This window comes from Heptranchias perlo, chromosome 2 (genome assembly GCF_035084215.1).
Source record: "Heptranchias perlo isolate sHepPer1 chromosome 2, sHepPer1.hap1, whole genome shotgun sequence".
NCBI lineage: Eukaryota > Metazoa > Chordata > Chondrichthyes > Hexanchiformes > Hexanchidae > Heptranchias > Heptranchias perlo.
In genome coordinates, this window is record NC_090326.1 from 101,381,156 (window position 1) to 101,636,842 (window position 255,687).

The window sequence follows — 255,687 nt, forward strand, 5'->3', positions numbered from 1 at the left end:
ATCTTCCACATTGACTGGTAGATGCCGGTGTTATAGCTGTACTGGAACAGCTTGGCTAGGGGCGCAGCTCGTTCTGGAGCACAAGTCTTCAGCACTACAGCCGGGATGTTGTCGGGGCCCAAAGCCTTTACTGTATCCAGTGCACTGTCGTTTCTTGATATCACGAGGAGTGAATCAAATTGGCTGAAGACTGGCTTCAGTGATGGTGCGGATATCGGAGGAGGCCGAGCTGGATAATCCACTCGGCACTTCTGGCTGAAGATGGTTGCAAACGCTTCAGCCTTGTCTTTTGCACTTACATGCTGGACTCCGTCATCTTTGAGGATGGGGATGTTTACAGAGCCTCCTCCTCCCATTAGTTGTTTAATTGTCCACCACTATTCACGACTGGATGTGGCAGGACTGCAGAGTTTGATCTGATCCGTTGGTTGTGGAATCGCTTAGCTCTGTCTATAAAAAATTGCTTCAGCTGTTTAGCATGCATGTAGTCCTGAGTTGTAGCTTCACCAGGTTGGCACCTCATTTTTAGGTACGCCTGGTGCTGCTCCTGGCACGCTCTTCTACACTCCTCATTGAAGCAGGGTTGATCCCCTGGCTTGTTGATAATGGTAAAGTGAGGGATATGCTGGGCCATGCCAGGCCATTCCACCCTTCCATACCAGATGACTGCTGGAGAGGTCATAACAAGACGACCACCCTCCTATGCATATTTTGGTCATACACCCCCCCCCCCCCCCCCCATATCCAGCCATTCTGGACAGCAATCTGGGAGATCAGAAGGAACATGACTGGTCTCATAATCCTAGAGGACGGAACTAGAGAGGAGCATCTTGCAATGAACTAGCATAACTACTGTCACCGTTAGCTCCAAGAGGATCCATTCTCCCTCTATGACAGAATGGAGCCCCACCGACAACACATGTGACTGAAACACACGTAGGATATCTGCCAATGAGAATGCGTGTTGTTTGTCTTCCATCTGGAAAATACCAGGCAGTCTGGGGACCATTCTTGGAGATCCACTTGACACAAACTACTCCCTCAATGCAGCAAACCCAACCAGTAAGGAAGACCCTTCTCCACTAACTAATCTCAGAACCCAGTGCTAAATAGCTTCCTTGGGCCCTCGAATGTGCCCTTAATTTTATAATGGCTTCACAAAATATATGTGAACATATTTTCTGTATAATAATTTCATAAAATGTGAATGTACATTCTTGAGAACCCAGTAAAAAAAATTATATATAAAAGAAAGGTCCTCATTCCTTATGTCAAAAGAAAGCTTAGGAATGAAGAGTTTCCAGTTACACTATATTGGATCAGCCCGAGAGTCAACTCTGCCAAAAACCTGTCAGCTAACTTACAAATGTTGTAAAACAGGAAATCAGAAAAGAAATGATTGCTGAGTGAATAGTAGGTTATCTGTCTTCTGAAGTTTGTGTTTTTTCTACGGAGATTTCCCATAGTTCCAAAGTAAACACAGCAAATTTATCACTTGTCTGCGTCTGAGATCAATGCTTGGACAACTTTGTTACCACCCTTATAAAAACATTTTGTTACTCTACTGCAGTTCCTCGTACTTTTTCTCCTGCAGTTTTCTCCCCATCTCTCCTGAAGATGTTGACTGCCTTACCTGGATATGGTTCCCAGTTCCATAGGCATTGTTCACCTTTTAGTACTTCACCCTATTGGCCATTGTTCATGAGGGAGCCTTGTCAATGAGTTTGGTTGTGGAGATATTGGGGCTGATTTTAAAGAGCGGAGCAAAATGGGTGGTTGGTGGGCAGAGGGTGCACACCGCCCACCTAATGTTTCTGTCGTGAAGTCTAAGACAATTTTGAGGCTCGGGCTTCATTTGCATGGATCTGGTAAGCTGCGGGTCCCAACCCAACACTTTGATGGAACTCACCAGTTGGCGAAGGCAGGAAATTGGCTGACACCTGCATGGAGCAGGCCAATATCATGACCTTTAAGGTTCCTGGCAAACGCATTCAGGCACTTACGTTAGGATCACAGACCTGTGCACTTTCAGGGCAGTTCTTTTTGAATGCACTTATGGTGCTGCCACGTATATCAAGTAAATCAATTCTTCCCCAATATGGTAAAAATAGTGATGCTAATACTTGGTGATTTTAGTTGATTTTTATTCTTTGTTGTGCAAAATTTATATCTTGTAGAATGCTTGTGAGCCAGTAAGCAATGTTTAGTTCATTATCTAGAACAACAACTTGCTCCTTACTTACCATTTTCCAAAATAATCAGAATAATATTGTAATAATTAATTCACCTAATTCCTCACTTGTTTGCACACTTTTTAAAGTTATCCTCTGTCAATTTTAAAATAAAAATATAATTTGATAGAATCAGTGTTTTGAAGTGCCATCCAATTAGTCCCACTCCTCTGCTCTTTTCCCATTATTCTGCAGATTTTTCCACTTCAAGTATTTATCCAATTCCCTTTTGAAAGTTACTATTGAATCTGCTTCCACCACCCTTTCAAGCAGTGCATTCCAGATCAGGACAATTCGCTGCATGACTTCTCCTCATCTCCCCTCTTTTGCCGATTCCCTTAAATTTGTGTTCTCTGGTTACCAGCCCTCCTGCAAGTGGAAACAGTTTCTCCCTCTGGGTCATCAGTGATCCCCGTCCCAAACTGCTCTGTGGAATTTTGGAGCGGAGCTATATCCACAATCGATTGCCTTTCCCTAGTAAAGGTTTGGGGCCTGTTTACAAGCCTCGCCCACTGGAAAAGAAAATCAGGTGAGGTGTAAAATGATCTCTTGATTCATTATCACCTGTTTTTCGCCCAACGATAAAAGTTAATATTACCCCCAATGGGTGGAGGCAGGGATGGGGAGAAGAGATTCAGATTTTTCATGCTGATTCCCTATTTTTCATCATGTAAAGATGCTGATAATTTTATACATCAATATTGTAAAAATAAAACAATTAACACTAGTATACAAGATCTTTTACAATTATCACAAAAATTAAACAATTTAAATAATAATTGCACAATTTGTTAGTACAAATATTAAAAAGAGAGCTTAGCTATCAGCACCCCTGTAAATTCAGTTATAAATAATCAAGATTATCTTTAATATCGTTTTGTTTACTTTTTAAAAAAATAATTGTTTGGAAAGTAAGTGCTGGTGATATTGTCAGGAGAGGTGTCTTGGAGGAGATATTGGGGCAGATAATGTAGTACCGGTGCAGTTCTGCCAAGACTGCTGCTCCTAAGGTGAAACCTTGCCTGTGCCCAAATTAGCTGACCTTGAACAGTAATGTGAAGTCGGTTCTTTTAAATATTTTAGAGGTACTCCCAATGTTTAGCACATGCTATACTGTAAGCACTAGAGAGATTGGGGACGAGAATGTCAGGTGGCAACAGTGAGAGAAAGGCTGTTGGCTGCCTTTTACAGTGTCACCATTTTTTTCTTTAAGGTAGTAGTGACCTAAGTCCCCTTTCAAGATTTCACTTTTGGAGACTACAAAATAAACCAAGGAACAAGGAAGGGTGGCTCTATGAGAAGAAGGAAACCCAGGACTACAATCTGTAGTTTTTGAGGTGGGTCTCCCCTGAAACCTCCGTAGGAAACAGAGTCAGAGTCTGTAGTGGTGCTCAGGGACTCCAGCTGCAATATGAAGAGCCCTCCTAATTTACATAACATCTGGGACTTTGGTGAGATTTGAGCACAGTTGGTACACAGGCTTATAAAGCCCGAGGCACTTCCTACCAGCAGTTCTCTGCGCTCTATGCATTAGGTGTGGAGTGGGCCCCAGCATCCATGTCTGACAATACCATCAAATCACTCTATTTCTCACTGTAACAAATGACATTAGGCAGTGTAGATGAGCAATGGAACAGCCAGTATAGTGGCATGAGTACAATGCATGCAATTAGAAATCATTGAGAAGACACGGTTTGGGCTTCTTAGTTTTTGTGATTGTGTTGGCCATTCTATAGTAATATCAATAACAAAAACTGCTGAATTAGTTCTGGATTTCCTTTTAGTTTTCTCTATTTATCCCTCCCTCTCTTCCTAAAGGTAGTGACTCAAGCTGTGGTACGGTTCTCCAAGTACCTTAGTGGTCCTTACGCAAGCCACAGTTCTTCATATGTAAGCCTGGGCAGTGACAGTTGACAGGCCATTCAACTGGGCAAGGGAGGCTAAGATCAGAGTTGTGAACATGCAATACCTCCACATGCATTTTCTAATAGAGGTCATGAGTGATCAGGAGTAAAAATCCTGGCTAATTTATGCAGCCTAACCCAGGAGCACTGAGGTCAATTGCAACACCCTCATTATTGCGTAGGTTAGATTAACCAACTGAATTTAGTTTTAACAAAATTAATGTGCCAATTAAACATTGCTGGCCTAAATTTTCTTATCATACACCAGTAACAAGGAACCTCACTGCTACCAGTGTACATTGGTAAATTGTGGATGAGGTTCCTCACTCCCGGTACATCCTTGGAAGATTTAGGCCATTGTCTCTATTTCCCTCAGTTTTACAACCACAGACTATTTATAATAAGTTTGCAGATGTTACTATGCCAGCTAATCACAATGAGGTCTCTGGAGTGATTTATAAATAGAACCACGGTCTTTCCCAATGTCCCGCTTTTAATAGCCTGGAAGAAGAATAAAAACAAAATCTATTTGTGTATAATATGAATAGTGAACAGTAAAAAAAAAATCAGTTGATATAATTCAGTTCCTTCACACGTTGAACTATATAAAGTCTTTAAACTAATTCCCCAATATATTGAAAATTACACAATAGTACAGTCAAGTACAAGGAATAACTGAAATAACTTACAAATCAGATTCAGTTGGGCAATTCCTATTTTGTAGTGATCTCATTCACAGCTGAAAATAATATGTATTTTCTTTTTTAGATCAGGTAATCGTGTAATACTAATAGGTTTTCGGTCTAGTGAACTGGAATTGGCTTTACTTTGGAGAACCATAAATGGAATGTTAATTCATAACTTCATTGTAAAGTTATGCTGAAGCCTGCTCGTGCAATACATTCATATTCACTCCTACAGCCGCTGTAGAGGATGTCATTGTCCAGCAGAAGGTGTAGTAGTACTTTCCTCTTTCTTTTTCACAAAGACCTGAGATCCGACAGCCAGGATTACACAATGCCCTGAGGTTGCTGGTAGCTGATGAAGCAGGTATGTCCCAAAGGTCATCTGGAAAGAACATGACTTCAGTTAAAATGCCACAGATTATTTATTTGACATGTTACTCAGTTCTATCAATCAGGCAAAGAAAAAAATGCCTATGAGTTGTTGGAGCAAGACAAGATTAGAAACTGATGCTTCCGACTCCAAAATCATTGTTCCAGATACAAGAAAAGCGCTGATTTTTCTATTAGTTATCTGAAACTTAAATAAATACAAGAGAAAAAAGTTAAAGAACATAAGAAAGCATAGAACAACAAAGATTCTTCAATCCATCAAGCCTACTCCTTCCATAGACCATTATACAAACAACCCTATTATTGACTCAACCCTATCAACATAATCTAAAGAGGTTAAATTTTATGTAAAAGGATTCCTCAAGGCTCAAAGTCTAACTCACCACCATATTTAATTTAGGCTGGCTGACATCAAAGATGATGCCCAGCCTCAACAATAATGGAGAATTTGATTGTCTCAGTCCTCTATTAATGTGTACATTTTCTTTTCTTTCTATCACTTTTTCCATTTTTCTATTTACTTTTGTTTTGAAACACTCTCTTTATAGCCTGAAAATTGCAGTTCATGTGATAGTCATAGGAAAACTGAGTTACTAAAAGTTTCTGGGAGAATTTATTCCACTATTCTTTCCCACATAGTGAACTAATGAGAAACAACCAACACTAACTCCTCAAAATCATCTGAAAGCTGCAAATAGGAGCAAGTTAAGCACCAGAAACAGCACTGCGAAAGCAAAGCTGGCTCACCAAACTGTTGCAGTTTTGGGCATTACTGATTGAGAAAGACCAATTTGATGGTCAGGAGCTACAAACTCTTCTGCAAGGCCTAAGGGATAGAAGGTACAGACTTAAAGGGACTCGTGATCATACAACCCTACAATTTTTATTGAATTCAATTGCACAAATTGTCATGGTGGGCTTTAAGCTCGTGAGATCTGGGTTGCCATTCTAGTGCCTTAAGCATTACACTACCATGCCCATGACTGAGAAAAACAGAGTGTACTGTTCACTCTGGAAACACATGAACTGAAAGAATGGGAAAGAGTGAATGAAGGAAAGAGGTAAAATGGGCACAGAGCATACCAATTTAGCAGTGGGATGTTGGTCCCACTGTTAAATTCGTGGAGACCATGTTTTACGCGTCCTGGGTGAACAAAGTTAAGGTGCCTATTGCCTATTGAAGTGTTCTAAACTGGATAGCCAGGTGGTGAAGGATAGAATACTAGAGTCTGGACTATGTTTATGGGATGTGGGCGTCGCTGGCAAGGCCAGCATTTATTGCCCATCCATAATTGCCCTTGAGAAGGGCAAATAGCCCTAATTTGCATCCAAGTCTTTATTCACAGAGATCCATATTTCCAGCTCCACACCGCAGGTAAGCTCTCATATAAATGGATACCAGAGTGTCCCCAATTGATATGCACCACTTGAATGCAATCAACACTAAATCATACAATTAACACTTTATAAAATTTGTTACCGATGAACGGTGAAGGCATCAGGCCTGTCCCGCTCAAGATTCTTCAGTGGCCCCTACAGCCACCAATGAAAGGTAAGTTTAACATTTTTAAAAAGAAATCTTTCTGTGGAGTGAAGAGGATCCGGAGTTCTCCCCCTAACTCCACAGTTCTGGCAATTAGCTCCCCTGCTGCCCAATCTAACACCCCCTCCCGAAACTTACCTAAGGGCCTGCAGCTTGCCCCAAAGATGTAGATGTAATGAGGCCCAAGATACAATTTGCGGATTGCATCAGGCTCAAAAAAGGGCCCAGACTAATTTCTACCCCATATTTATATAATGGGCCTTCAATATTCTCCATTTAGCACTTGGTTTAGCTAAACAAACAACAACGCGTCCTGGGTGAACAAAGTTAAGGTGCCTATTGCCTATTGACTTCTAGTATCAAAGCAATCCAAGAACGAGGACTAAAATAATTCTGGGAAGCCAATATCATAACTACAAGCCCACTTTACAGTTGTAAAATTTAGAATCCCTTTTCCTGATACAAGATGTATGGTATTTCATTCTAGTCAGCCTGCACTTAGTGGTTCCTGATACCACTCTTTCTTTGAAGGCTGATCCCTTGAGGTCTGTGCTTAGCTTTTTCAATATACTGATTCTATTATAATTCTTCCATGCTCACTATAGTACGATTTTTCAATCAAGTTTAACATAGCTATTATTATATTTTCCTATTTTTAAATGGTTATTCCTTGTAACTGAATTCTTTAAATATCTGTATTTTGAAATGATGCTGTTCATGCAGCACGTAAAATCCACATACTTTCAGTTAACAGACTGTCAAAGTGCATTAAAGTAAAATTAATTTATCTGTAATTGCCTCTGAGGAGAGGGTAGGAAGATAGGGAAATAAGAAAAAATGCAAAATAAATAGGAAAGAAACAGATCATGGACAGAAGCATCTGAAAGTAGCAGTTCTCTCTGCTCTGATACATAACTCTAGTGATATTTTATGCATAACAAATATTTATGTTTTTACAAACTCTTTGGGCACTTAAATTTTTCTTTAAATTTTGCATAAATTTGTCTTCCATCCCATTATGTATGCATCATTGTAATAGTCCATTAAAATGAAATGGGTAAAGGCCCATCTGAATTTTGTAGTCAAAAATCAGTAAACAGCAATATATAATAATATCATCCAGAACAACTTGCAATTTTATTTTACGTATATTTTTTGAGGCATTGTTACTTTTTTTTAACATTACAAAGAATGTACAGCACAGAAACAGTCCATTTCGGTGTTTATGCTCCACACAAGCCTCCTCCCACCCTACATCATCAAACCCTATCAGCATATCTTGCTATTCCTTTCTCCCTCATGTGTTTATCTAGCTTCCCCTTAAATGCATCTACACTAGTCACCTCAACTACTCCTTGTGGTTGCGAGTTCCACATTCTAACCACGCCCTGGGTAAAGACGTTTCTTCTGAATTCCCTATTGGATTTATTAGTGACTACCTTATATTTATGGCCCCTAGTTGTGGTCTCCCCTGCAAGAGGAAACATCTTTTCTACATCTACCCTATCAAACCCTTTCATAATCTTAAAGACCTCAATCAGGTCACCCCTCAGCCTTCTCTTTTCTAGAGAAAAGAGCCCTAGCCTGCTCAATCTTTCCTGATAGTTATAACCTCTCAGTTCTGGTTTCATCCTAGTAAATCTTTTTGCTGCTTCTCCAGTGCCTCTATATTCTTTTTATAATATGGAGACCAGAACTGTTCACAGTACTCCAAGTGTGGTCTAACATAGGTTCTAAACAAGTTTAACATCACGTCTCTGCTTTTCAATTCCATCCCTCTGGAAATGAACACCAGTGCTTGATTTGCTTTTTTTTATGGCCTTATTAACCTGCGTCGTTAGTGATTTGTGTATCTGTACCCCCAGATCCCTCTGCTCCTCTACCCCATTCAGACTCTTATTATCTAAGCAGTATGTGGCCCCCTCATTCTTCCTACCAAAATGTAATACCTCACACGTATCTATATTGAAATTTATTTGCCAATTACATGCTCATTCTGCAAGTTTATTAATGTCTTCCTGTATTTTGTTGCAGTCCGCCTCGTTATTAATTGTATCTCCCAATTTGAGGTCGTCTGCAAATTTTGAAATTGTACTTCCAATTCCCGAGTCCAAATTGTTTATGTAAATGGTGAACAACAGTGGTCCCAGCACCGATCCTTGTAAATCACCGTTTCCCACCTTTTGCCAGTCTGAGCAACTACCTATAACCGCTTCTCCATGTTTTCTGTTTTGTAACCAGCTTGCTATCCATTCTGCTACTTGTCCCCTGACTTCGCATGCTCTGACCTTAGTCATGAGTCTACTATGCGGTATCTTATGGAAGGCCTTTTGAAAATCCAAATTTATTACATCGAAACATTCACTCGCCAAGGCTTCTTCGACAGCACCTCCCAAACCCGCGACCTCTACCACCTGGAAGGACAAGTGCAGCAGGCACATGGGAACAACACCACCTGCACTTTCCCCTCCAAGTCACACACCATCCCGACTTGGAAATATATTGCCGTTGCTTTGTTGTCGCTGGGTCAAAATCCTGGAACTCCCTTCCTAACAGCACTGTGGGAGAACCTTCACCACAGGGACTGCAGCGGTTCAAGAAGGCTTCTCAAGGGCAGTTAGGGATGGGCAATAAATTTTGGCCTTGCGATGCCCAGATCCCATGAACAAATAATTTTTAAAAATCTACTGCATTACCCTCGTCTACCCTTTCTGTTACTTCTTCAAAGAATTCAATAAGGTTGGTAAAGCATGAACTTCCCTTTTGAAATCCGTGCTGATCATTCTTTATTATATTTTCGGTTTCGAGATGTTTTTCTATTACATCTTTGAGTAAAGATTGCACTATCTTTCCTACCACTGATGTTAAGCTAATTGGTCTATAGTTCCCTGGACTTGTTCTATCTCCCTTTTTAAATACAGGAATCAAAATTAGCTGTCCACCAGTCCTCTGGCGCTATTCCCTTTTCAAATGAATTTTTATATATATGTAATAGTGCCTCTGCTATCTCTTCCCTAATTTCTTTTAATATGCGCGAATGCAATCCATCCGGACCAGGGGTTTTATCCCTTCTAAGTTTGATTAGTTTATCAATTATCTCTGCCCTTTCTATCTTAAATGTCTTTATATCTTTTTTGATTTCTTCTAATGTCATGCCCACCATGTTAGTCTCCCTGTTTAATACGGAGGCAAAATAATTGTTTAATATTTCTGTCATTTAGGTGTCATTGCCTGTGAGTTTATCGTGTGTATCCCTTAGTGGCCCGATCTCTATCCTGATTTTTCTTTTGTTGTAAGAACATAAGAAATAGGAGCAGGAGTTGGCCCCTCGAGCCTGCTCTGTCATTCAGAAAGTTCATAGCTGATTTTCTACCTCAACTCCACTTTCCCACCCTATCCCCACATCCCTTGATTCCCTTAGTGTCCAAACATCCAACGATCTGAGTCTTGAATTTGCTCAATGACTAAGCCCATTTTACTCAATCTCTCCTCTTAGGACAAACCTCTCATCCCAGGAATCAATCTAGTGAACCTTCGTTGCACCCCCTCTAAGTTACGAGGAGAGATTACACAAATTGGGGTTGTATTCTCTAGAGTTTCGAAGGTTAAGGGGTGATCTGATCGAAGTTTATAAGATATTAAGGAGAACGGATAGGGTGGATAGAGAGAAACTATTTCCGCTGGTTGGGGATTCTAGGAGTAGGGGGCACAGTCTAAAAATTAGAGCCAGACCTTTCAGGAGCGAGATTAGAAAACATTTCTACACACAAAGGGTGGTAGAAGTTTGGAACTCTCTTCCGCAAACGGCAATTGATACCAGCTCAATTGCTAAATTTAAATCTGAGATAGATAGCTTTTTGGCAACCAAAGGTATTAAGAGCTATGGGCCAAAGGCGGGTATATGGAGTTAGATCACAGATCAGCCATGATCTTATCAAATGGCGGAGCAGGCACGAGGGGCTTAATGGCCTACTCCTGTTCCTATGTTCCTAAGTATTTTCTGACTTATCCTCGGCACTCCTCCTTGCCTTGTTTTGATTCCTCATGCGGCTCCCTTTATGCTCCGCTCAGTCTTAGTCTAAATCACTTAGCACCTCCTTCCCCTCTGCATCTAATTCCCACAATCACCAAATTCCCAGTTAGAGATCCTTCCCAACCTCTGTGCGCAAGCTCTCTTGACTTTGTTATTTATATGTCTGTAGAATACTTTATTATTTCTTTTTATATTCCTTGATAATTTAATTTCGTAGTTTCTCTTTGCCTTCCAAATTGTTTTTTAAATTTCCTTCCTACCCTTTTCGTATTTCCTTTTGCCATCCCCTCCTTTGTTGTCTATGTACTTAGTGTATTTCCGTTAATTATCTCCTTATTCTGATCTTGTATCTTCTGCAGCCAAGATGGCAGGTGTCCTCCTACCAGGCCTCTGCCTGTGCTGCTGCTGCTAAGAGGTATGCAATAACCCTTTATTCGATTTCCTTCCACCTCCATAGGGAATTCCTGATTTCTATTTAGTGCATCTGTAGAATGGTGTTCTGAAATTAGAGGCTTAATTTTAACTCTGCCCACCCGGTAGGACAATGCTGGGGGTGGAGGTGGGGGTGATTGATATGGCGGAGGCGCGATCCCACCATGTCCCCCATCATCTTGACTTACCTCAGATTGGGCATGGGAGGTCCCTGCCCACTTTATATGGAAAGTTGCGGCCGCACCGCAGGTAAAGGGAGTACAGGCAGGAAGTGAATGGGTGACCACCAGGCAGAGTAAGAGGTGCAGGCAGGTAGTGCAGGGGTCCCCTGTGGCCATCCCCCTCTCAAACAGGTATACCGTTTTGGATGCTGTTGGGGGAGATGGCTCACCAGGGGAAGGTGACAGCAGCCAGGTTCATGGCACCGTGGCTGGCTCTGCTGCACAGGAGGGCAGGAAAAAAAGTGGCAGAGCTATTGTGATAGGGGACTCGATTGTAAGGGGAATAGACAGGCGTTTCTGCGGATGCAACCGAGACTCCAGGATGGTATGTTGCCTCCCTGGTGCAAGGGTCAGGGATGTCTCGGAGCGGCTGCAGGACATTCTGGAGGGGGAGGGTGAACAGCCAGTTGTCGTGCTGCATATAGGCACCAACGATATAGGTAAAAAACAGGATGAGGTCCTACAAGCTGAATTTAGGGAGTTAGGAGTTAAACTAAAAAGTAGGACCTCAAAGGTAGTAATCTCAGGATTGCTACCAGTGCCACGGGCTAGTCAGAAAGAATGACAGGATAGCTAGGATGAATACGTGGCTTGAGAGATGGTGCAAGAGGGAGGGATTCAAATTCCTGGGCCATTGGAACCGGTTCTGGGGGAGGTGGGACCAGTACAAATTGGACGGTCTGCATCTGGGCAGGACTGGAACCAATGTCCTAGGGGGAGTGTTTGCTAGTGCTGTTGGGAAGGGTTTAAACTAATGTGGCAGGGGGATGGGAACCGATGCAGGAAGTCAGTGGGAAGTAAAGTGGTGACAGAAACAAAAGGCAGTAAGGGAGAGTGTACAAAACATGACCGGACAGTCGGTCTGAGAAAGCAGGGCAAAGACCAAGGGAAGTCTAGATTAAACTGCATTTATTTCAATGCAAGAAGTCTGATGGGCAAGGCAGATGAACTCAGGGCATGGATGGGTACATGGGACTGGGATGTTATAGCTATTACTGAAACATGGCTAAGGGAGGGGCAGGACTGGCAGCTCAATGTTCCAGGGTACAGATGCTATAGGAAAGATAGAGCAGGAGGTAAGAGAGGAGGGGGAGTTGCATTCTTGATTAGGGAGAACATCACGGCAGTAGTGAGAGGGGATATATCCGAGGGTCGCCCACGGAGTCTATATGGGTAGAACTGAAAAATAAGAAGGGAGAGATCACTTTGATAGGATTGTACTACAGACCCCCAAATAGTCAACGGGAAAATGAGGAGCAAATATGTAAGGAGATTACAGACAGCTGCAAGGAAAATAGGGTGGTAATAGTAGGGGACTTTAACTTTCCCAACATTGACTGGGACAGCCATAGCATTAGGGGCTTGGATGGAGAGAAATTTGTTGAGTGTATTCAGGAGGAATTTCTCATTCAGTATGTGGATGGCCCGACTAGAGAGGGGGCAAAACTTGACCTCCTCTTGGGAAATAGGGAAGGGATGGTGACAGAAGTGTTAGTGAGGGATCACTTTGGGACCAGTGATCATAATTCCATGAGTTTTAAGATAGCTATGGAGAAGGATAGGTCTGGCCCAAAAGTTAAAATTCTAAATTGGGGAAAGGCCAATTTTGATGGTATTAGACAGGAACTTTCAGAAGTTGATTGGGAGAGTCTGTTGGCAGGCAAAGGGACGTCTGGTAAGTGGGAGGCTTTCAAAAGTGTGTTAACCAGGGTTCAGGGTAAGCATATTCCTTATAAAGTGAAGGGCAAGACTGGTAGAAGTAGGGAACCTTGGATGACTCGGGAGATTGAGGCCCTAGTCAAAAAGAAGGAGGCATATGACATGCATAGGCAGCTGGGATCAAGTGGATCCCTTGAAGAGTACAGAGATTGCCGGAGTAGAGTTAAGAGAGAAATCAGGAGGGCAAAAAGGGGACATGAGATTGCTTTGGCAGATAAGGCAAAGGAGAATCCAAAGAGCTTCTACAAATACATAAAGGGCAAAAGAGTAACAAGGGAGAGAGTAGGGCCTCTTAAGGATCAACAAGGTCATCTATGTGCGGAACCACAAGAGATGGGTGAGATCCTGAATGAATATTTCACATCGGTATTTACAGTTGAGAAAGGCATGGATGTTAGGGAACTTGGGGAAATAAATAGTGATGTCTTGAGAAGTGTACATACTATAGAGAGGGAGGTGCTGGACGTCTTAACGCGCATCAAGGTAGATAAATCTTCGGGACCTGATGAAATGTATCCCAGGACGTTATGGGAGGTTCGGGAGGAAATTGCGGGTCCCCGAGCAGAGATTTTTGAATCATCGACAGCTACAGGTGAGGTGCCTGAAGATTGGAGGGTAGCAAATGTTATGCCTTTGTTTAAGAAGGGCGGCAAGGAAAAGCCTGGGAACTACAGACCGGTGAGCCTGACATTTGTAGTGGGTAAGTTGTTAGAGGGTATTCTGAGAGACAGGATCTACAGGCATTTGGAGAGGCAGGGACTGATTAGGAACAGTCGGCATGGTTTTGTGAGAGGAAAATCATGTCTCACGAATTTGATTGAGTTTTTTGAAGGGGTAACCAAGAAGATAGATGAGGGCTGCGCAGTAGACGTGGTCTACATGGACTTTAGCAAAGCCTTTGACAAGGTACCGCATGGTCGGTTGTTACATAAGGTTAAATCTCACGGGATCCAAGGTGAGGTAGCCAATTGGATACAAAATTGGCTTGACGACAGAAGACAGAGGGTGGTTGTAGAGAGTTGTTTTTCAAACTGGATGCCTGTGACCAGCGGTGTGCCTCAGGGATCGGTGCTGGGTCCGCTGTTATTTGTTATTTATATTAATGATTTGGATGAGAATTTAGGAGGCATGGTTAGTAAGTTTGCAGATGACACCAAGATTGGTGGCATTGTGGACAGTGAAGAAGGTTATCTAGGATTGCAACGGGATCTTGTTAAATTGGGCCAGTGGGCCGATGAATGGCAGATGGAGTTTAATTTAGATAAATGTGAGGTGATGCATTTTGGTAGATCGAATCGGGCCAGGACCTACTCCGTTAATGGTAGGGCGTTGGGGAGAGTTATAGAACAAAGAGATCTAGGAGTACAGGTTCATAGCTCCTTGAAAGTGGAGTCACAGGTGGATAGGGTGGTGAAGAAGGCATTCGGCATGCTTGGTTTCATTGGTCAGAACAATGAATACAGGAGTTGGGATGTTTTGTTGAAGTTGTACAAGACATTAGTAAGGCCACACTTGGAATACTGTGTACAGTTCTGGTCACCCTATTATAGAAAGGATATTATTAAACTAGAAAGAGTGCAGAAAAGATTTACTAGGATGCTACCGGGACTTGATGGTTTGACTTATAGGGAGAGGTTAGATAGACTGGGACTTTTTTCCCTGGAGAGTAGGAGGTTAAGGGGTGCTCTTATAGAAGTCTATAAAATAATGAGGGGCATAGATAAGGTAGATCGTCAAAATCTTTTCCCAAAGGTAGGGGAGTCTATAACGAGGGGACATAGATTTAAGGTGAGAGGGAAGAGATACAAAAGGGTCCAGAGGGGCAATTTTTTCACTCAAAGGGTGGTGAGTGTCTGGAACGAGCTGCCAGAGGCAGTAGTAGAGGCGGGTACAATTTTGTCTTTTAAAAAGCATTTGGACAGTTACATGGGTAAGATGGGTATAGAGGGATATGGGCCAAGTGCAGGCAATTGGGACTAGCTTCGTGGTATAAACTGGGCGACATGGACATGTTGGGCCGAAGGGCCTGTTTCCATGTTGTAAACTTCTATGACTCTATGATGATGTCACTGGCACCGCGAACCCATTTTAACGAAACATCTCGGGATAAGAACATAAGAAATAAGAGCAGGAGCAGGCCATTCAGTAAGATCATGGCTGATCTTCGACCTCAACTCCACGATCCTGCCAGATCCCCATCTCCCTTAATTCACCTAGAGTCCAAAAATTTATTGATCTCAGTCTTGAATATACTCAATGATTCAGCATCCTGAGCCCTGTGGGGTAGACAATTCCAAAGATTCACAACCCTCTGCATGAAGAAATTCCTCCTCATCCGTCTTAAATGGCTGACACCTTATCCTGAGACTATGCCCCCTGGTTCTAGACTCTCCAGCCAGGGGAAACAACCTTTCAGCATCTACCCTGTCAAGCCCCCTCGGAATTTTGTATGTTTCAATGAGATCACCTCTCATTCTTCTGAACTCCAGAGAGTATAGGCCCATTCTACTCAATCTCTCTTCATAGGACAACCCTCTCGTCCCAGGAATCAATCTAGTGAACCTTCGTTGCACCGCCTCTAAAGCAAGTATATCCTTCCTTAGATAAGGAGACCAAAACTGTACACAGTACTCCAGGTGAGGTCTTACCAAAGCCCTGTACAATTGTAGTAAGACTTCCTTACTCTTGTAGTCCAACCCCCTTGCAATAAAGGCCAACATGCCATTTGCCTTCCTTATTGCTTGCTGTACCTGCATGCTAACTTTTTGTGTTTCTTGTACGACGACACCCAAATCTCTCTGAACACCAACATTAAATAGTTTCTCACCATTTAAAAAATATTCTGTTTTTCTATTCTTCCTACCAAAGTGAATAACCACACATTTTCCCACATTATACTCCATCTGCCACCTTCTTGCCCTCTCACCTAACCTGTCTACATCCCTTTGCAGACTCTGTGATCTCCTCACAGCTTACTTTCCCACCTAGCTTTGTATCATCAGCAAACTTGGATACATTACACTCGGTCTCTTCATCTAAGTCATTAATATAGATTGTAAACAGCTGAGGTCCAAGCACTGATCCTTGCGGCACCCCACTAGTTACAGACCCGCACAATGCTAAACATGACCACAAGACCTGGCGGGAGACAATGGTAAATACAAAAATGTAACTTTTCTGAGGTATCCTTGTGAGCAATGAGGAGCAGGAGTGCTCCCCTGGGCCTCACAAGCTCCGACACTGCTTCCATCCCAGTGCCAACACCCCCGGGAAACTCCCCTCCCCAGCACTAACTTTATTCTGGGTCCCCGGCCACCTCCGGCTCCTGACTCAATTTTTGTTCTTGCTGGCCCTGATGTCATTCCTCCCGGTTTTGGGCAGGAGACATTTCTGCAGCATTTAAATGAGGCCCACAAGTTAAAATGGCTTGGGCACAATGCTGAACTCTAAGCAGGGGTTTCCCTCCCGCCTTGCCTCCTAAACCCCCGCCCCCACCCGCTCCGAATGTGCCCCGAGTTAAAATTGACCCTCAGCTGTTCAAAGAAATTCTGCTCTCATGTGAAAAAGTAAAATGGTTTACTCTGGGATAATCACAGAATGCACCACGAATTAAAGATTTTTTTGTAAAAATGAAAATAAAAAATCTGCAGCACAATTTGCTTGAGATGCTGATTATTTTCTTTTGATCTCATTTAATGTGTTTGGTTTGCAAAATGAAGAAAAAAGAGAAGGATTGATCACTTCGATCAACCGTTCAATAATTAGCAGGGTTATGTTGTAAGCTAATTGCTTGTGGGAAATTTCTGTTATTTAAAGTCATTAATGTTGAAACGCTGTGATAGCTTTGTTCCTGTCATGAGCCATTCTTTAAATGTAGATAAAATTGGCCATGGAATTCTCACCTTGAGAACTGAACTTGAAAAGGAAAAATTTGCAGGGCTATGGGGAAAGAGCAAGGGAGTGGGTCTTATTGGATAGCTCTTTCAAAGATCTGGCACAGGCACGATGGGCCAAATGGCCTCCGTCTGTGCAGAATGATTCTATGATTCTATGAACTCTGTCTCTGCTTTTATGGAAAATACTTCACATCAAAGCTGTTTATGTTTAAAAACAGAACAGATTCACATTTTCAGTAAAAACTTTTCCATGTTTTTTTTCATTCTCCTTTTTATAACAATAGCATAAAATAGCATAACCTGCATGTGATGGAAATCATGAAAATAAAAACTGTAAGAGGAAAAAAGGTCCAATTCTATTTTACATTAGGAAGCATGGAATGAGAATATCAGTTATACTCATTCTACAGACCATCATATCCTAACCCCAGCCATTTATTCTCGAGGGAAGAGGCATAAATACTCCTGATCCCAGACAATTGAGGGAACGCAAGAATGTTTACCCATTTCAACAGACAACCCAATCTCACCTCTCTTCCCAGCAGCACAAGAATCCTTGGCCTAGATATTCAGCCTTGTAGTGCCCATTTTTCGAACGTTAAACGGCCGCTTTAGCCTCTAATATGGTGGGCAGGAAGTACATCTCATTACGAGCCGGATGTGTGCCGCCCACCATATTGATACAGGCAAAAAAATTGGCATCCAGAGCCCACGCCTGAAACAGGGGTTAGGCCCCTTATTTGCATTTGCAAAGAACCTAACGACTGTTTGAAGTCTCCTCTACAAGATTGGTTTGCCCTGAGGTAGCCGTCGCTGGCTGCATTCAGGAAAACCAGGTCTACATGCTGCAACCAACAAGGTAAGATTTTAAAATATTTATACCTGAATGTGGAGCTGGGAGGAGCAGGAATGTTCTTCCAGACCCCACGTATAAAACACACGGGCCGCTGCTGGCCACCACTTCCCACTCCTTCGATCACCGCCACTATCGCCCCCAGATCGCCACCGTTACCCTCCCGATCTGATCGCCCGCCCTTCCCAATCGCTTCCATTCCCGTCACCTTTAACCACTTACCCGAGGGCCGCTGCTGGCATCACAGTAGCCCGATCGTCGATTCCACTTGAGTTCTGATATAAAACAACAGCACCAACTTGCATTTAAATAGCGCCTTTAATGTAGAAAAACATTCAAAGGCGCTTCACAGAGCCATAATCAAAAAAATGGACGCTAAGCCAAGAAAAGAGGTATGAGGAGGGCGACCAAAAGCTTGGTCAAAGTGGGTTTTAAGGAGGGTCTTATGGAGGGAATTTCAGAACGTGGGCCGAGAAATTGGATTTCCACCAAAAATAGGCTATTGCTTTGCGCATCGGTCCCTGGTGGCCTGATTGAAGTTGGGCCTTGACCTCATTTGTATTAAACAGATGATCGACAGGCGCCAGTCAACCAATTATAGCCAACTCTGACGCTGAGCTGGCCCACAGATAGGTCTTGGGAGGAGGGTGAATACATCCCTCTATCCTTTATTTTTCATCCAAAAAACAGGCAAAACGATGTTGAATTTCTCCCCTATGGGGCCTTGATAGCTTAAGGTACATACCAACCCATTAAATAACAGCAACTAAATCAGTGCTGGTATAAATCAGATTCGTTATGGGATAGTTTCACTCTCGTTTTCTTCAGCCACATACTCAGCTAACCTAGTATAACTAGAGAAGCTTGAATCTTCTGCCTTTAGCATTCCAATACACTGAACTAGGCTTACATCATTTTGTCTCAACATATAGCAGGCATAAAACTTTGATGTTAAATCTTTAAAGGGTATTTTCACCTCAATTGAGAGTTATCAGGCAGGTTTAGTTCTCAGAACATCCTGATCTCAAAATTGGCCATATTGGCTGCAGCAGAAGACATTGGCTGCAGTACAAAATTTTTGAAAGCAGTTTAAAAAAAAATAAAAAGGCAGGTCTCCCCCTTTTACTATTATTCAGTGGAAAGGAATGAGTGTGGATATTGGTTGAGACCAGGATCAAGCTCAGTTGAATAGCATGTCAGTGCTTACTAACTAGACTCACACATGATATGGGTGAGATACCAGAGGGCTGCCAACTCTCTTAGAATTGGCATGAGTCAGTGCCTTCAGAAGCATATGGCAGAAACAGGGAATTAGAGAGAAAACTGACTCTGCTTCCTACAGCTTCATAGTGCAGTTCATTGGCGTTCCAAAGCACTGCACCGCTGCATGTGATTAAAAGGAGTAAATTAGGAACAGTGAAGTGATGACATTCTGAATGGATCGTTGCACTGTCTTGCAAAACACTTTGTTCACTCTTTAATACAATGAACTGCTACAAAATTGTCAGTTTTAATATATTTTACTTTTTTTGAAGAGAAGGCAGCAATTACCTTTCTGTCCCTGGATGAAGACAGAGTCCGCAGGGGTTCGATGCTTCTTTTTCCATTCTCTTGTTTAATACAAATCATTTGGCATCTGCTGCACAGCCCTACAATCTGCAAAATTAATATATTTGTCATGACGGTGAACATTCTGTGCCATAAGTCCTGCTTCCCATGTCACTTTATAATCAACTATGTACTGGTAACAAGAGTTCCAAATAAAATGTATGAATATTAGATAATGGAAAATATATGAGTGCTAGATTAGAGAACCCATTATTACTCATTTATGGGATGCAAACAATTTGATTCTTACACTGTTTTCTGGTTTGCAGAAAAAGAGTACTTCTGTTTAAAGAATGTGCAGCAGTTTTTATAGTCTGCTACGCTCTCATGTCAGGAATTCCAAGTTATATCTGAGTCCTTGCGCTTTTATTAATAGTTTTCTCTTTAACATGCCTGGGATGATTTTTAAATTCTTGGGCTTTGATTTTTTTTTAAGTAAAATGGACGTTTGAAAAAAGCCATACTATCATATATAGTTGCCAGTAATTTCTGTGGGGGTTCTACCAATTGACCTTATAACTTTGGTGGACGGTTGGAGGAAATTACGGGGAAAATGCGTAAATGGCTCTTTATGTCCTTTCTCTGGGGTTTCTGCTGATCATCCGCCAATGTTACTGTGGGAGATCGGGGAATCCTTGCAGAAATTCTACCCCTTAATATTTTGAGGTTGAGCAGAGGAGCCTCCACTCTCAAAATATCATCTCAGACTCTGCTTACATTTATATATTGCCCGGGATATCCAAAGGACCACCTAAGCATTTTTATACTAAATCAAAAGGTCTTCAACCTGAAACATTAACTCTGTTTCTTTCTCCACAGATGCTGCCTGACTTGCTGAGCTTCTCCAGCATTTTCTGTTTTTAGTGAAGCATTTTTATAACTTGGCTTCACACTGCACATTAATTGTATTCCACACAACAGTGTGAGATGGCATCTCCACAGGGGTGTCACATTGGTACATTCTGCATATTGGGACCCAACTCCACAGTAATAGGCCCTGAAAATCCATTGGGCCATTTACGCCGGTGCTGTGCCCTGGAAACAGGACCTCTGCCCACCGTTCACTTGCAGTACTGACCTTGCCAGAGAATGCAGGGTCAACTAATTTAAATGCCCACTGGTGTTTCAGTAGTGCAACTCCCATGTAATACAAGGAGTACTGTGCGAGGGGGTGTGGAAATTTTTATGGCAGGTTTATAAAAAGGCTGGATGGTATGAATATTGCAGCAGCTGGCTGGGAGAGCAGCAGGGAAGTATCAGACATATTGCAAAGCTGAGGTAACTGTCAGGTATATGTCATAGAGGACCCATGTGAGATTTTGTAGCACTTTCAAAGCATGTCTTCATGTGGAGGACCTGGCAGAGGCACCCAAAGAAGGGAGAAGGGCATTGGAAGAATGCAGAAAAGAAGAGCACATAATTTTACTGAGACCAATCCACAGACACTCCTGAACGAAATGCATCAAAGGAAAAAAGAGACTGCTGGGTGCCCATGGGAAGAAAACCCAAAAAAATGTCTGGTGTGCCATGTGGAATGAGGTGGCAGTGGCACGGTTATTCCTTGGGACATAAAGCTAATCTGAGTAACTAAAAACCAGTTAGTTTAACATCTGTGGTAGGAGAAATTTTAGAGTCTTTAATCAAGGATGAAATTACCATGTATCTAAGTAGAGAAAATTGAAGCAGCCAACTCGGATTTCAAAAGGGACAACTGTGCTTGACAAATCTTACAGAATTCTTGGAGGAGGTAACACACATGGTAGATGGGGGAAATTCGGTGAGTAGGATTGCTTTTGCTCAATTTTGAGTTCCTTGTAGAGAGGAGCATATGCATTTATTTTGTGATTAGTTATCAATCAAATGATATAAACTTGCATGGTCATGTGGAGTTAGAGGTCTGATGTAATGTTCTAAGATGGGCACTAGGTTGAAGGAGTTTATGTAAAGTGAAGGTAAAAAGAAGTAATAGCAATGATGACAAAGGTAGACCGTGTTAAACAGATGAGAACATTTTACACATAAGTTGAATTCTGATGCCCTTGCACCTGTCACTGAGTGATCCTCTGAATGATGGTCCTCTTGATGTTCAATTCTATGTTGTCCTGCCTCCAAAGCAGCTAGGGCCACCTATCCAGGAATCTTCATGTATAGGCCTTTTTGAATTGCAAAGTCGTGCAGGGCACAGCAAGCGATACATGATCTGGAGCATATTGCAAAGCTCCTCCTGATTTATCAAGGCAGCAAAAGTGCTCCTTTAAAACCCCAATGGCTCTCTGTGACTACTCTGGAAGAGGATCGAACCTAATTCCTCAGCTGCTGTTCTTGCAACTTTTTATCAATATCCATGTCCGTTCACTTGACCATCTTTCTTGAAGAAATCAGACAGAGCAGAATTCATGAGGACGAAGGCATTATGGCAAATTCCTGCAAACCTGGCATTCACGTGAAAGATTCTGAATGTTGTCACACCCAATCTGGACATTCAGCAAGTGACAGCCCTTTCTATTAAGAAAGTTGAGGAGGTTAACTGTAAGAGTTTGCAATTCTACATAACTATTGCACTCTGCACTTCGGGAAGTCAGCAATGTGATTAAACTGCATAACCCTATCATGCTGCTGTCCCAGCTCACCTGAAAAGTGTATCAGATAACTGATGAAAGCGTGCTCAATGGTTCACTGGACGATATCATACAGATCTCCTGTGACTGCTTGAAATGAACTGGTGACATAAAAGTTGAGTGCAGTCATCAACTTCACAGCCACAGGCAGAGCTATCTGGACAGATGATCTTGGCTGCAAGTCATCATACAGTAGCTGGCACAACTCTCCTACTGTCCTCCTGTCTCTTTAGTTAAGTGCATTCTTTTCATGCACTTAAATCTTTATAGGATCTGCATGGTCTGTAAATTCTTTGGAGGCTTTGTTAACATCTTCTAGGCTGGTTCACTCTCCTTTCCTGTGATGTTTCTCCTCCTCCGTTATAATTGCAAGGAAACGAATGCCCATTGGGGATCCCGTACCTGGTATTCACAACCCCTTGCTATGGGTGAGAGCATATATTCTTGTGTTCTCATAAGCCCTCAGGCTGTAAGAGGCTAGAGTAGCTCTGTCCAGGTACAAAGCAAAAAAAACCAACAAAAACTCTTTTAAGCTCCAGAAATCAGTGCTCAAAGTTTCTTCAGTCTTCAAGCTCCAAAGTAAATAATTTCTGCCAGTCTCAGCTGTTATTGGCAACAGGTATGCCTCAGTTAAATAATTCCTGAGTTACCCTGATGCGTTGTGAGTGTAACTTCTGGAATTTTGGCATGCAAGTACCATAGGTCCTCACTTAAATAAATTTCAATTTCCCCAGTGGCGAATTGGCAAGGGGATCACAGTGAGGCCTCAGTGGAGATCGCAAATTGGACCACTGCCACATTGAGGGTGGAAATCCAACAAAAACGGGTACCACTCCAGATTGCAGTTCCCAAAATAAAGGTACATTGAAAGAGCAACAACGACTTGCATTTATATAGCGCCTTTAACGTGGTAAAATGTCCCATGGTGCTTCAAAGCAGCGTTATCAAACAAAATTTGACATTGAGCCATGTAAGAAGATATTATGACAGGCAACCAAAAATTTGGTCAAAGAGGTAGGTTTTAAGGAGCGTCTTAAATGAGGAGAGGTAGAGAGGTGGAGAGGTTTAGGGAGGGAATTCCAGAGCTTAGGGTCTAGGCAGCCGAAGACACAGCCGCCAATGGTGGAGCGATTAAAATCGGGGATGCGTCGGGGCAAGAATTGGAGGAGCGCAGAGATCTCGGAGGGTTGTAGGGCTGGAGGAGGTTACAGAGATAAGGAGGGGCAAGGCCATGGAGGGATTTGAAAATAAGGATGAAAATTTTTAAAACTGAGGCATTGCCGGACCGGGAGCCAATGTAGCAACGCCAAATAATTGGAGTAATTTAGGTTGATGAAATACGAAAATGCAGTATAACTGCTTTGCAAAGTCAATGAAAAGTGAGGGTGAAGTATAACTGCAATGATAGCTAACTATTTTCAAACATTGCTGTTATGTTTTCAAAACTCTACACATTTTAATATACACACTACAAAATCAAAAATCTTCTATTTTTCTACTATAAGACCAAGCGCCAGCATGAAGTACCCTGAATTTTGGTATAACATGGAGGAACTAAAGAGTAACGGTTCCTCGCAACTAAAGAGGAGATTTGTGAGGCACTGATAATTATTTTGAGGGTGTCAATGGACACTGGGGAGGTACCAAGCAACTGGAAACAAATTAACGTGGTGCCCTTATTCAAAATGGGTGACAAAACACACACGAGTAGCTACATACCTATTAGTCCTACTTCCATCCTAAGTAAAACAATGATGTGGAGATGCCGGTGATGGACTGGGGTTGACAATTGTAAACAATTTTACAACACCAAGTTATAGTCCAGCAATTTTATTTGAAATTCACAAGCTTTCGGAGGCTTCCTCCTTCCACATTCACCTGAGGAAGGAGGAAGCCTCCGAAAGCTTGTGAATTTCAAATAAAATTGCTGGACTATAACTTGGTGTTGTAAAATTGTTTACAAGTAAAACAATGGGATTGATCATCAGGTATTAATTTGAGGGTTGTCTGTACAATATCAATCTGGTGAACAGCATTAATTCAGAAGAGGAAGGCCAGCTTTTGCAGATTTGACAATCCAAATGGATTATGGAAAGTCCTATGACATGGTGTACCTAGACTTCCAACAGGCTTTTAATAAAGTTTCACCTGAAAAGCTTTTGGTTAAACTCAAAACTGTAGGGATTCAGGGTGAATCTGCAGAATACATAAGAAACTAGCTGAAGGGTAGAAATCGTTAGAGGAGTTGTGTCGGAGTTGCGGGGGGGGGGGGGGGGGGTGGGGGCGGAGAAGTACTAAGTGGAGTGCCCCAAGGATCAGTGCTGGGGACCAGAACTGCTTCTAATTTAGATAAATTACTTAGATTCAAAAACTCAAGGCAAAGTGATCAAATTTGCAGATGATACCAAACCAGGAAGAGTGGTGGAATTAGAAGAGGAAGCTTAGAAATTACAGAATGAGCTGGAAAAGATATGTAAGTGGGCAGAACAACTGCAGCTGAAATTTAATGCAACAAGTGTAAATACTGCACATAGGAACCATATATTTCCAACAATACATCTAATCCCAACCTCAGATGTCAGAAGAGCATCTCAACTGCACATTGTGACATTTTCTATATCAACCATTTGTGTAACCTTTCTGAAAAAGAATACCAATTTAGGGCCAATTAATGCTGAATTATGTGCAGGATTGTGAACTCACACCCACTAAGAACTAGGTTGAGACAGTCCAAACTCATTTCACATGTGACCCTTACGGAGAAGAAACTTTTAATTTATCAGGTTGAGCTACATAAAACTAATGTCCTAGAGGTGAAAAAACAGTAGGAATGATTTTATGCTTCACAGGGAAAGTGAGTTGGAGAATCAGGGCTTCAGTGCTTTAGCTGGATCTCTGACCTGCATACCTACAAGCAGCTCCCCGCTGAGAATGCAGGATCATGGGATCACCCCCCACTGAGCCAATACTCTGCACCAGGCAATCCTTCTTAAATTGAAAACAAAAGCAAAATACAGCAGATGTTGGAAATCTGAAATAAAAACAGAAAATGTTGGAAACACTCGGCAGGTCAGGCAGCATCTGCGGAGAGAGAAACAGAGTTAACATTTCAGGTCGATGACCTTTCAATCAGAACTTGCCAGAAGAAGTTAGAGATTTAACAGTTTATAAGCAAGTACAGATCCAGGGGAAAAGGGGGGAGGGGAGGAAAGAACAAAAGGGAAGGTCTGTGATAGGATAGGGTGATTAAATGACAAACAGGATGATGATGCAAGGCAAAAGGGGGTGATAATGGGACAAGTAAAGAAACAAAAGAGGGTCTAGAGAAGCAAATGGCAACAGCAGAACCTTTACCAGCTCCTGCTGTCCGAGAAAATGGGAGTGCTGGTTATGATCTGAAGTTGTTGAACTCAATGTTGAGTCCGGAAGGTTGTAAAGTGCCTAATCGAAAGATGAGGTGCTGTTCCTCGAGCGTCCATTGAATTTTATTGGAACAGTGTAGGAAGCTGAGGACAGAGAGGTCAGAGTGGGAGTGGGACAGAGAATTAAAATAGCAAGTGACCGGAAGCTCAGGGTCACGCCTGCAGACTGAACGAGGTGTTCAACAAAGCGATCAATCTGCGTTTAGTCTCCCCAATGTAGAGGAGACCGCATCATGAGCAGCGAATACGGTATACTAAGTTGAAGTAAATCGCTGTTTCACCTTGAAGGAGTGTTTGGGGCCCTGGATGGTGGGACAAGTCCATTGTGGAAATTTGCTCAGAGCTGCTCTCGCTTCACTCCCGTAACTTCATTGGAAGTCTCGTAGAAACCTGGTCTATGACAAGGTTATGGTAGCGAAGTGGGAGCAGCTCTCAGGAAATTTCCGACCTATGTTCTAAGAGAAGTAATAAGAATAAATAGGTCAACAATAACGAGTACAGTTTTAATAGAAAAACAACACTATCTAGTTATTGGATGTCTCCATATACTGTGAGCAAACTGTTCAGTAAACTACATCAGACAAATTCATGTAGAAATGTCTAAGTTGTTACTAGTTGATTTCCTTTGGTATTACTCACAGGTAATCTAGGGTCTGGAGCATGGGTGTGATGTTTAACTGCTAACTTGGTCAGCCCCTTTAAAGTCTACTATTCAGGTACTCTGTGTGGGGAAGTGGTCTAAATAGATCCTGCGGTAGAGGAACTTTGCAGAGTTTCTTTGGTGCTTGTAAATTTCTGGTTACAGGTCTGAAAAAAATAACTTATTTTCTATTTTTGATACTTTGGAGTGTGACATCTGGATTGTGACAGACATGTTCAAAACATTTATGTAAATATATGTAACAATCCGTTTGAAAATTTCTATTCACCTGAAAACAAACGCCATCTATATCCATCTCAACCCAGTCATCTTCCTCATATGGCCTCATTGCACTTATCACAAGGTTAGCACGAAAACGATGGATTAGTTCCTCAGTTGTTAATGCTTCAGCAGAATTAGAATTGCTTGTTCCATCTCTGTCACAAATATGGAAGGACAATCACATTCAACAATGACTTGGATTTATGATGAGGTAATCTGGAGAAGGACCTCAAATAGTCAGCAGCTTCTAAAACCATACATATACTGAAATGTGCCCCAGAATTTCATAGAAAATAATCTTTACCAAACTGTCCACAACCAATTTGCTCAAATGTTAACAATCTTTGTCTAATGTTTCCCAAGATGTGTTGTTATTAGGATAGTAAATTCAGTAACTCCTCACTCGAACACTCACTTTAGGAGCCATTAAAGAACTAAACCAAGAACTATAGCAAAGTTGAATAATATCCCTTCTTTACTAATCAAGAAACAACAATTTACATTATGCCACAAACCATGATATATCAGAGAGTTTTGTGACATGCTAGGGCCACCTTTACTCCTTCCCATTCCCACCAGGGTGCAAGTCAGGAGGCATATACCTGAAATGAGCTTTTGTTTGCACAGGCGGGTGTTACGAATTTGGATCTATTATAGATACCTTCCTGATGTCATTTACTCCTTTATGAAGTTTGAGTACCAAGTTTTTATGTAGGTTGACTGCCATTGCCCTATATCTATTTGTGCTGTTGCGGGGTGGGGGGTGGGGGTGTCCAGGAGTGTAACAATGAAACTCCCTTGTGATCCGGACTGGATTTCTGTGTTTTACGCATGTGTACACCTTCAATCTCACTGAAGGCGGATCCAGTTAACATTGAGTATGGTGATGTTTGATCCAAATCATAAGCTGCTTTACTCCACAGTACGGAAAACTTAGAACAATGCGATTGATGAGAGTCACTTAATAAAATTGTACAACTTCTGTCCGCATACTGCTACAAAAATAGAATACGTGAGCGCTAACCCAGTCTGGTGGGTTATCAATCTCTCTGTGTACTGTGCCCTTCCTCAGGGACAGCAGCTTACTCCATTTGCAGCCTTCCATTGCTCGACTGTCTCTTCGTGTCTGTGTTGTGATTTTTAAAAGCTTCTCTCTCAGACCCCACAGAGATCAAAAAAGATTTCCAATACCAAGGTGTGAAGTGTCCTCCTGAATAACCAGACATAGCTTATGAATTGTTCATTGTTTGGATCTCAGAGAAACCACTTCTTATCCTGCGCTGTAATTACCATTTGTCTGTCTACCGATCCACAACCCAGCAAGGGGATGGTTTGGGAAGCTAACCTCTTTTAGATAAGCTTTTTCTAAAAAAAAACACATCTTAACATAGCTCATGTCCAAACTCTTTCTATGAAAAATAGTCAAAGAATCCGAAGCCATGACAGTAGTTCAGTTCATTTAAATCAGCCAGATGTACCACAGGGGCAAGCCCATCCCTTGACTGGGCCTTGTACTTGGAAATGGGGGCTGAAATCTAGCAATGCAAAAACAGAAGCGAGAAGGCCTCCAGCCACAATCCTTATCTGGCTGGTCCCATAGATAGAAATCACTTACTTTTTGACTGTCCACAAGTTTACACCCAGGCCTGCTCAGAACCTCCAATTGGTGCAGGCTTGGCACAAGGTCTAATGCCCACTTTTGTTGGTGTCACACAGATGGCCATCTGCCTGGTATAAATAGAGGATTGAAGCACTGCGATATCACAGCTGCCTCATCTGTATGTTAAATTTAGTGTGTATGTCATGCAGTCCCTTTTTGGATGTCACCATTTCTGTCATGTCTCCAGGGAAACTTTAATAGGATTTCCCATTATTTGGAGAGCAGCTACCAGCTGTCACCCTGCAGCTGCACCTCCACCACTAGATGGAGCTTCAAATTCCTATACCTAGCTCCAGGACACTGCCAGCATACCACTCTCCCCTTGGATAACACTAATTTTGGAACCATGACTCACCATTTTCTTCTTCCCTCACTTGAGAACCCCTGCAGAAATTCCAGGCAGACATTGCAGTGTTTCAAAGCCTGTGCAGTACTTACACTAGCCCTATATTTGACACTCTGCCAAACTTTTTTGAGCCACAGATTGGGCTTCTGGGCTGTTCCCATCCCTTTGCCAGCCCCAAATGCTGTTCCACAGGAGATCCAAGATTGTGCCTCCAGGGTTCCTTTCAGCCCCTCTTCACCTCAGGAGAAGGCAATACTGTGTAATAATTCTATTCAAAATCTGTGGAAAACTTCCACTAATTCTGTTTTTTTACAACACCAAATTTTTTTGAGCTACAGATCGACCCTCCAGGCCATTCCTGACATCACCTCTCACCTCTGCCCCAAGCCCTGACTGCAGCCTTGTGGGATATCTGAAGTCATGCCTCCAGTCTTGGGAGAAGGTATTTATGTGCAATAATTTTGTTCAAAACTTGTTCAGAACTGTTTTTGGAATGCATTATAAGAGAAATTCGCTTTATCTGGACTTTCCATGGGCAATGCCATGGGAAATCCACTAGTTTGCACCTGTCATGGCTGCACGTACACCACCTTATGCCCTTGGGGTACCACCGGACATCCCCGGGAACTCCTTTTTTCTCTACTTGGTGCTGGGCACAAAACAGAGAAAAATTAGCTGTAGAAGGACTTCCAAAAGTTACCTTTTGATATTTTGGCAGTAATTTCATTGAAACATCTGACAGAGTTACACCTTTGATCAAGCACCGAATGAAAATGTTACCAATAAATCTTCAATATTTTCCCAATGAACTCATTGAAACAACCTTGAATACCCTGTCAATAACTTCAATGAATCATGGCAGTCCATCTTACGAGTACGATCAAGGAAACATCCCTGCTATTACAGAGTGCAACAATTATAGTGTATAATGCACTACTCTAACTTATTATTTATGGTGAGGTAATCAGGGAACAGGGAAATAGTTAGCTGCTCCTGAATCCATTTTTAAAAATATATCTGTCTTTGAAATTTGGGCAAAGCTGACATTTATTACCCATTCCTAGTTGCCCTGACAAGTTCTTTTTTATTCGTTCATGGGATGATGGCGAGGCCAGCATTTATTGCCCATCCCTAATTGCCCTTGAGAAGGTGGTGGTGAGCCGTCTTCTTGAACCGCTGCAGTCCGTGTGGTGAAGGTTCTCCCACAGTGCTGTTAGGAAGGGAGTTCCAGGATTTTGACCCAGCGACAATGAAGGAACGGCGATATATTTCCAAGTCGGGATGGTGTGTGACTTGGAGGGGAATGTGCAGGTGGTGTTGTTCCCATGTGCCTGCTGCTCTTGTCCTTCTAGGTGGTAGAGGTCACGGGTTTTGGAGGTGCTGTCGAAGAAGCCTTGGCGAGTTGCTGCAGTGCATCCTGTGGATGGTACACACTGCAGCCACAGTGCGCCGGTGGTGAAGGGAGTGAATGTTTAGGGTGGTGGATGGGGCGCCAATCAAGCGGGCTGCTTTGTCCTGGATGATGTCGAGCTTCTTGAGTGTTGTTGGAACTGCACTCATCCAGGCAAGTGGAGAGTATTCCATTACACTCCTGACTTGTGCCTTGTAGATGATAGAAAGGCTTTGGGGAGTCAGGAGGTGAGTCACTCGGTGCAGAATACCCAGCCTCTGACCTGCTCTTGTAGCCACAGTATTATATGTCTGGTCCAGTTAAGTTTCTGGTCAATGGTGACCCCCAGGATGTTGATGGTGGGGGATTCGGCTGTTGAATGTCATGGGGAGGTGGTTAGACTCTCTCTTGTTGGAGGTGGTCATTGCCTGGCACTTGTCTGGCGCGAATGTTACTTGCCACTTATCAGCCCAAGCCTGGATGTTGTCCAGGTCTTGCTACAGGGGTTGCGAATGGAACTGAACACTGTGCAATCATCAGCGAACATCCCCATTTCTGACCTTATGATGGAGGGAAGGTCATTGATGAAGCAGCTGAAGGTGGTTGGGCCGAGGACACTGCCCTGAGGGACTCCTGCAGCAATGTCCCGGGGCTGAGATGATTGGCCTCCAACAACCACTACCATCTTCCTTTGTGCGAGGTATGACTCCAGCCACTGGAAAGTTTTTCCCCTGATTCCCATTTTACTAGGGCTCCTTGGTGCCACACTCGGTCGAATGCTGCCTTGATGTCAAGGGCAGTCACTCTCACCTCACCTCTGGAATTCAGCTCTTTTGTCCATGTTTGGACCAAGGCTGTAATGAGGTCTGGAGCCGAGTGGTCCTGGCGGAATCCAAACCGTGCATCAGTGAGCAGGTTATTGGTGAGTAAGTGCCGCTTGATAGCACTGTCGACGACACCTTCCATCACTTTGCTGATGATTGAGAGTAGACTGATGGGGCGGTAATTGGCCGGATTGGATTTGTCCTGCTTTTTGTGGACAGGACATACCTGGGCAATTTTCCACATTGTCGGGTAGATGCCAGTGTTGTAGCTGTACTGGAACAGTTTGGCTAGAGGCGCAGCTAGTTCTGGAGCACAAGTCTTCAGCACTACAGTGGGGATGTTGTCGGGGCCCATAGCCTTTGCTGTATCCAGTGCACTCAGCCATTTCTTGATATCACGTGGAGTGAATCGAATTGGCTGAAGACTGGCTTCTGTGATGGTGGGGATATCGGGAGGAGGCCGAGATGGATCATCCACTCGGCACTTCTGGCTGAAGATGGTTGCAAACGCTTCAGCCTTGTCTTTTGCACTCACGTGCTGGACTCCACCATCATTTTAGGATGGGGATGTTTACAGAGCCTCCTCCTCCCGTTAGTTGTTTAATTGTCCACCACCATTCACGACTGGATGTGGCAGGACTGCAGAGCTTTGATCTGATCTGTGGGTTGTGGAATCGCTTAGCTCTGTCAATAGCATGTTGCTTCTGCTGTTTAGCATGCATGCAGTCCTGAGTTGTAGCTTCTCCAGGTTATCACCTCATTTTTAGGTACGCCTGGTGCTGCTCCTGGCATGACTCTTCTACACTCCTCATTGAACCAGGGTTGATCCCCTGGCTTGTTGGTAATGGTAGAGTGAGGAATATGCCGGGCCATGAGATTACAGATTGTGCTGGAATACAATTCTGCTGCTGGCCCACAGCGCCTCATGGTTGCCCAGTTTTGAGTTGCTAGATCGGTTCTGAATCTATCCCATTTAGCACGGTGGTAGTGCCACACAACACATTGGATGGTGTCCTCATTGCAAAGACAGGACTTAATCTCCACGAGGACTGTGCGATGGTCACTCCTACCAATACTGTCATGGACAGATGCATTTGCGACAGGTAGATTGGTGAGGACGAGGTCAAGTAAGTTTTTCCCTCGTGTTGGTTCGCTCACCACCTGCCGCAGGCCCAGTCTGGCAGCTATGTCCTTCAGGACTCGGCCAGTGGTGGTGCTACCAAGCACCACATTCTTGGTGATGGACTTTGAAGTCCCCCACCCAGAGTACATTCTGTGCCCTTGCTACCCTCAGTGCTTCCTCACCATGGAGGAGGACTGATTAATCAGCAGGAGGTTTCCTTGCCCATAGTTTGACCTGATGCCATGAGATTCAGAGTCAATGTATCACTGTACCACCACCTCTGGTGGGTCCGTCCTGCCGGAGGGACAGGACATACCCAGGGATGGTGATGGAAGAGTCTGGGACGTTGGCTGAAAGGTATGATTCTGTGAGTATGGCTATTTCAGGCTGTTGCTTGACTAGTCTGTGGGACAGCTCTCCCAATTTTGGCACACTCCCCTAGATGTTAGTGAGGAGGCACTTTGCAGGGTCGACTGGGCTTGGTTTGCTTTTGTTGTGTCCGGTGCTTAGTGGTCCGTCTGGTTTTATTCTTATGATGACTTTCTGCAGCGAGATTGTACAACTGAGTGGCTTGCTGGGCCATTTCAGAGGGCAATTAAGAATTAACCACAGTGCTGTGGGTCTGGAGTCACATATAGGCCAGACCGGTAAGGACGGCAGGTTTCCTTCCCTAAAGGGCATTCGTGAATCAGATGGGTTTTTACAACAATTCGGTCGTTTCACGGCCACTGATACTAGTATTTTAATTCCAAATTTTATTTAATTAATTGAATTTAAATTCCCCAGCTACTGTGGTGGGATTTGAACTCGTGACTCTGGATTATTAGTCCAGGCCTACTGGATTACTAGTCCAGTTACATAACCACTATGCTACTATACTGTTGGTGGTGATGGGCCTTCTCCTTTGATCACTACAGTCCTAGTGGTGATGGTGCTTCTACAATGGTTTTCGGTAGGGAATTCAAGGATATTGATCCAGTGATGATGAAGAAATGATGGTTTATGTCCAAGTTAGGATGGCGTGCGATCTGGAGGCGAACTAGGAGGTGATGGTGATCCCATGATCTTGCTGCTCCTATCCTTCTTATCTTGGGGCTGGAAGGTGCACTCGAAGTAAGCTTGGTACAGTGCATCTTGTAGATAGTATATACTGCTGCTACAATACATTGGTGGCGGAGGGAGAGGATATTAAGTTCAGTGGCATGGGCACCAATCAAGTGGAGTGTTTTGTCTTGGATATTGTTAAGTGTCTTGGGTGTAGTTGCAGCTGTACCCATCCAGGTGAGTGGTGAGTATTCCATCACACTCTGTCTTGAGCCTTGTAGATGGTGAAGGGGCTTTGAGGGGGTCAGGAATGGAGACACACTGCAGAGTCCTCAGCCTCTACACTGCTCCTGTAGCCATGTTGTTAATATTGCTGGTCCAGTTAAGCCTCTGGTCAGTGCTAACCCCCAGGATGTTGATGGTTGGGGATGTGGCAAAAGTGGTGTTGTAATCGCCAGGGAGAGGTGATTTGACACTTAAGTGGCACAAATGTCACCTGCCACTTGTCGACCCAAGCCTGGATGTTGCCCAGGTCCTGCTGTAGACTGACATGGGCTGCTTTATTGTCTGAAGAGTTGTAAATGTAGCTGAACGCTGTAGAATTCTTAGTGAGAAGTCCCATTCTTAAGAATCATCGAATGGTAACAGCACGGAAGGAGGCCATTCAGCCCATTGAGTCCATGCCGACTCTTTGCAAAAGCAATCCAGCTAGTACCACTCCCCTGCCCTTTCCCCGTAGCCGATAAGAACATAAGAAATAGAAGCAGCAGTAGGCCATATGGCTCCTCGAGCCTGCTCTGCCATTCAATAAGATCATGGCTGATCTACCTCAACTCCACTTTCCCATCCTGTCCCTATGTCCCTTGATTCCCTTAGTGTCCAAAAATCTATCGATCTCAGTCTTGAATATACTCGAGGACTGAGCATCCACAGCCCGCTGGGGTAGAGAATTCCAAAGATTCACAACCCTCTGAGTGAAGAAATTTCTCATCTCGGTCCTAAATGGCTGACCCCTTATCTTGAGATTATGATCCCTAGTTCTGCACTCTCCAGCCAGGGGAAACAGCCTCTCAGCATTTACCCTGTCAAGCCCTCTAAGAATTTTATATGTTTCAAGGAGATCGCCTCTCATTCTTCTAAATTCCAGAGAATATAAACCCATTCTACTCAATCTCTCCTCATAGGACAACCCTCTCGTCCCAGGAATCAATCTAATGAACCTTCGTTGCACCACCATAAGGCAAGTATATCCTTCCTTAGGTAAGGAGACCAAAACTGTACACAGTACTCCAGGTGTGGTCTCACCAGTGCCCTATATAATTGCAGCAAGACCTCCTTACTCTTATAGTCCAACCACTTGCAATAAAAGCTAACATACCATTTGCCTTCCTAATTGCTTGCTGCACTTGCATGTTAACTTTCTGTGATTCATGTACAAGGACACCCAAATCCCTCTGAATACCAATATTTCTTAGTCTCTCACCTTTTAAAAAATATTCTGCTTTTCTATTCTTCCTACCAAAGTGGATAATTTCACATTTTACTCATTGTACTCCATCTGCCACCTTCTTGCCCACTTAATTAACCTGTCTGTATCCCTTTGCAACCTCTTTGCGTCCTCCTCACAGCTTACTTCCCCACCTAGCTTTGTATCATCAGCAAACTTGGATACATTACACTCGGTCCCCTCATTGATATATATTGTAAACAGCAGAGGCCTAAGCACTGATCCTTGCGTCACCCCACTAGTTACAACCTGCCAATCCGAAAATGACCCATTTATTCCTACTCTCTATTTTCTGTCCGTTAACCAATCCTCAACCCATGCTAATATATTACTCCCAATCCCATGAGCCCCGATCTTGTGCAACAACCTCTTGTGTGGCACCTTATAGAATGCCTTTTGAAAATCCAAATATGCTACATCCCTACTGGTTCCCCTTATCTTCCCTGCTAGATACACCCTCAAAAAACTCTAATAGATTTGTCAAATACGATTTCTCTTTCATAAAACCGCATTAACTGCCGAATCCCATTAACTGCCACGTCCTTTATAATAGATTCTAGCATTTTCCCGACTCCTGATGTCAGGCTAACTGGCCTATAGTTTTCTTTCTCCCTCCTTTCTTGAATAGCGGGGTTACATTTGCTACCTTCCAATCCACAGGAACCGTTCTAGAATCTAGGGAATTCTGGAACATCAAAACCAATTCATCCACCATCTCTGCAGCCACCTTTTTTAAAACTCGAGGATGTAGGCCATCAGGTCCAGGGGATTTGTCGGCTTTTAGTCCCATTAATTTCTCAAGTACATTTTCTTCGCTAATCTCAGTAAAGGGACTAGTCATTCTTGATTTTATGATGGAAGGAAAGTAATTGCTGAAGCAGCTGAGGAATTCCTGCAGCAACATCCTGGGGTTATGATAAGAACATAAGAACATAAGAAATAGAAGCAGGAGTAGGCCATCCGGCCCCTTGAGCCTGCTCCGCTATTCAACAAGATCATGGTTGATCTTCTACCTCAATGCCATTTTACTGCACTATCCCCATATCCCTTGATGCCTTTAATATCTAGAAATCTATCGATCTCTGTTTTGAATGTACTCAATGACTGAACCTCCACAGCCCTCTGAGGTAGAGAATTCCAAAGATTCACTGACCTCAGTGAAGAAATTTCCCCTCATCTCAGTCCTAAATGACCGACCCCTTATTCTGAGACTGTCACCCCTGGTTCTAGACTCCCCAGCCAGGGGAAACATCCTCCTTGCATCTACCCTGTCGAGCCCTGTAAGAATTTTGTATGCTTCAATAAGATCACCTCTCATTCTTCTAAATTCTAGAGAATACAGGCCTAGTCTACTCAATCTTTCCTCATACAACAATCTTGCCATCCCAGGAATCAGTCTGGTGAACCTTCGTTGCACTCCCTCTATGGCAAGTATATCCTTTCTTAGGTAAGGAGACCAAAATTGTACACAATACTCCAGGTGCGGTCTCACCAAGGCCCTATATAATTACAGTAAGACATTTTTACTCCTGTACTCAAATCCTCTTGTAATAAATGCCAACATATCATTTGCCTTCCTAATTGCTTGCTGCACCTGCATGTTAGCTTTCAGTGACTCATTTACAAGGACACCTTTGAACATCAACATTTTCCAATTTCTCACCATTTAAAAAATATACTGCATTTCTGTTTTTCCTACCAAAGTGGATAACTTCACATTTTTCCACATTATATTCCATCTGCCATGTTCTTGCCTACTCACTTAGCCTGTCTGTATCCCCTTGAAGCCTCTCTGCATCCTCCTCACAACTCACATTCCCACCTAGTTTTGTGTCATCAGCAAACTTGGAAATATTACATTTGGTCCCCTCATCCAAATCATTGATATTGATTGTGAATAGCTGGGGCCCAAGCACCGATCCCTGCTGTACCCCACCAGTCACAGTCTGCCAACCTGAAAAAGACCCATTTGTTCCTACTCTCTGTTTCCTGTTTGTTAACCAATTCTCAATCCATCCCAGTATATTACCCCCAATTCCATGTGCTCTAACTTTGTTCACCAACCTCCTGTGTGGGACCTTATCGAAAGCCTTCTGAAAATCCAAATACACCACATCCACTGGTTCCCCCTTACCTATTCTATTAATTACATCCTCAAAGAACTCCAACAGGTTTGTCAAACATGATTTCCCTTTCCGAAATCCATGTTGACTCTGCCCAATCCTTTTATTATTTTCTAAGTGTCCTGTTATCACATCCTTTATAATAGATTCTAGCATTTTCCCTACTACTGATGTCAGGTTAACGGGTCTGTAGTTCCCTGTTTTCTTTCTCCCTCTTTTATTAAATAGTGGGGTTACATTTGCTACCCTCCAATCTGCAGGAACCATTCCAGAATCTATAGAATTTTGGAAGATGACAACCAATGCATCCACTATCTCTATAGCCACCTCTTTCAAAACCCTGGGATGTAGATCATCATATCCTTGGGATTTATCGACTTTCAGTCCCATTAATTTCTCTAGTACTATTTTTTTACTAATACTAATTTCTTTCAGTTCCTCATTCTCGCCAGACCCTTGGTTCTCTAATATTTCTGGGAGGTTTTTTGTGTCTTCTTCCGTTTAATTTCTCTACCATTTCCTTATTCCCCATTATAAATTCTCCCGTCCCTGCCTGTAAGGGACCCACATTTGCTTTCACCAGTCTTTTCCCTTTTGCACATCTATAGAAGCTTTTACAGTCCATTTTTATGTTTCTCGCGAGTTTACTCTCATATTCTATTTTCCCTTTCTTTAACAATTTCTTGGTCCTTCTTTGCTGAATTCTGAAATGTTCCCAATCCTCAGGCTTACTGCCTTTTCTCGCAACTTTAAATGCCTCTTCCTTTGATTTAATACTATCTTTAATTTCTCTTGTTAGCCACGGTTGGACCACTTTTCCTGTTAAGTTTTTGTGCCTTAAAGGAATATATATTTGTTTCAAATTATGTACTAATTCTTTAAATGCTAGCCATTGCCTGTCTACCGTCATACCTTTTAATGTAGTTCCCCAATCAACCACAGCCAACTTGCACCTCATACCTTCGTAGTTTTCTTTGTTCAGATTTAAGACCCTAGTTTCGGATTGAACTACATCACTTTCAAACTTAATGAAGAATTCTATCACATTATGGTCACTCTTTCCTAAGGGCTCCTTTACAACAAGATTATTAATTAACCCTTTCTCATTGCACAATACTTGATCTAAAATAGCCTGTTCCCTAGTTGGTTCCTCAACATACTGATCTCGAAAACCATCTTGTAGACATTCCAGGGATTTGTCATAGAGTTATACAGCACGGATAGAGGCCCTTCGGCCCATCGTGTCCGCGCCGGCCATCAAGCCCCGTCTACTCTAATCCCATATTCCAGCATTTGGTCCGTAGCCTTGTATGCTGTGGCATTTCAAGTGCTCATCCAAATGCATCTTGAATGTTGTGAGGGTTCCTGCCTCCACAACCCTTTCAGGCAGTGAGTTCCAGACTCCAACCACCCTCTGGGTGAAAAAGTTCTTTCTCAAATCCCCTCTAAACCTCCCGCCTATTACCTTGAATCTATGTCCCCTTGTTATAGAACCCTCAACGAAGGGAAAAAGCTCCTTAGTATCCATCCTATCTGTGCCCCTCATAATTTTGTACACCTCAATCATGTCCCCCCTCAGCCTCCTCTGCTCCAAGGAAAACAAACCCAATCTTCCCAGTCTCTCTTCATAGCTGAAGCGCTCCAGCCCTGGTAACATCCTGGTGAATCTCCTCTGCACCCTCTCCAAAGCGATCACATCCTTCCTGTAGTGTGGCGACCAGAACTGCACACAGTACTCCAGCTGTGGCCTAACCAGTGTTCTATACAGCTCCATCATAACCTCCTTGCTCTTATATTCTATGCCTCGGCTAATAAAGGCAAGTATCCCATATGCCTTCTTTACCACCTTATCTACCTGTTCCGCCGCCTTCAGGGATCTGTGAACTTGCACACCAAGATCCCTCTGACCCTCTGTCTTGCCTAGGGTCCTCCCATTCATTGTGTATTCCCTTGCCTTGTTAGTCCCTCCAAAGTGCATCACCTCGCACTTTTCCAGGTTAAATTCCATTTGCCACTGTTCCGCCCATCTGACCAACCCATCTATATCGTCCTGCAGACTGAGGCTATCCTCCTCGCTATTTACCACCCTACCAATTTTTGTATCATCAGCGAACTTACTGATCATACCTTTTACATTCATATCCAAGTCATTAATGTAGACCACAAACAGCAAGGGACCCAGCACCGATCCCTGTGGTACCCCACTGGCCACAGGCTTCCAGTCACAAAAACAACCTTCGACCATCACCCTCTGCCTTCTGCCACTAAGCCAGTTTTGTATCCAAAGTGCCAAGGCACCCTGGATTCCATGGGCTCGTACCTTCTTGACCAGTCTCCTGTGGGGGACTTTATCGAAGGCCTTACTGAAATCCATGTATACCACATCCACTGCGTTACCCTCATCCACACGCCTAGTCACCCCCTCAAAAAATTCAATCAAATTAGTCAGACATGATCTTCCCTTGACAAAGCCATGTTGACTCTCCCTGATTAATCCTTGCTTCTCCAAGTGGAGACTAATTTTGTCCTTCAGAATTTTTTCCAGTAATTTTCCTACCACTGATGTTAGGCTCACTGGCCTGTAGTTCCCTGGTTTTTCCCTACTCCCCTTCTTGAATAATGGTACTACATTAGCAGTTCTCCAGTCCTCTGACACATCCCCTGTGGCCAGAGAGGTTCTGAATATATGTGTTAGAGCCCCCGCAATCTCCTCCTTTGCCTCACACAGTAGCCTGGGATACATTTCGTCCGGGCCTGGGGATTTATCCATTTTTAGGCCTGCTAAAACCGCCAATACCTCCTCCCCATCGATGTTAATATGTTCGAGTATATCACAGTCCCCCTGCCGTATTTCTATGTCTACATCGTCCTTCTCCATAGTGAAAACAGATGCAAAAAATTCATTTAGAACCCCTCCTACATCTGCCGGCTCCACACACAGATTGCCATTTTTGTCCCTAATGGGCCCTATTTTTTCCCTAGTTATCCTCTTACCCTTAATATACTTATAAAACATCTTAGGATTTTCCTTTATTTTGCTCGCCAGTGTTATTTCATGACCCCTCCTTGATCTCCTAATTTCTTTTTTAAGTATCCCCCTGCACTTTTTGTACTCCTCTAGGGCTTCCTCTGTCTTTAGCCTTTTGTATCTGCCAAAAGCCCTCCTTTTTTTCCTAATCCATTCTCGTATATCCCCTGACATCCAAGGTTCCCTGGAGTTCTTGGAACCACCCTTGACCTTTACGGGAACATGTTGCCATTGTATGGTCTCAATCTCCCTTCTGAAAGACTCCCATTGCTCCGATGCGGATTTTCCTACAAGCAGCTGATCCCAGTCCATTTTGGCCAGATCCTGCCTTATCCTATTAAAATCGGCCTTCCCCCAATTTAGAACCTTTATTTCCGGCCCCTCCCTGTCCTTTTCCATGACCACCTTAAATCTCACCGAATTATGGTCACTGTCACCAAAGTGCTCACCTACTAGCACTTCTTCCACTTGGCCGGCCACATTCCCTAGAATTAGGTCCAGTACCGCCCCCTCTCTTGTAGGACTTTCTACATGCTGGCTCAAAAAGCTCTCCTGGATGCACGTTAAGAATTTTGTACCCTCTAAGCCTTTTACACTCTGAGTATCCCAGTTAATATTGGGGAAGTTGAAATCACCCACTATTATTACCCTATTATTTGCACAATTTTCTGAGATTTTCCTGCATATCTGTTCCTCTATCTCCCCCTGACTGTTTGGGGGCCTATAGTACACTCCCATCAAAGTGCTTGCCCCCTTTATGTTTTTAAGCTCCACCCATATGGCCTCATTAGAGGAACCTGCTAATATATCATCCCTCCTTATGGCAGTAATTGATTCTTTAATTAATATTGCGACCCCCCCCCCTCCTCTTATACCTCCCCCTCTGTCTCGCCTGAAGATTCTGTACCCCGGAATATTGAGCTGCCAGTCTTGCCCCTCCCTCAACCATGTCTCTGTGACAGCAACAATATCATACTCCCACAGTATTAGTGCTAATTTGGTTTGCCCAATCTATGTGTAGATTAAAGTCCCCCGTGATTACTGTATTACCCTTGTTACATGCACTTCTAATTTCCTGCTTTATACCATACCCTACATTACCACTACTGTTTGGCCTATAAACAACTCCCACCAATGTTTTCTGCCCCTTGCTGTTTCTTAGCTCCATCCAAACTGATTCTACATCTTGATCTTCTGAGCCAAGATCCTTTCTCACTATTGTACTGATCTCATCCTTTATTAACAGTGCTACCCCACCTCCTTTTCCATTTTGCCTGTCCTTCCTAAATGTCGAATATCCTTGAATATTCAGTTCCCAACCTTGGTCACCCTGCAGCCACATCTCTGTAATGGCAATTAGATCATACCCATTTACTTCTATTTGTGCCGTCAATTCATGTACCTTGTTGCGAATGTTGTGTACATTCAGATAAAGTGCCTTTAAATTTGCCTTTTTAAAATTTTTTTCCTATTTTGACCTTATTTGATGCTGGCCTTTGTTTCCGCTGCCTTCCAATTTCACACCGATGTTCAGTTTGGGTTCCGCCAGGACCACTCAGCTCCAGACCTCATTACAGCCTTGGTCCAAACATGGACAAAAGAGCTGAATTCCAGAGGTGAGGTGAGAGTGACTGCCCTTGACATCAAGGCAGCATTTGACTGAGTGTGGCACCAAGGAGCCCTAGTAAAATTGAAGTCAATGGGAATCAGGGGGAAAATTCTCCAGTGGCTGGAGTCATACCTAGCACAAAGGAAGATGGTAGTGGTTGTTGGAGGCCAATCATCTCAGCCCCAGGACATTGCTGCAGGAGTTCCTCAGGGCAGTGTCCTAGGCCCAACCATCTTCAGCTGCTTCATCAATGACCTTCCCTCCATCATAAGGTCAGAAATGGGGATGTTCGCTGATGACTGCACAGTGTTTAGTTCCATTCGCAACCCCTCAAATAATGAAGCAGTCCGAGCCCGCATGCAGCAAGACCTGGACAACATCCAGGCTTGGGCTCATAAGTGGCAAGTAACATTCGCGCCAGATAAGTGCCAGGCAATGACCATCTCCAACGAGAGAATCGAACCACCTCCCCTTGACATTCAACGGCATTACCATCGCCGAATCCCCCACCATCAACATCCTGGGTGTCACCATTGACCAGAAACTTAACTGGACCAGCCATATAAATACTGTGGCTACAAGAGCAGGCCAGAGGCTGGGTATTCTGCGGCGAGTGACTCACCTCCTGACTCCCCAAAGCCTTTCCACCATCTACAAGGCACAAGTCAGGAGTGTGATGGAATACTCTCCACTTGCTTGGTTGAGTGCAGCTCCAACAACACCCAAGAAGCTCGACACCATCCAAGATAAAGCAGCCTGCTTGATTGGCACCCCATCCACCACCCTAGACATTCACTCCCTTCACCACCGGCGCACTGTGGCTGCAGTGTGTACCATCCACAGGATGCACTGTAGCAACTCGCCAAGGCTTCTTCGACAGCACCTCCCAAACCCGTGACCTCTACCACCTAGAAGGACAAGAGCAGCAGGCACATGGGAACAACACCACCTGCACGTTTCCCTCCAAGTCACACACCATCCCGACTTGGAAATATATCGCCGTTCCTTCATTGTCGCTGGGTCAATATCCTGGAACTCCCTTCCTAACAGCACTGTGGGAGAACCGTCACCACACGGACTGCAGCGGTTCAAGAAGGCGGCTCACCACCACCTTCTCGAGGGCAATTAGGGATGGGCAATAAATGCTGGCCTCGCCAGCGACGCCCACATCCCGTGAATGAATTAAAAAAAACTTTTCTGCCTTCCACTTCCAGCTCTCTCCGTGTCTCTCCACCTCTGTTTCTTTCTTTTTCTCTGTGTGTCTCTCTACCTCTCTCTCTCTGCCTCCTCTGTCTCTGTCTGTCTCTCTCTGTCTGTCTCTCTTTCTGCCTCCTTCTGTCTCTCACTAACTTTCTCTCTCTGTCTCTTTCTCTCTGTCTCTCTCTCCGCCTCTGTATCTCTCTCTCTCTGCCTCTCTTTCTCTCTCTGTCTCCCTTTCTCTCCCTTTCTCTCCCTTTCTCTCCCTTTCTCTCCGTCTCTCTTTCCGTGTCTCTGTTTCTCTCTCCCTCTCCTTCTCTGTCTCTGTTGTGCTCTCTGTCTCTTTCTGTTTCCCAGTCTAACCCCTCTTTCTCTCCTGCTTTGTCTCTCTCTCTTCCTCTCTTTGTCTCTCTGTATCTCTATCTCTTTTTGTTTCTCTGTCTGTCGCTCTCTCCCTCTCTCTCTGTTTCTCTGTCTGTCCCCCCTCTCTCTGACTCACTCTCTCTCTGCGTCTCTCTCCCTCTCCCTCTCTATCTCTCTCTTAGCTGGGTTTGATTTGTCTTCCTTTTTGTGGATAAGACACACCTGGGCAATTTTCCACATTGTTCGGTGGATGCCAGTGTCACAGCTGCACTGGAGTAGCTTGGCTGAGGGACACTACTCTGATGTGCCGGTCTTGTGCACTGCAGCTGGGATGGCATCAGGGCCCATAGCCCTTGCTGTATTCAATGTACTAGCTGCTTCTGAATGTCACGTGGAGTGAAAAGTCTATGTTAAAAAATGAATGCTATTATTCCAATCCATTTTCTTTTTCACCAAGACAACTTGACTGAAACTATTCCAAATATTTTACATAATTAGCTTTTCATTGTATTCCATAGCTACCATATACTTGGCATCATTTTATAATTTTTTTCTTTATTATCCATGAGGAGAGTGATAAAAGACATCAGTGTCCTTTCTGGACAGATCCTACCTTTGTAGTATCTGCTCCTTGAGGTGTAGAATGCTTGCCATGTTTATGAGAAGATACTGGGCTTCATTCACCAATGAGAGGGAAGATGGCTGGGTCAAAGCTTGGCCCTGAACTGAAAATTTAAATACATTATTATTGTACATGTAGAAGATACTACGGGCAGCATTTTCAATCTCTGTAAAATTATGTTAGGGCAAATAAATTGAATATTCCATTTCAAAATATATAATTATTAGAAGCAACAGCAGTTTTTCAAAAGATGTTTTTTCTTGTTTGCTTTAAAATCTAAAACCTTTAACTATAACTTTTGTCTTCTTTTCTCCCATGTTCCCCATCCTAATGAGTCAGTTCAGTTAGCAGAGTCATGGAGATCTCCACACCTTCAATATTGGAGCAGACGCCTGAGCAAAGGATCAGCTAAGTTGGGTTCCCACCATGCCGCTTAATTTCTTTTGCAATGAAACTCACGTTTTACTTTATGAACTTACCAACAGTTACTAAACAGAGAGTGGGGCAGCATTCCCCATATACTCTACATTAAATATGTATTTTTAAACAAAATATTGTTCTCCTTAAAGAATAAGGAAACCCAACCTGTAATTAAGTAAGAATACTTTCACTTATTTAACGCCTTGTTAAATCAAAACGCATCAAAGAGCTTAACACGTGAATTACTTTTGAAGTGTAGTAACTGTTATGTATGCAAATACGGCCACCATTCTGGGGCAGTGACATCCCACAAACAGGCAATGAAATGAATGAACAATTAATCTTCTTTTGATGTCATTGATTAAGGGTAGAAAGTTGACCAGGACACTTAGAGAACTTCCCTGCTCTTCTACGAATGTTGCCATGGGATATTTAATGTCCATTGGAACATGCAAAACAGGATCACAATTTACCAATAAAATAAAAGCAAAATGAAAGATCATCGTCCTGAAACGTTAACTCTGTTTCTCTCTCCATAGATGCTGCCTGACCTGCTGAGTGTTTCCAGCATTTTCTGTTTTTATTCTGCAATTTACCATCTCATCCGAGGACTGGCATTATGACAAAAATGGGATATGGTATTGAGATAGAGGATCACCCATGATCATATTGAATGGGGGAGCAGGCTCGAAGGGCAGAATGGCCTACTCCTGCTCCTATTTTCTATATTTTTAAAATGGCCCCTTTTGTATAGGAGCAGCTTAGGTTTTCTTCCCTGGAAGGTGGGGGGGGAATGGGGAGGGCGTGCATCTCGGTACTTACATCAAGATGCATTGCCCCGCAGAGTTTTGAGGCCATAATACCTAAAACGTTGACCAAGGTCATTGAATGATACAGAATGATAGACTCCAACCTTTCACCTTTGAGACTAGACACAAATCCAACCCAGACTGGTGGGATGAAAATTTTGTCTGTCCGTTGGCTGTAAGGGGCCTTTGTGAAATGACTTAGGGCAATTTGAATCCAGTTCCTAGTAGATATGGGGCCCTAATACCAAAACCATCCCGCATTCAACAATTAAGTTTGTTCTTCATGCAGAGAATGTGGAGCTTGCTACCACAAGGAATTAACAATTAAATCCATCAATTTGGAGGCATGGGAAATTTTTTAAAAATTGACATTGGTTGAGGTTCATATCTGACATTGGGGCTGGGACGCATTGCTGGGACAGAGTGGAAGGAGCTTTATTTTGCATCTAATCTTGCTATACCTGACTCGGGAGTTGATGCTGACATTGACTGCCTCTGGTGGAAAGAGTTCCATTTCCCAGCATTGACATCCCTCAACATAATTTTTAAAAATTTAAACAATTTTTACCCTATGTTTAAATTACTTTTTCCTGTAAATTTAATGTGAAAAGTAATACAAAAATAGAAACCTTTTCATAAGAGTTTGCTATGGCATTGTTAGCTTAACAATTACAAAGAATGTACAGCACAGAAGCAGGCCATTTTGCCCAACAGGTCCATGCCGGTGTTTATGCTCCACGTGAGCCTCCTCTCAGCCTTCTTCATCCAACCCTATCAACATATTCTTCTATTCCCTTCTCCCTCATGTGCTTATCTAGCTTCCCCTTAAATGCATCTATGCAAGTCGCCTCAACTACTCCTTGTGGTAGCGAGTTCCACATTCTTACCATTCTCTGGGTGAAGAAGTTTCTCCTAAATTCCCTATTGGATTTGTTAGTGATGATCTTATATTTATTGCCTCTAGTTCTGGTCTCCCCTGCAAGTTGAAACATCTTCCCTACGTCTACCCTGTCAAACCCTTTCATAATCTTAGAGACCTCCATCAGTTCACTCCTCAGTTTTCTCTTTTCCAGAGAAAAGAGCCCCAGCCTGCTCAAGCTTTCCTGATAGGTATAACCTCTCACTTCTGGTATCATCCTAGTAAATCTTTCCAGTGCCTTTATATCCTTTCTATAGTGTGGAGACCAGAACTGTTCACAGTACTCCAAGTGTGATCCAACCAAGGTGCTGTACAAGTTTAGCATATCTTCTCTGCTTTTCAATTCGATCCCTCTAGAAATTAACCCCTTAGTTTGCTTTTTTTATGGTCTTATTAACCTGCATCGATACTTTTAGCGATTTGTGCATCTGTACCCCGAAATCCCTCTACTCCTCCACCCCGCTTAGACTCTTATTTTTCAAGGAGTATGTGGCCTCCTTATTATTCCTACCAAAATGTACCATCTCACACTTTTCTATATTGAAATTTATTTATCAATTACATGCCCATTCTGCAAGTTTATTAATACCTTCCGGTATTTTGTCGTGCCCTCTTCAAATATTAACTACACCCTCCACAAATTTTGAAATTGTACCTCTGATTCCCGAGTCCAAATCGTTTATGTAAATGGTGACAACAGTGGTCCCAGCACTGATCCTTGTGGAACACCTGTTCCCACCTTTTGCCAGTTTGAGTAGAACTACCTTTAACCCCTACTCTCGGTTTTCTGTTTTGTAGCCAGCTTGCTATCCATTCTGCTAATTGTCCCGTGACTCCACATGCTCTGACCTTAGTCATGAGTCTACTATGCAGTACCTTATCGAAGGCCTTTTGAAAATCCAAATATATTACATCTATTGCATTGCCCTTTTCTACCCTTCCAGTTACTTCTTCAAAGAATTCAATAAGGTTGGTCAAGTTTTCAGAAGGCCTTTGATAAATTCCCACATAAGAGGTTAGTGTGCAAAATTGAAGCACATGGGATTGGTGGTAATATACTGGCATGGATTGAAAATTGGTTAACAGACAGGAAAAAGATAGTAGGAATAAATGGGTCTTTTTTGGGGTGGCAGGCAGTGACGAGTGGGGTACCACAGGGATCAGTGCTTGGGCCCCAGCTATTCACAATATATATCAATGATTTGGATGGGGGAACCAAATGTAATATTTCCAAGTTTGCTGACGACACAAAACTAGGTGGGATCGTGAGTTGTGAGGAGGATGCAAAGAGGCTTCAAGGCAATTTAGACAAGTTGAGTGAGTGGGCAAATACATAGCAGATGCAGTATAATGCGGATAAATGTGAAGTTATCCACTTCGGAAGGAAAAACAGAAAGGCAGCGCATTATTTAAATGGTGATAGATTGGGAAATGTTGATGTACAAAGGGACCTGGGTGTCCTTGTACACCAGTCACTGAAAGCAAACATGCAGGTGCAGCAAGCAGTTAGGAAGGCAAATGCTATGTTGGCCTTCATTGCAAGAGGATTTGAGTATAGGAGCAAGGATGTCTTACTGCAGTTATACAGGGCCTTGGTGAGACCACACCTGGAGTATTGTGTGCAGTTTTGGTCTCCTTACCTAAGAAAGGATATACTTGCCAGGGAGGGAGTGCAGCGAAGGTTCACCAGACTGATTCCTGGGATGGCAGGACTGTCGTATGAGGAGAGATTGGGTCGACTCGGCCTGTATTCACTCGAGTTTAGAAGAATGAGATGAGATCTCATTGTAACATATAAAATTCTGACAGGGCTAGACAGACTGGATGCAGGGAGGATGTTTGCCCTGGCTGGGGGTTCCAGAACGAGGGGTCACAGTCTCAGGATATGGGGTGGGACATTTAGGACTGAGATGAGGAGAAATTTCTTCACTCAGAGGGTGGTGAACCTGTGGAATTCTCTACCACAGAAGGCTGTGGAGGCCAAGTCACTGAATATATTTAAGAAGGAGCTATATAGATTTCTAGACACAAAAAGCATCAAGGGGTATGGGGAGAGAGCGGGAATATGGTATTGAGATAGAGGATCAGTTATGATCATACTGAATGGCGGAACAGGTTTGAAGGGCTGAATGGCCTACTCCTGCTCCTATTTTCTATGTTTCTATGTTTTAGTGTGACCTTCCTTTTTGAAATCCGTGTTGACTAATCTTTATTATATTTTTGGCTTCTAGATGTTTCTCTATTACATCTTTGAGTATGAATTCCATTATCTTTCCTACCACCCACATTAAGCTAATTGGTCTATAGTTCCCTGGTCGATGACCAAATACAATACAATTTGCTTATGCAGAGAAAAATGGTACTACTTGTGTGCCACTAGGCTAACCGGGCAGGGAAATCAATTAATTAACTGTAAGAAGCACATCCGATGCAATATGATCTATTAGTAAGAGGACACACAGACAGATAAATACCATCATTACATCCCTTAGAGGGCATGTCGTGCCTAGTAGTCTTTACTTTGTGACAATCTTCAGACGATGGTGGTTATAACACACCGACTCTTAAGCCACAAACTAATGGGGGGATTTTAACACCCAGCAGGTTTCTGACGGGAAACCACGTTGGCGAGTTGATTTCTCGCCCATCCAGTGGCAAGGCCACACTGATTTTAACTGCTGGGACTCATGACTGTGCCATCGGTCACCTGAAACAATGACCACCTGGCATGCAGTCAGGTGTGAAGAAGGGGGGGTTCCACGAGCATATTGCAGGAGGGATGGTGGGGGGGGGTAGAGGGAGTCTGGGGCAGGGAATACCTAAACTTTCCTTGTAGGACCCCTACGAGCACTTCTACTTCTCCTGGCCTCACAAGGAAAAGTAAAACCTCACATTTCAGGACCTCTTCATGGCCTGATCCTCTTCTGACTTGCTTCAACCTGGCGGGAAAGTCAAAGCAACTTCCACACTCAGACTGAGTTAAAATTGCAGTCAGCACCCAATTATATCATCAGGCCCCATCTGCATATTTAAAGAAGGACCCTCTGGCTTCAGATGAGTGTCTTTGTTAACTGCTCTGAAGAGCAGGTTAATATCTGTATCGGCAGGAAGCAGGCAGGAAATCGACTGGCAAGACACCCATGGTATTTTAGCTGTCCACTTGCCCGGTTTCAGCTAGATGGGTAGGATTAAAATCCCTCCAGAATATTTAATCCAAATCGGTGAAATGTTTGAAAACAGGCTCCTTTCCCTAAAAGAAATCAAATCAAACTATAAAATCAAAGTTAATTTTTTTCTCTTAGAACACAGATAACTAAAACTGATCCTTTCAACCTGGCACTGTGGCATTGAGTGATGTGAGTTACTTAGTGCATAATTTAAATGGGACTTCAATGTTCGACATGATTGGCCTTAGCAAATGTCACTTTTTTAATGTACATTTTGCTTTTTACCTTTTGTGTGCTGCTTTTTCAAGACTCTGTGAAAACTAGAACTCTGTCTGATCAGACAACTATGCCGTCCAAGAAACGTGGAGATCCATCCTGCAACCTTTTTCCCACAGTCTAATCCTTTTACTCTGCATTAAAAAGATACATATTATTCATTTTACGAACACATGAATATACGAAAAATGATGGACAAGAAAAGACCTACTGGCCCAGCCAGTAGTTTGTCATGTTACCCTCTTCTCTCCCCTTATTTGTCCCTCCTGGGCTATTTCCTGCAATTGAAAGGAGGATTGCTTTCATATCACAGACAATTCCACCACTGGCCAGCAACCAGGGGATGCATATATTTGGCCCGTTGAAGGCTCCCTCTCATCTTATTTTCCCTCCCTAACCTGTCCTCTATGGGATGAGATTCGGTAAAGTAGAGGATTGAACCTGCTCCCTGACAGTCCACGGCACAGTAAGTAGGCACTTCAAGAACCTGCACCAACTCATCATGTTTTGGTGTGTCATTAGTTTCTTATTATGATAGATTTTGGGAAGTTAAAGTACCCTTACCAAGAACAGGTGAATGATCCTTGTTGCAGGACCTAAAATAGTTTATTAACTGAAATGATAGGTTTCTCTGGTTACTTTCTTGGTAATATTTTCATTCTAATTTATATCCCCTTTATCCTATCTCATTCCATGGCCCCAGATTTCCTCGAGAGTTCCGTCGGACTCCTGCTGGAACCTACTGGAAAATGACAAGGACCCAGTTGTGCCGGGTCCTTGATGTTAGAATAGAATCATAGAATCATAGAAGTTTACAACATGGAAACAGGCCCTTCGGCCCAACATGTCCATGTCGCCCAGTTTATACCACTAAGCTAGTCCCAATTGCCTGCACTTGGCCCATATCCCTCTATACCCATCTTACCCATGTAACTGTCCAAATGCTTCTTAAAAGACAAAATTGTACCCGCCTCTACTACTGCCTCTGGCAGCTCGTTCCAGACACTCACCTCCCTTTGAGTGAAAAAATTGCACCTCTGGACTATTTTGTATCTCTCCCCTCTCACCTTAAATCTATGCCCCCTCGTTATAGACTCCCCTACCTTTGGGAAAAGATTTTGACTATCTACCTTATCAATGCCCCTCATTATTTTATAGACTTCTATAAGATCACCCATCAACCTCCTACTCTCCAGGGAAAAAAGTCTCAGTCTATCCAACCTCTCCCTATAAGTCAAACCATCAAGTCCCGGCAGCATCCTAGTAAATCTTTTCTGCACTCTTTCTAGTTTAATAATCTCCTTTCTATAATAGGGTGACCAGAACTGTACACAGTATTCCAAGTGTGGCCTTACTAATGTCTTGTACAACTTCAACAAGACATCCCAACTCCTGTATTCAGTGTTCTGACCAATGAAACCAAGCATGCTGAATGCCTTCTTCACCACCCTATCCACCTGTGACTCCACTTTCAAGAAGCTATGAACCTGTACTCCTAGATCTCTTTGTTCTATAACTCTCCCCAACGCCCTACCATTAACGGAGTAGGTCCTGGCCCGATTCGATCTACCAAAATGCATCACCTCACATTTATCTAAATTAAACTCCATCTGCCATTCATCGGCCCACTGGCCCAATTTATCAAGATCCCGTTGCAATCCTAGATAACCTTCTTCACTGTCCACAATGCCACCAATCTTGGTGTCATCTGCAAACTTACTAACCATGCCTCCTAAATTCTCATCCAAATCATTAATATAAATAACAAATAACAGCGGACCGATCCCTGACGCACACCGCTGGTCACAGGCCTCCAGTTTGACACACAACCCTCTACAACCACCCTCTGTCTTCTGTCATCAATCCAATTTTGTATCCAATTGGCTACCTCACCTTGGATCCCGTGAGATTTAACCTTATGTAACAACCTACCATGCGGTACCTTGTCAAAGGCTTTGCTAAAGTCCATGTAGACCATGTCTACTGCACAGCCCTCATCTATCTTCTTGGTTACCCCTTCAAAAAACTCAATCAAATTCGTGAGACATGATTTTCCTCTCACAAAACCATGCTGACTGTTCCTAATCAGTCCCTGCCTCTCCAAATGTCTGTAGATCCTGTCTCTCAGAATACCCTCTAACAACTTACCCACTACAGATGTCAGGCTCACCGGTCTGTAGTTCCCACGCTTTTCCCTGCCGCCCTTCTTAAACAAAGGCACAACATTTGCTACCCTCCAATCTTCAGGCACCTCACCTGTAGCGGTGGATGATTCAAATATCTCTGCTAGGGGACCCGCAATTTCCTCCCTAACCTCCCATAACGTCCTGGGATACATTTCATCAGGTCCTTGAGATTTATCTACCTTGATGCGCGTTAAGACTTCCAGCACCTCCCTCTCTGTAATATGTACACTCCTCAAGACATCACTATTTATTTCCCCAAGTTCCCTAACATCCATGCCTTTCTCAACCGTAAATACCGATGCGAAATATTCATTTAGGATCTCACACATCTCTTGTGGTTCCGCACATAGATGACCTTGTTGATCCTTAAGAGGCCCTACTCTCTCCCTTGTTACTCTTTTGCCCTTTATGTATTTGTAGAAGCTCTTTGGATTCTCCTTTGCCTTATCTGCCAAAGCAATCTCATGTCCCCTTTTTGCCCTCCTGGTTTCTCTCTTAACTCTACTCCGGCAATCTCTATACTCTTCAAGGGATCCACTTGATCCCAGCTGCCTATGCATGTCATATGCCTCCTTCTTCTTTTTGACTAGGGCCTCAATCTCCCGAGTCATCCAAAGTTCCCTACTTCTACCAGCCTTGCCCTTCACTTTATAAGGAATGTGCTTACCCTGAACCCTGGTTAGCACACTTTTGAAAGCCTCCCACTTACCAGACGTCCCTTTGCCTGCCAACAGACTCTCTCAATCAACTTCTGAAAGTTCCTGTCTAATACCATCAAAATTGGCCTTTCCCCAATTTAGAATTTTAACTTTTGGGCCAGACCTATCATTCTCCATAGCTATCTTAAAACTAATGGAATTATGATCACTGGTCCCAAAGTGATCCCTCACTAACACTTCTGTCACCTGCCCTTCCTTATTTCCCAAGAGGAGGTCAAGTTTTGCCCCCTCTCTAGTCGGGCCATCCACATACTGAATGAGAAATTCCTCCTGAATACACTCAACAAATTTCTCTCCATCCAAGCCCCTAATGCTATGGCTGTCCCAGTCAATGTTGGGAAAGTTAAAGTCCCCTACTATTACCACCCTATTTTTCTTGCAGCTGTCTGTAATCTCCTTACATATTTGCTCCTCAATTTCCCGTTGACTATTTGGGGGTCTGTAGTACAATCCTATCAAAGTGATCTCTCCCTTCTTATTTTTCAGTTCTACCCATATAGACTCAGTGGGCGAACCCTCGGATATATCCCCTCTCACTACTGCCGTGATGTTCTCCCTAATCAAGAACGCAACTCCCCCTCCTCTCTTATCTCCTGCTCTATCTTTCCTATAGCATCTGTACCCTGGAACATTGAGCTGCCAGTCCTGCCCCTCCCTTAGCCATGTTTCAGTAATAGCTATAACATCCCAGTCCCATGTACCCATCCATGCCCTGAGTTCATCAGCCTTGCCCATCAGACTTCTTGCATTGAAATAAATGCAGTTTAATCTCGACATCCCTTGGTCTTTGCCCTGCTTTCTCAGACCATCTGTCCGGTCATGTTTTGTACACTCTCCCTTACTGCCTTTTGTTTCTGTCACCACTTTACTTCCCACTGACTTCCTGCATCGGTTCCCATCCCCCTGCCACATTAGTTTAAACCCTCCCCAACAGCACAAGCAAACAGAGGACTGGAGACCAGCATGCAGAGTGAGATCAGGCGTATAAGCCTCAAGATGGGCAGAAATGTGCATCACTTGGTGGGTCCAGGACACGGAAGTGACTGTGACCTCTTAAGATGGAGCAATTTTAAAAAAAATCAGGATCGCAGGGAGGTTGGGGCCTGGAGGGTGATGGCCTAGCCAACACCCTCCCCGCCCCCCGTCACCAAACCAAAGATGGCCAGGCAAAGGTGAGCACCCGCTGGTCCCATGCAAATTAGGTGCCCTCCCACCGACTCCACAAATGGTGTTACGGTAGCCTAGAGGTTACTGGAGTAGAAATCCAGAGTGTGTGAGTTCAAATCCCACCACTGCAAATTGAGAAGTTGGATTCAGTAAATCTGGTGATTTGTGGGCTGACACCAGATAAAATGACCATGAAAGGTGCCGGATTGTAGTAAAAACCCAACTGGTTCACTAATGTCCTTCAGGGAAGGGAACCTGTCATCCCTACCCGATCTGGCCTACATGTGACTCCAGTTCCACATTACATAGTTGACTCTTAATGTCCTCAGGGCAACGAGGGATGGGCAATAAATTCAGCCTTGCAGCATCGCCCACAGCCTGAGATTTAAAATAAAAATAAGCCAGGTAGGGGCTCCAGGCATAACTAGCTTCCAGTTATTGTTGCTTTGAATTCCACTGTCATTATAACACAGAGAAAGGCTATTCGGCAACCAGTCCGTATTGGTGGTTACCCTCCACACAGCATTAGTCCTAATTCCATGTGTCTGTCCTGTTCCCATATCCCTTTATTCCCCCTTTCCTTCAACCATCTATTTAACCTATTCTTAAATTTGACATGGTCTTTGCTTCAATCACTAATTTTCCATAGCCTCACAACCCTCTGTGTCGTACTTGACCTCGTCCTCACCAATCTACCTGTTGCAGATGCATCTGTCCATGACAGTATTGGTAGGAGTGACCACCGCACAGTCCTCGTGGAGGCAAAGTCCCATCTTCGCACTGAGGACACCATCCAACGTGTTGTGTGGCACTACCACCGTGCTAAATAGGATAGATTCAGAACAGATCTAGCAGCTCAAAACTGGGCATCCATGAGGCGCTGTGGGCCATCAGCAGCAGCAGAATTGTATTCCAGCACAATCTGTAACCTCATGGCCGGGCATATTCCTCATTCTACCATTACCAACAAGCCAGGGGATCAACCCTGGGTCAATGAGGAGTGTGGAAGAGTATGCCAGGAGCAGCACCAGGCACACCTAAAAATGAGGTGCCAACCTGGTGAAGCTACAACAATGCATGCTAAACAGCGGAAGCAACATGCTATAGACAGAGCTAAGTGATTCCACAACCAACGGATCAGATCAAAGCTCTGCAGACCTGCCACATCCAGTTGTGAATGGTGGTGGACAATTAAACAACTAACGGGAGGAGGCTCTGTGAACATCCCCATCCTCAATGATGGTAGAGTCCAGGACGTAGAGTCATCGAGTCATCGAGTTATACAGCACGGATAGAGGCCCTTCGGCCCATCGTGTCCGCGCCGGCCATCAAGCCCTGTCTAATCTAATCCCATATTCCAGCATTTGGTCCGTAGCCTTGTATGCTATGGCATTTCAAGTGCTCATCCAAATGCTTCTTGAATGTTGTGAGGGTTTCTGCCTCCACAACCCTTTCAGGCAGTGAGTTCCAGACTCCAACCACCCTCTGGGTGAAAAAGTTCTTTCTCAAATCCCCTCTAAACCTCCCGCCTTTTACCTTGAATCTATGCCCCCTTGTTATAGAACCCTCAACGAAGGGAAAAAGCTCCTTAGTATCCATCCTATCTGTGCCCCTCATAATTTTGTACACCTCAATCATGTCCCCCCTCAGCCTCCTCTGCTCCAAGGAAAACAAACCCAATCTTCCCAGTCTCTCTTCATAGCTGAAGCGCTCCAGCCCTGGTAACATCCTGGTGAATCTCCTCTGCACCCTCTCCAAAGCGATCACATCCTTCCTGTAGTGTGGCAACCAGAACTGCACACAGTACTCCAGCTGTGGCCTAACCAGTGTTTTATACAGCTCCATCATAACCTCCTTGCTTTTATATTCTATGCCTCGGCTAATAAAGGCAAGTATCCCATATGCCTTCTTTACCACCTTATCTACCTGTTCCGCCGTCTTCAGGGATCTGTGAACTTGCACACCAAGATCCCTCTGACCCTCTGTCTTGCCTAGGGTCCTCCCATTCATTGTGTATTCCCTTGCCTTGTTAGTCCCTCCAAAGTGCATCACCTCGCACTTTTCCGGGTTAAATTCCATTTGCCACTGTTCCGCCCATCTGACCAACCCATCTATATCGTCCTGCAGACTGAGGCTATCCTCCTCGCTATTTACCACCCTACCAATTTTTGTATCATCAGCGAACTTACTGATCATACCTTTTACATTCATATCCAAGTCATTAATGTAGACCACAAACAGCAAGGGACCCAGCACCGATCCCTGTGGTACCCCACTGGCCACAGGCTTCCAGTCACAAAAACAACCTTCGACCATCACCCTCTGCCTTCTGCCACTAAGCCAGTTTTGTATCCAAAGTGCCAAGGCACCCTGGATTCCATGGGCTCGTACCTTCTTGACCAGTCTCCTGTGGGGGACTTTATCGAAGGCCTTACTGAAATCCATGTATACCACATCCACTGCGTTACCCTCATCCACACGCCTAGTCACCCCCTCAAAAAATTCAATCAAATTAGTCAGACATGATCTTCCCTTGACAAAGCCATGTTGACTCTCCCTGATTAATCCTTGCTTCTCCAAGTGGAGACTAATTTTGTCCTTCAGAATTTTTTCCAATAATTTTCCTACCACTGATGTTAGGCTCACTGGCCTGTAGTTCCCCGGTTTTTCCCTACTCCCCTTCTTGAATAATGGTATTACATTAGCGGTTCTCCAGTCCTCTGGCACATCCCCTGTGGCCAGAGAGGTTCTGAATATATGTGTCAGAGCCCCCGCAATCTCCTTTGCCTCACACAGTAGCCTGGGATACATTTCGTCCGGGCCTGGGGATTTATCCATTTTTAGGCCTGCTAAAACCGCCAATACCTCCTCCCGCTCGTGAGTGCAAAAGGCAAGGCTGAAGCGTTTGCAACCATTTTCAGCCAGAAGTGCCAAGTGGATGATCCATCTCGGCCTCCTCCCGATATCCCCACCATCACTGAAGCCAGTCTTCAGCCAATTCGATTCACTCCACATGATATCAAGAGACGGCCGAGTGCACTGGATATAGCAAAGGCTATGGGTCACGACAACATCCCGTCTGTATTGCCGAAGGCTAGCCACGCCTCTAGCCAAGCTGTTCCAATACAGCTACAACACTGGCATCTATCCAACAATGTGGAAAATTGCCCAGGTATGTCCTGTCCACAAAAGGCAGGACAAATCCAATCTGGTCAATTACCGCCCCATCAGTCTACTCTCAATCATCAGCAAAGTGATGGAAGGTGTCGTCGACAGTGCTATCAAGCGACACTTACTCACCAATAACCTGCTCGCCGATGCTCAGATTGGGTTCCGTCAGGACCACTCAGCTCCAGACCCCATTACTGTCTTGGTCCAAACATGGACAAAAGAGCTGAATTCCAGAGGTGAGGTGAGAGTGTCTGCCCTTGATATCAAGGCAGCATTTGACTGAGTGTGGCACCAAGGAGTCCTAGTAAAATTGAAGTCAATGGGAATCAGGGGGAAAACTCTCCAGTGGCTGGAGTCATACCTAGCACAAAGGAAGATGGTAGTGGTTGTTGGAGGCCAATCATCTCTGCCCCAGGACATTGCTTCAGGAGTTCCTCAGGGTTGTATCCTGGGCCCAACCATCTTCAGCTGCTTCATCAATGACCTTCCCTCCATCATAATGTCAGAAATGGGGATGTTCGCTGATGATTGCACAGGGTTCAGTTCCATTCGCAACCCCTCAGATAATGAAGCAGTCCGTGCCCGCATGCAGCAAAACCTGGACAACATCCAGGCTTGGGCTGATAAGTGCCAAATAACATTCACTCCAGACAAGTGCCAGGCAATGACCATCTCCAACAAGAGAGAGTCTAACCACCTCCCCATGACATTCAACGGCATCACCATCAACATCCTGGGGGTCACCATTGACCAGAAACTTAACTGGACCAGCCACATAAATACTGTGGCTACAAGAGCAGGTCAGAGGCTGGGTATTCTGCGGTGAGTGACTCACCTCCTGACTCCTCAACGCCTTTCCACCATCGACAAGGCACAAGTCAGGAGTGTGATGGAATACTCTCCACTTGCCTGGATGAGTGCAGCTCCAACAACACTCAAGAAGCTTGACACCATCCAGGACAAAGCTGCCTGCTTGGCTGGCACCCCTCCACCACCCTAAACATTCACTCCCTTCACCACCAGCGTACCGTGGCTGCAGTGTGTACCATCTACAGGATGCACTGCAGCAACCCGCCAAGGCTTCTTCGACAGCACCTCCCAAACCCGCCTCTTTACCACCTAGAAGGACAAGGGCAACAACAGGCACATGGGAACAACACCACCTGCACGTTCCCCTCCAAGTCACACACCATCCCAACTTGGAAATATATCGTCATTTCTTCATCGTTACTGAGTCAAAATCCTGGAACTTCCTATCTAACAGCACTGTGGGAGAACCTTCACCACACGGACTGCAGCGGTTCAAGAAGTCGGCTCACCACCACCTTCTCAAGGGCAATTTGGGATGCAATAAATGTTGGCCTTGCCAGCGACGCCCACATCCCATGGACGAATGAAAAAATAAGTTTCCTCTCTGTCCTAAACCTCTTACATTTAATCTTTCATCTATATCCCTCAACCACTCGAAACAGTCCCTTCCTATCTGCCTTGTCCCATCCCTTCAGAATTTTAAACACCTTTATCTGCTCTCTTCTAACGGAATCATGTTTTTGTTATTTCAGGCAGGTTCTTCCTTTGCCAAAAAGAACCCCCATTGGAAATGTACATGATATTCAAATTTGGCAGAGGTTTGGCATGATGGACCTTCGCCAAATTTCTGATCAGTAATACCTACTTTGTGCTCAAACATCCGGTGTTACTAATTATAAAATTTAGGCTAGGAAACAAAGTGATGCAGAAAAATAATAAAAATATTATAACTAACTCAATTTTCACACTTAAATTTTTTTTAACACTTTTCACCATAAGCACAACCATTACTTCTAAAAAAAATTTTCACTCCAATGTCTTATGCACCTAATTTATTGATGTTGTAAAGAGCTGCCATGGGGAATATAATCTTTCTGTCAGAAGATGGCAGTGTTGGTTGAAGTATCATCAAAGCTCTTAATACTTCCATGTTTTAAAAAATAGATGCATTATTTTACACTACGATTAAGATATTAATAATGTTAATTACTTGTTTTTGAATAACAAGCATGTATTCATTCACTTATTTGCCCAAAATAATGTTCTTAAAAATCACACTGAAGAGCAAGCCAGAACACAGTAAGAACCAAGAAGAGAAACAATGGAGTAAGTCTTTGTTTATAACATGGTGAAGGGAGGACAAAGGTCGGCTTTTATGCAAATTCAGATTCTTCATCAGTTTGTGTCAGAGCTGCCAAAAAATGTTTGGGAGGACCTGGACAAAATTACAATTTAACATTCAATAAAAGACAAATAATATATGGGCATCCCTAGAGCCTGAGAGCAACAATAAGTTCAAAGGCACGCATGTGTGTATGTTCTAGTACACAATGTTATTGGGAATTCTTCTATTTGGATTTTCAAAAAGAACTTTTCCAAAATATATTCCCTTCTCACCAATTTTTTCCCCCTTTCCTCCTCTCCTGGAACTGTTGATTTCTAGCTGGGGGTTCGTTCTATGTAAACTGCAATGCCTCCAGGACTTTGCGTGTGCTAATTACTATGCCAGTATCATAGCCAAACCCAATCCTGGCCTCACCCAATGTCGGGACACATGCAATTCCAGCAGGGTTGCTGATTAACAATCAGGAGCAGGAACTCTGGCTCACTTTCCCCTCCCTAACAGACTAATGCTGGGGACAATAGCAGTGCCTCACCCATCACCCCAAGTAAGATCAGGACAGGCTGGGACCTTCCTGTTTTCTGTGGATAAACGCGCTGAGCCATCAGGGAACCACAAATCTTTAATGAGAACATACGCTGTTTGGATTCAAACAGTTGGCTTGACTAGGACCTACAAGATAGAGCCTCAAAGTTGGAAACTGAGTGCTTTCTGGTAATGCAAACCCCATATAATCCAGACACTAACGCCATGATTATGTTACAAAGCTAAGTTGGAAAGTGGTTCCAAACATTCAAAGATTCTCCCTGCTGATGATGAAAGTGCCCCATTTATGCTGTGGGGCACTTTTATCAACAGGAAGAATAAAAACATTGCAATTACGGAAAGAATCACGACTGGTGCCAGATTACCTCTCTGCTTTCTGTTTCTGGTCATCCTTCAAATGATTCTGTGCAACCTACTTGAACAGTTATTTTTTAAAAGCTTTTTTCTTCATTCTTTTTAGACTTTCGATGAGATGAGCAATCTCTCAAAAAGGACCCACAGAAACTGCTTGATGGGCAGCTGGGAAGGAGACTGCAGGTGCATTGGTGGGAACTATGTTAATTTACGATCACAATTTTTGCTGTTGAGCCTCCTCCCTTTCCCCCTCCTTAGGAGGAAGGTCAGGATGAGCCAGCCCACAGATATCTCCACAGATTACAGTCAAGTTGCTTCATGATTAGCCAGAAAGAGCTGCAGAAATGGTCCTGCTCTGTTTTCTTTCCTTTCAATTGCTTTTCTGCTAATGTTAAAGGCTGTTTTATCTTGTGGCGAAAATGAGCAAAATACTTAACTAGAACAATTATACCAGTTTAGAATGACCTGAGCAGCTACCATTGTAATGTAGTTGGAATAACGTAAACAAAGATTTTCGTGAAAATCCAAGCTAACATAATCTGTTCAGAACAGTATAATACAAACTTCGTAATTTTTTATTGTATTTTCAATTTCTGAAAACTGCAGTACGAGGTTAAGTTTCGCACCATGTAGCATTACCATATATCTGCACCATGTAGCAGATTGATCGATTTTGTTGAACTAAAACTAAATATCCTGCTTTCACATCAGCAATTTGAAAACAAATGACTTATCCATTAAATGCTTTTAGTTTAACATGCTGGCAAGGAGTGTCAAAGTGCAAGTGCATTAATGCTGATTCCGTTTTTTTTAAAGGAAGCTGGGTAGTGTGTGGAAGATCACAGAAAGTAAGTGGCAGCAAATGAAAGGGGACCAAGAAATATTGTAAAAAGTAAACTGTAGGAAGAAACAGCAATTTAGCAGCCAAGATTGGTATTTCTCAGAAGAGAGATAATAATAGAAAAAAACTATCTGTAGTACAGAAAAGTAGTTTTTCTATTTCAATGCATTCTATACACACTGCTAGACTGAGCTGGCACATAATTAGATTCTTGGGGAAAAAGTCATGAGGGACAACCTTGTCATTAACTGGTTTATAATGTCAAGGCACTGTGACAGTGGAGGAGTTCCCCAAGTGACCTTTTCCTGCTCTCACATTTCATAGAAGGCAAGCTCTTTCCCTGAGGTTTCAGTTTGTATTTTCCCAGTTTTGGGCAAAACGTTTCACGTATCTCACCTGTTAGATTACTGTGACAAAAATTAAGTATGTCTACAATACAACTACAACTTTTCTATAGCACCTTTAACATAGAAAAACATTCTAAAGTGCTTCACAGATCTGTAATTAAAAATGGACACCAAATCAAAGAAGGAAAGATTAGGATGAGTAACCAAAAGCTTGGTTAAAGAGGTGGGTCTTAAAGAAGAGATGGATTATTTATTGATTCTTTCTTGCTGGTCACAGTACAGGCAGTGTTAAAATAAAGTCTCCTTACAGAATTGGCTTAGTCTGGGTGATATATACATATGAGTCCCAAAATTCCTTGGGTCGTGTTCCCAGTGGTTACTCCGATGTCATGCCAAAAGAAGGCTCCACAAATGCAAGGAAAAGCAAACATTCAGCAGACTGGGAGAGCAATAAAAAGCAACAAAGAAAATAAGAGATGCTAAAGGGGGGTCTGAAAAATACTTGCAAGGAATATCAAAACTAACAGTAAATGTTTTTAGAAAGATATGAAGAGAAATAGAGTGATAAAGGGGAATGTGGGTCCATTAAAGACAGAAGCAAGTGATACTATAATGGATAATAAGGAAATGACAGACTTGTTAAATGAATACTTTGTATCTGTTTTCACAGAAGAGGAAGAGGCCAAAATACCAGAGGTACATGGGAACCTAAAAATAAGTCAAAGGGAGGAACTTATTGAATTTAATATAAGTAAGAAAATGGTATTGGAGAAAATAATGGGACTTAAGGTAGAGAAATTGCCACGACCTGATGGTTTCCACCCTAGAGTACTAAAATAAACAGATGGGGAAACTGAAGACGTGTTAGTCATAATTTTCCAAAACTCTCTAGATTCCGTAATTGTGCCTTTGGATTGGAAAATTGCAAATGTCACTACATTATTTAAGAAAGGAAGGAGAGAGTAACCGGTAAACTACAGACCTGTCAGTTTAATGTCAGTTGTGGGGAAGTTATTGGAATCTAGCATCGAGCAGAGCAACAGAGCACTTGGACAAGTATGGGCTGATCAAAGAGTCAGCACGGATTTGTGAAGGGTAAGCCATGTCTCAATAATCTAGTTGAATGCTTTTGAGAGATCACAATCATGATGGATAGGGGAGTGTCTATGGATGTTGTGTATATGGACTTCCAGAAGGCATTTGATATGGTTTTGCACAAGAGACTATTAGCAAAAGTAAAACTCACGGAATTGGAGGTATCCTTGTGACATGGTTTGGTAATTGGTTGCAAGATAGGAGACAAAGAGTAGGGATAAAATAAATGTACTCTGATTGGCGGGATGTGACAAACGGTGTTACCAGTGATCTGTACTGGGTTCTCAGCTTTTCACCATATATATCAATGATTTTGATGAAGGAACAGAGAGTTATATATTCATGTTTGCAGATAGCACTATCTTAGGAGGCACAGTAAATTGGGTAGATGGGATCAGGATGTTAGAAAAGGACATGGACAGATTAGGTGTGTGGGCAGAGAGAGTTCAATGTGGGGCAGTGTGAGGCCATCCACTTTGGATCCAAGAAAGACAAATCGGACTATTTTCTTAACAATCCTCTGTGTGGAAAAAATTCTCCTCAATTCCCCTCTTGTTCTTTTGCCAATTATTTTAAATCTTTGACCTCTGGTTACTGACGCACTTGCCAGAGGAAACAGTTTCTCTCTATTTGCTCTATCAAAACCCCTCATTATTTTGAATACCTTTATTAGATCTCCCCTTAACCTTCTCTGCTGTAAGGAGAACAATCCCAGCTTCTCCAATCTCTCCACATAACTGAAGTCCCTCATCCTTGGTATCATCCTGGTAAACCTCCTCTGTACCCTCTCCAAGGCCCTTCCTAAAGTGTGGTGCCCAGAATTGGACACAATACTCCAGCTGAGGCCTAACAAGTGATTTGTAAAGGTTTAGCATGAATTCCTTGTTTTTGTATTCAATGCCCCTATTTATAAAGACAAGTATCTCGTATGCGTTCTCAACCGCCTTATCAACTTGCTCTGCTACCTGCAAAGATTTGTGAATATGCACCCAGGTTCCTTTGCTCTTGCACTCCCCTCAAAATAGTACCATTTACATTATACCGCCTCTCCATGTTGTTCCTCCCAAAGTGCAGCACTTCACACTTATCCGCATTAAATTGAATCTACCATGTGTTTGCCCAGTCTGTCTATGTCCTCCTGAAGTCTGCAACTATCCTGCTCACTATTTACTATGTTGCCAAGTTTTGTATCATCTGCAAACTTCAAAACTGTACTCCCCATACCCAAGTCAGGTCATTTATATATAACAAGAAAAGCAATGGTCCTAATACTGATCCCTGGGAGACCCCACTGTATACTTCTCTCCACTCAGAAAAACATCCGTTCACCACTACTCTCTGCTTTCTATTCCTTAGCCAATTACGTACTTGGCTTTATAATTGGGGCACTGAATACAAGCCAAATATTTAATTGAGGGTTTAAAATGATAAAAGGATTTGATAGACTAGATACAGAGAAAGTATTTCCTCAGGTGGGGGAATCTTTAACAAGGAGACACAATCTTAAAATTAAGCCTAAGCCATTCAGGAGTGAAATCAGAAAGCATTTTTTCACACAAAGGATAATGGGAATATGGAATTCTCTCCCCCAAAAGGCTGTGGATGCTGTGTCAATTGAAATTTTCAAGACTGAGATCAACAGCATTTTAATAGGTAAGGGTATTAAGGGATATAGAACAAAGGCAGGTAAATGAAGTTGAGATACAGATCAGCCATGATCTACTTGAATGGACAAACAGACTCGAAGTGCTGAAAAGCTGTCATTTGTCTTGTAAAGGGGTGGATGTAGGTTCCTCACCGGACCTCTGCTGTTTTCCTGCAGGCTCTGCCGGTCTCCTGCTGAAGTTACAATGGGAGACTAGTGCAATCCCTGAGGAATTGCCGCCCCATTAGGACAAGGCAGGACAGAGACAAAGTATAGATCAGGAAGATCTTGGTATGTACGGGCTGATTGCTGCATTGTCCTTGGACGAATATCCTTTTCACAGATCACTCAAAATGTTTTAATTGTGTCCCAAGTAAGGGGTTCAAACCAATCAATTTTAGTATCATTTAAATTATGTTTGATTAGCTGTATTTATGTGTGAAATGCTTTTTTGAATCCTATGAATGATTGACACACCTAATGTAATTATAAGAAATACAGGGCCAATTTTCCTCTCCTGTGTGCCTGACAAATGTTCAGTTCCCAGGTGCTAAGGAGAGGAAAGAAAGTTGGAGATCTGTGATACGGGGTCTCCACCCTCTTTACATGCCCAGGATTTCCTGTGGATCCTCTGAGTGAACATGGAGTGCTTGCACCCAGAACAGGCCCAAGGGGCACCTATGTAAATGAGGAGGTAGAGCCCTAACTGGATCTTCTGCCTCATCTTCCTCTTTGTTTGCCACGTGGGCACCTAAACACAGGGGCACCCAGAAGATGTTGCGTTTGGCCCCTCTCAGATTGGAGGTGAATATATCTAATTTCTTTATAGGTTCCCAATGGATGCTAGGGGCTCGAGGCCTCCTGGCTGCTGTTTTTGGACAGTAGCCAGAGGACCAGACAGCTGGCAGCCATTACTGCTGCTGCAGACCTCTCAAATATTTCCATAATTTTGAAAACTTGTATTAGATCCATTCTTAACCGTCCCTGTTCCAGTATAAACTGTTCCAATTTTTCGAACCGTTCTTTGTCACTATGGTATCATTCGAGTGAATCTTCGCTGTGCCCTTTTCAAGGATTTAATATACTCCCTATAATGGATTGCCCAGAATGGCACACAAAATTAAACTGTGGCCTAGCCAATGTCTGATACAAATCACTTCCTTGATTTTGTATTCAATGTCCCCACATTTAAAATCCACCATTCCGTTTACCTGGCATTTTCTGCTTGCCTTCTCACGTTTAAAAATCTATCTCTCTGTCCCTCCACTCTGTAAAGAATTTAGGGTATACTTCCTTTCACTGTTCTTTTTCCAAAATGTACTACTTCACATTTCTCTTCACTGGACTGCACCTGCCACTCTGCTAACCATTCCATGTCCTCGTGTAGTGTCTTGCATTCTTCACAGTTTGCCATGTCCCCTAATTTGGTATTATCAGCAAACTTCATCTTGTGCCTTTGTCCAAGCCATTTATATAAATGGAGAATAAAAGAGATCCCAGCACAGATCCCTGGGACCTGACAAATTCATGGCCGTTCGGCATACTCGCATCGTAACATCAGCAGGAGTCCACTGGAACAGCCGGAAACTAGGTCAAGAGCCGGATGTGCCAGGGTCTGGTGTTCCATAGGGGGATTCCAAGATAGCCTATTCAGGGAAGCACTTCTGCCTGCCGGGAATATCACCATCAATGTAGTAGGGGCTGGTATTGGGGACTCGCTAGGTTATGTCCAGCAATAACCCCACGGCATAAAACTCCTCTTTTAAAAGAAAATCAGGAGGTTGAATATTTTTCTCTATCAATTAACAACCCACTAACAAAGTTACATTCTTAGGAACTACACTTGTGAAAAGCCATATGTTCCTGACATTTCATTAGCAACTATTAATTATGAAGAAAAAAGGCATTCTTCATTTTCATTAAAGGAGGAATTTCATCCCCAAGGACTCAAGTTCCATTTCTTTAATTCTAATCCTGAACGTGCATACAGAACAGCACACCATCTGCTCATTCAGCTTACATTGTGCTGTATCAAGTTTTAATACTTTGCCTACAGTTCAATCAATTAATTGGCAGTCCACCTTGGCTCATCCATTGAAACTATTCAGGCCCTGACTGCGAAAGCAAATGGTGCAAATGCCGTAGGCAATAAACACATTTGTAAATTGTTGTAAACTTGTCTCGGATACTTACCTGTCTCCACAGACTTTGGTTTGGCAGAACTGAAATGGAATTTGTTTTCCGTCTTCTTCTTCTAGAGACACCATTATGGGATCCATTCCTGAGGGATTGAAGCAAACTAACCATCAAAGTTTTAGTATGTCAGAAAGCATCTTGCAGTCACTCCGAATATATTCTTGGCACTGTCTCTAGTTTATGTCTCGGCTCGAACCTTCCTCCATCAAACAGGTTCTGCATTGTGACTCAACACCACGGTACATGGGAGCATTTTAGAATTCAGCAAAGGAGGACCAAGAAATTGATAAAGAAAGGGAAAATAGAATATGGGAGTAAACTAGCAAGAAACATAAAAACGGATTGTGAAAGCTTCTATAGATATGTAAAAAGGCAAAGGCAAATGTGGGTCCCTTACAGACAGAGATGGAAGAATTTATAATGGGGAATAAGGAAATGGCAGAGAAATTAAACAAATACTTTGTGTCTGTCTTCATGGAAGAAGACACAAAAAACCTCCCAGAAATATTAGAGAACCAAGGGTCTGGCGAGAATGAGAAACTGAAAGAAATTAGTATTAGTAAAAAAATAGTACTAGAGAAATTAATGGGACTGAAAGTCGATAGATCCCAAGGACCTGATGATCTACATCCCAGGGTTTTGAAAGAGGTGGCTATAGAGATAGTGGATGCATTGGTTGTCATCTTCCAAAATTCTATACATTCTGGAATGGTTCCTGCAGATTGGAGGGTAGCAAATGTAACCCCACTATTTAAGAAAGGAGGGAGAGAGAACAGGGAACTACAGACCCGTTAGCCTGACATCAGTAGTAGGGAAAATGCTAGAATCTATTACAAAGGATGTGATAACAGGACACTTAGAAAGTAATAATAGGATTTGGCAGAATCAACATGGATTTAGGAAAGGGAAATCATGTTTGACAAACTTGTTGGAGTTCTTTGAGGATGTAACTAGTAGAATAGATAAGAGGGAATCAGTGGATGTGGTGTATTTGGATTTTCAGAAGGCTTTTGATAAGGTCCCACACAGGTTGGTGAACAAAGTTAGAGCACATGGAATTGGGGGTAATATACTGGCATGGATTGAGAACTGGTTAACAGACAGAAAACAGAGAGTAGGAATAAACAGGTCTTTTTCAGGTTGGCAGACTGTGACTGGTGGGGTACAGCAGGGATCGGTGCTTGGGCCCCAGCTATTCACAATCAATATCAATGATTTGGATGAGGGGACCAAATGTAATATTTCCAAGTTTGCTGATGACACAAAACTAGGTGGGAATGTGAGTTGTGAGGAGGATACAAAGCGGCTTCAAGGGGATACAGACAGGCTAAGTGAGTGGGCAAGAACGTGGCAGATGGAATATAATGTGGAAAAATGTGAAGTTATCCACTGTGGTAGGAAAAACAGAAATGCAGAGTATTTTTTAAATGGTGAGAGATTGGGAAATGTTGATGTTCAAAGGGGCCTGGGTGTCATAGAGTCATACAGCACGGATAGAGGCCCTTCGGCCCATCGTGTCCGCGCCGGCCATCAGCCCTGTCTACTCTAATCCCATATTCCAGCATTTGGTCCGTAGCCTTGTATGCTATGGCATTTCAAGTGCTCATCCAAATGCTTCTTGAATGCTGTGAGGGTTCCTGCCTCCACAACCCTTTCAGACAGTGAGTTCCAGACTCCAACCACCCTCTGGGTGAAAAAGTTCTTTCTCAAATCCCCTCTAAACCTCCCGCCTTTTACCTTGAATCTATGTCCCCTTGTTATAGTACCCTCAACGAAGGGAAAAAGCTCCTTAGTATCCATCCTATCTGTGCCCCTCATAATTTTGTACACCTCAATCATGTCCCCCCTCAGCCTCCTCTGCTCCAAGGAAAACAAACCCAATCTTCCCAGTCTCTCATCATAGCTGAAGCGCTCCAGCCCTGGTAACATCCTGGTGAATCTCCTCTGCACCCTCTCCAAAGCGATCACATCCTTCCTGTAGTGTGGCGACCAGAACTGCACACAGTACTCCAGCTGTGGCCTAACCAGTGTTTTATACAGCTCCATCATAACCTCCTTGCTTTTATATTCTATGCCTCGGCTAATAAAGGCAAGTATCCCATATGCCTTCTTTACCACCTTATCTACCTGTTCCGCCGCCTTCAGGGATCTGTGAACTTGCACACCAAGATCCCTCTGACCCTCTGTCTTGCCTAGGGTCCTCCCATTCATTGTGTATTCCCTTGCCTTGTTAGTCCCTCCAAAGTGCATCACCTCGCACTTTTCCGGGTTAAATTCCATTTGCCACTGTTCCGCCCATCTGACCAACCCATCTATATCGTCCTGCAGACTGAGGCTATCCTCCTCACTATTTACCACCCTACCAATCTTTGTATCATCAGCGAACTTACTGATCATACCTTTTACATTCATATCCAAGTCATTAATGTCTTTCAGTGACTCATGTCCTTGTACATGAGTCACTGAAAGCTAACATGCAGGTGCATGCAGGTGCAACAAGCAATTCGGAAGGCAAATGGTATGTTGGCCTTCATTACAAGAGGATTTGAGTGGAGGAGTAAAAATGTCTTACTGCAATTATATAGGGCCATGGTGAGACTGCACCTGGAATATTGTGTACAATTTTGATCTTCTTACCTAAAAGGATATACTTGCCATAGAGGAAGTGCAACAAAGGTTCATCAGTCTGATTCCTGGGATGGCGGGATTGTTGTAGAAGGAGAGATTGAGTAGACTAGGCCTGTATTCGCTAGAGTTTAGAAGAATGAGAGGTGATCTCATTGAAACATACAAAATTCTTACAGGGCTCGACAGGGTAGATGCAGGGAGGATGTTTCCCCTAGCTGGGGAGTCTAGAACCAGGGGTCACAGTCTCAGAAATAAGGGGTAGGCCATTTAGAACTGAGATGAGGAAAAATTTCTTCACTCAGAGGGTGGAGAATCTTTGGAGTTCTCTACCCCAGAGGGCTGTGGAGGTTCAGTCATTGAGTACATTCAAAACAGAGATCGATAGATTTCTAGATATTAAAGGCATCAAGGGATATGGGGATAGTGCAGGAAAATGGTGTTGAGGTAGAATATCAGCCATGATCTTGTTGAATGGCGGAGCAGGCTCAAGGTGCCAGATGGCCTATTCCTGCTCCTATTTCTTACGTTATTTCCTGCCTTCAAATATACTTTATTTGGAGGCTGGCAGGATTGTTGAGAGAGATTTTCCTCGTCTTCAAGGAACATTAAAGGGTAAATTTTTCAAGTCCTCGTCCGCGATGAGGTACTTTGCACGCCATAAGCGCACATCGAGGCCCTCTCCCCACAATGCTCCGATGCATGCTGGAGGTTTGTGAGGTACATTGCCACATTCAAGGACACAGAAAATCTACCCTTAAATGAATTCTCCAAGGTCAAAGCACAGCCTGGAGATTCACTGTATTCCTGATCTCAGGGGAACAACAGAGAAAGTTTGAAGAGATAAGCACGCTCCTTTGCTACCAACCATAAGCTAAATGTTCTAAATGTATGGGGTGTCACCTTTTACAACGCCCTGCACGTCATTTCTCCCTGGGTGTGTGGTAGTAGATTTACTGTTCTTTGTGCCAGCAGAAATATCACAACTGTCCACAAATCTGATTTTTGTCTTGTGGGTGACATCATTATTTTAAAGAATGTCTGCTGTGTGAAATTAACTCATTCCATGCCCATTTTTCCTGACTGCTTTTTTTTGTGTAGCAATACTTTTTTTCCAAAATGTAAATGTTCCACCATGCAAAATTGGAATTTTGTCTGAGAATAATTTTACTCTAATTTCAAGTCTAATATAAATGTAAAAAATCTATTAGTTTTCATTCAATTAAAAGGTGTTGTTTTTCTTATCATTATCTTTTTTTTAGTCTGGAAGAGACACCACTGGTGTTGTGGAGTGTGCCCTGGGGAGTCGATGTCTAGTTCTGCAGAAAAATAATGGTTCCACTGGTGATTGACGTTCACTAATTACCAGTCGCTAACCCTGGAAGTTCTGATTGCCCTTTGCAGCATTCAGTAGAAGCTCACTTTCAATTTTACAACATGCACAGTGGATGAGGAATGGTGTTTTGTTTAGTTATGGCGTCGGTGTTAGAAGACACAATTAGAAAAATGCACATAACCTCAGAATACATCATTTTCAACAGAACAATGAATCTTTAAATTGCAACAATATGCAATTTTTTTACCACAATAAGACTAACTATGCCATAGTCTGATTATATTTTGGTGGACAAAAAGCAAAATACTGCAATCTGGAACAAAAACAGTAAAGGCTGGAAACACTCAGCAGGACATGCAGAATCCATGGCGAGAACAAAAGTCGACATTTCAGGTGCACACTTCCTCAGAACTGGAAGGGGGAAGGGGGAGAAATACAATCACACATTCAGGAAAAGAAATAGAATTACCTCTAAAGTGCTCAGGTCGATAATAGGAGATGGTTAAATTGCAGAAGTGATATTTACATGAGACAAAGGGAGGTATAATGAGAGAAATCAAATCAAATAATAAAAAAGACATATATGTGATACAAAGAGTGTGAATAGCTAAAGGAGGATGGCTAAGTTGGGGATAGGTATGTAGAAAGGGAAGCACGAAAAACTGGCAAATCGAAACAGGCTCCTGTAGCCCAAGAGTCTAGTCAACACCAAGGGAGTAGCCCATCCTGCCAGCAGTGTACTGACAGGGAGGGGTCCCTACCCCAAGCACCTGCTCTTTCCCCCATCTCCAGAAATGCCAGCATACCCTAGGATGGGTGGGTACGGGCCTCAAATCCAGGCCTCAATGGAATGGCAACAGCTGATATCCACCCATCCCTCAGCACAGCAGCATTCACCAGGCCTCTGGCCTTTCCCCTCAGAGCATCAGGCCAGTGCAATGTGGAAGGTGACACCAGGCTGCCAGGAGTTAGCTCCAGATGCAGTCAGCAATGGCTCCCGCTAGGATCAAGCTGCCATTTGACAAGGGCCACCTCAGTCCCATAAACCTTCTATGGAACACAAGCAGCTAAAAAACCATCTCCCAGAATCCTAGCCCTCAGGTGGCACCTAGAAGAAGCACGAGAATAGGTAAAGAAAAAGGCACATGTAGGCACCCAGGGAAGCACGGTGTTGAGCAAGAGTAGTTTGATTGTGTCCACTCTAGAATTCACTGTATAAAGTAGAATGTGGACTGACATGGTGCTTTGTTATTGATGGAGGTTAGAATTTTACAGGAACGAGCACACTTAGTTGGTGCTGATTTCCTTACTCAGGCGATGATTATTGGCATGTTCACGTCAGGGCAAAGAGGACTGATCTCTTGTCACATTGTAGGATGGGTAGTGGATTAGAGGAATCTGCTGTTATTTCAAAATGGGGGAGAAGGAGGTCAGACTTTGACGTCAAAGGTATATTATGTTACATAGAAGAGAAGACTTCAGCGATGAGAAGTGCTGTGATGCATCTTGCAGTAAGTGTCCTGTGCTGCTCCTCCTCTTCCATGATAATGGCATTTAAGATTACGCCCATAGTGAATACCATACCTGCTCCTGGGAAGCCCTGCGGGAGGGAGTAGAGTGGGTCTGACCCTGTGAGAAGCACTCAGAAACAAGGCCAAGTGCCTCTAGGCAGAATGGCAAAAAAAATGCTTTTCAAAAGCATTTCCCAGCTGCAGAAATCTGTATTCAAAATCTCCAGATTCTTCTGTGTCAGGAACTCCTCAGTTCCGCTTTGATCAGCTGATCCTGGGCAGCTGCTGCAATCTCACAGAACTCTGTGTAGGATACCCGGAGTGTAAAAGGAATGTAAAATCAGGAACCAGAGCTGCCGCGTCACTGGTCGTCACTTTGACGTATGCAAACGAGGTCTGTCGGGATAGGGTGGGCGGATTACGAGAAGGCTCAAAAAGCGCGAGGGAAGTCGGGAGAAGTGTTTTAATGGCGGAAATCAGGCAGAAATAGCTTCCACCCGATTTTCCTGCCTAAAACAATTTCCTGTGCCAGTTATACGTCACTAATGCACTGAAAATGCTGAGGAAATTCAGCACCTATGTTTTCTTTGGACATTTCAGACAAGAAGTGTGAGTGGTATAAAAACAAGCTGGGTGAAACTGTATGTTAATTTGCCACACAGTCAGTTAATAAGTTCAATTATTCTGTTATACGTGGAACCAGTTCTAGAAAGGCGGTGGCCTGGAATTAGGACTCTGACCTCAGCTGTCATCTGGGGACAAATTATTTGAATGTAGCAATTAGTCTGCAGAAGTGCAAAAAATAATCTTATTTTCCTCAAGAAAAAAGGAAATAGCAAGTTACACAAGAAAATACATTAGCAACCCTCCTGAGTGCTGCTCCATCTATACATTCTGTCAAATACACACTATAGCCATTAGTCTTCTTTCTATCTTCCACTCACTACATTCCCAGGGAGTTTCCCAGAGATAGCATCATTAGGTGGCTCACTAATGAACTGGTCTACATGACTTATTCAAATGTATTGGTTCATTTTGCAGAATGTTAGTGCTGGAATCACAATCTTAGTCATTCTCCCACTGACACTCCTATTTCATACATTCTGTTCCTTTAAATTTGAAAGAAATGAACTACATTACATAATGAACATAGGAACATGAGTAGGCTATTCAGCCCCTCGAGCCTATTCCGCCATTCAATGAGATCATGGCTGATCTGTACCCTAACTCCATTTATCCACCTTGGCTTCATATCCCTTAATACCCTTGGTGAGCAAAAATCAATCGATTTCAGATTTAAAAATTATTAATTGAGCTAGCATCTACTGCTATTTGTGGGAGAGAGTTCCACATTTCTACCACCCTTTCCGTGAAGAAGTGTTTCCTAACTTCTCTCCTGAATGGCCTGGCTCTGATTTTAAGGTTTTCCTACACTCCCTCACCAGCAGACAAAGTTTCTCTCTATCTACCCTATCAATTCCTTTCAAAATCCCCAAAACCTCAACAGATCACCCCTTAACCTTCTACATTCCAGGGAATATAAGCCTAGTTTATGTAATCTCTCCACAAAAGTTAACCCTTGGAGCCCTGGTAACATTCTGGTGAATCTACACAGCACTACTTCCAAGGCCAATATATCCTTTCTAAGGTACGGTGCCCAGAACCATACACAGTACTCTAGATGTGGTCTAACCAGGGATTTGTATAGCTGTAGCAAAACTTCCTCCCCATTATATTCTAGCCCTCTAGTTATAAAGGCTAAAATTCCATTAGCCTTTTTGATTATTTTTTGTACCTGTCCGCTACATTTTAGTGACCTGTGTACATGGACTCCTAAATCTCTTTGGGCCTTTATTGTACCTAGCTTTTCACCATTATAAAAATACTCGGATCTATCCTGGTATGATTTTTCGCCCTCAAAGCTTTTAAGCTCCAGTTTTGCAATGCTGTCAAAACTGTGGCATGGGTGCGCACCTGCACCTGTAGGATAGGGAGTAGGCTTTGCCAAATTTTGTAACCTAAGGCTGACCCCTAATTTGAATAGGCTAAAAACAGAGGAAAAGCTTGCACAGAGACCTTGGGCTGTAGGACACTCTGGTGTGAGGCACCAGCTCTTGAAAACTGCAGCTTCCCATAAAAGGGGAAGTTGGGATGGCAGTAGAAAAGTGGCCTATAATTATTCATGATGACCACAGTTGGAAACATGTACATAACCCTGTTTCCTTTGATGCTGAGGAGATGGAGGTGCAGGTGATGTACCAAAAGAGCCTTATTCAGGGCTGAAGGCTACCTTCCAGTAAAAGCACTGGTGCTCGCTCCATGGAGGAAGGCTGTCGACTGAGTCAATGCAGTCACCCAGCTTCCTTGTAACTGACTACAAATGAAGAAAAAGTGTGCTGTGCTGTGAGTGTTGTCATCAATTTTCAACACATTTCTTATAGGGCCCATCAAATGTGGCGTAAATCTAAACTGGGAAGTGCCGCACCCTCTGGGAGGTACCATTTCAAATACTGTACACAGCTGTTACCCTTTTGCACACACTCTTTCATTGTGCCTAATCCCCTGGCACACTTTTCTTGAAGGGAGAGATGACAACGGATGATGAGATGTCCAGGTCAAAGTGTTCCTCTACTGTTAGGAGGTTTCTCAGTCGTGTCAGCAGCCATCGGTGATGATGATAACCTGTCTTCTAAGAGCCATCCACCCAGTATTTCCTCTCCTCTAAATGGGGGTGCCTTGGAATGCTGCACAATGAGGCATCAATTTTGCTTCATAGATAACAGCCACTGACGAGCATGATAATGTGTTATCATGGTTAGACACCACCTGAACATGCATTGAATGCAAGTCCTTTCTGTTCATGAAGGCTATGGGGTTGATAATGAAGAGCCCGAATACCCACATGTGCCACATGCTACTCTCTGCACTTGAGGGAACCCTGCCACCGCTGAAAGCTACACATGCGGAACAGCTGATGTCTCGTTTCCATTAGAAAAGTGTTGCCCTTTGTAAACATCACTACTCTGATACATATGTACACTACAAGTTGCTTGATGTGGCAAATTTTCCCTGCAGTGGCTTGGAAGGATGCAGTAGCATGAAAGCTTTGTGTTGTGGTAACCTTCCTTACTCTGATGCAGATGTTGTATCTAGATCAATGAAAGAAAAGAAAGACTTGCATTTATAGAGTGCCTTTCATCGACCTCAGGACGTCCCAAAGCACTTCACAGCCAATGAATTACTTTTTGAAGTGCAGACACTGTTGTAATGTTGGGAAATGCAGATGGCACAACTCTGTGGCAGCCTATCTTGTGAAGCAGAAGCAGCGAAAATAGGGCTCCCCAAGATGTCCAGTTAAAGGTCCTGAGGTAGCTCCAGGCATGGCCAAAACAGCTTAGAAGATGTTGCATGTGTATTAGTTGGCCCCTCACGAACTTCCCTTCCTCATCTCAACTGTGCAGCGTGTTCAGAAGCTCCAAAGGTATGCCCACCCTTATCCAAAAATGGAAGACTATCTAGAAAAGCCAACTAACACATAAAGCAAAATACAGCAAGAGGTAAATAAAATTGCAAAAAATAATCCAAAGATTATCAAAAACCTATCTTCCTCCTTTAAGAAGCCTGTTTCAGGAGGCCCGTCCCAGTACTCAAGTACACTCAGTAATTATGGCAAGGTTGTGCTGTGCCACCTGAAGATATAAAATCCCAGAGGCATAAAAGTTTACAATGGAATCTTAATATTTAAATGAGGCCATTCTTGCTGGTTGCACAGTCTCATTATTCCCCACCCCCCACCAAATCACGCCTTATAAATTCAGGTATACAGCGAATTGCACGCACAAAAATAATGGACTCAATTTTACAATCTCTGCCTGCTGTGTGCAGGGTCTTTCAAAATCAAGGCTTCACTATCATAATGTTTGCAATGCTAAACTCATAAACAGACCTCGTACAAAAGGTAGCTACTGTATGACATTAATCAGGGCCAGAGTGGTCTACTGGACTAGTATCGATCGCCTAAAGGGGTCAGAGAGGAATTTTCCAAGATTTTTGTTTTCCTTAATTGGCCTGGGATTTTGTCTGGTTTTTCACCTCTCCCAGGAGATTACATGGTTTCGGGGTGGGGAGGGAGTGTAAACATTGTGATGCACAAGGCATCGCAGTTGTGTGGGACAGACTGGATGGATCAGAGGGTCTTTTCCTCTCTGTCATCGTTCGTATGAAAGCTTTTTATTGTATAAACACCAGTACAAGGACTGAATTAAGCCCTGAGAAAAATTACACTCTAGGTATTGTATTTAAATCAGCTTTTCTACTTTCTACATGTACCTTGTATATTATAGGCTCTCTCTGTGAAGGGGTTTTGCCAAAGGATTTTTCAGCTATAATTTAAGCAGGAAGCCCAGCCTTTTTCTCCATGGGGGTTCTGCTTGGATTGCCACAGTCTTTGGCACACTAGGAGGAGGAGGAGAAAAACAGTGATGCAGCTGAAGAGTCAACATGTTAGAGGAGGCATGCTCACAGATGCTCTTACTGTCCCAGCCTTGCGTACAGGCCAAAAGGAAAATACCTGCAGTTCCCTGAAGAGCAATACATGAATAGGCTATGTTTCCTTGCTGGAAGATCTTCTTCTTTCAGGGCTGTCCAGAAGCAATTAGTGTGGAGCCCAAAGGAAATCCCGGGTCTAGGAGCGGAGTGCCCAAACTTGCTCTCTTCTGTCACATTTAAATAATGTGGAGATGCCGGTGATGGACTGGGGTTGACAATTGTAAACAATTTTACAACACCAAGTTATAGGTGGGTTTTGCTGGACTATAACTTGGTGGACTATAACTTGGTGTTGTAAAATTGCTGGACTATAACTTGGTGTTGTAAAATTGTTTACATTTAAATAAAGGATGTGGCAGGTGGGTGTACATGGGAATGCACTTTTGGCCACAGCCATGAGGGCAGAAGAGGAAGTCTGAGCATATCCTTGGCCTTAAAGGCACCAGCACTATTAAAGGGGCAGGCCCACTTAAAGCACCATGGGAAAGCCAGAAGGATTTTTGTTTTGTAGCTAAAGGAGCAGGATTATTATTTGGACACTGTCTGATGAAGAATGGTAAGTTTTTAAATTAATGTGTGCCCGAAGCTGTGATTTTCATGTTGGTAGTCTTTACATTTATTTAAAGGTTCTGTCCCCCATGAATGGGTGCGTGCTATTGTGCCATGGCTGGGATGGCAGCCGCATCCAGACAGCTCTGCACTCGGCCTTGGAGGGAGCTGGAAAGAAGGCAGAACTATTGTGCCAAGCAGTAGGTAGAGGAACAGTAACAACAAGCGTGGTGCAGGGATAGGAAAAGTGTGCTGGTTTGACTGTGAGGTTTCTCCTCTTTATTGAGATGGAACAGATGTACGGTCAGGGAGTGGGTTTCCTACTCTCTGGTAGGGAAACACAGCAAAAAAAACTGCATCTAATTCAGCACAAATTAGCATAAGATGTTTGGTGAGATGTGGAAAAAGGGGTGGCCCTCTGAGGTACTAAGATACAGATTACTGACGAAGGTACAGATTTCCCTCTCGTTGGCAGGTTAGCCATGTAGTGGGAATACCATCTTCAATGTGAATCCATCACAACCCCACTGGAATCCCCTCCCAGAGCCCTCATTTACTATTCAGGGAGGGTTTGGAGCAGTAAGACCACCCGATAGGTTTACTGCCACTGAGAGGGAGGGAAATACGGTTCTGTGGCCAACTGTTCTATTCCCCACCACTGACATCAGTTATTTTGGGCACAAAAATTTAAAAGAAAGTAGAAAAAACCCTGACTTAGAGCTAAGCAATGGAGTGACCCGGAGGGTTTCTCAATAATATTTTCTTATGTTCATAACTATTTTTGAGATGAATGCCTGCAAGACCTGTTGGCTTTGCTAACCTTCTGCACTGATGGTCATGATCCCTTGCTCCAGGTCAATTTGTGGATGAATCAAACAAAGTCTGGGCTCCTGCTTTTGACTAAGACAAATGCCATTTTGGTTGACTATCATCCAGGTACGGTCATATAGCAAGCCATGCTTTCCAATAGGCCACTTCTTAACCTGTAAAGCAATAAAATAAATATAGGTACCATGGTAAAATTGGGTGAATGTTGTGTACTATAGACAATGCACTAAGAAGTCATGGTATACAAATCAAAGTAGTAGCAATTCTTACACATACATACTCCTTAGTGCAAAATGAAACTGCTCTGTATTTTCAGGGTAATGTCACCTACACCTTTTTTAAAAATTCATTTTTGGGATGTGGGCGTCGCTGGCAAGGCTGGCATTTATTGCCCATTCCTAGTTGCCAACTGAGTGGCTTGCTAGGCCACTTCAGAAAGCAGTTAACAGTCAACCACATTGGTGTGGGACTGGAGTCACATATAAGCCAGACCAAGTAAGGATGGCAGGCTTCCTTCCCTAAAGGCCATTCGTGACATCAGTTGGGATTTTCCGACAATCCAATAGCTTCATGGTCCCTTTTACTGATACCAGCTTTTTATTTCTAGATTCTTCAAAATCGCAAACTGCTAGGATTTGAACTTGCGTTTTCTGCATTATTAGTCCAGACCTCTGGAATTACTAGTCTGACAACTTCATGAAGTAACATACATAGTAAGTAACATCACTATTTAACTGCATTCATGTGATTTACAATTTAGGTTCAGAAAATATGAATTTCTGACTTCTGAGGCTGAATTAATCTGTACAGTTTGCCCAAAAGCCTGAGCCCAGACTTGATATTTTTGTGCAGAGCTGTGACTCTGTGAGTTGAATCCCTAGGGCTATGGGAAAAGAGCATGGTAGTGGGACTAATTCAATAATTCTTTCGAAGAGGTGGCACAAGCACGATGGGCCAAATGGCCTCCTTCTGTGCTATATGATTCTATGAATTTAGATTGTGCAGTCTGAGTATGTGTAGCGTGCCAAATTTCTCAGGAATGCATCAGTATCATGCAGATAGCTGCACTGATGGAATATTTTTCATTAGCTTCTAGCACATTCAACTGAGTAGTTTTTCTCCAAAAATGTTACAAAACAAGAGAACATTGCAAGAGCTCTAGAATCATAAAATCATAGAATCATGCTACACAGACGGAGGCCATTTTTAAAAATTCGTTCATGGGATGTGGGCATCACTAGCGAGGCTGGCATTTATTGATCATCCCTAATTGCCCTTGAGAAGGTGGCGGTGAGCCGCCTTCTTGAATCGCTGCAGTCCATTCGGTCCATCGTAGCTATGCCGGCTCTCTGAAAGAGCTACCAATTAGTCCCACACCCCTGCTCTTTCCCCATAGCCCTGCAATTTTTTCCTTTTTAAGTATATATTCAATTCCTTTTGAAAGTTACTATTGGATCTGCTTCCACTACTCTTTCAGGCAGTGCATTCCAGAGCAGAACAACTCATTGAGTAAAAGAAATTCTCATTTCCCCCCTGGATTTTTTGCCAATTACCTTAAATCTGTGTCCTCTGATTACTGATCCTCTTGCCAGTGGAAACAGTTTCTCCCCATCTTCTCTATCCAATCGCCTCATGATTTTGAACACCTCTATTAAATCTCCCCTTAACCTTCTTTGCTCTAAGGAGAACAACCCCAGATTCTCCAGTCTCTCCAAATAACTGAATTCCTTCATCCCTGGTACCATTCTAGTAAATCTCCTCTGCACCCTCTCTAAGGCTTTGACATCCTTTCTAAAGTGTGGTGCCCAGAATTAAACACAATACTCCAGCTGAGGCCTAACCAGTGTTTTATAAAGGATTAGCATAACTTCCTTACTTTTGTGCTCTATGCCTCTATCAATAAAGCCAAGGATTCCATATGCTTTTTTAACAGCTTTATCAATTTGTCCTGCCACCTTCAAAGATTTGTGTATGTGCACCCCCAGGTCTCTCTGTCCCTCTACCCCTTTTAAAACAGTACCTTTACTTAATATTGCCTCTCCTCATTTTTTCCTTCCAAAATGCATCACTTCACACTTCTCTATTCAAGTAAAATTTATATTCAGGTCAAAAAATCGGGGGGAGGGGGTAGTGGAGGGAGCGTATTTCTGCGCTTAAGCTGCGGCTGAACCTCTTTGAGGGAAACAAATGGAAAGGAACAGCAAGGGGGGAGGAGAGGAGGTAAGCCAGTTGGAGTTGAAGGTATTTCTAGACTATCGCCACCCGCCCTTGGGTGAGTGAGTGGGAGTGGGGGTGGGGGGAGTGGATGGAGGGTCAAGGGTGAGATGAGAGATGATGGAATTCAAGGAGGAGGATACAGGGGTTGAGAAGAGTGATGGTAGTGATGGGGTGGTAGGAAGGTGAAGGGGTAAGCAACGCAATGGGAATGAGGGGGTGGGCGACTTTCTCATCCAAAAAGGCCTGGATATGGAGATTCCCAGCAAGTGGCCCCAGCTGCTTTGGAGGCAGGACAGCATGGAGTAGAGGACCATCACTCAGAGGACACCTCAATGATAGCTGCGAGGGGCATCAGAACGCAATGTATCAGTGAAGTGCTCTCATGGTCTACCTTTGCCGTCACTATCATTACCCCTTCTCCCCCACCCTCACATAAATTCCTTCAATCCAGTACATGTCCTAGAATGCCACATCACATCAGGCCTCTTCGACTCCACATGACCATGCAAGTTTATATAATTTAAGTGATAACTGACCACAAAATATGTGCACATGCTCCTCTATTGCAAGGAACTCAAAAATGAACAGAACAGAAGCCATCCTACTCACTCCTCACACCATTCTTGGCCCATATTCAAAGGACTTAAACACATAAAATTAGTGTGCATCAACCTACCTGGATGACAATTGATCACTTTTTAACATGCAGGATAAGCTGCAGGATGGCCACGTGGCTGATATCAACAACCCTCTACATAGGAAAATACTGCAGTTCAGTGACATTGGGTTGCTGTTACTATTCTGTGGGAACTGTGATGACCATACTGACCTAGGCATCAAACACCTGATGCTGCAGATGATCTTTTGCCAGCCTGCAATGAGATGTAGCCAAAAAAGTTGTCCGGGGGGCGGGGGGCGGGGGGGGGGGGGGGGGAGTGATCTTGACTGCCACGGACAGTGCCATCCCTGTGGTACAGGTTGGTGCTGGAGTCTTTACAGATCTGCGACTGGCCCAGAGCTTGTGCAGCCAGTTCCCACAGTCTACCAGGTTGACATGTTGGTGCCTGCTGGTTTGGTGGTATAATAGCAGGTGGAGGGAGTCTGGCTCTGGTACTTGCTGATTTACTGGGCACCTTCTTTTACTTTGTACCAATTCAACCATGAAATACTGTAATTGTGCTGGTTGAAAACCAATGACCATCATTCATTTTAATTTGACTGCCAGGAACTCTTCACTTAGATGCCTTAGTATAGTATGCACCCTGAACCAAAGTACTGAATTTTGGGAAACCTGAATAATGGGAAAGCAGGTCTTCACTAGTAAAGGAATTTGACGCTGATATGGGAAGCATCGAGCTGCCACTTTGAGATATTCTTTGAATGTTTTGAAATATGCTCACTTTAACGACACTAAATAATAATATAACAAATATGTCATTGGTGCTGCAGATTTCTATATTTTCTCAGAACACAATAATAATTCTGAGCATTCAGATTCATTTATTTGAGGCTTCCATGCCAGCTTTCTATGTTCACTCGCTTCAATTCTGCTTTTAAATGGTATTATTTTTATTACTCTTACATCCCAGAAACAACATCAAAGCAGCTCTCTTTCAAAAAGACCTTTGATGATAAATTATACTAATTGAAATTGTCAGATCAAACAATGTAAAAAAGCAGGCTTCACAGCTATCCTCTGATTTGCAAAACCACATCTCCAGCAAATATCGTTTAAGTAGAAAATATCAATGATAATAGAAGTGACACCTAATTTAAATAAAATATTATTCACAAATCTTATTCACTGGTCCTTCAGTGGGGTTAGGTGCATTCATTTATGTGGGAATTCGCCCGATCATCCACTGTAACTTTGCAGAAGAGCCATGGAAACGGTGGGGAAATAGCGTAAATACTGTTTATGCCATTTTTCCGAGTTTCCACGGATCTTCTGCCAAAGTTCCGGCAGATGAATGGTAAAACCCCTTGGAAATTCAACCCCAGGATGTCTTCAGTGTTGATTTTGAGCTTATGGTAAGATTACAACAATGGAGCTTGGTTGTTCCATTGGTAGAACATTGAATCTTGCAGTGGGGGGAACCCTTGGCACATGTTCCAATTGTGTTACCTCAATGATACAATTACTTATTAACCCCTTTGTGATGGTAGAGTGCTTAGAGAAGGGTAAGAGCAGGGAAGTGAATAGTTGGGGAGAGGTGGGGGGAACAAATTCAATTACAACAAGTTGCATATATGTAGCATCTTTAATGTAGAAAAACATCCCAAGGCGATTCTCAGAGGTGTAATCAAAAAGAAAGGACACGAGACATAGAAGGAGATATTAGGAGGGGTGACCAAAAGCTTGGCCAAAGAGGTGGGTTTTAAAGGAGGGTCTTAAAGAAGGAGAGGGAGATAAAAAGGCAGAAGAGTTTAGGAGAGTAGGGCCTATGCAGCTGAAGGCATGGCCGTCAATGGTGAGCGAAGAGAGGGGAGATGTACATGAGGCCAAAGTCAGAGGAATGGAGAGTTCGGACAAGGGGGTTATAAGACTGGAGTTAACAGAGATAGGAAGGGCAGAGGCCATAAACAGATTTAAACATGAGAATGAAAATTTTGAAGTGAATGTGTTGGGGGACCAATAAACAATGTAGGTCAGCGAGGATAGGGGCGACGGGTGAGCAGGGTTTGGTGCAGGATATGATACGGGCGGCATTTTTGTTTGATTACGCCTCCGTGAAACGCCATGGGACATTTTTATACATTAAAGGTGCTATACAAATGTGAATGTTAATGGATATTTTTAAAGAACAATTATATGTTACTATTACACAGTGGGTTAAATTTTTCAGTTTTCCCACTGGATATTTTCCTTAGATTTGGTGTCTGCCATTAGGCAGACATCGTGGTCCTTATGAATCAGAGTGTGCCTTTTTCCTGCCCAATGTCTAGGGGAAGCGAGACCCAAGGGTCGAATGGAGAACCTTTGTCACTGTATTAGAATACATCACATGCCGTCACGTGAACTCGACTTCAGAAGGTGGAAAAAGATGTCAATCACATGGGATGTTTGAATTGAATGGCTTGACTCCTTCCTGGGAAACAATATCAACAACCTGTGATTGCAGGAAATTAATACTTATCCAGAAAGCTACAAGGGGACGCCATTCTGGACAGAATGGGGCTAAGGCTCTGCATTTAGTAGATACTAGCATTTTTAACTACCCTTTGTTCCACGGGAACAACCTACAGGCGCAAATTAATGCCTCTGGTGTGCCAGTCCGTAATGCATATTTTCAGCACAGTGCTGAAACAGCTAGCAGCACACCATTTTAACCGCTTGTACTATGACCTCAAGGAAAAGGAGTAAAATAATACACCATAAACCATCGCAGACTTATTCAAGAGATGCTGGCAAACTAATGGAATTTAACGTATTTGCTGTTGAGCATTCTGGATGGGATAGCATTAGCTTTCATAATGGTGAGTATCAGATCCTACAAGTTCTGATGGCACTTGACACTAATAGGATTAGTTCCTCTGTCAGTTCATCTAAATTTACTAAGATTAACATGCTTTCTTCTCAGTATCTTATGATTGAAACATTAGTGTAGCAGAGTCATATGGAAAGACTTTTAGAAATTTCCAGCACTTGTGGGAAGCACTTTTCTACAAATCTGGAGGCATTTTGTCACAGATTAGGTGCATGTGCTCAACCTGTGATTGCAGGAAATTAATACTTACCCAGAAAGCTACGAGGGGACGCCACTCTGGATAATAGTATAACAGCTGTGGGGTGATCAAACTTCTTTTATCCCTGACTGACAGTTCACATACAAAAACCTATTTTTCCATAAGCTAACATAGATAAGAATAACACTTCTGAGAAAAATAAATTCAGAATGGTGAATATGACTGGCAGTAATTCAGGGACGAAAGGCAAATTAGTTAATTGGCCAGAACACTGGTATAGCAATAAAATTCAGAAGGTGACGATAAAGGGAAAAAGCTGTGGCTGGGAGCCAATGATTAGTGGAATTCAGCTTTGAGCCATCTGCTGTTCACACTATTTATAAATGGTCTTATAATGTTGTAAAATTTACTGATAATACTATGCCATCAAGTGACACATTTTGACATATTTGATATATTGACAGCATGATTAATCAAGTGAATAGGTATGCAGATGGATTTTAATGTAGATATAAATGTAAAGTTATGCTCTTTGGAACAGGAAAAATAAATAGATAATGACGGGATGTTCATTAGTAATGGTAGAAAAGGATTTGTGTCTGATTACTGACCATTCATTGAAAGTATCGAGTCAACAGGAAGCTGTTACCAACAAGGCTAATCATGCTGTTGTGCCTCAAGGGAATTTCACTGTGTTATTTGAATCTTAAACAGATCACTAGGCCACATTTGGAAGACTACAGTTTTGGGCACTTTACCAAAAGACAATTGTGCATTGGAAAAGGATTCTGGGTTGTAAGTTATTAAGATAGATTCATAGAACTGAACTGGATTTCATTACAGAAAGGATTGTCAGGAGACGTGATTCAGGTCCTTGAATTAAGGAGAGGAATAAACAATGAGGATGTAGGTGGGATTTTTAATTTGAATTGTAAGCACAGAACCGGAAGATATGAGTACAAAACTATCAAGAATCAAGCAATACTTGGAATCAAAGAAACCTTTTTCTCACAGAACTCTGGATAAGTGGAATAATCTCCCAGATAATACTGTTAATACTGATTAACATCTGTAAAGAAGTGGTTGAATATTTAGATTGAAACTTTACAAAGATAAATACTGATGATCAATTGATGTCTGGAACATCATAATTCCTGAGTTGTTGGGACCATGGAAGTGTCATTACAAGGAAGACAACTGGACAGTGAGGAATAATATAGGTTCAGGGTGTAAATTTAGACAGGTATTCTGCAGTTTTGCTTGATTTATCTTTGAAAGGCACCGAGAAGTTTGTAGAACCCTTCCTCAGGAAATTACACATGTTCGACAGGAGTCCACTAATGTGGATAGTGCATCGTTTGTGGAACAAACAGAGTTGATAGCATAAATGCTCTTTTCTCATTCCGCGCTTCCTTAATTTTCAGACTATTTTGATGATGCTATACCTTGAAAGTAAAGAATGAACATCCACCTAGAAATTGTGGGGGAGCAGTTGCACTGGCTAAAGTACAGTGGGCAGGACTTCAACCCGACATTTTACAGTGGCTGCACTGCAAAAAATCACAGGTTCAACCAATTTAAGTAGTGGCATCTAGGCTGTGTAAAGTAATCCTGCAATGCCAGTGAGGGGATGGACAGGAGTTAGATTGTAGATGCATCTTGAAAGGTTGGAATATGGAGGGAGGGCAGAGAATCATTTCAGGATAGGCCAGGATCTGGCGCAGTGGCAATATATAAAGGGGATGAAATTCAACTTTGGTAGGGTGCAAAACGGGCAGTCGTGAATCGTCCGCCTGTTATACACCAATTGACTGTTATTGATCAGTGGAAAGAAAAATCAGGTAGCCGATTCGCTATTGCCCGTTTTGCGCCCCTGCCAAAGTTGAATTTCACCCCAAATCTCCTGCTGCTTAAAGCGTCTAAGTCAGCAGTTGGAGAAAGAACACGATTGGGAACAGCAGTTGAGAAAGACATGACAGAGAGAATAAAAGGAGAACTTTCAACTCCAGGGACTTTGAAACTGATATTTTGCTAAAAGATATTGGGAAAAAGAGGAGCCCACCATTTTGAAGTCAGGGGCAGAAGACCTCCAAGACAGGAATGCAAGACAATGTGGAGGGAGTTTGCATAGACACTCAGTGCTCCATTGGTCATACCTAGGATACCTCTCCAGTGTCGAAAGAAATGTAATGACCTCACCAGTACAGCAAAGGTACTTGTGATCTTTAACCTTTCTCAGTATACATGTGTGTTATATGAACTGTATTTAAATGTCAGTGACACCCACTGCCTGAAGAAGCCAGACTATCCTGCTGTCAACAAACATCTAATATCCTGTTCTCTTTCATCACAGAAGGTTGCCCACAATAATCGGCAGTTGCCCAACATTCGTCAGAGGAGGAGATAATGCAGATCCTAGGGAGGTGGTGAAGTAGCAAGGCTGTGGCAGCTACAGGATTGTCAGACCCATCAGGAGTTTGCCATAATTGTTGTCTAGAGTCGGTAATTGATTGGGAGGTAGGAGACAGAGAATGGGGATAAAGGAAATGTTCTTGATTGATGGGATGTGACAAGTGGTGCTCCCCAGTGATCTGTAATGGGGCCTCAGCTTTTCACCATATTTATTGATGACTTGGATGAAGGGATAGAGAGTTGTGTATCCAAGTTTGCAGATGATACTAAGTTAGGAGGCACAGTAAGTTCTAGATGGAAGCAGGAAGTTACAGAGGGACATAGCTAGACTAAGTGAGTGGGCAACAATATGGTAGATGGAGTTCCATGTGGGGAAGTGTGAGGGCATCCACTTTGGATCTGAGAAAGATTTGTCACTTGGGGTGGGCACATCTTCCATCCGCCCCCCTCCCCCTCCTCCCTTCCACTGGAATCTGTTGTGTTTTTTTTGGGGGGGGGGGTGCAGTTCTCTGGCTTATCTGAGTCTCATACCAAATCCCAATCCCCTGCTGGAAATCTGACATTTTTCTTCCCCTAACGATTGCGGAATTTCTAGGCTCAGATGGCAGAAGGCCAGCAAGATTGAATCACTGCCTTAAGCTCATTCTTAGATGTTTGTTACCTAGTTTACTTTTAAATGGTAATCTTTAAAATAAAAGTTTATATGGTAGCTGAACTAGGCACAGTAAAAATGATGAGACACATTTGAAAGGACAATAAGAAGGATAGTGACATAGAATTTACAGCACAGAAACAGGCCATTTGGCCCAACTGGTCTATGCCGATGTTTAAACTCCACACGAGCCTCCTCCCACCCTACTTCAATTAACCCTATCAGCATATCCTTCTATTCCTTTCTCCCTCGTGCCTATCTAGCTTCCCCTTAAATGCATATTAATAGAGGAAAATTAGGCAGGTTCCTTTGGAGGCGTGTACTCCAACCCAACATATTTTCTGATATTCGCTGCGCCAGGATGCAAACCCAGGGTAATCTCCCCAAGCACCTGAACGTATGCAGCATCACGCAATGCCATATACATTTAGCTCCTGCACCACTAAATGGCATTGGCAATATTTTTTCCCAGGTTGGCAGCTATTACAGAATATATCTAAAATAATGTAACATATAACAGCCCAATTCTGCAAGGCCCCATCAATGGTGCAGGACCTTACTAGCAGTGGTGCAGTTGGAAAACCAAGCATGTGACTAATTTTCCAACTATTTGAGGGCAAAAACTGAAATCATGCTATTTTAGTATTTAAATAACTTGCTAAAGGTCCACAGCAAATGTCATGCCTTCAGGCAAGGTGCTGACCACCCATAGAAACTGGGCATGTGATAGTCCTGTGACCTGGTCTGTTCAAATAGGTTTTTGTTTTAAAAGGCACACAGTAGTTTCTGGTGCAGGTATTTTTTTTAAACCTGTTTTCAATTACCTCTTGCTGAATTTTGCTCTATGCATTAGCTAATTTTGCTGGCTAGTTCTCCATTTTTGCAATTATTTTCCCTGAAATAACTTTCCTTCATGCTGCTGGCATTTAAATTGCACGATACAAAAAAAGTGAGGGTGGGTATTCCTTTGGAAGTTCTGCATGTACTGTATAATTGATATAAGGAGGAGTTCATGAGTGGTGAACAAATGCAGGCCCAATAATACCTGAGGTGATTTAGCCACACTCATTACTATGTTAGGAACTGTATTTATAGACACACCCACATGTACCTGGACATTTCAGAAGTGACCTATCTTTGATTCCTTTGCTTCACAAGACAGGTTGCCACAGAGTTGTACCATCTGCTGCACAATGACCTATGCACAACATCTGGATTAGGGACAGCCCTTCCTGTGGAAGCGAAGGTTACTACAGCATGAAGCTTTCATGCAATTGGATTCTTTGAAGCCGCTGCAGGAGATGTCCGCCACATCAGGCAGTCTACAGTCCACACATGTACCGTGCATTTTTGCCCGAGTAGAAAAATCGGGGCTAATGTGTGACACTATACAAATAATGAATGAATCAAAATCCCTTTCCATTGGAAAGAGCACTAACGATAATTGAATTCCTTTGTAAAGTAATGGGAATTTCTGAAACTTCTGCGTAGGAAATAGTTAAGTAATGTGACCAGTAGTTTGATATGGACCTTTGGTTTACAGAAGAATGTAGTCTTAATGTTAATTTCACTAACAAGTTTAAGTTTACAACAGAACTCTGTTACATCTGCAATAATACAATCATTTTAATCTCAGAAAACTTGATACAGCTTCTGATATTTAAATATAATTATTTTGCTGCTGAAGATATGTTCATGATGACGCACTCCTATACAGTTCGATGTATTAGACAATTAGTAAAATTTTTTCTCAGAGATTACTATGCCACTATAAATGATATACATGACAAAGCGTGAATACGAGTTCTTAAACAAGTATCACTAGAAAACATTGAATAGTGCTTAAACAGACAAATCAATGTACAGTAACAATTCAACCTGTTATGCCCCTTGCAGCAATCCATTGAATTCTCTTTTACTTTTATCCCAATGACCTTCAATTTGGGTAAAATATTATTTCACGACATTGGATGTACTATGAGTCCTTGAATTATTTATTATTTTACCATAACCATGTATACTCCCATACAGAATTTAGATGTTCCTCTCCCCACAAATATTGATAACAAGATGAATATTCAAAGTCTATTATGTATATATGGTGACAGCAGTGTCTGAATTTCACTAATTCAGTGTGTACACATTCCCAGTACACAAAGAATGCATCTGCTGACATTCATTAAGAAAAGTTCCTTATAGATGGAACAGTCATAGTTTTGAACGCTCGTGTGTGCTGAGATAGTTGAGCTCAACTGGGGATGTGCTGGGGCTGCTACAATTGGCCTCAGTATCCTGAAATAGAAAGGAAATAAAGACAGCCAGGATTCGCATTCCTGATCATAATCTCGTGGCTTTCGCTGGGTAGAATTTGTGCACATGTGTCAGACTGTGTGTGGATGGTGAGTGAGATAAGGAATGGGTTCAGCTGTGTTGTACCATACCAGAATTTGTGTGGTATTTTGTTATTCCATAGCAAAGCAAGAAAGTAATGATAATTGTCAATATTTCAAATACATTTGTACAAAGTAAGAAAAATGAGAAATGGACAACCTACTTTACACTGTTGTGGAGAAATCATGTTAAAAGAAAAAGCATACAACGTGGCAAAGATTACTGGTAAGCCCGAAGATTGGGAAAACTTTAAAAACCAGCAAAGGATGACTAAAAGAATAATAAAGAGGGAGAAAATGAATTATGAGAGTAAACTAGCAAGAAATATAAAAACTGACAGTAAAAGCTTCTACAAGTATATAAAAAGGAAGAGGGTAACTAAAGTAAACATTGGTCCCTTAGAGGATGAGACTGGGGAAATAATAATGGAAAACAAGGAAATGGTAGAGGAACAGTAGAAGACACTAATAACATTCCAATAATAGTAGTTAATCAAGGAGCAAAGGGGAGGGAGGAACTAAAAACAATCACTATCACTAGAGAAAAAGTACTAGGTAAACTAATGGGTCTAAAGGCTAACAAGTTCCCTGGACCTGATGGCTTGCATTCGAGGGTCTTAAATGAAGCGGCTACAGAGATAGTGGATGCATTGGTTGTAATCGTCCAGAAATCACTAGATTCTGGAAAGATCCCAGCGGATTGGAAAACCGCAAACTTAACACCCCTATTCAAGAAGGGAGTGAGACAGAAAGTAGGTAACTATAGACCAGTTAGCCTAACATCTATCATTGGGAAAATGCTAGAATCCATTATTAAGGAAGTAGTAGCAGGACATTTGGAGACTCATAATACAATTAAGGAGAGTCAACATGGTTTTATGAAGGGGAAATCGGGTCTGACAAATTTATTAGAGTTCTTTGAGGAAGTAACGGGCAGGGTGGATAAAAGTATATTGGGTTTTCCAAAAGGCATTCGATAAGGTGCCACATAAAAGGTTACTGCACAAGATAAGAGCTTATGGTGTTGGGGGGAATATACGGGCATGCTTAGAGGATTGGCTAACTAACAGAAAACACAGAGTCGGGATGAAAGGGTAATTTTCAAAATGGTAATCTGTAACTAGTGGGGTGCCGCAGGGATCACTGCTGGTGCCTCAACTATTTACAATTTATATCAATGACTTGGATGAAGGAACAGAGTGTATTGTGGCCAAATTTGCTGATGATACAAAGATAGGTGGAAAAGCAAGTTGCGAGGAGGACACAAAGTGTCTGCAAAGGGATATTGACAGGTTAAGCGAATGGGCAAAATTTGGCAGATGCAATATAATGTGGGAAAAGTGAAGTCATCCATTTTGGGAGGAAAAATAAAGCAAAATATTATTTGAATGGAGAAATACTACAAAATGCTGCGGTACAGAGGGATCTGGGTGTCCTCATACATGAAACACAAAAAGTCAACATACAGGTGCAGCAGGTAATCCGGAAGGCAAACGGAATATTGGCCTTTATTTCTAGGGAGATGGAGTATAAAAGCAGGGAAGTCATGTTACAACTGTTCAGGGTGCTGGTGACACCACACGTGGGTATTGCGTACAGTTCTGGTGCCCTTATTTAAGGAATGACATACTTGCATTGGAGGCAGTTCAGAGAAGGTTCACTAGGTTGATTCTAGGTATGGAAGTGTTGACTTATGAGGAAAGATTTAACAGGTTGGGTCTATACTCATTGGAGTTTAGAAGAATGAGAGGAGATCTTATTGAAACATACAAGATTCTGAGGGGACTCGATAGGGTAGATGCTGAGAGGATGTTACCCCTCATGGGGGAATCTAAAACTAGGGGGCATAGTCTCAGGATAAGGGTCGCTCGTTTAAGACGGAAATGAGGAGGAATTTCTTCTCCCAGAGGGTCATGAATCGTTGGAATTCTTTAACCCAAAAAGCTGTGGAGGCTGAGTCATTGAATACATTCAAGGCTGAGTGAGATAAATTTTTGATCAGCAAGGGAGTCAAAGGATATGGGGAAAAGGCAGGAAAGTGGAGTTGAGGTAAAAATCAAATCAGCCACAATCTCATTAAATGGTGGAGCAGGCTCAAACGGCCGAATGGCCTACTCCTGCTCCTCTCTCTTGTAGTCCTATGGTCTAAATATCATAGTGTGCACAGCTATCTGGTTCTTTTAATGGTAGTTTGGGGGTGGTATATGTACATTACAGAGGTTGTGCAGGACCATTACTTTGGAGGCTTTTATTTTAATATTTTTACATGGTAAAGTTTCTTATATTTATATTTTTTGGTTTAAGTGATGAGATTTTTGTGCACTTTTAACTGAAATTTGAATAAAAGCTCTAAAGTGGAACAGTTTGAGATAGTTGATGATCATTTCATGAAAAAGTGGCATCACACGAGTATTATCACACTGGTCTGGGGGAAGGAAACAGCCATTGTATACATAGCACTTACTAGTAATTCCAAGGATTTTTCCCAGTCCCATGTGGAGAGTTGTTGAGCTGAAATATTACTCATGAGCACCATGTGTGGATTACATCCTCGATTATGCAATCCTGGCACAATGTGAAGGAACACCTGCACCTGTAAAAAGGGGTGGGGAGAGATGTGCTGTGCCAAATTTTGTGATATAAGGCCCCTCATTGAATAGTCGATGGGCAGAGGAAAAACTTGCCAAGAGATGTAGCCTGCAGCACACTTGTTTGGGGATTGCAAAATCTGGCAAGGGAGCAGCTTTCAAGGGGCTGTAGATCACCATAAAAGGGGAAGTTGTAATCAGGACAAAATAGTTGCTTATTTTGTCACATTGACACAATTGAAGACATGTGCATTGCTCCCTTTATTGCTGAAGAGTTGGAGGTCTTGCTGCAGGAGCCCGATTTGGGCCTGAAGGTCACCCTCCAGAAAAAACACAGGTAACAGATGCTTAAAGAGGGGTCGTTGACTAAGTCAATGCAGTTACCCAGTTCCTTTGTACCTGGCTTTATAGGAAGAAGTGTGGTAGTATCAGGAGAAGACGAAGATTGGTAACTCTATTCCTCCAATTTACTCTCAATTCTTGTGGGGCACTTTGACCATTATATAAATCTACATTGGTATAGGTCCCGGGGTTGTGATGGTGTGGCCAAAACGCCTCGGGTGGGGGGGGGGGGGGCTGTTGCTTGTAAACTTGTAAAATTATCTGTGCTAAAAAGTAAACATTGTATTGAAATACTTAAATAAAACCACAATTGCCCACAGTGCATTTTCATTCTTTTGCCCCAAATTTGCCTCTTAAAATTGGGCACTAAGCAAATCAGGCACCCAAAGTCAGATGCCTGATTTTACGACCTTAGAATAGGGCAAGTGAGGCCCTGTTAGCATAAGGTTATTTTTTTTCAGTAAAACTGGAAACTAAGTATATAGGCGACTTGGCAGATTAATTCTCATTGTTACTGAACTCATGTTATTGAAATTTGAAATTGAATTCAATCAAAGAACAGTAAAAGGAGCAACAACTATGTCACTGGTTAAACATGTTCCAATTATTACTTCCACTGGTTGGATTGAATTTAGGTAGTCAGATATGGATTCCCTTATATCATCACTGAATTCATATCCAGAAAATATTAAAAAAGTAATAACGTTTCTCTAACTACAACAGAAAGTTCTGGTTATGCATGAATTCAGTTTCAATTATGGTATCACTTTAGATTATGCGCTTTTATGTACTCTATTTTATTCATTAAAATACCATAAGTGGTTATGATATCAAGGAAAGAATTATGACAGGAGAGTGATAATAAGGTTAGTTTTAAGATATTACGAAGATTATGAATAGTGTAACAGCATGAAAGATGATATTACTTAGAGTTCAAAGCTATATTAAATGATGTCCTTAGCGGAAGAAGGTCATATCTTATATGTCAGTCATAAATATGCTTGCTTTTTATCACCGTTAACTCTTAACTTCTGGTAACCATAGGATAGAACTTAAATTACCTTAAGAAAAAATTAAATCGGAATGGAATAACAATTTGCAGTCCCATTCAATGCTGCATCCACCTTACGGCAATGCTGCTGATGGCAGTCTCAATTTCGGCAGCAACGTAGTAACAACAACTGAGACTGCAATCCTGCTTCTCGAGGCTCCAAGACCCATCTAAGGAGTTGGTTTTCACTGGCGCAAATATAAATGTTGCTGCCCAATGTGCAGATGGCCAATCTTTATTGTGGCTGGCAGGCTGAGGAACTCAGTCAGCCCCTACAAGCCACTGTTATGATTTCAGGTATGGACATTCCTCAGCAATCGAGAAAGGTGCAGCAATGGAAACAAAGTCGAGAATAGTGACATTAAAATGTGTGCAACATAGTTACTCCGATGCTGTGGAATCTGCCACACAATATAAACGGAGTTGATACTCCGGCAGTACTGTAGAGTTATATCTTGAAGCTGTACGATGCAGCATAAGTACTTCATAAGGCTGGCCAATAAAAATACATCATAAGTTAAACCATTTCTGGAATGAATGGTGAAAGTCTAAAGAAATTGTTGCATTGTTGAGTTGCATTTAGTATTACTTTAATTATCAAAGAATCATAGAAGTTTACAACATGGAAACAGGCCCTTCGGCCCAACATGTCCATGTCGCCCAGTTTATACCACTAAGCTAGTCCCAATTGCCTGCACTTGGCCCATATCCCTCTATACCCATCTTACCCATGTAACTGTCCAAATGCTTCTTAAAAGACAAAATTGTACCCGCCTCTAATACTGCCTCTGGCAGCTCGTTCCAGACACTCACCACCCTTTGAGTGAAAAAATTGCCCCTCTGGACCCTTTTGTATCTCTCCCCTCTCACCTTAAATCGATGCCCCCTCGTTATAGACTCCCCTACCTTTGGGAAACGATTTTGACTATCGACCTTATCTATGCCCCTCATTATTTTATAGACTTCTATAAGATCACCCCTTAACCTCCTGCTCTCCAGTGAAAAAAGTCTCAGTCTATCCAACCTCTCCATATAAGTCAAACCATCAAGTCCTGGTAGCATCCTAGTAAATCTTTTCTGCACTCTTTCTAGTTTAATAATATCCTTTCTATAATAGGGTGACCAGAACTGTACACAGTATTCCAAGTGTGGCCTTACTAATGTCTTGTACAACTTCAATAAGACATCCCAACTCCTGTATTCAATGTTCTGACCAATGAAACCAAGCATGCTGAATGCCTTCTTCACCACCCTATCCACCTGTGACTCCACTTTCAAGGAGCTATGAACCTGTACTCCTAGATCCCTTTGTTCTATAACTCTCCCCAATGCCCTACCATTAACGGAGTAGGTCCTGGCCCGATTCGATCTACCAAAATGCATCACCTCACATTTATCTAAATTAAACTCCATCTGCCATTCATCGGCCCACTGGCCCAATTTATCAAGATCCCGTTGCAATCCTAGATAACCTTCTTCACTGTCCACAATGCCACCAATCTTGGTGTCATCTGCAAACTTACTAACCATGCCTCCTAAATTCTCATCCAAATCATTAATATAAATAACAAATAACATCAGACCCAGCACCGATCCCTGAGGCACACCGCTGGTCACAGGCCTCCAGTTTGAAAAACAACCCTCTACAACCACCCTCTGTCTTCTGTCGTCAAGCCAATTTTGTATCCAATTGGCTACCTCACCTTGGATCCCGTGAGATCTAACCTTATGTAACAACCTACCATGCGGTACCTTGTCAAAGGCTTTGCTAAAGTCCATGTAGACCACGTCTACTGCACAGCCCTCATCTATCTTCTTGGTTACCCCTTCAAAAAACTCAATCAAATTCGTGAGACATGATTTTCCTCTCACAAAACCATGCTGACTGTTCCTAATCAGTCCCTGCCTCTCCAAATGCCTGTAGATCCTGTCTCTCAGAATAACCTCTAACAACTTACCCACTACAGATGTCAGGCTCACCGGTCTGTAGTTCCCACGCTTTTCCCTGCCGCCCTTCTTAAACAAAGGCACAACATTTGCTACCCTCCGATCTTCAGGCACCTCACCTGTAGCTGTCGATGATTCAAAAATCTCTGCTAGGGGACCCGCAATTTCCTCCCGAACCTCCCATAACGTCCTGGGATACATTTCATCAGGTCCCGGAGATTTATCTACCTTGATGCGCGTTAAGACTTCCAGCACCTCCCTCTCTGTAATATGTACACTCCTCAAGACATCACTATTTATTTCCCCAAGTTCCCTAACATCCATGCCTTTCTCAACCGTAAATACCGATGCGAAATATTCATTTAGGATCTCACACATCTCTTGTGGTTCCGCACATAGATGACCTTGTTGATCCTTAAGAGGCCCTACTCTCTCCTTAGTTACTCTTTTTCCCTTTATGTATTTGTAGAAGCTCTTTGGATTCTCCTTTGCCTTATCTGCCAAAGCAATCTCATGTCCCCTTTTTGCCCTCCTGATTTCTCTCTTAACTCTACTCCGGCAATCTCTATACTCTTCAAGGGATCCACTTGATCCCAGCTGCCTATGCATGTCATATGCCTCCTTCTTCTTTTTGACTAGGGCCTCAATCTCCCGAGTCATCCAAGGTTCCCTACTTCTACCAGCCTTGCCCTTCACTTTATAAGGAATGTGCTTACCCTGAACCCTGGTTAGCACACTTTTGAAAGCCTCCCACTTACCAGACGTCCCTTTGCCTGCCAACAGACTCTCTCAATCAACTTCTGAAAGTTCCTGTCTAATACCATCAAAATTGGCCTTTCCCCAATTTAGAATTTTAACTTTTGGGCCAGACCTATCGTTCTCCATAGCTATCTTAAAACTAATGGAATTATGATCACTGGTCCCAAAGTGATCCCTCACTAACACTTCTGTCACCTGCCCTTCCTTATTTCCCAAGAGGAGGTCAAGTTTTGCCCCCTCTCTTGTCAGGCCATCCATATACTGAATGAGAAATTCCTCCTGAATACACTCAACAAATTTCTCTCCATCCAAGCCCCTAATGCTATGGCTGTCCCAGTCAATGTTGGGAAAGTTAAAGTCCCCTACTATTATCACCCTATTTTTCTTGCAGCTGTCTGTAATCTCCTTACATATTTGCTCCTCAATTTCCCGTTGACTATTTGGGGGTCTGTAGTACAATCCTATCAAAGTGATCTCTCCCTTCTTATTTTTCAGTTCTACCCATATAGACTCAGTGGGCGAACCCTCGGATATATCCCCTCTCACTACTGCCGTGATGTTCTCCCTAATCAAGAACGCAACTCCCCCTCCTCTCTTACCTCCTGCTCTATCTTTCCTATAGCATCTGTACCCTGGAACATTGAGCTGCCAGTCCTGCCCCTCCCTTAGCCATGTTTCAGTAATAGCTATAACATCCCAGTCCCATGTACCCATCCATGCCCTGAGTTCATCTGCCTTGCCCATCAGACTTCTTGCATTGAAATAAATGCAGTTTAATCTAGACTTCCCTTGGTCTTTGCCCTGCTTTCTCAGACCATCTGTCCGGTCATGTTTTGTACACTCTCCCTTACTGCCTTTTGTTTCTGTCACCACTTTACTTCCCACTGACTTCCTGCATCGGTTCCCATCCCCCTGCCACATTAGTTTATACCCTCCCCAACAGCACTAGCAAACACTGCCCCAGGACATTGGTTCCAGTCCTGCCCAGATGCAGACCGTCCAATTTGTACTGGTCCCACCTCCCCCAGAACCGGTTCCAATGGCCCAGGAATTTGAATCCCTCCCTCTTGCACCATCTCTCAAGCCACGTATTCATCCTAGCTATCCTGTCATTCCTACTCTAACTAGCCCGTGGCACTGGTAGCAATCCTGAGGTTACTACCTTTGAGGTCCTACTTTTTAGTTTAACTCCTAACTCCCTAAATTCAGCTTGTGGGACCTCCTCATCCCGTTTTTTTACCTATATCGTTGGTACCTATATGTACCACGACAACTGGCTGTTCACCCTCCCCCTCCAGAATGTCACTATTTCCTGTAAATTGACATGATTTAAGGTAGAAAATGCTGGAAACACTCAGCAGGTCATGCAGCATGTGTGGAGAAAGAAACAGAGTTAACGTTTAAGGTTGATGACCAGAACTCTCCACAAATGCTGCCTGAATGAATGGCTGAATGCTTCTAGGATTTTCTGTTTTTATTTCAGATTTCCAGCATTTGCAGTATTTTCCATATGATTTAATGTAAGAGTGTTCAAAACAATATGTTAAGATTATTTCCTTTAGCTAATTTTTACCTTAAAATTTAAATGAACCTTGTTACTAATTTTGTTCACTCCTAGGTACATAAAGGGTAATTTGATGACCTGGCACACTGCAGAATCACCGCTAGAAAGTATGGAATGAAAATTCCAGCCCTGTTCCTTCTAACCGCCTGTGTACAATTTGATTAATCATGGGCTCTGCCCATCTTAATCTCCTGAAAAAAGTGAATTAAATTTCCAAGATAATATATCTGATTTTCCCAAAGACAATCAGGTGAAAAATCAGCATTTCTATCCAACAATACAATTTATATTCAAATCTTACTGGTTGTATTCCACTTATGACATTTACATGATCAATTTTTGATAATTATTTGATCAGTTATGGTGTGGGGGAAGTCCTGAGTGGGGTGCTCCAGGAATCAGTATCGTTGTTTCTGTTATACATCAATGATTTCGATACAGAAATTTAACAATTCACAAATTGTACCAAACTAGGGAGGGGCATTGGATTCGAAGAGGCAGCTCAGAAATTACACAATGAGTTAGACAAAATATGTAAGTGAGCAAAACAAAACAAATGAAACCTAATGCAGACATGTGTAAAATACTGCACACAGGAAGGAAAAATGGGCAACACATGCTCCATGAATGAAATAAGAAAAAATGAAGTTCAAGGAGTTGTAGGAATCTCAGTGGGCTCAGCACTCAACATGTCAAATCAATGTAGAGCAGCAATCATCAAAGCCAAAAGAATGTTGAATTATATAAAAAAACAGCAGACTATGTCAGAGGAAGTCATGTTAAATTGCATGATGCTTTGGTCAGACCACATCTTGAGTATTACGTCCATTTCTGGTCCCAGAAAACAAGGTAGACATACCAGATGGAGAACTCGCCGATGGTAATGCTATTAAATATCATGGGAAGGTGGTTAGGTTCTCTTGTTGGAGATGGTCATTGCCTGTCACTTGAGTAGTGCAAATCTTACTTGACACTTATCAGCCCAAACCCGAGTGTTGTCCAGGTCTTGTTGCATGTAGGCATGGGCAGCTTCATTGTCTGAGGAATTTCCAGTGGAGCTGAACACTGCAATCATCATGTGAACAGCCCAACTTCTAAGTTATGATGGAAGGAAGGTGGTGATGAAGCAGCTGAAGATAGTTGGGTGTAGGACGGTGCCCTGAGGAACTCCTGCAGCGATGTTCTGGGGCTCAGAAGATTGGGCTCCAACAACTATTACCATCTTCCTTTGTGCCAGGTATGACTCCAGCCACTGGAGAGTTTTTCCCCTGATCCCTCTTGACTTCAGTTTTACTAGGTGCCACACGGTTGATTGCTGTCTTGATGTCAAAGGCAGTCACTCTCAGCTCACCTTTGGAATTCATTGGTATAATGTGGTTTGGTGCCAAGTTGTCCTCATCGATGAGCAGGTTATTGGTGATTGTTGCTTGACAGCATTGTTGACTACTCCTTCCATCACTTTGCTGATGAATGGGAGTAGGCTGATAGGGCAGTAATTGTCTGGGTTGGATTTTTGTGGACAGGATATATCTGGGCAATTTTCCACATTGTCCGGGACAGATGCATTTGCGATAGATTGGTGAGGATGAGGTCAAGCATGTTCTCTCACCAACTGCTGCAAGCCCAGTCTGGCAGCTATGCATTTTAGGACTTGGCCGGCTCAGTCAGTGATGATACTAACGAGCGACTCTGATATGATGGACATTGAAGTCCCCCACCCAGAGTACGTTCTGTGCACTTGCTACCTTCAGTGCTTCCTCCAAGTGATGTTCAACATGGAGGAGGACTGATTCATCAGCTGAGCGAGGGTGGTGGGTACCAATCAGGAGGAGATTTCCTTGCCCATGTTTCACCTGAAGCCATGAGACCTCATTGGGTCCGGAGGCAATATTGAGTTCACCCAGGGTCACTTCCACCGATGGTATACCACAGTGTCCCCACCTCTGGTGGATGTGTCCTGCCAGTGAGACAGGGTGTACCAAGAATGGTATGGAGGAGTCTGGGATGTTGACTGATAGGTATGATTCCGTGAGTATGACTATGTCAGGATGTTGTTTGACTAGTAGTGGGCCAGCTCTCCCATCTTTGGCACCAATCTTCAGATTCCTCCTCCCGATATCCCCACCATCACAGAAGCCAGTCTTCAGCCAATTCGATTTACTCCACGTGATATTAAGAAATGGCTGAGTGCACTGGATACAGTAAAGGCTATGGGCCCCGACAACACCCCGGCTGTGGTGCTGAAGACATGTGCTCCAGAACTAGCTGCGCCTCTAGCCGAACTGTTCCAGTACAGCTACAACATTGGCATCTACCCGACAATGTGGAAAATTGCCCAGGTATGTCCTGTCCACAAAAAGCAGGACAAATTCAATCCGGCCAATTACCGCCCCATCAGTCTACTCTCAATCATCAGCAAAGTGATGGAAGGTGTCGTCGACAGTGCTATCAAGCGGCACTTACTCACCAATAACCTGTTCACCGATGCTCAGTTTGGGTTCCGCCAGGATCACTCGGCTCCATACCTCATTACAGCCTTGGTCCAAACATGGATAAAAGAGCTGAATTCCAGAGGTGAGGTGAGAGTGACTGCCCTTGACATCAAGGCAGCATTTGACCGAGTGTGGCACCAAGGAGCCCTAGTAAAATTGAAGTCAATGGGAATCAGGGGGAAAACTCTCCAGTGGCTGGAGTCATACCTAGCACAAAGGAAGATGGTAGCAGTTGGTAGAGGCCAATCATCTCAGCCCCAGGGCATTGCTGCAGGAGTTCCTCAGGGCAGTGTCCTAGGCCCAACCATCTTCAGCTGCTTCATCAATGACCTTCCCTCCTTCATAAGGTCAGAAATGGGGATGCTCGCTGATGATTGCACAGTGATCAGTTCCATTCGCAACCCCTCAAATAATGAAGCAATCCGAGCCCGCATGCAACAAGACCTGGACAACATCCAGGCTTGGGCTCATAAGTGGCAAGTAACATTCGCGCCAGACAAGTGCCAGGCAATGACCATCTCCAACAAGAGAGAGTCTAACCACCTCCCCATGACATTCAACTGCATTACCATCGCCGAATCCCCCACCATCAACATCCTGGGGGTCACCATCCAGAAACTTACCTGGACCAGCCATATAAATACTGTGGCTACAAGAGCAGGTCAGAGGCTGGGTATTCTGTGGCGAATGACTCACCTCCTGACTCCCCAAAGCCTTTCCACCGTCTACAAGGCACAAGTCAGGAGTGTGATGGAATACTCTCCACTTGCCTGGATGAGTGCAGCTCCAACAACACTCAAGAAGCTTGACACCATCCAGAACAAAGCAGCCCGCTTGATTGGCACCCCATCCACCACCCTAAACATTCACTCCCTTCACCACCGGCGCACTGTGGCTGCAGTGTGTACCATCCACAGGATGCACTGCAGCACCTCCCAAACCCACGACCTCTACCACCTAGAAGGATAAGAGCAGCAGGCACATGGGAACAACACCACTTGCATGTTCCCCTCCAAATCACACACAATCCCGACTTGGAAATATATCGCCATTCCTTCATCGTCGCTGGGTCAAAATCCTGGAACTCCCTTTCTAACAGCACTGTGGGAGAACCTTCACCAGATGGACTGCAGCGGTTCAAGATGGCGGCTCACCGCCACCTTCTCAAGGGCAATTAGGGATGGGCAATAAATGCCGGCCTCGCCAGCGACGCCCACATCCCATGAACGAATTTTTAAAACGTTAGTGAGGAGGACTTTATAGGGTCAACTGAGCTGGGTGTGCCTTTGTCGTGTCCTGATTTGATGTCTAGGTTGCAGCTGAGTGGTCGGTCCAATATTATTCTTGTTTTCCTTTCTAGCAGTTTGATACAACTGAGTAGCTTTCGAGGCCACTTCGGAGAGCAATTAAGAGTCAATGTTGGTGTGAGACTGTAGTCACATATAGGCCAGGTAAGGATGGCAGGTTTCCTTACCTAAAGGACATTAATGAGCCAGTTGGGTTTTTAAGACAATCCAACAGTTTCATAGCCATTTTCTATAGGTTCCACATTTTTTTAAAAAACTGAATTCAAATTCTCAAACTCCCATAGTGGGATTTGAATTTGTTCCCTGAATTATTAGTCCAGTAACATAACAACTACACTATCGTATCTATTAAAGAGATAGAAGAGTGGGGGCAAAAATCCCTGGAATCATTCAAGAAACAATTAGATACTACAATGGAGGGATTTTAAGATCTTTTTGAATGAATGAACTAAGATGGGCTGAATGGCCTCCCTCATCTGTAATTATCTGCTGTTCTTTTGATACTTACATTGTTAGGATTATCAGTCCACTCTTAACTAGATATTCCTGTTGCTTCTTTTTAAAAGGGCTAATTGCGACAGCATTAACTGCTTTTGATGGGAGTCTATTTCACATATCCACAACAATGTGGGGAAAAAAATCTTCATAACGCTAGTTTTTCTTGAGGCTTGTTAATTTTGTACTCATTTCCTCTGGTCTTGCAGTTGCAAGTTAAATATGCTGCTTACCACCCACATTATCCATGCCTGTTAGCATTTTAAAGATCCAAATTGTGTTCTCTCGCAACCATCCCTTCTCCCATGAGAAATCATTCAATTCAGTCGGCCTATTCTCATAATTGTCAGTCCTGGAAGTTATTCTTGTCCTCAAATCCTCTTGCTAGTCTATCTGTGACGCCAGAGGCAGTCAATAATGCCTTTTCAATCTGAAAACAATTAATTCATTTTTTTTAAATGGAGCTGAGATAAACCAATTGAAGATTATTGGATTTTAACGTCTCACTATTAACCCTTCAGAGCTTGTTGGGAATTATTCTCCTTGTAAGTTTTCAACCCAAGTACTGTGATTACATAGAATTTTACAGCACAGGATCAGGCCACTCGGCCAAACAGGTCTATGCCGGCATTTATGCTCCATACGAGCCTCCTCCCACCTTACTTCATCTCACCCTACCAACATAACCTTCTATTCCTTTTTTCATCATGTACTTATCTAGATTCTCCTTAAAGACATCTATGCTATTCGCCTCAACCACTCCTTGTGGTAGCAAGTTCTGCATTCTCACCACTCTCTGAGTAAAGAAATTTCTCTTGAATTCCTTATTGGGTTTATTGGCCCCAAGTGAACAAACACCCCTATTACAGTAATAAAGCTAATCAAATATCAGTGGTAGATTTATTATAGTAACATTAATCCTAAACTACAGAATTAAGCACTTCAAATACAATTCAGTTAAAAATTTAAAAAATGAAACACTTCCATTCCGCTTTCCTTTTTGTCTCTTTCTTCAGGCTCTCTCCTACTTTCAGTGTTGTAAGGTTAATTTTTTCCCCCTATGTAGTCGGTCTTCTTGACACACCTGTGTTGGTGGGGAGTGGGAGGGGGAGGGGAATTTCTCCTCTGTGATCCTGCCTGATTGCAGTGGAGAATGAAGGAAAATTCAGGCACTGAGGCTTTCTGCCCCCTCACTGCCCGGACCGGAATTTTCCTCCTTCATATGCTCCCCATAACAGGGCAGGAATGCTGTTGATTGCTTCTTCCCCACTTCCCACATGCCACATGCAAATGATGGTGGTGGTGATGGTGGGGGGGGAGGGGGGGGTGAAAGGAGGAATCTGGGTCACCAGGTGATTTCCCCCCTCTATAACTGCTGCTTCCCAGGGCTGTCATGTGGAGGATGCACTGCAGCAACTCGCCAAGGCTTCTTCGACAGCACCTCCCAAACCCGCGACCTCTACCACCTAGAAGGACAAGAGCAGCAGGCGCATGGGAACAACACCACCTGCACGTTCCCCTCCAAGTCACACACCATCCCGACTTGGAAATATATTGCCGTTCCTTCATTGTCGCTGGGTCAAAATCCTGGAACTCCCTTCCTAACAGCACTGTGGGAGAACCGTCACCACACGGACTGCAGCGGTTCAAGAAGGCGGCTCACCACCACCTTCTCAAGGGCAATTAGGGATGGGCAATAAATGCTGGCCTTGCCAGCGAAACCCACATCCCGTGAACGAATAAAAAAAAAAGAAACAATAGCAAAGACCTTAAGGTCCCCTGTGGAGGGAAAGAGCCTTGTCGTGGCCTCCTTGTTTCCTTGCAGGGTAAGAAGATATAAAAAATTACATAAAAGTAAGCAACCAAGAAAAAAAGACTTGCATTTAAGTAGTGTCTTTCACAACCTCAGGATGTCCCGAAGCACTTCCGATCAGGTTACATCGAAACGACAGCACAGATACAGGCCATTTAGCCCAACTAGTCTGTGCTGGTGTTAATGCTCCACACGAGCCTCCTCCCTTCTTACTTCATCTACCCCTATCAGGATACCTTTCTATTCCTTTCTCCCTTGTGTGCTTATCTAGCTTCCCCTTAAAGGAATCTATGCTATTTGCCTCAACTACTCCTTGTGGTCGCGCGTTCCACATTCTTACCACTCTTTGGGTAAAGAAGTTTCTCTTGAATTCCCGATTGGATTTATTAGCGACTATTTTATATTTATGACCTCTAGTTTTGGACTCCCCCACAAGTGGAAACATTTTCTCTACATCTACCATATCAGACCGTTTCATTATCTTAAAGACCTCTGTCAGGTCACCCCTCAGCCTTCTCTTTTCTAGAGGAAAGAGCCCCAGCCTGTTCAGCCTTTCTTGATAAGTATATACTCTCAGTTCTGGTATCATCCTTGTGAATCCTCTCCAATGCCTCTATGTCCTTTCTATAGTGTGGCGACCAGAATTATGCACAATATTCCAAGTATGGTGTAACCAAGGTTCTGTACAAGTTTAACATAACTTCCCTGCTTTTCAATTCTATCCCTCTAGAAACGAACTCTACTGCTTGATTTGCCTTTTTTATGGCCTTATTATCCTGCATACCTACTTTTAGTGATTTATGCATATGTACCCCAGATCCCTTTGCTCCTCTATCCCATTCAGACTCTTATTATTCAAACAGTATGTGGCCTCCTTATTCTTCTTACCAAAATGCACCTCCTCATACTTATCTATATTGAAATTCATTTGCCAATTACATGCCCATTCTGCAAGTTCATTAATGGCCTCTTGCATTTTGATGCATTCCTCCTTTGCATTAACTACACCCCCACAATTTGGTGTCATCCGCAAATTTTGAAATTGTACTTTCGATTCCCAAATCCAAATCATTAATGTAAATTGTGAACAACAGTGGTCCCAGCACCAATCCCTGTGGAACACCACTTCCCACCTTTTGCCAGTCTGAGTAGCTACCCTTAACCCCTACGATTTGTTTTCTGTTTTGTAACTTGCTATCCACTCTGCTACATGTCCCCTGACTCCACATGCTCTGACCTTAGACCATGCTTTGCCAGTGGCTGTGGAAGTCACCACAGCCCTAAACTTTTTTGCCTCATGCTCCTTCAGGGCTGCTACAGAAGACTTCACCTGCATCTGCCAGTCTGCATTGCACAGCTGCAATAAGCAGGTCGCCAATACCCTTTTAACCAGAGACAATCGGTACATTACTTTCCCAATGAACACCAACAGTCAGAATGAGCGCGCTCTGGAATTTGAAGCAGTGGCTGGCTTCCCCCGTGTACAGGGCTTCACTGACTGCACACATGTAGCTATCAGGGCATCTGAGGATCAGCCAGGAGCTTTCCTCAACAGGAAATGCCTCCACTCCATCAATGTCCAACTGATGTGTGATCACCGCCAAAGGATCACGCTGTGCCAGTTTTGCTGGCAGCTGCCACGATGCTTTCATCCTGAGACGCTCATCCAACCCCCACTATTCCTTCCCTCCAGGAATGTCAAAGGGTGGCTGCTAGAGGACAAGAGATACCCGCTACATACTTGGCTTATGACACCTCCTCACAACTCCAATGACCCTGCCTCCACCGCTCTCTGGGGAAGGGAGTTCCACAGACTCTCAACCCTCAGAGAAAAAATTTCTCCTCACCTCAGTCTTAAATGGGAGACCCCTTATTTTTAAACTGTGTCACGTACGTCTAGTCTTTCCCACAAGGGGAAACATCCTCTCAGCATCTATCCCTTCAAGTCCTCTCAGGATCTTATAATATTTCAATAAGATCACCTCTCATTCTTCTAAACTCTAATGTATACAAGCCTAACTTGTCCAACCTTTCCTTATAAGATAACCCTCTCATCCTAGGAATCAGTCGATTGACCCTTCTCTGAACTGCCTCTAAAGCAACTATGTCCTTTCTTAAGTAAGGAGACCAAAACTGCACACAGTATTCTAGATGTGATCTCACCAATGCCCTGTACAACTGTAGCAAAACATCTCTACTTTTATATTCCATTCCCCTTGCAATAAGTGACAACATTCCATTTGCCTTCCTAATCACTTGCTGTACCTAAATACTAACTTTTTATGATTCATGTACTAGGACACCCAGGTCCCTTGTACCTCAGAGTTCTGCAATCTTTCTCCATTTAAACAATATACTGTGTTTCTACTCCTCCAGCCAAAGTGGACAAGTTCACATTTTCCCACATTATAATCCACCTGCCAAATTTTTGCCCACTCACTTAACCTGTCTATATCCCTTTGCAGACTCCTTATGTCCTCGTCACAACTTACTTTCCTATCTACCTTTGTGCCATCAGCAAATTTAGCAACCATATATTTGGTCCCTTCATCCAAGTCATTGATATCGATTGTAAACAGTTGAGGCCCCAGCACTGATCCCTGCAGCACACCACTCGTTACATCTTGCCAACCATAAAATGACCCATTTATGCCTACTCACTGTTTCCTGTTAGCTAACCAATCCTTTATCCATGCTAATATGTTACTCCCTACACCATGAGCTCTTATTTTGTGTAGTAGCCTTTGATGTGGCACCTTGTCAAATGCCTTCTGAAAATCCAAGTACACCACATCCACAGGATCCCCTTTATCCACGCTGCTTGTTACTTCCTCAAAGAACTCTAATAAATTAGTCAAACACGATTTCCCATTCACAAAGCCGTGTTGACTTTGCCTGATTGCATTGAGATTTTCTAAGTACCCTGCTATAACCTCCTCAATAATAGATTCTAGCATTTTCTCTATGATAGATGTTAAGCTGCAATAATAACCATGGGACCACCAGAAACATCATCGAACCATTGTCATTCTTTCGCTAAGGTTCCAGTGCCTTGATCGCTCTGGGGGGCTCCTTGCAATATGCCGCAAACAAAGTGGGTAGTATCATACTAGCGTGTTGCATTTTCACAACATGGCTATGTAACGAGGTTTGGAGTTGGAGAAAGCACAGCAACAGCAAGAGTTATCATCGATGAGGAAGAACTGGGTGAAGGTCAGGGAGAACCTGAAGAAGTAGGAGCAGCACAATGCCTCTAACCCAGCCGTGGTGCCAATCACTGTTGGTGTTTGGTGGTGATGGAGCGTGTGATGGTGCCTCCTCAGAAGGACTCTTCACTGAGGTGTCTTCTACAGGTAGCTCTGAATGTTGAGAAGGAACTTTAAATAGGCCTCTTGAGAAGCTTTAAATAGGCTTCTGGCTGACCTGCAGGAAATTGCACCCTGGAAGTGGGTGACTTTCTTGTCAGGTCAGCCAATTTAGTGGGAAATCAGCCAGTGAGATTATAATGAGGCCTGGGACTTAAAATACCTGGGTTTGTTTTAGGCTGTAGTAGCTGAGTTTTAAACTGAAACCATGGCCTCGATATTAACCCACCATGTAGGGCGGGAGAGGGTCATTGAGGATGGTGGGGGGGGGGCGGGGTTTACAAATGAAATACGCGCATTCCACAGTGTAATTAGGAGACTGATTTAAAATTCACTGTTGCTGCACTGGTTCCACAGGGGTTGGGAAACTCGGCGGTGAAAGGGAGGCAGGAGCTGCCGGCTCCACAAGGTTAGTGCCTCTTTCAGCACTCTGTGGGCCAGGAGGAGCATGAATGCTCCCCCAGCCCATCAAGGAAGACTTTGGCCTCCCCTAGACCCGTTAGCCAGAATCCCCCCCCCACCCCCCAAATCCTGATTGCCAACTTCCTTCCAGCCCTCCCGATCGCGGGCCTCCATCCCCGGCTGTAGCCTCCTACCGCTGGTGATTTCTCCCATCCGCTGGCCAGACTGCCGGGCAGGAAACGGAGCTAAAAGATGTTAAGAGGTCACAATCTGGGGGTCAACGACGAGATCAACAACGCCGTTACAATTGGTGGGATGTGTGTGTCCCCGGCCTTGCCGGGTTCTTCAGCCTCACCCGCACCATCCCCGCCTCCATAAATATCGGAGCCCATGTGTCTTGTTAAAGTAGGATAATGTTGGCTGGCTTGTAAGGAAGTAGAAGATTTTTCATGGCACGCTGTGATACAGGATTTGTATTTCCACAAATGAGACGACAAGAAAACTAACAGATGATTCATCGGCTTCGTAAGTGGAAATATTAAATATTTCAAGATAGGTCATGATTTTGCATTTATTATATTCTTTAAATATTACATTTATAACATTATTTAATTTATAACCTAATGGAGGTAATGCAGGAAGAAGTAGCAGAAGTGGGATAAGCAAGACTATCTGCCACATTGGAAATCCTTTCAAGTAGATTAAGTATTAAATTCATGGGTCTGTCTGATTTCCTGCTAGAATTTGATTTACCAGTGAGTCACTGAGCTAACTAAAGCCCTGTGAGTCAACAAAATACATAAACTGTTCTGCAATCAGTTTGCAGATCAATTGTAATAGGGCTGAAGATGCATTAACTGTGAAATGCCTTAATTAATGACCCAGAATTTCCTGGAGACTTGGTGCATCTACATCGTAGGGCCCGATTTATGGCGCAGAAGTCCCAGGAAATTAGGGTATGTGTGACTTGCACTATTGATTATGCCACACCATAATTAAGTGGAACTTTTGTGCCACTCCGCCGTTTCCCTCACTGAAACAGTGAACAGTTAATTATAATAGCTCTGTCCCCATTAAAATCAACAGCGATTGCAAATTTTCTGAATGAACACTACTTAGACTATTAAAGAATGGTGCTACGTACTGCTCAACTCACTGACAGTGCGTTTATTGGGAGTTTTGTGTAGAATCATAGAAAGGTCACAGCACGGAAGGAGGCCATTCGGCCCATTGAGTCTGCACTGGCTCTATGCAAGAGCAATCCAGCTCATCCCACTCCCCTGCCCTATCCCCATAGCCCTGCAATTTTTTTCCTTTCAGGTACTTATCCAGTTCCCTTTTGAAGGCCATCATTGAATCTGCTCCCACCACCCTTTCAGACAGCGCATTCCAGAAACTAACCATTTGCTGTGTAAAAAAGATTTTCCTTATGTCACCTTTGGTTCTTTTGCCAATCTCCTTAAATCTATGTCCTCTGGTTCTTGACCCTTCCGCCAATGGGAACAGTTTCTCTCTATCTACTCTGTCTAGACCCTTCATGATTTTGAATACCTCTATCAAATCTCCTTGCAACCGTCTCTGTTCCAAGGAGAACAACCCCAGCTTCTCCAGTCTATCCACGTAACTAATCCTCATCCCTGGAATCATTCTACTAAATCTCTTCTGCACCCTCTTTCCTGAAGTGCGGTGCCCAGAACTGGACACAATATTCCAGTTGTGGCCGAATCAGTATTTTATAAAGGTTCATCATGACTTCCTTGCTTTTGTACTCTATGCCTCTATTTATAAAGCCCAGGATCCAGTATGCTTTTTTAACTGCTTTCCCAACCTGCCCTGCCACCTTCAACAATTTGTGCACATATACCCCCTACATCTCTCTGTTCCTGTAACCCTTTTAGAGTTGTGTCCTCTAGTTTATATTGCCTCTCCTCATTCTTCCTACCGAAATGTATCACTTCGTATTTTTCTGCGTTAAATTTCATCTGCCATGTGTCCACCCACGCCACCAGCCTGTCTATATCCTCTTGAAGTCTATCACTATCCTCCTCACTGATTACTACCCTTCCAAGTTTTGTGTCATCTGCAAATTTTGAAATTGTGCCCAGTACACCCAAGTCCAAGTCATTAATATATATCAAGAAAAACAGTGGTCCCAGCATCAACCCCTGGGGAACACCACTGTAAACCTCCCTCCAGTCCGAAAAACAACCGTTCACCACTACTCTCTGTTTCCTGTCCCTTAGCCAATTCTGTATCCATGTTGCTACTGCCCCCTTTGTTCCATGGGCCACGATCTTGATAATAAGCCTACCATGCGGCACTTTATCAAATGCCTTTTGAAAGTCCATATACACCACATCCACTGCTTGCCCTCATCTACCCTCTCTGTTACCTCATCAAAAAAACTCTATCATGATTTGCCTTTAACAAATCCGTGCTGGCTTTCCCTAATCAATCCACCCTCGTCCAACTAACTGTTAATGCTGTCCCGGATTATCGTTTCTAAAAGTTTCCCCACCACTGAGGTTAAACTGACTGGCCTATAGTTGCAGGGTTTGCCCTTACATTGAATGCCAAAATTAAGGGTTAGGGTTCTGAAACGCTTTCTTCATACTAATTCCGAACCCAGGTGAAAGACAAAGCTGCGGAGTTCCCCTATTTTATACCTTTCAGGGAATTAGGGTAGTTATGAGCCAGTTATTTTCAAAGCAAATATCTAATCACTGTGTTTTAACAAGTAAAATTATAAGTCTGAAATGTGCTCAATAAAAACTGATGCACATTGATTTTTCTATAATGAAAGATTAAGCTGACTCCCAATTTTATTTCTGTTAACTGAAGTGTGCCAAAAACAGTAAAGATCTCATTTTAACTTCAACTCAATCATCATTTTAATAACAATGTCAAAATGACAAGAAACTACAGTCCTCATAGCATAGAAATAAAGTGCATAGAGGACCGGGAGAGACAAACAGCATTAGAATAAAGAGTTGTCCAGAAAGAGGAGGGATCAGACAGAAGAGAAATGCAAAGCAGACTAATACGGTTTTGGAGTGCATGTGCATAAATGCACGGAGCATGACAAATAAAGTTGATGAGTTGCAGGCACAAGTTGCCACATGGGGTTATGATATAGTGGAAATAACAGAGACCTGGCTCAAACAGGGGCAGGAATGGGAACTTAACATTCCTGGCTACAATATATTCAACAGGGACAGGGAAAGAAAAAGAGGGGGGAGGGGGTTGCAGTATTGATCAAAGATACTGTTACAGCCCTGAAAAGGATGGTGTGCTGGAGGGTTCAAAGACAGAATCTATTTGGTTATAGTTAAGGAGAAGAAAAGCAGCTTTTACACTATAGACCACCAAATAGTGGGAAGAAGATGGAGGAGCAAATCTGCAAGCAAATTTCAAAAAGGTGCCAAAACAATAGAATAGTGATAATGGAGGACTTCAATTATCCAAATATAGACTGGGGGAAAAAAAAATGTAAAAGGCAAAGAGGGGGGAGGAATTCCTGCAATGTGTACAGGTGAACTTTCTTGATCAGTATGTTTCTAGCTCAATGAGGAAGAAAACAGTGCTGGATCTAGTTCTGGGGAACGAAGTGGAGCAAATGGAGCATGTTTCAGTGGGAGAGCATCTGGGAAACAGTGATCACAATATGATTAGGTTTGGAGTAGTTATGGAAAGGGACAAGGAAAAATCAAATATGAAAATATTCAACTGGAAAAGGGATAATTTCAGTGAGTTGAAAAGGGATGTGGTCCAGGTGGATTAGAAACAAAGATTGGCAGGTAAAACAGTAAACGAGCAATGGGAGGCCTTCAAGGAGGAAATAGTTCAGGTAGACCAAACATATTCCCATAAAGCGGCATGAGAATGGGACCTGAGAGAGGCCATAAAACAGTGCGAGAGCGGGACCCGAGAGAGGCCATAAAGCAGTGCGAGAGCGGGACCCGAGAGAGGCCATAAAGCAGTGCGAGAGCGGGACCCGAGAGAGGCCATAAAACAGTGCGAGAGCGGGACCCGAGAGAGGCCATAAAGCAGTGCGAGAGCGGGACCTGAGAGACAAAAAAAAAATCAAAAAGTGATGTCACAACACATGCAGTGTTTAGTTTATTGGTTAGTGTTTTTAGTGGTTAGTGTTAAGTTAGCGTAAGTATTTAGTTGATTAGTTCGGTTTTTTTTAGTGGTCAGGCTTTGTGTTTTTGTGTTAGCTAAACAGTTATACCATAGACTTTTAGCAGTTATACCTTTAGCCTTAAAGCTAAAAAATCAGTTTTAAATAACTGTTGTCTAACATGGCAGGACAGCTGGGGCCTGTCGTATGCACATCCTGTGCCATGTGGGAACTCCAGAACACTTCGTGTGTCCTGGAAAAACACTTGTGCAGGAAGTGCCGCCAACTGCTTGAGCTCAAGCTCAGAGTTTCTGAGCTTGAGGGGTGGCTGGCGTCACTACAGTGTGTAAGGGAAGCTGAGAGTTTTGTGGATAGCACATTTCAGGAGGTGGTCACCCCACAGCTATGGAGAGTTCAGGAGGAGAGGGCGTGGGTGACAACCAGGCAGACAAGGAGAAACAGGCAGGCAGTGCAGGAGTCCCCTGGGAGTGTGGCACTCAAACTGGTATTCAGTGTTAAGTATCAGTGAGAGTGATGACACCTCGGGGGAGTGCACTCAGGAACAAATCCACGGCATGATGGGAGACTCAACTGTAAGGGGGACACAAGAAAGTGTAGAAATACAGTTGTTATACGGAACTCAATAGTCAGGAGGATAGACAGGCAACCGCAGATGTGAGTCCCGAATGGTGTGTTGCCTCCTCCCTGGTGCCAGGGTAAATGATATCACTGAGAGGGTGCAGAACATTTTGAAGAGGAAAGGGGAACAGCCAGAAGTCGTGGTACATGTGGGAACCTATGACATAGGAAGGAAAAGGGTCGAGGTCCTGCAGTCAGAGTTTCAGGAGCTAGGGAGGAAGTTAAAAAGCAGGATCTCAAAGGTAGTAATCTCTGGATTACTGCCAGTGCCACGTGCTAGAGAGTTCAGGAATAGTAGGATAAGACAGGTAAATACGTGGCTGGAGAAATGATGCAGGAGGGAGGGCTTCAGATTCCTGGGGCATTGGGACCAGTTCTGGTGCAGGAGGGATCTGTTCAAGATGGATGGTTTGCACCTCAACAGAGCTGGGACCAATGTCCTCGCAGCAGGGGGGGGGGGGGGGGTTCACTAGTGCTGTGGGGGAGGGTTTAATCTAATTTGATATGGGGATGGGCACCAGAATGAAACATTAGAAAGGATAAACAAGGTGCACAGAAGACTGAGAGGGACAAGTAGCACTGGACTCAAGAATAGATAAGAAATAGGAGAGATCAAAGAAGGGGCAAATGTGAGGCACGTGTGTAAATAAGGTTGGTGAGCTGCAGCACATGTCACCACGTGGGACTATGATACAGTGGCAAGAACAGAGACCTGGCTCAAAGAAGGGGAGGATTGGATACCTAATATTCCTGGCTACAATGTGTTCAGGAAAGATAGGGAAGTAAAGAAAGGAGGGAGTGCAGCGGGGTGGCGGTAGTATTGATCAAATAAATTATTGTAGCACTGAAGAGGGATGATGTGGTTGAGGGGTCAAAGACAGAATCTATTTGGTTCAAATTAAGAAACAGAAGAGCTATTACGCTATTGGATGTATACAATAGGCCACCAAATAGTGGGAAGGAGATAGAGGAGCAAATTTGCAGACAAATTACAGAAAAATGCAAGAACTATAGAGTAGTGATAACGGCGGACTTCAATTATCCCAATATAGACTGGGATAGTAACAGTGTAAAGGGCAAAGAGGGCGAGGAATTCCTGAAATGTATACAAGAGAACTTTCTTGATCAGTGTGTTTCCAGCCCATCGAGGAAGGAAGCAGTACTGGATCTAGATCTGGGGAATGAGGTGGAGCAAGTGGAGCATGTTTCTGTGGGGGAGCATTTGGGGAACAGTGATCATAATATCATTAGGTTTAGAATAATTATGGAAAAGGACAAGCAACAATCAAGCATAAAAATACTTAACTGGAGGAGAGCTAATTTCAGTGAGTTAAAAAAGGATCTTGCCCAGGTGGATTGGAATCAAAAATTGGAAGGCAAAACAGTAATTGAACAATGGGAGGCCTTCAAGGAGGAGATAGTTTGGGTGCAGAATTAACGCATTCCCACAAGGGGGAAAGGAAGGACATCCAAAGCTAGAGCTCTCCAGATGACTCTCCAGATGTAGAGATTAAAATGAAACAGAAAAAGGAGGTTCATGACAAACGTAACGTTCATAATACAGCAGAGAACCAAGCTAAATACAGAAAGTAGCGAGAAGATCTAAAAAAGGGAATAAGCGGGGCAAAGAGAGAGTATGAGAATAGATTAGCAGCTAACAATAAAAGGGAACCCAAACGTCTTTTTATAAACATACAAATAGTAAAGGGTAGTCAAAGGAAGGATGGGGCCAATTAGGGACCAAAAAGTAGGTCTTCTTGTGGAGGCAGAAGGTATGGCTGAGGTACTAAATGAATACTTTGCATCGGTTTTCATTGGAGAAGAGGATGCTGTCAATATTGCAGTAAAGGAGGAGGTAGTAGCAACATTGCATAGGATAAAAATAGATAAAGAGGAAGTCCTTAAAAGGTTGGCAGTACACAAAGTAGAAAAGTAACCCGGTCCAGATGGGATGCATCCTAAGTTACTGAGGGAAGGGTGGAAATTGCAGAGCCTCTGGCCACAATCTTCCAATTCTCCTTAGATATGGAGGCTGGAGGATTGCAAATGTTACACCCCTGTTCAAAAAAGGGGAGGGGGCTAAACCTGGCAATTACAGACCAGTCTGCCTAACAACAGTGGTGGGGAAATTTCTGGGGACAATAATCTGGGACAAAATTAATTGGCACTTAGAAAAGTATGGGCTGATAAATGAAAGTCAGCATGGATTTGTTAAAGGAAACTCGCATTTGACTAACTTGATTCAGTTCTTTGATGATGGAGAGGGTTGATGAGGGTAGTGCGGTTGATGTTGTGTATATGGACTTTCAAAAGGCATTTGATAAAGTACCACATAATAGACTTGTTAGCAAAATTGAAACCCATGGGATTAAAGGGACAGTGGCAGCGTAGGTACAAAATTGGCTAAGGGACAGAAAGCAGAGTAGTGGTGAACGGTTGTTTTTCAGACTGGAGGGAAGTATACAATGGTGTTCCCCAGGGGTTAGTATGAGGACCACTGATCTTTTTGATATATATTAATGACCTGGACTTGGGTATACAGGCTGTAATTTTAAAGTTTGCAGATGACACAAAACTCGGAAATGTAGTCAACAATGTGGAGGATAGTAACAGACTTCAGGAGGACAGACAGACTGGTGAAAGTGGGTAGACACGTGGCAGATGAAATTTAAAGCAGAGAAGTGTAAAGTGGTACATTTTGGAAGGAAGAACGAGGAGAGGCAATATAAACTAAATGGTACAATTTTAAAGAGGATGCAGGAACAGAGAGACCTGGGGGTGCACATATGCAAATCTTTGAAGGTGGCAGGACAAGCTGAGAAGGCTGTTAAAAAAGCATACGGGATCCTGGGCTTTATTGAGAGAGGCAGAGAGTACAAAAGCAAGGAAGTTCTGCTAAACCTTTTTAAAAAACTGGTTAGGCCTCAGCTGCAGTATTGTGTTCAATTCTGGGCACCACACTTTCGGAAGGATGTCAAGGCCTTAGAAAGAGTGCAGAAGAGATTTACTAGAATGGTACCAGGGATGAGGGACTTCAGTTATGTGGAGAGACTGGAGAAGCTGCGGTTGTTCTCCTTAGAGCAGAGAAGATTTGATAGAGGTGTTCAAAATCATGAAAGGTTTTGATAGAGTAAATAAGGAGAAGCTCTTTCCGATGGCAGAAGGGTCGGTAACCAGAGGACACAGATTCAAGGTGATTGGCAAAAGAATCAGAGGCGACATGAGGAAACATTTTTTTACGCAGTGAGTAGTTATGATCTGGAATACAATACCTGAAAAGGTGGTGGAAGCAGATTCAACAGTAACTTTCAAAAGGGAATTGGATATACTTGAAAAGGAAAAATTGCGGGGCTATGGGGTAAGAGCGGAGGAATGGGACTAATTGGACAACTCTTTCAAAGAGCCAGCACAGGCACGGTGGGCCAAAGAGCCTCCTTCTGTGCTGTATGATTCCATGATCTATGATTGCTATATTTCATTTGTTTTAAATGAAGCAACAGAGACAATCTGTATATACCGATGAAATGTCTCAACAATGAAAGATTAATTTCTATGATTTTAAATTGTAATACAACGCATATTTTATCAGTAAATTTGTTGTGTTATTAAATCCTAAGTAGAATACAGTTAACACAGAATGGGTTAGTTCAACTGTTAAAATGTTTCCTTTTAACACAGTACTTTTCAAAAACTAGTGAACTGTTTTGAAGAGAATGGGCTCAATTTTCAGAGGGCAGCGCGGCGGGATGGCAGTGTGGGGGGGGGGGCGTCAATGGGCGCGCGGGTATCCTGACGAATAAAATCTTACCAGTTCCCACACGATCGTGAGTTAATTGGTGGCCCTTAACGTGGCTTCCGGGTTTGCCGTCCGAAAGCTGCTCTGTGGGCGGACTGTGCACCCGCGTAACAGGCTGTCAGCCGGAGCGTCTATATTTAAAGGACCATTGCTCCAATGGCTTTTGCTGCAGCAAACACCAAAAAGGCACAGTGGGGCAGCACAGGGCAAGGCTGCTCCAAGATTTAATGATGCCTCATTTGCAGCAGCTACTGGCTGGGGTGAGGAGGAGGAGGGAAGTGTTTTACCCAGCAGACGGAAGTGCCCTGCCTCTGCCACCAAGACAGCCTGGCTCGAGGTGGCAGAGGAGGTCACCAACAGCAGCATTTCCCGCACCTGGATCCAGTGCAGGAAGTGCTTCAATGATCTAACTAGGTCAGCAAAAAAGTGAGTACACTTATTGATTCTCCTACATCCCGTCTTCCACATTGGTGCCTCCCTCCCCCCACCCCACTCATTCTGCACTGCCAACACTGCTCTATTACATCACTCCTCACACCTACTTAACGCTCATCCTCAACTTACCTGCACTTCCTGAGCACTTCCTCACCTCCCCATTAGTCACCCCACCACCACTACTCATCCCAATCCTCATCCAATGTGATGTCTCTGTCTCATACTCACCCTCTGATGCATCTCTTTCACAGTCAGCCTCACCCAAACCAATGCATTCATCGGCTGGCTACTTCACCATCACTCACTCACACGTCTGTACTTTCTCCCCTTCTGGGAGAAGAGAGCGCAAAATGCATGTGAGAGGGCGAGGACAGGAAGGGGGCCACAACAAATAGTGGTCCTCACAGACGCGGAGCAGAAGGTCTTGCAGATCAGCTGGACCCTCGAGTGCCTGTCCGTCGGGGATGCCGAGACTGGCACCCCACAAATGTTTGGTGATACAACTTTAACATTCATCACACACACACACACCATGAATTGATGTTAACAATGCTTGCCATGTTGAACACCTCAGTATGCTCAGCACAACATAACACATCTGTGATAATGTTTAATATTGCCTTCTGTTCTCTTACAGGCCCTTCAACAACCACAGTGACAGCAGAGGGCGATTCCTCAAAGGAGCTCCCGGTTTCTGAGGGTGCACCGTCACATCATAGCGAGCCATCCACCAACGCAGATACTCATACCTCGGTGGGTCCTATTACTGAATTAGTTGGGTTGGCACCTGGTGAGTCACCACACACAAGTGAGCACGAGCAGACACTGGTGGCAGGGGCAGCTGCGGAGAGTCCGCGTTGGTGGGCGCACTCTTCTCCAGGCTCTGCTCAGCTGGACGCAGATGCTGAGCCCTGGGGGCCATCCTTTAAAAGGAGAACGATTGAGGGATAGCAGCATATTTGCGAGGTGCTGGAACATGTGCCACGTACACTCTCCACAATAGTGCAGAGAATAGAGGAGTCCAACTCCTGCATGAGTGGAATGTCTGCGATGGAAAGAATGGCAGCCTCTGTTGAGCTTCAAGCACGGTTCACAAATGAGTCCATTCAGGTCCTGAGAACGGTCGTTCAGACTCAGGGTGTACAACATTCTGCCGCCTAAAACAGGCAGACAGATACACTGGGCCCGATTTTACCAGGGGTGCGGGTTACCGGGGGGTAAAGCGCCCGGTGAAATTAGTGGGTTTCCCGCGCGATCGTAGCAGGCAACCCACTAATTGGAGCCACTTACCTGCTCCTCCGGGTTCCCCACTGCTGATCTGCGCGTCGGGCGGGCTGCGCATGCGCAGTACGATCTGTCAGCTGGAGGCGCTCTATTTAAAGGGGCAGTCCTCCACTGACAGATGCTGCCACAAACAGAAAAAATTACAGCATGGAGCAGCCCAGGGGGAAGGCTGCTCCCAGTTTAATGATGCCTCACCCCAGGTATCATTAGATGGGGTGAGGAGGAGGGGGAGGACAGAGATCTTCCCCCCGGCGGCCGGGAGGAAGCGGCCTGCCTCTGCCACCAAGAAGGCCTGGCTCGAGGTGGCAGAGGGGGTCAGCTGCGCCACCAACATATCGCCCACCTGCATACAGTGCAGGAGGCGCACCAATGACCTCAGTAGGTCAGCCACAGTGAGAACACGTAGTCTTTCCCCTACACTCTGCCTGCCACATCACTGCCCCCACCCCACAACTCCTTCGGCACTGCCAACACTACTCTGTCACATCACCCCTCATACCCACTCAAACCCCATCCTCATCTTACCTGCACCTACTCACCTCGCCAGTACTCACCCTTTCGTGCATCTCTCTCACGGCCAGCCTCACTCAACCTGCCACCACCTGTGCTGCAGCCACAGGGCATGCATCACATATGTGCAGTAGGCAGCGTAAGGCAAACGTGTCGTGAGCATGAAGGGGATGCACAAGGGTGTTTGAGGGTTTGTCATGGTTCATACTTCCATTGAATTAAAGAACAACTCACATCACACATTATATTGGCTCCACTACTGCCATGTCTTCGCGAATCCTGACGGTTTGTGCAATAATGCCAGCTCCTGGGTATCCTTATAAGGACCCACCACTGATGCCACCCAGTGTGTCACTGCAGAGTGGGTGTAGGTGTATTTGCAGGGCTCATCTGCGCAGACGACTGAGAGACACCGGGGATGTCCCCGGTTGCAGCCTGGAAGGCTGTGGAGGTACCCTCACGGGCACCGAAACCCAGGGGGCGTCGGCCCAAAGCATCTACCAGGTCAGGGCACGAACAGGAGCAACCTGCCACCACCTCTGCTGGAGCCACAGGGGTAGCACCATGTAGGGGTACCAGGAAACGAAAACCCAAAGTTCTGTGAACACACAGGGATTGCATCAGGGTGTTTGTCTATTTGTTATATTTTTATTTCCAGTCTTTGAATGGCAACACGAAATAAACTCACTTTTTCTCACCAATGCTGCCACCTCTTGTCCATAATTCTGCGGCTTGTGCAATATGTCCCTTCCGTGCGCCTCATCATGACGACAACCACCCTGTCCCACCCATTGGGCATAATACAGTGGGTGCAGGTGTACAGGCACCACTCTTCTGTGGAGGGAGCCTGTATGGACCCTCGTCTGTGCACGTTATGACATGTGAACGCCTCACACAGTGTGATGTTAGGAGAACCGTTGGTATATGAGTGCCTCCCTGGCCTGACGAGCACGCAGGTGAGCCAGTGTTCGGGCCATGGGTCGTTCCTCCTCCTCTCGCTCGTACTCCTCCTCTTCCTCCTCCTCCTCATTGTCGTCCTCAATGTGGGTGGCGGGTGTGCATGGGGCCTCCTCCAGCGGCTCCCCTCTCTGTAGTGCCATGTTGTGCAGGGCACAGCAGACAACTATAATTCGTCCCACTTGGAGTGGCGTGTATTGGAGCGCTCCCCCGGAATGATCAAGGCACCTGAAGCGCATCTTGAGCAGCCCTATAGCCTGATCAATTGTAGACCTGGTAGCAATGTGGCTGTCGTTATATCGACGCTGCGGCTCGGTAATGGGGTTCCTCAGAGGTGTCATAAGCCACGTGTGCAGGGGATATCCCTTGTCGCCGAGGAGCCAGCCGTTGCCGGCGTTGGGTGCGTGGAAGAGGGGCGGGACGGTGGACTCCCCGAGGACGAAGGCATCGTGGCAGCTGCCAGGGTATCTGGCGCACACGTGTGGGAATCTCTGGCGGTGGTCACAAATGAGCTGGGCCTTCATGGAGTGATACCCCTTCCTGTTGATGAACAGCACTGGCTCATGCGGAGGTACCCGTATGGCGATGTGGGTGCAGTCGATTACACCCTGCACCCGTGGGAAGCCAGCCACAGCATGGAATCCAACCGCCCTCTCCATCTGGCTGTGCTCGTCCATGGCGAAGTTGATGTAGGTCGAGGCCCTGTGGAACAACCCATCGGTGACCTGCCTTATGCACTTGTGTGCGGAGGACTGACAGAGCCCGGTGATGTCCCGGTGGCACCCTGGAAGGATCCGGAGGCGAAGTTGAGGGCAGTGGTGACTTTGACGGCGACGGGTAGGAAGATGCTGCTTGGTCCATCCGGGAGCAGCTCGTCATTAAGGAGGCTGCAGATGTCGGCGACTACCTGGCGAGTGACTCTGAGCCTCTGTATGCACTGCTCCTCGGAGAGGTCCATGAAGCTGAGCCTCGGTCTGTACACCCTGTGCGGAGGGTAGTGCCTCCTGCGACGCATCTCTCTCTGCGGTTGCCCTCCCTCCTGCTGTGCAGGTGGGTGTGCCACAGCACCTTGTTGGGGGGCTCCATGTCGCTGAGGCGGACGGCGTGGACTGCAAGGCTGCTGAGGCTGGTGATGCTGTTCGTGCTCCGAGGATGTCGAAGTGGCCCCCATCTGGCAGGTGTTGGTCTGAGGGGTTGTGCACGGTAGGTAGGTGTATCCTCGCACTGGGGCTGCGGTTCCACGTCGGTGTATCTTCTGGCTTGGAGGGGGGTTGTGGAGGGCAGGCGTTGCCCTACGTGACGGGGTGGCCTCCTGCGTTGGTGAGGGGTCTCCCCCCTACTGTGGAGTGCACCTTGGCAGCTGCCACAGGCTGCTGGCTGCAACATGTCCGTTTGGAGTGAGACTGTTTCCCCCAGTATGTGAAACAGTCTGAGTTGAAGGTAAAATCCCACACTTCCTAATAAGACAGCTGAATCAGGTCATTTAATGACCTGAACAAGCAAAATAAATACACTCAAGTGGCATCCCGCTGGCTTTAATTGCCTGCGGGATTCCCACCAGCGGGGGCTGCGCACGCACCCCCGCACGTCAGCGCGGAACCCGGAAGTGGGCGGGATCGAGGCGCGATCCGGTCACGCACCTGGATATCGGGATTTTCGAGGGCCCCCCGCCGAGAACGCACCCGAAACCCGGTGCTAAAATCGGGCCCACTAGCACTGGCCTTACAAGGCATCACACATGTCCTCCAAACTGTTTTCCAGCAGAGTGGTAGGAGTGATGTGGCCCTGGCCCAGGGGAGGGATGATGGCAAAAGGGGACATGGAAGTCGGCACGCCACCCAAAGCGCTCCCATGTCTCACCCTCAACCAGTGCCCTCAATGTGCCTCCTCTCCAGGTGGCTGAGTCTGTCCCTGCACAGGTGCGGGTGGAGCAGTCTTTGGAGGGGCCCTCATGGGCTCCAAAACCCAGAGGGCGTAGGCCGTAAGCATCTAAGCAATCAGGGCATGAACATCAGCAACCTGCCACTACCTCTGCTGCAACCACAGGGGATGCGCCACGTAGAAGTGGTAGGAAGGGAAAGGCGAAGGATTCGTGAGCATGAAGGGTATGCACAAGGGTGTCTGACAGACTGTCATGTTTTCCATTTATATTTGTTTTTTGTTATATTCACATTAAATGTTATCATTCTCACCACTACTGCCACGTCTTGCCCATTCTTGACTGGCTTTTGTGATAGGGCTTTTTCATGAGCTTCACTATGAACGGCGACACTTGATGCCACCCATTGAGTCACTTTACAGTGGGTATATGTGTAGTTGCAGGGCTGTTTTGTGCAGGGAGGGAGGGTGCTGGTGTTGGCGCTGCTCTTTCCAGGTGGTGAGGACTGGACTCTTCACACTTTCTGACATTAGGAGAACCGTTCACATATTAGTGACTCCCTGGCCTCATGAGCAGCCAGGTGAGCTGTTGCTCTGGCCAGCGGTTCATCCTCCTCCTCCTCCTCCGCAATGTGGATGGGACCTCCTCAAGTGGCACCCGTCTCTGTTGTGCCACGTTGTGCAGGACACAACACACGACTATAATGCATCCCACTCTGTCTGATGCGTATTGAAGCGCTCCCCCAGAATGATCAAAGCATCTAAATCGCATCTTGAGCAGCCCTATAGCATGCTCAATTGTAGACCTGGTAGCGATGTGGCTGTCATTATATCAACGCTGTTGCATGGTGATGGGGTTCCTCAGAGATGTCATGAGCCACGTGTGCAGGGGGTATCCCTTGTCCCCGAGGAGCCAGCTCTTAAGGGTGCTTGGAAGAGTCCCGGGATGTTGGATTCCCTCAGGATGAAGGAATCATGGCAGCTGCCAAGGAATCTGGTGCACACGTGAAGGAATCTTTTGCGGTTGTCACAAACGAGCTGAGCGTTGATGGAGTGATACCACTTCCTGTTGATGAACAGTCCTGGTTCGTGTGGAGGTGCTCGGATTGCTATCGATTGCACCCTGCACCCATGGGAAGCCAGCCACAGAGCCACTGCCCTCTCCGTCTGGCTGAGGTTGTCCATGGGCAAGTTGTCGTATTGCAAGGCTCTGTGAAACAAACCGTCGGTGACCTGCCTTATGCACTTGTGTGCAGACGACTGAGAGACCCCGGCAATGACACCAGTGGCACCCTGGAATGATCCAGAGGTGAAGAAGTCGAGGGCAGTGGTGTCTTTAACAGCGACGGGTAATGAGATGCCGCTAGGCCCAGCCGGGAGCAGCTTGGCATGAAGGAGGCTGCAGATGTCTGCGACCACCTGGCGACTCACTCTGAGCCTCCATTATGCACTGTTCCTCAGAGTGGTCCAAAAAGCTGAGCCTTGGTCTGTAGATCGTGTGGCGAGGGTAGTGCCTCCTGTGACGAGGGTAGTGCCTCCTGCGACGTCGCTCCCTCTGTTGTTGCCCTTTGTGCTCTTGTGCAGGTCCCTGTGGCACAGCACTGTGTTGTGGAGCTCCAAGTGCCCGAATTGGACGTCGTGCCTGGCGAGGATGGAGATGTTGCTCGTCCTCGGTGAATGCAGCCATGGCGCCCCCCCATCCTGACGGTGTCAATTTAAGGGGGTCCAAAAAGTTGTTAAATATGCGTAAACAAAAGAATTCTGAGTGTAAACCAAGAATTTTCAGTCTAAACACAAAGATCTCCCCGCCATAAGTTTGTCTGAGACACCCGAGTGCCCTGCTGCAATAACATACCTTTTATCCCCATCAATCAAACAGGCATTTAAATGTCCAACTGGCTGCTGCCTGAAACACATCTCCTTGAACATGGAGTGTTTCCCACAGCATGGGATGTCGATAAGTGGTTTAACTATCATCCCGCCGGCTTTAATTGCCGGTGGGACTTCTGGATTTGTGAAGCGCGCATGTACGCACAGGTGTGTCAGTGGCAACTCCGGATGTCGGTGGGTTGGAACCAGCTTCCGAACCCGCTCGGGATTTTCTGATTTTCGCAGCCCCCCCGCTCCCAATAGCAAGTTAAAATCGGCCCCAATGTCTTTGCCATTTTCGTTTGCTGCAGAAATATCTATTGGCTGTGCCACTCTGATTTGCTGTCACGTATTCTAATGAGTTTCCCACCAAATTTTGGCATAAATTTGCCACTGGGGGATCGTTGCACACAATGGTCTAACTTATGTCACTGGTGGCCAATATTGCCATTGCAGGAAATTCCCGGCCATTAGAAATAAAAATTCTTCTGAATTTCAGAGAATTCTGATTTCAGGAGCAATGAAAATGGTAACACTTATCTACATGTATTGGTTTTTAATGATTATATTGTATTCCATAAATCAAAATAAAATATTGAGCTGTTATTTGATTACCAAGGCACTGTCTGATAGCAAACTATACGTTTAAAACTTCAAAATAATTGCAGGATTGTGTCCTTTTTATTCCTATCAAATGCACTTTTCCAACCTATCAATTCTCATGAAGGGTCACACTCAAAATGTTAACCCTTATTTCTATTTCTATTTCTGGTGCTCATACGACTGTGTACTTATAATACTTTCTGGATTTTTTATTCAGATTTTTATCATTAGTGGTTTCTCCCTTAATCAACACTTATAAACTTAATTAGCTCAATACACAGGCCTCACTACAAACTGGCACCACACCACTGTATTAAACTGGAATTCTGTGAATAAACTGTTCTGACTATTGCAGCATACAATTACAAATTAGAACACAGTGCAGGCCCACACATGTACAGAGGAGATGTTATGGCCAACAATGCAATGGAATAAATACCTACAAAAGCAATACAAATAAAAAGGAAAAAACTGGAAATGCTAGAAATTTGAAGCAAACACTAAAAAGGTTGGAAATTTGCACCAGGTCAATCAGCTGTGGGGAAAAAGGCAGGTTGACATTTTGGCCAGAGCCTTCTTCAGAACTCAAAATTTAAAGATAAACAAGCATATCAACACAATCAGAAAAAAAGGGGAGTGATGGATAAAAGAATGACATATGACAGGTACTCCAATCAGAAAGGAAGTTAATGGGTAGAATGACCTGCAGCCTGCTTACAAAAGCAGTAGATTGTTAGATGATATAAAAGTGTTTTCCATTCCTTCTTTTGTTCTGTAATGTCTTCCTGACTGAGATAATCTAAAAACTGCAAATGCTGGAAATGGGAAACACGAGAAATAAACAGCAGGTCAAACAACATCTGTAAAGAGAAATGACAGGTTCTTCATTGGCTGTGAAGCGCTTTGGAACGTCATAAGGATGTGAAAGGCACTATATAAATGCAAGTGCTTTCTTCTCTTTCCAGGTTATCACATTTTGGATGCTGAAAACATTTTAATCTGTTTTTTCTCTTCAAAGAAGTGTATTTCTAGCATTAACGGTTTTAACAGAACTTCTGCAGATATACTTTACAGCTGATCACTGTGGCCATGTTTCTCCATGTACCAAAGCCGGTGAAAAAAATAAAAACATAAAACCTGTTTTGTAATAAACACTTGCTTTATCCACATCATACCTGATTAATTTCTATGTCCTTGTTCATTGAATCGTCTTTTTGCCATCCATTTTTTATGTTATTGCATTAACAAGAAACGGGCCTATCCTCAGACAGATATCAAATTGCATAAGATTATAACCATTTAAAAAAAAGAATGGTAAAGATTTCCTTATGGCAAGACTTTCTAAGTGCGTTATGGGATGGATTTCAGTGCATAAGATCCATATGGGCAGGATCAGAATGCCACAGTTAAAAGCCAAAGATATATTTAATTAAGGAATGAGATTAGTTCCAGCATGACACCATTATTTGTCTTTGACAGACCTTTATATAAGCCTTATTTGCAGGCTTTGTTCTTGGACACAGTTGAATTGGGTGAATGACATCAATGTTACATATAAAAGTAAAAATGCTGCTTAGAAACAATCAAATGATTTTTGCAATAAAATTTAAGCTTTCTTCTCCACTCTACTGTGGATCTAAGCTGTAGGTTGCTATGGCAAGTCAAACATCAGGTCAGTCTAGACTATTGAACTAATTCAGTACTTGGATTACTTGAAACAGCCAATTCTATCATGACCACATCATTAAAGGGAAAAAAGCAATAAAAATCATCAAAGAGAAAGATCCAAATGAGCTTGTCTCCAATATTTAAATGTCATGTCACTTTTCCCAATGTATTTTTAATGATGAAATTTCTTTATAATGTAAATAGGTCTCTTCTGAATTCGAATGTATTAATCAAACTGCTCTCAATTACATGAGTATTACAACTGTCCTGACTCCACCATATGCCACTTTCTGGGAATACTAATTACTTGATTAAAAATTATTTTATCAGACTGGATATCCTTTATAATTAAACTGTGAGGTATAACATATATATACAATGTTTAGTAACATGTACCATTTCCAAAATGTACATTTATTAACCATATAAAAAGCCTTCAAATTTTCTGTATCCAGTACGATCCAATATTTTCACTCTTTCCCCATATAATTATAGGAGGTAATTTGATAATATTCGTTAAATGTTACAGGAATTTAAGATGACATGTTTTGTTGCCTGAAAATTAATTGTTGCTTAAGAGATCTTTACCTCAAGTGTGGAAATTTTAAACATGGTTACATTTTTTTACTGAGCTAACTTAATGGGCAGCTGGGGTGTTGTTATAAAAACACAGAATTTTACAAGAAGGAGACTATTTGGCCCATCATGTCTATGCCGGCTCTTTACTAGGGCATCCAGATTTTCAACATCTGAATACTATGGGGTAATGTTCGTTTACAGGTCTAAGTCAGTTGTAAATGGTTTAGAACTGGTGTTTATCCTGAATGGTCAAGTGCAAATAGCAATCAATTTCCTGGTCTAAGATCATTTGAATAATTTTTCACAATTCCAGATGCAAACTCAAGATGGATCTAGGAAAGACGCTAATGGTGGAAGAGGAAAATTGCATGGAATTTAAAGAGATGGGAGAATTAATAGGGAGTCTAACAATTGGTGGGGGTGGGGGGGGGGAAAGAGTTCAACAAGTTTTTGCAGAGCCTTAAAAAGCATCGCAGATCATCAGCAGCCTTTGTCAAGATTGAAAAGGCAGGGGATTAAGAAGTAGCATGTGAAAGGGAAAATAAAGGGAAATTCCAGGTGGAAGCATGACCTGACCCCCTGTATGATGACTGCTGAAGGCAAAATGGTGCGCCATGAGATGCAAGGGGGTTGCCCTCTGTGCCACTCCACACTATGATCCCATAGATAAGCAATGCAGCATGTCTGCAAGGAGGTGCAGCCAAGTTTCAGGCTACAGCTGACTGTGATTGTCCCTACATGTGCCAGCCCTATCCTGTAAGGTTGTTGTAAATGTTCTTGTAATAGAGGCAGCTGTACATCTATCTCTCTACTGACCCAGGCCCTGAGAACACAAGCCCCCACCCCCGCCCTCCCCAGTCACTCCTAGATAAGTATGTTAGGCCTGCATAAATCATTGGTGGCATCAGGGTAGGTGAGGCCAATCACTCTGACATACCTTCTTTCATGCAGTACCATATAAAGCACGGCATCCTGTGATTGGGGTGCTTCTGAGGAACCTTCTGGCATAATAGTTAGTCTGACATTTACATCTCACTGTAATGCCACAAGGGGCCTGCTGATGTAGCCTTCAATGGGAAGACAAGCCTCCACCAACATAATGTCTGTCAAGGAAGTGTATAGCAGGAGAAGGCTGTACATAACACGAGAGAGCACATCTGCACAGGAGGGGGGCCTGGCTATTTTGAGCCCTGGATTTCTTTTAAAGATTATGAAAGCTATATTTTTGATCGCGCAATCTAAATTCTGAATGTAGGAATTGTCTTGCATGTTACACTACAATTGAATTTTTTGGAAGTGGAAGAGGATGGATGCGAGTCAGGATCACTTGCAGCAGAAGTGGACTGCCTCTACCCACTCTCACTTACTTACACCTGTGTGGGAATGTCTGAGGACAACTACCTTCCCAGGTTTCACTTCACCAGCGAGGCAGCAACTGACTTGTGTCATCTGCTGGAATATGAGGTGAAGATAATATCATCCAGAGGATGAGCCCATTTTGCGATAATGGCAAAGACCAATTTCACCTCTGAGAAAGCTTATTATAAAGATATAATAGTGGGTACGTTTGTTGAAACTATTGGCTAACCATTAATGATTAAACAGGTCAGCTACAAGGGTTGTGAGTCCTATGCAATGGCTATGTGTCTACACTGTGAAAATATTCCTCTTTTTATTATTAGCATCTTGAGTTTGCCTCTCTTCTCAGTAATTTTCATACATTATTCAACAGCTGGGAAGGTGACTAAATGTGTGGCATACTCCCCTGAAATTGTCATTAGAACCCAAGAGGAAAGAGGGGGATAAAACACCAGGAGATGTCTGCAAACAATCATAAGGAATCTTACGGATTTCTTTCTCTCTGTCTGTATAATTTGACACATTGTGTATTCAGTATACCGGGACCTACTGTTTTCCGTGGTTAACCTATCTGAACACCAACGACACCTTTGATTGGTGTGATGGTGTCCCAGCCTAATATAAGATATGCGATTTGAGAACCTCTCATTCACTCTCTCACCTGACGAAGGAGATAATCTCCGAAAGCTTGGTGATTTTAAAATAAAATTGTTGGACTATAACCTGGTGTTGTAAGATTCCTTACATTTGTCCACCCCAGTCCATCACCGGCATCTCCACATCATGCAAACAATCATAACAGAGCTTGATGAAATTCAAAATGGTAGTTTAAGAGCGAGATGCAGACACAGCACAGGCCTCAATTTCTGGTTTATTTGTAGAGCTGTTTCCAAGAAAGCCAACATATTTGCAAATGCAGAAATGAGCTGAGAAATTACATTCACTAATTACAGCTTCTATTTAAATTGCTGCAGCTTCATCTTGACGAGTGTTGTGAAATTTAAATTTCACAGGTGAATGAATTCTTTGTTCTTCTCCCATTGCATTTCTGTGATGTTTTAAGTGGCATTCAAACAGTGAGACTAAATGATGGCTATTAATGATTCACAAAGAGAAAAATTACCTCAGTCTTTTGAAAGCTCCAATGCAGGGGTGGATAAACATATAGGCCTACTGGTCTTGCCTAGGGGCAAATGTGAGGTCCCCGGTAACATAGGAACATAGGAACAGGAGTAAGCCATTCAGCCCCTCGTGCCTGCTCCGCCATTTGATAAGATCATGGCTGATCTGTGATCTAACTCCATATACCTGCCTTTGGCCCATATCGCTTAATACCTTTGGTTGCCAAAAAGCTATCCATCTCACATTTAAATTTAGCAATTGAGCTAATATCAATTGCCGTTTGCGGAAGAGAGTTCCAAACTTCTACCACCCTTTGTGTGTAGAAATGTTTTCTAATCTCGCTCCTGAAAGGTCTGGCTCTAATTTTTAGACTGTGCCCCCTACTCCTAGAATCCCCAACCAGCGGAAATAGTTTCTCTCTATCCACCCTATCCGTTCCCCTTAATATCTTATAAACTTCGATCAGATCACCCCTTAACCTTCTAAACTCTAGAGAATAAAACCCCAATTTGTGTAATCTCTCCTCGTAACTTAACCCTTGAAGTCCGGGTATCATTCTAGTAAACCTACGTTGCACTCCCTCCAAGGCCAATATGTCCTTCCGAAGGTGCAGTGCCCAGAACTGCTCACAGTACTCCAGGTGCGGTCTAACCAGGGTTTTATATAGTTGCAGCATAACTTCTGCCCCCTTGTACTCCAGTTCTCTAGATAGAAAGGCCAGCATTCCATTAGCCTTATTGATTATTTTCTGCACCTGTTCATGACACTTCAATGATCTATGTACATGAACCCCTAAGTCCCTTTGGACATCCACTGTTTTTAACTTTTTACCATTTAGAAAGTACCCTGTTCTATCCTTTTTTGATCCAAAGTGAATGACCTCACATTTGTCTACACTGAATTCCATTTGCCACAATTTTGCCCATTCACCTAATCTATCAAATATCCCTTTGTAATTTTATGTTTTCATCTACACTGCTTACAATGCCACCAATCTTTGTGTCATTGGCAAACTTAGATATGAGACTTTCTATGCCTTCATCTAAGTCGTTAATAAATATGTGAATAATTGAGGCCCCAAGACAGATCCCTGCGGGACTCCATTAGTCACATCCTGCCAATGTGAATACTTACCCATTATCCCTACTCTCTGTCGCCTTTCGCTCAGCCAACTTCCTAACCAAGTCCGTACTTTTCCCTCGATTCCATGGGCTTCTATCTAGCTAACAGTCTCTTATGTGGGACCTTATCAAATGCCTTCTGGAAGTCCATATCAATAACGTCCATTGACATTCCCCTGTCCACTACTTTAGTCACCTCTTCAAAAAATTCAATCAGGTTTGTCAGGCACGACCTACCTTTCACAAATCCATGCTGGCTCTCTCTGATTAACTGAAAATTCTCGAGGTGTTCAGTCACCCTATCCTTAATTATAGACTCCAGCATTTTCCCCACAATAGATGTTAGGCTAACTGGTCTATAATTCCCCGGTTTCCCTCTCTCTCCTTTCTTAAAAAGCAGAGTGACATGTGCAATTTTCCAATCTAGAGGGACAGTTCCTGAATCTAGAGAACTTTGAAAGATTTAGTTCGGGCATCTGCAATGTGCTCACCTACTTCCTTTAAAACCCTGGGATGGAAACTATCTGGTCCTGGGGATTTGTCACTCTTTAGTGCTATTATTTTCTTCATTACTGTTGCTTTACTTATGTTAACTTTATTGAGTCCCTGTCCCCGATTCAATATTAGTTTTCTTGGGATTTCCGGCATGCTATCCTCTTTTTCTACTGTAAATACTGACGCAAAGTAATTGTTCAACATGTCCGCCATTTCCCCATTGTCAATGACAATATCCCCACTTTCAGTTTTTAAGGGGCCAACACTGCTTCTGACCACCCTCTTTTTCCTAATGTAACTATAAAAGTTCTTCGTATTGGTTTTGTAAAAGTCACCATAACACAGTAAAACTACATATAACCACTGGATCAAAATATTCTGGCATTTAAAAATACTGTTAGTAAGGGGCGAGGCAGAGCCGGCAGATTTGTTACATTGGGCCAGATTTTGCTGTCAAAATAACGGTGAGGTAATGGCGCTTGCCGTTATTTGTGTAAATGGTACAGGAACTTCAGGTGAGGAACAAATGCGTGGTTAAATGCCGATATGTAAACGTTGCTGTCCGAGTTGCACTGCTCCGCTGTTAGCTTTGCAAAAACAGCATTCCGCTGTCTGCCTCACCATTGACATACATCGAATGTCGTGAACTTACTGTATTTATGCGGTAGATACAAACTAAACTTTCCACAGAAAGTTAAGTCTTTTTCAAGCATAAGTGCCCTTTTAACAACGTGATAATTGTTAATTACTCCAATTCACCTTTCTGGCACTGAAAATTAATTTTTTTTAAATGTCAAATTTAATATTTTATTTTTTTTTACTTTTCCTTTGTCTCTTTTTTTTCGCTCTCTCTTAAACCAATCTTTCTTTCCCTCTCTTTAATTTCTCTTTCTGTACCTGATTTGACCCACTCTAATTTACACTTCCTTCTCAGTCATTCTGCTGTTTATTTCTCAATCTTTCAATCTGATTGGTTCAGGAGATACACAGTTGGTTGCTCTGTTCACTCAGATCCTGGTTTCCCTCGCCGTGCCATTATCAGCTTGCACTTTCAGCAATTTGGTGGGCAAAAATATTTTGAGCTGAAGGGTACAGAGGCAAGTCTAACTAACAGCAGACGACGCTAGATACCCTACTACAGCAAAATCTGGCACATTGGCCCAGAATTTGCTGGAGTGGAGGATCACGCAGCATGCCCTCTTTGTCAGATTTTTTTTCTCACCCTTTAGCTCAAAAAATTTTTGCGCTACAAACTGCTGGAGGTGCGAGCTGATAACAGCATGGCAAGGTCAACGAGGCATCTGGGATCTTGGCAAACGACAAGAGCAACAGTCTATCTGCTTGACCAATGAGCTTTAAGGATTGAGAAAGAAACAGAAAAGGAAATAGGGTGAATTAGAATCAAATTAGATACAGAAAGAGAAATAAAGAGAGGGAAAGAAAGATTTGATTAAGACAGAAAAAAAGAGACAGTAAGAAAAAAAAATTTAAATTTAAATTTTAAAAACCTCTAGGAACAATTTACTACCTGCAGGAATGAGACTGCACAGTTTCAATTGTTCCCTTTCTGGGCAGGAGAGGCTGACGGGCATTGCAGGAACAGAAATCTAGTCATTAAAAAGGTATTTACGTCATTAAGTATCAGCCCAAATTTCTGCGGTGAGTTTAATTTGATTTAACAGCGCAAATGCAGCAATGTCTTGAATCTCATGGGGAGGTTGATGATGAGCTCCAGTTTTTGGGCGGCTAACGGCGAAGCAGTGCAAATCGTCCAGCAATTTGTGGCAATTTGCAATTCAAGGGGTTTCGCTTCCTCGCCACAAATTGCTGGGTTATTTACATACTAATAATGGCGTGCACATTAAACTCGCCATTACTTTCCTAGCAAATTCTGGGCCAACATAAATACTGTCATTGCGATGATGCGGAGGGGCCTCGAATGTTCTTTGTGCCCAAGGCCTGAAAGATTTTTAATCCAGCTCTTTTCCACTGAGAGAGATTGGGTAATCACAGATCACTTTTTTTAAAAAATAGAAATAAACTTGGTCTTGTTTTAAGTTTGCTTTTCCTAAAACAGTAAATTCATTTTAGACTAATCACTGCTTGCTGACAGAGAAAGAGTTAAACTCCACAGATTCAGTTTCCATTACGTATGTAATGACTTATATTGGTATGTTGTATCAATATTAGATAAGATTACATGAACTAAGATGGACATTGAGCAGAATCCACTCCCAGGAGTACCAATTAGTTGTTGTTGATTTACCATTGATTTGAACATTTGACTGGAAAGATTGGAGCTTCACATAAACCTGACTTCTGATTATAGCAGTTAACAACATTTTAAACTGAGGAGATTATGGGGTTAGAACTATAATTATAGTACTAAACTAGAAAATTAGCAAAAATAAAACTAGTGTTACAAAGTTGAGATTGATGGTATATATTTGTGCAACATTAGGGTACCTGGATGTGTTCAGGTACTGTGTGTATATGACCATTTTCTGTTCATAAAAAATCAACAAAGTAGAAAATAGCTTTCACCAGCACTTCTTCCCAACTAATGATGACCTGTAATAACTTAGTTGCTAATTATGCAAAAAAAAGCTTTTTAAAATTTCAGTTATGTCACAATAGTGCAGTGAGACAGTAAAGTTCGAGTTTAGGAGGATAATTGCGATATAGAAAGGGGAGCTTTACTCTGTATAGTCATAGTATCATTGTATGTTACAGCACAGGAGGCCATTCGGCCCATTGTGCTTGTGCTGGCTCTTTGATAGAGCTATCCAATTAGTCCCACTCCCCTGCTCTTTCCCCATTGCCCTGTAATTTTTTTTCCCTTCAAGTATTTATTCAATTCCCTTTTGAAAGTTATTATTGAATCTGCTTCCACTATCCATTCAGGTATTGTATTCCAGATCATAACAACTCCCTGCATAAAATAATGTTTCCTCATGTCGCCTCTGGTTCTTTTGCCAATCACCTTAAATCTGTATCCTCTGGTTACTGACCCTTCTGCCACTGGAAACAGTTTCTCCTTATTTACTCTATCAAAACCATTCATGATTTTGAACACTTCTATCAAATCTCCCCTTAACCTTCTCTGCTCTAAGGAGAATAAAACCAGCTTCTTCAGTCTCTCCACATAACTGAAGTCCCTCATCCCAGGTACCATTCTAGTATATCTCTTCTGCACCCTCTCTAAGGCCTTAACATCCTTCCTAAAGTGCGGTGCCCAGAATTGAACACAATACTTCAGCTGAAAATGTTTAGCATAACTTCTTTGCTCTTGTATTCTATGCCTCTATTAATAAAGCCCAGGCTCCCATATGCTTTTTAACAGCCTTCTCAACTTGTCATGCCACCTTCAAAGATTTGCATATGTGCACCCCCAGGTCTCTCTGTTCCTGCATCCTCTTTAAAATTGTACCATTTACTTTATATTGCCTCTCCTCATTCTTCCTACCAAAATGTATCACTTCACTCTTCTGAGTTAAATTTCATCTGCCATGTGTCTGCCTATTTCACCCATCTGTCTATGTTCTCCTGAAGTCTGTTACTATCCTCCACGTTGTTCTACATTTCCGAGTTTCGAGTCACCTGCAAACTTTGAAATTATACCCTGTATGCCCAAGTCCAGGTCATTAATATATATCAAAAAGAGCAATGGTCCGCATACTGACCCCTGGGGAAAACCGCTGTATACTTCTCTCCAGTCTGAAAAACAACCGTTCACCACTACTCTCTGCTTTCTGTCCCTTAGCCAATTTTGTGTCTACGCTGCCACTGTCCCATTAATCCCAAGGGCTTTAATTTTGCTAACATGTCTATTATGTGGTACTTTATCAAATGCCTTTTGAAAGTCCATATACACAACAACAGCCGCACTACCCTCATCAACCCTCTCCGTTATTTCATCAAAGAACTCATCAAGTTAGTCAAATGTGATTTTCCTTTAACAAATCCGTGCTGACTTTCATTTATTAGCCCATACTTTTCCAAGTGCCAATTTATTTTGTCCCAGATTATTGTCTCTAAAAGTTTCCCCATCACTGACATTAGACTGACTGGCCTGTAATTGCCGGGTTTAGCCCTCTCCCCTTTTTTGAACAGGGGTGTAACATTTGCAATCCTCCAGTCCTCTGGCACCACCCCCATATCTAAGGAGGATTGGAAGATTGTGGCCAGAGCCTCCACAATATCTACCCTTACTTCCCACAGTAAACTAGGATGCATCCCATCTGGACTGGGTGACTTTTCTACTTTGAGTACTACCAACTTTTTAAGTACCTCCACTTTATCTATTTTTGTCCTGTCCAATATCACTACTACCTCCTCCTTTAGTGCTATATTGGCAGCATCCTCTTCTTTAGTGAAGACCGTTACAAAGTATTTATTTAGTACCTCAGCCATATCCTTTGCCTCCACATGAACATCTTTTTTGTCCCTAATCGGCCCCACCCTTCCTTTGATGTTGGATAGGGTGGACTTTAGTATGGAGTAAGTTATCCTCAACAAATCCACCACCTTGCATGAATTTGAGCTTTTCTGGGTCGAGGAACAAAAGGTGAGTTTTCTCTGCAGGCTACTAGAAAGGCTACAATATTCAATCACTGGCAAAAAAAATCCAGGAAAATCCAACAAGCCTCCACAACCATTATGAAGTGTGTGAACAGAGGAGAGTTATTTCAGTGGGGTTGTGTAAAAGATATTGAAATCTTCAAGGAAAGAGAAGGTAGACGAGTTAGCTGCCAATGCAAGAAAGAAAAGAACTACGTATATAAAAGTTTTTTTAAAATAAAAGAATAGTTTTTCTACTTAAATTGTGACTTTTTATTGTTTTTCCTTTTAAGGTGATGGATAATAGTATTTCTACTGTAGATATATATCTGTATCTCAGTAAAAGTCTTACATAGGCATGCACTTCCAGTCTACCAAACCTTACTTCCTGTTGTCATTCTTCCCATCACACTTTTCTGTCACTTTTTCAATTATAAATTCCTATGTCCACATTTATAATGTAAACCTGTCACGCTGTAATTACACAATGACAACTGAATGGTGCTGTATTATCTTTTCCGCACAAAATGCTTTCTGCAAATATTTCATCTGAAAAGATTTCATTGGCATTTATTTCTCAGTAACCAAAATTTATAATGTCCAAAATAATAGAATATGACATCAGACCTCATTCCAGATTTAAAATTTTACATGAATTTATTAAACAAATGATGAAGCAAATATGTAATAGCATATACTCGTCGATCTCCAGTGGCACTGCACTCATATGGTCTCTCTCTCTCTCTCTTACCTGTCTCTTGTCTTACGTTTCTGTTTCTTTTCTGCTTCTGTCTTTTTCTTCTCTTCCCCTAATTTGTTTTGCTTTTCTCTCTAACTTCTTCTACTTTCTCTTTCTTCTTTCCTTTCAGATGGGAGGTAGTAGGTGGCATTGTGTGGTGTGCCAGAGAAAGGAGCCATCATGGTTACAGGCTATATTTGGGGTGGGCAAAAAAGTAGCCCTCTGTGACTCTGTTCCCATCACATCCACCATTTCCACTTAGGTTGTGATTTTATTTTATTGTTTTTCCTTTCAATTCCAAGAAGTCATCTCACCCCACTTCAGCTTCTCAGCTCCTGCAATAAAACTTTGTAAACTTTTATTTTTAATGTTAACAGAGAATTGATTGAGCAATTAGTTCTCTGCGAACTATATGGGTGCATTTACATGACAACTGCAGTGTTGGTCCAAAGTGGTTTTGCTTTGCACCAATGCTACAATTACAGGAGTCGATAATTCAGTTTTTGCAATATGGTACCGGGGCTGCCATTTACCAAGTATTAGTGACGCCTGTGCCCTAAAAAGCTAACCTTGCTCCATAATGCAAGGTGAGCTCCTTTACATACATTTCAGGCACCCTTGCTGCACAGTGCATGACATGCTCGAAGTTCCATGGGGGAGTAAGTAGAAGGCTAGAATGTCGGGTGCCAGCCGGTACTAAAAGGCTGCTGGCTGCCCATGAAATGTCAGTATTTTTTTGGGACTCCAACTGTGAGGACTTGCAGGAATATCGCCATGGAAGGCCAAAATTGGGGCAAATAAGAAAGGGTGGCCCTGTAAGAAGGGAAGGGACTCATTGTTGTTTTCTTCTAGGATGGCAAGACTGCAAATAGTCCTAAGAGTAAAGTAATTGTTTTTGTCATCCACATTAAGTCTAGATTACAAGTACTGGTGAAACAATGGCATTGAGTGACAAGCAGACTTCTCACAATACTGTAACACTTAAAAGGGAAAAAAACTCCATACCCACCTCAAAAGCAGCACAGGACTTGATTGGGTACAAGTAGATGTTGGTGAGAGTTATTGACTCACTGTCATAGCAGATTAATTTGGAAGTCTCTGGGTTTTTGTTCAACTCTGACTGATTGTCTGTAAAGTGCTGACTTAGAAGATCCTCATCTCTGGCAGAATTATGTCTTGCAGCAGTTTCTGAAGAGGCTTTTCTTTGAATGACTTCCTTTGTTGTTATGTTTTTTTCATCTGTGAGATTCTCTGCCCACGATCCATCCCTCTCCTTCAATGTCTCAAATCTTGTTAGCTTCAACAGGGTACCTTTGTTAAAGCGAACTGGCTGCTTAACAAAACAATTTATAATAAACTTCAAAAATGTCTGTGCATCATCAAACGTGGACATGTAGCCAAAGGATATTCGGACTGAACCAGTGGGGCAGCCATCAATCAGATCCAAAGAATCTCCACAGACATGACCAGCCTGTTGGAAAAAAATATAAATGCTGAGTATTCTGTACAACAATTTTCATCTACTACTGTTCTTTGCAGAGGCTGCTAACTTGTGAATGAGTTTAGCCCATAATAGGGAGAGGGTCACGTATTTTTTTTTTGTTTTAGTAGTCAATCTCTGTGTAATACATGTCAGCCGTGGCTCAATAGTAGCACACTCACCTCTGAGTCAGAAGGTTGTGGATTCAAGTTACACTCCAGAGACTTGAGCACATAATCTAGGCTGACACTTCAGTGCAGTACTGAGGGAGTGCTGTACTGTCAGAGGATGCTGTTTTTTGGATGAGCAGAGGAATTCTCCCCGGTGTCCTGGCCAATGTTTATCCCTCAACTAACATCGCTAAAGCAGATCATTTGGTCATTATCACACTGCTGTTTGTGGGACCATGCTGTGCACAAATTGATTGCCACGTTTCCTATATTACAACAGTGACGACACTTCAAAAAAGTACTTCATTGAATGTAAACTGCTTTGGGACATCCTGAGGTCGTGAAAGGAGCTAAATAAATGCAAGTCTTTTCTTCTTCTTTCTAACACATGGGGAGTCTCCAGGCAAAGCAGGTTGGAGGACTGGTGAAAATTGAACCAGTACAGTCAACGTAATTCAGTTCCCATTGAAGTGCCATACACTTTGTCCTTATTTTTATATATAACTAATCGATTTCCTGCAGTGTTGCAACTGGGGAGTCAAGATCAAGCATAGATTTCAGGTGAAAGAGGGTTAGAGGGCAAAAGATAATTGGAACAGGGTGCACAGACGTAATTGATTCCCCATTTTAAAGTCATATATTCTGTCCTTGTTTTTATATAATATTTTGTTGTTTTATTATTACAGTCAAATAGTATAATTTACAGCAATTTGGGAAACAAAGAAGTAATGTTGGTTGGACCACTGATTGAGGAACTGGGGGAGACAAGATTTCTTCCACAGGAAGTTACCAAATTCAGCTGGGTTGCAAGGAAGTGCAGAGCAGAAAAAAGAGAAAAGAATCTGACATTGACTCAATTCAGCTCCTCTAATCCACCTGCAGCGCTGGCACTCATCTGAGTCACAAACTGTAGAAATACAGGGGCCTGTCAGTGCGACAGCACGGTGTGCGGACAACACAGTGTGAACTGAGAGTTTGGTAAGTGTGGGAGTTTAAGGGTTAATCTCTTTACTATCTCGTGCATATTGCTTTCAGCTGTTTAAGTTCAATTGCTATCAACTGTTTAAGTTCAATTTTAAAGTTTAAATTTTTAAGTTTCTGTCAGGCTTCAGCAGAGAGAGCTGCTGTAGTAAGTTAATTGGTGAGCTAGATTAAACTGGTACCTGAAGGTGGAGCAGGCCTGACTCATCTGAGTCACAAACTGTAGAAATACAGGGGCCGGTCAGTGTGACAGCACGGTGTGAACTGAGAGTTTGGTAAGTGTGGGAGTTCGGGGAAGGAGGTGCTGCTTTGCCTTGCTTTTCCTAACTTTTTCTCCAGTGCAGCAGTAGAGCTGAGAGGAGAAGACTGAGATTGGGGAATAAAAGCAGCAGCAGACCTGCAACAAGAGACAACTACTGTGCGACATCACAGGTGAGGCAGGAGAGTCCGAGAGGTGAGCATAGTATAACAGGAGAGACCTAGAGTGGGAGGAGAGTCTGAGAGTCTAAGGCAAGTCATGGCAGCACAGCTCGCACCCGTGATATGCTCCTCCTGCACTATGTGGGAGGTCATGGACACTACCAGTGTCCCTGGCGACCATGTGTGCAGGAAGTGTGTCCAGCTGCAGCTACTGGCTAACAGTCTTTCGGAGCTGGAGCTGCGGGAGGATTCACTGTGGAGCATCCGCGATGCTGAGACTATCGTGGATAGCACGTTCAGTGAGGTGGTCACACCGCAGGTAAAGATTACGCAGGCAGAAAGGAAATGGGTGACCACCAGGCAGAGTAAAAGGACTAGGCAGGTAGCGCAGAAGTCCCCTGGGGCCATCTCTCTCTCAAACAGATATTCTGCTTTAGATACTGTTGGGGGAGATGGCCTATCAGGGGAAAGCAGCAAGAGCCAGGTTCGGGGCACCACGGGTGGCTCTGCTGCACAGAAGGGGAGGAAGAAGAGTGGCAGGGCTATAGTGATAGGGGATTCAATTGTAACGGGAACAGATAGGCATTTCAGCAGCCGCAAACGTGACTCCAGGATGGTATGTTGCCTCCCTGGTGCTAGGGTCAAGGATGTCACGGAGCGGCTGCAGGGCATTCTGGAGGGGGAGGGTGAACAGCCAGTAGTCGTGGTCCATATTGGTACCAACGACATAGGTAAAAAAAGGAGTTAGGAGATAAATTAAAAAGCAGGACTTCAAAGGTAGTGATCTCAGGATTAGGAACAGGAGAATAGACAGGATGAATGCGTGGCTGCAGGGATGGTGTAGGAGGGAGGGATATAGATTTCTTGGACATTGGGACCGGTTCTGGGGAAGGTGGGACCTGTACAAGCGTGACGGGTTACACCCAAGCAGGACCGGGACCAATGTCCTCGCGAGGGTGTTTGCTAGTGCTGTTGGGGAAGGTTTAAACTAGAGTGGCAGGGGGATGGGAACCTGAGCGGGGAGTCAGAAGGGAATAAAATTGAGAGCAGCAAGAGAGGGTAAGACCCAGGGGAAATCTACAATACAAATAGTACAAACAGTTGTTCAAGAACAAGTGAAAGGGAAAAGCGTAGAGCAGCGGAAAGAAAGTGTACTTTAGGCACGACAGATAAAATAAAAACTAGAAGGCGTAAGGCAATTAACCCAGCATCAAAGCTGTGGCAGGGGGTTGGGAACCTGAGCAGGGAGACAGAGGCAAGCGTGTCAGGAAGGGACAGAAGGTATGGAGTAAAAGGTAAAGTGTTAAAAAAGGAAAAAGCAGGAACTAAGTGTTACAAAACATATTTGAAAGTTCTTTATCTGAATGCACGTAGCATTCGTAACAAAATGGACGAGTTAACGGCACAAATAACTACGTATGGGTATGATATTGTGGCCATTACAGAAACATGGCTGCAAGGTGACAACGACTGGGAATTAAATATGCCAGGGTATTTAACAATCAGGAAGGACAGGCAGGAAGGGGAGGTGGGGTGGCTATGTTAATAAAGGAAGGAATCACTGTAATACTGAGAAATGATATTGGGACAAAGGATCAGGATAATTAAACAGTTTGGGTAGAGATAAGGAATAATAAGGGGAAAAAAACACTCGTGGGCGTAGTATATAGGCCTCCTAATAGTTACAACTCTGCTGGAAGAAGTATTAATCAGGAAATAGTCGGGGCATGTAATAAGGGAACAGCTATAATTATGGGGGATTTTAACTATCATATTAACTGGACAAATCAAATTGGGCAGGGCAGCCTTGAGGAAGAGTTTATTGAGTGTATTAGGGATGGGGATTTCATGAGCAGTATGTAACTGATCCTACAAGGGGGCAAGCAACCTTGGACCTGGTCCTGTGTAATGAGCCAGGATTAATTAATAATGTCCTAGTTAAGGATCCCCTTGGAATGAGTGACCATAACATGGTTACATTCCATATCCAATTAGAGGGTGAGAAAGTTGGTTCTCAAACAAGCGTACTGAGCTTGAATAAAGGAGACTATGATGGTATGAGAGCGGAATTGATTAAAGTGGACTGGGAAAATAGATTAAAGGGTAAGGCGGTACATGAGTAGTGGTGTTCTTTTAAGGAGTTATTTTACAACTTTCAAAAAATATATATTCCACTGAGGAAAAAAGGGCGTAAAAGAAATGACAGCCATCCATGGCTAAGAAAAGAAATTAAGGATAGTATCCGACTAAAAACAAGGACATATAAGGTGGCCAAACTTAGTGGGAGGATAGAAGATTGGGAAGTCTTCAAAAGACAGCAAAACGTAACTAAAGGATTGATTAAGAAAGGGAAGATAGATTATGAAAATAAATTAGCAAAAAATATAAAAACAGATAGAAAGAGTTTCTATAGTTATATAAAAAGAAAAAGGGTGGCTAAGGCAAACGTAGGTCCCTTAGAGGATGAGACCGGGAAATTAATGGTGGGAAACATGGAGATGGCAAAAATGCTGAACAAATATTTTGTTTCAGTCTTTACGGTAGAGGACACTAAGAATATCCCAACACTGGACAAACAGGGGGCTCTGGGGGGGAGGAGCTAAGTACGATTAAAATCACTAAGGAATTGGTACTCAGTAAATTAATGGGACTCAAGGCGGTTAAATCCCCTGGACCTGATGGCTTACATCCTAGGGTCTTGAGGGAAGTGGCAGTAGGGATTGTGGATGCTTTGGTAATAATTTTCCAAAATTCTCTGGACTTGGCAAAGGTCCCGGCAGATTGGAAAACTGCTAATGTAACACCCTTATTTAAAAAGGGTAGTAGGCAGAAGGCTGGAAATTATAGACCAGTTAGCCTAACATCTGTGGTGGGTAAAATTTTGGAGTCTATTATTAAGGAGACAGTAGCGGAACATTTGGATAAACATAATTTAATAGGACAAAGTCAGCATGGCTTTATGAAGGGGAAGTCATGTCTGACAAATTTGCTTGAGTTCTTTGAGGACATAACGTACAGGGTGGATAAAGGGGAACCAGTGGACGTAGTGTATTTAGACTTCCAGAAGGCATTCGACAAGGTGCCACATAAAAGATTATTGCTCAAGATAAAGAATCACTGGATTGGGGGTAATATTCTGGCATGGGTGGAGGATTGGTTATCTAACAGGAAGCAGAGAGTTGGGATAAATGGTTCATTCTCGGACTGGCAACCAGTAGCCAGTGGTGTTCCGCAGGGGTCGGTGCTGGGTCCCCAACTCTTTACAATCTATATTAACGATTTGGAGGAGGGGACCGAGTGTAACATATCAAAGTTTGCAGATGATACAAAGATGGGAGGGAAAGTAGAGTGTGAGGAGGACATAAAAAACCTACAAGGGGATATAGACAGGCTGGGTGAGTGGGCGGAGATTTGGCAGATGCAATACAATATTGGAAAATGTGAGGTTATGCACTTTGGCAGGAAAGATCAGAGAGCAAGTTATTATCTTAATGGCAAGAAACTGGAAAGTACTGCAGTACAAAGGGATCTGGGGGTCCTAGTGCAAGAAAATCAAAAGGTTAGTATGCAGGTGCAGCAGGTGATCAAGAAGGCCAACGGAATGTTGGCTTTTATTGCTAGGGGGATAGAATATAAAAACAGGGAGGTATTGCTGCAGTTATATAAGGTATTGGTGAGACCGCACCTGGAATACTGCATACAGTTTTGGTGTCCATACTTAAGAAAAGACATACTTGCTCTCGTGGCAGTACAAAGAAGGTTCACTCGGTTAATCCCGGGGATGAGGGGGTGGACATATGAGGAGAGGTTGAGTAGATTGGGACTCTACTCATTGGAGTTCAGAAGAATGAGAGGCGATCTTATTGAAACATATAAGATTGTGAAGGGGCTTGATCGGGTGGATGCGGTAAGGATGTTCCCAAGGATGGGTGAAACTAGAACTAGGGGGCATAATCTTAGAATAAGGGGCTGCTCTTTCAAAACTGAGATGAGGAGAAACTTCTTCACTCAGAGGGTAGTAGGTTTGTGGGATTTGCTGCCCCAGGAAGCTGTGGAAGCTGCATCATTAAATAAATTTAAAACAGAAATAGACAGTTTCCTAGAAGTAAAGGGAATTAGAGGTTACGGGGAGCGGGCAGGAAATTGGACATGAATTTAGATTTGAGGTTAGGATCAGATCAGCCATGATCTTATTGAATGGCGGAGCAGGCTCGAGGGCGATTGGCCTACTCCTGCTCCTATTTCTTATGTTCTTATAGGATTGGGAGAAATTTGATTGCCTTCCCTCTCCGACAGATGATGGTGGATTTAAAAGGGAATTATCTATGGGAGGAAAAGTAATTTAAAGAGAAAAAAAAAGATGATTTATTGACACTTGCAGTGGATGCAAAGATGGTGTATAGCTGTTAAAACTACAATTTCTTGTCAGATCATCTCATCCCCAAGGTGATATTATCTTAATTGTTCTTTCTTTAAAGGTGCTTTGGTCATTGGATGCGATGAACTGAAAACGAGTGGCGTTTTATAATTAAAACAGTTAGATTAACAACCTGTTGAGTTTTCATCAATCTTCAAACAATTTGCATCCTGCACACCATAGGCGTATGGCCTATAGTAGGTTCTGGGAAACCCAGATATTGGGAACACACATGAAAATTATGTAATGACTTTGCAGATCATCAGTGCCACATGAGGTATCCTGCTCCTACATAGTATAAAGTCATTGGGCTCAATTTTGTAGGGAAGTAACGGAGGCAGGGGGGCTCCGAAAATCAGGGAAATACCGATTGGGTTCGGAACCCGGTTCCAACCCACAGACTTCCAGGTTCCCGACTAATGCGTCTGGGTGCGCGCGCGCCTCCCAAATGTGGAAGTCACACTGGCAATTCAGGCCGGCGGGATGATAAACTTTCTAAACAACTGTGTAAAGTAAGTACCTGAAGTACTTAATTTTCTCCATATTGAGGCAGGGGTCCAATTTTGAAGCATCCTCCGCGTGTTTCCCGTGCTGTGGGAAACACTCCAAGTTCTAACAGACGTGGTTCGGCCAGCAGCCAGTTGCACATTCAAATGCTTGTTTGACAGATGGGGAGAAAAGGTGAGTTCTTGCAGCAGGGCACTCAGTTCTTTCAGACAAACTTTTGGCTGCGAGATCTTTGTGTTTTCACTGAAAATTCTTACTTTCCACTCAATTCTTCTGTTCACACATATTTAACTACTTTTCGGACCCCCTCAAACTCGCGCCATAGCTGCATTCACCACTACATCCGCGGATGAGCAACATCACCAGCCTCGCCAGGCACGGCGTCCACCTCCGCCACTTGGCTCCACAACACAGTGTTGCGCCACAGGCACATACACAAGATCATAGAGAGAGCGAAGTCGCAGGAGGCACTACCCTCGCCACAGGGTCTACAGACTGAGGCTCAGCTTCCCGGACCTCTCTGAGAAGCAGTGCACACGGAGGCTCAGATTGAGTTGCCAGGTCGTCGCAGACATCTGTTGCCTCCTTCATGCCGAGCTGGGCCGAGCAGCATCTCCTTCCCTGTCGCTGACAAAGTCACCATTGCCCTCAACTTCTTTACTTCAGGATCATTATTCCAGAGTGCCACCGGGGACATCGTAGGGGTCTCTCAGTCGTCTGTACACAAGTGCATAAGGCAGGTCACCAACAGCTTGTTTTGCAGGGCCTCGCAGTACATCAATTTCCCCATGGACAACCTCAGCCAGAACGAGAGGGCAGTGGGATTCCACTCTGTGGCTGACTTCCCACTGGTGCAGTTGACTGCACCCATATAGCAATCCGAGCACCTCCACACGAGCCAGGACTGTTCTTCAACAGGAAGGGCTATCACTCCATCAACACTCAGCTCGTATGTGACCACCGCAAAAGATTCCTTCACGTGTGCGCCAGATTCCTTGGCAGCTGCCACGATTCCTTCACCCTGAGAGAATCCAACAACCCGCCCCTCTTCCATGCACCAAACAACTTTAAGGGCTGGCTCCTCGGGGACAAGGGATACCCCCTGCACACGTGGCTCATGACGCCTCTGAGGAACCCCATCACCATGCAACAGCATCGGAAAAAAACAGCCACATTGCCACGAGGTCTGCAATTGAGCATGCTATAGGGCTGCACAAGATGTGATTTAGGTGCCTTGATCGTTTTGGGGGACCGCTTCAAAACGCACCAGATAGAGTGGGGCGCATTATAGTAGTGTGTTGTGCCCTTCACAACATGGCATGACAGACAGGGGTGCCACTTGAGGAGGCCCCATCCACATTGAGGAGGAGGAGGAGGAGAAGCAGGAGCAACCCATGGGCAGAGCAGCGGCTCACCTGACTGCTCGTGAGGCCAGGGAGTCACTGATATGTGAACGGTTCTCTTAACATCAGAAAGTGTGAAAAGTCTAGTCCTCAGACCATCTGGAAAGAGCAGCGCCCACACCAGGCCGCCCACACCTCCCTGCACAAAACAGTCCTGCAACTACACATATACCCACTGTAAAGTGACCCAAAGGGTGGCATCAAGAGTCGCCGTTCATGGTGAACCTCATGAAAAGGCCCTATCACAAAAGCCAGTCAAGAATGGCCAAGGCGAGGCAGTAGTGGTGACAATCATAATATTTGATGTGATTTTAACAAAAAGCAAATATAAATAAAAAACATGAGCATCTGTCGAACACCCTTGTGCATACCCTTCATGCTTACAAAACCTTCGCCTTTCTCTTCCGACTACGTGGTGCATCCCCTGTGGCTGCAGCAGAGGTAGTGGCAGGTTGCTGATGTTCATGCCCTGACTGCTTAGATGCTTACGGCCTATGCCCTCTGGGTTTTGGAGCCCATGAGGGCCCCTCCAAAGACTGCTCCACCCGCACCTGTGCAGGGGCAGACTCGGCCACCTGGAGAGGAGGCAGCATTGCGGGTACTGGTTGAGAGGGGGGCAACGGGTGAGACGTGGGAGCGCTTTGAGTGGTGTCCCCACTTCCATGACCCCTTTTGCCATCATCACTCCCCTGGGCCAGGGCCACATCACTCCTACCATTCTGCTGGACAACAGTTTGGTGGACATGTTTGAAGCCTTGTAAGGCCAGTGCTAGTGTATCTGTCTGCCTGTTCAAGGCGGCAGAATGTTGTTCACCCTGAGTCCGAAAGGCTGTTGTCAGGGCCTGAATGGACTCATTTGTGAATCGTACTTGAAGCTCAATGGAGGCTCGCCTTCTCTCCATCGCAGACATTCCCGCACTTACCTGTAACACTATCTCAGACAGTTGCTCACGTCCCTGTGACAGTATCTCAGAGATTCCCTCCCTTACCTGTGCCGTCATTCCACTCATGCAGGATTTGGACTCCTCTGTTCTCTGCACTATTGCGGAGAGTGTGCGTGGCACCTTTCTCAATACCTCACTAATGTGCTGCTGTCTCTTGATCATTCTCCTTTTAAAAGATGGTCCCAGGGTTCCGCATCTGTGTCCAGCTGAGTAGAGACTGGAGAGGAGTGCTCCCACCGATGCGGACCCTCCACAGCTGCCCCTGCCACCAGTGTCTGCTCATGCTCACATGTGTAGTAATTTACCAGGTGCCAATCCAACTAACTGAGGATTAGGACCCACCGAGGTGTGAGTATCTGCGTTGGTGGATGGCTCACTCCGATGTGACGGTGCATCCTCAGAAGCCAGCAGGTCCTTTGAGGAATCGCCCTCTGCTGTCACAGCGGTCGCTGAAGGGCCTGTAAGAGAGCAGAAGGCAATATTAAGCATCATCACATATGTATCATGTTGCGATGAGCATACTGAGGTGCTGAAGATGGCAAGGCATGTTAACATCAATTCATATTGTGTGTGAAGAATGTTAAAGCTGTATCACCAGACGTTTGTGGGGTGCCAGTCTCGGCGTCCCCGACGGACAGACACTCAAGGGTTCAGCTGAGCTCCAGCGCCTCCTGTTCCGCCTCGGTGAGGACGGCGATTTGTTGCGGCCCCCCTCCGGTCCACGCCCTCTCCCGTGCATTTTGCGCTATCTTCTCCTAGAAGAGGAAAAAGAATAGACGTGTGAGTGAGTGATGGTGAAGTGGCCAACCGATGAATGCGGTTTGGGTGCGGCTGACCGTGAAAGAGATGCATCAAAGGATGAGAATGAGAATGAGACAGAGACATCACACTGGATCAGGATAGGGGTGAGTGGTAGTGGTGGGGTGACTAATAGGGAGGTGAGGAAGTTCAGGTAAGTTGAGGATGAGCCTTAAGTGGGTGTGAGGAGTGATGTGATAGAGTAGTGTTGGCAGTGCAGAATGAGTTGGGGGGTGGGGGCGGTGATGTAGAAGACCGAATGTAGGAGAATCAATATGTGTACTCACTTTGGCTGACCTGGTTAGGTCACTGAAGCACTTCCTGCACTGGATCCATGTGCGCGAGATGTTGCTGCTGCTGGTGACCTCCTCTGCCACCTCAAGCCAGGCCTTCTTGGTGGCAGAGGCAGGGCACTTCCTCTCGTCCGCCAGGTAAAACAGATCCCTCTTCCTCTTCCTCACCCCCATCCAGTAACACCTGGAGTGAGGCATCTTTGAAACTTGAAGCAGCCTTGCCCCTGTGCTGCCCCATTGAGGTGTGTGGGTGTTTGCTCCAGGAAAAGCGATTGGAGCAATGGCCCTTTAAATAGAGCTCCTCCAGCTGACAGCCTGTGATGCGGGTGCACAGTCCACCCGCTGCACAGCTTTCGGACGGCGAACCCGGAAGCCGTGTTAAGTGGCACCAATTGAATTGCGATCGCATGGGAAACGGACACTATTTATTGTTCGGGTTACCCGTGCGCCCAATCACCCCCACGCTGCCATCCCGCCTCCACTCTAATATCAGGGCCATTGTGTTGGTTCCTTTAGGCCTAAAACTGCACTGAAACTAAGAAATCCTTAATGCCAATATCCCTAAATTATACCTCTGCAGGGCCTGAAGGGATGGATGGGTGTGATCATGGTGTGTGGATGCATATCATCTGAAGAATGAAGACGGCCCTATTAGGTAAGTAATCTATTTTTCTTCATTTCACATCCTTCACACACCACAGGAGCAAACCAAAATAGTACACATTTAGGAGGGAAAACCCATGCAAAGAAATCGTACAGGACCAATCTGCCAGATGTATTATCATGTGCTGCAGTTAAATCTGGATAGCAATATTAAGTGTGAATATTGCTCCACAAGGCAGCTTTGTGTGTGCCATCATTGGAACTTGGTTAAGAGATGCATTCTTAGCATTGCTACATCACTAGTTTTCCTTGAGTCCTGGTCCTAGAGAAACAACTAACTGTTGAGACAGCCTAAATTGCAATGTGTAAGAAAATCAAGCCCCCTGTTCTCTTCTGGCAGGTGCTTGTGGTTTAAAATATATTGCTGTTTTGCTTAGCAACTTACTATTTGAAAGTTATTTTGGTCTTGTTGTGCAAAGAAAATTAGGTCAACTTCTTGCAGTCTTCTTGTCATTTTTTTAAAAAAGCCGTTCAGCATATTTTAGCTATACCTATTTGTACAACTGAATCTGTTAGTGATCTAATTTGCCTACACCAATGGGTATTCCTATGGGCATACTTTTTTATTTGAGGTTCTGGAGGAGGAGGAGGAGGAGGAAGATCAGAGGAGGCACGTCAGACAGGAACATTTGCACTTTAAGACCCCCCCCTCCATTCAGATATGCCTTTATGTTGCCACTCATTAAAGTCAGGCTCTCATATCTGGAAATTTATATGCAGACTAAGATTCTTAAAGGACACCGTAACAGAAATATGCAGCCAGCGTGGCAAACCAATTCCAACAACTCAACAGCATGCATTTACTTAGCACCTTTAATGTAGAAAACATCACAAGAAGCTTTACAGAAGTGGGAGGAAAAAATGATGAGAATAATTCAAGAAAATGGGTGCTTAGCCATGGGGGATTAAAAGCTTGGTTGAATAGCTGGTTCTTGAAAAGATTTTTTTTAAAGGTGAAGAGAGAACCAAAGAGGTAGGGGGTTTAGGGTAGGAGTTCCAGAGAGTGCGGCCAAGATGGCTGACGGCTCTTTCATCAGTGGTGGGATGAAGGGAGAGCATATGCACAAAAGGCCAGAATTAGAAGATCGAAAGATGTGGGATGGAATATAAGGCTGGAGGAGGTTGCAGAGGTAGGGTGCAATGAGGCCATGGAAGAATTTAAAGACGAGGATGAAGATCTTAAATTTAATGCTGAGGGGAGAGGGAGGAGGGGGACACAGAGCCAATGTAGGTCAGCAAGGACAGGGTGTGATGGGTAAGCAGGAATTAGTTGGAATAGGATGAATTATAGGGGCTGCCAGAATAACTGAAATTGACATGCATAATTCCATCTCTATGGTCTCAAACTGCCTGTGCATTCATGGAGGAGTAGCCCTTTCTATGGCGTTGCATTGGGGATCAGGACGCTTTTGGCAAAATGTGTGTAGCGAATAATGCCCATGCTTGTGGGAATCCTGTCACATGGTGGAAGTGGTGGATATGTCGCTCTGCAATATTGCCCATCTCTACTCCTACCTCAGCCCCATCACTGCTGAAACCCTCATCCATGCTGTTGTAGTATTTGAAAGTTGCGAGGAATGCTGCTAGCGGACCAAGGAAATGCATTGTAGCCATGGCTTGTGACACCATGCCATCATCCAATGACAGTATCTGACAGATACAATGCATCTATAGAGTCCTCGTGGAACACATCTTTGGCATCCTCAAGCAGTAATTCCGATACTTGGGTGGATATGGGGAAATGCCACAGTACTGCCTAGCCAAGGTCTCTAAGGTTATTGCTGTGTTATGCCCTGCAAAACGATCTAACCGTGGGGCAGGTAGAGGAAGAAAAGCAGCAGAAAACTAGCAGACTCACCACAAGACAGAGGAATCGGCTGCACAACGACAAACCCAGTCTCCAAAAGTTCTCCTGCATAGTCCAACTTAAACTTTTACTTAAGTGCCTAATACTTCCAAAACATAAAGGTCATCTCCACTGGTGCCCATCACCCTTGCCAAAAGACCCCTTCCCTCAATGAGGCCCAACCCTACACATCGATACATGAACACACATCATTTCAGCACAACCATCTTCCTGTGCCTTATATCAAAAGATGTGCCAGGTGGTTTAGTTGACCCAACTTTTATTAACTCTTACATCATGGTTTTGAATCCATACTTGCCCTAGTTTAAGTATATGATGTGCGCCTTCTGCTTCCTACCCGTACTCTTTATAAGTATCCCTATAGTGAGAGGGGTAGTAAGATAGATGGTTGGTGAGTATTAATGTGAGCCTCTAAGGATAGAGATGATCCAGTACCTTTTTCTTATGCTGCATCAGAGGTTGCCCCTGCAACTGCCGGTGTCACAGCAAGTGAAGCGGTGGCTGTATCTCTGAGGGTGCTTGCCACTGTCCGTGACGCAGGATGCTGTCAGGTGGTTGGTTGAAGCTGTAAATTGAACTCTGCCACCTGCTCCTCTTGACCAGGTAGAGTAGCAGAAACAGAACATACTACACAGTGCTTCCAGTAAGACATAAGTTGAAACGCTGCTTCACATGGAATGACATTGCAGTGTGTTTGGCTGAAATGCTGCAATGTCTGTGTGTGAGGGAGTGAGTGAGATTAGAAGATAAGGATTAAAAAGCAAAAAGTTACTGACCATGAGTTTGGGGAGCACTCGAGCTTCACCCTTCCCCCACCTTCTATCACCTCAATGTCTGGAATGTTGATGGGCTCTCCTCAAAAGGAGTCAAGGGCTGTAGATTTGGTGAACCCCCACCACTTGCCTGCATGTGCTGCTGCCTCCTTATATGTGCAGCCTCTTCCCACAAGCCGATATAAAAGGCGAATATGTTGGAAATGTGAGAGATGTATGCCATCCAAGTGCCCAGGAGACTAGCTATCATATGTGAGTGTGTTTGCAGCATTAAGAAACCTTGTGCTCACACAGTATTTAATGATTGGTATTTGCCACATTTAAAAGGCCCAAACTACTTACTTTTGAAATCTGTGGGCCTTGTAAATGCCCTTCTGCCAACAGGTCTACCGAAGGTCACTTTCCCATTATGTTCAACGGCCATGCCGAAGACTGAGCACCCAGCATAGCTGTGGGCCGGAAAATGGTACAGTGCACTTCCCTGCCCTTACATAAATAAAATGAAGCTTTTTGATTGCAAGGGAGCTCTCTGCCTCAGGAAAATCACACTCTCCCCCACCACAAAAACTGGTGTAAAATGGGTGGGACTAAATGCCACTAGATTTCTTGCCCTCTGCCCCATTTTGTGCATAAATGGGGCACAGGAAGAGACCAAAACTGGCTCCATGAACATTTGGCAAAGTTTCCTGCATAATCCCTCTGCGAAGGTGTACCAAATTTACAGAGAAGAATAATAAAGATGCTTTACAAGGTCCTGGGACTTTATATGATCCGGGAATATGAAACTACATGCAGCGCCACCTATGTGCTATGTCATGACGACACTTTCATGTATGTGCTTAGCACAAGATTTCCCTGGAACCCAAAAAGCTAGAAAATACTCCTACGGTGTGTGCAGGATATAGAAAGGAGAAGGATTAAAAATTGAGCCAAGTTCATCTGTGGCACTCTTATACATCTCCTGATGTTTGATTCAGATGCTTGGAAGCAGGATAGTTGCCCAGCTCTGGTTCAACAATAATGCGAGGTTGGGAAGAAGGGTTAGAGTCTCAGGATACGGGATAGGACATTTAGGACTGAGATGAGGAGAAATTTCTTCACTCAGAGGGTGGTGAACCAGTGGAATTCTCTACCACAGAAGGCTGTGGAGGCCAAGTCACTGAATAGAAACATAGAAACATAGAAAATAGGAGCAAGAGTAGGCCATTTGGCCCTCCGCCATTCAAAATGATCATGGCTGATCATCTAACTCAGTACCCTGTTCCTGCTTTTCCCCATATCCCTTGATCCCTTTAGCATTAAGAAATATATATATCTCCTTCTTGAATACATCTAATGACTTGGCCTCCACTGCCTTCTGTGGTAGAGAATTCCACAGGTTCACCACCCTCTGAGTGAAGAAATTTCTCCTCATCTCAGTTCTAAATGGCATACCCCGTATCCTAGACTGTGACCCCTGGTTCTGGACTCCCCAGCCATCGGGAACATCCTCCCTGCATCTAGTCTGTCTAGTCTTGTTAGAATTTTATATGTTTCGATGAGATCACCTCTCATTCTTCTAAACTCGAGTGAATATAGGCCTAGTCAACCCAATCTCTCCTCATACGTCAGTCCTGCCATCCCAGGAATATATTTAAGAAGGAGTTAGATAGATTTCTAGACACAAAAGGCATCAAGGGGTATGGGGAGAGAGCGGGAATATGGTATTGAGATAGAGGATCAGCCATGATCATATTGCATGGCGGAGCAGGCTCGAAGGGCCGAATGGCCTACTCCTGCTCCTATTTTCTATGTTTCTATGTTATTTAAATGGATGGGAAGTAATTGTGTGCTAGTTTGTTGAGAGATAGGCAAGAGAAAAATCATATTCACTAGAACAATGAAAACAAAATAAAATCTGCAAAATACAAGAACCATTGTAAATTATGAATGGCTACACAATGGAGCCGTAGAAACAACAGGGTTGTGAACAGTATTTTGCATGTACTAGCAAATTACCCAAGATATTGAAAATTCTTAAACCGATGTCCAGGTGCTATAGTTTACCGAGGAAAATACAACTCCCAGTGCCTCATGCATGATGCTGTGTAAAAGAAAACGGCCAGGAAAGTATTATCTGAAGATGCTTACATTTGAATGATCAAAATTAGAATTTCTTAAAAAAACAATTCGCTATTTCTAGCCCAGATCATAAATACCTTTCAGTTTAGTTTTCTTTGAAGGGTTTTCTGAAGTCAAAATCAATCAGACACACAGTATGAAACATTAACTCAGTCTTGCCTGAAGATCAAGCAAGCTGGCTTGGCAGCATAGTAGACCTCCTGCAGGAGGATTAATTATGAGTGCCTTCTGCTGTGATGAGATGAAAAGTAGCAAATACTTCCATCCAGTACCACAATCATAAATCTCTTTCTGAATGTGCACCAAAACATAAAGGGATGAAGTGCAGTATTCTGTGCCGAAGTATGCAGTCAACACTAACCTCCAGGTTCTTTTTGACATCTTCATCACTGATTCCTAGGTGTCGCTGACAACCTCCAGTGTTACAAAAACAGCCAGTGCGAAGATGGATGTTATACAAATTTGCTAGTTTGTCCACCTGTAGCAGTAAAGAGAGATGGTGTTTTCACATAATCACATTATCAACTAGGTTGCAAGTGAATTTGTTTCAGTGTTGCGTATATTGGCCTGCATTTTCCACTTTTGGCATAGTTTAGACCCAGTCTACTATTGGCGAGTTGCAGACAAAGTCAAATGGAAGCGGGCTGTCCAATTTTCCCAGGTGAGCTCATTAGCATAACTTCAGGTGCAAATTAGAACCAATGTAGGGAGTGCACAAGTGGTGGAAGAGGAAAATTCCACATAAGTGCACTTTAAACAGATTGGGGGGTGAGGGGGCGGAGAAGAGTCACAATAGGGAGAACAAAATGTTGTGAGTGTTTGGAGAGCCTCAAGTAGCCTTTGCTGATACTAAAAGGGGCAGAGAGCTAAGTGAATGGGAAAGATGAAGGGAAAGAAGACCCAAGACATCGGCACAAGTCTTCGGGAAAGTGCTAAAGCAGGCCAGCATTCGACCACATTTGATAGCTGCTGAAGTGGGGGTGGTCCTCTGCGCCACTCCACAGCACCATCCATAGGTCAGCATTGCAAAATGTCTGCACATTGGTGGAGACAAGTTTCAGGCCATAGCTAACCATTCCTATCACTGCATGTGCCAGCTTTATACTACAAGGTAGCTGCAGATGTCCTTGCAGCAGATGGCACAGCTCTGCATCTGGCTTTCTGATGGCTCAGACTCCGTGAAGACAGTTCCCCATGGTTATTGTCAGGTAGTGTGCCAGGGCCTGCAGATATGGTTGATGCCATCTTAATGGGTGTGGCCAAATAGAGTACACTGCTGTTGATTACTGTGGCATATTTCTTTCATGCAGTGGCACTGGAGGCAAGACAAACTATAACTGGGTGCTTCTGAAGTAACATACAAAATTATAATTAGTCAGGCATTCACATATATTACTGATGCTATTCAGTCTGCTATACCAGGGTTGTTTCCAAATGGGAGCCTCTGCACGTACAAATCATTTGCCAAAGTGAGATTTGTTCACCTCTGTCTGAAGATGCCACCTTGTAGGTACCAATGGGTGGGCATCAAGCATCTCTCATGCAAACTGAACTGCGTTGGATTACTTTTTTGGTCCTTTATTCCTCCCAAACACCCAAGATAAACAGATGCCTAATGAGAAATGGATTGGTGCCATTAATGGTGCTGTGGCAAATATGAATAACTTATAACAATTAGGACAAAGATTCAGGTGAACCTAAGTACCACTGGGGGAAAAAAAAGTAAAACGGTTAAGAAATACACTTCTGTATACTTACTACTACCTAGCAACTCTGGGCACCCATTTCATATGAAAATGCTTTAGATCTAGGAACATAGGAACAGGAATAGGCCATTCAGCCCATCGTGCCTGCTCCGCCATTTGATAAGGTCATGGCTGATCTGTGATTAACTCCATATACCCGCCTTTGGCCCATATCCCTTAATACCTTTGGTTGCCAAAAAGCTATCTATCTCACATTTAAATTTAGCAATAGAGCTGGTATCAATTGCCGTTTGCGGAGGAGAGTTCCAAAATTCTACCACCCTTTGTGTGTAGAAATGTTTTCTAATCTTGCTCCTGAAAGGTCTGGCTCTAATTTTTAGACTGTGCCCCCTACTCCTAGAAGCCCCAATCAGCGGAAATAGTTTCTCTCTATCCACCATATCTGTTCCCCTTAATATCTTATAAACTTCGATCAGATCACCCCTTAACCTTCGAAACTCCAGAGAATACAACCCCAATCTGTGTAATCTCTCCTCGTAACTTAACCCTTGAAGTCCGGGTATCATTCTAGTAAACCTACGCTGCACTCCCTCCAAGGCCAATATGTCCTTCCGAAGGTGCGGTGCCCAGAACTGCTCACAGTACTCCAGGTGCGGTCTAACCAGGGTTTTGTATAGCTGCAGCATAACTTCTGCCCCCTTGTACTTTAGTCCGCTAGATATAAAGGCCAACATTCCATTAGCCTTATTGATTATTTTCTGCACCTGTTCATGACACTTCAATGATCTATGTACCTGAACCCCTAGGTCCCTTTGGACATCCACTGTTTTTAACTTTTTACCATTTAGAAAGTACCCTATTCATGTGATGCCTTACACACCAGCATGGTAAGTTATAAATTGTAGGATGGATACACTCCCAAATTAATTTTTGAATGAAGCACCCCTCTGTTTGAGGTGGGTACATCCACTACTGTTGGCCTTGCCCCTCAGAAAATATGTCAGGATGCAAAGTGGGTGGAGTTCTGGAATTCCTGCCCATTTCAGAACACCAGTTATCTGAGTTATGCCAAAAGAACAGCCAGCCAGCAGTAACAAAAATCCAAGGCATTGTTTTTTAAAAATTATTAAGAGGCATATTTTCTGCTGATTTAGAAATGAAATATTTTTTTTTAAATTTCCTTTTCAAGTATTTATCCAATTCTCTTTTGAAAGTTACTGTTGAATCTGCTTCCACCACCTTTTCAGGCAGTGCATTCCAGATCATAACAACTTGCTGTGTAAAAAAAAGTTTTCCTCATCTCCCCTCTGGTTCTTTACCAATTATCTTAAATCTGTGTCCTCTGGTTGCTGACCCTCCTGCTGGTGGAAACAGTTGTTCCTTATTCACTCTATGAAAACTTATTCATAATTTTGAACATATCTATCAAATCTCCCCTTAACCTTCTCTGCTCTAAGGAGAACAATCCCAGCTTTTCTAGTCTCTCCACATAACTGAAGTCCCTCATCCCTGGTATCATTCTAGTAAACCTTCACTGCACCCTCTCCAAGACCTTGACATCCTTCCTAAAGTGTAGTGCCCAGAATTGGACACAACACTCCAGCTTAGATATAAAAGTTTCCCAAAGATTGAGGGAAATGAGATTTAAGTCAGCTAGTCCAAATACAGTAAGGTGGATTTACCCAAGAGCAAAGGACCCAAGTGGGAACGAATATCAGCTCTCTGATGTCTCAGGAGGCTACCACTATCATTCTAGAGAAAGATGAGGCAACCAGCTCCACTAGACTGGCTATCTAATACTGTTAACTTGTCAACTATATAAAGAGTTTAATCATAAAATAATTTCACCAATTTATAGCAATCTTGGGACACTGATCTACCTGGCAAATTATAATCAGCAAACTAATTAATGCCGTGACATAACTGTACTGCCTTTGTAATCTCTGTTATTCATTTTAACAGTTAAATCTATCCACTAAACAACTTGCATACTCAATGCCTAAGCGCTAATTGCTGCTAATTATGAACATGAGGTTAATAAAGAAATGTTAGTTCATGACTATGGCCTGGCTTCTTCTTTAATGATGTGGCAAGAAAGGCAAGAACAGGTTAACTCATTCACTCAGTAGCTTGTGTGTATCCTAATGGAAGGTTGTTATTGTAAATGCAAAATTAATTCAAATTGGTTAACGTAAGACAGTTCAGCAACTCAAATTTAGGCACTATTAACTCCGAGGCATAGACTGATGTTAATCCCAGACAGTTCCTTGATGACAAATTAAAGTAAGGAGTTAAAGATTCGTCTGGGGTCCTTGATAAATATTCTTGTCAGGGAATCAATCCCAGTGTTCTTACACAATATCAACATCTCTGAAAAGTTCTAGGAGTTGATCAGTGAGGGTGCAGTACTCAAGAGGTTTTGGAAAGGGTCAGGTAAGGTGGGTTAAGGTTGGAGCGTTGAATGTGGTCCAAATAATGGAATCGTTGCTTCAGCATGTCTTTGGTGTGCTCTACAATAAATCTGTTGGTGGCATGGGCTTCACTGTATTGGTGCTTTGTGTTGTCATTGTTGTTCATCTTCTTCAGTCCAGACCTCTATTATTAGTCCAGTGAATATTACTCACTATGAAGCATTTCCCTGAGAATGCTTCTATATACAGAATATTTCTTTCAAATTGGAAACTCCAGTTGCATCCAAACCCATGAGTCAGCCTGCATTGCTATTTGTCACTTAGAGGCTTGTTCCCCTTTTGTTTGGTTCACAAGCAAAAGATAACAAAACAAAAATGGTCAACAATTTAATTTAGCATTGTTTCATGACAGGTTTTTTAAAAAATGGGCAGCATTGTCATGTTGGAGAATTTTATACAAGATCAGTTAATCGTCAGATTCCAAAATCTCTGCTCAAACACACCAAGGAAAGTCTGTGTGCTATATGTGCTACGTGCTATATCGGTTGCCACACACCTTTTTACATTTTAATTATACTTGCAACATACCATCAGATTCTAGACATCCATGGTACAGTGACTTGCAAGGTACTTTACTATGGAGGCAAGACCTCTTTAATTGCAGGAGACTATCACTGTGGATTTCCCTGTGCAATATTATCAAATACACAAAGGGATATGAGAGTATATGCTTTTCTGTAGGATTTATCATAAAAGGTGCTTTTACTGTATTATGTTTCCCTCATGTATTTTCTCACCTTGGTTGCTGGAGTATAGCTATTCATCAAAATATTAGTGCAACTTTCCACAATTCTCCCTTCTTCAGTTTTCTGCTTATTCATGTCATGACCTCAAGTCATTTGCCATATTCTTAGAAGCAGTGTACAATTACAACCAATTCTATAAATGATTTACCGCAGAAACCATGAGATAAAATAGTGACTGAGATTTAACAACATACCTGGGCGTAACCAACAATGCCACCTGTCTCATCAAGCACGTTAATATTAATGATAGGTCCTTGAGTGTCTGGAGTTTCAAACTCATTATCGCTATAAATCCGAGCAACTGGCATTCCATTAGCATGGCACATTCCAGAGAGTATTATGTAGGTATAACGGGCCAGATTAAAGGTATGCAGCATAATATTTTGCATTCCACCTGAGAAGAAAATTAAGAAACATTAATAGGCTGTTATAGTCAACAGTGGCATAACACAGCTGGGACTACAGTTAGAAGTGCCCTGAATCTATCAAAAAAATTGCTAATTAGTGCTCAAGTAAATCATAATTTTCAACTGGTGAAAATCATCTATTACATGAAATAACTACAAAGCCATTACATCTATTTTGGGTCTTTTTTTTCAATAAAGACTTTCAGTAAATGTACAGTGCTGTTAAATGAAAACATTTGCCATCTCACATATCTAATTATGTACTGCATTTTATAAACCATATTCTCTGACAGCATTCTAATCACTTAAACAACGTAGGAGGGTTGAGAAACCAGTTTATTGGTTCACAAATTAAATAATAGTCTTGCAATTCAGATAACTCTCACAAATATTCAACAATTATATAATTTTTTAAAAATCAAGATGATTGTGAATAACTGGTTTCAGCTTTTTGAAATGTTATTGTGGGAAGGACATCCTCTGTGATCGTGACCATGGTGCATTTTTCCTCCTCCTCTTCAATCTCTGCAGCCTTTGACACGTTCGACCACCATCCTCCTCCAACGCTTCTGCTCTATTGTCCAGTTCAGTGGGACTGCCCTTGCGTGGTTCCATACTTAGCTATCCAATTGTAGCTAAAACATCGGAACATAGGAACAGGAGTAGGCCATTCAGCCCCTTGTGCCTGCTCCGCCATTTGATAAGATCATGGCTGATCAGTGATCTAACTCCATATACCTGCCTTTGGCCCATATCCCTTAATACCTTTGGTTGCCAAAAAGCTATCCATCTCACATTTAAATTTAGCAATTGAGCTAGTATCAATTGCCGTTTGCGGAAGAGAATTCCAAACTTCTACCACCCTTTGTGTGTAGAAATGTTTTCTAATCTTGCTCCTGAAAGGTCTGGCTCTAATTTTTAGACTGTGCCCCCTACTCCTAGAATCCCCATCCAGCGGAAATAGTTTCTCTCTATCCACCCTATTCGTTCCCCTTAATATCTTATAAACTTCGATCAGATCATCCCCTAACCTTCTAAACTCTAGAGAATACAACCCCAATTTGTGTAATCTCTCCTCGTAACTTAATCCTTGAAGTCCGGGTATCATTCTAGTAAACCTACGCTGCACTCCCTCCAAGGCCAATATGTCCTTCCGAAGGCGCGGTGCCCAGAACTGCTCACAGTACTCCAGGTGCGGTCTAACCAGGGTTTTGTATAGCTCCAGCATAACTTCTGCCCCCTTGTACTCCAGTCCTCTAGATATAAAGGCCAGCATTCCATAAGCCTTATTGATTATTTTCTGCACCTGTTCATGACACTTCAATGATCTATGTACCTGAACCCCTACGTCCCTTTGGACATCCACTGTTTTTAACTTTTTACCATTTAGAAAGTACCCTGTTCTATCCTTTTTTGATCCAAAGTGGATGATCTCACATTTGTCTACATTGAATTCCATCTGCCACAGTTTTGCCCATTCACCTAATCTATCAATATCGCTTTGTAATTTTATATTTTCATCTACACTGCTTACAATGCCACCAATCTTTGTGTCATCGGCAAACTTAGATAAGAGACTTTCTATGCCTTCATCTAAGTCGTTAATAAATAGTGTGAATAATTGAGGCCCCAAGACAGATCCCTGCGGGACTCCACTAGTCACATCCTGCCAATGTGAATACTTACCCATTATCCCTACTCTCTGTCGTCTTTCGCTCAGCCAATTTCCTAACCAAGTCCGTACTTTTCCCTCGATTCCATGGGCTTCTAACTTAGCTAACAGTCTCTTATGGGACCTTATCAAATGCCTTCTGGAAGTCCATATAAATAACATCCATTGACATTCCCCTGTCCACTACTTTAGTCACCTCTTCAAAAAATTCAATCAGGTTTGTCAGGCACGACCTACCTTTCACAAATCCATGCTGGCTCTCCCTAATTAACTGAAAATTCACGAGGTGTTCAGTCACCCTATCCTTAATTATAGACTCCAGCATTTCCCCACAACTGGTCCATAATTCCCCGGTTTCCCTCTCTCTCCTTTCTTAAAAAGCGGAGTGACATGTGCAATTTTCCAATCTAGAGGGACAGTTCCTGAATCTGGAGAACTTTGAAAGATTATAGTTATGTCCTGCAATGGCTTCTCTTTCCAACTCAGCATCATTATGCCTGGAATTCCCAAAGATCCATCAATGGCCCTCCTCTTCCTCATCTACATGACATCATCCAAAGACATGGGGTCAACTTACACTTATATGCAGACAACACCCAGTTCTACCTCTCCATTACCTCTGTGGTGTCAAACTGCTTGGCCAACATGCAGTCTTGGATGAACTGCTATTTCCTCCAAATAAACATTGGCAAGATTGAAGCTATCGTCTTCGGCCCCGACACAAACTTTGTACCGTTGAGTCTTGGCTCAGTTGCAGCACTCTCACCTGAATCAGAAGATTGTGGGCTCAAGCTCCACTCCAGGACTTGAGCACATAATCTGGGCTGACATTTTAGTGCAGTACTGAGGAAGTGTTGCACTGTTGCAGGTGCTGTCATTAGGATGAGCCCCATCTGCTCTCTCAGATGGCTGTAAAAGACCCATGGCATTATTCAAAGAAAAGGGGGGTTCTGCCTGTGTCCTAGCCAATATTTGTCCCTCAACCAACATCACTAAAGAACAGAGTATCTGGTCATTTATCTCATTGCTGTTTGTGGGACCTTGCTGTGTGCAAATTATCTGCTGCATTTCCCTGTATTACATGTGTGACTGCACTTCAAAAGGTACTTCATTGTCTGTGAAGTGCCTTAGGACATCTTGAGGTTATGAAAGGTGCCATATAAATGCAAGTTCTTTCTTTCTATTAAACCCGAGCTGAGCTTCTGAATCTATATCGTCACCATCACAAAGACCACCAACTTCCATCTCCATAATATTGCCACCTGCACCTGAGCCTCAGCCCATTAGCTGCTGAAACTCTCATCTATGCTTTTGTTACTTTCAGATTTGACTATTCCAATGTTCTCCTGGCTGTCCTCCCATCGCCACCCTCCATGAACTTCAGTTCATCCAAAACTCTGCTGCCCATATGCTATCCTCCACCCAAACTCGCTCATCCATCATTCCTGTCCTTGCTGACCAAGACTAACTCCCGCTCTCCCAACACTTCCAATTTAAAATTCTCATCCTCATATTTAAATCCCCTCATGGTCTCACACATCCCCATCTCTAACATCCTCCACCCTACAACCCCCTCCTCCAAAACTCTCCATTCTTCCAACTCTGGCCTCTTGTGCATCCACCCTTTCCCTTTGCCCCTGCTTTGGCGGCCTTGTCTTCAGCCGCCTATTTCCCACTCTCTGGAATTCCCCCTCTAAACCCCTCTGTCTCTCCACCTCTGCCTCCTATTTCAAGGCCCTCCTTAAAACCCACCTCTTTGACTAAGCTTTTGGTACCTAAGAAAGATAAATCAGAATATTTTCTTGATGGTGAAAAACTAGGAACTGTAGAGGAGCAAAGTGGTTTGGGAGTACACAAATCATTTAAAGCAAGTGGACAGGTACAAATAGAAAACAAGAAGGTTAATAGAATGTTGCCGTTTATCTCAAGGGGGCTGGATTACAAAGGGGACTAAGTTATACTTCAGTTGTATAGAGCCTTGGCCAGACCCCATTTAGAGTACTGTGTTCAGTTTTGGGCACCGCACTTCAGAGAGGGTGCAGCACAGATTCACCAGAATTATACCGGGGCTTTGAGGGTTAAGTTATGAGGACAAGTTGTATAAACTTGGCTTGTATTCCTTGAGTATAGATGATTGAGGGGTGATCTGATTGAGGTGTATAAAATATTAAAAGGATTCAATAGGATAGATACAGAGAAACTATTTCCTCTGATGGGGGAAATCAAGCATGAGGGGACATAATATTAAAATTAGAGCTAAGCCATTTAGGAGGGAAATCAGGAAGCACTTTTCCACAAAAGGGCAGTAGAAATCTGGAATTTTCTGCCCCAAAAGGCTTTGGATAATGGGACAATTGGAGCTTACAAGATGGAGATCGGTAGATTTTTGTTAGGTAAGGGTATCAAGGGATATAGAGCTAAGGCGGGTAAATGGGTGGAGGTACAGATCAGCCATGATCGAATTGAATGGTGGAGCATGCTCGAGGGGCTGAATGACCTACTCCTGTTCCTACTTCTCCTAATATCTCCTCCTTCGGTTCAGTGTCCATTTTCTGTCTGATTACACCTCTGTGAAGAACTGGGAAGTTTTTCTAAGTTAAAAACGTTACCTAAATACAAATCGTCGCTGTTGAGGAACAAAAGCTAGAACAGCTCTACACCGCTTTTGTCATTAAAATTTCCACACAATCGACCTACAGACATTTTCTCACGAGAGTGTCACATTTTGATATGAATTATGTCATTGTGTAACAATGTTTGGCTGACAAACTAAAAAGGTTGGAAGAACAGTTTACAACTCACTGCTTCTTTCAGGAAGCAATACATTTCCTTTAAGGAAGTGTTGATTTTAACATTTAAAAAAAAATTAAATGCTCTATTAAGACAATAAAGCCAGAATTATCCTCCCAGCATGTTAATTGTATGATTTATACAATTGCATTCAGGTGGTGGATATCAATTGGGGACTCTCTTGCATCCTTTTTATAGGAGAGCTTAGCTAGGGTGTGGTGTGTGTGTAAAGGGGAATCTCTGTGAATAAAGGCTTGGAAACAACTAAAGGCCAGGCTCTGGTATTCTATCCTTCACCATATGGCTATCCAATTTTAACATGGTAGCAGAGGATGGTTGCCTAAAGGTGGAGATTGGAAACTATGATTTTTTTTGGACATACAAAACAAAACTTGAAAGCCTAGAGGCCATTATGGAAAATGGCAGTTAGCAAGTTTAAATCGTCAAGGTACGATTTCCCTCCGATGTTCTCGGAGTTTGAACTGTATGACCAGTGGGAGAATGAGGTTGATATGTGGACATGGGTTACTACTCTACCAAAGAGAAAACAAGGCTTAGCCTTGGTGTTATTGCTTCCTGAACTAAGTAAAATCAGAAGTAAGGTATTTTCTGAGATGGATATAGATCTTTTGGATAATGATGAAGGTTTTACCTTTCTAATAGAATTTCAGGATAAAATCTACAAGAAAGATGACCTGTTATGTGCCTACGAGGCCTGGTCAGCATTTGATAGATTTTGGAAAACGGACGGACAGTCAATGGAAGAGTATATCATGGACTTTAACAAATTGCACAAAAGGTTGACAAACTTTAAATTGGGAATCCCTGGATTGGTACTAGCATTTAAATTACTAAATTGTGCTATGGTATCTCATATTGACAGGCAACTGGTCCTAACAGGCATCCAGTTCTCGGAAAAGAAGACTCTGTTGGGTCAAATGTCTGCTGCCGTAAAAAAAAATTCCTGGGGAAACAGTCATACCCATGGAACAAATGGGGTCTTCTGCTGTAACACAAAGAATGGAAGATTCGATGGTTACCAGGTTTCAAAATGTTCCAGATACTAAACCCAAGCACCAGTCCAGGTTTCAAAATTTTCAAGAGGCCAGACGCAGGCGTCAATATGACGGAAGGATTAAAGACATCCAGATTGGTGATGAAAGCAGGCACAGCAAATCCAGTTATAGTGCAAGAAAATCAAAAGGTTAGTATGCAGGTGCAGCAGGTGATCAAGAAGGCCAACGGAATGTTGGCTTTTATTGCTAGGGGGATAGAATATTAAAACAGGGAGGTATTGCTGCAGTTATAAGGTATTAGTGAGACCGCACCTGGAATACTGCATACATTTTTGGTCTCCATACTTAAGAAAAGACATACTTGCTCTCGAGGCAGTACAAAGAAGGTTCACTCGGTTAATCCCGGGGATGAGGGGGCGGACATATGAGGAGAGGTTGAGTAGATTGGGACTCTACTCATTGGAGTTCAGAAGAATGAGAGGCGATCTTATTGAAACATATAAGATTGTGAAGGGGCTTGATCGGGTGGATGCGGTAAGGATGTTCCCAAGGATGGGTGAAACTAGAACGAGGGGGCATAATCTTAGAATAAGGGGCTGCTCTTTCAAAACTGAGATGAGGAGAAACTTCTTCACTCAGAGGGTGGTAGGTCTGTGGAATTTGCTGCCCCAGGAAGCTGTGGAAGCTACATCATTAAATAAATTTAAAACAGAAATAGACAGTTTCCTAGAAGTAAAGGGAATTAGGGGTTACGGGGAGCGGGCAGGAAATTGGACATGATTTTAGATTTGTGGTTAGGACCAGATAAGCCATGATCTTATTGAATGGCGGAGCAGGCTCGAGGGGCCGATAGGCCTACTCCTGCTCCTATTTCTTATGTTCTTATATGAACAGAAGACAAAATTGGGACACTAATAATGGGCGAATGAATTCTAGGAATGTCCAAGGAAAAAAATCAGGAGATGCTTTAGATATGTCTCTAAGTATCATTACGAGGCGAATTGCCCGGAGGGAAGATGCAGGGTCTTTGAAATGACACATGAAGAAAGTAGTTCTGAGGAAGAGGCTGAAAATAATGATGAACATGAACAGGTTATACTGGTCACAAGGAGTTTTAATCCTTGGCAGCAATGGATATTGGAGTACCTACAGCCTTTAGGAAGACTGCCAAGTATTAGTTTAATCACAATTATGGGCTTTAATGCACAGGTCATTAATAGCTGTCTTCCATGTCAAATGGGTCTAAGGCACTGACTGATGAACTGTTTCAAATTTGCTAAATTATGTTAAAAGATATAATGTATTTGCAAAGCTCCAAAGATTTTTTTCCCAATTATAAAATAATTCCGATCATACTCTCCTGTGAGTCGCAGTGCGATTCTAGTATTTCACATAAGTGGCCAACAGTCTTCAATCAATAGTCATTAGCATGCTTTTTGTTCCACTGAGACCAGAATGAACATTGTTATAAAAAAATAAAATCTACTGAATGACTAAAAGCCTTTAATTCAATCTCAGGCTTCGGATTGTGCTCATAAACCACTTCCATCTCACTTAATTGATTTAGATCATCATCTGAATTGTGAGATTATTTTATTTACTTCATAGGATTATTACTCTCTCCCAACCATCCAGCATAATAACTTGTTAAACTCTAGAACCACAGAAGTTTACAACACAGAAGGTAGCCATTTGGCCCATTGTCTCTCTGCTGGCTCTTTGTTGGAGCAATCCAAAACTAACCCAATGCCTCATGCTTTCCTCATTTATCTTTCTTTGCTTCAAATATTTATCCAATTTTCTCTTAAAAGATGTAATGATCTCTACCTCAACTACTCCCTGTGGCAATGTATTCCATGCCCCAACAATCACTGCATAGAGAAATCTCTCCTCACTCTCTTCATGACAACTTTAAATCAATGGCCCTCATTACTCAATCTTTCTCTATTCAATATCAAAACCCCTCATAAATTTTAAAAACTTCTAATAAATCTGTTTAGCCTTCTCTGCTCTAGTGGAAATAGTCCCATTATCTCAAGTCATACTGGTTGACAACTTTCAGTGAATTATAATGAAACCCTTTCCACTATTGTTAATGGACACCCCTTCATCGTTGGGTACATGATTGTTTTGCCAGGGAATAATCATGCAAACTTTTGTTTTGCACGAAAGGCATAGGCATGTACAGAGTGAATTGAGTACCTCATGAATGTCTCCCACTATTGTATCAATTTATGAACCACCTGATAAGATCAGTGTTTATAAAAGCAGCTGATCTGCTGCCCGACAGCACTGCACTCATCTTTATTCCTTCAGCCTGCAACATCAGTGTTTGCGCAAGGAGCTGATCCAGCTACCTGAAATAATGGAGCAGAGTACAACGAAACAAGCTAGCAGATCAGCTCTTTTCAGAATTCTGATCTTGCTGGGTGCTTCACAATATCAGCTGTACCCTTCTAATGAAAATAATAATTACTGTTGTAATATGGATAATCTCTCAACATTCTTAATTCGATTTCCCAGCAAAAAGATAGTTTGCATCGCTTATAAACTGAAACTTGAAAATCTACATATGATATGGATTGGATGTAACATGCCGCAGTACTAAGCTTTTTAACATGGCAATGTGCACCAGAAACTACATCAGCTACCCACCATAAAAGACGTAAATGTCACTGTCAGACCATTACATGCAGGTTAAAATTAAGAGTCAAATTTATTTACAAGAAAAATAATTACATAGAAGCAGGGAATGCACATATGCAAATGCAAGTGACTAGTAGTATAATACTTGACTTGTACAATATTTGAACTATTCAAAAATCTTTGTGATTTTTTTTAAACAGACACTTAACTGAGTCTCTGATTAAATGTTACATAAGCAATGACCCCACAGGATCCCTCTTTACCATGTGACATGGAATGGGCAGTTTTAAGCAGGGAGGTCCTTAGGGAAAAACCTCACAGCTTTTATAGAATGTTATGGAATTCCCAAGACAGATTTCAATTTCTAAGATCAAAAACATTACACAAAATACTAGCAAGACATATCTGATGGGCATCATCAAAGTTCACTCTTGCTAAAGCCTAACACAATACATATTGGAATTTTGACTCGATTGAAATTTCTTTGATGGCCCAGTGATAATGAGATAATGAGGCTGATTTTAGACTCCATTAAGCCTTTCAAACAGTGGCATAATGGAATGATAAACTAGGTGGAAATCAGTTCTGTTGAATTTGCACCCATTGTGCCCTGATAGATTCTCCAATGGTCTTTGGGGCAGATGTCTGAATCTCTCACCAAAACAGGTGGAAGCTTCAAAAGGAAGCAAGAACACCCTGCATAAAATTTCCCCAGTATGTCAAATACAACCCATACGGAGGAAACTTGGTCTCCAGCAACCCTGGATGCCAACAAGTCAGGTGGGAGTTAATTTATAAGATACAGAATGGAAAGGTACATGTTCTTGGGCCTTTTCTGGGTTTTTATTTAATAATTTTCTTGTTTTATGTTTGTTCATGAGCCTTTGTGCTAGTTCTTAATTATTTTTTTTATCTCAACATCATTACTGGCACCAAAGGGTTTGCCAATGGGAAGAAGAACAGAATCCATGGAGGGATGCCCTCCCACCAGCACCGGCATCTGCAGACAGAGGTTAAATTACCTCACTTTTCCAGACACAGTGTTTAACGGAGGCTTCGCTTCCCAAAGGAAGCTGCTTCAGCAAACCCCTGATGGCATCACAAAGATATGTGAATGCCTGACCAACCTTTATGTTGGATGGTTCTTCAGAAACACCCAACAAGTCATAGTTTAGGTGGCATTGCATGAAAAAGTGAAGAAAAGCCAGTACTGGCTGACTAGCCGTACTCATCAAGATTTCACCAACTATTTCCACAGGTCCTGGAACACTAATCAGGTAATGATCATGCAAGACCTGTCTTCTCAGGGTCTAGGTCAGCAGAGAGGCAGATATAGAACTGTGCCATCTGCTGGAAAGACTTTTTCAGCTGCCATACAGTGCAGAGCTGCTACCTGCAGGGACAGTAACAGTTGACTGAAGTTTGGCTGCACCTCCTTGCAGAGGAATTCTGACTTATGGGGATGGTGCCATGGAGTGGCACAGAGAGCAACCTTCCTCACAACCACCTCAAGCTGCACCACCTCCACTTTAGCAGCCACCAAACAGAGTATTGGGTTGCTGGGCTGCTCCGTTACTTGCAGACTCATGTCTGCACCTAGGGCTCTATTTACTTTCACTTGGCAAAGCTAATAATGGGTTAAGACATCCTTGGATGCTCTTCAAAGGCTATCTAAACTTTGGCACCCCTATTGTGACACTCCCCTTTAATTGGCTGTGTCTAAATTTCACCAAAATACAATTTACCTCTCCCACAACTAATGTGCTCCCTCGAACTGTCTGAATCTGCACTTGATGCTGTGATTAATTATGTAGATGAGCTGACACTGGAGAATTGAGTGCTATTAGCACTTTCCTTTGAATCTGTACCAGTCACAACCACTAAAAACAGACTTACACCTGTAGACAACATGTCATGAGTTTAATATTGTCTCACAATCTTTAAACCTACATATAACATTTCAAAAAACACGAGCAGCCAACCAAATTAACTCTATCTGATGAGGCAGTACTCCCAACAAAAGCTGTCTGTCTTCCCATCAAACTAATAGGTATCTCTAAAAAGTTTTGTGCATTTTTTTCTCTCCTAACACCAAGGTACAAGAACTCTCTTAAAAATATAAATGCCTGAAGCCAATCTTTAAATCACATCATTCTGTCTATGTAAACCCATTATATAAAAAGGTATATATTACATAAATTTTCCTCTTTAAAGCACAGTGGACCTTTGCTTCGATCACATTTACGATAGCAAATATTCCGTAGAACTGGCACCATTCGTAAATGTAGCAAGATTGTTTTTAGCATGAACATATCTCTGCTTACAGTTTAGCAAATAAAACCACAGCACGGCAGTGTTATGTGCTTTTAGCCTATCACTGCTATGTAGAGTTAACAGAACTTCTCTACAGTGTAGTTGATTAATAGTCATTTCAGTGGAAGTGTGAGGTTGCACACCCTTGTCAATATTAACAACCTTCTACAGACAGTAATCACTATGCAGCATCTTCAATTTCCATATCTTTATGCTTCAGATCTCTTCTTAGTGACCACTCAGTGCCCTGAAAACCACTCCCAGTTTTTTTTTCTTTTAATATCCCTTTGAGAACTGCAGTAGATGTCAAAGCCAGAGAAGAATAAACTGTAATGTTCCAGTTTATTCCAAGAATTTCAGGGGCGCTGCATTTGAAAAAAGTGTTTGGCTTTTTTCAGAAAGGTGGGGAAAGGAGAAAGGCCATTCATCATCAGTGTCATATCAATACAAGTGACGTGATGATGTAGTTTGACACAATTGTTTATATAACTGCTTCGATAGATTATAAATATTGCATGTCTTACAAAGGGTTGAAAAGTAAGGCTGTCAGTACAGGAGTCTCTGGTGTTGGCTGTAACACTTCACTGAATGCCTGCATAATGCGTCTAATGGCTTCATTGGCAGAAGATGAGATATTAAGTAGTTTTCCATCATGTTGGCACTGCTCCTTATTACATTACCACTTCACTTTCTCCACTATCATACTTTCTCCTTCCCAGCTACTGGAAGTTAGGGGGCAGGGATAGGAGAGAAGGGTTATCATTGAAGGAGCAATCTTGTTGGATATGGAGTGGCAACTACCAGATAACCTCATGGAGAAAACCGATGTAATTTAATTTCCAACAGTTTATTTTTCTTCTGCCTTTCTTTCTTTCTTTCATCAGAAAATGCAATAGTTCCAGGTCAGAGGATGTTTACTGGCGCTTGGCTCAATAAGATGTTGTTTCTGTAACAAAGTAGCATGAGCACATTCATTTAGTGACTAAGTGTGCACTTCAAATCTAAAGGAATTGAAGGAACAATATTGAAATTTGCTGCTGACACCAAAATTGAGGGGTTTGCCATATTGTGACAAAGATTGTGAAAGACTGCAGGAGGGCAGAAATAGGCTAGCAGGATGAGCAGACAGGTAGTGGTTGCAGTTCACTGCAGAGAACTGTGAAGTTAATCCATCCTAAAAATAGGAAAACTAAATTCATTGTAAGTGATAAGATTTTACATGGAACAGAGGGGTCTTGGTGTGCAAATGCTTGGGTCGTTAAAAATGACAGCACTAATAGACAAAGCCCTAAAAAAGGAAAACATAATCCTTAGTTTTCTATCTAGAGGCATAGAATACAAAAGCAAGGAGGTAATGTTGAATTCAAATAAGGCCCTAGTTAGGCTGCAGTTGGAGTATGTTTGCAGTTGGGTACCCCATTATAGAAAGGATATAAAAGTAATGGCAAACATGCAGGACAGATTCACTAGGGTGTTGTCAGAGATGAGGGGCTATTTGTTATGAACAGAAACAAGAGAAGTTTCAGCTATTTTTCCCCTCCACTAGTACTGAGAAAGTTAACTGGAGGCCTGATTAGTTACCATCTCACTGACCTACCTGTTGAAACACAGGGCAAAAATTTAAGATAGTCACAAAAAGAATTAAGAGGAAAGTTTAGAATGTAGAATTCTCTACCACAGACTGTTGTTGATACAGAGTCCATAAATTCTTTAAAGGAAATTAGATAGTTAATTGTAAAAGAGGAATACTACATGTAATGAGGCATGATCAGGAGACTGGGGTTAAATTAGGTGGCTCATGTGGAGAAAAATACTGGCACAAACTTGGTGGGCCAAATGGCCTGTTTCTGTGCTGTAACATTTTATGATTCTATACACAGCAAACTTTTTCTGTGTGAGACAATGTGCAAGTATTAAAACTGGGCTGGAGACCTGAGTCCTAAAATGTACAAAAGGGCATGATGCAATGTGGTTTGCTTTCCTGACACCCTCTCATAATAAGATTTTGATTTCTACTGTTAAACAAGACTACTGTAGTGTTTATTAATTGTTTAGCATTCATAAATCAGCACCTCCATTTAGAGCTTCTATGATTTATATTTAATTTAACAGGATTATACCTATGATGATGGAGAAAGTTTAAGTGAAACTTGCATAATGCTGATAATGAAAGTGTCAAAAGCACAATTTTTCTAACAACTTTCAAAACTTCTGACAGCAAATATGTTAATTATTTATATGTTCCATCAGAGTCTGGCATCTAAGGATTAAGGTATTAGATTGTGTTTGACAGGGAGATTGTGATGGGAGGGCATTGTCATGTACTTGCAGATTCTCCTCCTGAGAGACCACACGCTATTCCTTGAGTCATGGAAAAGAATTGCCAGGCACAATGGCCTGCCTATACTGCGAAAAATACTTCAAAAACTCTTCAAAATCCATCATTAGCTTCATGGCGTATCTCACCTGACAGCCAGATTTTCCTCCTTGTCTAATGGTATGTTTTGTAAAAATTTGTTCATGGGATGTGCGCGTCGCTGGCAAGGTCAGCACCTATTGCCCATCCCTAATTGCCCTTGAGAAGGTGGTGGTGAGCTGCCTTCTTGAACTTCTGCAGTCCGTGTGGTAAAGGTTCTCCCACAGTGCTGCTAGGTAGGGAGTTCCAGGATTTTGACCCAGCGACGATGAAGGATCGGTGATATATTTCCAAGTCGGGATGGTGTGTGACTTGGAGGGGAACGTGCAGGTGGTGTTGTTCCCATGTGCCTGCTGCCTTTGTCTTTCTAGGTGGTAGAGCTCGCGGGTTTAGGAGGTGCTGTTGAGGAAGCCTTGGCGAGTTGCTGCAGTGCATCCTGTACATGGTACACACCGCAGCCATGGTACACTGGTGATGAAGGGAGTGAAAGTTTAGGGTGGTGGATGGGGTACCAATCAAGCGGGCTGGTTTGTCCTGGATGGTGTCGGGCTTCTTGAGTGTTGTTGGAGCTGCATTCATCCAGGCAAGTGGAGAGTATTCCATCACACTCCTGACTTGTGCCTTGTAGATGGTGGAAAGGCTTTGGGGAGTCAGAAGCTGCAGAATACCCAGCCTCTGACCTGCTCTCGTAGCCACAGTAAAGTCCAGTTAAGTTTCTGGTCAATGGTGACCCCCAGGATGTTGATGGTGGGGGATTTGGCAATGGTAATGCCGTTGAATGTCACGGGGAGGTGGTTAGACTCTCTCTTGTTGGAAATGGTCATTGCCTGGCACTTGTCTGGCGTGAATATTACTTGCCACTTATCAACCCAAGCCTGGATGTTGTCCAGGTCTTGCTGTATTCAGGCATGGACTGCTTCATTATCTGAGGGGTTGCGAATGGAACTGAACCCTGTGCAATCATCAGCGAACATCCCCATTTCTGACCTTATGATGGAGGGAAGGTCATTGATGAAGCAGCTGAAGATGGTTGGGCCTAGGACACTGCCTTGAGGAACTCCTGCAGCAATGTCCTGGGGCTGAGATGATTGGCCTCCAACAGCTACTACCATCTTCCTTTGTGCTAGGTATGACTCCAGCCACTGGAGAGTTTTCCCCCTCATTCCCATTGACTTCAATTTTACTAGGGCTCCTTAGTGCCACACTTGGTCAAATGCTGCCTTGATGTCAAGGGCAGTCACTCTCACCTCACCTCACCTCAGGAATTCAGCTCTTTTGTCCATGTTTGGACTAAGGCTGTAATGAGGTCTAGAGCCGAGTGGTCCTGGCAGAGCCCAAACTGAGCATCGATGAGCAGGTTATTGGTGAGTAAGAGAACTGTCGATGACACCTTCCATCACTTTGCTGATGATTAGGAGTAGACTGATGGGGCAGTAATTGGCCAGATTGGATTTGTCCTGCTTTTTGTGGGCAATTTTCCACATTGTTGGGTAGATGCCAGTGTTGTAGCTGTGAGAAGTGTAGCTCTCACTCAGTCCCTCCCTTTCTTCTCTTGCCTCACCTTTGCTCCATTGCACACCTCTAGTAATTAGAATACTGCAAATTACAATTTTTACAATCATGCAAACATGTTACATTGAACAGATCTATAGCATAGAATGCAGCCTAAACAGTTCTGAGAAATAACCCACTTTTCCTTTGCCTCAGTAAACTATTCATATTTCCATCAAACTATCTCCAGCATTCCACTGAACTTGGTAATAAGAGAGTACCGACCTTCCCTGGAGTAGAGATGTGGTCGATGCCTCTCCTCAGTTGTCTAGCTTGGTGGGACTGGCCTCGCCTGTGTCCATTCTAATCTATCCAGTTGTCGCCAGAGAATCACCTGCAATAGCTTCTCTTCCTGCTCCCGCACCGTTACCTCTGGAGTCCCCCAACATCTATCCTTGGTCCACTCCTATTTTTCATCTACATGCTGCCTTCGGTGACATCATCCGCAAACACAATGTCAGGTTCCACTTGTACGCTGGCAACACCCAGTTCTACCTCACCACCCTCGACCCCTCCATTGTCTCTGATTTGTCACACTGCTTATCTGACAGTGTTGGATGAGCAGAAACTTCCTCCGATTAAATATTGGGAAGACATTGTCTTCAATCCCCGCCACAAACTCCATTCCCTAGCCACCGACTCCATCCCTCTCCCTGACTACTGCCTGAGGCTGAACCAGACTGTTCCATGGCGTCCTATTTGACCCTGAGCTGAACTTCCGACCCCATAATCCTCTCCATCACCAAGACCGCCTACTTCCACATCCGTAACATCACCCATCTCCGCTCCTGCCTCCGCTCATCTGCTGCTGAAAACCTCATCCATGTTTTTGTTACCTCTAGACTGGATTATTCCAATCCTCTCCTGGCCAGCCTCCTACCTTGCACCCTGCATAAACTTGAGCTCATTCAAAACTCTGCTGCCCAAGTCCTAACTCACACCAAGTCCTGTTCATCCATCGTCCTGTGCTCGCTGACCCACATTATCTCCTGGTCCTACAATGCCTTGATTTTAAAATTAACATCCTTGTTTTCAAATTCCTCCATGGCCTCATCTTTCCCTATCTCTGTAATCTCCTCCAGCCCTACTGTTAATTGTATATAAATGAATTACATCAATTGATGAATGATTAAGCTGAGGTGCATGAGCAATTGGGAACTCTCTGGCTCCCATATATAAGGGAGTAGGCGTGCAGAGAAGTTGAGAGTTTTGGTGTAGTGTGGATCCCAGCAAATAAAGTTTACAAGCAACTAAAAGTATTCAGTCCTTCATTGTTTGCCTGTCCATTTAAAACATGGTAGCAGAGGATGGTGGCCTAAAAGTGGAGACTGGAAACTGAAATAAAAAAACATTTTTTTGGACAAAGAACTTGAAAGCCAAGTGGCCATTGTGAAGAATGGTGGAAAACAAGAGTAAGTTGGAGAGGTACGATTTCCCTCTGATGTTTTTAGAGTTTGAACCATATGACCAATGGAAAGAAAGAGGTTGATACACAGATGCGGGTTACTGCTCTGCCGAAGAGAAAGCAAGGGCTGGGCCTTGGCATTATCGCTCCCTGAAGTCAGTAAGATTAGGAGTAAATTGTTTTTGGAGCTGGAGGTAGATTATTTGGATGATGGTTTTGACTACCTAATAAGATTCCTGGACAAAATATGTAAAAGAAAAGTGTTGAGTGCTTATGAGGCCTGGTCGGAGTTTGATCGATTTTGAAAAATGAACCATTCCACGGAAGAATACATCATGGACTTCAACAAATTATACCAAAGGTTGACGAGGTTCAAATTAGGAATCTCTGAATTGGTCCTTGGGTTTAAATTATTGGACAGTACTAAAGTATCTCATATGGACAGGCAGCTTGTCTTAACTGGTGTCCAGTTTTCAAACAGGGAAACTGTTAAATCAATGTCTGACGCTTTAAAAAAAATTCCTAGGGAAGTATTCATTCCCTTCAGCCCTCATGGATCACATGGGGCCGTCTGCTATAACTCACAGAATAGAAGATGACGTGGACACTGAATGCAGGCGCCAAGCCGGATTTCGGAATTCTCAGGAGACTGGACGGAGACATCAACATGACAAATGGATTAGGGACAAGCAGACTGGGGATGGGCGCCAGCAAAGCAGATCCGGCCATATTGACAGGTGGAATTGGGGACAGGAATTCTGGATGACTGAATTCCAAGGACGACCCAGGAGGTCCTTTCGTTGTAACTCTCCGTATCATAATGCGATGAATTAGTCAGAGGGCAGAGGCAGGGTATTTGAGACGACTCATGCGGACAGTAGCTCTCTGGCAGAGGGTGAAGTTAACGATACATGTGACCAAATCATTCTGGTCACTAGGAGTTTTAATCCGGTGATGAAGGTGTTAGTTACAGATTCTTTCAATTGTGCCGTACTAGATAGTGCATGTACTTTGACCATTTGTGGGGTGGATTGGTTGACATGTTATCTTGACTCACTCAGCAGCAAAGATTGGCACAAGGTTAAAGAGTATAAAAGTTTCTCCCGCTTTAGATTTGGTGATGACACGAGGTCACTCAAGTGAGTAGTCACATCATGTAAATTAGCTGGAGAAAGCCATTTTATAAGCACAGATGTAGACTCGAGCAAGATAACCACTCTTTTGGGTAAACCTTCTACGCAAAGAACGAAAATGAAACTGGACATGGAACACGAAAAGGCGATTATGTTTGGAAAAATTAGTTGACCTACAGTTTACCCAGTCAGGGCATTATTGTCACCTTAATGAAACCTGATGTTCCTCATCAGCATGTCAGACAGTTATTAATGGCATCGGGTGTTCAGGATCGGCGAGAAAAAAGACACGTTGTCCTGAAATTACATAGACTATTTGTCCACCCTACTGACCAACGTTTAAAAATCCTGCTGAAAGATGCAGGTGTAATGGATGAGTACACTCGACTGATAGAAGAAATTTCTAAAGTATAGATGGACACTCCATGTCCTGTTATAAATGTCCCTTTAGCACGGGACTTTAATGAGGTTGTGGCCATGGATTTAGAAATACGGGACAAAGCCAGAAAGATTTTCATCCTACATTTTATTGACCTAGCTACAAGGTTTAGTATTTCTTCCCTAATACATAGTAAGGAGGAGAAGATTATTCTTGATCAGATTATGGAAAAATGGATAGGGACTGGGCTTGGGACATCAGCTAAATTTTTGACTGATAATGGAAGGAAATTTGCTAATGAGTTCAGAGACATGTGTGAGAATATGAATATACTTGTCATGACTATTGCAGCTGAGGGTCTTTTTAGCAATGGTCTTTGTGAAAGGAATCATGCTGTGATTGATGACATGGTGCATAAAATTTTGGCGGATCAGCCAGAATGTAAATTATTGACTGCCCTAGCATACGAGTTCACGTAAAGAATTCTTTGCAGATGGTTGGAGGATATAGTCCTTACCAACTAGTCTATAGGCATAATCCCAATTTACTTTCTGTTCTCAGTGATAATCCTCCTGCTCTAGAAGTTACGATTAGTGCTGTTTTTTCTGAGCATTTAAATGCTTTACAAGTGGAAAGGCAGTGGAAAGTGGAAATACTCAGAATTTGTAGAGCACTGAGGCATCGTATTCGACCATCTGTGAGCGTTCAGTTCAGGAGATTTGGTATACTACAAAAGAGAGGGTCACAAGGAATGAAATGGCCCTGGCAAGGTGATCAATCGTGATGCTAAGACAGTACTTGTCCAACACGGCAATCAAACTGTTAAAGTTCATTCCTCATGTTTACTTGGAATGAATTATAGAATTTCTGACTTTGATGATTAAGCTGAGCAATTGAGAACTCTCTGGCTCCCATATATAAGGGAGTAGGCTTGGGGAGAGGTTGGGGGTTTTGGTGTGTGGGATGCATTGGATATAATGTGAATCCTAGCAAAAAGTTTACAAGCAACTAAAAGTATTCAGTCCTTCACTGTCTGCTGTCCATTTAGAACACCTACAATGCTCCGATCTCTGCGCTCCTCCAATTCTGGCCTCTTGCGCATCCCCGATTTTCGTCGCTCTACTACTGGCGGCCATGCCTTCAGCTGCTTCAGCCCTAAGCTCTGGAATTTCCTCCCTAAACCCCTCTCCTTTTTAAGGTGCTCCTTAAAACCTCTCTTTGACCAAGCTTTTGGTCACCTGTCTTAATATCTCATGCGGCTCGGTGTCAAATTTCGTTTGATAAAGCTCCAGTGAAGCACCTTGGGACATTTTACTCTATTAAAGGTGGTTTTTAAATGCAAATTGTTGTTGAATGGACCCCCTTTACAAAAAAAATTGCAAAACATTTATTTATTATGATGGTGTCTAGACAAGAAATGCTCCTCAGTTTGCTATGTTCCTTTAATTGTTTCATACTAGAAATGTGCAAACATTTTTTGCAGTTGTTCTATGAAAGCAAAGAGCCATGCATTTTGAAATGTAAAAAATAAATGAAACTTAATTACTCAGATGGATATTATATTATAATATGCCAAAAGCTTTTACCATAATCAGTAGTGATTTTGTCTGCAATACAGCAATGGAGGAGGGGGGTCTAAGGATTGAAATGTCCATGGCGTTTCTGTTCATAAGGATCTCTGAGAAAGTCTGCAAATCAATTACGCATGGTGTCAGAGAGGCTCAGTGCTACATGTGGCACATATTCAATTAAAAAGGTGAAAATGTCTATCTGTATATGTCCTCAAACCTGTATCTAATTGTAAAATGTAGCTTTATATGGCATTGTTTTGTCAAATTAATTACAAGCATCTATTAAAGTTTTAGGTTATAAAAATAAAACTTGTACATACATTGGGGTCAATTTTATCTGAACTCTGCAGCAGGACGGCTTGTGCGCTGGGAGTGTATACTGGAAAATCAGGCATATGCTACGCAGGCATACTCTATCCATTTATTTTATGACAGGCTGACACAGAGAACATTAAAAAAAAAAACTAGTTTGGCACAAACAGGAGTTCAAAGCTGGGGCAGAATGAAGGTGAACCAGTAAGACCAAGTAAGTGACAGAGAATGAATTAATTAAGTTTTTAGAGCAGTACAGAAGTTAGGAGTATGGAAATGGTGCGATCAGTAGCTAGGCTAATGCCGTATGCAACCTGCATAATGTGAGCTATCCTGGATCTACAAAGCACTCTAAAGGAGTGCACACACCTAAAGTGTCAATAATTTGTGTTGCTCGAACAGGGCTATGCTGAGCTTGAGGATGAGTTGGCTACACTCCAACAGTTGTGGGGAGGAAAGATTTCAGGGAGATATATGACTGTTCCCTAGGAAGACAGTCACACACCATAGATAGGGTTCAGCTTTAAGAACGTCTGAATAAGTTCTCTTGTGGGAACTCAGCAAAATAACTCAATTTGGTGCAAACAAAGTAACTACTGGTAACAGTTACGAAATATGTGCCCAGTTTAAAAGACAAGAGCCAACAGGGTGACCATGTCACTCATGCAGCATCCATTTGAAATGGGTGTTGAGTATCTGGAGCGCTATTCAAGCACCCCGACCATGTAATGGGGCTGTAGACTCAGTACCATATTTTCAGGGTTTAGCGCGCCTATTGCACAACATGCACACAGATTCTCTGCAACATGGCGTCACCCAGCGTCTTACACAGTGCTATGCCTCAGCGCCCAATAGAGAGCACCAACACCCAATGCAGAGCAGTATAATGGGCAGTGGACACCACATTATCACCCCCTCCCCCTTCTTGTGAAGGGTGAGCAAGAATGAAGAAATTTAAAGTTTTTTCTGAGGTTGTTATTGTAAAATAGTCATGTATTTAAGCCATGGAGATAGCAGAAAATTAGCATTTTTCTCCCAAACTTTTTTTAAAGACTATAATTTCAAGGTTTACATTTAAAGAAATCACTTTAATTTTGCATCACCAAATAGAAATGAATGGCCCTAGTCCTGACCAAGGATCTCAATCTATAATTTTGAAAAAATCTTTTCATTTTTAAATGCTGATAGATATGATGTCATATTTCCAGCATTTGTAGTTTTCTCAGCCCTTTTTATTATATTTGTACACAATTATGCTGGAGATTGCAACAGGTAAATCTGATTGAAGCAGATGTACACACTTCTAGGTCACTGGACATCCAGATACCACAGTAAACAGTGAAGCATCCATCTAACCAGAAAGGGAGGATTGGAGCTACAGTTAAGCAGAAAATGGACTCAAAATCTTACTTAGTATGATATATTTACAGCTGTCTCAGAATGCCCCTTTACACTGTTTCTTTGACAAGATTTACTGCTACAATTGATTCACAATCCTTTGTTCCAACAATGACAAAACTGTGAAATTCCATGCCTGCATCTATCTTTTTGATAGATTGCAGTATCCAGCATTTCAAAGAACATCTTTTTCATCATCTTTCAAGTAAACAATCAACCCATTATTCGGTTGCATGAAATGCAGCTCTAACCCATTAGCCCATAGTTTTAATTTTAAGTCACACTGCGTTGACAATTGAGCAACTCCAGTAGACCCGCTTTAGGTAACAATCCAAGCTCCACAACATTTGCACTACTACAAATCTTGAAACATTTAAATCCAGTCTAGCAAGCAAAAAAGCCTAGAAATAATTTCTTTATTTATCCTATCAAATGCTGTTATCATTTTAAAAGACCTCAACTAGATACGGCAAATTATTAATTGACAACTACTACAGCACAAGGTGAGCAAACCGGAAGCTGTTCGGGTAGATAAAGAAAGCTGTGGAACATCACAATTTACTAATTATGGGAATTTCAACATTCCTTCAGTTGAATACACAGATCAGGAACAACCTGAAGGGAGGTATGATAATACAAACAAATTCACTGAGCAAAGGGTGCGGTGCATTTAATGTTTAGCAATGCACCACAACTGGTTACAGCCTGGAACTGAATGACCTTTGTATACTTCAATTTGATATTGCTGTGAAAGCAAAGACCAAAAACAACAATGTGGCAGCACAAGACTTCAGAAAAGCAGATTTTGGAACTATAAGAGTAGTTTTAGGGGATACTGATTGGAAAATCATATATAAATACATTCAATTTTTCTTCTGTTCTGTTTTTAAGGCTATTATGCAGGATAAGGAATGAAAATATATAACATTTTTTAAAAAAGCATTGTGAACCCAGACTGGTTTGATAAGGAGGTTAGAACGAATATAAAGAACAAAATTTTTTTAAATATGCAAGGAAACAAAAATAAATGGTGCAAATTGTTATAATTGGAAGCCATGTGAAGGATAAAATACTAGAACCTGGTCTTTAGTTGTTTCTTAACAGGTCACCTCTCATAGATTTGATCCATTGTAAACAATTTTACAACACCAAGTTATAGTCCAGCAATTTGATCCAGAAATTCTATTAGAAAGTTAAAATCTTCATTATCCAAAAGATCTACATCCACCTCAGAAAATACTTTACTTCTGATTTTACTTAGTTCAGGAAGCAATAACACTAAGGCCATGCCTTGTTTTCTCTTTGGTAGAGTAGTAACCCATGTCCACATATCAACCTCATTCTCCCACTGGTCATACAGTTCAAACTCCAAGAACATCGGAGGGAAATCGTACCTTGACCCTTTAAACTTGCTTTCTGCCATTTTTCACAATGGCCTCTAAGCTTTCAAGTATTGTTTTGTATGTCCAAAAAAAAAATCATAGTTTTCAACCTCTACCTTTAGGCAACCATCCTCTGCTACCATGTTAAAATTGGATAGCCATATGGTGAAGGATAGAATACCAGAGCCTGGCCTTTAGTTGTTTCCAAGCCTTTATTCACAGAGATTCCCTTTACACACACACCACACCCTAGCTAAGCTCGCTTATAAAAAGGATGCAAGAGAGTCCCCAATTGATACCCACCACCTGAATACAATTAACACTCATTGCTATAAATCATACAATGAACACAAATTGGTGACTGTGTTTCCTTACACAACATGGGATTCTGTTGAAAAGCAACTCTGGACAGGTAAATAAAATATTATAAAAAGTAAGCAAGAAGTAGAGAGACAAATTGCAGAGAGCAATTCTGTCAGTAGTACATAGAAATATATAAAAGTTACCACACAGGCCCAACCAATAGTAGAAAGTAGGTCAAAGAACAGGTGGGTCCTTTAAAGGATAAATTTGGTAAAACTATTACAGATGATTAGGATATGGCAAATATGTGGATGGGATCCTTCATATCAGTTTTCACAAAGGAGGACTATAGTCAAATTCCAATGGGGCTATATGATCATTGTGTGAATAGAAATTAGGAAGAATGTATATATGGAGAAGCTGCAAGTATTAAACATTGACCCAGCTCCTGGATTAGATGGAATACCTCCTAGAATCGTCAAGAATTAAAGAAAGAAATTAGTGATGTTTTGATTGATATTCTTCAGAGCTCAATAAATGTTGGAGAATTTCCCGGGGACTGGAGGATGGTAAATGCGGTTTCAATATTTAAAAGAAAAGTAAGGCAAAAACCTGGTAGTGGATCGGAGTTATCCAGCAGATAAGAACATAAGAAATAGGAGCAGGAGTAGGCCAATCGGCCCCTCGAGCCTGCTCCGCCATTCAATAAGATCATGGCTGATCTGATCCTAACCTCAAATCTAAATTCATGTCCAATTTCCTGCCCGTTCCCCGTAACCCCTAATTCCCTTTACTTCTAGGAAACTGTCTATTTCTGTTTTAAATTTATTTAATGATGTAGCTTCCACAGCTTCCTGGGGCAGCAAATTCCACAGACCCACTACCCTCTGAGTGAAGAAGTTTCTCCTCATCTCAGTTTTGAAAGAGCAGCCCCTTATTCTAAGATTATGCCCCCTAGTTCTAGTTTCACCCATCCTTGGGAACATCCTTACCGCATCCACCCGATCAAGCCCCTTCACAATCTTATATGTTTCAATAAGATCGCCTCTCATTCTTCTGAACTCCAATGAGTAGAGTCCCAATCTATTCAAATCATTGACATTGCATAGATGGATTGACAATTGGCTTAACAACAGAAGACAAAAGGTGGTGATAAATGGATAGCATAGTCAAGATTTGTTTGATGCTGGTTTTGATCCACAGCCATGTTCCTTAGAGGCTACCTGATATATTGATTGAAATTATTGGTTAGTTGTGAAGGATACCTCTTTTCTCTTCCTTTGTGTCAGGTTGGCTCAGGTCTACCTGGGAAAAAGTAATCCATACAGTTCCACAATTCTGGGACTGCTGTTATTTACAATACTGTAAATGATATAGAACAGGGTATTCTGTAGTAGCGTTATTAAATTTGCTGATTACACAAATCTCTGTAGGCAGATAGCAGGTAGAAAGGAGATCAACTATCTTCAAAGAGACTTGGACTAATTTATGTAGATAGCTTGAAATGTGTTAAATGAATTTTAATGTGGGTATAAATGTACAGCAATGTATATAGGAACAGGAAACAGTAAACGTGCATAATACAAAAGGGTTCTATTTTGCAGTAGGCAAGTAGGAGAAAGCCCAATCCCACTGGGATACAAATATTCCGCTCAAAAGGGCAGTATTACTAAATACTACTAAAAGCTAAGGGAGAGGTGGACAATCTTAGCAATTGCCTTCAGTAACATTTGATTGTGAGTTGGTGGCAAAAAGCATTATATGAGAAATTAACTTCATAGAGTGCCATGTTAAGCTGCCAGCAATATAATGGGATAGTGAAATTGGAAAACTGAAGAGCATGTATATCAGCCTGGCTATAATCTATCTTTCCTTTTGATGGCTGATATAAAGGAAGAGAAGAGTTATCCTTCACAATTAACTAATAATTTCAATCAAAATATATCAGGGTAGCCTCTAAGGAATATGGCTATGGATCAAAACCAGCATCAAACACATCTCGACCATGATACCCACAGAATTGAATGCTAATCGACACCTCACTCAGATGTTGCGTATCCAATTAATACCTCGATGAGGCATAAACAGATAAGCCTGACTGATCAACTGCACAAAACACCTAGCCTGCTAGGGGTCCTGCTAGAGGTCCCATCTTTCTAAGCCCTAGTACTCATTCTTTTGACTAAGCTTTTGGTCACCCTTCCTAATATCGCCCAACAAGGGAAGTCAAAAAAAGTAAAACAACTTTTTGGAGCCTCTTCAGGCCCTAACTCCTCTTCCTGCTACGTGGACCTGGTGGAAAAGCCATAACTACTTCCCAGCAGGCCGAAAGATAAAATATCTGACGGACCTGATGACATCATCGGAACCTGATCTGCGTATCTTTTTTAATCCCCGGCGGTTTCTGGCAGGCTTCCCTCTCGCCTACTCAAAAGAACAGGTTAAAATCGGACAGCCTGTGGGGTGTTGGTGGGTGAGTCCCACGGGCACTTAACAACCCGCCCAGTTTCTGTTGAGCGGGCAAGGTTAAAATTGCCCTTTATTTCCACTGGGAGTCAGTAATGAGGATTCGTCAATGTAAAATAAATATCAAGAAAACTGGGAGAGATATTGGGAGAAATTCCTTCACGTAGATGGTTATTGGTGCAGGGAATGCTTTTCCAAAAGAAGTGGTTGAGGCAGAGATCATTGTATCTTTTAAAGGAAAATTGGATAAATATTTAGAACAGAGGAAGATACAGGACTGTGGGGAGAGTGTGGATACAGGGCCTTGTGGAGAGAGCAAGGCAGTGGGATGTGTTTTGGATTGCTCTAGCAAAGAGCTGGAACAAAAACATGTTGAATGGCCTCCTTTTGTGCTGTAAACTTTTATGGTTCCTGTCTTTGATAAGTGGTAGAGTATCATAACATAAGATCTCGTTTAGGGCTTAAACTACAAGCGAATTTATTGAACAAATGATATACAGGAGTTACACTATCTAGCTCCTTGAAGGAAAATAATTTGTATACTAAATTACTATTCTCTGGAACTGAAATTTTATCTACACTGTGATTTTTAAAAAATATTTCTTACCAATGCAGTAACTGAGCCAGCCTGACTTAACTCTTAAGTTCCAAGCATATTCCCTCAACTCAATTTCACTCAACCCAATTCAGCTAACTCAGCTCCTAAATATTCCCCAAACAGTTGTGGATTTGAATAACTGACAGCTGGATTCAAAAGTAAGTGTCTGTCTTACACACAAACAAACACATCCTAAGTGATTTGTTCAGTTAAGTGTGGCTCTTCCCCTCAACCTTACAGTTTGAAAGCCAATTTGAAAGATAATCGCAATGTTTGTACTAATCTAGGCTGAGATATGGAATTTGACTTCAGCAGGCTTTTAAACTATGTATTCTAATCTGGGTTAAAAGGAACAGCCACCAACCAAAACTAGGCAAAAATACTTCATTTTTATTACAATCCTTTCTTTTTTCTTTCCAGATGCTGATGGACCTGCTGTGTATTTCTAGCATTTTGTTTTATTTCAGATTTACAGCACTCTGTTTCTTTTTATCTGCACAACTTCCACAATCCCCTATATAATAAAGAAACACTGCATTCTCTTATGGCAGCCCTCATTTGAAAAATGAATGGCAACTATTCCTCCCAGATCATTTCAACAAGGACATACGTTCACTATTACTGGCATGAATAATTTAATCAATTGCTCGTCTAGAGAAAACACAAGCACCACTGTATTCATTAAAAAAAATCAATTAAAAAGCCTCACATTATTTGATACTACCTACTGTAATTAAGGTCTGGTTTGGAATGTACAGCAGGGAGAATTTCTGTAGTTTAACACACTCACTCCTCACTGTAACAGTTGATGTACCAAAACTGCAAATTCATGGTTTAAGTTTCCTGCTTGATCCTATAATAACCACACTATTTATGCTTATACATGTCAACCTTCTGCAACAATTGTATCAACCTAGGTTGGCACCACAGTATCTCATCAAGGTTACTTGCACAGAACCTCCCTCCCACATGACCTCTATCACTGAGAAGGACAAGATCAGCAACGTCATGGGAACATCATCACCACCAAGTCATATATCATCCTGACTTAGACATACAACGCCGTTCCTTCATTGTCACTGGGTCAATATCCTTGAATTCCCTCCCTAACATCATCATAGGAGCATCACCATCACAAGAACGGCAGTTGGAGGAGAAGGTCCACTATCACCTTCTCAGTGCGATTAAACTGAAGGCTTTGCCAATATTGCCCACATTTTTGTCTCAGACTGCGTGTTTGCATTTGCAGGGAAAAATCCTACCCGAGTTCTGTTGGCATTTAAAGTGATTCTGGCTGCCTTGGCCAAAATCACTTTGAACAGCACCAGGACTTGGTAAGAACGGTGTTGAGGGAGGAGGGAGAAAGTGAAGGAAGACGACAAGAGCAATGCTTTATGGAGATGGAAGAGGAGAGAATCCGGAAGCAGGGCTTTGACATGGAAGAAAAGAACCAGCATTAACTGAGAGGAAAGGGGAGATTGGAGCATTAACTGAGTGTAGGGCTAGGGAGAAGAATCCCAGCATTTACTTAGAGGAATTCAGCTTGAAATGAGGGGCTTGAAGGAGGAAAGAGACCAGCTTGATTTTGGGGGGGGCGGCAGCAAAAAATATTAGCAGCTTGAACAGGGGTGGAGAAAATTAGTGCCGACTTGATCGGAGGTGGAAGAACAAATTTGAACTGGTCTGGAAGAAAAGAATAGAAGGTTGAACTGAGGGGGAGAGGGAGTGGAGTGCCTCATGAACTGAAAGGGTTAGATGGAGATGAAGTGCCAGCTTGAACTGAAAGAGGTTTGCACAATTCTAAATTTGCTACCATTGGCCTGACTTGAATGATCGAGGGCAATAATTGCTAATTTGCTATTAGGGATATTTTAATTTATTAAGATTTTTTGTCCAATAATAGATTATTTGTTTCTACTGAGAGGAAGTTTTAAAGTGTAGAAAGAAAAATAATTCATTTCCAAATTGCACAAATGGAGTGGTTTTCAATAAAATGCAGCAAATGCCCCTTTTTAGAAGAATAAAATGCCCAAAAATGTGTCAAAAATCAAATTTATCTGGTGGCTCCAGACAGGCTCTCTGCTGCAGCCCACCTGCTGTGGGAAGGCATGAAATTAGCTGGCTCTTACGCTGAGTTGGCCAGAAGATTGGACCTGAGAGGTGGGGGGAGGTGGGGAGCCAATTCTGGAGTGGGCGAGCACGGTCCAGCAGCAGGCTGCAGTATCTTTGTGGAACACGGAGATGCACTCCTGCTCCTCCTAGACCCACAAAAGAAAAAAGGTTTGGGGCTCTTTTGTGGAGTGTCCACCAGCAGTTCATTTTAGGCCACGGCGAAGCATGTGCAGCACCCGCTCCACCCATTTGTACTTCAAAACTGCAATGAGGGTCTTACAATGACATAAGACCCCAATTTGCATATTTAAACATCCTCCTGTCTGAAACGGGCGGGCGTGCTATTCGCCCATTTACAGGCCCACCTGAAAAGTGCATCAGGCAGGCCTTGGATCCCTCCCCCCATTTTCCTCTGCTGGCCATCCATTTTTCAGCTGAGAAACGGGCAGCTGAAAATCGACCCCCACAAGTAAAATGGGAAGATAGTGTGCTTATAGAAATCTCCACAGAAACCAACATAAATTCCACTTCCTGGCCAGGGACATTTGCCTTAGCAATGCAGGAAAGGGTTCTTCCTCGAACCTGTTTATCTTGTCTCCAACAACCCCATCCTCTCAGATAGCCCAAATTTCAAAATCAAAAGTCACCCTCGAGGAGGAAGTTCATGTTTTGGCTGAGATTCAAATTGTTGTCTCCAAATGAGAGTCCAAATGGTTTGATGCTGCAGCTATCAGGCTCTCATGTTACGATAACCTCCTTTTAAATGATTCATACAGTTAACATTGCAAAACAAAAGCAATCAAATCAGATGTATTTTTTTTTAAAATGGATGATTTTAGCCTTCTGTGAAAATCATTCTTCTCTACTTGGCCTCCCTGGACCTGGTGTTAACAGTAGCTTAAGTGAGAATTTTTAAATTAGCAGATTGATTAAAATACAGTATAGAGCCAACCAGTTACAGTTTAGCTGCTTGTGATTAACATTTTATCTTCTGGGATATTTTGTTCTATATTAAAATTCACTAAATCTGGCACGAACGGTCTTTAAATGCAATTAAATTTAATGTTTAATTAGAGGACTATATAGATTGTTTGACATAGGGCTGCTAAATGGACTTCCACAGCAGGACTGTAGAACCTTTTAAGTGGGTTAAGCAGGTCCCTTAATGGGTGTGCTGGTTAAGGTTGCAAATAGCTGAGCAAATAAGAAAGTCTCAGGTTCGATCCCTGGTATGTGCTGAGTTAGTTAATCTCTGCTGGGATGGCAGTCGGGGTGCTAGAATTAGCCTCATCGTCCCGAAATTAGAGTGGGGAAATCAACCAGGCTTGCTGCTCCTGATCGCTAGGTAGTGGCACCAACTGAAAGTTTGTGTCCATGGACATCAGGTGGGGACTGGATTAGGCTTGGCTTATAGTTGAATAATTTGCCAACACTCACAATCTAGGCTCACACATAAAGGATCGCCATGTGTGCATCCATACTGCAGCAAGGATTCAATGCCTTCAGAAAGCAAGAAAGCAGCCGGTGACAGAAAGCTAACACTCAGCACTCATGCTAGCGAATGATCTTAGCATCACTTGGCAGCACCTCAACATCTGTCCACATGCCTAATATTGCTCTCTGTTCTCTTGCAGGGCCATCTGCGAGCGCCGTGACTGTGGAGGGCAATTCCTCAGGGGACCTGCCGATCTCTGAGGGTCCATCGACACATCTGAGCCATGCATCCACCAGCGCAGATACATACACCTCGATGGGTCTCCGTCCTCACTTAGTTGGACTTGCACATAGCGAGTCACCACGCACGTAAGCACGAGCAGACCCTGGGGCAGGGGCAGCCGTGGAGAGACCGCGTCGGTGGGAGCACTCTTCTCCAGGCTCTGCTCAGCTGGACCCAGATGCTGAACCCTGGGGCCAGCCATGAAAAGGAGAGTCATCGAGGGGCAGCAGCACATTGCTGAGGTACTGGAACAGGTGCCACGCTCACACTCCACAATCGCGCAGTGGATGGAGGAGTCCAACTCCTGCATGAGGGGAATGGTGGCACAGGTACAGGAGGGTATCTCCGAGATAGTGTCGCAGGGACGTGAAGGCACCTCTGAGATAGTGTCGCGGGTGGGTGCGAGAATGTCTGCGATGGAGGAAAGGCTAGCCTCCCTCGAGCGTCAAGCACGGCTCAACAATGAGTCCATTCAGGCCCTAACAACGGCCATTCGGATTCAGGGTGAGCAACATTCTGCCGCCTTGAACAAACTAACAGATACTCTTATAGGTGGCCTTCCAAGGCCTCACACAAGTCCTCCAAACTGCCGTCCAGCAGGGTGGAAGGAGCGATATAGGCCAGGGCCACGAGGGATGATGGTGAAAGGGGACATGGAAGTGGGGACGCCACTCAAAGCGCTCCCACGTCTCACCCGTTGCTCCCCTCTCAACCAGTACCCGCAATGCTGCCCCCTCTCCAGGTGGCCAAGTCTGCCCCTGCACAGGTGCAGGTGGAGCAGCCTTTGGAGGGGCCCTCACGGGCACCCAAACCCAGAGGGTGTCGGCCCAAAGCATCTCATCAGTCAGGGCATGGACAAGAGCAACCTGCCACTACCTCTGCTGAAGGCAAAGGGGTAGCACCACGTAGGGGTTCCCGGAAACGCAAGGCGAAGGTTTTGTGAGCACAAAGGTAATGCATAAGGGTGTCTGACGATTTGTCATGTTTTCCATTTATATTTGTTTCGTTTCACATGCACAATAAATATTATCACCACTACTGCCACATCTTGCCCATTCTTGACTGGCTTGTGAAATCGGTCCCTTTCATGGGGTTCACCATGAACACGCACACTTGATAGGAACAGGAGTAGGCCATTCAGCCCCTCGTGCCTGTTCCGCCATTTGATAAGATCATGGCTGATCTGTGATCTAGCTCCATATACCCGCCTTTGGCCCATATCCCGAAATACCTTTGGTTGCCAAAAAGCTATCCATCTCACATTTAAATTTAGCAATTGAGCTAGTATCAATTACCGTTTACAGAAGAGAGTTCCAAACTTCTACCACCCTTTGTGTGTGGAAATGTTTTCTAATCTCACTCCTGAAAGGTCTGGCTCTAATTTTTAGACTGTGCCCCCTACTCCTAGAATCCCCAACCAGCGGAAATAATTTCTCTCTATCCACCCTATCCGTTCCCCTTAATATCTTATAAACTTCAATCAGATCACCCTTAACCTTCGAAACTCTAGAGAATACAACCCCAATTTGTGTAATCTCTCCTCATAACTTAATCCTTGAAGTCCGGGTATCATTCCAGTAAACCTACGCTGCACTCCCTCCAAGGCCAATATGTCCTTCCGAAGGTGCGGTGCCCAGAACTGCTCACAGTACTCCAGGTGCGGTCTAACCAGGGTTTTGTATAGCTCCAGCGTAACTTCTGCCCCCTTGTACTCCAGTCCTCTAGATATAAAGGCCAGCATTCCATAAGCCTTATTGATTATTTTCTGCACCTGTTCATGACACTTCAATGATCTATGTACCTGAACCCCTAAGTCCCTTTGGACATCCACTGTTTTTAACTTTTTACCATTTAGAAAGTACCCTGTTCTATCCTTTTTTGATCCAAAGTGGATGACCTCATATTCGTCTACATTGAATTCCATTTGCCACAGTTTTGCCCATTCACCTAATCTATCAATATCGCTTTGTAATTTTATGTTTTCATCTACACTGCTTACAATGCCACCAATCTTTGTGTCATCGGCAAACTTAGATATGAGACTTTCTATGCCTTCATCTAAGTCGTTAATAAATATTGTGAATAATTGAGGCCCCAAGACAGATCCCTGCGGGACTCCACTAGTCACATCCTGCCATTGTGAGTACCTACCCATTATCCCTACTCTCTGTCGCCTTTTACTCAGCCAACTTCCTAACCAAGTCCGTACTTTTCCCTCGATTCCATGGGCATCTAACTTAGCTAACAGTATCTTATGTGGGACCTTATCAAATGCCTTCTGGAAGTCCATATCAATAACATCCATTGACATTCCCCTGTCCACTACTTTAGTCACCTCTTCAAAAAATTCAATCAGGTTTGTCAGGCACGACCTACCTTTCACAAATCCATGCTGGCTCTCTCTGATTAACCGAAAATTCTCGAGGTGTTCCGTCACCTTATCCTTAATTATAGACTCCAGCATTTTCCCCACAACAGATGCTAGGCTAACTGGTCTATAATTCCCTGGTTTCCCTCTCTCTCCTTTCTTAAAAAGCAGAGTGACGTGCAATTTTCCAATCTAGAGGGACAGTTCCTGAATCTAGAGAACTTTGAAAGATTTAGTTAGGGCATCTGCAATCTGCTCACCTACTTCCTTTAAAACCCTGGGATGGAAACCATCTGGTCCTGGGGATTTGTCACTCTTTTGTGCTATTATTTTCTTCATTAGTGTTGCTTTACTTATGTTAATTTTATCGAGTCCCTGTCCCCAATTCAATATCAGTTTTCTTGGGATTTCCAGCATGCTATCCTCTTTCTCTACTGTAAATACTGACGCAAAGTAATTATTCAACATGTCCGCCATTTCCCCATTGTCAATGACAATATCCCCACTTTCAGTTTTTAAGGGGCCAACACTGCTCCTGACCACCCTCTTTTTCCTAATGTAACTATAAAAGTTCTTCGTATTGGTTTTGATATCCCTTGCAAGTTTATTTTCATACACTCTTTTTGTAGCTCTATCTGTTTTGTGACCCTTTGTTGATCTTTGTATCTTTCCCATTCACCAGGATCTGTGCCATTTTTTGCCTTTTTGTATGCCCTTTCCTTATGTCTTATACTGTCCCTTACCTCTTCAGTTGTCCATGGCTGTTTTTTTGGCAAGTAGAGTTCTTGCCCCTCATGGGTATAAACCGATTCTGTATCACGTTAAATGTTTCTTTCAACATTTCCCACTGATCATCAGTCGTTTTACCCATTAACAGATTTGCCCAGTTTACTGTGGACAGTCTCTGTCTCATCCCATTGAAGTCGGCCTTACCCAAGTCTAGAATCTTAGCAGCTAACTCACTTTTTTCCCTTTCAAACACTACATTGAACTCGATCATGTTATGATCGCTATTGGATAGATGTTCATGCACAGTTAAGCTGTTAACTAAATCTGGTTCATTACTCATTACTAAATCTAGTATGGCTTGCCCCCTTGTTGCCTCTGAGACATACTGCTGTAGAAAACTATCCCGGACACACTCAAGAAATTCACTACCTTTCTGACAGTTGCCAGTCTGCTTTCCCCAATCTGTGAAGGTTAAAGTCCCCCATTAAGACCACTATGCCTTTGTTACACGCTTGTCTAATCTCTGCATTTATACAATCTATAGTCTTCGATCCTTTCCTATTTCTCAATTCAACCCATAAGGTCTCTGTTGGCTGCTTACCTCTCGTTATATCCTCCTTTATCATTGAAGTGATTTAATCTCTAATCACTAAGCTCCCCCTCTTCCATTTTCCCTATCTCTCCTGTAGACCTTATAACCCGGTATATTTAGTTCCCAATCCTGACCATCCTGCAGCCATGTCTCAGTAATAGCTATCATGTCATAACCTCCAATTTGAATTTGAACCTGTAGTTCATTTAATTTATTCCTTATACTCCCTGCATTTGTATATAGAACTCTTAGTTGGGCCATACACCCTAGCCTGACCTTCAGCTTTTATGCTGGGTTAATCGCCTTATGCTTTCTAGTTTTCACTTTATCTGTAGTGTCTAAAGTACACTTTCTTTCTGCTGCTCTATGCTTTTCCCTTTCACTTGTTCTTGAACAACTGTTTGTACTATTTGTATTGTAAATTTCCCCTGGGTCTTCCCCTCTCTTGCTGCTCTCAACTTCACTCCCTTCTGACTCCCCGCTAAGGTTCCCATCCCCCTGCTACTCTAGTTTAAACCTTCCCCAACAGCACTAGCAAACACCCCCGCGAGGACATTGGTCCCGGTCCTGATCAGGTCCCACCTTCCCCAAAACCGGTCCCAATGTCCCAGGAATCTAAATCCCTCCCTCCTTGATGCCACCCATTGTGTCACTGCAGAGTGGGTGTGGGTGTATTTGCAGGGCTCTTTTGTGCAGACGACAGACACGTCGGCGATGTCCCCAGTGGCACCCTGGAAGGATGCAGAAGAGAAGTTGTTGAGGGCAGTGGTGACTTTGACAGCGACAAGTAAGAAGATGGTGCTCGGGCCAGCCGGGAGCAACTCGGCATGAAGGAGGCTGCAGATGTCCACGACTACATGTCGAGTGACCCTGAGCCTCCGTGTGCACTGCTGCTCAGAGAGGTCCAGGTAGCTGAGCCTCGGTCTGTGGACCCTGTAGCGAGGGTAGTGCCTTCTGCGACGCATCTCTCTCTGCGGTAGCCCTCCCTCCTGCTGTGCAGGTGGATGTGTCACAGCACTGTGTTGTGGAGCTCCACGTATCAGAGGTGGACAGCATGGCTGGTGATGCTGTTCGCCCTCCGAGGAGGTCATGACTGCAGCCCCCATCCGGAACTTTGAAGGGGTCCGCAAGGTTGGTAAATGTGTCTGGACACCGGGTTAAGTGTGCAAGTTTATGCATTTGATTGTTAGGAGGAGGGTGGTGGAGGCCAAACTTTGTCCAAAGTGACAGAGTTGCCTCCTGCAATGAGTGAGGGTCTACCCACCCCACCACCTGTCAAATGGACCTTTGCAGCTGCCACAGGCTGGTGGCTGCAACACGTCCATTTCAACTGGGAGTGTTTCCCCCAGTACGGGAAGCAGTCTCAGTTAATTGCAAAATCCGATCCCTCCTAAAGTATCAGGTCAATCAGGTCTGTAAACAACCTGAAGTACCTGTTTAAGTACTTTAAGTGGCACCCCGCCGGCTTTAATTGCCGGCGGGAGTCGCACATGCGGGGGCTGCGCGCGCATGTGAGCGCGTCACTGGGGAACCTGTAAGTGGGCAGGTTGGAGCCGGGCTCCGGACCCGCCCCGGGAATCCCGGATTTTCGCAGCCCCCCCGCCACGAATGCACCCGATCGTGGGTGTGAAAATAGAGCCCAACGTTTCAGGTCGAAGACCTTTCGTTAACTCTGTTTCTTTCTCCACAGATGCTGCCTGACTTGTTGAGCTTCTCCAGCATACTGAACCATTTACTACTGGTCGGTTTCTTAGTAAATTAAATATTTTTTGACATGAAAAAAATGTGCCTACTAGTGCCTGTATGCCTAAGAAAATGAGCGCAATTTGAAGAGCATTCCCTAACCAGCGCAGTTGGCGGAAACTCGCAATGTAGCCCTGGGAGTGTGGCCAGTTTTGTGGGCAGGGCTTGATTTGGCTGAACTTATCTTGAACCAGCATAAAAGATCATGGAAACTTGAATGTGAATGGTTTTGGGCGTAACTTACTTATGTTTAAAATTCCCTGATCTTTTGCGCTGGTTTAGCTGATTCTACCCGGATTGTGCCGATATTACTGGCGTAAAGGAGCGGAAATCTCCCCCAATATAGTTACAGTCCCTGTCCAGTAGGCAGAACTGTGGAGCAAGCTAAAGTTTCTCTCCCAAATCTATTGCCATTTTGTAAAACATTAGAAAATTATTTTCATCAACTGACCATGGGCATGTCACAGGCAATTTGCTAGTAACTGACTAAATGGGCTGAGGTACAGTTTTTTTTTAAAAAAGGTACTATGTTTAGAAATCATGAGGCAAGCACAACCCCTATCCTGAAATTTCCTAGCAATCAAGTTATTTTTTATTTTACTAAGACACCAGGGGGGAGATCTCGACTTTGTGCAATAGCGTAAAACAGGTGATAGCAAATCAGCAGCCCGTTTTTACATCTCTCCCAATTTTATTTCCATTAACTACCCCAATAGTTTTACTGATGGACTTCTCGGTGTCCTGTCAGGAGCCACTTATTTCCAGCCAGCCACTGTTTTCAATGTGTCACTGTGAAAAAAACATCCAGGCCTTAATTCAACATTCTTGCAATCTCGGTCATTACTTTTAAGAACCATAGAACCAGAGGAAAGATATAGCACAGAAACGGGCCAGCCATTCGGCCCATCGTGTCCGCGCCGGCTCAAAGAACAACCAGGTGCCCATCCTAATCCCACCTTCTAGCTCCCGGTCCGTAGCCCTGCAGCTTACAACACTCTAGATGCAGGTCCAGGTACTTTTTAAAAGAGTTGAGGGTCCCTGCCTCTACCACCAATTCAGGCAGTGAATTCCATACACCCACCACCCTCTGGGTAAAAAAGTTATTCCTCATGTTCCCTCTAATCCTTCAGCCATTCAGCTTAAATTTATGTCCTCTAGTTCTTGAACTCTCCGCTAGGGGAAACAGGTACTTCCTGTCTACTCTATCTGGGCCCCTCATAATTTTGTACACCTCAATCAAGTCTCCCCTCAGCCTCCTCTGCTCCAAGGAAAACAACCGCAGCCTATCTAATCTCTCCTCGTAGCTGCAATTTTCAAGCCCTGGCAACATTCTTGTAAATCTTCTCTGCACTCTCTCCAGAGCAATTACGTCCTTCCTGTAATGTGGTGACCAGAACGGCGCACAATACTCCAGCTGTGGCCTTACCAGTGTTTTATACAGTTCCATCATTACGTCGCTGCTTTTGTATTCTATACCTCGGCTAATAACGGAAAGCATTCCGTATGCCTTCTTCACAACCTTACCTACCTGTACTGCCACCTTCAGGGACCTGTGCACGTACACTCCAAGGTCTCTCACTTCCTCTACCCCGCTCAACATATTGCCATTTACTGCGTATTCCCTTTTACTATTTGCCCTCCTGAAGTGTATTACCTCACACTGCTCTGGGTTGAACTCCATTTGCCACTTTTCCACCTACTCCACCAACCCACGGATATCTTCTTGGAGCCTACAGGTATCCTCTTCATTATCAACTACATGGCCAACTTTTGTGTCATCTGCAAATTTGCCAATCATGTCCCCTACATTCAAGTCCAAATCATTAATATATACCACAAACAGCAAGGGACACACTGAGCCCTGTGGCACACCACTGGGAACAGATTTCCATTCGCAAAGACATCCATCGACTTTTACCCTTTGTTTCCAGTTACTGAGCCAATTTTGGATCCAATTCGCCACATTTCCCTGTATCCCATGGGCTTTTACCTTTCTGACCAGTCTGCCATGTGGGACCTTGTCAAATGCCTTACTAAAATCCATATAGTCAACATCCACTGCACTACCCTCATCAATCCTCCTTGTCACTTCCTCAAAGAATTTAATCAGATTTGTAAGGCATGACCTTCCCTGAACAAATCCATGCTGACTATCCCTGATTAAACCATGCCTTTCCAAGTTACAGTTTATCCTATCTCTCAGTATTGATTCTAATAGTTTGCCCACCACCAAGGTAAGATTGACCAGCCTATAATTGTTCAGCCTTTCCCTCGTATCCTTTTTAAACAATGGTACTATGTTTGCAGTCTTCCAGTCCTCCGGTACCTCCCCTGTATCTAGTGAGGATTGGAAAATGATCCTCAGAGCATCCGCTATTTCCTCCCTGGCTTCCTTCAACAGCCGAGGAAACAATCCATCTGGCCCTGGTGACTTATCAACTTTCAAGCATTCCAGTCCCTCTCTCGTTATGTTTACCTTATCCAATATTTCACACCTCTCCACTTTAACTACTGTGTCCTGAGCATCCCTTTCCTTTGTGAATACGGAGACAAAATATTCATTTGAAACCCTATCTACATCCTCTGCTTCTACACACAAGTTACCCTTATCATCCCTGATAGGTCCCACCTTTTCCTTAGCTATCCTCTTGTTCTTAATGTACTGATAAAACATCTTTGGGTTTTCTTTAATCTTACCAGCTAATATTTTTTCATGCCCTCTCTTTGCTTTCCTTATTTCCTTTTTATGTCATCCCTGTACTTCCTATAGGAAGTACAGGGATTTAGTACTGCAGTATTTAGTTTTCTGTGACAGTCATAAGCTTTCTTGCTCTGCTTTATCTTGCCCCGTATACTTCTAGACAACCAGGGGGCTCTAGATTTGGCAGTGCCACCCTTTTCCTTTGAGGGGACACGTCTGCATTGTACCCGTAGAATTTCACTTTTTAGTGCCTCCCACTGGCTTGCCACTGATTTCTCCTCAAGTAGTTGTGTCCAGTCCACTTCTGCCAAGTCACCTCTTAGCTCTGTAAAATTTAACTTCCCCCAATTTAAAATGTTTACTCCTGATTTAATTCTGTCCTTTTCCATAATAATGCTAAAACTAACTGAATTATGGTCACTATCCCCAATATGGTCACCCACTGTCACTTCACCCACTTGCCCATCTTCATTTCCCAGGACTAAATCTAGAATTGCATCCCCTCTTGTTGGGCTTGTCAAGTACTGGCTAAAAAAGTTCTCCTGGACACCGATCAAGAATTTTGCGTCCTCTGTGCCTCTCACACTGTTTGAATCCCAGTTGATGTTAGGGTAGTTGAAGTACCCTACTATTATCGCCCTCAGAAATTTGCCTACATATTTGTTCTTCTATGTCCGTTTCGCTATTCGGGGGTCTATAGTATACTCCTAGTAGTGTGACTGCCATTTTTTTATTTCTTAGCTCAACCCATATGGCCTCGATTGATGATCCATTTAGCATATCATCCCTTCTCACAACTGTAATTGATTCTTTAACCAATAATGCTACCCCTCCTCCTTTTTTATCACCCACTCTATCCTGCCTAAAAACTCTATATTCAGGGATACTGAGCTGCTAATTATCCCCCTCTTTAAGCCAGGTTTCCGTTCTAGCAATGATATCATGCTGCCATGCATCTATCTGTGCCCTTAGCTCATCTGCTTTGTTTGTAATTACTCCTTGCATTGAAGTATATACCCTTTAACCCCATCAAATTCCTGTGCTGAACACTATTTAACCTTTGCTTCTTTTGCCTTTCTGAGTCGCTAACTACGTCACTAACTGCTTTTCTATTTCCCATTTCCTGGCCTGAATTTGTCCTATCTGTACCTGCCCTTTGGTTCCCATCCCCCTGCCATACTAGTTTAAACCCTCCCCAACAGAACTAGCAAATGACCCCGCGAGGATATTGGTCCCGGTTCTGCTTGGGTGCAACCCGTCCAGCTTGTACAGGTCCCACCTTTCCCAGAATCGGTCCCAATGCCTCAGGAATTTAAACCCCTCTCTCCTACGCCATCTCTCAAGCCATGCATTCATCTGGTCTATTCTCCTATTTCTGCTCTCGCTAGCACATGGCACTGGGAGTAATCCTGAGATTACTACCTTAGAGGTCCTGCTTTTTAATTTATTTCCTAACTCCCTATATTCTGCTTGCAGGGCCTCATCCCTTTTTTTACCGATGTCATTGGTACCGATATGGACCTCGACTACTGGCTGTTCACCCTCCCCCTCCAGAATGTCCTGCAGCCGCTCCATGACATCCTTGACCCTAGCACCAGGGAGGAACATACCATCCTGGAGTCACATCTGCAGTCGCAGAAACACCTATCTGTTCCCCTTACTGGAATCCCCTGTCACTATTGCTCTCCCGTTCTTTTTCCTCCCCTCCTGTGCAGCTGGGTCACTTGTGGTGCCACGGTCTTGGCTCTTGCTGCTTTCCCCTGATAAGCCACCTCCCCCAACAGTATCCAAAGCGGTATATCTGTTTGAGAGGGAGATGGCCCCAGGGGACTCCTGCTCTACCTGCCTAGTCCTTTTACTCTGCCTGGCGGTCACCCATTTCTTTTCTGCCTGCGTAATCGTTACCTGTGGTGTGACCACCTCACTGAACGTGCTATCCACGATAGTCTCAGCATCGCGGATGCTCCACAGTGAATCCACCCGCACCTCCAGCTCCGAAATACGGTTAGCCAGTGGCTGCAGCTGGACACACTTCCTGCACACATGGTCGCAGGGACACCGGTAGTGTCCATGACTTCCCACATAGTGCAAGAGGAGCATATCACGGGTGCGAGCTCTGCTGCCATGACTTGCCTTAGATTAAGTTCGTTAGTCACTCCCTTTAAGGAGTTTGCTCCTTTAAATTACTCTTAATTTAGAGAAAGTTAACTACACTAGGGACCTTGATTCACTAAAAAACGCTACTTGCTATAAGACCTGCAGACCTTCCCATTCTTTTTACTTCAGTTACTGCACTGTAGAATGGTAGAAATACTCACCTGAACCTACTTACCAATCAGCTGCCTCCCCTGAGCCCGGTCACTTTTTCCACTGGTGACGTCACCTCTGGGACTCAGCCACTGGTCTCAGTTTATCCGCCTCCGATCTCGCTCAGCTCAGCTCTCCTGCTCTCGGGCCCTCCTTTATCTGCCTCCAATCTCGCTTTGCCCAGCTCAATTAAAAACTCACCATTTGCATTTATTATCCCTTGGGAATATTATGGCCTATTTTCATGGAATCTTTATAAAACTTAAAAAGGTTTAGCATTATACTTCATCACTGACCTGTAAGTTTCTCCAGTGTATCAAATCCATGTTTTACTGCTATTATATCAAGGAAAGAAATGGTGCCATCTTCAAATCTGGAAAGAAAATTGTAATTTATCACACAGGGCATCCACTCAATTTACTACAATATTACAGAGGTAAACAAACTATTTTTTCTTTATAAATATGATGATGCACTCAGGCACCTTAAAGTTGGAATACTTCAAATCTTTTTGAATCACTCATGTCTAATTAACCTCTGTGAAGTTATAGTTGTTTAAGCTTTAAAATTTGTGAAAAATTTTTGGACAAAATCTTAATGAATTTTCCCACAGGTTTGCTTCATAGTGTATTCTTTCACCACAGCTACCTGTTGCTTACAAATCAAGTATTCATGATCACAAAGAAATACAAAATTAATTTCATAATTCATGTGATTGTTCTAGTAGTTTACCTAATTGGTGCCACATGTGGTCTGGGTTACAAACCGCACAGTTTAAGAGTGGGAGTAGACAGCGAAGAATATTGACACACTGTAAGAACAATTATTTTTGCTTTTGAAGCAACTAGATTTTCTTTTGCAACGAAGACACTGAAGCTGGTAGTAATTGTAATCATGGGTTCGACTGAGACAAAATAACTACTTTATTTTTAAATTAAAATGTTGAATTGTTAAAATCATCATCACCATCAGTGAAGTAAATGGTCCAAATAAAAGCATTTAAATGGATTGAGACATAATAATTGTATGGTTGTAACAAAATCACCGATAAATCAGCATTTTACTTTCAAATTACAGAGTGCAACTCCAGCATTCTCTATATTAATTATTTGTTGAGGTCTCTGCTTCTATCTCTAGCTTATTGGATTCTGTTTGAGTGGGCTTATTGGGCAAATAGCCACAGGTTACATTAGCTCAGCCTGTTCTGGATGGTCTTACTTCACAAACTCACTTTTTCTTTTTCTTATTCCTCCAAATCAAACAAAAAAGGGAACTACCTGGGAATGCAGTGTGCCATGACTCCAACATACTGTACAATACCTTGCTACTTAATTGTACTGTGGGATCCAGATTTTTAAAACTACTCCAAAAACACTGGACCCATCAAGGCAACAACCCAGAACCATTTGACTTTCTCAGCAGGCTATGCAGGATTGACGGACACACACGAGACATCCATCCTGGGTGATTTGAAGAGTGAGCTGGAGAGGAACACACTGTGAGACAGGCAGCACAAGTGAGCAGGAGAAGGTGGTAGTGGAACAAGAGGCAGAACAGCAAGGCCAACTTGCAACTTGCCTCAGCTGCTGAGCCTGGTGATCTGGACCCCATAGAGCCGTATTTTAAAAGGATGCTTTGTTAGCATTAAGCCTTCGTGCAGACATTGGGGGCCAGGCCAAGCAGCAAGCACCAAATGGCACTCACAGGTGGAGGAGTCCACCAGCACATGTGTGCAGCCCTGCACAACGATTTGTCAATACCGCTGTCCAGCATGGTGCATGGCAACTCCAGAGACATCTGCGGTATAGCTCCCGCATGCCAAAAGACCTTGGAGCAGTAAATGCTTCTCCCACAGATGCTCAAACTGCTACTATAGAGGCCTGCGGTTCCGAAGTAGAATGAGCTATTTCCTTTCGCTTCAACAGTCTTGGAGATCAGTCAGAGAGAACTGCGAGGTAGATTTTAACAGATCAAGTTGATGTAATGCCTGTGGCCATGATGAGGCAGTGACCAGTAGCAGGGGCATAGCTGGAATGGGCATGGATCGTGGTGCTGCTTCTTAGGCCCACACGTGCGGACCTTCCTGACAGCACTCTAATGCCTATATAGGTGTCAGAAAGCATACTGGATAAGCTGCCCATGCATATAGCAGAAAAGGTGCAGCCTATAGAAGGTCTATCTCCGGACTAAGCTTCCAGGAGCTGATGGCTACCTTAATCGCAATAACCCCCTATACCAACAGAGCAGCCAGCCATCTCATGTATTCCTGCCACTGAAGTAAAAACCTAAATGAAGCACAACAGTTGGGTTAAGGCACATGCATCATACAGTATCACAAAGGAGAAGCAATGTGGAAGCAAACACTAAACTCACACACGAAATGGTACTAAATAATAAATATGAATGGTACTGAAGCTGTGTGGAGAGAGTTCTTACAAATTTTGTGCACATATTTCATCAGGTGGCATGAATGTAATATTTGTGAGTTTCTTGTAAGATCTAAGATACTGTAGGTGAAGACATATTTGTGGAGGATATGGGGAAGATGTAGAAAGGACAGCTGTTGCATTCCCCACAACTGCAAGTTAAAAAAAGGTCACGTGTGAGAGCTTGCCGAATGACCCGGCTCTGCTCCCTCTTCAGACTCCTCCTGCTCCTCTTGGCCCCCTTGATGCTGGGACGTCTCTGATGAAACGTCTTTACATAGAAACATAGAAAATAGGAGGAGTATGCCATTTGGCCCTTCGAGCCTGCTCCGCCATTCAATACGATCATGGTTGATCCTCTATCTCAATACCATATTCCCGCTCTCTCCCCATACCCCTTGATGCCTTTTGTGTCCAGAAATCTATCGAGCTCCTTCTTAAATATATTCAGTGACTTGGTCTCCACAGCCTTCTGTAGTGGAGAAATCCACAGGTTCACCACCCTCTGAGTGAAGAAATTTCTCCTCATCTCAGTCCCAAATGTCCGACACCATATCCTGAGACTGCGACCTCTCGTTCTGGACCCCCCCAGCCAGGGGAATTATCCTCCCTGCATCCAGTCTGTCTAGACCTGTCAGAATTTTATATGTATCAATGAGATCCCCTCTCATTCTTCTAAACTCGGGTGAATACAGGCCACGTCGACCCAAATTTTGCTGCACTCCCTCCATGGCAAGTATATCCTTTCTTAGGTAAGGAGACCAAAGCTGCACACAATACTCCAGGTGTGGTCTCACCAAGACCCTGTATAACTGCAGTAAGACATCCTTGCTCCTATACTCAAATCCTCTTGCAATGAAGGCCGACATACCATTTGCCTTCCTAACTGCTTGCTGCACCTGCAGGTTTGCTTTCAGTGACTGGTGTTCAAGGATACCCAGGCCCCTTTGTACATCAACATTCCCCAATCTATCACCATTTAAATGATACTCTGCCTTTCTGATTTTCCTTCCGAAGTGGATAACTTCACATTTATCCACATTATACTGCATCTGCCATGCATTTGCCCACTCACTCAACATGTGTAAATCACCTTGAAGCCTCTTTGCATCCTCCTCACAACTCATGATCTCACCTAGTTTTGTGTCATCAGCAAACTTGGAAATATTACATTTGGTTCCCTCATCCAAATCATTGATATATAATGTGAATAGTTGGGGCCTAAGCACCGATCCCTGTGGTATCCCACTAGTCACTGCCTGCCACCCTGAAAAAGACCCATTTATTCCTACTCCCTGTTTCCTGTCTGTTAACCAAGTTTCAATCCATGCCAGTATATTAGCCCCAATTCCACATGCTTTAATTTTGCACACTAACCTCTTATGTGGGACTTTATCAAAGGCCTTCTGAAAATCCAAATAAACCACATCCACTGGTTCTCCCTTATCTATTCTACCAGTTACATCCTCAAAAAACTCCAGTAGGTTTGTCAAACATGATTTCCCTTTCATAAATCCATGTTGACTTTGTCTAATCCCGTTGATATTTTCTAAATGTCCTGTTATCACATCCTTTATAATAGATTCTAGCACTTTCCCTACTTCTGATGTTAGGCTGACCGGTCTATAGTTCCCTGTTTTCTCTCCCTCCTTTTTTAAATAGTGGGGTTACATTTGCTACCCTCCAATCTGCAGGAACTGTTCCATAATCTATAGAATTTTGGAAGATGACAACTAATGCATCCACTATTTCCATGGCTACCTCTTTTCGTACTCTGGGATGCAGATTATCAGGCCCTGGAGATTTATCAGCTTTCAGTCCCATTAATTTCTCCAGCACTTTTTTTACTAATTCTAATTTCCTGTAATTCCTCCTTCTCACTTGTCCCTTGGTTCCCTAGCATTTCTGGGAAGTTATTTGTGTTCTCTTCTGTGAAGACAGAACCAAAGTATTTGTTTAATTGCTCTGCCATTTCCCTGTTCCCCATTATAAATTCTCCTGTTTCTGACTGTAAGGGACCTACATTTGTCTTCACTAATCTTTTTCTTTTTACATACTTGTAGAAGCTTTTATGTTCCTTGCAAGTTTACTCTCTTAAATCAATCTCTTAGTCCTTTCTTACTGAATTCTAAACTGCTCCCAATCCTCAGGCTTGCTACTTTTTCTGGCAACTTTATATGACTCCTCTTTGGATCTAATACCATCCTTATTTTCTTTTGTTAGCCATGGTTGGCCCTTTTTCTTTTGTGTTTTTATAGGGAAAAATTGTACAGCACTCGGCACACAGCAACAATTCTCAAAATCATCATGGGGCTGTATTGCAGGAGGTCACCAGATCTATCTAGTTGCCTGAAGTGCTGCTTCAATATGCCAATGGTGCGCTCAATGATTACTCTGTTGGATGCCAGCAACTCATTTTTTTTTTCAAAAAATATACTTTATTCATAAAATTTGCAGCAATACATACAATACAGTTGTCAGATCACATTCCAAACGTACACAATACAGATTTTACAATTTGCAGGTTACATCAAGTCCACGTTGGGCACGCCTTTCCCCCCTTTCTCTGGAGATTTGTACATCGTGACCCTGCGGACACGGTCCATTTTTGATCTCCAGACAAAGCGGAAGATGGCTCGGATGACTTTCGCGGCGCAGGAGCGAGGTATGGGCCAGACCTGCGCCACGTACAGCAACACCGAGAGCACCTCGCACCTGATGACCAGGCTCTTGCCCACGATCGAGAGGGATCGTCGATCCCACAGTCCCAGTTTCTGCTTAACCTTGGAAATACGCTCCTCCCAGTTTTTGGTGCACCCCCCGGCCCCCCCGAACCAGATCCCCAGTACCTTCAGGTAATCCGACCTGACGGTGAAGGGGACAAAGGATCGGTCGGTCCAGTTCCCAAAAAACATGGCCTCGCTGTTGCTACGATTTACCCTGGCCCCCGAGGCCAGTTCGAACTGGTCGCAGATGCTCATCAATCTGCGGACCGAGAGTTGATCCGAGCAAAAGACGGCGACGTCATCCATGTACAGGGAGGCCTTGACCTGAGTACCTCCGCTGCCTGGGATCGTCACCCCTCTTATGCCCGCATCCCTCCTGATGGACTCGGCAAAGGGTTCGATGCAACACACGAACAAGACGGAGGAGGACAGCCCTGCCTGACTCCAGATTTGATCGGAAAGCTTTCTGATTCCCACCCGTTGATTGAAACTGCGCTACTGATGTTTGTGTAGAGCAGTTGGATCCAATTGCAGATTCCCTCCCCAAACCCCATTTTGGAGAGTACGTCCATCATGTACGTGTGGGATATTCTGTCAAAGGCCTTCTCCTGGTCCAAGCTGATCAGGCAGGTGTTCACCCCCCTGTCCTGTACGTAGGCAATCGTATCCCTGAGTAGCGCCAGGCTATCAGAGATCTTCCTGCCGGGTACGGCGCAGGTCTGATCGGGGTGGATCACCACCTCCAGGGCTGACTTGACCCGATTGGCGATGACCTTGGACAGAATTTTGTAGTCCACGTTAAGTAGTGAGATGGGTCGTCAATTTTTGATTTCTTCCCTCTCCCCCTTCCGCTTGTAGATGAGGGTGATGATGCCTTTCCTCATGGAGTCTGACATGCTGCCTGCCAGGAGCATACCCCCGTACACTTCCAGCAGGTCTGGGCCTATCCAGTCCCACAGAGCCGAGTACAACTCCACCGGTAAGCCGTCGCTTCCGGGAGTCTTACTCTTCTCGAAGGAAAGGACGGCCTTTGTCAGTTCGTCCAGAGTTAGCGGTTGATCCAGACTCTCCCGCTTGCTGTCGTCTAGAACCTCCGTGATAGACGACAAGAAGGACTGGGAGGCCGCGCTGTCTGTGGGCTTCGCGTCGTACAGTCCGGCATAAAAGGATCTGCAGATCCTCAGTATGTCGGGCTGCGAGGACGTGACCGAGCCGTCCTCTTCCTTCAGGCTGCTGATCACAGAGCTCTCTCTGTGCACCTTTTGGAAGAAGAAGCACGAGCAAGTCTCGTCCTGCTCCACGGAGCGGACTCTGGACCGGAAGATGATCTTGGAGGCCTCGTAGGCAAAGAGCGAGGCTTGCTGGTCCTTCACCTCTCTGAGTTCCTCCCCGACATCGATCCCCATCGACTGCAGCAGGAGAAGATTCTGCATGCTTTTCTGGAGTCGGGACGTTTCCCTCTGCCTCTCTCTCGCCTTCTGAACACCTTTGAGGATGAAGAACCTCTTGATGTTCGCCTTGATGGCTTCCCACCAGTGCACTGGGGAATCAAAGAGGGGCTTTACGGTTCTCCAACCTTTGTAATCCCTCGTCAATTCCTCAATGTTTCCCGGGGTCAACAGTTTCACGTTCAGCTTCCATGTCCCCCTGCCCACTCTCTGGTCGTCCTGTAGGTGACAGTCGGCCAGGAGGAGGCAGTGGTCAGAGAAGAACACCGGTGTGACCTTGGTGGATCTGACCTTGAGCTTCGGGGACACAAACAGGAAGTCTATCCTGGAATGGACGGACCCGTCTGGTCTGGACCAGGTGTATTGACGCGCCGCTCCGTCTGCAGGGTTGCTGAAGACGTCGTACAACTTGGCGTCTTTCACCGCTTCCATCAGGAGTTTGGACGTGGTGTCCAGTTTGCTGTTGGCTCTGCCGGATCGTCCAGCCGCATCAATGATGCAGTTGAAGTCACCGCCGAGAATGACCGGCTTGGACGTCACCAGCAGCAGGAGCTGCTGGAAGACGGCCAGCCGCTCGCTCTTCAGAGCCGGGGCGTACACGTTGATCAGCCGGAGCGGAGTGTTTTTGTACATTACGTCTGCTACGAGGAGACGACCCCCCACCACCTCCTTTACTTCGGTGATGGTGAAGTTGCCTCCCTGCAGCAGAATCCCCAGGCCGGAGGCACGGTTATCGTTGCCTCCCGACCAGATCGACGGCCCGTGGGCCCACCGCTGCGACCATTGCTGGTAATTGCTGAGACGCACTCCTGTAAGAACAGCAGGTCGCTCTTGACCTTGGCCAGGTAGTCCAAGGTCGACACACATCGCGTAGTGCATTTAACGCTACGCACGTTAAAGAATGCGACTTTCAGGCCCATTTTAACAACAGTTTAAAGTCTCACCCGACAGTCCGTTTGCTGTTTCCAGCTCTTGGCCGTGTCCCTGCATCCCGGTGATCTGTGCAAAGTGTTCCACGCTCCCTGAGCTGAGGTACGAGTTCTGTTCTGCCTCAGAGAGGGGGTCGTCGTTCCGCCGGGGTGACATCGGCGGCGTGGTGTTGGGTGAAGAGTCCGTGCGATCCTCGATCGGTTGGGGCTCCTCGTTGTTGCATCTCCCGGTTTCCCGGAGCCGTTCTTCGCTCCCTGCGGTGCTGCTCCCGGTGTCCCAGAGCTGGTGTGCGCTGGGCACTACGATGCTGCCAGCTTCCCGGAGCTGGAGGGTACTGGAGGCATTGTCGCTCCCAGTGTTCTGGAGATGGGGGCTGCCGATCGCGTCGGTGTCACCTTGGACATTTTGCCGCTTTCGGTGGGACGTCTGACCACTTCGCTCCTGTCGTCCCTCCTCGTCAGACACGGGGTAGTCGCTGCAGTCCGACTGCGACTCGAGTGCTCTTTTAACCCCTGGTGTAGTGTCGGCAGGGGCTCGTTTCCTTTCCTCTAGTTTCCTCTTTCTGTTTTTCTTGCTCACCAGCTGCCATTCTCCCTCTGCTGCCTCCTCGTCCATGGACTCTGTCGTCTGGTGGGGAGGCTCAGAGCTGGGTGTCGGGGTCTGGCAGTTTTCGGCTTGACCCTTTCCTCGCTCCTTGTCTTCCTGGGCCAGGGACTTCTTAGAGGAGGTCGCGGCCGGGCGATGACTCTTGGCCTTCTTTGGGGCAGCCTTGCTTGTTGCCCCCTCCTCCTCCGCTGTGTTGCTCTTGGCCGCCTGGGCGTAGCTGAAGCTGCGTTTGGGGCAGACCCTGTAGAGATGGCCTTCTTTCCCGCACAGGTTGCAGCGCTTGCTCTCCTTGCAGTCCTTAGTCTGGTGTCCTTCCTGCTTGCAGTTCTTGCAGACAGTTGCAGTGCAGGAGGCCGCCACGTGGCCGGATTTGCCACAGGTGTGACAGACTTTGGGTTGCCCCACGTACATGATGTATCCTCGACTTCCTCCGATGGCGAAGCTGGAGGGAGGGTGGAGGATGTTGCCGTGGTCGTCCACTCTCAACGTTGCCGTGACCTCCCTCTTGCTGGTCCAGATCCCAAACTGGTCGGTGACGTCGACGCTGTTCTCCGCCCCGTTGACGTGTCTGGCGAGGAATGTCAGCACATCGACGATCGGGACGTGTGGGTTGTACATGTGTACAATCAGCTTCCAATTCTTCTGCGTTGGGAGGGTAAAGAGCGGCTCTGCAACAAGAATCGCCAGCGGTCCTTCGCTCCCCTTCTCCTCAAAGACCTGAAGAAGCTTCTGGCATCCAGCGACGGTCTTAAAGGTGACGTCAAAGTGTCCGCTTCGAGGGAAATCCTGTAGGCAGAAGATGTCCGTCGCTTTGAATCCACAGCAGTCAATTAAAACTCGTTTGACGAAAAACTCACGATCCATCGGCGTAACACAATCAACTGTCGTTACCGTCACCCTGACGGTGTTTGGCACACCATGGCCGACTGCCCGGGTGCCCTTCCCTGCCATTGCAGTGTTGATGTGGTCCCTATGCAAATTTAGGGGCGGAGCCAGCACTCGAAACGACCAATCAAGGCAAAGTCCGCACTTTGCGAGCGCATGAGGTCGCAGCCAACGTTCCAATCCGCTCAGATCCAAATAAGCCCGAATAGGAACACACTTGATCTTAGCCAGCAACTCATTGTACCTGCACTCAACTGATATCCTGAGATAACATGCAGGCCTTATGACCAATGGCTCCAGAGTGTAGCCTGGATTGCTCAGGAGCCACTGCAGACTTGGCCTTGTGGGTGAAATATTGCTGGAACAGTTGACAGTCTTAGAATCTCAAGCTGCGAGAGTACAGGAGAATGTGGAGTTTAGCCTCAGTGGGAGTGATTGGGCTTAAGTGCCAAAATGTTCACTTATTTATTTTCCATATTTTCAGTTTAATTTACTTCATTTTAGCTGTTCAATACTAGTAGCTGTTTATAATTGTTTATTTGGTGTCTTACCTATGGGCTGGTTTGAGCCAATAATAGGTTAATTAATTGGTTATATAAGTGGTGTGGTTAGCTATTCTCTGGACATTGGGCCAATTATGTAAATTAAGCAATTATAAATTTGAACATACTAGCAAGATCGTAGTCTTGAGCTGCAAGAGGCCAGTGAAGTGTGAATGTAGAACTGAAAAAAAATGGTCGCACTCAAAGCGGAAAAGGCACCGGCATGAATCCTAGATTGTTGAATAAAGTCAAAGATGAATTAGCAGGTGTTCAGACCACAATCTTTCTGTTTGTATCTGGTAGTTGTGTCAAGACTAGAGGGTTGCCACTGTTAACACCTCTGTTAATTTAAATGCAGCTGGCAAGCCTCAGGTACCAAACCAGCGCTCTTCTAAAAAGGGGCTGCCGAGCTACTCCAGACATGTTTCCAGAAGTAGCCCAGGTGCCCCCCAAAGCAGATACCTTCTGGTGGGATTCTCTGACTGGTACAGCCAAAGATGTTCCACTAATGGAATGGCACCTGCCATTGGTATTGAAATGAAGGAACCTCCTCCAATCCTGAAAAGTCTGTCAGGGTCAGTGGTAGAAGTTTTTGGTGGCCTCTTCAGCAAGATGCCACACCACAGATTTTTGGGGCCATAGATCACCAGTAGGGAAATAAAATTTATTAGCACTTCATTTTTATTGATTCCCAAGAATGCTCTTCTAATAGTGATATTGACCATTGCAACATCTGGTGAGAGAAGTGACTTACTTGATGTTTGGGGAATAGTAGTCAAATCTAGAGGTGAAAGTGCTTTTGTTGACGGAATAGTAGAGATGTATGAAGGACTGTTTATGCAGGAGATTTATGGGTCATCGTGTCAAGGATTCATAAAACAGATTCTGACAGACAGCGCACCAGAGGGATTCTTGGCATCCTCAATTTCAAGTGTGTCCACAACCTCAAAAGGCTAAGGGCCATTCTCTCCTGGCAGCTATACAATTATTCCATGTTGTAAAGTAAAGTTGTGCAGCATGCAGCAAACCGTAATCTGAAATTTTGGCTGGCCTGTACTGGAGGAAACCCCCAGACCTCAGTGCATCGGAATCTCTGCTTCATCATTGCTATGGTATGTTTTCTGATGCCTCTTGTTGACGCATGACCTCATTACCGCTGTGTTCAGCAAGTGGTGGATGCAGCAAAGTTATGACGAGCCAGGGCTACAGTGGGTAGCCTTACTCTACAATGAGCCAACTTGTTGCCAAGGCCAAATACTATCAACAGCAGCAGCAACAGCATCATACATTTATGTAGTAGCTTTAACATAGAATTTAGCAGAGGTTAACTCATTAAAATAAATTGCTTAACTGCTCTGGTAAAAACCTGGAGAAATGAATATCAAGACAAAAGCATTAAATGTTTCTACATTCATATCCCATGCTGTAACTTCAGGTTTAAAATGTATTGCACTGTGATAGTATTGTAACTGGGTCATCTGGTTCTGCTTTGATTACTACTGTGATCAGGCACTTTACACATTTTACTGACCTGCGTACAAAACTAAATTGATAAAAGGGGTGAGGGGGGATGGGGGTTCAGGTCACGGAATGAAATATGAACACTAAGTCCGTCACTCACTCAAGACAGATATCTAGGGATGGCTGTGTTGAGAGAAAAATAGTTGCCTTGTTTAACATAGAGAAGTGTAAAGAATCTTACAACACCAGGTTATAGTCCAACAGTTTTATTTGAAAATCACAAGCTTTCGGAGATTATCTCCTTCGTCAGGTGGTGACGAAGGAGATAATCTCTGAAAGCTTGTGATTTTCAAATAAAACTGTTGGACTATAACCTGGTGTTGTAAGATTCTTTACATTTGTCAACCCCAGTCCATCACCGGCATCTCCACATAGAGAAGTATTAGAGAATCTTCAGTGCTTGCAATAATAATCCCCATAAAAATGCAGAAAAAAAAATCTAAAGTTAACCAAATGATCTCCACACCTGATGTGGGAACCATGTAATAGCGAAATCTATTTTACTTGTGAGAAACCCTTAGGGGTCCATGCTTCTGACGGCAGCACATATTGGAAATTCCAGCCACAAATGGTCAGAAAATTATGGGCAGGCTGATGCGCTCCCAGCAGATGAGGCTCCCCACAGAAGCACGGACACATAGAATTACCCTCTTTGTGCCTCACTAGTTACTATGAATTATTATGGGAATACTTTGGAGTGCATTTTCAAAATGAAACAGTACCTGAATACAAAACAAATGTTAAAAAAAACTAAACGTAACATTCAAAATATTAAAGACAAAAATACTTACTTCTGAGGCACATCTTGCACACAAAACAGGCAATGACCCAATGTGACAAAGGAGAAGGACAAAGCCTGATTAAAGTCGATTAAACAGATTCTTAAATATTCATTGTGGGCAGCAATTTCTGAAAAGGATAAATTGCATTTTTGCTCTTTGGCAGTAGTCGGGGAATCTTGTCCCAGATTTACAACCAAAATTTGCACTAGGGGATTGAAAAATTGGAAACATGTTTTACGAGGAATATGATCATCAGAATACAAAAATCCCTTTGCAATATCGTCCTTGCATGTGACTCAATCAAGATAATGACTGTTAAAAGCTAGTTGCTGGCAAACTGATTATTTTATAGTACATGAAAGCATTTTAGCCAATGATAGTCAAGCACTCAAAGAAAAATACTAAAATATCTCAAAAGTTGTATTTTTCTTCTTGGAGAAATACCTTACCTATCACTTACTGACTGCTTTGGGACATAGAAATCTTCCCCTGACAAATAAGAAGCTGCTGTTCCTCCTCCAAAATATCTCTTTCGCAGCATATGTGCATTTTCATTCTTCACCAACAGAGCTCCTAGACCTGTTGGAAACCCAAAGATTTTGTAAAACGAGATGGGGATGAAGTCTGGCTGATGTAAGCCTAGGTCAAGTGGCGAGGTGCTCACAAATGAGGCTGCATCCACCAGCACATACCATTTCCCTGGGATTCTGCTAAAAGGATGCAGGTTTTTTGATTTAATGTCCCTTATCCAAGTAAGTGGATATTTTGTCCCTGAAAAGTTGCTTTGAGCAGGATAACAGAAGAGATGATGAGTGTGACAGTTTTCCTCCTTGCCCACAGGAATGTTTCTGTCCAGAGTGTTTTTATCTCCATAAATCTCATCCAGCTTTACTGGAATAGTTTGAGCGCCAGCTAGAACAGACAATCCTCTCATACCCACGACAGATGTATGGTTGTCAGTCAGGTAACAAAACCGACTCCTTGAGGCTCCTTGCTCCGCACAGGTCCATTGAAAACTTTCTGCAACAAGTTTAAGAGCAGCTGTGCTTCCTGATGTAAAAATGATGGTATATTCTTCTGGGCTGGTGTTGAAGTGCTGTAGAATTCTACAGGGGAATAAACAAAAAACTATTAGTCAATGTAGTTTACTTACTTTTAGAAAAAGGAAATATAAATGTAAAAATAAACAGAAAATGTTAGAAACACTCAGCAGGACATGCAGCATCTGTGAAGCGAGAAGGTTAGAGTTAACATTTGAGATCGATGATGTTTTGTCAGAAGTGGTTCATGTTCTTTCTCCCCCCCCAAAGTGTGCCACTTCACATTTCTCTGTATAATAGAATCATAGAATCTTACAGCACAGAAGGAGACCATTCAGCCCTTTGTGCCTGTGCCAGCTCTTTGAAAGAGTGATCCAATTTGTCCCACTCCCTTGCTCTTTCCCCATAACCCTGCAATTTTCTCCCCTTCAAGTATTTATCCAATACCCTTTTGAAAGTTACTATTGAATCTGCTTCCACTACTCTTTCAGGCAGTGCATTCCAGAGCATAATAACACGCTGCGTAAAAAAAAAAATTCTCCCATCTAATCTCTAATTCTTTTACCAATTACCTTAAATCTGTGTCCTCTGGTTACCGACCCTTTTGCCAGTAGAAACGGTTTCTCCTTATTTACTCTGTCAAAAGCCTTCATGAGTTTGAAAGCCTCTCTTAAATCTCCTCTTAATGTTCTCTGCTCCAAAGAGAACAATCACAGCATCTCTAGTCTCTCCACATAACTGAAGTCCCTCATCCCTGGTAGCATTCTAGTAAATCTCCTCTGCACCCTCTCCATCTTGAATTGAATTAATCATTGAACTGCATATGCCACCCATTTATCCACTCTTCCAACCTCCGGTCCTGCAGTCTACTGCATTCTTCCTCAGAGCTTGCCGTGCCTTCTAGATGTGGTGTCATCAACAGACATATACCATTCTCGTGTACATGTCCAAGTTATCGTTGTCGTCATCAACAAGAACATATATCAACAACAATGTGCATTTATGAAGTCCCTTTAACTTAGAAAATGTCCCAATGCGTTGAGCCAAAGAGGGAATTAAGAGGGGTGACCAAAAGACTTGGTCAGAGGTGGTTTTAAGGAAGATCTTAAAGGAGGAGAGGGAGGTGGATGGCAGGGGGATTTATGGAGAGAATTTCAGCTGCCAATGGAGGAGTGATGGTTGAGGGGGAATGCACAAGGCTAGAGTCAAAGGAAGGGAGAGGTTAGGGGAGTTGTTGGGCTGGAGGAGGTTACAGAGATAGGGAGGGGCGAGGCCATGAATGGATTTAAACACAAGGATGAGAATTTTAAATTTGAGGTGTTGGGACTGGGAGCCAGTCATTTAGATAAATGGAAGACAAAAGGATTGCAGCACAGATCCCTGGGGCACATCACATTCAGCCAATTCAAAAAACATTCATTATCCCTACTCTTTGCTGTCTATAGGATTTATAGGATGTGAAATTAATTTCTAAAAATTGTAGCTTAAAGTCAAAAAGGTTATTGGAAAAATGTCATTTTTATGCTGTGACATCACCACACATACTGCGACACAGTATGAGGGGCCAATGTTGACTCACAATGCCAGCTGTCTTCATACTACTAACAGTGGGAAACAAAATTGATAGAAACTATTATTTGAAAGTTTTTTTGTTAATATCGACAGCTTCAAGACATCCAGCACAACAGCATTATGTTGCACCTTTGGCAGCAATACAGTGACAATAGTAGAATGCTAAAAATACAGTATAACAGCAGCACTCGTCCATGAGATTCACCTCCTGCTCCCGTCACCCCATTCCCACCAAACTGCTGACCACTCAACTTCCCTTCCTAGCCCGTACTAGCTGACACTGTAAATGTTTCACTTTCATCAGGTACTATCCCCCTCCTTTTCAAAGCCACCATTATCAAAAAGAACCCTTGACCCATAGAAAAGATACAGCACAGAAGGGGGCCGTTCGGCCCATCGTGTCTACGCCGGCTCGAAGACCCCTCTGTCTTTGCAAACTACCACCACATCTCCAACCTCTCTGTCCTCCCCAAAGATCTTGAACATGTTGTCACCTCCCAAATCCATAACTATCTTTCCCGCAACTACATGTTTGATTCTCTCCAATCAGTTTTCTGTCCCTGCCTCAGCACTGAAACAGCCCTAACCAAAGTCACAAATGAAACCCTCGGTGTCTGTGACCATGGTGCATTTTCCCTCCTCGTCCTCCTTGACCTTTCTGTAGCCTTTGCCATGGTCAATCACACCATCCTCCTGCAACTTTTGAGCATCTTAGTGGGACTGCCCTTGCTTGTTTCCACTCTTACCTCTCCAGCAATGGCTTTTCTTCCCGTTCCTTCCCCATTCCCTCTGGAGTCCCCAAGAATCTAGCCTCAGCCCACCTCCTCTTCCTCAGCTACATGTTGCCCCTTGGCAACATAATTTGCAGACATGGGGTCAGCTTCCATATGTACGCCAACGACACCCTACTCTACCTGTCAGCACTCTCGCCTCCGATTCAGAAGGTCGTGGGATCAAGCCCCACTCCAGAGATTTGAGCACATGGCATAGGCCGACACTTCAGTGCTGCACTGTTGGAGGTGCCAGCTTTCAGAAAAGGTGTTAAACCGAAGCCCAGTCTGCCTTAACATAGGAACATAGAAAATAGGAGCAGGAGTCGGCCATTTGGCCCTTCAAGCCTGCTCCACCATTCAATATGATCACGGCTGATCCTCTATCTCAACACCATATTCCCGCTCTCTCCCCATACTCCTTGATGCCTTTTGTGAGATAGATAGCTTTTTGGCAATCAAAGGTATTAAGGGATATGGGCCAAAGGCGGGTATATGGAGCTAGATCACAGATCAGCCATGATCTTATCAAATGGCGGAGCAGGCACGAAGGGCTGAATGGCCTACTCCTGTTCCTATGTTCCTATGTGTCTAGAAATCTATCTATCTATCTATCTATCTTCTCCATTCCCAAAAGGCCTTAGCAGAATCCCAAACTAAAGGCGGTCATATCCGGTCTAGTTTCCGGCTGTGCCACTCTCATAGGAGTACGCCAAAACCGCTGGGGATTTTCAGAGTCTTAACTTGCATTAAAATTTATCAAAGTAAAATGTGTTTATATATTGTGATATTATAGCACAACACGAGTAAGCAAGTTAGTCTACAGTTTGACTCTTACGTGACAGAAGAATTATCACCATCTATTCACCCCTAACAAAGATTAAATTGTTTAGTGCTGTATACAATGAGATGGACAATGAACATTTATGATTTACCTGTACTGTGCAGGCAAGGTGGTTAGGTTGTCAACCTGTATGAATATCAGTAATAATACTAATAATACTCACAACTCTCAACTAATGGAAACCAGTAATAAATGGAGTCCGAGTACATTCATTCAACTGTTTATCTAATCTACTGTATGAGTCTGCTTTGAAATTGACAACTCAAAAAGTGCAAGACCCTGTAACAAACACTTGACCTAGTGGAATAGGGGAATGAGATTCTACCATTACTGGGATCCATTACTGAGAGAACCCAATACTGTCATAGAATTGAATCAGTGACCTTCAAGAGCATTTTACGATCAGCAATGTAATATGCTCAGAAGTTATGAATAATCAGTCATGCAGAAGCTCTGCACCCAGAAAGTGGTAAACATTATTTTTAATGCTTATCCAATAGCACTAAGAAAGGAGAAGTCAATTTACGCTGATAAATAAGATTTTAACTGAAATGCATGCTTCATTAATAATGCATAATACTGCATTTCTCAAATACACAAAATGACAGACAACTGTCATTAGGGATCACCAGTTGGTACAAAAGCAAAAAGCTCACTGAAAGAATCGAATCAATAAATTCTCTAAATAATTAATTAACACTTAAAACATTTAAAAACTGCTCAAGAAATGATCCGCTTATGCAAGCGCTGGTAGACAAAATCTGAAGAATTTAAATCACGTGACCACAACAGTTTACTTAACAATTGAACACTTTGCAATCTATCAACCTCCCCCCACCCCCAGATACATGAGACGCGTACAATCGTACAATCCAGTTACAGGTGATGAGAGGGCTGGTGTGCTTACATTATGGTGGATAGGCCACACGGTGGCTGCTGGGAATTGACACTGGCTGTCTGGCACAAGCCCTGGCGCCTGGGATAAGCTTTCTTACTATTAAGATGTTGCTCACGGACAAAATGCATTGGCTCATAACTATTTAAATTGAGGCACTAATTTCATTATTTCAGGGAATAACTCATTTATAAATTTCATTCCTCAATTTAATTCTATTACAAAGATTGCTAAATTACTATTTTATAGTTAATCTTTATATATAGTCTTATGAACTGTGGGAACTGACTGTGGCCTGACCTATCTCTTTGAAAGTTCCAAACTGAGTCAATTAGGGGTCATTTTAACCTAACTCACCTGGTGGGAAACTGATGGGATCAGATTGGCTGCCCATTGTAAACCCCACCACACTTTACTTTCCATTGACCACTAGAAAGTAAAATCAGACGGGATGTAAAACTGGCAGCCAGTCGATCCAGTCAGTTTCTTGCAGGGTGGGTTAGGTTAAAATGACCCCAATGATTTGAATGGTCCCTGCTTTTCAGTACTTAACTAACAGTTACTGTTTATTTTTATTTTCCTTTCAAGGAGACAGCTTAGTATAATGTCTGCTGTAAATATATATCATATTACAGTTGGTTATTCACTTGTTCATCTATTGTTCAATAAATGTTTTTCATAACTAAAATCTGAAGTGAGGTCTGAAGCGGCTGGAAAGGAACTTGGAAAGGGAGGAAGAACCAGTTGCGATCCATGTCAGAATCAATGACAGGAATGAACAGGGAGGCGGTCCTGCTGAGGAAGTATCAGAAGCTAGGCACTCAATTAAAAAGCAGGACCTTGAGGGTGGTAATCTCTGGCTTAATACCTGAACCACTTGCTAATGGGCGAAGTGACAGACAGATCAGGAAAGTAAATGTATGGCTGAAATACTGGTGTGGGAAGGAGGTACTGGCACAGCACTCGGACAAAGAGCACTACCACTGGGATGGACTGCACCTGAAACAGGCTGGGATCAAGTTCCTAGCAGAAAGGATAAATAGGACTGTAGAAAGGCCATTCTAGATTTAGTGATGAGTACCGAAATAGAATTAGTAAACAATGTGACTGTAAGCGAACATCTTGCCAATAGTGACCATATTATGATTGAATTTGATATTAGATTTGAGAGGGAGAAGTAAAAGTCACAATCCAAGGTTTTAAATTTAAGTAAGGCAAACTTCAAAGGAATTAGAAATAAATTGGTGTATGACAGGAAAACTGGCTTTGAGTGTCTCAAAGCAAAGCTGCTGTTGTTTGAATTGATGTTGCTTCAGGTGCTGCTGTTTCAATTGCTGTTAAAGCCTAGTTGTCTTTTGCAGGAAGTATTTCTCTACTTGGATAATGACTTTTATTTGCCTCCACATTTTTGTTTTTGGTGGAAGCCTTCAGTTTGCAAAGAGAGACTCTCCTAGAGTCTGGATAATTACTGCTGTGGTACAAATTGCAAGTAACAAAGTTGAGAGGATGGAAATCCCCTTGGCTGATCCCATAGTGCGGCATGAACTGGATGAGGAGGTCTAATTCATGGGGTGGGGGGGTAACACCTTTGGGTCCAATGACACCTCAAGAGGTTGGCTCATTGCTGTTTATGACCTGTATTTACAGACCACATCCCTCCAATCTGAGTACACACAGAAGGCCAGTTTTCTTCACCTTCATTTCACAGCAGAGGCAGCGACCAAGTTACCTTACATGTTGCAAGCTGATTTACAGATAACTTGAAGAGCTGGGATGGCTCTTCCTAAAGCAGCGAATGTAATTTTGATGTTAACCTTCTGTGCAACACGATCCTTCCCAGGCCCACAGTGGACACTTGCTGGATAAGGCAGTCTGCAGTTTATTACTATATGGAGCAAGTGACTGTAAGGGGAAATACCTTCATCATGCCAGTGGAAAGGAGATACCAACCAGAGGAAGCACTGAACTTTTACCATCTGGCAAACTTACCAAGAGTCTAGGGCATTAAAGGCAGAAATCACATTTACACCAATGCATATATCAACTGTAGCCATCCATAAATGTGCAGGTAGGTTTAGACCACAGAAAGATTATTCTCCATGTTAATTCTCATTATCCAGGGCGCAGCAATGAAAGTATCTTTATGCTGCAGTCCATGGTGCTCCATTACTTGATGGTCCCAACAAAATGAACGAATGTTTGTTGGGAAATACTTTGCAGCCATAGATGACGACTCCAATTAGAAACCCCAATGAGGAGCAGAACACAGATTACATTGAGGTCCATGCCACCACCACCCAACGTTCTGTGAAGCACAGCATCCGGTTTCTGAAACAAGGATTTTGTTGTTTGGTCTGCTCAAGTGGGATGCTGCTCTGCCATCCACCAAAGTCTCCAAAATCATCACCGGCAGCTGCATGCTGTAAAATTTTACCATTCATAGAGAAGTAAGCACAAAACACCGAGGTTATGCCGTAGAGCGGACATGTTCTTGGAGCAACCTTGTCCACAAGGGCTTGCCTCACAAAATCAGTGCTATCAGGTGCCGAATCGATGAAATATTGGACCCTGTGCCTAATTAATATTGAACAGGTGGGCTGGCTGCAATGTCACAAGTTTAATAACCTCACCAGGGTTGCTAAGGTAAAACTCGTAACTCATATTATTCTCTCTTGAGCTCTGCACCATCTATAGTTCCATCACCTACTAGTCTTCTCTCCCCCGCATTCCTTCATGCTCTTCCAATCACTGCAGCACATTTCACCCCACCTCCTTCTGCTACTATTGCCACGCTACAATCTGCTACTCTCTATTACTTCCTTCGCTTCCCCAAACCCCTGACACCTTTCACACAATATCCACACTATTTGATCATAACAAGCATATCCTCAAGACATCTCACTGGGCTATCACTAACACACTCCCTTCTTTATTGCAGGAAAGGCTAGCGCATAAAACCTGCGAGCAGGCATGGACAAGAGGGGGGTTAGCATACATCCATATCCTGCCCCACGAGATGATCCTGGACATTATGGACAGGGGTGAGCCAGGCCTCCGGCCACTGGCAAGGCTGGCGAACAAATCTTACAGGGTTTCTGTGCCTCTTACCCTCTTTTCCCTTCCCGTCTGATATCACTCTACACGACAAGGTGCAGCTGCTTTCAGCAGCCATTCATCTGTCTCTGCTAACCCTTACCACTAACTGTCCCTCTCTTCCAATTCAGATCCTGAAACTGTACAGGGCCCTGGGTGAACAGAGGAAGAGGAAGGCAGGACAATCGAAGAGGAAGTGTCATTCGACCGTCCCCTTGCAGGCATCAGCTCAGATACTGGCACCCGCATAGTTTAGAGGGTAGGCTAGAAGGGTCTGCACTATATCATTACAGATCACAAGTGTGTCCAAAACTGTCTCAGGATTTATGGTGATAGAATGTGGTTTTGGCCAGTAAAACCCAACTCACAATACTGTTAGAAATTTAAATTTCCATCATCTATCATAGTCAGTCTGACAGAATGATATTTAGGAGATTGGGAGCACAGCATGGGTAGGTCATTCTTCAAATTAAAACTATTGTGGTGGTTACATGAAATTAACAACCAACCATTCGACTGCAATGCTTGTATCATGTTTAGTACACTAAAAACTAAAAGTTAAAGTAATGGCTGGATTTAATATGATTTGCATTGTCCAGTACTTTTAAAAAAAGAGCACATCAGTGTTATATGGTTAGAAAGAAAAGCACCGGGGTCCTCTCCTTGTGATTCCAAAAACACAGATACCCCCCCCACAAAAGTAATGCAATCCCTGGTGTAGTGCAGCCCCCAGTGTAAACATGCATGAATGGCACTTCCACTCTTGGGCACTTCTTGTAGCAGCCACGTTTCAGCAGGTGACCCAGCATCACTGGGTCTGAAGAATGGATCATAGACAACAAAACCATGATTTGGATTTGATCAAGAAGTTTGCAGATGATACAAAAATTGGCCTTGTGGTTGATAGTGAGGAGGAAAGCTGTAGACTGCAGGAAGATATCATTGGGCTGATCAGGTGGGCAGAAACATGGCAAATGGAATTCAATCCAGAGAATTGAGATAATGCATTTGGGGAGGGCAAACAAGGCAAAGGAGTACACACTAAATGGGAGGATACTGAGAGGTGTAGAGAAAGTGAGGGACCTTGGAGTGCATGTCCACAGATCCCTGAAGGTAGTAGGACAGGTAGATAAGGTGGTTAAAAAGGCATATGGGATACTTTCCTTTATTAGCCAAGGCATAGAATATAAGGGCAGGGAGGTTATGCTCGAACTATATAAAACATTGGTTAGGCCACTGCTTGAGTACTGTGTGCAGTTCTGGTCACCACATTACAGGAAAGATGTGTTTGCACTAGAGAGGGTACAGATGAGATTTACGAGGATGTCGCCAGGGCTGGAGAATTTTAGCTATGAGAAAAGATTGGATAGGCCTGGGGTTGTCTTCTTTGGAACAAAGGAGGCTGAGCGGAGCTTTTATTGAGGTGTATAAAATTATGATAGGACTAGATAGAGTGGATAAGGAGGACCTATTTCCCTTAGAAGAGGGGTCAGTGATCAGGGGGCATAGATTTAAAGTAATTGGTAGAAGGATTAGAGGGGAGCTGAGGAGAAACTTACCTTTTTAATGTCTTTTAATGACATCCTTTTAACTTCAATGCCTCATATTATCACAAAAGCTTAATCCTCATTTGGCATTTAAGAGCACTTCCAACTATATCTGCGCATTCTGAGCATGTGCAGTTTACACAATTTCCCAGCCTGCGTCAGTAGCCCGCCTATTTGACATTAATTAGGCACAGGGACGACTTTCTGAGCCTAACGGCGCCCATGTGTTCAGGCGCGGGCTGCGTGCTCAGCGCCGATTCGGCACCTGAAAACGGTCATTCCTAAATGGTTTAAGTCGTGATGCCAGTCATCTGCTTGTCTCTTGTTTTGAAATGGTCTAGATTCTGTTCCAGGAGAAGCAGGAGTGCTTCTCCGGGCCCCACAAGGAAACCTTGGGACTTCCCTGCCCTGGGCTTCCTCCCATTTCTCCCCCTCTGACCACGATTCCATTCGCAGCCACACATCTTGTGCCAAGGGTCTCTGCCGGCGGCCTCCAAGCCACATGATTTTAATAGCCAGGGAGCCGATTCCTGTCAACATCCCGGCCCTTTTGGATGGAAAGTTGGGAAGCAGCATGCTAATGAAGCCCGGCCATTAAAATTGGCCAAGCCCCTATACGAGCTGGCCACTCGCTTGGCTGCGTTCCCATTCATGAGATAAAATCGACCCCCATAAGTCAGCAGACTCACTAACAGAACTCTAAAAGCTTTAAGGTGGAAACATTAAGGCCGTTACACAAAAATAGGAATTGGCTGACAGCAGGAAAAGTAGCGGGGGGCTGGGAGGTGGTGGGTGTTGCTTGATAGTGCAAAAGTAGCTGCAAACAGGTTATGAAGAGAGACCTAATACTGGTTAAATGGGAGAGGGATCTAGATGAGGATTGTTGTAACACAAAGGAAATGGGACACTTTAAAAGAAAATCTTGAAAGGTTGTGAAGCTTTATATATCTCAATGGGGAGCAGAACGGTATATGATGAGAAAAAGCCACAATAGCTTCATGGGAGCTTGGGCATCCTACACTCAAAAAAGGTATTTCAAGACTTGTAAAATCAACAATAGTCTTCCAGACAGGAAAAGGTATAAAAAGTAGTTAGCTTTAACAAAACTAAATTAAATATTAGGCAAGCTAAAATGAATCCACAAAGAATAGTTGAACCTAGGCAAGATAATGGGAAGGCATTTTGCTCATGTTAGGAGTCAGAGGTCAGTTAAAGAAGAAATAAAACCTTTTCAGGGCAACTTAGGTAGAAATACAGATGACAAGGGCATGGCAGAAAAGTTAAACAGATATTTTGTATCAGTTTTTAAATTGCAAAAGGGCTGGATCTATCCCTCAGGTTGCTTACACATCTCAAGAGAAATAGTACAGGCTAAATTAAAGGGGGTCAAGGTGGAAAACACATTAGGACCAGATTTAATTGATCCCTGGGTACTGAAGAAATGGCTGTGGTTGTTGGTGATGCCCTAGTAAATGGTTTCAATAGTTCAGTAAAAATGGTTGATTGATTGGAGGAAGATGCACATGGTGCCCTTATTCACAAAAGGATCAAAATCATGACCTGGTGAGTAGACCAGTGAGTTTGACCTCAGTGCTGGGGAAGTTAATGGAAAGCATCAAGAGAGATGCTACTACTATCACCTAGGACATTAGGGATACTCAGCATTGTATCCCAGCAAAGGATCAATGCTTTTGAGCAGAGAAGATGGGGAGGGAGGTGAAAAGAGGGGAGGAACAGAGGGGGAAGAGAAAGGAAAAAAATGATAGGGAGGGAGGAGAGTAGGAGGAAGAAGGTGAAGAGGAGAAGGAAGAGAGGGTAGGTATGGGGCAGAAGATAGGGTGGAGGTAATGGAGATGAGAGGGGGGAAGAAGGGGGGATGAAGGAGACAAGATGGGGAAAATAGGGTGAAAGATGGGAGGGAAGAGGGGGAAAGAGAGGAGAGGAGAAAATCAGCAAGAAAAAAGTTCACTTTTTAAAAACATTAGTAAGAACAATGTATTTGAATAATTGAAGGGAAATAGGATTACATACATTTGAAAAGAGAAGGGTGGATGTGATTAGGTTTCTAAAAATAAAGAAAGGTGCTGATGATTTAGCGACTGCAGATTCTTTGATTTATAGCTCAAAAATTGAGTAAGCTAGATAACCACAAAGTAAGCTGGAGTTTAGGAGGAATATCTGTACAGAAAGGATAGAATTCTAGTTATTTTTGTGCATCTGTGCCCACAATGCTCTTATGTATGGAACCTCAAGCTATGTGACTTGGCAGTGTAAAGTGTAATTTTATATTGTCAAACAAATGCGCATGACCTCACCTTAATGGATTTTTGGGATGCTTAGGGACGAACTGCTGAATTTTAGCAGGCTGCTGGGAAGGACATTGCTTCACACAGTAAGTGTAAACATTGAAGTCATTTCATTTCTAGATTGTTGGAATTACAGAATAAAAGCAAAAAGGTAACAGCGCACACCAAGACTGCTGAGATCTACTGACCCACTGGAAGTACAACAAACAAACAATACAGTTTTCTGACTCATGCCACTTTTAATTTGAGTGAAGTACTGCAAACCACAGAGATGAGGAGAATGTGCCTTCTAAAACCAATAGGAATTTAAAGGGGGGTGGGGGAAGCAGGAAAATAAATGCACCACAGCATTTACAGGGCAAACAATTGTACAGCATCACCATTGGTGATATAAATTCTGTGAGTTCTGCCCATGCAGTACTAAATATGTGAACGGATTAACACCCGGTCTTAAGTCAGTCAGTCACTTCTTTCAGAACAGAAAGATTTCCAGTACATGAAAGACTGTGATTGATACCCATAGACATCTAATACCAGTTCTTAGATATAGGGATGCAAAGCTCAGAGCTCACAGTGGATGGTAATAAGAAAACTGAATTCATTCAGCAAAACACAAAACAAGGAAAATTCAAAAATATTTTTTTTAAATTTAAAATGGGAGGCCTCTATGCATAAATAGGAGTTGGGTAGGGTGTATTCAAGGCTGTCTGACATACACACTCTTCATGTTAAAATATTTATAAAATAAAAGCAGAAAATACTGCCAATACACAACAAGTCAATCAACATCTGTTTTAAAAAAGGGTTATGAAGTTTTGGACATCCATCTAGTGAAAGATACAAACCCAAAACATTATAACCTATCTTTTCACTTTTCAGATGCTGACTCACCTACTGAGTGTTTCCAGCATTTTCAGTTTTTCCTTTTTATTTTAAAATATTTATAAACTGCTACAGCTTTGTCATTGAAACCTCTTGGGTACATTACAGCCTCATACCCATCTCTGGATACCTCAACCTGGATTTACAAGACAAATGTGCTGTACGTGTGCAAGTGTATTGAATGCTAATGCACAAACATCCCAATACATGTTCCTAATACTGAAAAAAATGTATTAGTTCCAACAAGGTTAGTGTATGCTTATTAAATCATACAATAATTCAATGGAAAATCACGTGGATAGAAATCCATCTTCTCTATTTGCCAGAAGCCATTTTTACAAATGTACTCTTTCTGAAAAGGGTTTAAAAAATTACATTGATTAATTAGGAAAGACTTTTTGGAATGCAGCACCATGCTCATAAAGCACTTACTGGATTAAAAATAAAAGCAGGCTTGTGACCCATGACAAGCAATATCTGCATGAAATACCATAGCAATTGTACAGAAAAGGCTACTGTCAAGGACAAAATGTCCTCTAGAAACACTTTAGAAGACTAAGAAGTGATCTGACGCTCTACCCAAATGCCAAACAGTACTGCAATTACATCAAGTATTAGCAGCAAAATCCAAAATGGAAATATAGCATAGAAATGTAGAAAATAGGAGCAGGAGAAGGCCATTCGGCCCTTCGAGCCTGCTCCGCCATTCAGTATGATCATGGCTGATCCTCTATCTCAATACCATATTCCCGCTCTCTCCCCATACCCCTTGATGCTTTTTGTGTCTAGAAATCTATCTAGCTCCTTCTTAAATATATTCAGTGATTGGCCTCCACAGCCTTCTGTGGTAGAGAATTCCACAGGTTCACCACCCTCTGAGTGAAGAAATTTCTCCTCATCTCAGTCCTAAATGTCCTACCCCGTATCCTGAGACTGCGACCTCTTGTTCTAGACCCCCCCAGCCAGGGGAAACATCCTCCCTGCATCCAATCGGTCTAGCCCTGTCAGAATTTTATATGTTTCAATGAGATACCCTGTCATTCTTCTAAACTCGAGTGAATACAGGCCCAGTCAACCCAATCTCTCCTTCATACTACAGTCCTGCCATCCCAGGAATCAGTCTGGTGAACCTTCGCTGCACTCCATCTATGGCAAGTATATCCTTTCTTAGGTAAGGAGATCAAAACTGCACACAATACTCCAGGTGTGGTCTCACCAAGACCCTGTATAACTGCAGTAAGAAATCCTTGCTCCTGTACTCAAATCCTCTTGCAATGAAGGTCGACATACCATTTGCCTTCCTAACTGCTTGCTGCACCTGCATATTTGCTTTCAGTGACTGGTGGACAAGGACACCCAGGTCCCTTTGTACATCAACATTCCCCAATCTCTCACTATTTACATAATACTCTGCCTTTCTGTTTTTCCTTCCAAAGTGGATAACTTCACATTTGTCCACGTTATACTGCATCTGCCATGTATTTGCCCACTCACTCAACTTGTCTAACTCACCTTGAAGCCTCTTTGCATCCTCCTCACAACTCACGATCTCACCTAGTTTTGTGTCGTCAGCAAACTTGGAAATATTACATTTGGTTCCCTCATCCAAATCATTGATAGATATTGTGAATAGCTGGGGCCCAAGCACTGATCCCTGCGGTACCCCACAAGCCACCGCCTGCCACCCCGAAAAAGACCCTGTGTATGGTACACACTGAAGCCACGGTGCACCGGTGATGAAGGGAGTGAATGTTTAGGGTGGTGGATGGGGTGCCAATCAAGCGGGCTGCTTTGTCCTATATGATGTCAAGCTTCTTGAGTGTTGTTGGAGCTGCACTCATCCAAGCAAGTGGAGAGTATTCCATCACACTCCTGACTTGTGCCTTGTAGATGGTGGAAAGGCTTTGGGGAGTCAGGAGGTGAGTCATTTGCCACAGAATACCCAGCCTCTGATCTGCTCTTGTAGTCACAGTATTTATGTAGCTGATCCAGTTAAGTTTCTGGTGACCCCAGGATGTTGATGGTGGGGTATTCAGTGATGGTAATGCCGTTGAATGTCAAGGGGAGGTGGTTAGACTCTCTCTTGTTGGAGATGGTCATTACCTGGCACTTGTCAGTATATACAAATTAACCCGAGTGTCATAACCCTAGGGTTGGCAACCCTATGCACAGTACAGTTTCTTCTTCATACAGATGCTAAATTTGTGGAGTGCAAATGTACCGTAAAGATACTAGGGATGCTTATACTGGCAGTGTCCTAGGCCCAACCATCTTCAGCTGCTTCATCAATGACCTTCCCTCCATCATAAGGTCAGAAATGGGGATGTTCGCTGATGACTGCACAGTGTTCAGTTCCATTTGCAACCCCTCAGATAATGAAGCAGTCCGAGCCTGCATGCAGCAAGACCTGGACAACATCCAGGCTTGGGCTGATAAGTGGCAAGTAACATTCGCGCCAGATAAGTGCCAGGCAATGACCATCTCCAACAAGAGAGAGTCCATCCACCTCCCCTTGACATTCAACGGCATTACCATCGCCGAATCCCCCACCATCAACATCCTGGGGGTCACCATTGACCAGAAACTTAACTGGACCAGCCATATAAATACTGTGGCTACGAGAGCAGGTCAGAGGCTGGGTATTCTGCGGCGAGTGACTCACCTCCTGACTCCCCAAAGCCTTTCCACCATCTACAAGGCACAAGTCAGGAGTGTGATGGAATACTCTCCACTTGCCTGGATGAGTGCAGCTCCAACAACACTCAAGAAGCTCGACACCATCCAAGATAAAGCAGCCCGCTTGATTGGCACCCCATCCACCACCCTAAACATTCACTCCCTTCACCACCGGCGCACTGTGGCTGCAGTGTGCACCATCCACAGGATGCACTGCAGCAACTCGCCAAGGCTTCTTCGACAGCACCTCCCAAACCCGCGACCTCTACCACCTAGAAGGACAAGAGCAGCAGGCGCATGGGAACAACACCACCTGCACGTTCCCCTCCAAGTCACACACCATCCCGACTTGGAAATATATCGCCGTTCCTTCATTGTCGCTGGGTCAAAATCCTGGAACTCCCTTCCTAACAGCACTGTGGGAGAACCGTCACCACACGGACTGCAGCGGTTCAAGAAGGCGGCTCACCACCACCTTCTCGAGGGCAATTAGGGATGGGCAATAAATGCCGGCCTTGCCAGCGACGCCCACATCCCGTGAACGAATAAAAAAAACAAAAAAAACAAAAGGAGCTTAAAAGGTGACCTTAGAGGTATTTAAGATTTTCAAGGGAATAAATAAACTAGATCCCAGAATGATGTGCAGTATTAACACAAGTTTTAGGACAAGGGAAATGGGTTCAAACTTAGACAAGTAAATACAATACAATTTCTTTAGGCAGAGGGTGGTAAACGTGGAATAGCCTATTCAGGGAAGCAGTGGGAGCAGAGGATATTATAAGTTATAAGAGGATTATGGCTACATTTTTGACAGAGCTGTAGAAGGGTAACAGAGGTAAAGTGGAATAAGAATGCAGGGTGTTTAGTTTAAATGTCGATAATGTATCATGGATAATCCTGGTCTCTTGGAGTTTACTTGATTTCCTTAGGGAGTTGAAGGGGAATTTCCAAGTGTTTTTTCCTGAAATCTGCTTTTTGTCTCCCCCCAGTGTTAGCATTACTAGAGGTTGGCAGGAGGTGGTGCATGTGGTTACACTGTTTAATGGATAGCGTGAGCATTGGTGGACTCGATAGTCTTTTCTCACCTTTCTTTTCATATGTTGCATAGTAAACTTTAAAGAAATGACATTTCACAAAGGATAATTAGATTGGAATGACTCAAAAAATGATTAAATATTCCAGACATGAAAATTATGAGAAGATCAACCTAATAATTTGCAAAAAAAAGTTATGGTTCCCACTAAATATATTTTCACACAAACACAGATTTATAGTCATGTCTACTTTCATTTCAGGTGGGGATTTTGAATCTGCTAACTAATCTATCAAACAGTTCTCACAAAATGAAATCACAGTTATCTTTAGCAGCAGAACTGAAGATTTATGAGAACACATTCTCTTAATGCTCATTGAAGGAACAAGGGTTCATGTTAAATGTACTTTCACTCCTGTGTTGAAATGGGACATGTTCTGCTCTCAAAAGGATAAAAGATTTACGGATAAATGCATTTGAATCTTCTCTTTTAGAAAAGATCTCCAGTTCAGGTAAACTCCATTCTAATTTCAACACAGAGCTGACATTTAGGATTTTGGAAAGATAAAAATCAATACCAAACTGATACCTCACAAACAAGGTCAAGCACTTCAAAGGTTTACAGATTCTGATCCTGGTTTGTTGCAATAATCTTTAACTAACTTAAATATTTAACAATGAATATACAAAGAAATACATTCTTGCACAAGATTTCAGAAAATATTTGCCAGGGGTGTCCTTCAAAAAAAATCAGACAGAAAGAAAGGAAGAAACTCACATAGATGCAACAAGACAGCACGACAGAGACTGAAAGCACCACACAAACTGATGAATACACACAACTGGGGGTGGGGGGAGAGAACGTGAGAGATAAGCACAGGGAAAGAGAGAGACTCTCAGACTGACAAATTAGAGGAAGTAGCTAATGTGCTAAAATGCCTTATCATCATACCTGTAACGGACATGTTCAATAGTGTCATGTGTCAGCCTACTGGCAATGTTTGCACTGTGGGGATTACCTAAAAAATATCAGAAGCAGAAAAAAAATATTTGGAGTAACCATTACTTTCAAATCTTCAAAAACTCATATGTACTAAAGTACAACACAACAAGAAAGTAGCACAGTCTCCACAAGTTGACCTCAACGTGACAAAACTGGAATGTATGCTACTGGAGGACTAGGGATTAGAGTTGTGTTTTGCCAGCACCTGATTTTGTTTTTTTGTCATTTCTAATCTGGTGACAACAGCAACTGGTATATCATTTTTCCTGCTGATGTTAATGCCAAGAGTAAGTAGTTAACACAGAAAAACCATGACTGGTCTAGACACAGTAGATAGAGAGAAACTGTTCCCAGTGGCGGAAGGGTTCAGGACCAGAGGATATAGATTTAAGGTGACTGGCAAAAGAACCAAAGGTGACATGAGGAAAAACTTCTTTACACAGCGAATGGTTAGGATCTGGAATGCTCTGCCCGAGGGGGTGGTGGAGGCAGATTCAATCATGGCCTTCAAAAGGTAACTAGATAAGTACTTGAAGGGAAAAAATTTGCCAGGCTAAGGGGAAAGGGCGGGGGAGTGGGACTAGCTGGATTGCTCTTGCATAGAACCGGCGCGGACTCGATGGGCCGAATGGCCTCCTTCCGTGCTGCAACCTTTCTATGATTCTATGAAAACACTAATGAGGTAGGAGGAAAGCTAGAAAATTACTGACCAGTCTCATGAATTTCTACTTCTTTTAAATGTTAACTGAATTAGGATTAACTGAAGGGCAGCCCAAGTTCCACAGGTTTTTTTAAATGGAACAAGTGGATCTCTCGTGCTGTTGCTCATGTAGGTTAGATTGCTATATTAAAATGGCAGGAACATGATCCCATGTAATGTACTATGTATTATTCTGCTGCTAACATGAACCTGTATTAAATTCTCCTGGCCCTTTAAGGCCATAAAAGTCTGATTCCTAAGTAAGAACAGCCTGAGGTCAATCAGAGTTTAATTGCTGTTGATTGGAGTTTGGAGATTGGAAGGTACTTGTAAATTTCCAGCTCAAAAACAGCCTAAACCGTCTGACTTCTCTTTTTATTACATTTTTGACACTTTGAAATGTGACATCTGGAATGTGAAGGAATCTCTCAAAGTATAGAGCGATCGGATGGATGTAGGAAAGAGGGTGTAGGAAAGTCTGTATCACAGTTACAATCCCTATAAATATCAATTATTTTGCAACAAAGGTGAACATTTTAAACTTGAAGACAAACATAGAAATTATTGCAGAGATCCTACCATAGATATTTTCTGCAAGGTCTTGATAAAAGTGATGAATCTGACTGTGTGCATAGAGTGTTGTACCTCCATGGTCCAGGTAAGTGATTCCTAGAAAAATCAAAACAGGAGATTTTTCAGTGTTGAGATATTTTTAAAAATGATAGAAATCTGAAATAAAAACAGAAAATGCTGGGAATGCACAGGCAATGTCCAAGAGAGAAAGTTAAGTTAATGTTGCATGTTGCTTTCACTTTCTTCCTCACCAATTATTATTCCTACATGATCCTACAGCATGTCCACAGGCTATTTGACAACTGGGGAGTATCACAGCAGAACTCAATCCTGTTCAAACCCAACTTCTCCACACAGTTCCATCTGAGGTCAATGGAGAGGGAACAGCAGGAGGAATGCTGTCTGATGTTCCCCTCCCAAATCAAGGGGCATTGAGATTAATTTTACTGCTTCCATTGAGATCAGCTAACTCAGCATAGACTAGAGTTCAAACCCAGGATCTTAATCATTTGTATGGCTCAGCTATATGCTGACTTAACCACATGAGCCTTCAGAAGAGCTTGGAATCCATCTTTATTTCAGCTATTCCACAACACTACCCAGACTCCAAAGGCATTTAACATTCCTCATACACAACACAGATGATTTTCTGACTTTATAAAAATGGAAAAAAAATGCATTCCCACAAAGACAATTCCAGATCTGCTTTAATTTCGAAGAAGAAAAAATGCTGCATTTTTCTCATCTGAATAATTATCACAACAGCAGTGTGACTTATAATGGGAGTTATACGAATAGATCTTATGTTGAAGCCAGATCATCCTGGTGTTTTTAAATTATTGTTGAAAGCCAAGTTAAAACAATCTGAATCCAATTCTGAAATATTTAAAAGGAACATCAAACACAACAATGCACCTTAACCTTTCTTTACACTGATGTGGAGATGCCGGTAATGGACTGGGGTGGACAAATGTAAGGAGCCTTACAACACCAGGTTATAGTCCAACAGCTTAATTTGAAATCACAAGCTTTCGGAGCTTTCCTCCTTCGTCAGGTGAGTGTAGGGTTCCATACAGGCACAGCATATATAGTCAGAGAACAGTGCCCGGTGATTGCAGATAATCTTTCCAACTGCCCGTTATCACACCTCGGCAAAGGAGTGGATGGTGTTCAGACAGAGAAACATTACATCCAAGACTACTGAATACTCAAGCGGTCAGAACACAAAGACAGACAGAGAGAGAGAGAGAGAGAGAGAGAGACACACCCGAAAGGCAGAGAAAGAGAGAGAATGACCAGTTGTATTAAAAACAGATAACATTTGTTCGCTGGTGGGGTTACACGTAGCGTGACACGAACCCAAGATCCCGGTTGAGGCCGTCCTCATGGGTGCGGAACTTGGTTATCAATTTCTGCTTGATGATTTTGCGTTGTCGTGTGTCTTGAAGGCCGCCTTGAAGAACGCTTACCCGAAGGTCGGTGGCTGAATGTCCTTGACTGCTGAAGTGTTCCCCGACTGGGAGGGAACCCTCCTGTCTGGCGATTGTTGCGCGGTGTCCGTTCATCCGTTGTCGCAGTGTCTGCACGGTCTCGCCGATGTACCATCCAGGGCATCCTTTCCTGCAACGTATGAGGTAGACAACGTTGGCCGAGTCACAGGAGTATGAACCGTACACCTGGTGGGTGGTGTCCTCTCGTGTGATGGTGGTATCTGTGTCGATGATCTGGCATGTCTTGCAGAGGTTGCCTTGGCAGGGTTGTGTGGTGTTGTGGATGCTGTTCTCCTGAAAGCTGGGTAATTTGCTGCGAACGATGGTCTGTTTGAGGTTAGGTGGCTGTTTGAAGGCGAGTAGTGGAGGCGTGGGGACGGCCTTTGCGAGGTGTTCGTCGTCATCGATGACATGTTGAAGGCTGCGAAGAACATGGCGTAGTTTCTCCGCTCGGGGAAGTACTGGACGACGAAGGGTACTCTGTTGGTTGCGTCCCGTGTTTGTCTTCTGAGGAGGTCTATGCGATTTTTCGCTGTGGCCCGTCGGAACTGTCGATCGACGAGTCGAGCGTCATATCCCGTTCTTACGAGGGCGTCTTTCAGCGTCTGTAGGTGTCCATCGCGTTCCTCCTCGTCTGAGCAGATTCTGTGTATTCGCAGGGCCTGTCCATAGGGGATGGCCTCTTTGACGTGGTTAGGGTGGAAGCTGAAAAAGTGGAGCATCGTGAGGTTGACCGTGGGCTTGCGGTAGAGTGAGGTGCTGAGGTGCCCGTCTTTGATGGAGATTCGTGTGTCCAAGAAAGAAACCGATTCTGAGGAGCAGTCCATGGTGAGTTTGATGGTGGGATCGAACTTGTTGATGTTATCGTGTAGTCTCGTGTAGGACACATGAATCTCCATCAAAGACGGGCACCTCAGCACCTCACTCTACTGCAAGCCCACGGACAACCTCACGATGCTCCACTTTTCCAGCTTCCACCCTAACCACGTCAAACAGGCCATCCCCTATGGACAGGCCCTGCGAATACACAGGATCTGCTCAGACGAGGAGGAATGCGATGGACACCTACAGACGCTGAAAGACGCCCTCGTAAGAACGGGATATGACGCTCGACTCGTCGATCGACAGTTCCGATGGGCCACAGCGAAAAATCGCATGGACGTCCTCAGAAGACAAACACGGGACACAACCAACAGAGTACCCTTCGTCGTCCAATACTTCCCCGGAGCGGAGAAACTACGCCATGTTCTCCGCAGCCTTCAACATGTCATCGATGACGACGAACACCTCGCTAAGGCCATCCCCACGCCTCCACTACTCGCCTTCAAACAGCTACCTAACCTCAAACAGACCATCGTTTGCAGCAAATTACCCAGCTTTCAGGAGAACAGCGTCCACGACACCACACAACCCTGCCAAGGCAACCTCTGCAAGACATACCACCATCACACGAGAGGACACCACCCACCAGGTACATGGTTCATACTCCTGTGACTCGGCCAACGTTGTCTACCTCATACGTTGCAGGAAAGGATGCCCCGGAGCATGGTGCATTGGCGAGACCATGCAGACACTGCGACAACGGATGAACAGACACCGTGCAACAATCGCCAGACAGGAGGGTTCTCTCCCAGTCGGGGAACACTTCAGCAGTCAAGGACATTCAGCCTCCGATCTTCGGGTAAGCGTTCTCCAAGGCGGCCTTCGAGACACATGACAACGCAAAATCATTGAGCAGAAATTGATAGCCAAGTTCCACACCCATGAGGACGGCCTCAACCGGGATCTTGGGTTCATGTCACGCTACATGTAACCCCACCAGCGAAAAAAAGTTATCTGTTATTAATACAACTGGTCATTCTCTCTCTTTCTCTGCCTTTCGGGTGTCTCTCTCTCTCTCTGTCTGTCTTTGTGTTCTGACCGCTTGTGTTATTCAGTAGTCTTGGATGTAATGTTTCTCTGTCTGAACACCATCCACTCCTTTGATTATATCTCTGCCGAGGTGTGAGAACGGGCAGTTGGAAAGATTATCTGTAATCACCGGGCATTGTTCTCTGACTATATATGCTGTGCCTTTATAGAAACCTACACTCACCTGACGAAGGAGGAAAGCTCCGAAAGCTTGTGATTTCAAATAAAGCTGTTGGACTATAACCTGGCGTTGTAAGACTCCTTACATTTCTTTACACTCTGCAGGGTTTACAGACACATAAACATAAACAACAGTAAATTCAGCATCCAGTAATTATTTTTTAAAAAATGGCAGCATTTATTGCCCATGTTTAGTTACTCTGAGGGCATTAAGAGTTAATCATATAGTGTGAGACAGAAGTCACATTACAGGGATGGCAGGTTCCCTTCCCTGAAGTACATTAGTGAACCATTTGGGTTTTTACAACAACTGGTTATAACAGCAGATTTCGTGGCCATTTTCTGGTGCTGGTCCACAGATTATAAGATTTATTGAATGCAGTTTCACAACTTACAATGGTGGGAGTGGAATTTCATGACCCCCAGATTGCTATTTTAGTACCATAACCATTGGGCTACCATAACCAATTAATGTACTCTGGGTGGGAGTCTTCAATGTCCACCAGCATGGGCGGCTCAGTAGTACCTCCACAGACCAAACTGATCAAGACAGGGAGGACAGAGTTGCCATACTGGGCCTGGGTCACACGGTGAGACCCCCAACATCAGGAAGTAACTCACTTGACTTTGTCCTCAACGATCTGCAAAGTTATACTGTTACTTCAAAAGGCTAATGTGCAGAAAAAAAGTACTTCAGAACATCAGACAATACAAGTTACAGAGTCTCTTCCCATATCCGACATCACTGCATTAGGTATCCGAATATACAAGTTTTGTCTAATATAACTAATGGGATTATTGATGGCTGTAATTCTTGATAAAATGAAAAGCACTTCATTTAATTCAGAGGAAAGAAAAACAAAGCATGCCGCAACTGCATGATCATTGTCTGTCCACAACAGCATCGATGACCACACAGTCTTTGTAAATTCAAAGGGCTAGAAACTGGGCCGTGTAGCGCCCGTTGTTTCAGCGCATCTAAGATAGCGTCTTGGCTGCGCACGTACGTTTCCAGCGTGATGTGCGCTGGACGCCATCTTGATACAGGTATTAGCATGGGCGCAAATACCGAACGCCGGCAGCAGGTAAAGTGAGGAGAAAATGGATACAAACAGTGTGCAATGTTGATTTAAAGTGATAGACACCATTTTGGAACTTAACGCTCAACTCAACTGTCTTAACCACAGCTATCTTATTGTGTCTTAGAGTGCCTGGAGGACCCCCACCGGCACCATTTTAAGGGACCATGCAGGATTTACAGGTTAGTGGCTGGATTATTGCTTCTGGCTGCCAAGACATTTGTAACTGTTTTTGGAGGTCTCCTATACTTGAATACTAGTACTAGGGGACATAGCCTAACATTTAGAGCCAGGACGTGCAGGAGTGAAGTTAGGAAACGCTGCTACACACAAAGGATGGGAGAAGTTTGGAATACTCTTCTGCAAACGGTAGCTGATACTAGCTCACTTGTGAATTCTAAATCTGACATTGATAGATCTCTGTGAACCAAGGGTATTAAGGGATATGGGGCTAAGGCGAGGAAATGGAGTTAGGTCACAGGTCCACCATGATCTCATTGAATGACCGAACAGGCTCGAGGGGCTAAATGCCACTGCCACTTGCTGCCTCCTGATATGCACCACCTTCTCCTGCAAGAAAGTGGGACGTGTGTATGGGTGATGTGCTTGTTATGGTTGACTAGCTGCTAGTGTGTGTGGCCTGTGAGTTGTGGGTGGGCAGCTTGCAACAGTGGTAATGTGTAAGGGTGAGAGGAAGCATCTGATTGGCAGTGTTGAGTACTGATGGAAAGAGTTTGTTGGTATGTGGGTGATGGGGGGTGTAGTGCGTGGAGCAGTGGATGTGCAAGTGGTGCAGTTGGTAGAGATGCCACTTGACAATTGACCTCACTGACCTTGACCACTCGTGTCAAAGCATTGAACTTCTTCCTGCACTGCATCCATGTTCGTGGTGCTGTGCGCCTGGCATTGACTTGTCCCCCGCTGCCTCCCACTGCCTTTTGGGCATATGTTTGGAGGACCTCTTGCCCTCCCCTCCCCAAGGATATAGAACGTACCTCATTCTGTCCACCTCTTGCACCAAGGCCTCTAGTGCATCACCTGAGAACCTTGGTGCACGCACTCTCGCAGGCCTGGTACCAACTCAGGTTGGCAAACTGGTGTGGTCCGGCACGCAGATTGGAGGATGTGGGATTTAGTAGTGCACAACTTTTATTCATTGTTTTAACATAACTCATCAGTGTGTAAACATAGGGACGGGACCTGCATCTGTGTTTTACGTGTGCGATGTCTGATCTCAGTTCAGACTCCGTGCAGACAGCAGACTGTTATTTTTAAGCAAATAACAGGTACCGGCTCCCTTAAGACATTTTAAGAGACAGATTGCCTTTAAGCGATTGGGGCTCCCCCTGCTGGTGGAAAGTACAAATTTCATTGAATCCTCATGTCAACGCTGATTTCCAACGCTGCTTGCAGGTAAGTCCTCAGGCCTGACAAAAGTCTCGTCCTGCCTGCGCAGGGGCCACTGGGCATGGGTTAATAATGGATCATGCTACACGCGCCCAATAATAGGCCTTATCGAATTCTTTTTCCCCAAAGTCTCGCCTCCATAGTGAGAACATCCTGCATTGTGTAGTATGGCACTACCGCCATACTAAGTGAGACAGACTCGGGACAGATCTGGAAGTCTATAACTGGGCATCCTTGAGACACTGTGGATCATCATGGACCCTGATGGCACGCACCCTAGGCTACTGAAATTAAGTCAGAGAGCAGATAGCAGCGGACTCCGGCCACAATTTTTCAATGCTCCATAAACATGCAAATTGTGCTGTAAAACCCTTGTTCAAGAAGTGAAAGAAGGATGAACCGGGTATCTAAGGGTTAGTTAGTCGAGCATGAGTTGTGAGCAAACTCTTAGCAGTCACAATTCAAGACAAAATTAGTGAGCATGTAGAAATGCATGAGTTTATCAAGGACAGCCAGTATAGATTTGTTAAAGGCAAGTCATATTTGACAAATTAATAGAGCTTTTTCAAGAAGTGACCATAGGATAGATAAAAAGAATTCAGTAAATGTGGTTTCAGAAGGTGTTCGATGGGGTGTCTCAAGACACTTGTTAGGAAAATTCAGTTCTATGGTATAAAAGAGGAAATGTAACAAATAAAAATTAAGCTGATGGACAGGAAACAAAGAGTTGGGGTAAATCAGTATTGCTTGGATTGGAGAAAGGTTGGAAATGGTGTACCTTAGTGGTCCACTTTTGTTCTCGATATATGGGATCGATTTTAACCCATCGGGTGGGACGAATGTGGAATGCAGTTCTGGGGTATTTTAACACCCGGGTCTCATTTAAATGCTGCCGGTCCACTTTCCACCCAGAACGAGCGCAAAGAGAGCGTAGAGCAGCTGCTGGCAGGCACAGATTGCATGGCCCTTAGCCGTCCACTGGCTCACAAGTAAATGGCAGGGGGGGGGGGGTGGGAGCGGAGGCTGATGCAGGCGAGACTGCTCTTGGCCCCACAAAGGAAAGTTTTACAATTAAATGGAGGGCCTCGTCATCCTTCCCAGCAGCTGCTGACCTGCTTCAGCCTGGCAGGAAATTCGTGGCAACTTTCCCACTCAGGCCCTGGTTAAATGCCATTGGGTACCTATTGATGCAATGGGATCCTGATTTGCATAAATTCATGAGGCCACCGCCTACCTTAGGCAGATGCCTCATCACCTGCAGAACTCTGCAGGTTAACCTTGGAGATGGCGGGAATCGGGCGAGTTCCGAGCAGGTGAGTAAACTGCTCATTTGCCCCACTCCCGCCAGATGGGTAGGGCTAAAATTGACCCTTGTATAAATGGTTTGGGTATAGGGTACACAATCTCAGCATTTGCTGATGACACAAAAATAGGGGGTTTTGCAAACAGCGTGGAGCTCTGTAAAAGACTTCAAAAAGACAACAGGTTAGCAGAATGACTAGTCAGGTGGCAGATGCAATTTAGTGTGGATCGGTGTGAGGTGATGCACTATGGGGATGAAAAGATGCTGAAGGGTGCAGATGAACATTGAAACCTAGATAGGCCCAGATTTTCCAGGAGACATGAATCATTGTAATGGCGCATCTATGACGTAGACACCCTCGAACGGTGCAAAAGGAAGAGTAAATTATGGAGTACGCCATTATTTATGCCACACTCTATTTTTTACTTGGACTTTTGCTGTTACCCTCGCTGAAAACAGTTATTTATCATTGCTCTGCTCCATTGATAGCAATGGCGATCACCATTTACCTGCAATTAAGTCAGTTTTCAGTGGCATGATTTATTGCTTCAAGATTGGGTGTATACTCCAAGTTGTTAAAAATATATTCCTGTTGCAAAGATTAAACAACTAGGATCTTTGAGTATCCATTCCCTACACCTGGGATTTTCAATTTTATGATTGCCACAAAAGCAAATTAATTTATGAGATTGTTTTCAGAATTTATGTAAATTTTAGTACGTAAACTTTTGCTGTCCACAAAGATTTGCGATCTTCAGTCTCATTCAAACCTAAAACTTTTCATTCAGTTAAAAATTCAAGGTTAGCTTGCAAATGTGCTTTAAACTTATCCGGTTCTACAGGAAAGCAGAACTGCCGATTCTCAGCCAACTGAAATGCCAGAATATTGCAGTCAGGAAACAAAAGAGTCAGCTGAAACTTAGCTACCCGCTAGCTTTTCAATTAGCCATGAGTGGCTGTACCAGGTCAGACACAAATGCTGTATCCCCTACAGGAAAACACTGTACACAATGGCATACGTAACATATGTCTATCAATACCCATATTTTAATAAACTTTTAAGCGAGATTTTTTTTGGCATTTCACGTCACAAACTACCTGGTTTATAACTGTAAAACCTTGAAAGTTAGGGGATTTGTGTTTCTCCAAACCACAAATTCAGAATTCTCAAGCTAATTTTAATCTCCATTGCAGAAGAGGTAGCTTTCTCCAGCTCTGATAGATGGCTCTATCTAAACCTCATTCGTATTACAGTGAGACTTATCCTAATTCCAGATTGGTTTGAATGCCTCAACCCACAGGAAGAGGATCAAAGCCTTTGGAATAGCTTGCTTTATCAGAAAAATAATCATTTACTTTTACAGTCCCTGTACTGGGGGAAAATAGTCTCTTAGACTGCTTTAGCCTGTGGGAGGATGCTGTACTTACTAAACAAACAGAATTGTTCTGTTCCACATTCTGTTTAACTATATAGAATGAGTCCCAAGACTCATACTCATATCATTTCACTCAGAGGGCAGAATACCACTAATTAAGCCAAACCAACACAGAGACAGACCATTAATGGTATCTATAGGACTGTAGAACCACAGGACCAAAAAGGTAGGTCACTGGGTTAAACTTTCGCTGAAACAAGCTCCATTTTATTATTTACGACAAATAGCTTGCACCTAACATAAATTTAGTACCTTAGAAGTCAACTATTAAAATCCATTCAATGGTTCAAACTTGCTTTTAGCCATTCTGTTTTTAAGAATTAGCATGTACAGTATAATCACGTCGTCCCAGAGTCAGTACAATACTGCGTGTTTTTATGTTATTTATTTAGATAGTCAGGTTATCAATAAAACATTTTGGGTTTGAAATTCAGCTTTGGCGGGGATTCAATGGAAAGGAAAATCAGACAGTGTGTGTAAAGAGCGGCTGATCCGCTACCGCCTGTTTTGCACTCTCTCCAAAAGTTAAATTTCACCCCCTTTATTAAAGTTTAGGAAATGGACCTTCAGTTTGCCTATTGGTAAATTAATAATCCAAAAATCACATGCAAGATAAATCTCTTCATATAAACGATGCTGAAGTGGCCAGTAAATCAGTTAACATACTTGTCTTCTATTTTTACATTCTTCTGTAAAGATATCGGTACATAGAATACATGCAGAATCATTTAGCTGATATTGATTACGAGATACATACATTGCTGTTGTGTGCTTTACATATTGACTGATCAGAACACCAAGAGGCTACAATGTATGACCAAGTGGATTCTACAAGGCTATGGGGCAGGTATCCAAATATAGTATCAACTGCTGGCTCCCCCGCTACTGACTAATAACGCAAATCCTTTTGATGCTCTTTTCAACATGCTTCACACCTAAATATAATACGTAGGTGAATAGAAAGTCTCAATCAACAGTAGCAGTGCTTATTTTAATGTGTTCAGTGGTGGAATATGTTTCACATCTAAGTACACAGTATTATGTGAATTAAAGTATCCATTAAGAGTGGCTGTGCTAGTTTTAAAGTGTTTGTGATGATTCAAATGTACTATATGTAAACCAGCATACAAAATGAATTCTGGATGCTTCAAAATCCAGCATGAAGTATGATAAAGAAATGCTCTGTTAAAGTAAGTTTCATGCAAAACTATACAACAACAACTTGCATTTATATAGGGCCTTTAATGTAGAAAAATGTCCTGAGGCACTTGCAAATAAAATCAGTAAATACACTTGAACTGATACTGTAGACATGTAGAAAACTCAAATAAACATTTGATGGGAAACTGCACAAGAATAGCAAACTGGATTAAAAATTGATTGGAAAGCAAAAAGAGAGAGTAGGAGTTAAGGACAGATTTTCAAAGTGGTTGGAAGTGGGCAGTGGTGTCCTACAGGGTTAATTTCTGGTGCCACTTCTGTTCACTGTGTATATCAATGATTTGGATCTAAGTCTAGAGGGATTGGTGTTGAAATTTGCAGATGATACCAAAATACGAGGTATAGATAACTCTCGAGGACCAAAGAAATCTGCAAAGGGATATTGATTAGAAGGGGGGATGGGCTAAAAACTGTCAGATGAAATTCAATGTCAGTGAGAGGTGATACATTTTGGTTTAAAAAAATAACAGCAGTAAATTACACTCTGAATGGACGTAGGTGCAGTGTTGTGAAAGAACAGAGGGATTTAGTTTAACAGGACATTAAAGGCAGCACCTCAGGTTAATAAGACCGTAAAAAATAGCTGATAGGATTCTCGGTTTTGTCACGAGGTATAAAATAGAAAAAGCAAGAGTTAATGGTGAGCCTATATAAAACCTTAGTAAGAGTACTGTGTGCAGTATTGGACTCCACATTATCGGAAGGATATTGAGGCTATAGACGGCACAACTCAGATTTACTGGGATATTGCTGGTGTGAGGAAATACAAAGAAAGACTTGAAATATTAGGTATTTTTTGTTAGAACAATGCAGAAGTGATAGAAGTGTTTAAAATTATGAAAGGAGGAACAGGGTAGATAAAGGCAGACAGTTGAGGGGTCCAAAACAAAGAGCCATAGATAAAAGATTAAATGTAAGAAATTTAGAACAGACAGCAAGAGAAACTTCTTTACACAGAGAATATGGTGCTGTGGAATTCAGTTCCAGGGTTTGTGGTTGAGGCAGAAACTGTGTCGCTGTGGAGACAATGGCGTCCAAACCAAGTGGCCCGAGGACGGATAGAAATTGGTCTTCAGGCCTCATCTGAATAATTGGGGCGGGCTGCCGGTGCTAGTCATGCCTCCACAGGTAGCTCACCCGACGGGGAAAAACAATTTCGGGCCACCTGCCTCTGCCTCAGGTAAGTAGCCTCCGGGAGAGGAGAGCGATCATGAAGGCTGATGAATCAGGGGACTACACCTGCCTGCTCCTCCTGGCTTCACAGGAAGGTTTTTGTAAAAAAAACAATTCCCAAACTTATCTTTCGTTGGTGGTGGGGACGCTGAAGAATCCAGAGCAGGGAAGGCCTGGCGCTTTCCCCGCTCATCGGGAACTAATTTTGAAAAGGGGTCCTTCAATGGCATTAGGGACTTACCGCCTGCCCATCTAAGAATGGGCCACACGAGTTTAGCAGTAGGACGCTGGCAGAGATTCTATCCCCTGTCCTTTCTTCCATTAAATCCACAGGCGCAATAGAATTTTTGAACATCAATTCTTTCATTAATGTAAAATGACTGCTTTGAGCTTCTATAGTTTTGGAGCAACAATATGTTTCAGAAAGATAGACTACAGCTCTGCTTCATGTGTTACAACACTGCAGGTGCAAACTTGCTGGTAAAATTAACATCTCTTCGATTATTTTTCATGACACTTAATGGCACAATTTAAACTATGCAAATATTATAACGTCTTCCTCATAGATTAGGGCTGGTTCAGAATATTCAGCTATTCTAAATGCCACTTTTCTTTTGGAGTAAGTGTTGTTATTTTTAAAAAAGCACTTCACAAAGAGAAAGTTGAAAACAGTTAACAGTTTATGTGTGAGTGCACAATTTGATTCTATCTGCAAGTCTCAGTAATGGATGGAATCAGTACTCATTGATGGTTACGATAAACTGTTTGTGGTTATCAAAATTAGGCTCTCAACAAGTCGTCCGAAGTCTTTTTTGTGTTTGGCACCAACAAAAACTGTTTTTCGTCAATAAGAGACACGGGTAGAAATTGGTTCGCACCCAAATTCGGATCCAAACCCAACAGCAACAATGACTGCTGCGCTGAAACTGATGTGCAAGAGGTCCTCTTGTGTCATCAGGGCGTGATTGGCGTGCTGGTCATGCCTCAGGAGGAAATGCACTGGTCCTGAAGAGGACAAATGTCAGCTGGTGAGGACACTGGCACCAGCCCACAGTTGGTCTGGTGGCAGGGGGAGGGAAAGGAGATTGGGAGGAGAGCGAGTGGTGGCTGGAAGCAACCCGCAGTTTCAAGGTGAAGCCAGGAGGAGCATCCTGCTCTTCATAGCTCCACATTCTGGCAAGTCAATTTTTTTTTCCCCAACTTACCTTTTTGTAAACAATTTTACAACACCAAGTTATAGTCCAACAATTTTATTTTTAATCCCACAAGCTTTCGGAGGCTTCCTCCTTCCTCAGGTGGTGTGGAAATAACATTTTCGAATCCTTCGCATTTTAAAATCACAGAACAATGCCTGGTGATTACTGCCCGTTGCCAAGGCAATCACAGTGAGCAGACAGAAAGGTGTCACCTAAAAAGGCCACCGAATATACAAACCCCCAAAAACAAAAAGAGAGAGAGATAAGGAAGACAGTCAATGACCCGTTATATTAAAAACAGATAACATTTGTTCGCTGGTGGGGTTACGTGTAGTGTGACATGAACCCAAGATCCCGGTTGAGGCCGTCCTCATGGGTGCGGAACTTGGCGATCAATTTCTGCTCGACGATTTTGTGTTGTCGTGTGTCTCGAAGGCCGCCTTGGAGTATGCTTACCCGAAGGTCGGTGGCTGAATGTCCATGACTGCTGAAGTGTTCCCCGACAGGGAGAGAACCCTCCTGTTTGGCGATTGTTGCGCGGTGTCCGTTCATCCGTTGTCGCAGCGTCTGCATGGTCTCGCCAATGTACCATGCTCTGGGGCATCCTTTCCTGCAACGTATGAGGTAGACAACGTTGGCCGAGTCACAGGAGTATGAACCGTGCACCTGGTGGGTGGTGTCCTCTCGTGTGATGGTGGTATCTGTGTCGATGATCTGGCATGTCTTGCAGAGGTTACCGTGGCAGGGTTGTGTGGTGTCGTGGATGCTGTTCTCCTGAAGGCTGGGTAATTTGCTGCGAACGATGGTTTGTTTGAGGTTGGGTGGCTGTTTAAAGGCGAGTAGTGGAGGTGTGGGGATGGCCATAGCGAGGTGTTCGTCATCATTGATGACATGTTGAAGGCTGCGGAGAACATGGCGTAGTTTCTCCGCTCCGGGGAAGTACTGGACGACGAAGGGTACTCTGTTGGTTGCGTCCCGTGTTAGTCTTCTGAGGAGGTCTACGCGATTTTTCGCTGTGGCCCGTCGGAACTGTCGATCGACGAGTCGAGCATCATATCCCGTTCTTACTAGGGCGTCTTTCAGCGTCTGTAGGTGTCCATCGCGTTCCTCCTCGTCTGAGCAGACCCTGTGTATTCGCAGGGCCTGTCCATAGGGGATGGCCTCTTTGACGTGGTTAGGGTGGAAGCTGGAAAAGTGGAGCATCGTGAGGTTGTCCGTGGGCTTGCGGTAGAGTGAGGTGCTGAGGTGCCCGTCTTTGATGGAGATTCGTGTGTCCAAGAAAGAAACTGATTCTGAGGAGTAGTCCATGGCGAGCTTGATGGTGGGATGGAACTTGTTGATGTTATCGTGTAGTCTCTTTAGTGATTCCTCACCGTGGGTCCATAGAAAGAAAATGTCGTCGATGTATCTGGTGTATAGTGTTGGTTGGAGGTCCTGTGCAGTGAAGAAGTCCTGCTCGAACTTGTGCATGAAAATGTTGGCGTATTGGGGTGCGAATTTGGTCCCCATGGCTGTTCCGTGTGTTTGGGTAAAGAACTGGTTATTGAAGGTGAAGACATTGTGATCCAGGATGAAGCGGATGAGTTGTAGGATGGCGTCTGGAGATTGGCTGTTGTTGGTGTTGAGTATTGATGCTGTTGCAGCGATGCAGTCATCGTGGGGGATACTGGTGTCGAGTGCCGAGACGTCCATCGTGGTGAGAAGTGTTCCTGGTTCAACAGGTCCGTGGGTACTGAGTTTTTGTAGAAAGTCTGTAGTGTCGCGACAGAAGCTGGGGGTTCCCTGCACGATGGGTTTCAGGATGCCCTCGATGTATCCAGAGAGGTTCTCACACAGGGTTCCATTGCCTGATACGATAGGACGTCCGGGTGTGTTGGCTTTGTGTACCTTTGGGAGGCAGTAGAAGTCTCCCACGCGGGGAGTACGTGGGATGAGAGTGCGTAGGATGTTTTGAAGGTCTGGAACGAAGGTCTTGATCAGTTTGTTGAGCTGATGGGTGTGTTCTTTGGTCGGGTCTGCGGGTAACCGTCTGTAGTGTTCCTGGTTGTCCAGTTGTCGGTATGCTTCTTTGCAATAGTCCGTTCTGTTCTGTATGACGATGGCTCCTCCTTTGTCCGCTGGTTTGATGACGATGTTGCGGTTGGTCGAGAGCTTTGATGGCGTTGCGTTGTGCTCGGGTGACATTCTGGACTGTCTTCCGAGTGCGGCTGATGAATCTGGCATAGACGCATTTCCTGACAGCTTGAGCATACATGTCAAGCTGAGGGCAGCGACCCTCTGGAGGAGTCCAGTGAGACTCTTTCCTCTTCAGTTGCTGTATCGCGGATCCCTCTGTCTGCTGTTCCGGATCGTTGATTGTCTCATTGGGTTCGCTGCTGAAATTTTTCCCACGTACTCCCCGCGTGGGAGACTTCTACTGCCTCCCAAAGGTACACAAAGCCAACACACCCGGACGTCCTATCGTATCAGGCAATGGAACCCTGTGTGAGAACCTCTCTGGATACATCGAGGGCAAATTACCCAGCCTTCAGGAGAACAGCGTCCACGACACCACACAACCCTGCCACGGTAACCTCTGCAAGACATGCCAGATCATCGACACAGATACCACCATCACACGAGAGGACACCACCCACCAGGTGCACGGTTCATACTCCTGTGACTCGGCCAACGTTGTCTACCTCATACGTTGCAGGAAAGGATGCCCCAGAGCATGGTACATTGGCGAGACCATGCAGACGCTGCGACAACGGATGAACGGACACCGCGCAACAATCGCCAAACAGGAGGGTTCTCTCCCTGTCGGGGAACACTTCAGCAGTCATGGACATTCAGCCACCGACCTTCGGGTAAGCATACTCCAAGGCGGCCTTCGAGACACACGACAACGCAAAATCGTCGAGCAGAAATTGATCGCCAAGTTCCGCACCCATGAGGACGGCCTCAACCGGGATCTTGGGTTCATGTCACACTACACGTAACCCCACCAGCGAACAAATGTTATCTGTTTTTAATATAACGGGTCATTGACTGTCTTCCTTATCTCTCTCTCTCTTTTTTTGTTTTTGGGGGGTTTGTATATTCGGTGGCCTTTTTAGGTGACACCTTTCTGTCTGCTCACTGTGATTGCCTTGGCAACGGGCAGTAATCACCAGGCATTGTTCTGTGATTTTAAAATGCGAAGGATTCGAAAATGTTATTTCCACACCACCTGAGGAAGGAGGAAGCCTCCGAAAGCTTGTGGGATTAAAAATAAAATTGTTGAACTATAACTTGGTGTTGTAAAATTGTTTACAATTGTCAACCCCAGTCCATCACCGGCATCTCCACATCATGGTTATCTTTTTGTGGCAGCCTTCAGCGGTCCCTGTAAGGATTGTTGTTTTGGTTGCTTCAGGCCCAAGAAAGGCGACTGCAGCACGCACGGCACATGCTGCGGTCAGTCACGATCAAATATGGGAAAGGGGTCTGAAATCGGCGTTATGCAAATCCACAGCCTAAGAAATGGGCCTAACGCTGGTTTCAGGCAGGCACACTGGGAGACTCCGGGGCGCCCTAATCAATTTGGTATGTGGCACTTTCCCGACGTGGAATGAGTGCACGCTGCATACCATTTTGGACCCTTCAGCACCCATCTTTCGCTCGAAAAATGAACACTGCGCGATCTAATTTCTAGGCGAAAATGTTAATTTCTGTATCAATACTTTTTTTTACAAACTTAAAATCAGGCCCTATAACTGGTATATTCTTATCCATTCTATGCAGTAACAAGGGCAATCCTTAATAGATTGCTTGCATTATAGGTTAACATTAAATACAAAGACAGGACGCAACATTAGTGCCTGCGTTACCTGGTATCCTGATGGGTGTTGGTGGCAACCCGGAGTTTTTTCCTCCCCTCCCCACTCATCGTCACTTGATAGAGATCAAAAATATAGCACTAATTCCACAATTGTATCATTGACATATTCAGGAAACGTTACTAATGAAACAGAAAAAAAAACAGGAGCAGGAGTAGGCCATTCGGCCCTTCGAGCCTGCTCCGCCATTCAATATGATGACTGATCCTCTATCTCAGTACCATATTCCTGCTCTCTCCACATATTCCATTGATGCCTTCTGTGTCTTGAAATCTGTCTATCTCCTTCTTAAATATATTCAGTGACTTGGCCTCCACAGCTTTCTGTGGTAGAGAATTCCACAGGTTCACCACCCTCTGAGTGAAGAAATTTCTCCTCATCTCAGTCCAAAATGTCCTACCCCGTATCCTGAGACTGTGACCCCTCGTTCCAGACCCCCAGCCAGGGGAAACAACCTCCCTGCATCCAGTCTGTCTTGCCCTGTCAGAATTTTATACGTTTCAATGAGATCCCCACTCGAGTGAATACAGGCCTAGTCAACCCAATCTCTCCTCATACTACAGTCCTGCCATCCCAGGAATCAGTCTGGTGAACCTTCGCTGCACTCCCTCCATGGCAAGTATATCCTTCCTCAGATAAGGAGACCAAAACGGCACACAATACTCCAGGCGTGGTCTCACCAAGACCCTGTATAACTGCAGTAAGACATTCTTGCTCCTGTACTCAAATTCTCTTGCAATGAAGGCCAACATATCATTTGCCTTCCTAACTGCTTGCTGCACCTGCATGTTTGCTTTCAGTGACTGGTGTACAAGGATACCCAGGTCCCTTTGTACATCAACATTTCCCAATCTATCACTATTTAAATAATACTCTGCCTTTCTGTTTTTCCTTCCGAAGTGGATAACTTCACATTTATCCACGTTATACTGCATCTGCCATGTATTTGCCCACTCACTCAACTTGTCTAAATCGCCTTGAAGCCTCTTTGCATTCTCCTCACAACTCACAATCCCACCTAGTTTTGTGTCGTCAGCAAACTTGGAAATATTACATTTGGTTTCCTCATCCAAATCATTGCTTTATATTGTGAATAGCTGGGGCCCAAGCACCGATCCCTGCAGTACCTTATCTATGCCCCCTGAGGGGCATAGATAAGGTAGATAGTCAAAATCTTTTCCCAAAGGTAGGGGAGTCTATAACGAGGGGGCATAGATTTAAGGTGAGAGGGGAGAGATACAAAAGGGTCCAGAGGGGCAATTTTTTCACTCAAAGGGTGGTGAGTGTCTGGAACGAGCTGCCAGAGGCAGTAGTAGAGGCGGGTACAATTTTGTCTTTTAAAAAGCATTTGGACAGTTACATGGGTAAGATGGGTATAGAGGGATATGGGCCAAGTGCAGGAAATTGGGACTAGCTTAGAGGTATAAACTGGGCGACATGGACATGTTGGGCCGAAGGGCCTGTTTCCATGTTGTAACTTCTATGATTCTATACCCCACTAGTCACCGCCTGCCACCCCGAAGAAGACCCATTTATTCCTACTTTCTGTTTTCTGTCTGTTAACCATTTTCAATCTATGCCAGTATATTACCCCAATCCCATGTGCTTTAATTTTGCACACTAACCTCTTATGTGGGACTTTATCAAAGGCCTTCTGAAAATCCAAATGCACCACACCCACTGGTTCTCCCTTATCTATTCTACCAGTTACATCCTCAAAAAACTCCAGTAGGTTTGTCAAACACGATTTCCCTTTCATAAATCCATGTTGACTTTGTCCAATCCCGTTGATATTGTCTAAGTGTCCTGTTATCACATCCTTTATAATAGACTCTAGCATTTTCCCTACTACTGATGTTAGGCTAACCGGTTTGTAGTTCCCTGTTTTCTCTCTCTCCTTTTTTAAATAGTGGGGTTACATTTGCCACCCTCCAATCTGCAGGAACTGTTCCATAATCTATAGAATTTTGGAAGATGACAACTAATGCATCCACTATTTCCCTGGCTACCTCTTTTAGTACTCTGGGATTATCAGGCCCTGGGGATTTATCGGCTTTCAGTCCCATTAATTTCTCCAGCACTTTTTTTTAAACTAATATTAATTTCCTTTAATTTCTCCTTCTCACTAGGCCCTTGGTCCCTTAGCATTTCTGGGAAGTTATTTGTGTCCTCTTCAGTGAGCCATACTATCCCTGGCATCTTCACATTCTAAAACCAGTGCATTTTCACTGCAAGTCCCACTGAGAGCACGACTAGAAGGAAAAATGCAAAATGAAACTCCACATCAAGTCGGAAATAAATGGTTATGAAAGTAAACAAAAATGATAGTAGAGCCAGTTGGAGGGAAAAGAACAGAACAGAAATATGTAGCAAGCGGGGGGGGGGGGGGGGGGGCGAGGAAAATCAGGGTCTTTTTAGCAATTAAATACCAACATCCAAAATGTCTCTCTAATTTGTGCTACCCAGGGACACTTGCACCACAACTATTAGGGGCCATGATTGATTCCTTGGATTTAATCACAAAAATGTTGAAGCACCAACAATGACGCATTATTAATTTGGTATGTTATGACAGACATTGAAGGGGCTTCCAACGGCTCGGTCGTCACTTGGTTATATACTTCATGTGATGTGAAATTGAACTGCACATAGCATGAAAATAAAATATTCATTTTCCTTATGATGCTGAACCAGCTTCAACAAACCCTAAAATTTCTTACTGTTTTGGATACATTCCTCCTGAGCTCTAGAAAGACTAGTCTTTCTCCATTCACCCCACAAGCTCCAAATAAAATCCTGATCTAACCAATTTCAACCACTCTTGTCCAGCAGCCTCATCAAAATTTTTCCATTTTTTTTCTAAATCAAGCAGGCATAAAATTCCAAAGATGTGAATAATGATATTGGGAAAATCCATTTAATGACAACACTTGGTAAAATCATTCCACAGGACTCAATCAGGGTTGCCAATTCTCAATTATTTGGAGTAAGACTTAATATTTTAGTTTAAAAATGTGACTTATTTTCATGTATCTCACCTTTAAAAATAAATTGCTCCATATTTTTACAAGTTTACAAATGATAAATATGGACACAGGAATTTATAATGGAAATATATAAAAAATAAGGACAAAATGAATGGCTAAAATGAAGCTACATCTGCATGCCCTAGTAAATTATCTCCTGCCCTCCAAGCCCACTTTATCTAAAAACTACATTTGGTCTTGACTTCCCATGTGGAATACCATGGGAAATTGACTAGCATTGATATATTAAGTCGTGAATGATGTGTACTCCCTGTACACAATTTACCTTATTTTCTGTGCCACACTTCGTATGTGAAAAATTATTATGGTAAAACTTACATCAACGTTTCCCCATTACACTTTATTGATTGGCTCAAAGTAAAACAGCTGCAAATCAAAACTGAAGAGGTAGGGAACAGAAAAATGCGAATGATAAACTATTACAAATTTATAAAATCAACCAGTCAGGGGAATCTACCAATAAAGCAAATTGAAGTGTACCAATTGAATCAATCAAAATGGTTTTAAATAAATTTTCACCTACCCGTTTTCCTCAATAACTGAAATTTCTAATATACTAAATAAGGTTATAAGCCGAATAAAAACATTTTCACAAATCATACTTCACTATAATGGCCCTGAAATTGCTCTGAGCAGCGCTCGCCGCTCCATAGATTTATTCTCACCCACAAACTTATCACGTTCTTTACTGTGTAAAGTTCCTCTAATTCAAAGCTGTAAGGAGTCCAGCATTAATACCAGCGGAGCTAGGACCACGCAAGCAACGAGGGACTCGCGCTCTCTCCTCAACCAATCAGATTGCAGCATTTTTGACAAGCCGAGAAGAGTCAGTGAAAACCAGGAAGTGAAAGGTAAAAAATTAAAAACCTTGTAAATGCAGTTAAAGACAGCAAAATAAAGAGAGGGTAAGAAATATCGAATTAAAAGTCGGAGATAAAAGAGACAGAAAGCATTAGCAGGAGCGTGGGATCAGCGACAAAAGAAGAAGCGAGAGAGGAGACCGAGAGCGGAGCGCGGGATCAGCGACAAAAGGAGGAGTGCGAGAGGAGCGGGGATCAGCGATAAAAGGAGGAGTGAGAGCGGAGAGAGGGAGAGAGCGGAGCAGGGGATCAGCGATAAAAGGAGGAGTGACAGCGGAGAGAGAGTGGATCGGGGATCAGCGATAAAAGGAGTGAGAGCGGAGAGAGAGAGCGGAGCAGGGGATCAGCGATAAAAGGAGGAGTGACAGCGGAGAGAGAGTGGATCGGGGATCAGCGATAAAAGGAGTGAGAGCGGAGAGAGAGAGAGAGAGCGGAGCAGGGGATCAACGATAAAAGGAGGAGTGACAGCGGAGAGAGAGTGGATCGGGGATCAGCGATAAAAGGAGTGAGAGCGGAGAGAGAGAGAGAGAGCGGAGCAGGGGATCAACGATAAAAGGAGGAGTGAGAGCGGAGAGAGGGAGAGAGCGGAGCGAGGGATCAGCGATAAAAGGAGGAGTGAGAGAGGAGACAGCAGAGCACAGGAGAGAGGTGAAAAAACACCTAAGAGTGACGCCAGCACAAGGGAAGGAGCTAATTGGTGAGTAGCTGGTGAGTGTTTTTTTTAGGTCTTCAAGTTTATTTTTGTTAAATTTAGTTAATAATATAAATAGAAGCATGACAGGGCACCTCAGACCCGTCAAATGCACATCCTGTGCCATGTGGGAATTCTAGGACGCTGCCCGTGTCCTGGACAACCACATGTGCAGGAAGTGTCATCAGCTGGACAAACTTAAGCTCCAGATTTCGGATGTGGTCACCCCACAGCTTAGGAGAGTGCAGGCAGAGAGGGACTGGGTGACCACCAGACAGACAAGGAGGACCAGGCAGGTAATGCAGGAGTCCCCTGGGGGCATCTCACTCCCTAACACTGGTGCGGGAGAGGGTTCCTCTGCAGAGTGCAGCCAGAGCCAAGTCCACAGCACCATGGGTGGCTTAGCTGTACTGGGGGGGGGGGGGGGGGGGGCGGGGGGGAGAAAGGTCAGCAGAACAATAGTGAGAGGGGATTCAATAGTTAGGGGAACAGATAGGCATTTCTGCGGCCACAGACATGATTCCAGGATGGTATGTTGCCTCCCTGGCGCCAGGATCAAGGATGTCACTGAGCAGCTGCAGATCATTCTGGGGGTGGGAGGGGGGGGGGGGTGGGTGGAGAACAGCCAGAGGTCATGGTCGATATTGGTACCAGCGACATAGGTAGAAAGAGGGATGAGGTCCTGCAGGAAGAGTTTAGGGAGTTAGGAAAGAGATTAACGAGCAGGACCTCAAAGGTAGTAATCTCCGAATTACTCCCGGTGCCATGTGCTGGCGAGTATAGAAAGAGGAGGATGGAGCAGAGCATGGTTGGAGAGATGGTGCAGGAGGGAGAGCTTTAGGTTCCTTGGGCATTGGGACCAGCTCTGGGGGAAGTGGGACCTGTACAGGCCGGACGGATTGCACCTCCACAGAGCTGGGACCAATGTCCTTGAAGGGAAGTTCGCTAGTTCTGTGGGGGAGAGTTTAAATTAATTTAGCAGAGGTTTGGGCACCAGGATGTAGCAATGGAAAGGAGAAACAAGGTGCAGATAGCACTAGAGTAAGAAATAGTATAGCAGTGGATGCGATCAGACTAAGAGAGAATACAAGAAGGTCGAAGATAGGTTTACAGTGCATGTATGTAAATGCACGAAGCGTAGTAAACAAGGTTGGTAAGCTGCAGGCGCAATTAGCCCTATGGGAATATGTTGTGGCGATAAAGGAGAACTGGCTCAAAAAAGGGCAGGAGTGCGTAGTAAATATTCCTGGATACAAGGTGTTCAGGAAAGATAGAGAAGGAAAGAAAGGAGAGGGGGAGGGGGTGGCAGTATTGATTAAGGAGAATATTGCAGCGCAGGAGAGAGAGGATGTCCTGGAGGGGTCAAGGACAGAATCTATTTGGTTAGAGTTAAGAAACAATAGAGGTGCTATTACACTACTGGTGGTAGTCCATTGGCCACCAACTAGTGGGAAGGAGATAGAGGAGTAAATTTGCAGGGAAATTTCAAAGATGTGAAAAAAACATTGAGTAGTGATAACTGGGGACTTCAACTGTCCTAATATAGACTGGGATAGCAATAATAAGGGACAAAGAGGGGGAGGAATTTTTGAAGTGTGTTCAGGAAAACCTTTTTGACCAGTACGTTTCTGGCCCAACGAGGATGGAGGCATTGATGGATCAGGTTCTGGGAAATGAGGTGGGCCAAGTGGAGCAAGTGTCAGTGGGTGAACATTTAGGGAACAGCGATCATAGTAGCATACGATTTAGATTAGCAATGGAAAAGGACAAGGACCACTCTAATGTAAAAATACTCAATTGGAGAAGGGCCAATTTCAATGGGATGAGAACGGATCTGGCCAGGGTAAATTGGAATCAAAGATCGGCAGGCAAAACCATAATTGATCAATGGGGGGGCTTTTAAAGAGGAAATGTTTTGGGTACAGCCTAGATACATTCCCACGAGGGAGAAAGGTAGGGCAACTAAAACCAGAGCTCCCTGGATGACAAAAGAGATAGAAAGTAAGATGAAGCAAAAGAAAAGGAGCATATGACAGATGTCAGGTTGATAATACAAACGAGAACTAGGCTGAATATAGAAAGTTCAGAGCGGGAAGCAAAAAAGGAAATAAGAGGGGCAAAGAGAAAGTATGAGAATAGACTGGCGGCTAACATAAAAGGGAATCTAAAAGACTTCTATCGGCATGTAAACAGTAAATGGGTAGTAAGAGGAGGGGTGGGACCGATTAGGGACCAAAAAGGAGATCTATGCATCTGTCTTTACCAAGGAAGAAGATGCTGCCAAAGTCACAGTAAGTAAAGAGGTAGTTGAGATACTGGATGGGCTAAAAATTGATAAAGAGGAGGTACTAGAAAAGCTAACTGTACTTAAAGTAGATAAGTCACCCGGTCCGGATGGGATGCATCCTCGGTTGCTGAGGGAAGCAAGGGTGGAAATTGTGGAGGTACTGGCATAATCTTCCAATCATTCTTAGATAGGGGGGTGGTGCAAGGGGACTGGAGAATTGCAAATGTTACACCCTCGTTCAAAAAAGGATGTAAGGATAAACCCAGCAACTACAGGCCAGACAGTTTAACCTCGGTAGTGGGAAAACTTTTAGAAACAACAATCCAGGACAAAATTAACAGTCACTTGGACAAGTGTGGATTAATTAAGGAAAGCCAGCACGGATTTGTTAAAGGCAAATCGTGTTTAACCAACTTGATTGAGTTTTTTGATGAGGTAACAGAGAGGGTTGATGAGGGCAATGCGGTTGATGTGGTGTATATGGACTTCCAAAAGGCATATGATAAAGTGCCGCATATTAGGCTTCTCATCAAAGTTGAAGCCCTTGGAATAAAGTGGGCAGTGGCACCATGGATACGAAATTGGCTAAGTTATAGGAAACAGAGTAGTGGTGAACAGTTGTTTTTCGGACTGGAGGGAGGCGTGCAGTCGTGTTCCCCGGGGTCGGTACTAGGACCATGGCTTTTCTTGATATATATTAATGACTTGGACTTCAATTTACAGGGCACAATTTACAAATTTTTTTTTTTATTCGTTCATGGGATGTGGGTTTCGCTGGCGAGTCCAGCATTTATTGCGCATCCCTAATTGCCCTCGAGAAGGTGGTGGTGAGCCGCCTTCTTGAACCGCTGCAGTCCGTATGGTGAAGGTTCTCCCACAGTGCTGTTAGGTAGGGAGTTTCAGGATTTTGACCCAGTGACGATGAAGGAACGGCGATATATTTCCAAGTCGGGATGGTGTGTGACTTGGAGGGGAACGTGCAGGTGGTGTTGTTCCCATGTGCCTGCTGCTCTTGTCCTTCTAGGTGGTAGAGGTCACGGGTTTGGGAGGTACTGTCGAAGAAGCCTTGGCGAGTTGCTGCAGTGCATCCTGTGGATGGTACACACTGCAGCCACGATGCACCGGTGGTGAAGGGAGTGAATGTTTAGGGTGGTGGATGGGTTGCCAATCAAGCGGGCTGCTTTGTCCTGAATGGTGTCGAGCTTCTTGAGTGTTGTTGTTGGAGCTGCACTCATCCAGGCAAGTGGAGAGTATTCCATCACACTCCTGACTTGTGCCTTGTAGATGGTGGAAAGGCTTTTGGGAGTCAGGAGGCGAGTCACTCACCGCAGAATACCCAGCCTCTGACCTGCTCTTGTAGCCACAGTATTTATATGGCTGGTCCAGTTAAGTTTCTGGTCAATGGTGACCCCCAGGATGTTGATGGTGGGGGATTCGGCGATGGTAATGCCGTTGAATGTCAAGGGGAGGTGGTTAGACACTCTCTTGTTGGAGATGGTCATTGCCTGGCAGATGACACAAAACTTGGAAGGGTAGTGAACAGTGAGGAGGATAGTGATAGACTTCAAGAGGACATAGACAGGCTGGTAGAATGGGCGGACATGTGACAGATGAAATTCAACGCAGAAAAGTGTGAAGTGATACATTTCGGTAGGAAGAACGAGGGGAGGCAATATAAACTGAAGGATACAATTCTAAAAATGGTGCAGGAACAGAGAGACCTGGGGTTATATGTGCACAAATCGTTGAAGGTGGCAGGGCAGGTTGAGAAAGTGGTTAAGAAAGCATACAGGATCCTGGGCTTTATAAATAGAGGAACACTGAGTACAAAAGCAAGGAGGTTATGATGAACCTTTATAAAACACTGGTTCGGCCACAACTGGGGTATTGTGTCCAGTTCTGGGCACTGACTTTAGGAAGGATGTGAAGGCCTTAGAGAGGGTGCAGAAAAGATTTACTAGAAATGATTCCATGGATGAGGGACTTCAGTTACGTGGATAGACTGGAGAAGCTGGGGTTGTTCTCCTTGGAACAGGGAAGGTTGAGAGGAGATTTGATAGAGGTATTCAAAATCATGAAGGGTATGGGCAGAGCAGATAAAGAAACTGTTCCCATTGACGGAGGGGTCAAGAACCAGAGGACATACATTTGAGGTGATTGGCAGAAGAACCAAAGGAAAAATGAGAAAAAACTTTTTTTACACAGCGAGTGGTTGTGATCTGAAATGCACTGCCTGAGAGGGTGGTGGAGGCAGATTCAATCGTGGCTTTTAAAAGGGAATTGGATAAGTACTTGAAGGGAAAAAATTTGCAGGGCTACGGGGATAGGACTGGGGAGTGGGACTAGCTGGATTGCTCTTGCAGAGAGCCGGCACGGACTCAATGGGCCAAATGGCCTCCTTCCGTGCTGTAAGCGTTCTATGATTCTACAAAGAAAAAGTAAAAAATTTTAATTTTTTTTTAAAACTGTCCAGCAACTTTTAAAATCGCAATTAATAAGACTCCTCGTTTTTTAAATGTAATTTTCTGTGCCAGATCAGGTCGTTTGGCAGTCATTAATCCATACCAGTTTAGAGCTGATACTTTTGAGTGTACGTTTTTTGTGGCGCTATTACTTAGTTTCCAGCTGGGCAGGAGAGCAAGTTGGCGCTAGTCCGTTGATTTCAGTGATTCCAGCCGCGAGATCTCTTTAATGAGAGTCTGTCATATCGCCAGCGAATCAGGAAGAGCAAGTTCTGGATTTCTGCGTTTAGCTGCGCACCTGCAGATACCGGAACTTGCTCTTCAATTTCGCCACTAATAACGGTGAGCACTGTTGAACTCAGTTATTTTAGAAGCAATTTCTGAGCCAATATGATAAAGTTTACCCATTAGATTGTTTTTGTGTCTTTTAATGACTTCTTTAAAGTTTTTAGCTTCGAGGTCTTAGTTCGCCTACTGTACTTCAAAGTAATTCATCATATGCAAAGTGCTTTGATATATTTGAGATATGTTAAGATACTGTATAAATGCAAGTCTTTCTGATTCTTCACCAGTCACATATACCTTCACATCTAATAATTTATTCTTTGCATGATCTTCTGTGGAGTCCCACAGCGATACAGAATCGAAAACATCAATTCAGTGAATAAAATACCTTCTCATAGTCTACAATGGATACATATGGCAGATTGGTTGTTTTTTTTTTGCCAGTACATAGTTTAGAATCTTAATCTTATCAGTATTCAGTATGACTGCTACTTTTTTCAAAGGCAGGTCGACTCAGCTCTTGTACAGTATTTTCTCTATGTGGGTTTTATTACATTTAGTTAAATTCTGCTGTTAACTTTTGCACATTGATATCAAGGAGATTTATCTATTATTAGATGATTATTGCAGAACTTCTTTCTTAAGTAGTTCCATGATAGTGTGTTAAAAAAAACACAAGCAAGTTCTCCCGGTTTCCCGGCCAACATTAATACCCTCAACCAACATCAACAAAACAGATTAACTTATTACTTATCTCATTGCTGTTTGTAGGACCTATCTGTTTAAAAAATGGCTTCAGTGTTTGCCTACAGCAACTACACTTTAAGATAATTCATTGACTGTGAAGCACTTTGGGATGTGGATATGGAAGGGAAGGAAGAGAGACAAAAGAAAGAAGGGAAAAGAGAAAAGAGAAGAGGGAACTAACTTGCATTTATATAGCTCAGGGGGCCCAAAACGCTTTACAGCCAATTAAGTACTTTTGAAGTGTAGTCACTGTTGTAATGTAGGGAAACACGGTAGCCAATTTACACACAGCAAGGTCCCAATGAGATAATGACCAGATAATCTATTTTTCAGTGACATTGGTTGAGGAATAAATAGTGGCCAGAACATTTTTATGAGACACAATTCCACCTTACCGGCAGAATAATACATTATGCATTACATGATACAATACTCTTGTCCTTAAAATACAGCACATCATTTGACTTTACCATTAGCAACACCACAGAAAATTTGCAACTTTTTAAATTTAGTTCTCTCAACTCAAACCATTCTTTTTCATTTAATTCTTTCATGCATGGGGAGTTGATTGTCATTTAATTCTTTCCAATTTCAGCCCTTTATATTTATTTATTTATTTCATTCTTTCTAGCTTGCGGTGCTCATTTTCTTTGTTTAGTTCTTCACTGCCTCAATCCTGGTGTGATGCATTTTCACAAATTATACCAACAGAAACACTCAGCAGGTAACCCAAAGTAGAGATTGATTGCTATGACCAGTCAATAACTCCATTATCATTGTACCATGCGACTACCAGGATGGTAGAAGGCAAACTAGATGGACCTTGGTCTTTTTTTCTCCAGCAATTCCTAGGTTCCAATGCAGACAAGTCCATGAGCAACCCCACAGAATCCTCTGACAATACATCAACTTCCCAAGTATAAAGTCCGATCATTAAATCATATATATATGGCTGCTTGGTGACAAATGCTCTGTAATTTCTACAGCTACCTTTATACCATACCTTTGGTACCAATCCATAGAAACATAGAAAATAGAAGCAGGAGTAGACCATTCAGCCCTTCGAGTCTGCTCCGCCATTCAATATGATCATGGCTGATCCACTATCTCAATACCATATTTCCGCTCCCTCCCCATACTCCTTGATGCCTTTTGTGTCTAGAAATCTATCTAGCCCCTTCTTAAATATATTCAGTGACTTGGCCTCCACAGCCTTCTGTGGTAGAGAATTCCACAGGTTCACCACCCTCTGAGTGAAGAAATTTCTCCTCATCTCAGTCCTAAATGTCCTACCCCATTTCCTGAGACTGCGACCTCTTGTTCTGGACCCCCCCCCCACCCCAGCCAGGGGAAACATCCTCCCTGTATCCAGTCTGTTTAGTCCTGTCAGAATTTTATAGGTTTCAATTAGATCCCCTCTCATTCTTCAAGTGAATACAGGCCGAGTCGACCCAATCTCTCCTCATACAACAGTCCTGCCATTCCAGGAATCAGTCTGGTGAACCTTCACTGCACTCCATTCTATGGCAAGTATATCCTTTCTTAGGTAAGGAGACCAAAACTTCACACAATACTCCAGGTGTGGTCTCACCAAGGCCCTGTATAACTGCAGTAAGACATCCTTGCTCCTGTACTCAAATCCTCTTGCAATGAAGGCCAACATACCATTTGCCTTCCTAGTTGCTTGCTGCACCTGCATGTTTGCTTTCAGTGACTGGTGTACAAGGACACCCAACATTTTTTTTAAATTTCTCAACACCCAACATACATCAACATTTCTCAATCTATCACCATTTAAATAATACTCTGCCTTTCTGTTTTTCCTTCCGAAGTGGATAACTTCACATTTGTCCACATTATTCTGCATCTGCCATGCATTTGACCACTCACTCAACTTGTCTAAATCACCTTGAAGCCTCTTTGCATCCTCCTCACAACTCACAATCCCACCTAGTTTTGTGTCATCAGCAAACTTGGAAATATTACATTTGGTTCCCTCATCCAAATCATTGATATATATTGTGAATAGTTGGGGCCCAAGCACTGATCCCTGTGGTACCCCATTAGTCACTGCCTGCCACCCTGAAAAAGACCCATTTATTCCTACTCTCTGTTTCCTGTCTGTTAACCAATATTCAATCCATGCCAGTATATTAGCCCCAATCCCATGTGCTTTAATTTTGCACACTAACCTCTTATGTGGGATTTTATCAAAGGCCTTCTGAAAATCCAAATAAACCACATCCACTGGTTTTCCCTTATTTATTCTACCAGTTACATCCTCAAAAAACTCCAGTAGGTTTGTCAAACATGATTTCCCTTTCATAAATCCATGTTGACTTTGTCTAATCCTGCTGATATTGTCTAAGTGTCCTGTTATCACATTCTTTATAATAGATTCTAGCATTTTCCCTACTTCTGATGTTAGGCTGACCGGTCTGTAGTTCCCTGTTTTCTCTCTCCCTCTTTTTTTAAATAGTGGGGTTACATTTGCCACCCTCCAATCTGCAGGAACTGTTCCATA

At 43.5% G+C, this 255,687-nt stretch overlaps 1 protein-coding gene across 1 annotated transcript; it reads right to left on the minus strand.

The window, feature by feature from the left end:
* Positions 1-2,140: 2,140 nt before the first annotated feature.
* On the minus strand, positions 2,141-227,037 carry mocos (molybdenum cofactor sulfurase). The gene is made up of 15 exons (XM_067996069.1): positions 227,022-227,037; positions 226,535-226,624; positions 225,205-225,271; positions 208,044-208,700; positions 196,025-196,101; positions 155,896-156,095; positions 151,140-151,256; positions 134,951-135,412; positions 76,714-76,876; positions 65,322-65,409; positions 48,915-49,039; positions 43,306-43,417; positions 26,486-26,633; positions 19,460-19,564; positions 2,141-5,203 (listed from the first exon to the last, which is right to left on the minus strand). The coding sequence occupies exons 1-15, from the start codon at positions 227,035-227,037 to the stop codon at positions 5,072-5,074; spliced, it is 2,559 nt and encodes an 852-aa protein (XP_067852170.1). The 3' UTR covers positions 2,141-5,071.
* Between the last annotated feature and the right edge of the window lie 28,650 nt (positions 227,038-255,687).

Excerpts from the sequence above, each read along its gene's own strand:
- mocos (XM_067996069.1), bottom strand. Across the intron at positions 208,701-225,204 it reads ATTGAACATGTCCGTTACAG|AATTCTACAGCACTTCAACA; the intron begins GTATGATGATAA and ends ATTCCCCTGTAG. Across the intron at positions 196,102-208,043 it reads AAGCAGTCAGTAAGTGATAG|ATTTGAAGATGGCACCATTT; the intron begins GTAAGGTATTTC and ends TTTTCTTTCCAG.